General features: G+C 46.9%; 3 protein-coding genes across 13 annotated transcripts; 1 reads left to right on the forward strand and 2 right to left on the reverse strand.

The window, feature by feature from the left end:
• Positions 1–51,866: 51,866 nt before the first annotated feature.
• Positions 51,867–68,483, reverse strand: LOC128902436 (uncharacterized). 2 transcript variants are annotated; one of them, XR_008463793.1, is made up of 7 exons: positions 66,941–68,483; positions 66,584–66,658; positions 60,729–61,113; positions 59,824–60,339; positions 57,689–57,758; positions 56,741–56,859; positions 54,268–54,873 (listed from the first exon to the last, which is right to left on the reverse strand). XR_008463793.1 is itself a non-coding variant. In XM_054185456.1 (5 exons), exons 2-5 carry the CDS (start codon positions 60,736–60,738, stop codon positions 53,180–53,182), a joined length of 741 nt encoding a protein of 246 aa, XP_054041431.1. In that variant the 5' UTR covers positions 60,739–61,113; positions 63,242–64,353; the 3' UTR covers positions 51,867–53,179. The 2 variants fall into 2 exon arrangements, 1 of the variants encoding a protein (XP_054041431.1); XM_054185456.1 differs by lacking the exons at positions 54,268–54,873; positions 59,824–60,339; positions 66,584–66,658; positions 66,941–68,483 and adding exons at positions 51,867–53,478; positions 63,242–64,353 and having other exon boundaries at positions 56,741–57,102.
• A 579-nt stretch (positions 68,484–69,062) lies between these two features.
• On the reverse strand, positions 69,063–96,377 carry LOC128902435 (thioredoxin-like protein 1). Of its 7 annotated transcripts, none has more exons than XR_008463790.1 (10): positions 96,159–96,377; positions 93,885–93,981; positions 92,610–92,783; positions 89,071–89,193; positions 88,626–88,695; positions 87,839–88,011; positions 84,890–84,994; positions 70,697–70,897; positions 69,279–69,380; positions 69,063–69,159 (listed from the first exon to the last, which is right to left on the reverse strand). XR_008463790.1 is itself a non-coding variant. In XM_054185453.1 (9 exons), exons 1-9 carry the CDS (start codon positions 96,254–96,256, stop codon positions 78,165–78,167), a joined length of 885 nt encoding a protein of 294 aa, XP_054041428.1. In that variant the 5' UTR covers positions 96,257–96,376; the 3' UTR covers positions 77,915–78,164. The 7 variants fall into 7 exon arrangements, 4 of the variants coding, with proteins under 4 accessions (XP_054041428.1, XP_054041430.1, XP_054041429.1 ...); XR_008463791.1 differs by lacking the exons at positions 69,063–69,159; positions 69,279–69,380; positions 70,697–70,897 and adding exons at positions 77,915–78,168; positions 79,908–79,948; positions 81,020–81,067 and having other exon boundaries at positions 96,159–96,376; XR_008463792.1 differs by lacking the exons at positions 69,063–69,159; positions 69,279–69,380; positions 70,697–70,897 and adding exons at positions 77,915–78,168; positions 78,679–78,985 and having other exon boundaries at positions 96,159–96,376.
• A 575-nt stretch (positions 96,378–96,952) lies between these two features.
• LOC128902392 (WD repeat-containing protein 7) lies at positions 96,953–220,941 on the forward strand. Of its 4 annotated transcripts, none has more exons than XM_054185352.1 (29): positions 96,953–97,138; positions 109,546–109,717; positions 110,871–110,977; positions 113,621–113,699; positions 114,230–114,404; positions 116,278–116,354; positions 119,486–119,605; positions 119,803–119,948; positions 121,011–121,113; positions 122,133–122,274; positions 122,811–123,059; positions 124,348–124,568; positions 125,289–125,484; positions 126,623–126,837; positions 132,180–132,949; positions 133,519–133,607; positions 136,675–136,764; positions 138,635–138,753; positions 140,037–140,160; positions 146,861–146,974; positions 167,866–168,087; positions 182,380–182,566; positions 191,016–191,133; positions 191,924–192,073; positions 192,688–192,770; positions 197,564–197,663; positions 218,601–218,705; positions 220,261–220,465; positions 220,619–220,941. In XM_054185352.1, exons 2-28 carry the CDS (start codon positions 109,559–109,561, stop codon positions 220,462–220,464), a joined length of 4,464 nt encoding a protein of 1,487 aa, XP_054041327.1. In that variant the 5' UTR covers positions 96,953–97,138; positions 109,546–109,558; the 3' UTR covers position 220,465; positions 220,619–220,941. The 4 variants fall into 4 exon arrangements, with proteins under 4 accessions (XP_054041327.1, XP_054041326.1, XP_054041328.1 ...); XM_054185351.1 differs by lacking the exon at positions 96,953–97,138 and adding an exon at positions 98,411–98,538; XM_054185353.1 differs by lacking the exons at positions 96,953–97,138; positions 136,675–136,764 and adding an exon at positions 98,411–98,538.
• Positions 220,942–265,198: the final 44,257 nt, after the last annotated feature.

Consider the following 265,198-nt stretch of genomic DNA (forward strand, 5'->3'; position numbering starts at 1 on the left):
ATACGTGTGTATATATACAACTCATTTTAAAAAAACCCAAGCTAATAAAGTCACTAGCACGCTGCTGTAAGTAGGAACATCAGTGCAAAACCTCGGCGTTCTAAGCAGTTGTTGCATGAGATCCTCCGGGCTGCTGGACCCCACAGTGCCTCTGGAGCACCGCAGAACCCCTTGCAGAACCCTTCTCAATTTTAACATTGATAATTAATATCTCACCCTTAGGAGTAAGGGCACTCGATCGAAAGCAGTTGAGGTACCCGGGCTCGGCAACACCCTGGTGACAGGCTGGCCGCATCCCCCTTTGCCTGTTCCAGGGGATATAGGGCTAGGAAGCAAAACCGTGTGGGAATGTGTTTTTATTAAGTAGCAATGTCTCAAACCACAGTGTTTCCTAGAGTTAACGTCTGGCCACATCCCTGCTTGGAATTAGAATGGCCTTAATTCAGTTTAACTCACCTCGTGTCGCAGAAAATCAAGCGATTTCAGATTAAGGTCACTTTAATTCCACATCGGCATGTTTCTACAATGGCTTAATTTAACTAACTCATTATAAATTCACGCCTTTTCCTAATTAATTCCTATTAACTTTCCCACACGACCTGGTATAGAAAGTCTTGAAAACTACCATCAAATATAAAAACCTGCCACCGTCCCCTCCCCCAAATCCTTAAGTAATAGATTTCTAAAGCGGTGCCCTTGTTTTTCCACCGAGCTTCTGGTCTGTATTCCCCCGGGGAAAAAATATCCGCCAGATCATGTGGCATCAGTGTCAGACTGCTGACTACACAGAAGTATAATGATTTTCATCCATCTCCGGGAGCCTCGAACGCGCCACGGAAACATCCCGGCGCAACACACCTGTCCCCGGGACAGGTACCGCAAAATAATTGCTGGGTCCTTCCCGCTCCGCGTCCAGATGCTGCACCACGGCTGCTAATAAAGATGCATGGCTTTCATGTCACCCAGCTGGGATGCATCCGCGCTCGCTGCCGAGCCTGCTCGCTGCTCCAGGAGGTTAGGCACTCGAAAGGCAACCGTACCTTTGTTTGCAGCCTTATTTGCCTCCTGTATGTTCTATTTCCTTGTATAACGTGCCTGCTACATTATCATACAGGGACAGCCACTTCCGAATTAATGCAAAAACTATTCTGCTATTAACGCCTTCTGCTTCCTTTTCCAGCAATATGGGTATTTCCCAATATTTGCCAATACCTAAAAGTATTGGTAAATACTTTTAAGTATGAAATATTTACCAATATTTACCAATATGGGTAAAATGTCCCTCGTTTTCTTGAACCTCGGCAGTAAGACAACAGGAGTGTAATTTTTTAATTTATTATTATTGCACTACCATGGCATGGAGTCATGCAACACGTTACCTTCCCTATCAGAGGTAATGAGGCAGACGGGGGTTTACATGCTTAGCCGAGAGTCGATGGCCCAAACGTGGGATGCTGTAAGAGCACCCGGCTTTCAGTAGAGTTGTCCATAACAAGAGAGCCTGCCCGTCAGCGCGATGCCTCCGTGGAGGCACGTGTGAACCCTTTAACCAGCCCCAGCTCCATCCTTCATGGATCAGGGATGGGATCAGGTTAAAGATCTGCGCTGCCCACTGCTGAGAACCGGATGGCTTTCTTGCGCGTTGGCAGGCCCGTATCCACATTTAGAGACCAAGGACATGCCCTAGGCTGCACTAGCTTGAAACAATCCGTGGAAACAGGTTGGAAAGACTATGCTTATGCATAAAGTGGTGGTTTTTTCCCGGTGGCAAAGGCAGCATAAAGACATAAAAGCAGCCAGCATGCATGCTGGAATGACATTTTGATAATGACACTTTTCCTCAATTTTCAAACAGGTTGGAGTGTTATCATAATCTTTGCGGCAGCAACGAGGTGCTTCCTGGCTGTCAGGCTCAAAGAAAGTGTAACGTGTCTGTGAGATGCTATTAGAAACTGGAAGCAATATCTCATTGCGGTTTTGTCTGTGATTTGGGTAAACCCCATCACAAGAATCCATGGCAAATACTAATAACTGCCTTACGCGTCCACACCCTGGAGAGGACAGTGTTAATTCATGGAAAAGCTTTTGGTCCTGGAAACCGTGTCACCGTGCTTTAGCGGTCGTTGTGCAATTCCCATCCCATCAATGGGGCTTCAGTGGGTCTGGAACAAACTCGGGTCCAGACCTCCCCGAGCAGCGGGGTGCAGTTGACCATCATCATCTCCCTTATCTCCGGGTGAACCCCCATGAGCCATGGAGCTCACGTGCTGCTGTCTGAACCGGCCAAAGTTTGCATCCCTGGGCCCGTTTCCAAGTGTTCTGTGAGAAAAGGATTGCTTGGGTCGTACTTCTGGAAAATGTCAAGAGATGCTCTGAGATTCTTTGAAAACAGTTCCGCGGGGAAAAATCCATTGAGGCAGAAACAAGGGAAGGTAATTCAAGACATCCAGCACTCAGCCAGATCCTTCTCAGGAACGCAGCCAACGCTCCCATCAAACTTCACCTCCGCCTTCTGTTTTTCTGCTGATTGAGCCACCACTGAGACGCTGCAGACCCTTGGTCATGCAGTGGCAGGAACTCAACAGCTGAGAACTAATTTGACCAAAAAACCCCTTAATTTTTCACCAAATCAGACCCTCCTGTGCCTCACCATGAGACCCTGACTGCTCACAAGTGCATGCACAGCCACCATATGCGGAATACGACATCCAAAGTTTGGTGGAAATGGACATGTAGTATCGTTTATTATTGCCCTTCGGTATTTTACTATGGGATATTTATAGAATTTCTTCACGTGCAAGAATACCTCTCTATGGGAAAAAAGGGAGAGCCTTGCAGCATCTTCCAGCTCTTCACATGGACTTGGGTATTGGAGCGATTAGCGTTGGTTCAGCCAGATGCCCAGCACAGGCTGCTACAAGCAGCACTTCAAACTCCTAATTTCACAAAATCTCCGTATTACCAGTTCAGGATCTTTGACCAACCAACAGATTTTCCTAGATTGTTGCCCAGAGCTGTTAATCCCACATTTCATCCAGTCCTGGTTTTTTTTTTAGAGGTTGAGAAATGTAATCCTAATTTAATCCTGACTCTGGAAACCACTGAGGATCGCAGCGGGTCCCGACGGGCAGGTCGTAAATGGGAAACTCTCCACCTCGTGCCAGCACTGACCCTGCAGAGCCCTTGCGTTTATTAGAAAAGGCTTTTCCCAGAAACTCCGCTTGTGTTAGCTGAAGTCCGCCACCCGCCAGCCCTGCGGGTGGATATGTGCCGGGGAGGTAAAGGCAGCCGTGGGAGATTTGAGGGACCATCATTGTTGGATTTCCTCCCCCAAAACCAGCAGGCTGCAGCAGGGAAGAGGGGCAAGGTCGCACTGCAGCCAAAGGGCCGTCCTCACGCCTCCAAAATAACGAGCAGGGGAGAAAAAGTCAGAGAAAACCCAAACTGACATTCAGGCCTCAGCGTACATAATTGTACCTTTTCGTTATTGCAACAGGATGATTGCAGGACAGGGTGTCAGGCTTAACTCTGAATTCCCTTGCGTTATTGGATTAATTGCGAATGTAAGATACTTAATGTTACTGGAACAGGCAGCAATTTGACGGGTTTATGTCTTGGTGATTTTTATTTTTTTTTTGATAATTTTTGAGTGATGGAATGAGAGGGGACAGTAGTAAGAATTCTTTAAGAAAAAATGAAATGCGACCCTTGCTTTTCTTCTCCTCTCACCGTTGGCGTTACAGAGGAGTGACAGAACAGCTAAGGGAAGGTCCCTGCCTGCTCTGACCTCTCGTGTACAGTGCAGCCCCTACACCACCCCCAACATCTGCTCATCAGTCCCCTTCTCACACCTTCATCACCTGCGGGGCATTTTCATTCCAGCCACGCTTTGGAGGCGTCCACAGCAGGGAAGGGAACCAGTGCTGGGACACCCAAGCTGGCCGTTGCCCATCCATGTGGGCAGCGAAGGGCTGTGCTGAGGCACAAGCTCCTGGCTCGAAACCAGCCTGGCGTGGTTAGAAGTGCTGTAAGTGACGGCTTTCCACAGGATGTGGCCACATGGTCCTGGCTCAGGCATCTCCCATTTGCCCTTTGGCTCTTGAATGGCTCTTGAGGGCTTATGAGAAAGGGCTTTTAGACCATTTGATGTCCTCCAGATATTTCCAAAATCTTTTCAGATCACCTGCATGTAGGTTTTGAATTTTCTTGTGTTGTGTACGCAAGAATCTGGCCCAAGCCCAAACATAGATGAGGTTCCTTTCTCACTAGCATGAAGGTGCCTACGACCAGAACACTTTATTCCTCTTTCTCTGTGTCCGTGTGTTGATACAACAGATCCACGAACAGAAGGAAGTCATAGTTGTAATGAGATGGTCTTTGCTAATCCAGCACTACTTGGCCTTCCACGTGGAGGTACATCCTGATGAGTGATGTCAATGAGACAACAGCTTTGCTGTGAAGCTAAAAGGTGAGTGAACAACTTGGATATCATTAACAAGTTCAGTCTTTGAGACAACACTCCAGTTACCTAACCACTCCTCTGCATTGATGCCAAAGTAAATATCATCAGGTCCCCGTGGGTTTGACATACTCTGAATATTCCAAGAACTTTTATTCTCCTTATAACCCACTGCATCTGCCTTTTTCACTGAAGAGGTCAAGTTTTTCAGGGAACGAGCGCCCCACAAATATATCAAGATTGAGAGTGGGTGCCTATGGAAAACAAAAATTCTTTCTTATTCCATTCAGATTAAAAATTTCTCAGTCTTTGTGTCCATGCAAATTCCAGTGCCTGGCTGTTTACAGGGAAGTGTCGGATTCCCCGCTCTGCACCGGAGTAACCCCGTTAACTTCACATACACTTGCATTTCCTCTCCTCCCTCTGCCAACACAGCTTCTGCGTGTGCTTGGCTCCATCATCTTTCACTTCAAGCAGAGGAACCAAAATACAATCTCATGTCATTTGCTTTCCAGCTGCAGTCTGCCGAGATAATACACTGCTGGCTCCGTTTCTAGGACAAAACATTTTTCATGTTTATTTTTATATTTTAAGAAAAAAAAAAAAGCTTTCAAACTTTTCAATGTTTATTTAGATTGCAAGTTATTAATGTTCGTCTATTACTATTAATCTTTTAAGATCAGTCTTATGTGTTGATAAAGGGCTCGGTTTCTGGGTTTGTTTTGTTGGATTTTTTTTTACCAAAGAGAGAAAAAATAGTGTATGTTGGAAATGGAAATCTGACAAGCCAAAAGCAAGTAGAGCCAAACGCTAGACAGAGGAACCCTAAGGTCTTAGCCTTCAACCCACTTATTGGAACCAGGATTTACTGTGACTTTGTGCAGCAGAGGATTAATGGAATGAATCACCTTACTTCCCCTTAAGATTTGCCTAGGCATGTGATTTGTGCCTGCTAAGCTGGTATAATGATGAACAATCCTTTTTATTAACGTGGTTAAAAATAGAAACTGCAGTAAGACCTTACATAAACTAGAAGTAACACGTGCCAACTCATGCCCAAATCCCCCAGTGAGCTGTTTCGGTCTATGAGATGTTGGCATCAAACAAACAAGTTGACTATTTTGAGAAAATAGGAAAACACAGTATAAAGCTACTCTGGTGCTTTTCTCTGCAGGCTGGAGCACAAGGTCATGACTTTACATCTTTTTCCCACAAGATAACATGGTACTTGGGGCACGTGTGGGCGTATTGCCCGCACACGCACATGTGCACACACACACGCACAAACACACACAAAGACGTATGCGCGCGCACACACACACACAGACGGAGTGTTTCAGTGGCCTCCCGTTGGTAATGACCAGCATTTCTAAGCAGCCATGTGCCAGACCCAAATACACCCCCGTGCAGATGGTGCAATGGAGCTGGGGACAACTTTACGCCTCCTTTATGCCTTCTTTATTCGCACGGATTGAGGTGCAGGCCAGGCCACCACTTGCCCGAGCATGAACTGAACCTCTGTTGGTCAGGAGAGGTGGGTACCACCCCACAGAGCCCACCACCATGACTCCAGTTCCCTCTTCTACACTGGTATTGTAATTTCATCCTGATTTTACCCTTAAACTGGACTTTCTCAGTCACCCTCTTCACCTCTAGTATAGTGATGACAACTCTAACACACTAATGACTACTGCCTCCTTTTTTTTCATGAGTTTTAAAGGACACAAGGTACCTTTGCACCTCCGTTTAATCTGTAGCTAACTCCAATGCCTTGGAGTTCATCTCATCATGAGAAGAATCCTGCCACTGATTTCCTCAGGAGCTGAATCACAGTGTGTAAATGCTCTGGAGAAGAATCCTGCCACTGATTTCCTCAGGAGCCGAATCACAGTGTGTAAATGCTCTGGATGCTCTGGATAGGCCCCCCCTTTACTTGCAATGAATGTCACCCCCTCTTTGTCCAAGAGAAGATGGGATGGGGACCTATAAGGATCAGAGACCATAGAGGGCTGGCCTCCATCTAGCAATGCCCAAATACTGTGTGCTGGAAGACCACCACAGCTGGGGGAGGGCACCCGGGCTCAGACAGAGCCTGGGATGGTCGGGCAGGTCCATGGGGACGGGATGGGGACAGGGATGGGGACATCAATTTGCAGCAGGGTGGGCTGTGGTGGGGCTGGAGACCATGCTCACTGATCCAGGCCTCTCCAGACACACCAGTATGGGTCTGCCCACCACAGTCATTGCCAATGGGCTTATGTGGTCCTGGACAAATGAGGGACACCAGAGTCATGGCTTATAAACACAGATACTCCTGTGAAAGCCAGCGGTATTTTGAGGATCCTAATTGCGTTTTGGATCCAATGAAGCAACACGGAACGTCTGAGAACCTCTCTGAAACTTGCCTGTGTGCCCTTTCCACAGGGTCTTCGGCACCTAAATTGTGCCTTCAGGCATCATCTCTCACCAGGCTTGCCTAAAATAAAGCAGGTGGATGAAACAAAAGAGGGGTTTACGTCATGCGTAAAAGAAACCGTGCATTAGCCCATGCAGATTAACACCATGGAGAATACCATCACTGGTGAAATACTTTTTCAAATGCTTTCTTACTGAGCTATATTAGCCGCTCACGAGCCAACTGACTCGTGAACCAACCGAACCAACTTAGAAAAGCTTCCCCTTAAAAAAAAATTATACGAGAAAACTTGACAGCTTTTATTTAAGTCTTGCCTGCTCTTAGTAAGTTTAAAGACCAAATTAGCAATGCAATCATGAGAAAAAGAATTGGAGACTTCTCCAAGCTGTCAAGTGCATTTTACTGGATGATTAATTGGCAATGCTCTGGCCAACCCTTGGGTCCTGCTAAAGGCCATGCCCCTTGACTTGCACCTGCCACTGTGCGACTGATTGCGGAAAATGGATGTCTTCACTTTTTCTTTTTCTTTTTTTTTTTTTTTGTTGCAGCTGTTAAACTGCTTTAAGGAAATCTTATTTATCTAGAACAGAAACTTGAACTTCTTCTCTAATCTCAGGAGGATGAAATGAATGTAATTCTCTGTCTCAGCCTGACTTATGGAAGCAATATTTTAGGATCTTTAGGAAAGCTGTGATAATTGGACATGATTTTGCGTTCTTTCTATGTGAGCTTGAATGTTTCTTTGCTTTCATGCCGTCTCATAGCCTCTGCAGGATGCCTTGTGACAGGAGATAGTAGGTGTCAGCCCTCAAAGGGCCAAACGCAGCCACCCAGCTCCTGCAGAGGAGCGCTGGGCTCTGCCAATGGCGTGCTGCAGCAGAAAGGTGGGAAACGCAAAATAAACAGTTACCTATGGCATGCAAGGGGGAGCAGTGAAGGAAAAAACATTTGCTTTTTCTATTTATTTTTAGATAGAGAAGAAGGCTAAAGGGGAAAACCCAGCTCCGGGTAATACCAGGATATTAGGTGTTACATGGAGCGATTCACTAACGGGGAAAAATTTGAAGAAGATGGCACACAGGAGAAGTCCTCGGAGTTCCCCAAGGCAATGCCAGCAATTCCAAAGACTTTATTTGGCCAATAAATATTTACAGAAATATTTTTGGGTGTGTAAGCACTGTGTGCAGACTTGATGTCCTTGATAACAAAAAGAAACTCCTTTTCCCTGTATTGTTGCTGGACATGGTCCCGGGCTGTTTGTCACACATGGCAAGTCACCCCTGAAACGCCACGTTACCTCCTTGTCTTCTTTAACATTGAGTCTGTCCCCAGATCCTGCCAGGAGACGTATAAAAAAGGAGCCAAAAAAAAGTAAAGAGATCACATGCAAAGAAGACATCCCAAATAATCCTGATATTTTACATCAAATAAAGCCAGCTGCTTCTACACCCAGCAAGCCAACGAAGTGTTAATTTGCTGTCCTTATCCCCATACCAACTGCCATGCAGAAGTGAAGAAGGAGATGGTCCCTACTCCTAAACTTGCGATCCAAGGTCCTGCGTCCACGAGGGACTGTGTAAAAAGCCCCTGCCCTCAGAGGTTTATCTGCAGGCACCAAAAGGCGGTTGTTGGCCTGAAGATCGGTTACAGGAGCCCAATACACATCGAGACAGTCCTCCTAAGTGCTGTAGCGAGTTTTACCACAGCATGGACATCAAGCTTTAGGTCCTTTTTTTTTTCTTTTTTTTCTCTAGAAGGAAAGGTCATTCACTGTATTTGAGCTATAATCACTTACTGAGCCATATTTTAACATCTGAAAACACTGCTTGGTGGCAGAATCAAAGCAGGTTCAGGGTGACGGATGTGAAATAAATATCTACAGTAAACAGAAAAATACAAGTCACACTGTTGACTTCAACCCTGGTTCCTCCCACAAGGTAATTCCTGTGAGACACGTATGATACAGCCCTAGCCTGCTTTCCCTCAGCTTCTTCTCCTGTGTCTCTGCTGAATCTTTGCCCCCTTCCCCAGGTGGGGAAGAGGAGCTCCCGGAGGAGTGAAAGGAGCCGTTAAGTGGCCTGGTGATGAGATGCGTGCTGAACTGCGCGCATGCTCTGCTGCCGCCTTGGGACAAGATTTCTTAGCTAATTTTTTAGTGTCAAGGACACCTGACACACAGACAGGCAGAAGGTTTTAGCAGCTGCACAAGGCCCCGTATATAAAACTGTAATATTAGTATCCTGGAAGAGACAGGGCATTACCGCAGCCTCTGCCATGCTAAGTGTAACGCTAAGGGGTGAATTCTTCAGTCAGCGGTTCTCTGTCTCTCGCCTGTGAGGAAGGGAAGGAGGCAAGGGTTGTTCACGGGCTTTTTACATCTAGGAAATATTTGGTAGTGTTTCTGGGTTCCCGTGAGGCTCAGGCGCCTCTCCTTTACCCGCTGAAAGCTTAGATTCCCATGAAATACCAGGCGTACAGAAGCTGGGGCTTTAAGAACAGTGCCTAATATTGTAAGACTTGCAATCAACTTGGAAGAGTTGGAAACACTTACGCTCTATAAATAAATCCTGCGCAGAGCCCATATGCAGCTACTGTATTTTAAACCTCAGGAGACCCAGGGAAGGCAGTCCTGGGAAGCGGGAGCTGCTCATTAGCGCGGCAGCCGAGGGGAATGCTAATTTCTGTGTTCTCTGCCTGCCGAGCCCCCGCGGCCCGGCACCCCGACCCACCCGCCTGCCCCTCGCCCGGCCCCGGGGGGACGGGGGTGACACGGGTGACAGCAGATAGCTGTGACATCTCCCAGGATGAAAAGCAAGGGAGAAACGCAACACCTTCTCCCTGCTTTGTGCATCCCACGTGAAGAAAACGCTCCAAAACGCTCTGCAAAGCCAATGGAGAAAGCCAGGATCCTTTGATCGCCCCAGACACAAATTGGCCCTTATCCTTATTTGCCCTTAATGGGTGTTTTCTTAACAAATGTTTTCTCCTCAGAAAACAGCGAGTGAATTGCATAACATAGATGTGAGCATACGAATGACTAACAGTATAAGTTGGCTCCCTTAGGGTCAAAGCATAAATAACTGTCCCTGGAGCTGCAGAAGAGATGTGAGCTGGATTCAAAAGGCAGTTGTCCCTTTGTGGACAAAGACTGAGAAGACAATGCAATATCGAGGCTGCATAATGCTTTTGTTCTGGTTCAGATGTGGGTAACGCCATTGCTGTACATATCTCAAAAACTGCTCTTCCATTTGGAAGTTGCTTTGAGATCCGCTGGGAGAGATGCCTCTAGAGATATGTAACAGCAAAGACGACCCCGTGTTCCACAAAGCGCCCTGAGATGACCTATAAATTACTATGAGTGAAGAACACGTATTCTGCTTCCTCGCACGTGGGGTTACGCTTCACGCTGGCTCCTAACGCAGTGCAACAAATAGAGAAACAAATAATGGAGAAGTTAACGTTGGTCCTTTAAAAGTCAATTTCTGCGTGCATTTAACCATAAAAGCAACATCTGCTCTGCTAAATACAGGTGTTTTATATCCTTGTCATTAATTGGAGGGGACATTATGTCATCATACATCAACAGTTAAAGTTGGTTAAAGTGCCACTTATCTCAGGTGCTATCATTAATCAGATCCCTTTCATCTGGGTGCCCACGCTGCCTCTATTAGTAGCTCCCTTATACCCTTTGAACGTTTTCTTCCTCTTTTCTGTACTGGTTTTGAATTAATGGCTCGGAAACCAGGCACACGCAACGTGCACGGAGGGCTGGGGTCCTTACCGGGGCAAAAGCCCGCCGAACATCCCTTCTCTGGAATAAGGCTTGAGGGATGGGACCGGTAACGCCGCAGGAGTGCCTCGCCATGCCAAGCAGACCGAGACCCCCACCCGCCCCTCGCTCCCCGCCTTCGCACCCCCCGCCCGCCTCCCGTGAAGTCTCTGCCACTGCCGAGGGACACGGGGACGGGTGGCAATTCCCCGGCACCGCAGGGCACGCTCCCCTGTCCCAGCCCCAGGGCGGGAGCGAGGGGAGGCATTACATCCCGGCCCCCCATCCGTGGCGTCTCCCACGGTCGGGAGAAGCGCATGCGGAAAACAGCCCATTAGCAAGCCTTAACTGCCAGAGAATTGTAAGTAAAACAAATTGAGTGTGACATAAAAAAGTAAAGTATTGAATGGATTTTCTTTCCGAGAATTACACGAAGTCAAGTATCTTATTAAGTTCAAGAGAATTACATTTTACATGCTTCAGCAAGAGACATGTACCCTTTAGAAAATAATAATGAACTGCTTTTTTTTTTGCATTCATTTACATACCTTTGATAAATTACTGTAACCAGATTAGGGAGATAAAATAACTAGTCTATTAATTACAATGATTATTATTTAATAGAAAATGGGATTCTGGGCAACGTGTATGGTAAAAGGAAAGCTTAGCAATGCATTATATGGATGTGGTATTTTATCTTAAAGAGTAAGATAAGTGTCCGGCTCTTTCTGCAATCTAAAGAATATGTTCATTACCTGTGCAAGATTTATAAGTATAATTGAGTGTAATATTTTAAAACTATTTGCCTTATTTCGTTGCACATGGAGAACAAGGCAGAGCTGCTCCTTTAATTAAACTGTGTAAATTCCTTCATGAAGTTATCTAACAAGGGTTCCATTTGTAAGGAAATTACTTTTTTATTTTAAAAAGTTTGCAAGATGATATAATTACGGTCCTGCTTGAACTTCAGTGTGTGTGTGTGTGTAATTATCTACGCATGTCTTTTCCTTTTATGTGTGTCTTATGTCAATCCCATTACACCTAATGCATTTGTGTGTGTGTGTGTGTGTGTGTGTGTACACGTTAAATCCATATATACATGTTTATATGCCTATATATACACGTATACCTACAAATACACGTCCTAGCATGTAATAAACCGTTAGGAATGCCAGAGGTGTGGGCTGGGTTCCCCCTTGCTCCTGGCCCACGCGCACCTCCCCGGTGCGGTCCATGGGACACTCACACCTTCCACCCCGGGATTGCGCGTCTTCTGCTTTGCACTCCCCTACGGCATCAAATGGCCTTTCCAAGGGAAGACGTTTTGAACTGTGTCCAAAAATAGGAGGCTGCAGTCTGTCATAGCAGAAGCAGAGGAGAGGGAGGAACGGGAGCTACACGCACAATCCCGAATCTGATATTTTCCAGCTCTGGAATGCCTGGCTTTGTGGCCAGTGCACTGTCCTTTGCGCTTAGATTTTGTACGCAGTTTCTGAAGGCTTTTTTTGTAGTGGTTGTGGTTTTAACGGCACTGGCTGGAGCCAGGGGCTGGGGTCCCAGTGCTGTCCCCAGCGCCAGCACCCATCTCCCTGTGCCCCACGCTCCTTCAGGGATGGATGCTCTCCCCGGATCCCTGCCTCTCCATCCCTGCCTCTGTTATCATTTCTTACCCCACCTTTGCCCACGGAAAGGGCTCAGCCTCGTGTGGCTTGCACACAATTCTTGCAGTGTGTTTTCAAGCAAAGAGTGACAGACTTTTCGTGATTAATGCTGCTGCAAGACTGAGCAAACCCCAGCTGGATCACAAAGATGCTCTACGTTAGTTCAAGAGCATCTCCCATCAGACATCAGGAAGGCATGAGAAAAAGATGTAAAGAAGTTTTTACAATAGACACTGATGAGCAACATGAATACACTAGTTGTTATCAGTTCACTTAAACATATTTAAGTAAACTATGCCTTCTGTCCTTTCAAGTCTTGTCACTAGGCAGGCATGGCACCAGAGCAAAACTTAAAGCTGGCAACAAGGGCATTGCTCACTGGAGCTGGAATTCCTCGCACCCAACAATGAGAAACATTTCCACAAGACCATTTAAGTCCTCCGTAAGTCCTCAACCGGGAAGTTAAGCTCTCAACTGGGATGTAAATCCCAGCTTTGCTATCTGTGCAACAGCAAAGCTGTACTCTTTATACTTGGTCTACAATATTTAACCTCATTTATGTCTCAGTAGTCCCACACAGGCGTGGTATCAGGTGAGGGACAGAGAGTCTGAAAGCATTATTATCACAGAATGGTTTGGCCTGGAAGGGACCTTAAAGACCATCCAGTCCCACCCCCTGCCCTGGGCAGGGACAACCCCCACCAGACCAGCCTGCACAAAGCCTCATCCCGCCTGGCCTTGAACCCCTCCAGGGCTGGGGCAGCCACAGCTTCCCTGGGCAACCTGTTCCAGTGCTTCACCACCCTCACAGTAAAGAATTTCTTCCTGAAAATAGGAAGAAAATGATGTCCCTCATCAGCTGGCCAGTGCGATGAGAGCTCTCATCCAGGAGCTGCGCATCCCTCCTTCCTCCCCCTCCAAAACCACAGCTGCACCCAGGAAATGGAAAAATGGGAATTACTGACTTGGGCAGGGTGTGGGCATGGACGTAGGCAGGGACGGGGCATGGACTTGGGGCGCAGCACAGCCAGGGTGCAGGGAGGGTCTCCCGCCCCCCCACCGTCAGACAGCACCTCACCTGCCAGTTTAAAAGGGAATGAAAGATAAATGCTAACATCTGCGACCGCGCATGCAATGGTGGCAGGGGAGGCTAAATGCTAAGTAGAGCAAGAGAGGTGTCTGGCAGAGTTACCTATGCATAAAATGATCCTCCCCGCGGTGCCCCGGCAGCGGTGTCCAGTCCCTCCCCGCAGGACGCTGCCTCGGCCGGTCCCACCACGACCGCGGGGCTGCCGGGGGGACAGACCCTCCCGGCCCTGCTCCTGGCCCAGGGGCTCCACGAACCAAAAACAAACTTGGGCTTTCACATTTTCCCTTCTCCTGCTTTCCGCGGGTCTCTCCCCTGTCTCATCTGACGCCGGAGCTGTTGCCACCTTTCCCGGAGACGGTCTCGTGTCTCACATCTTCTGTTCACACTCTCAGCATCTATCATCTGCAGCCTTGCCGCCATAACTTCTTTTGGCATATGTCAGGTCACCATTTATTTCTACATTTTATTTTTTCAGCAGAACATCGCACATGCTGCGATCAGTCCTGCTGATTTATAAACCCCCTGCAACCTCTCCGTAGCTATTTTTCTAAGCAGGTCAGGAAGCGATGTTGGAGCTCACCCTGCCTCTCCGCAGCCGAACGGGGGCTGCTTTCCCCAGCCCTTGGGTGAGCTGACATGCAGTTGTTCTTAGCTTATCTGTCACATCTGGTTTTATTCACACATCTGGCAAAAGACAGCCATTACATATATTTTCCAGTTCTCCTAAGTGTTCCTGCCTTGCATCCAGACGGAGGAGGGGTGAGGTCATGCAGGAACATCACTCTCCGACAGCTCCTTGATGGCTCTATGCCCGGAGGTGCCGGTCTCAGGCATGCTCCTCTTCGGGGTGCTCCCATACTTCAGAAAATAAATCATAATTGTTACTAATTAACTCTCTGGCATCTTTGCCCCGCAGCCTACGCTTTGCACCCTGCAGCCAGGCATGGCAACCAGGGCACGGTGATGCTGTGAGCACCACGACGTCTCCATCTCCGGATAGCAGAGGCTGGACCACTCACTGGACCTCCCCAAATGGGACCAGTCCTCACCAGCAATGCCAGAGCACCCCTGCCCCCCCCAAGACATGCTAGTGGCTCAGAAGACCCCCAGGACCCCATCCCACCCCAGCCAGCAGCCCTGGCTCTCCATTATAAGCACTGGGGGCAGCTGGAGACAGTCGGGTTTGCAGAATAATAACAACCACCTGTCAGGTCTTATTACTCAGATATTTCACACCAGAGATTCGTTATATTAAAGGGCACTGAAATTACTTATGTCAGGTAACTGAATTATAATTAAATGCTATGTAGATTATTAAAATACTCTTACGGCAATGGGGAAACATAAATGATAACACAAGACAGCCCCATTACAGAATTAGCTTACTAGCGGAGTTTTGCTGTGATTTGTCATTAACTGGAAGGACTGCCCTCTCTCCAGCACTCGCCGCCTCTCCCTCTGCCCGGCCACGCTCCTGCCGGTCACTCGCCGCCGTTGGCTCTGCCACGAGCATCACAGCGCTGCGCAATTTTCACCAGCAAACAGGGAATTTAGCGTTTCTCCCGGGTGTCAAAAACCCAGGCGAACCTCCCCCCCCCTGCATGGGGTGAGCCTTTCGTGCAGTGCCGGGGAGCAGCACCCACCCGGAGCCCCGCGGCCCTGCACCCATCTGCCGTCTCTAACCGGGAGGATGCTGCAGGAAGGAAAGGAAGGTGGCAGGACGGGGGTTCTGTCGCTTTCTTCTTAGCCTGAGAAAAAAATGTATTTTGTAATACGTTCTGATCTGAAGAAACACAGAAATTATGTATACGGACCAAATAAGCTATGAGTTTGCAGAATTATTTTCCCTTTCTTATTCATTCCTACATACGTGGAGGAGACAATCACGATAAACTGTTAAACCATGTGATAAACAGCAGAATGGTCTCTAGGCCCACTAGGATTTAATAAGGATGAATTTAATACATTTACTAGGGTTCCGCAATAACTGTCCTGAACCCTATAATACTATATCCTTGGATCAAAGATGGGATCCCTGGCATCTTGCAGGGACCCTGACTGCCCAGGTGCATGACCGTGTCCCTGCTCCCTCTCCTGGTTCTCACCCCGTTTCTGCACAGTAGCCGAGCTTCCACGGGAGGGAGGGGAAGAGCCCCACAGCAGCGGGGATCACCCGCGACTAAACCAGTTGTCATCTGTTCTAGAAGCCCAAGTCCCTGACGGAGGCTCCTTCTCCCCCTGGCTGGTGTGTGCCAGCAAAACCAGCTGCAGGCGGGAGCCGGAGGGGTTTGTACGGGGAAACTGGGCTCCTGAACGGGGCTTGGGTATCTTCAGTTGGTGCTTGCATGGCTCCCAGGTCTTGGACCTGGCCTAGCTTTCTTTCCCCCTAACAGATATGTATTTTACAAGCAACTCAGAAGCCCAGAAATTTGTTCAAGGAATTGCTAATCAGCGAGATGAGGCAAGAAATAAAAAGCAGTGGTGGTTAATAATAAACCAGACAGTGTGTAAAGAACAGATTGCACTCCATGTTACTGTCTTCCCCTAGATTTGGGGGTTTGGTGGGGGCTTTTTTGGGTTTGTCAGTGGTGTTTTTAGCTGATAGTTCCCAGCTGGGACTCTAAATTCATCTGTGTGTGGAGCTATTTTCCTGCTTGTCTGTGCACCCGCTGGGATGCCGTATCAGAAAACAGAGCCGCTTACACTGCAAAGTGCACCCACAGGCACAGGCGCACGCACGCGTCACGTCCTGGAAAGAAACTTTGTCAGCACCCTGTATATGTTAAGGTGAGCTTCTCCATTAGAAAAGTTCCACCCGGACCGGGTATCTTTGGGAGCTGCTGTTTCTCCATCACCAGGTTAAAGCATCCACGTGAGAACCACTCTTTCCACTGAGTTTTCCCGCCAGCCTCCACTCCAGCTGGTCACCCCATGGCCACACCAGGACAGGGGAAGACAGGACTTGGAAATTCCCTGTTAAATTGTAGTGTACCTACAGCAGACCCACTTCCGCACGTGAAACAGGACCCGTCTTTTAGCTCCCTGCGGGACCGGTGGACAGGTATCTCTGGAGGGACACCTTTCCATGTGTCTGAGGTGGGTCGTTTTCCAGAGATGGCCATGGATGCCTCCCAACCAAGGTAGGTAAGCAGGGCACAGAGGTAACACCTCGTGATGTATTTCGCCCACAAAAACTCCCGAATTCCAACTCCAGCACGAGTGACGGGCCCCTGGCAGTCCATGTACAGGAACATGCATTTAAGCAACACCAAAACTAGAGAAGGCAAATTCAGGGGAGTCGGGATCTACCTGTGGTTACCTGTGAGTTAAAGAAGAGTTAATTCATCATGTCAATTATTTGCTCCAAATGATTCACTCAGCGCTGATAATAAATATCCCATCGGCTCGAATGGTTTCCATCAGGGCCACGCCGGCAGGCTGTCCCAGACTGCCCCGCAGCAGCCAGGCAATGGGGACGTGCCACCCATGCCTGGTGACGCCGGCGCCCTGCGCGGGAGCTGCCAGGCAGCAGCAATGTATCCCTTCTCCTTTCCTTTCCCGCACGCTCCCTTCCCGGCCTCAGCCTGAAACATTTATTAAATGACTACCACGGGCAACACTCTGCCAGGGTTTTATCACGAGGGAGGAAGGCGGGGGGACATTGACACCTGCACAGCATCTCATTTGAGAAGTGGCACGCTCGCCCCTGTGGGGAGCAGCACCGGCTCCTGCCCGGCAGTTTGGCTGCTCCGGTCCCCGTGTGTCCCCCTGCCTCAGACACCCTCTGGCATCTCCGTCCCACAGGGAAAGACAAACCTGCCGGTGCCAGCGTTCCCTTGGAGGAACCGTGGGGTTCCTCTCACGGGGGTGTGATGTAAAACCAGCCGGGTACCGGCGATCCTCCTCTGCGCTTAAAAATAAATAGCCAGGAAATTCTTTACTGCTGGCTCTGTAGGGAAGAGGGTGGAAATATAGAGCAAAACTGCCGGGAGAGGAGCACGCATATGTGTGTGTCTGTGTGTTAGTTTATATAACACTTTAACTAACAAGCTATGATCTTCTCCAGAACAGTAGATAAAATGGCAAATGAAATATAGGGCAATAATTCTGACACTAAGGCGAAGTTGCTGGTTTTAATATATGCCTCTTTGCAAGCAGATAGGCCATAACATGACAATAATGAAATATAAATGACCTACATAAAAAAAAGATAAAATCAGGTAATTACTGAAGCGTCAGTTCTTTACAAAATAATTGGTAATGACCTTTGATAAAGAAATCACTTCTGTGATATTGCTGACAGTACAATTTTCAACTCTGAGGAAGCAGAGCAGCTGGCTCTAAATCAGGGCCAGTGCTGCCGGGGCTGGCGGTGGCAGAAATGTGCTCCCCTTGGCAGAGCCGAGGGGGCGGCTGGGCGACGGGGGGGCCGCCGTACAAACCCATTTTGCCGGCACCGTCCTGGCAAATGCGGTGGCAGCCAAACCCCTCGGGTCCTGCCGCTTGTGGGTAGAGCACGGGGACGCCGCTCAGCACCCTGCGCTGCCACAACCTCGTGCCGAGGGGCGGTGGGATGCCAGGAGCGTGGCAATGTCCCCCCGAGCACCCAACAAAGCCACCCCATCCAACCAGAGCGACCCGCTATGGTGTTGGCATTAGTCCGCCTTGGAGCAGGACCTGGACCAGGGACCTCCAACTGTCCCTTGTGACCTACATAACGTCACTGTTCCCAGGACAAAGCTCTAACCCCTCCATCCCCACTGCCAGGGGATGCCCTAAGTCAGCCCTGCCCTCCCAAGGACCAGGTCGAGGTGTGAGATGGCATTTGCTGCTTCTCCTCTGCCCTCCCGGGCTGACGGGCAGAGTCTGCAGCTCGACTCGTCTGCACGTAGCGGCTCCTGCGCGACCCCTGGCTCGCTCCCGGCAGGCTGGAGGACGAGCGTCAGATGGAAATGACTTTTGATGGCTTCCAATCTGGCCGAGACCACAAACAAAAGGCTGCAAATGTCACATTCGATCTCCCCCAGCAGATGCTCCCCCCCGGGAAAACTTCCGAGAAGTCCAAGTGAGGGAAGGAGAAGATGGCAAGACTATCTCAAAGGAGCGCGTAACATCAAGGAGTGACGATGACCTGCTGTAGTCAACCCTCACACAAAGGCACCATTGCAGTTGCAGAGCTATTCCTCAGGCTTTTAATTTTTCTGCTGATCATGTCAACTGAAAATTAAGCAAATGTCTGTTGTCTTTAAGAGGATTCAATATACCTCCATCTCACCGAGACGGAAGAGTGGATGTGAACCATGGAGAGAGGCCACAGTTCCTTTTGCAATCAGCAGTGTCAAAGCAAGGGCACAGCTGGGGTGGGCCACAGACACAGCCGGGGGTGACGACCGGGGCTGCAGGGGTGGTGAGCGGGGACGGTGCTCCCCACGTCCCTGCAGGGCTGGTTCCCGCGGCACCGGCTCTCTCCCCTGCTCTGCATCTCCCCGGCTACTTGGGACGAGGCAGCCAGAGCAGCGCAGGGATCCCATCCATCACGGGAGGTGAGATCCACAACGGTGTTAGAAAAATTCCGCTCGAATTGTTTTGATCCCATGAGCAAACCCATGTGGATGTTCAACGTTTTCCCAGATTGGGAAATGAACCAAAAGTGACGTTATAAAGACACATGGACAAGTTTATACTGAGGGTCTCTTAACTTGTCTCCTCATGAGGACACGTGGGGGCCAGGGGGCCAGGCACGGAGCTCTGATCTCCTGCTGTGGGGCACAAAGCCAGCGGTGCAGAGGGTTGTCTCCACGCTAGAGGTATGTGATGACAAGGGGGAGATGGAGAACGTCCCACCCGGGTCCATGCTGCCCCAAAAGCCTTCTCTGCTCTCCCCAGGCTCCACCGCACACCCCGAGCATTGGGAGGGGGCTGTGGGGCTCCGGGAGGGGTGAAGGGGCCAGGCTGGGTGCTCTGGGTCCTGCTCCCCGCCGGGATTCCCAGCAGCGAAGGCTTTAGGAAAGGCAAATGTGCCGCAAGGCTTAACAACAGCTGCCAACCAAATAGGTGCAACGAAATCAGCAGATTTCCTGAAACATGGTAAAGCAAAAAAAAAAATAATAATAATAGCCCGAACTCTACTGAAACCATATTCGCAACCAGCAAATCTCTCAGCTTTATGTGACAAACCTTGCAACACACCCACTCCCCGTCCCTTCCCCCACCCGAGAGAGAAAAAAAAGATCTTCACACTTTTTCTAATACCAGCTGGTTCATTTATATTGCAGAAGTTTCACGAGACAGTTACTGACAGTGATATACTAAACACAGGTTAAACCCGCCATGATCTGCCTCTGTGTGTGCAGCGAGGAAATTATAACATTTGCATAAAACGATAAGAATGGCACCAGCTTCCTAATGCCACCGTGGAAAATACATTTGCGGGTCATCCCGGCCAGGGGCCACCAGCCCCTTGTAGAAGTGTAAGGGATTCCTGCTCCACTTTTCCAGCAATTTTGCTCAAATTGCCCGGATGCGACCGTGCTTCTGAAAATGTAGGGACATTTCCCGATGCTCGGAGCAGCCCCCGACGGGACAACCCAGACCCCCAGGTGCCGGCTCACTCGGTGGGACCCATCCTCCAGCATCCCCTCGCAGTGCCGGTGCCCACCAGCCACACCTCCTTCAGCCATGGGGATTTTAAGTACGGGAATGCCTTTTCCCTCTGCACAGGTGACGCTGCTTCCAGGGTTTCCCCGGATTTTCCTTTCCAAACCACTCCATCACCGAGCGCCGCATGAAAGGACAGGTCGGAGAGGTGGTCGTGCTACCAGAGTTACTGTTCTCCCTCCCGCATTCATGATTCGGCTTTTTTGGAAAAGGCCTTGGGTTCTTTTGAACGTGAAGACAAACAAAAGAGGCTCAACACACCCCTCCCCTTTAGATGAACGTTTTTTCATCTTTAAAGGAAGTTTCACGATATTACTATTCTCAGAGTATTCCAAAAACTACCATGTATGAAGATGTGGGCAACAAGGCCCCCAATGATTTGATTAAAGCAATTGGTAAGAATACAGCATGCAGTGCTAGCAGCGTGCAAGCGTAATCCTGCTCAAATGGGCGGTCGTGACTCCTGTCAAACTTTCCGAATCTGATATTTCACGATAAAACCATTCTCCAGAGAGAAAGGACGGGGATGGCCCATGCTGGTGCCTAGAGATGGAAACAGCCAGGAGGAACTGTAGGGCCCTACTTCCTGTCCTGCAGCACCACTTCCTGTCCCGCAGCACCACTTCCGGTCCCGCAGCACCACTTCCTGTAGGCCCCTTCCAGTTCCAGTCCCTACAGGGGCCTACTGGAAGGATGGGGAGGGACTCTGGATCGGGGAGTGTAATGACAGGACACGGGGTAACGGCCTCAAACTGGACGAGGGGAGATTGAGATGAGATCTGAGGAAGGAATTCTGTGCTGTGAGGGCGGTGAGCCCCTGGCCCAGGTTGCCCAGAGAAGCTGTGGCTGCCCCATCCCTGGAGGGGTTCAAGGCCAGGTTGGACGGGGCTTGGAGCAACCTGGGCTGGTGGGAGGTGTCCCTGCCCAGGGCAGGGGGTGGCACTGGGTGGCCTTTAACGTCCCTTCCAACCCAGACCATGCTGTGATTCTGTGAACTGCGCTGCTAATGGACACCAGAAGCCCAAGGTGGTGCAGGGGCAGCAGCTCCTGGCCCCCGTGTGCCCAGCACTGACCGTGACAGCACGGAGACGCCCCTCCTGCCCCTCGGAGCCTTAACTAGACCCCATTGTATCACCTTGAGCCAGACGTGGCCAATTCTACACAGCCGCAGGCATTTTGGCACCATATCCCTGAACTCTCTGTCCCCACCAATGACTTCTGCAGATGTCCTTGCCCTCTCATGAGTCTGTCCGGGACCTGGAACCTCCTGTGAGCAGCCTGGTGGGTGGCACGTTGATGGCACCGTGGGGATCTCAGCCCCTCTGTCTTTCCTTTGCCATTTCCATTCCTACCTGGATTTCACTGTCTAACACCCAGGCAAACGCAGTCCACAGACGAGCACAAAGAGGGGCAGTGTAAGGAAAACTCAATCTTGTATTCGATAACTCAACGAATGCCCGGCGCAGGGCACGGTGCAGCCCCGAGGACGGTGGTGGAGCTGCAGAGGCAGGGTGGGAAGGTGCACAAACTTGCCCCAGGGACCTGGGCAAAGACCAAACGCTTTAGCGGGAAAAAAAAATCTGATGCTAAAAAAATCGTGGAAAAACAATCTCTTTCTTTCTGGGGAGGGAAGGAATAAGCTGCCTTTTGAGTTTGTGCAGCTCTCGTGGCTGCAGAGGAGTCCCCGCTGAGAGCAGAGCATGCCTTCTTTGTGTCTGCAGCCCCCGGCTTCCAGACCAAGGGATGAAAAAGTTCCAGGAAAATCAGGTCTGCAGATGTGTGCTCTTCATTTGTACTCGGAGACGCTCCCAGTTCTCCACTTACATGCCGTCTACAGGTTAAAGAGAGGGAATGCTTAGCCATTCCAGCAGGCTTTTTCTTTTAACGACCCGTGTTTATTAATTTACAAGCTTTACATACAGACCCATTCCATATTGCTGCAATTTGCATGTTAATACAGAAGTTGGTACCGTTTGTGAGCCGCTGCAGCTGGCGCGGTGGGCGTGAGTACCGGAATGGCATTCTGCGACTCTGCAGGGATCTCGGAAAGAGCAAATCTGGCTTTTGCTGGCGCTGGAAACCACAGCTCAGCCACATCGGCACAGGGGCTGGCCGGGCAGGGCCTGGGGAAGACAAGGGTCATCAGCGCAGAGCTCTCTCCATCACCACTCAAATTGTCCCCCAGCCCGGTGGGTGCCCCTGGGGCGTGCGGCCGCGCAGCCATCATCGCCACTGCTGTCTTCTTACCGGGGAAAGGAGAGGAGCAGTCGGATCCTGCATCATCAGAAGACAAATGAAAACTGGCAAATGAGAGACATGCAGAAATACTTATTGACAAAGGACCCTTTGTTTAGCGCAATCTCAGGATTTGGTATTTTAGTGATTTGGGAACATTCTGGACTAGCACTTCTGAAAACACACATACAGAAACAATCCACCTCCAGAGGTATTAAATGCCTAATAAATGTTACTGCCCATTTTCCCCATGTAAAGGATTAACTTTTAATATTTTTCCAATTCAACATATTTTTTTAGGTCTAAGATGCTTTTATTCCAATTCCTACCCCCAGCTCTGCCTGGAAATTGGGAAGCTCAGGAGCTCTGTGATGCTCCGCTTTGCGTGCCGCAGCCTCACTCCCTAAGACAGTGGAGAGGAGGAAGGATTTTTCACATTTCCTTTTCAAAGAGGGGGAAAAAAGAAAAAGAAGAACAGGTGCTTTAAGATTTTCAAGGTGCAAACTAAATTACAAGATGCCCAGGAGTGTGCAATAGCATTTCATTGTTTGAGTTTGGAATAAAAGACAGATAATTAGGAAATTGGGAGTCTATTAATTTTCCAAATTTACTCATGCAAGAAGCACTGAGCTATGGTGATATTTGCTTACCTCGTCATTATGCAAAAATATATTAGCTAATTATTTTGACTAATGCAATTAAGATATGCATATTTAGCATAAACTATACAATAGAAATGTTACAGTCAGCAATTGCCGGGTTGCACTCATGGGCAGCAGAGAGGCAAAAGTCTCAGCACAGTCTCTGATGGTAAACCGTAATACTGCTCCTATTCTGCCCGAACCGTTATTATTAGTTCTGTTGCAGTAATTAATTTACTTTACAGCATGACTAGGTGGCACAGTTAGCAGCGGTATTAATTTTTGTTACGAGCCACCTGAAGATGTCAGCTTTTGAGCAGCAGAGACTGGGCCTTTAATTGCTTAAATCAGTGGCAGCGCAGTAACTCTTGCCGGGCTCCAATTAGCACAATCAGTAGCTGCTTCCTTGGCCTTTCTGTTGTCTGAGGCCACCCCTGTGCCAGCCCTGGGCTGCCTCGCTGTGCCCACGCCACGGAGGTGGCCACGCGTCCTCCCTGCCGTCTCCTCGCTCCTACAGATGCGGGGTTTGCCGCGGGCCCCACCAAGGCGCGGGGGCTGAGGAGGGACCGCGGTATCGCCACCAGGATGGGCTACAGCCCCCTTCACTCCTCCTTGGTCCGGAGGAACGGCAGGAGGCCGGGGGAGGCTTTGCCCGAGCAGCGGGCTTCTCTTCGCCCGCCACAGCATGGGTTCTCGACCCCCCCCGGCCCCCCTCAGCCAGCCCCGTGCACCCTCTTTTGCTGCAGCTCGGCGGGCAAACGTGGGAACAGGCAGGGTTTGAACAGCATCAGCTATTCAGGTCCCAGCAAGGGCTGCCAGCTTTCCGCTCGCAGAAATCCCAGTCTCTCACCCCAACCAGTTTCCCAGGGCCGTGCCATATGCCGAGCGGTGGGTAAGAGAGCTCCAGACTCAGCACGGGGGGCCGGGGAGGGTGAGGAAACGCAGGCGCGTTGGGAAAGGAAGGGGCTCCTCTTACATCTATGGCGTGATGAGTAAATTGCTTTTGGAGGACGGGAGGGAGCAGAGCGCGGGGGAGGAATCCCTTCACGGCTGCAGTTCCCTTTCCCTCTTCCAGCTCTGCCGACTGGAGAAAAAGTCTGGGGGGGTTCGGTACCCGGTAGGCTTGCGTGGTCCAGATGGGATCGGCGCAACTCGGGAGCGAGTCTCACCACTGCTTTCACTTACAGGCATCCCAAACCGCCAAGGCAGAAGGGCAGTGCTGGGCAGGAAAGAGGGCCAGGGATGAGAGAAGAGCACGAGACTCGTAGGGGATCTCTGCAGGTTTGGGTGCCGTCCCTCAGCTGCGTCTCCAGCTTTTCTCGGCACTGGCTGTGCTTCCAGGGGAGTCATTTTGGCTAATTTTGCACCAACCATGTGGACTGTCAAATGGCTTCTGCTGTATTTTGTTGCCCTTTCAAATATTTCTCCAAGAGTAGGCTGTACCATCTGGTGGACAATCTGCCTGTGTGTGCAACAGCAATATACCTAGCGCAGCGCCGACGGGCCCCCAGCACCCATTGGCAGCCGGGTGGGCAGGCGGTGGCCCCGCGGCACCTGGGGCTGCTCCCCACAGAGCCGAGCTGGGCCCTGGTCCCCCCATGCAGCTCCGGCTCAGGGCACCCTGAGCATCCCCCGGGTGCTGGGCTCCAGCCAGAGACCACTGCCGATGGGCAGCCTGCTCCAGAGGCGAAGGACACAAAAGCAAGTCCTTCCACAGCAATTGGCTTCCCCACCAGCAAACCCCTCTGCTCCGCTCTGGGGCACCAACAGCAGAAGGACACGGAGCTGTTGGAGCGGGGCCAGAGGAGGCCCCGGAGATGCTGGGAGGGCTGGAGCCCCTCTGCTGGGAGGACAGGCTGAGAGAGCTGGGGGGGTTCAGCCTGGAGAAGAGAAGGCTCCGCGGAGACCTTCCAGCCCCTTCCAGTCCCTCAAGGGGCTCCAGGAGAACTGGGGAGGGACTCTGGAGCAGGGAGGGGAGCCATGGGACGAGGGGGAACGGTTTTAAACTGGAAGAGGGGAGATGTAGATGAGATATCAGGAAGAAATTCTTTGGTGTGAGGGCGGTGAGCCCCTGGCCCAGGTTGCCCAGAGAAGCTGTGGCTGCCCCATCCCTGGAGGGGTTCAAGGCCAGGTTGGCCGGGGCTTGGAGCAACCTGGGCTGGTGGGAGGTGTCCCTGCCCAGGGCAGGGGGTGGCACTGGGTGGGCTTTAAAGGTCCCTCCCAATCCAAACCATTCTGTGAGTCTATGAAACCATCCTGGGCACGGGGCTACCACGGCCGATGGATTGCATAGCTATTTCCTCCATCCTCAGTGTGCATGGGAAAGACAGGGTGGCGGGTTCCCCTAGTTGAGGACTATTCTTCTGGAGCCACATCATCAAGTTTTAAACCTCTCTCCTTTCCTTTTTATTGATTTATTTTTATATATTTCACATTCACCGTTACTGCTGACTCCACACACTTCTCCCCGTTCGCAGCACGCGCTGATAGAAGTTGCCAGACAGGTTAGAGAAGGGGGATTATACGTTGCTGACGGTATACATAAATCCTCATTTATATCTTACCAGAGAAAGGACAGGATGGTCTTAGGAAAATCACTCAAATAATTCCTTGTGGATTGGTCTACATTTTGTTATCAAAAGTAAAAGGCTCAAAGATCCTGAGAGGAAACCAATAATATCAACATTCATCTCAAAATGCGCGTATCAGCTAGGCGTGCGGGATGGCAGTGTTAAAATAATCACCTTAACCAGAGCAGATCCCCTCCCTTTGTGTATACACCCCCCCCTACATAATATAGATGTCTGTGTATAGAACGCGTGTGATGTCCGTAACACACACATACCGGTTAGTTAGAAAGCACCAAGGAATACGAAAGCAGCAGGTAAAGATTTAGTCTCCTTGCTGAGCTGCTTTTAAACAGCACTGTCCTCTGAAGGCTCTCTCTCTGCCCTTCCATAGCCCAGATTTTCTTCTTTCTCTGAGAGACGCAAATGCATCAGCCACACAATAGGTTTGGTTTGTGCTTTATTGCCTGGCTATGAGTTAAAAATACATGATGATTCTGTAGAAACATTCTGTGGGTCTATTTATTTCTCTCGCGTGCTCCAGGAGTTTTCAAAACCGTGATATGTGCAATTTTTTTTGTCTCAGGAATACGCAAGGCTGGGACAATCTTTCTAAACCAGAGTTTAAGGAATTGGGGAATAGACTTGCAGGCGGGGTTTCCTCTGCAGCCGGAGGGAACTCAGCTCTAAAACTCGAGGGCACAATTACTAGTTGTAAGAACGGTGGTTGCCCAGCGGCCACAGGGCTTTGCCCCCCCCGGGGAGGAGATCCCCCGCTGCCGCCGCAGCCGGCGGGAGCTCGTGGTCGCAGGGGGCCGGCGGCACAGGGTGATGCAGGCACTGGGGTACCAGTCCCAAGGACCATTCAGTTTCAGTCCTATGTGGATTTACAGAAGTTTTATGCCACGGTAAAATAAAAACTCTCCAAACAAAAGGGGTTTTTTAGTAATACCAGGGCACATTCCAGGAAACATGCCGGAAGGTCTCCTGGATGCTGGTGACCCCAGGGACACGGCTGCAGTGACGGGAGCTGCCCTGGGATGAATGCAGCGAGGATCACAGCACTTCTCACCTCCTGCGTAGGAAAAACTACGTCTTGTTCACACTCGAAGTATCTTTTGGAACAACTTTTCCATGTTAATTGGTTAACAGACCCACAAAGTCGCCTGCTGCCGGTAACCATCCCAGGGCTTGACGGAGAGGAGCCGGATCAGCGCCTGCTCCGGTGGGTGCCATCCCGGCTGCAGCTCCATCCATCCAGTGGTCCCACCGTGTCGGGGGGGTCTGGCAGAGCCCCCGCACCCAGCACAGTGAGACACGGGCTGGAGCACATCCCCAGCTGCGGCTGGGCAGGGTCACTCCTCCGAAAGCAAGGATTTTATCCCATCCGCCCCGTAATTTATCTTCATTCCTTATTATTTTATGTAGGCTTAATATGTATGATCTTAACAGCTTTGGGGGCCAGGTTATTTTAGCGATTGCTGGTATGCAAATCCCATTAGGTTCAGCAGGAGTTCCGCCACACAGCTGACAAGGCTATCTGGCAGTAAATCTCACGCGGGCTCCCACTCCTACAAGAGCTCTCTTCTCCCCTGGAAGCCAGAGTGCAACTTAATAGGGAATTACACAATATGAATACACACTAAGGAGAGAGCGGACTTTTAAAATCACGCTGGCATCCAAAAGCCGTTAATCTTCTTAGGTAATGATGAAAAATGCAGTGGAGATGATGATGTAACTCACCAAGGGGGAACAAGGAGCTCCAGTGAATGGATGGCTTGAGTAAAACTTCTGCTGTACTTCTGTTTATCCCATTCTCTGCTTAATTACCGTTCCCAAATATTTTTTAAAACACACCCCTGTAAACAGCCTTTTCAGAGCTGAAAAGAGGAAAGCAACTCGCGCCAGCCGGCAGAGAATGCCTTTTCCTTCCCTTTTTTTCATTTAATTAATTCCACAAGGAGAAGGGAAGAGAAGGAAACCTGGGGACTATCGACACAGGGCAGCAGGTGGATTGTGGAAAAGGAGTGCCATCGGGAGATCCCGGTGTCGCTCCGGGTGAAGCAGTGACGGGCGTTTTCCCGCGGGGGCTGACAGGTCCCGGGCGGGCACCCGGGGGGCAGCCGGCACCAGCCTGCCCCTGCCCCATCACCACTCCTCAGCAGGACCGCTCCTGTCGGTGGTGTTAGCGTCCATTTCCATCAGTTTGCCCACAGAACCTCCCGAGAAACCTCGGGTTCCCTGAGGACAAAAACACAATTTTCAAACTTTTTAAAATTTTTTTTTTTTTTTTTGGTGAATTCCCACACATAGAAAGCAGGTGTGAGAACCCCCAGAGAGCTCGCTCTCCATACTGCTCTATCTGCACGCATACTAAAACAGCCCCCAGTGCCTGCTGGCTCACTGGCTGGCTGGGCTGGGGGCCGCAGGGCAGTGCCAGCCCCCAGGCTCCGGGCAGGGCAGGAGCTCATCCCCAAAACCTCTCCCATTCTGCCCGAGGGAAACACGAGGACGCGGCTGGAGGAGGACTTGGGTGCCCTGGCCGGTTCCTCGGGAGGCGGAGGGGAGTAGACCCCCCCATGCCAGGCAGGGACCGGCAGTTTTGATGCACCGGAGCTGCCGGATCCGATGGGGAGATGGGGCTGCTCCCGTCTGAATGCACACCCTGGCCCCCGCCAGCCCCCCCCTCCCCGGACTCCTGGTGTTTGCATGCTGCAAGTCACACTGAGGAATATTTATGGTGAAGAGAATGTGCTCCGTAATTAAAACTTTCTGCTATTAGGGAGTTTATGATCTAATGATGCTATAGGAAGCGGAGTTTATGGTCACTGAATCAGTACTTGATTCCGAGAGTGCAATTAACAAATCACAGAAACAGTGTATCAAAGTGCGTCGTTAGAGCGGAGTTGCCCTCCTCTAATGAAATGCTAGCTTTAGTAGTATAATTATTAAGATCACCATTTCACTATTATAGTAATAACTGTAGATAATTGCACAATATTATCTTTCACAGAATCATCTTCTCTGCATAAATTAAAAGGTTCAAAATATAATTCACAGGGCAAAACCCTCCCAGGAAATCCATGGGGAAGATCAGAAATAAACAGCAGAAGTGATGACTCGCCTCGAACGCGGCAAAGACATGTGGCTTCATCGTGTGCTCCTTCCGTAAGGTGGTGCCTCTGCCGAATTGGCCTACGGGGACAGGGCGGTGCTACGGGAGAATAAACCGTGTGCCGGTGTGACCAGAGGTACAGAGAGTCCAATAGACCTCAGTCGTGGTTTCGAACAAAGCTAATGGTTACATGACATCTTGGGATCTATTTTTAATTAACTACCAATAAAGCCATGCAGTAATTATCAGCAGCCCTCAGTCCCTACCATCTACAACGTAGAGCTGCTGTTATTATTACTGTTGGTGCTGTCCTTATTCCGTCTTCTGCCGAGGATTTCGAGGACACAGACACTAGTTGGGATCTCATGTCAACCAGGGCTTGACTGAGCTGGGGAGGTTGCAGCTTTCCTCAGTACCCGTATGACAAAAACACAGCAAAAACCAAAAAGGTGTTTAGGTCTTTGCACACGCACAGAAAAAAAACCCCACTTTTATGAACTTCGAGAACTTTTCTGCTAAAACCTGAGCTGCCAGCAGACTTTAGGGATGGGATTTAGCAGCCTACAGCATCCCTGTTCATCTCATCCTGAAGTAGACATCAAACCATGGCAGATAAAACGTGCCTCAGAAGTACTCACTTCTTCTCCACTGATTAGAAATCAAGCTTAGAAGCCTACTGCATCTGTAGATACCAAAAACAAGGTGAAATGCTTCCTATCCTGGTTGCCGAAGGGATTAAGCAGGTTCCTTGGTGACTCTAATGCGCTTCAACCAGGTCTACAACCAAAGCTGGGCCAGGTCCACCTCTCTCCTGGGTCTGGGCACAAAACCCGGTTTTGCCATGGAGTATTTTGTATTGTGTGTGTAAAGAAAACGCCGCCCGTTGCCTCTGCTGTCTGAAATACTGCAGACCGCACACCGGGGCAAGAGAGGGGAGCTCGGGATCTCAACTTGGGCAGTTAAACGCAACCGCGGCCAGCGGGTCATCGGCATCACCCGCCGCTGGTGAAACATCCATTTCCAAGCCAAGCGATATTGATTAAAATGGACTTGAACTTAAAAAAAGCATCGAAAAGATTTATTAGCACTGAAATGGCATTCTTGCCTGCCACAAGGATTTCTTTTGATATAGAATAATTTCTTTCTGTCTAAAGCATGGAAACACAGCAAGCCTTTCAAAATGCGTTAGCATTGTCCAAAGAATAAGTAAATTGAGATGCTAATGAATGTGACTTCCTGAAAAATGGGGGAAAATAAGCAACATACAAGGCTGGATCTCTAGCAAAGGTAAAAGGGGGACGTTCTTTACACTCCTGTAAGTTATTTCCTGTAAAAAGTAACTTCAGTGTTTTTGGCCTTCAACCTGCAAAGATAGGAGCCGGTGCCTGAAGGAGCAGCGCGTGACAATGCCTGAGGAGCCAGAGGTGCCGCATCCTTTACAGCACGGGCTGTCATTTGTGCTAATAATTATGCTGTAGACAGATCTAGCTGCACCCATTTTACAAACAGGCAAACTGAAAACAGCTACATCTGCTTGGCAGCTGCGTCAGCCTGAGATAGGCACAGAAATCCCAGTTTCCACATTTATTTTTAGCCAGATGAGATGGAATTGATACGAAAAGCCCAGTGAAATAAATACGAAAAGAAGGCCATCGCTCTGGTGGGGAGGCATCCAAAGTGTGCTGTGCGAAGATCGTCTCTGTGCAATATTAATGATTGCGGATGATGGGGAAAAATGTTAAGCGCTGGGAAAAAAAAAAAGAAAAAGAAAACTTCAGATGTGCCTCACTGGGAAACTAGAAAGGACACAGCTTCACGTAATGATTATTTTTATTTAGGAAAACATTATACAAGGGACTCTTTCCAAGGAAAGCAATCTGGGTTGTGTCTGGGCCGAGTACACAATGTCATCCTGTTGCAAAAAAAGCAAACATCGTACCAGGACGTATAAACAGGGGTGTCATGTGTAAGACACATGAAGTAATCCTCCGCTCCAGGCAGCGGTGGGAAGGTCTCGGCTGGAGAGCTGTCTCTGCTCCAGGCACGGCCGCCGGGGGAAGCCGGGACCAGCTGGAGACAGGCCAGGGAGGGCAGCAGGAACCATCCGACGCCAAAAAAAATGACCTGAGAGATTGAAAGAGTTGGGCTTGTTTGGTCTGGGGAAGAGATGGGTGAAGCAAGACCCGCAAAAGCTCCTCCAACACGCTCGAGGCTGCTGCGGAGGGGAAGGTGCTGGGCTCCTCCCTCCCAGTGCCCACCAAACACAGGTCACGTCTGCACTGGCCAACCCACCGCCGCCAGGGAGCACCTCCCGTTCTGGGCCCCAGCGTTCCTCGGCTGTGCGAGGAAAAGGTGCTGCTCAGGGGGACGTTGTCCCCCCCGTCTAGCTCAAGGGAGGAAGGGACGCTGCTGCAGACCGAAGAACTTTTCTGTTCAGCGGCTGTCTACGCTCTTGCCTTGTCTGCAGTCATCTCCGCAGGGTTTGCAAGAAGCCTTGAGATCCTTTGAGATGTAGGCTCGTATCACTGCCAAGCTAAAATTAGAGACATTGCAAATTAATTAAATGGATCTATTATCCAAAAAAGAAGCAACACAGTTGCCTGGGATTTTTCCCTTTTTATTTTATCCCCACGACAGAGCGGCGGCGTTAGCAGAGCATATTGAGTTGAAGTTCAGCGTGGAGGTGGCTAATCTCTCCTTCATGCTTCTGTACTTCGAAAAGAAAAAGAAAAAAAAAAAAACCAAACCTGTGCAAGCGAGCAGAAATTCACTGTATTTCAGCTATCCTGCGAAAGGTTGTATCCCAGGACAGTTGCCCCTGGGGGAGGAAGAAATTTGTGACCTTGTTTAGCTGAGCAAGCACATCGGCTGGCGGAGCGAGGAGGCCGTAAGCATTTCCAGCCCAGCTGGAAGGGAGGTCACGTTGCAGGCGGGCTACCTGCCGCGCGGGGGGCTGGTCGGGAAGAGCCGGGGCCAGCCAAAGGGAATCAAAGCATTTACAGGAATTCACAAACAGAGAGAGGAGAGCCGCGCACGGCTACTTGCGAAGCTGGAAAATAACTTTCCTGCTTCGCCTTAACGAATCCAACCGCGCGACCGGGGCCGTGAACGTGACGCGTGACGCTCCCGGGCGCTGGGACGGGGCTCGGAGTGACCAACCAAGGAACAAGCGCGAGCTGCTCCTATCTGCAAGCAAAAAAGTTTTCCTAGCTGAAAGGATGCGGCAAGGAGGGTTAGGGTTCTGTGAGACCGGTTTTCATTAGGGTTTACATTGCAATTTTTGCCTAATTAGTCTCCAATAATTAATGCTGTGAGTGTAACAGAGATGTAATCAGACAAAATGCTGGTAAATAAACCCCATGGAAGCCATACATCTTTTGATAGTAATGATTATGTTCTTTTTTATTATTAAAGATCCCATTAGAAAGAATTTATGATTTTTCCCCTTTGTGAGAGAAATAATAAACATTACATTGGATGCTCTTATTTTTGGTATTGAGCAACCGAGTATACGTAATTAGCCACAGTTAAAAGGAAATTTTGCCTGAATGGCTTTTGGGGAACATTACATCCAAATTACAACCCTGTAGATTTTTTCATGTGAAAAATACACTGTCAATAAATAACTCAAATACAGTTTCTCTGAAAAAACATTTAGATACTGAGGAAAATGTGCGGGAAAGGAAAACGACGGCGCTGAGGACCTGAAAACCCACCGGAGAGAGGCCTGTGCCAGCGGTCGGTACCAGTGCGAGTGCCCTCCTGATCGCTTTTCCGGGGGATTTCTTTGCTTTCTGGGAATTTACCCCCGCAGGCCGAAGCACCAGCACCCAGCAGGGCGTGGGGCCTGTGCCCAGAGCCCTGTGCCCACCCGCCTTCTCCTGAGGGACCGTCTCCTCGGCTGCCGTTCATTCCTCTCCCAGCGGCGTTGGGCTGGATGGGCTGGGTACTTATACAGACATTAAACTGCCTCACCCCCGTGAATCCTCAGTCCAAAAAGACTCGTTGAGACTGGAGAGAGCAGATGCGCAGCTCTGTTCCGGTCAGATCCAGGTCGGAGCCACAAAACCCCGAACTCTCTTGTGCAAGAGATGCAGTGCTCGATCCTGCGGGTTTCCCAGCAAGGAAACAAGCAAATACTGGGTTCGTTAATGGTTCTCTTGGATGTGTGAGCCGAGGCCTTGTGCTGTACTTGCTATCTGTGTCCTTCGCAAGTCTGACCATGGCCCTGTAGGCGGGGACCTACAGGCTAAGAGGCTTCACAAGCATTACCCGTGCCAGCAGTCAATAAATGTGACGGCGGTGGCACTGCCCGCACGGGGAAGTGAGGCTCCGCGGCACCTGGCGATAAGATGTCACACGGTGCAGCCGCCAGCGAGGGAGGAAATGGAATCAGAACCGCTGAAAACGCCGAGTGTTTGTTCTTTGCTTTTCGCCGCCGAGAAATCCCCGGGGTGCTGAGAGCATCCTGCAGAACGACACGTGAACACCTGCGTGCCGCCCGCTTCCCTCTCTCCGACCGCCGCTTAGGGGGGACAGCCTATGCTGTGGGGATTTATGGAAAAAAAAATCCCCCCTGGACTATGAGAGAGGCCGTCAAAAATTCCTCCTCAGGAGATAAAGGATGTAGCTGTAGCTGGAGGGACTCCGGCCAGCTGTGAGGAATGCAGATGGGAGAGGTGGGGAGAGGCCGTGAGGGTGAGCGAGGCGCTGGGAGAACCTCTGCGCGTGGAGGCTGCCAGTGCTTGGCGCGTTTCTTCTAACGGAACTAAGACAGAAGGATGCAGTTTGTCCCTAGCAACGTACCAGAGGTGAATGCTGGGGAGGAAGAGGGACACCCTAAACAAAAGGTTAACGTCTTACAGAAAGAGAATGGGTTTCAGCTAGCCTTTAGAATTAAACTGCCCGGAAATTGGATAGCTCACTGTCAGAGCAGTAAGGTTCTGCATTCCAGTGGCAGAAGAAATAAAAAATATAAAAAAATGCTTTTAATAAACAAATTGTTTTTCATCATTCCCAATAACAGGGTATCCTGGAATCCAGGGCTGAATAGCATGGAGGTCCTGGACCAGAGCGCGGATGCTGGGGTCACCTTCACTGGCAGCTTCATGGCCGACGGCAGTGGGAGGTATGGCACAGAAAGGCTGAAGGAGGGTACGACTGTTTGTACCCAGCTGTCAGGACTGGAGAGTTAATGCTCCAGAACCCGGACTGCTCCACAGCTTCCATTCACGGTTTCGTAGCGGGAGACGGCAAGCGGTGAGCAGCAATGTATTTGCTCACATAAGCGATGCCTACAAGAGCTCAGGCTGCTTTTGAGAGCCACGTGAGCCAGCAGGATGGACATGAGAAAGGCTGTGCTCTTAGTCAACGGCCAGGAGGTGTTCTGCCTGGGTGAGCGACTGGGCATCCGACCGGATCACAGCCGTGAAGTGGGGACAATTGCCACGGTTGCCGCAAGAGCAGCAGGTTCAAGAATTGCCATTCCTTCACAAAGGTGTTACGGAAACTCACCCAAACATACTTGAAAGTACAAAATTGCAAAACTTACTGAGGGGCTCTGAGGAAAGGAAGCCATTTGTGGAGATAATCAGAAAAGCAGGGACAATCAGAGCCGAGGAACAGGTAGGCCAGCAAGCTTTGTGGCTTTGAGGAAGATGAATGGAGACGCCCATTCAGCCAGTACGATAAAACCGCAATTACCTGCAGAGTTCAGGCGTGAGCTCAGGGACCATGAAGTCCTAAGCGTAGTCAGAGCTTGCACCGTTACGGGTCCTGCAGCTCAGCGGCTACGTCTCACTCTCAGAAGTCAACAGGCTGCTTTGCGAGCATGAGAAACCGCGTGGCGACGTGATGCAGCCACAGCGATCTCCAGCCAGCTCAGCCAACGTGCTCTTGTCTCCTGGACAAGCTCCAAGCCGGGAGAGGACACAGCCTGCTCCCACGACGAGGCGATTGCCTGGCTGAACCGGCAGGCATGAAGAAACAGTCACATCGAGGAACTCTCCACGGATAAAAACCAGAAGTGGTTCAAAACTCCCGTCCTGTCAGTAATGGGAAACAGGAAGAAGGAACAACTTCATGATAACGATGACCTCTCTCAGAGCAAGAAGATCTGCATTCCCAGGGCGGAGAGGCGATGTTCCAGCAGATGGCAAAGGCAGTGACTTGTGGGCGTTTCCAGATACCACTAGCAGAGCCTACACCGTTCCTGCGTCTTGTCTCAGGGGGATGTCGGGAGTCTCATGCCGAAGAGCACCTCCTCCTTCTGTGGCGTCTCACGCCTGAAGAGGTAACGATCACTTTGGGAGGACGTCCACGTGGGGATGCACGCCTTCCAGCTGATGAGAAGTTTCTCCATGCGTGGCGTGTTGGAAAAATACTGAGCTGAAGTGTTTTGCAGCTCCAAGGTGGGTTTTACAGCGAAGTTGACACCCAAGACTGACCTTGGAGTGAGTATCCTCACCAGCGGCAGCTGCAGCCCAAGTTGAAGGCTGAAGTTGGCCTGGTTCGGCGCTGGCACTTGACCCTCGGTCCGCAGCACTCGCTGTGAGCAAACCAGGCCGAGAAGGAAGAAGTCAGGACTGCAAACTCCGTGCTTCCTCCAGCAGGCTGTTCCTGAGACACAGCTTTGGTATTTCACAAGTACATTGCCAATGGTTCCAGCTCTGTCCAGATATAAATAGCAGATTTTAATGGGACAGAAGCCGTCGCACCCCCGCAGGACCGCGCTTTCCCAGCTCAAGGTGCAGGTTCATGCCTTCCACGGGTGCCATTTCTGCAGCTGCACTTGGAAGTGCTTCTCGCGGAAAGCCATAACAAGAGGAAGTCATTTTGAGAGCATTCACACGCGAGGAAATTTTCTTTCAGTAGACATTTAATGCAAATTTCAGTCGGCATCCAGGCTGAAGTCTTTGCTTGTTGAGAGTTGATAAATTTAAACGGCGCTTGCCTCAAGTGAAAAGATCTGAGTTTTACACTGGAGTGTTCGCTGTGGAGCGTAAAAACAATGCATGCACAACTTACATTTAATGTATGAATTCATTTTTTAATTTCAAAAACCCAGACACTTTTTAAAGTGATGTGCAGCCACGAATTTGGCAGACTGCTTAATTCCGTATACAGCAAGGATGTAGCAGGGAGCCTTTGCCATTTGAATCAAATGGAATTTGTGATTTGCATGCACCTTTTGAGTCAAAATCAAACATTTGCCCTGGATTGGCCCTAGTTTAATTAAAATGATGAGAATGTGTGATATGCGTTTGGTCTAAGGCAAAAAGGATGCACAGCACTGAAATTTGGAACAAACATAAAAAAATGGAGAAATGCATGGTTGGAAGTGATAAGAAATGCCAAGACTATGTATTACATGGGATCACGGGATGAAAATAGAAAATATCCTAAAAAAATTCTGGCGTACTGTGAAACTGTTGTCGGAAGGTTTGGATAGGATTACATGCTTTATGGATAATGTCCATAAGTAACTAGCACTGTCGAGGTTTGTAATCTTTTCTGTGGTCTTTCTGTAGAGCTGATGGGGATGCTCATCGGCGTGAGCAGATTTTCCCCTCTCGGTTTGGTGTAAGGGACACGGATGAGGATTTCATCTTGGACTTGTGCTGGAAGAACTGGGGGGGCATCTTAACATTTGCCTAGGCGTGTTTATCCATCTCCTTATGCGGTAGGGGACACGTCTCTCATAAGTTAAGTTTTAGAAAACAATTGCTCATCCATTTTGGTAACCGAGGGTTCTCTCTCCGTTATTCCGATCACTCGTGTCTTAGCGCCGTGCGGGATTCAGGAATTTTGGGTATCAACATTTCAAGATGTTGGTAAACTGGCTTTTGAAAACCTTTAAGCATGAGCTTCCCTTTGGCCGTTCAAATCGCAGTGTCCAGAAATGGGGAATACGGGGATGTCCTCCCAGCCCAGCCTGCAGTCGCTCGCGTGTCGCGAATTGCTCGGAAGAGCTCCTTTTCGATGTTTGAACTGGTGGATGAAGGACTTAATCCCACTTCCCAGTCATCGCCTTCATAGAGAATCACAGAACCACAGAACGGTTCGGGCTGGAAGGGACCTTAAAGATCCCCTAGTTCCAGCCCCCAGCTGCGTCTGCTTCATCCAGCCGACCTGCACTTGTTTTCCACTGTCCCATCAGCTTGCGAGTCACTACTCAGGTTGAAGATAACCAAAAGCAGGGAAAGGGTAATGTAATTAACGTTAATGCTTTAAGAACACGTTTTCCCCAAAAAAGTTTATTTTAAAAAAATGTAATTTCAAAAGGCTGTGAAAAAGAGAAGGTGACAGAAATAGATTTTGTTTTCACAAGAAAAAAGTTGCCAGTTGAACCACCGAGTTATTTATAGTCTCTAAGCTTTTCACTTTTGAGTTGCTTGTTTGATAGCAATCAAGAAAATAATAAAGGAGGATTTCATCTGGCCTAATTTTAGCCACCCAAAAGCTGGTTTCTGGCTCAGTCTGGTCACTTGGGCTGCTTTTGCAGTCATCAGAAAGACCTGGCTCCTCCGCAGGACCCCGCCTGCCCTGGACACGTACCCGGCTCGCGTGCGTACCCCGGCCACGGCGTGAGACGAGGGATGCTCTGTGGCCGCGCTGGCCGCCGTGCCGAGGCACGAGCTGCCCCACGGGGCTGACGTCGCTGCAGTAGCTCTTCAGCTGCGCACACGAAGACGAAAGACAGCAAAGCGACGATACTGTAATGCTGATACTGGTTTAAAGGGTCACTTTTATAACCACCGTTGAAATTTACGGTCGGCTGCATACAGCAATTTCATATGATAAAATTCCTTCCCATATTAATTTTCCCCTTTTATGAAGAAACCCACATTGGGTCTCCATCAGCCCATCCCATTTCCTACAGCACCACGAGAGCTGACTTTATTTTAATTTGTAAATACTTTGATGTCTGTGGACTTGGCTCTTGTACAGTCCTAAACTACCAGCAGGAGGTAATAGTTTCCAGGACTTCACTTTACTTGATTTCCCACTATTCTTCAGGCCCCCTGATTTGCATTCATCTTAAGGGGGAACTATTCATTTTCTTCTGCTATGGGGATGCCGCTGTTCCAGGAGTCACGCGAGGCTCCGTTCTTGCAAACCGACCCATGCATATGGTGTGAGAAGAATGGGTGGAAATAGAAGGGGCCAAGCAGCAAAGCTCCAGATGATTTGGGAAGGGGAGAGAAGCAAGGAGAGAGACGCAAAGCGTAAGAGCTGGGCTGGGAACGACTTGGGGAAACCGGGGAGGATTTGTCCCGCTGCCGCTCAGCCTGCCCTCCGTGCGGCATCTCAAGGGAGAGGACGGTGTAAGAAAACTTCCATTTTTTGCCTACACCATCCCAGGCGGACGGTTTTCTCACCTCTCCCTGTAATATCCCAGCGTCTCACTTTGAAAAGGGCCGGTCTCCCAGGAGAGTTGCTCTCCTCCTGGTTTCGGTCTCCAGGAGCTGCTGGGCTGCACTCCCCGAAAGCCACATAACGCCCATAACGTAAGAGGTTAAATCTGAGCAATCAGCTAACGAGGCTAAGACCTGCGCGAGGACAAAGCCCAGCTCAGCCCTGGCTCTCGTCACACACAGCAAAACGCCCAGGAACTAGAGGCACGGGAGGAGTTGGTGACTGAGGGGAGATGTTCCTGCTCCCCGAGGGCATCCTCAACCGGGACAGGAGGGAAACTGGGCAAAACAGCTCTGTGTTGATCGCCTTGGGCCCCTACCCAGTGAGTTCAGTGCCCCCCCACCCGTATCAAGCACCCTTTTAAAACTCTCAGCGATTGTATCCATAAAACCGTCAGCAGCATCGCTGCTGTCCGGCCGTGCACGGGTCTCGCAGCTTTTAGGGCCGTCATGAGTGTCCCTGTCCCTTCAGGAGAGGTCGACCCGGCGTCCTGGGATGCCCGGTGCTAAAAGCAGACTTAATGTAGGTACAGCTTGTTGCCAGGGGTCAGATGGAGAGAGAGATGCATAAACATCCCCGCTTTGAGAAAGATGCCTTCTGCAGCCTCCAGGCTACTCAGCGTACCCTGAAGGACCCAGCTCTTTGCGCGGAGAAAAGACAACCCCAGAACTTAATGCGATTTTAGAAGAGACATCTCACTCCCCCTCCCTCAGACTGTTTTGGTTTGGTGCCCAGAACATCTGGTCACCCTATAGCCTTTTTTCTTTTTTTTTTTTAATCCAATAGATACATTTTCTCAGCACATTGCCGACTGCCAACAGATGAGCTGCAACTGCTGGCACCAGGGAGCCAGCGAGACATTAGCATGCGCGGCGCCCGGGCAGGCGGCCCCCTCCTCCCCTCCCTCCCTGCCTCCCACGCCGCGCCGGGGGGGCTGCCGGGGGCCACACCGGACCCCAAATTCAACATACCCTCTGCCGCCGGGCACCGCGGTTCCCACTCTAAAGGTGCGGCTCAGCCCCAGCGGGAGGGAAGGGGGGGGCTGCCCTGGTTTGCGGATGGCGTAGGGTCTGGGGGGTCGGTTTGGGGGGAGCAGCAGCGCGTGCGTGCGGCTGAGCTCCGCACCCGTGGCATGGGACCGGGGCTGGCTGCTGCCGCTCCCACCGACGGGCAGAGACCAGGAACGGCCCCCGCCACCGCTGAAATGGCTGCTTTAGATCTGAAATCGTCATTAGTAAATTTCTTACACGATCAGCAATGTATTTCCAAGACTTTCGCCGCTAGCCGTCTGTAGGAGTCAGGCACTCCTTCTCTTTAGAAACTCCCAGCAGCGATGGGTCCCCACCCCAGACCTCAGCCTGTGACGGGAGGGTGAACATTGCCCGTTGTGGCTCGTGCCCGTGTCTGGAGCTTTGCAGAAGTAGAAGTGGCTCCTCACCCGCTGCTCGGGTTGGTCCAGTGTGGCCTGAGATGGCACAGACACCTACCTCATGCCCATGCCGGGGAGCATCCCTTTGCAAGGTGACCTCCCCGAGGGATAAACGCTGCCCGTCGAATCCCAGACGAGTAGCTCAGGGTGGGAAACGAATGCTGGCAGCGGCTTTGCTGTGACACAGGGGCAGGGGGATGCGCCCTCCGGGGTGGGAGGGCACCAGGGACCCTCGGGACCTCCAGCGGAGCCCATGGGGACCTCAGAGAACCACCATACAGTGGCAAACATCTCTGCTGAGGACCAGGCTGAGCCCACAGCCACGAGAGAGAGGTCTCGGGGTGCCCGGGCAGCTCTGGAGAGCCTCTGACTGGCCACCAGTGATGGGGGACCCCCCAAAGCTCTTCCCTTGCTGCGTGTACCACACACACTGTGCACCTCACGTCAGTTTGGGGAAGAAATTCGTAACACGACAGCTTTCTCCTGGCAGGACAGACACATCCAGCCTTGCCACTAAGCACTTTCTGTCTGGAGGGACGCGGGGCGGGCTCCCCTGGCACGTCGGGTGGGTTGTTCGCAGGTACCAGCCCACAGCTCACAACTGGCTCAGTCTGGGGCTCCTGCGGCACCTGCCACCACAAAAGCTCTCTCCATGCAGTCAGATGGCTTCAGCACATGCTACCGTAGCCTGACTTTTTCTCTCTCTTGTGTATTCCCCTACAAATCCATTTAAAATGTTGCTATAATGTCAAAAGAGGCCCCCAGGATCACCAGATTTCAGAGGTCTAACTTAGGAAAAAAGCCCAAGGACCTCAGCAAAACGTGCTAGAGCCCAGAACAACGATAAATCAGCTCTCCAGCACGGCACCGCCGCCGTTTCTGCCAGCTGCGATGGGGTGTAAGCACCCAGCGAGGAGCACCCTGGTGCCCCCCATCAGGCCGAGGAGGATGGCAGGGTCGAGCATCACCCCACGGCACGGTGTGGGGGGAACCCCAGGGCAAGGACCAGCCGTGCCGTGCGGGAACAGCAGTCGTGGACCCGTGTCCTGCAAAAACCTCTCACCCTGTCGCCTGCCGGGGCATTTGCACTCCTTCACCGCTCATTTGTGCCTTGGTTTGGGTTGATATTGCACTTGGGTTTTTTTGGAGAGCCGAAAGAGGAAGCCCCGCGGATGAGCCGGCGGACAGCGGGTGTCGCGGTGCGATGGGGATTCCAGCCTGGGCGCCCCGGGTCGCATCCTGCTGCCCCACGTGGGGTGCGGGACCCGCAGGGGTCTCCCGTGGGAAGGAGAGGTGCCGGCTCACCAAACCCAAGGGGAAAAGCACAGCTGAGTGCAGCACTGTTTGGGTTAGCAATACGCTAATATTAGTATAAACCATAACATTTTAAAAAGTGCAACAAAATAAGCAAGTGTTTTTTTCAAACCTTACCTCAGTCATGACATAAGTATTTCAAGATGTTCACCAAAGTATTACAAATCACAGTGTGGGCTATCAATCTGCCAATGAATAGCACAAGCTTTGGTATTTTCGAGTGATATTTGAAATCCTAACCCCATAAGAAAATTAAGTCAGGCAATAACATCCTGTTTTCCGCAGAGAGCGTTCAGCTTCCCCAGCAGTGGGAAAAGGCTGCCGGAGCCGCGCTCCTCATTCCTTAGCAAAGCATGTAATGCAAAGCACCGAGCATTAAGCCCTTCTGTTTTACACTGCACACTGATTTGGAAGCAAATATTTTTCCAACAACATCACCAAATTGAAAGCATTTTGCAAATCTGAAACCTTCTCACAATGTTGTTTTTTTTGGGGGAAAAAAAAAAACAAACAACAACCAAAAAAAAAAAAAAACAACCCAAAAACCAAACCCCAACAAAAACCCAGCCCTGACTGCGCGAGCGACGATCTGTCAGTGACAGCAGCCGGGAAGTGCCACCCCACCGGCTCGCAGGGCGCTGCCACCACGCGCAGCCCCGCCGGGGAGAGGCCGGATGGGATCCGCACCCCCTGGGCTGGCTGCAGGGGAGCCCGGCTTTTTGGGGGTGAAGGCTGGAAAAGCGCATCTCCCACAGGGTGGCACTCTCCCGTCTGCTTTTCCCTGTTGCCAAGGGCTGGAAACGCGGCGCGGAAAAGCACCTTCTCCATCTCCCTCCTGCCGGGAGCGATCCCTGGCACTGCCGCTGTGCCCGTACTCGCTTTTTACCATTTTATTAGACTATTTTACTGAATGGGCATAGAGTGTTAAAAATGCAAATGTAAAAGCCGGAGGCAAAGCTGTTGATGTAAATAGGCTATAGAAAGACAAAATTCAGGGGCACAATCCTGTTGTGACCATGCGGTGCACGGTCAATACAATGGAAAGGGTTGTCAAGCACTGGAACAGGCTGCCCGGGGCAGTGGTGGAGTCACCGTCCCTGGAGGGATTTAAAAGCCGGGCAGACGCGGTGCTGAGGGACGTGGGTTGGGCAGTGCTGGGCTGATGGTTGGACTCGGTGATCTTAAAGGTCTTTTCCAACCCAAACAATTCTATGATGCCACTGCGCGGGTACAACGCCTGCATCAGTGGTGCCCCCCGAGCGTCCCACCTGCAGGCTGGCATCCTTGGGGGCACCATCGCACCTCCCGAAATGGGCACCCCACCTGGCCGGGCAGGACCGGCCAAGGGACCTGCCCGCTGGGTGCTCTGCCATCCAGCCGGAGAAAAGCCGGGGTGAACACGGGCTGCGGGGCCGCGTCCCTGCCGCGGGCGCTGGGACAGATTGTCTTCCAGCAGACAAAGGGAAGGAGAAGCAAAAAGAAAGGCAGAAAGCAGCGATTCCTGCCTTGCCAAACGAGCCAGGCAGACTGGTTCTTTTTTTAGCTGTTTTGTGACTGAAGGAACTTCCAAGAAAAGAAAAAAAAAAAAGCCCAACATTTTGACTGAGATTACCAGTACGTGAAAATAGTTTAAGGCCGCGGATGTAGCCTCAAAGGATTGTGAAAGGTTGGGGGAAGGGGGCAGGATTTCCATCTCAACCTAGACAATTCACGATAAATAATAAAAATTGTTTTTTTAAAAAAAAAAAAAAAAAAGTTTCAAGTTGCGGAGATGCCGAGCGGGATCCCCCGAGCAGCGGGCACTGCGCCCGCCCGACGCCCGGCCCCCCGCCCGGCCTCCTGCCACGCGCGATTTGCAAACAACTGGCGCTGGGACGGCGGGGCCGGGGCCGTACCTGGGGGGCTGCCGCTCGCCCCCCGGGCGCTCAGGGGAGGGGAGCGTCGGCCCTCGGAGACGGGAATGAAATATATGACAGATGGGGTTTTTTTTTTTTAAAAAAAAAAAAAAAAGCAATTATCAAAGGGGAAGGTTTTGGAACATATCCTTTGAAATAAAAAATTTGTTTAGCATTTTTAGCAGCTGAAATAATTTTCAGAACATCTGATGAGAGATTTAAGTGCTTCATTTCCTCCTCTCGCTCGCCAAGCCATCCGTTTGAAGATTGTCTGTGGCACATCTAGTTCTCTGTTTTATTGCTATTGGTGTTTTTCATTGGATAATGGTAGAATTAGAGATCAATGGGACAGAGGTATGAACCACAGTATTCCCGTCCGTTTGAATGTGCGGGTGCTTTTGAAACGCTCCGCGGCTCTGCAGAAGATGGAAGAAACGTATTCTGTGATTCTTTAAATACAACTACATGAAAGTATGTCTTATTACATCGTTCCTTTCTTCCCCACTTCTCTCTGTTCTTCTGTTCTTCCTCAACCAAAAAAAAAAAAAAAAAAAAAAGAAAGAAAGAAAAGGGAATTAGCCGTCTACCTTGTCTGTTATCCATAGGAAGTGCCAGATCACTGGAAAAATTAATAAGATCACGTAGCTGAGGGTGAGAAAGTACCCTTATATCCCAGGCTGCGGGCAGCAGCCCAGCAACGCAACGTAACGTCGCTTTGAGCTCTGAGAAGTGATCTTCATTTAAAGGCCAGAGAAGAAAAACCGCCACTTCATTACCGAAATGTTGAGGACCGATCACCGTTAAAAAGTTGCCGTTTCTTTCTCGCTCCAGTGTTTTAATTTTCAGATTGAGACTTTCCAGCCCTTTTCTTCCCGGGCTGCTGTTTGGAGCCGGAGCCACCCGCGGGTGCTGCCGCCCATCCACCCGACGCTTCCCCGACTGCACGGGCACACGCATCAAACTCACCCGCGCCGCTGGCAGCTGCCACGCAGGGTGATTAACAGCTGGAGATCAGTGCAACAAGCGTTTTTGGGCTCAGAAGATGCTTCTTAAGAAGAGCGGGAATTTTCTACGGCACGCTTGCTACTTTTGAAGGACTAAGGTAAAAAGAAACGGGGCAAGATTCTGCGTGCTGCGCTTGCCCCACGCTGATTTTCAGCTTTTTCTGAAACTCGGGACTAATCGCTGAAGTGTCCTGATTGATAACAGCTCCAAAATGTTTCAGCTGGCACAGGGAATTTGGATCGTAAAGGGTGAATTGGAGCGTGGGGCTCAAATAGTTTCCCTGAAAGCAGATCTCGAGCCATGAAGAGGTCTTCCAGCCTACCCACACAACCCAGCCGCAGGCGAGGCTCCGCTTATCTCTTACGGTGTCTGGACTCGGGGAACAAGTAACGTTCACAAGGAAATATTCGTTAACAAAAGCCACGCAGCAGCAGTAGGCACTGTTCCCTGAGTCCAGATTCAGCCTCTCTGCGAACAACAGCACCCAAATTCAAGAGGAGATCACAGCTGCGGTGGGTTTTCTGCCCGTAGCTGGTGGCCGCCTTCCTCAGGGCACCCCCGGAGCCCCCGCACGGCGGGTGCTGCCCCACGGGGTGTCGGCGGCGGGTCCTCCAGCTGGGAAGGCAGATCCCGGGCGGTTGGGGATCGCCGGGAAACGTCTGGAGAGGCTTCACGTTCAATGGGATGAGTCTCGGCAAAGGGGATAACAAGGCCCTGAACGAGATTAAAGAAGTTCGCCGCTTCTGGGGCGAATTTGGAGGAGAAACGCGCTCTAATCTCCCACCGAAGGGGAGATTCAAGGCCCTTAAGTCTCTTAAGCCGTGTTCGTTAGGGCTCAGCCGTGAACTTCCCTCCAGCTCTGCAGCTCCTGCCCGCCGAGGGGTGCGGGGAGGGAGCGGGGACGGGGGGGTCGGCGCTGGGAGACCCCTGCCAGGGCTGGGGCATCCCCAGGAGGGTACCGGGATGCTCCGGCTTCTCACCGCTAGCATCCTTGCCACTGCCTTGCACCTTTCCTGCCTCCAGGCCACAGCAATCGCACGGGGTGCCCAGGAAATTACCCCCTGAAAAAGGTAAGAAAAAATTCACTGAACCGCAGTCCCACCCCGGGGGAAGCGGGTGGTCCGACGCAGTTAGCTGAAAAACCTTCTCCTCTTGTGGGAAAAAGAAGGATAACTAACCTTACAGCGAAACACAACTAACGAGAGACTAATAATATGCATTTTGAATTTTCAGTGTAGGTGTATCTAGGTTGAAGGATTATTGGATTATTTATTTTTTTTAATTATTATGTTGGCAGCATAGAGCTGAGTAGGGAAAAAACCTCAAATATCAACGGGTGGATCTAAGCACCGTGGAAATTAAGGCAGAATCCAAGCAGATCACAAACTCCCAGGTGTTTGTTGTGGGGTTTTTTAGAGAAATAGCGTATGGGGATGAGAAAGGCTTGGTGGGATGGCGCGCGGTGTCTCCCAGGGTTTGCGGAGGTGCTGCCGGCAGCTGCGGATGCCCTCGCCGCCAGGACTGGGTCAGGCCACTGGTGCTGAGCCTCCGGAGGAAACCGCCCCGAGCGCTCCCCGCTGCCAGCTACAGCACATGCGATCGGAATTCATCCCCCGGCATGAGAAAAGCGGTTTTCCGTCAGGCCCGCGGCGTCCCCGGGCGGGCGGCGGGTCAGGATGCGGGGGAGCCCGCAGGAAGGCGGCTCCCCGGCCGGCCACAGGGAAGGGGGAACGTGCGAGAGAGAAACGAAGCAAGTGCTTTCAGGGGAAAAGGGAGGGAACGCCGCGGCAGAGCCAGAGGGATGATTTAGCAATAACGGAAAGGCAGCCGCGGGGAGCTGCGGGGTGGGTTTGATTCTCCCGCTCCCTAAGAAAGGTGCGAATTTTCCCGTGCGGACATTGCCTGGGGCTTGGCGATCGGGCAGAGCACGGGAAGGGTGCGGCTGCTGCTGCAAAAAAGAAAATCCCTTTTTTTTCCCCCTGGTTTCAGCTAGCTGCGAGTCAGCGCCGGGGCGGGGAGGAGCCGTGCGGCACGGACGAAGCCCATGCACTTGCTGTGGGTGAAGGTCTCGCCAGGTCCTGCCTCGGGGGCTCCCCAGACCAGGGCTGAGCCGACGCGGGGCATCCCGGCTGCCGAGCACCGCGCTTTCGCTGCGCCTGTCCCAGGCACGGGAGCCATTCCAGCGTTGGGATCCACGTCTTCCCTGGGAAAAACTTCATATACTCTCAGGGCAACTTCCCAGGTCTGGGACTTCTCTTTTTTTATTTCGTTAGGACTCCGATGTAGGCAAACCTGTGGTTTCCTAGGACTCAGATAAACTAAAATAAACACGGTTTAATCAAGGAGACTCGGTCATGAAAGATGAGTGGGAAGAGGGGTTGTGTTTGGGAGTACACTAAATCTTTATGGATTTTGCTGTGCAGCTACAGGGGGACCGAAACACTCGGAGATGTGAATCACTCCAGGGGCATGAGGTTCTCATTTAAAGTTTTCATGCCTCTCATCTTTCCCTTTTAATTTTTTATTTCATTTATTTTTTTTGTCTGCCATAAAGACTGGAGTGACTGGCTTCATCTATTTCAATCGTAGATTTTTCTGATTAGACCCCCAAGGAAAATGAAAAATGCATTGGGCATCTAAGTGTGACTCGTGTTTCCTTAACCAGAGCGCTGCAGATGCGCGTGTTCAGCAGACGCTCCGTGAGGAACTGGCGGCGTCTGGAAAAACGCTTCTGCCATCTGGCTGAGAGGGTGCCCGTCCTTTACAGGACTTGCCTGGGAAGTTTGAAGGTTCCGAACCTACTTTCTTCATACCTGATGCTCCTGGTAAGTCGGAGCAGGAGAGCATTTGACGAGCGAGGCAGTATCCGCCGCAGGTACCGTATTTAGGAAATAAGCCCATCCCGAGCACCCAGCCATAGCCCCGGCTCCTTTTCTTCCATCACGGCTTTCTGTCCAGCAGGACCCGAGACACAGGTCGAACCATGGAGACCATGGTGAGCATCGAGGCGGGACGGCGTGGACTCACCCTCTTAGGAAGTTTTACCCCTTTTCCTCTGTCCAACGGGTTGATGCATGTGACATCCCTGCGATGAGACGCTTCAAGGTTTGCAGCTTTATTCCTGCAGCCTGCCCAGGGGCAGCCGGAGCGGCCCCGGTGGGAAGCGGCCAGTGTCTCCACCAGGGACAACGTTGGCCAGAGCGAGCCAGCCATGCCCAGAAAACGGGCACAAAACCCAAAGCCGTGTCAGAGGAGGAGCCGTTGGGCTGAAAGCTGGGGCACCTGGTGAGAAAGCTGAAAGGTGCTGCCTGGTGCGGGACTTCCTCCTGCTAATAGTACATTATGCTAAAAAATAAGAGTCGGTGAAGAAAATTCATTGAGTTGAGCCAATATCAGCGATTCAGGATAAGTGAGTCCAAGGAGATGAAGCATGTTTAATGTAATTACACATCCACTTCTTGTGATGTACGAGCACGCGAAGCATTACTAATCCCCAAACAGATACCTGCAGGGAGGACGATCAGGAACAGCTGTTTGGACAACAAGAAATGAACCACACGAACTCCCGGTTCTGCAGGCTTTCCGCAGAGACGCTCGGGAGTGGGGGCTTGTCCACTAAGTGCAAGATTTACAAGGAATTAAACAGCGCTCCGGAAGAAAGTACATTAGTTTCTTATATAAATCGCACTGCCAACTCATTTATTATTGTAATAACATTCAGCATTTCCATTATTGGAGAGGACTTCTCCTGAAATGAAAAATGACTTTCCTAACTCAGCGCATGGAGCTTGCCGTCATACCCGGTTTGGCTTCCTATTTCAGATGGCACGGAAGAAGACATAAAGCCTTATGCCCAAAGAGCGCTTTTGATTGCAGACTAATGCGTCCGGCGAGTTTATTGAGTATTTGGGAGTTAATAAATAAGAGAGATAATAATGCAAACGGCATCTCTCCTCTTGGCTTCCTCAAGACGTCTCCTACTTGGTGGCTGCTGGGGACAGTTAAGTTGCCAGCACCGTTGTTTACATGTAGCCCATTTAATTACAAGAACCTGTGAGCTCTTTACTGTCACATTACAGTACTTTAAAACCTACATTTAATAATGTACATTTTATATACAGACAGTTTCCAAGTTCATTGCACTTCTTATCAAGCATTCAACTACTGAATAATTGGAATGACTTTTGTGAATTCTGGGGGCTCGCAGAACGCTGTGTAGGTGGGGAGCAGCCGACCAGGGTCGGGAGGGCTGGATGGAGCTGCCGGGAATGCTCCTGCCGTGGTTTCCCCAAGCCCTGCCGGACACCTCTCGGTCATTACAGGCTGGCCACAAATGAGAGGGTCTGGCCAAACAATATATCTGGGGGGTGGGTCAAGGTGTTGTCCCGTGTCCCAGGGCTCGACCCTCAGGGTGTCTGCTGTCGCTTCCCATGAGGGAAACAGAAGAGCAGAATATTTGTCCATATCTATTAACAAAGATGACAGAGCATCTGGGGACTGAGTCCAGCGGCACCGTGGTCAGACCATCACGTACAGCCTCACCAAACATCTGGCAGGCTATCTCACAGCTGTGTACAAAACACCTCCCCGGAGACCACTTCTGAGCAGGCAGCGAAGCGCAGGAGGTGCCCAGGGACGCGGAGCGGTTCCTCTCCTGCAGCCGGAGCAGGACGCGAGACCGTGCCCGGGCACCCGGCTCTGGCTTCCCGACGCTCCTGGCTGCCTGCGTTGGGCTGGCTTTGTAGGAAGTCTTGCTGCCGGGCTGAAGTCCTCAGATGGTGAGGGTGTAGCTATTCAAATCATTTCTAGCATTATTAAAAGGGGTTTGGAGCATATGAACCACAGATACTAAGTTAGCGGCTCTTTGAGATACGGATGCATCGGGTACAGCACATGGTCCTCCAGGATCACTTCCCATAGCAAGCATGTCCCTGTGGCTAGGAGGGTTTTCTGTAGGGGTTCTTCAATGCCTGGACCTGTCCAAAATGCAGGAGTTGACCACCGGCTTGGAAAAAAGCACATATATTATAACCGTTTTGCGTTCTTATGATAGGAACGTATTCCTCCGCTGCAGCGAGCTGCCCGTGACCCGAAGCAGGGGGACGCCCGGGGTGGGCACGGCCCTCCTGCCACCCCTCCGCCACTGTCACCTCCACCTGATGCCGCGTGCCGTCACTGCCAACAAAAGCACATCGATGCCTGAGCCACATTCTCCCCTAAGCACGTGCAGACAGGCAGCACGCATGTTTTCCACCATTATTGGACGCGGTAGATATAGGTCAGGGAACCGTTAGACCGGATAGAAATCAGAGTTGAGATTGGTTTGCAAGGCAGATCTGATCAGTTCAGATAAAACCAAAATCTAGCCATGTTTGTATAAACAACTCAGACATAATTATTTTTAAACTATTGGCCAACGTACACGATGCCATGTGTGTCCTGCTTTCAGGAATTAATGTCTTTTACTCGTAAGCCACCTACTGCTGTTTACTTTATTAATGACATTCTGGTCATCTCTCCTGAGGGCAGTAAATGAAAGCTGAATTTGGCTCACTGTCTTCATTTCAATGATTTAGTCTATCAGGCACTGCCTTTTTATAAAGCTGCACTAAACGTGGACAAATATAAAGAGAATTATTGTTCGCTGCTAATGAGCAATCATGTGGCAATAGCTCTGTTTTGCTGCAGAAATGAAGAGAATTTTCCATTGTTCTTTCCCAAAGAGAGCGCTGGCGTTATCCGTGTCTGACGGCTCTTAGTCACGACCTCCGGTAACCACTGCAGAGAGCAGCCGTCACCCCACACATGTTGCAAAACACCCAGAACCACCCATCGAGATGCTTCAGGGAGGCTGGAGAGTTTCACTACGAGCGAAAATGAAGGAGTCCTCCTAAAAGAAAACATATTGACATCAGCTAACCAGGTCACTGCTATACTAGACGTGATAATATATTTCTTAAGCCATACATCTTCTCCGCTCCTTTAGATGTTCGATAAGGCGGGGACCACCCAAGTTAATTTAATGCAAATGTAATTTAACGGATTCCTTGTGTACGTCTTCGAAGTGCCTCCAGCTTCTTGCAATGCATCCGACTAGAACAGCACAGGATTTTACGCTAGCTCAATACTTTAAAGACCGGGTAAAATAAAAATGTATTATTCACCTACTCAAGCATATTTCCCAGGGATGAGGCGTTGGATCCTTACATCCTCCTTCCCACCCGGGAAAAGCCACGCGACCCCACGTGGGTCCCCCAACGCGAGTTGAACACTTGGGGTGGGTACCACCTTCTATTGACCATTCTTGGAAACCACGATGGTTTCCAAGAAAGAAAAGGGACCGCGCTCTCATTCAGACAGCGCAGACACCTCACGGCACGCCGAGGACATTTTTCAGCAGCATTAAACTTTGGTTAATGCCAGAAAAAGTGAAAAAACAAGGATGGGATCCCCTCCGGGCAGCGGCACGCCTGGGCGGGCCGCTGCCCAGAGGGGATCCCATGGGATGCAGAGCTGGGCACCCTCTGGATGCTTGAAACCATGGCAGCAAGAAACAGCAGACGAACGACAAGCAACGCTTTTACTTTACATGCTGGAAAACCAACTTGACTCCCCAGACCTAAGGTTTCAGCGCAAAATAATGGTTGCCATTAAAGAAACGACAAGCCTGCCGTATAATGCGTAGCGCGCGCGCGAAGGCAGGCATTTATAGTACGGAAAACTAATTGGTTCAGGAATCAAATTTGAAAAATGCAACATCTTCATACAGCACTGGGAGTGCAAACACTCCTATTTTAATGAGCTTCCTCTAAAGGAGGCTAATGTGTAATATTTCTCTGTATGAGTTTGCATTAGAAATCTGCTGAGATGGGAATACTCATTACCTGCTACTGTCTGAGCTTTGCACAGAAATACTGGCTTCTCCCGAGTAACCTGACGTGATTATCAACGGCTGGGGGAAGGCATCGCGTGATCGAGGCCCGAAACAACCGTCGCGATATGCAGGTGCGCGGTGCAATTTTTGCAAAGATGCGACGACTTCTTACAAACGACGCAGGATGAATATTAAACGAATCTGGGAAACTCTTAGTCCTGATGTCTCAGATCAGCCCCGTCTTTTCCACTTGCTTTCTAATGAGTCTCATTTATACTGTGGCAAACACATTTTCCTCATTATTTCTCTGTAATTCTGGAGTCCGTGCACCAGCTTCCGTGGGGCTGAGAAGGGGAAGGAGCCGGGAGCTTCAGCTGGGTGCTAATGGTGGCCATGCTGGGGAATGCAAGAGGCAGGATGACACATCAATTTACATGTGGGACTATTTTTCATTAGGGACTGTGCCTACAGGTTGTTTGCTCTTACCTTGCCTCGTACAAAACCCCGCGAAGCCAATTTAGGCAGCGCAACACTGACCTTCGAAAAGCATGACCGTAACGTTCAACAAATGACATCTTCATAGCCGTATCCTATTGTTGCCAGCCACCTCGCACTCAAAGGCAACAGGATCCATGGCTGGATCAGCACTTGCAGCATCCCGTGTGGTTCACGTGTCCATGCTTTGCCATCCACTGGCATCTCCTTCGCCTGGTGCCGGCCTGGGGTGATCCCGGAGAAGGGGTTCCTGGAGATCCCGGAGAAGGGGTTCCCCGTCCGCCTGCTGCTTGGTGGGGCTGCCAGGCTCTTTGAGTAGTTGGGATTACTGGTGTCAGAGACCCTGCAGAGCAATGATCAAAAGAATTCTACGCCCAACAGCTCTTTTCAACTTGATGGATTTTTGAATTTCCTTTCTGAAGGCTAAATTTTCAACAACAAAATATAGTCGTCCCGTGCATGCAAATGAAACAGTTTAAGACCAGGGATAGGAGCACAACGAGTCCTGCTGTAATCGAGATGTTCATTGCATAGAGAAAACAGTGTAAAAAAAGGAACCTTGAATATTTCTGCTGGCCACTTCGGTGGGAGTTCATTGACAAACATTGCCAACAATAAATACAAGCTCCTGCTATTCTGAATCCATGGACCAAAACAGTCCAAAATGAGGAAAACCCCAGCCAGGCACCGTGGCCCTTGCCCTTGGCCATCCCCAGGACACCCCTGCCCACCCCCACCCGCTCCTGCCTGGAGGACGGCAACATCCCGCAGCCAGGGCCAGCCCTTCCACCGGGGCGGGTCTTTCAGAAAGAGAAGCAAAGGGGACAGTTTGTAGCCATTAAACATCACAATCTACTTCACACAGATCCATCAAGAAGCAAAAACCACAGGGGGTTTGCTGGCGGGAGAGCGTGTGAGGCTGGAAGAGGTTGGTTGTCTCTAGTGGGGTGATTTTCTTTTATAATTTGGCTTTAGACCAGGGTGAACCCCGGTGTCCGTCCTAAGGTCCGAGCAGCCCAGAAGCGCGGAGCAACGCAGCGCCCGCTCTACAGGGCTGCAACTTGTCCTGCAGCTCCGCCGTCACGAGGAGAAGCAGACAAGGTGATGCTTCTGCTAGCATTCTCACTCCTTGCCATCTAAGATTAAAATCCCTTTCAAGGTGGCCATATACTTTTCCGCAAGTAAAATTAAAGAACTTTTTCCTCACCTTATCTTCAAAAGCCGTAGCCAGAACCGTCGATGAATATGCTACTATGCTTATTAGAGTTGTTGTTTGTTTGCATTTAGCTAAAATAAATTTGAAGAAAGGCTTGCCAGATGCTTTTTTAAAAACAGTGGTAGAAAAAAAACCCACTTGAGCATGGGTGTTTTGGAAAGAATTTTATTTGCACATCTCTATTTATTTTTGTTTCCAGCTTGCTTTTACAAATGCTGAAAGCCTCAGAGAAATGTGACTTTGCTAGGGCTCCTTCTCCAACAAGCACCACTGTGCTGAGTGGAACGCAATACTTCAGGCTTTACATGTCACCGTGAGAGCTATTTATAAAGCACAATAAACAGCGCGTTTATAAAGGAACGCTTGAGCTTTTCCGAAGCAGACACTGCTCTTTACCTGAATGCGGAGTTTGGAAGTGCTTCTTCACAACCGTGTTGCACACCCAGAATAACTGCTTGGAAATAAGAGGAAAGGGCCCCAGTTTCTGCTCCTTGGACCACCGGTGGTCCATGGACGGCAGCGTGGCAACCTTCCTTGAAGTCTTGAACCTTCCACACTGGACGTTAGGAAGCATTTCTTTACCAAGAGGGTGGTCAAACCCTGGAAAAGGCTTCCTGGAGAAGTGGTGGATGCCCCACGCGTGGCAGTGTTGAAGAAGCATTTGGACAATGGCCTTAACAACATGCTTTAACTTTTGGTCGGGCCTGGAGGGGTCAGGCAGTTGGACGAGATGATCCTTGTAGGTCCCTTCCAGCTGAAATTGTTCTACTTTACCCCTGTTGGCAGCCATGTCCACAAAAGGCAAGGCAGCATCTGCCAGCAGTTTCAGGAAGAGGTGACAGTGGTGGTGACGCCCACTGGTTTCACAGGCTGCTGCTCTTCCTCTTCTTCTCCAGTCGGGGAGATGGGGAGGCAGCGGCAGCTTCATCTCCCAAACAGGGCAGAGAGAGGACGTCCGTCCCTCTTGGGCGACCAGGCAGCCTCGCAGATGCAGAGCTCAGCAGAGGGATCGGAAAGGTCAGGAGCATACATTAAACCTGCCTCCTGGCCACCTCGGCATATGCTGGTGGGTCTTCTGTGGCTGGTAACCTCAGGGCAAAACTGACCTGGCAGCCGGGACCTGCCGCGTCCCCTCGACTCGTCCCCCGTCCGCCTGTGGAGCCATGCCAAGAGGGAAACTGGAGTGTCGGCTTTCTCAGGCAAAGGGAAAACCAGGCATTTTCCTGAGTGGGTGTGGGGAAAAGAGATGGGAGAGAACAGTGACGGAGACAGGACAGTCAGTGCTGACGGACGGTGATGGCTGATTATTTGACAGTACCCAGAGACGGTGCTGCCTATGAGGTTTCTCATACTGCTAGGTCAGCAGAGGGAAACGCAGAGCATCACGGCGCACGGCAGCCACCACCACCGGGGAAGCCCGGAGCCTGGGGACAGCACTGCTGCCTCTCGCCCCCGGCTCACGCTGGGCCAGAGGAGCTCACGGAGGTAAACGCGCTGCTGGTCCAGCCCTTCATGGGTTACGCAAAGACGGGCAGTGGTACAGCAGCCCCGTCTGCCCAGCTGCCATCCCGAGGGCACCGTGCCCTGCCCCTGCCCTCACTGGGCTCCCCCGAAGCTGGGGAGGGGGCAGAGCCGTCGGTGGCACTTACTGGCAGAGAAAGCCCATTGCAGGCAACCGCCAGCGCCATAAAGGGAGAAGCAAAACTACAGTGCACAGCAAGGGTAGCAGCCTGCATGTGGGGGGGAGGTCAGGAAGGCAGCTCTGAAATGAAAAAAAATAGTCATTTAACAAGAAATAAGAGCGCCAGATCCTGCTGCCAGCTATAATTGTGCAGCCTCGCTGAATTCACCGAGGTTGGAAGGGTTAAGGGAGAGCAGAATTTGGCCAGTGGCTGAAATAGATAAAGCCATATGTCTGCTCACTCCTGAACGTGGAACAGAAATAATTACGCGATATTCCTGCTGATAATAAACCTACTCTATTATCAACAGAAATTACAGTTTTTCACAATATTTACGTTTTCCATAAAATATGTTGCAAGAAAATTGATATCACATTGAAGTTTTTGTTTCATGAGGAAAATGCCAACAAATCGCCATTGCAAGGCTCCTGGGCTTTGAGGACAGCTGACCGGCCGGCGTGGCGAGATCTGCGCTGGTGTCCCGGCGTCGAGCTGGAGCCAGACGGCAGGAGAGGGGGGCTCCTGGGAGGGGACTGTCCACCAAAGGGTGGATGTGGCCGTGGCTGGCCCTGCCTGATCCCACGGAGCCCATCGGGGCTGGGAGGGGAGGGTTGGGTACCCGGGTACCGGCCCCCATCCCCTGCACGTTGGCTCTCGCACGCACCAGCAAGAGCATCCCCAGCCCCACGCTGCACGGCAGCTCTTTGTGCACGGCGAGCCCCGCGCCAGCTATCACCAGCTATACGTGTTTACATTCCTTCTGCTTAATATTTCTGTAATCTTCTCTGGCATCATACGCTAGTAATTTTTCTTCTCCTACTTCACACTTTTGATAAGCCTTCTGGTCCCGCAGCAGATGCATTGTGAATCTTCTCCTTCTAAGTATCTTGCATATGTTTCATTAAAAGTGTTTGTTTCTTTGATCAGCTTGAAGTTCTGATGTGAAAAAAAAAACCAAAAAAAAAACCCACAACTTTTTGGACTTTGCTTGGCAGCACCCAGCCCCGAGATGAATAGCAGCGTCTGGGTACAGGCAGTCACTCAGTGTCACCCAATGTCATCATTCACTCTTTGCCAGTTGATTTGCCTGTCCTCCCGCCGATGGCTACAATGTGCACTGGCACCCAAAGATAGAAAACGGGCTTTTTATCCGCTACACTGTGCAACTGCACATGAAAGAACATGGTGGGAGGTGCCAAATGGGAGCAGCAGAAATGGGGATATATCTCACCCGCCGTTGCTTAGCGATGGGAAGCGCGGGCAGGCTGGCATTTCCCGCAGCGCGGGCACCGGCCCCCCGCGCTCCCACCCCGGTGGGACGGCCCCAGGCACGGGGGAAAGACTGGCCACGGTGGCCAGAGGGGACGGGGCAGGTGTGGGGTGCGCCGGACCCCAGTGGAGGGCTTGTGGTGGCCCTTCATGGTAAACCGAGGCATTGCCTGTGCTGGGGACACCCTGCCGCAGGCAGGTGAGGTGCTGCCAGCACGCACCGTGTGTGCGGTCACACCACAGCAGGGTGGCACACGGGTCCCACCGCTCCCCACGGGTGCCTGGGACGCTCGGGGCTTCAAGGAGCTCCAGGGCAGGTCTGAAAGACTGGGATGGTCCAGTGTGGGAAGAGACGCGAGAGCAGCTGTGCCAGCACCCACCCAGCCCTGCCCCTTGCAGAAGGCAGCCCTGGCCCCACATCGCCACCGCCAATGCCACTGCCACCACCACCGTCACTGTTTCTGGGAGAGCTGGGGGTCCGCAGGGATGGGGCCATGCTCTCCCCGCCACGCAGGGACACAGAGACTCTCCCCCCGCGGGTCTCCAAGCGCCCCGTGGAGCTGCCACCCGGGTCTTCACACCTCTGCTCCCCAGCGGGGCACGGGAGTAATCATCACAATAATAACAGCAACAACAATAATATCTTCTTTTATGCTTGCGCCTAACTCGACTAACGAACGTGGTGCATGCAGGTGCAACAGCCACGCTGCTATTAGCCTTAATATCACTGCCTGCTACCCGCCCCGCGTGATTTATTTACTGCCATTTGCATCACCATCCCTTTCACGTGGTTCAGATATAAGTCATTTCCAAGGTAAACTAACTGTAAAAAAAATAAAATATCGGTTCTTCCAACTATTGTGAAAAAAGGTGCAATTCAAAGGTAGCAAAGGGCGAGCATCTTTTTTCTGCCTCGCTGGCAGAGACCAGTGTCTCCCCACAGAGTCAAAGCGCTTTCGCCAGCCTCCCCTCAGCAGCGGGTGGCCAGGAGACCCTACGGCTCTCTGCAGCGACACCGTCCAGTTGATGCTCTCCAGTTTTCACATCCCCCTTAACCTTAACCCGCTCCAGACACCCTGCCCAGCGCCGGCGAAATTCCTGCCTGCATTAATAGCACTGTGCACAGATTTTTATTGATTCGCTCTTGACACAACTGCCGTTCATAAAATACCTAAGCCTCTACTTTTATTCCTGTTGGAAAACATATTTGGTTACAATTCCTACAAATGTGTGGATGTTAAAAATAACATAGTATCCTGCAAGTCCGAACACATATGGTATTTTAACTTCCACGGAATCAAGTAAGAGTATCCTAGATTATCTAGTGGCACGTCCCTGTATAAAAGCAGTATTAGGCCTTATCTCAGGAGGCGTTTGCGCTGGGAGAGGCGCGAGAGGGACGGTCCTTCACCCAGCCCCCACCAAACAGCCAGGGAAGACCCCAGAGATTCGGCGGGGGTTGCACCGCGCCGTGACTCCTTGCGGGGAGCGGGGTCTGCGCCCCCTGCCCTGCTTTATGTCGGCTCCATCTTACCTTGGCTTCCAGACAGCGGGAAGCTGGGAGGAGGGAGCTCCGTCCTTGGCAGTCCATCACGGCGGCTCCGGTGGGGAGGAACAGATGCTGCCTTGCTGCTCACGCTGTCCTGGAGGTTGCTGAACAATTTGGGCATGATGGATGCGGTGCTCTGAGTTGATTTCCAGCCCAGGAAGGGGCTCCATACCCTCCCTGCACAGCTCTTCCAGCCAAAGCCCCCGGACACTGTTCCGGAGCGGGCCCCTTGGTGCTCCCACTCGGTGCCGGCGACAGCCCCGGAGCCTGGCTCCACTCCTCGGCGTGAAGAACGGGGTCTGTCCCCACTGAGCCCCTCCGGCAGCAGCCCCATCCCCTTCCCGGCTCTGCCACCCATCGGAAATGACCATTTCCCAATAACATTGCCCCAGTATTAAAAAAACAAACAAACAAAAAAAAACAACCAAAAAAACCCCAAAGAAAAACCAAAACCCAAAGATACGTACATACCTCACTTACAATATTAAGACCCAATGCAATGGTCGAGCTTAAATTTAAGGAACTGCAATTATTTGCACAGAAGTCAAGTACCCTCTTCCCATCCCCACCCCGCAACAGAATCCTGTAGGGCAGCGAGCCCTTCGCTCCTGCGGCGCTCTTCTGCTCCCCCAGCTTTTCACTCCCCTTCCCCGCGTGCCTGCTACAGCTACAGGTGGTTGAGGCAGTGAAACGCCTCCTGCCTGCCGCCAGCCCATTTGCACCCGGGACCGGGTGTTAACGAAGCCCGTGCTGCCCTGCGCAGAATAAAAAAGCCCAAACGGCCAAGGAAGAGGCAGGATAGCGCAGTTTATCACACACGGACTGGCTCGGATAGAGTCCTCCCTGTCATTGAAAGTCACCGTGCCCCCAACTGTTCAGAAGTTTCACATTAAATTTTTCTGATGTCTTTCATGAAAAATGATATTTCCTTACCCATCGCAGACGATATTTTCCCCGGCAGGTATGCTGTCGAACATGTTGCATTCACACCATGACACAAAGCCTAAAAAAATCACAGAGAGACTAATTACTGGAGGAAAATTACACCAAAAGACCAATTTCCGTGTGATGGAGATGACAGCCAGGCGCTTGGCCCCCCCAGCCGCTTCGGGCAGCTCGCCCGCGAGATGCTGTCACCCCCCCGCGGCCCCCGCACCCCGGGCTGCGGCCGGCTCCACCGGGCACCTCGCAAATTCCTCCCTAGAAACACAATTAAACCAATGCTGCAATAGTTACAAATAGCGGCAAATCATCCTTTGACTGTAAGACTTTATATATAGAAGCAGAAATGCCACAAAGGCAATTTGTACGATAGCTGAGGTACGGTTGATGAATTAGTTCATATTTACCCAGATTATGTACAATAAATGTAATGTATATCATTTATATCTGTATAGTTCTAATTTGGTTGGAATCGGAAAATAATGCAACACGAATTCATATAAAATCCATTTTGTACGGGAAAATTAAAATGGTAGAGCATATTGTTTTATATGAAATATTGAGCTGCGCAATCATATTTGTTATATGCTTTAAGCAGACTTCAGTGGGAAAAACATATTTGTTCCCTTTGGAGCTTCTTTATAAGTGTATAAAAGCTTTAACTTCATATGGTCATAAACGGGTGGAATTTCACAAAAATGCCATCAACGTTTTTCTCCCTTTTCCCATCGACATTAGAATGTGATAAACAGGGATTCAGACATGCACACCACCTCAAACTCTCTTTGTGTTCAGTGATTCAGAGAGCTATTCTCACTCGTTAATAAAAAATAATTATTAAAAACTATTGATGATTTCTAAGAATCACTTTTGTAAAAAAAAAAAAAAACAACCACCTTTCGCCTGCTCTGATGGTTTTTGAGGTTTTGAGCCCACGTCTACGCCTGTGGCACGTGGAGTGATAGGACGAGGGGGAACGGGTTTAAATGGAAAGATTGAGATGAGATCTGAAGAAGAATTGCTGTGAGGGTGGTGAGCCCCTGGCCCAGGTTGCCCAGAGAAGCTGTGGCTGCCCCATCCCTGGAGGGGTTCAAGGCCAGGTTGGACGGGGCTTGGAGCAACCTGGGCTGGTGGGAGGTGTCCCTGCCCAGGGCACGGGGTGGCACTGGGTGGGCTTTAAGGCCTCTTCCAACCCAAACCATTCCATGATTGCAATGCTTCACTCTGCGAGACGACTGCTGCCGTGAAGTCCCTGCAGAGCACACCGTTCCCCTCCCAAGCCTCATCAGGTGCTTCTGAGGGCCACAACCTCCCTGGCCATACGAATGAGCTGCTGGTCACCACCTGCACCCCCGTGCTGCAGAGGCACCACCAGCAGTCAGAAAGAGTCTGTAGAGCTATGGAAAATTTCGGGAGGAGAATCTGGGCTTTTTAATATTTGATGGGGAAACTAAGGCGATATTTCTGTCTTCTGGCCCGCTTGCAGTTGAACAGAAAATAGCTGTAACGGAGCTGCCGGAGCATCGCCTGGCCATCGGTGCTTTGGGCAGCCGGTGCTCGCCCCAGCAGAACAGTCCCCGCGCTTCCCAGCGCCCGCAGGGCTCTGTGTTTAGAATAATCCTATTTAATGCGGTATTCAGATCCCCTGGGTGCTCGCCCTGCGGTCATGGTGCCTGGGATGGCTTGCACAAACATTGGCAGTTCCCAGGACAACACCAGACCCTGATAACCAAAACCAGCCCCCGCAAAGGGACAAAGAAAAAGCCACCCCTGCGTAGAGCACCAGCTACGGCAATCCAACAGCCCATGAAACCACTGCCAAGGTACGGCCACGGCCTTCACCGCTACAGATCAGGGGGACAAAGCCAGTGACATAAATTGCCAAGAGAAGGATTTTCCCCATAAACTCCAGTTTGAAAGCCCCCCTTTTCCCCTGCTGCCTTAAGGGAATATTGCAAGTGGTTTAGAAACAAGCTACGTGGACATATCTGAGACAAGGAGCGGCTTCCAGCATGGCGTAAAAAATACTAGAAAGAGAGAGAGCGCTAAAGCAAATTGCAGGCCAAAATAACACACACGAAATCCTAAGGAGCCCCAGCGATTGGGCTCATCGCTCACATACGCACCCAGTCAGCCTTTGGTTTGCCCCCGCCCCACGCACATTTCTCAGGTCCCGGAGGTAAACGCACCCCTCTCTGCTCGAAACAGGGGACGGGGCACCCGGGACGACGCTGTTCCTCCCCACCGGCAGCCTCCCACAGACGGGGGCGAGAGGAGGAAACCGCTGGCTTCTGCCAAATTTCATGTATTCTCGGTGATGTGGTGGTTAAGGAGGGGCGGGGGAAAGGGAGCTGGTGTCATTGTTACAGCTTGCGCTGCGTGCCAAGCTGCCAGGATGCTGCCAAAGATAACGCAGTCTTTAAGATGTCTATTAAAAACTCCTGGTATTATGAGATGCAAAAGAACTAGCCTTGTGCAGAGGTAGAAAGTAATTATGCAATTCTTATGTAAAATATGCAAGCTTATTTTCAGGGAATGATGCATGGCCTGAAAATGACGTCTCGATTTCTTCCCATTCTGGAGCACACCGGAGATGTCTCACTCTCCCAGCTCTCCAGGACTGGAGCCGGCTTTTTCCACCACTGAAAACCAGAGCCAGGAGAACTTGTCAGAGGGGGGGGAAAAAAAAAAAAAAATAGTAACTTCTTAGATCGAATAAATTTTTAAGCAACCTGCATATCTGTGTGCAGCGCATACAGCTGATCCAAACGTGTGCATGTGCACATAAGAAAGACAAACTTGAAAAAGAGTAGTTCCATATTAAAAATAAAAAAAAAAGAGAAAGTATTAGCACAGATGAAGTGTTGGAGGCTGAAGCAGCACCGAGTTCTGCAGTGCCAGGAGCGCGGTCCCAGCCTGCGGCAGCGCGGGCACTGTAGCTGCTGCAGGAAGAAGCACAACGGCTGCTCTGCATCAGATGGCCGGCGCCTCCGTTCGCGGAGGGAACTGGATACCGTTTCATAGAGTTTACCTTTGCTCATGACGCGATTGACTCCTCGTGTCCAGGCTGTGATGGATTCCCAGCCACCGGATCAAGCTCCTGCGCTCGGAGCCTGTATTTGCTCCGCTGAGCCAGCACTTGAGCCGCTCGATGAAGCCGTCCTTCTGCTGGGGACAAACCACGCCGTGTCCCATGCCACGTGTCCTCCACCCCTCCGCACCTCTCGTGGGGCAATCGCTCTCAATGCAGTCCCACCGCGCGTTTGCTCCTCTCCATCATCCATCCAGGCTGTTGCTGGAGCTGCTGGCAGTGGCTTCCCTGAGGCAGGGCTGGCAGGACACGGGCCATCGCCACGTTCCCGCATTCAAGCCCTTCAGGAGCAGCGTCAGACAGGCCAATACCTCCTTAACGCAGTCTGGGAAGAAACGGGGTGATGTAAGGTACAACTCACCATGAAAATATGTGCCGAACCTGCCCTGGGAGCTTTCAGAGAATGTGTTTTCCCAAGCTAGGGCTCATTATTTTAGACTATAAATAACATATCACCTGATTGCGAAGACCGTAGGTCAGCACCAGGCACTAGCTGGAGTCACCCAGTGAACTAAAATGATATATGAAACCTGTTTCCCTGGGAGTTGTACTACAGATTACTTACAGTTGCAAGCAAGGTCTAGCTCTTCAGAAAAATGGGCTGATAAAATACATGTTTTAGATCTCCAAATAGATCTTGCCGGCTCTCAAAACAGTCCACAAATTAATCCCAAAATTATGAATCCTCCCCTTTTTCTTTGATTTAGCACCATCCCTTTCAGGAAAAAAGCTCCCCAGGTTAAAGCACTTCAGAAAATACTCCACACATGTGCTCACGCATAATTATTTTTTGCTCTCTCCAGCCCCTCCTTCATCTGCTGAAGTTCTCCTCACCTCTCCAGGTTAAGCACTTTCCTCTGTCAAATATCCCTTTGAAATCCATCTCATCTGAAATGCCAACAGCTTTTAGGCGAGTAATAAGAGAAGGATTGGAAGGGGAGCACCAGTGCGGCACACCTGGGCAAGGCACGGCAGGGAAGGTGTCCAGAGTGGTCCCGGTCACGGGAACAGCCAGAGCATGGTCCCGCACCCAAGTCAATGAAGATGCGCAGAGGACCTGGCAGCCGTGCAGAGCAAACCCTCCTGCTACATCATCTCCTCCTCTTGCTCTCTGCCAGTTTTTAGTATCAAGTTTTTAGGTTTTTCCTTGTCTAGGTGCCACTGCTCGCAATTTTGCAAGACGGGAACACAACCCTTATCATTTCTTGACGGTGTAAAGATTGAACATAACCAAGAATTATTTCCAAATGCCTCAGAAGAGAGGCAGTACAATAACAGCCGTAACTGTAATGCCCTCCACAGAACGGCATTTCTGTCCTCAATAGAGCAGGATGAAAACTTCCCATTAAAACTCCCGTTTTTCAGTTGTAAGCCATCCTTTTCCAAACGCACTTGGTTTTGTTTTCCCTCACGGACAAGTTCTTAGTTTCCCTATCGTTAAAGTCGCACGCCCCTTGCCAGCCCTAGGACAGGGGCTGTCCATCACTGGGACAGTGTCGCTCCCGCTTACCGACCTTCTCTGGCCCCAGAAGCAGCCCAGACACATTAGGCTTTTATAAGCATCAATTTTGCACGTAAGTGCGAAGTGCTCTTAAGGAACGCGAGCCCAGCATGCAAGGTGGGCCAGGGAGGAGAGCCAGGCGGGACAGCCAGGCACACGGTTGGGCCAATTTTGCACGCGTTTGGCCATTTAAACGTCGCTTTTTGCAGGACACAAGGCCTGCCTGTGTTTTGGTGACCTGAGCGATGATCAGATCATCGTCCCATGCCTGCGCTTCTGTCGATACCGAGGATCGCCATGCAGGACTTCAGACTTACGAAGATATAAACCACGCAAAATGAAAGTGCAAAAAGATTATAAACGTGAGAATGAATAAATTAATATTTCCTGAAAGTTCACTTCACAAAAGAAATAAAATAAAAAGGCATTTTCCCAGTGAACAGTACACATCTAATCTCTCTGTTTCATGCCTGAGACGGCGGGGTGGAGAGGCAGTGCTCTCGGTGAGTAAAATACAGGTTACAAAGGTTAGAAAGAGTCACCGAGCAATTTTCATTGTCTGGTTTTTTGTCGAGATGCTGAAAGTTGAAAATTTCCCCCCTGTTAATAATACGGTATTAGTTACACATGGCTGCTTTACTGGAGTTAAACCAACACGGCTCCTGCTCACTCCGACCTGAGTTTCTCCAGCGGCCAGCTATTTAAGAAAACAAAAGCCTCCATAATTTGCAATACAGGTCAGCGTTTAGCATGGCAGGAGCCTTAACGCAGACCAAGCGCTGTTTTGAACTCTGAGAATTTGCAGAACGTGCCGCAGGAATATCTGCTCCGAGGGGAAGATTTGGGAAATTGTGGGATTGAGTAATCCAAAGATAAAACTCCTAAAGAATTCCCGCGTGAAAACAAGCCGCCTCCGAGCGTTAGGCTGATATCTTAATGCACAGATACTCACCTATAAACCGATACAGCGCAGGTGGGTCCAGATCACTTGTTTTGAGGATTTGCGGGTTCACGAGTGAGAATCTACTGCTGAGAATTTCCAAGGAAAACGGACTCTATCAAGAGAAGGGATTTCCCAAGGGAAGGTGGGCAGAGCCGGGGGCACTCGGCACGCTCCCCGCAGTGGATCCCTCGCTTCGCAGGACCAGGCAGGTTTCCCTGGCAGCTCCTGCGCGATGACTCCTACCCCTCTGTAAATCTGTCAGGGAAGTTCACATCACCATATCATCATCAGGGGAAGTGAAGAAACTCAGTCTCCCTCTGCACTAGGCGCTAAATATTTGCCACGTTCTGTATTTGGCTATGTTGGTTTTATACCAGCGTATCTGACGAGAAAGGCCCAGTCGATTTAACGAAATAAATTGGAAACGTTTCTAGCAGAAATTAGCTGTAACTTAAGCATTCACATGCTCTTTAGTAGATACAACAATGTGATTTTTATGAGCACCAACAAACTCTGTGGCTAATATTCACTGGAGGTAGAAGTGATCCTGGAAATCCACCTTGCCCAGCCTTCCCTGTTGTACAACCAGCGTTGTCCGGCGCACGGCTGGGGAGAGGTCCCTGGGTGAGCCCTTGGCCATGCAACGGGTGCACCCCAGCGCAGGGCCGGGCACCTCCCCTGGCTTTACGCTGCCTGCAAACGCGCCACGGGGAGCTTTTCTCCCCTTTCTCCATCTCCATGCCACGTCCCAGGTCTCACCTGGGAGAGCTGTTGGGGGTCAGCCCGGGTGCGCAGCGCAGCCCCCCCAGCCGCTCGCTCGGTCCCCCAGCGGGATGGGGGAGAATCAGACGGTAGAAGTGCCAAAACTGGTGGGTTGAGACACCGGCAGTTTAACAGGTAAAGCACAAGCCGCACGCGCAAGCACAGCAGAAGGAGGAATTCCTTGTCTCCTTCCCATGGCAGGCGTTCGGCCCCCCCAGGACAGCAGGGCTCCACCACGCCTAATGGCGGCTGCGGAAGACAAGCGTCGTGGCCCCAAACGTCCCCTTCCTCCTCCTTCCCCGCCTTCCTCTGCCGAGCGTGATGCCGTGTGGCCTGGGACATCCCTCGGACAGTGGGGTCGGCTGTCCCGGCTGGGTCCCCTCCCTGCCCCTGTGCCCCCCGGCCTGCTCGCTGGTGGGGTGGGGTGAGGAGCAGAGAAGACCTTGGGGCTGTGCAAGCCTCGCTCAGCAAAAGCTAAAACACCCTTGTGTTATCAACACCGCTCGGGTCACAAATCCAGAAGAAAACACTCTATCCAGCCAAACCCGGTACAACTACAGATATAAATTATAAAAAGGGTGTCCTCTGCTCTTTCAGGAACGTCATTGCCAAAACCAGCCACCTTCCCGAGGAATACAGGCTCAATCGCACGTGGATCGTCCCATGGCGATATGGACAGGCGGCCCCAAGCCCGCTCAGGTAAGCCCCACCTCACCTACATCAAAACAGGAGTTTCACTCTGAACAACTCCCAAGCTCCGCTTTGCCGACCTGTGATTTGGGAGCATTTACGGACAAGAGGTGGGAGCTTTGACGCTCCGAAGTCATCTGTTTCCACCCCTTTCGCCATATACCAGCATTTGCACCCGGCACGACTTTAAAAACACATTTGCTCATCATTAGCCCTGCTATTCCGCATGGAATCCCATAAATTACAGCTGCTGCTAGAAAATTAAGATGTATATAGGGAAATCATTCACAAATCCCGTATCTGTTGCATCTGGAAGTTCTGGAGTGTTGATTAGTTAAATACATAATTATGAGATAGCCTTAAAGGCAAAAATTGTAAGCAGTGACTTTTGCTAAGGAGTCTCCTGTTGGCGTTATCATACAAAATATAAAATGCTGCGAGTCTAAATAGGAAATTTATCTAAAAGAAAAAAGTTGAAAGACTTGTGCTGAAGATACGACTTCTTCAGAACATTTCTTCGCAAGTTAGATAATAATTAAATACAAATTAATTACTCCCACAAAGCATGTCATTTAGGCAAAAGCCTGTGTTTTTGAGGAACATTAGCATCTCGTTCTGCAATTACACAGCTTGGAAGCAGCCAGTTCGCCTTCATTTTTTGTATTATTGCTTCTAGACGCAATACGTTTGCGCCGAATTCAAAAGAAGCCGTTCATTTCCACATGTAACACGTCAGTAACGCAAATAACACGTTGGCACAAGCCACAGCAAAAGGGACTGAAACCTGGTGATCCAGTAGGAGCGCCGAGGAGTGAACTGGACCTGCTGCTCCCCAGTACGGGACCGCTCTCACCCAGTAACGGAGCCCCACTGGGCAGAGTGGGACCACTGGCCAGCCTGACCTTACCTCCACACCTACGCGCTCCCTCGGACAGATACCTACAGCAGCAACAGCAGTTCTTCCCAGTTTTTCCTGATTTTTTTTTTTTTTTTTTTTTAAATAAAAAATCATACTATCAAGGCCGATGTTTCATTTTCCCGGGAGCGCTCGCAGAGTGGGGCTCAGTAACCACCTCGTGCCAGCCTTCACAGCACCAAGCCAAGACTCACCCGGCACGTGGGAAAAGGGCAGGCAACACGACACCGAAATAACCAAGTGCATCCGGAAAAGCGACATTTTTGCCTTTAGAGGAATTCTTCCTCCACGGAAGAATTTGGCTTTGCATTGAATCAGTAAAATCCAAATATTGAAAATACTTCCGTCATGGAAACTCCCAAATATCTCAGTTTGAAAATATCAACAGGACCTCATGGAAATGAAGCATTTTGACCATTCTACATTCTTTTCTGGCAGTAGAAAATGCAATCCTAAAATCAATTGGAAAAGTAGTTTTCCATTTTGTTTGTGAATCTTTTCAAAATTCTTTCACTGAAAAATTTATGAAGAGTGCAATGTTCCCGTAAACCATTTCAGTTTCATCAGAAGTACATTTTCCAATGAAAAATTGTTCAAATGATTTCTTTTCTGCCAGCTTTAACTGCTCTGACTTGTTGAAAAAAGCTCTGGGAATTTCTTGGGGATAATTGTTTTAACCATTCAGCCTCGCAGCTCATTACCATGAGTTCTTTATCTAGAGGAAAATCTCTGCTAACATGTGGAGTCACCGGGATCTCTCAGGTGCCTTGTGCCTCTGAAAAAATCAAGCTGTTTGATTGCATTTCTGAATATAGCTTTCTTCCCCCCTCTGCCTCCTGTACTGGAAGCAAAATTATATTAAATTACATCATACGATAATTTATTGTCTATGCATGCTATTAGAAGTGCCGAGTGACTATCCAAAACGTGACATTTGAAATCGCATCTCTATTTCATTCCACAGCAATAAAGGCCTATTGTACCTTGAGGTGTTGCTAGCCTTGTCGGAGGAGCCGGTTACGTCCCAGGTAAGTGTCTATCGGCACAGCTCACGGGCCCTGAGACGTGCAAGGGAGAAGCACGGATGAGTTAGTACAAAGCGCGACTGCATCTTGCCATCACCAGCCATCGCCAAGCCCGGTCCAGGGACCCCGTGGCTGTCCCGGCATCCCCCCTCGCTGCCCCCAGCCTCTGCCCCCCACCTCCCCGCGAGCACCGGGGCCAACGCGGCTGCTCCGGCCTCCAGCAACACCCCTCTTTGCTCCCATCCGCCTCCCCACCGCAGGCAAAAGCACTGCAAATTTTGCAGATGAAAACCCCGACTGCAGCCAAAAACTCACTGCAAATTCTGCAGATGAAAATCACTGCAAAAAGCTTATCCATTTAACTGAAAGAGTCACAAAACAGAAGTCGTTTCCTATCCGTTGTGGTTTTGTTATTTTTTTTTTTTTCCCTTTCAGGGAAACCTGATCATTCCAGCTTTTTCAAACCAACACGTTTTTAAGACATATTTAGTTCATTTTTTTTTTCTCCTAAAAGAAGAACTCAACATTCAAGTTAAGCGCTACAGGGTTCACCGAGGAATGTTTTGATAGCTTTCAATTTTTTTTTCCTTCAGTTTGTTGATTCATCGGAAATTTGGGCAGTTTTTGCCCCGATTTGGACTAATAGCATCATTGGAGCCTAGAAAACTGTGGTGGGACCAGGAGCGGGTTCCCTTGCCCAGGTGTTCACAGCTGATAGCTGCAGGAGAGCGGCGCTGAAGGTGCTCGCTACGGCATGAAGAGATGGCAAGACTGGTCCCTCCAACACCGTACCGAGAAGAGAGACAGCATGTACACAGCAAGAAGGTTCCCCATTTATTGTGGGACAGTGGTGTCCCCTCCCTGGGGAGCGAGGGGGGTTGTGTTTGGGTGTCCCACCACCCCTCCACAGAGCCAGCCAGGGACGGGATGCGGCGCTTCCATGGGCAGAGACACTCAAGTGGATGTGAAGAATTCGATGAAGTGCTAGATTAGGGCTTTTAAAATAATTGTGATAAATGATAGCATCTGCATGCGCTAATTTCCCTCAAGATGCGTTAGATTAATTTTATGAAATTAGCGTCCAGAATAGCAAACATTAGCCATTTGCGTGACCAATGCCTTGAATCCGTCGGAGCTCTCGCAGTTTCGCACTGAGTGCTGTCAGGCATTTTGAATCCGGGGAACAGCTCAGGGGCAGGGGGGAGCCCAGGGAGGGAGCCCAAAGCCGACCGGGCACTCGGGAAATTCACGTTATGTGGGTAAAGCGGTAACTTGGGCAGTTGGGTGTCTGGTGGAGCGGAACTGAGCATCTAACCAGAACTCAAAGGTCAGGGCCCGGCGCTAATATGTTATAACATTACTCGGGTGTCTTAGCATTCTCCAGTTGCATGCCATGCTGCTCGCGCCGAAGGGTGAAGGATCCTTGAATCACGTTTGCTGAACCCTGTGAGGAACTCCCAGCTGAGGACAGGCAGCTCCCAGAGCTAACCGGGACCTGACCTGGCATCTTCAACGCGTATTCCACATACGACACAGCTGAAGGGGATGGTTCGCTACCGGTTCGCTTTCCTTTTGACAGTCTGCAGGGAACAGAAGGTGATTTTTACTGTCCAGAGACGTGTGAAGCACTGCAGTCCCCTGCTCCTCCTCCTTCTCAAGATCTGGGACTACATCTCCAGTGCCACCAAGTTGACACGGGTGTTTGAATACACACCGTCTTCTCATCTGGTTCAACGAGCTTCGTCACAAGGAACGAGATGTCTGTGAGAGAGGAGCATCTGGAGGAAGAAAGCTGAGCTGAAACTCAGCCCAGAGGAAATGGAAGTTGGAAGAAATATGGTAACGCTTAGCAGAGCAAGCCAAGACCACGACTCTCCGCGCTGAGGGAATCCGCACTCCCACTGCCAAAACCTGGTTATGGCAGGCAGCCTGCTCTGCCGGTAGAGCCGGACTGTCAAGAAACACAGAGATAATCCATGTCTTGGCCCCATCCCTTCCAGACCCACCAACCCCGGCAGCTCACGCAACATCTACAGGACGAACTCCAGCCGCTCCTTCTACCTGAGCATCAAGCCCACCAGAGCGGTGGGGAACGGCAAGCGCAAGGGAAGCAGAGCAGGGTCTGTAACTCGAGCACAGTTCGAGTTACACCAAGGCCTCTTCTGCTGTCCTGCTTCTGGACCCCACCAGATCCTTTTACATCCCCAAGTGAGGAGGCTTTTTACCACAGCGAGACCCGCGGGGCTGGGACAGGAGGGGCTCAGAGCAGCCACAGTCAGGGCTTCCCGTCAGGCCGTGGGGAAACAGAGAGCCTCGAGCAAGAGGTAAAAGGCAGGGTTCTATGGAGAGTGCAAAACGGACCCCATTATTCTTTGATGTGCCCCTGTACCTGTGTGTATCGGCACTCGGGTTAAAACAGGAATGACCAGGAGCTCACCTGCAGGGTCCGAACTGCCGCTGGCTCTGCAGGTGGGTCACGGCATGATGTCAGGCCCTTCAGCAAGCTTCCTTGCTGCCATTTTCACGTAACGCTTCTAGAAACAAGGACATAGAAAACTTAGAGGAGAGGGAAAGAGTGAAAAATAAGAGGAGACACGTTCACACGCCAAGGTAAAAGACACACAACAGCCTCAACCGTGTACTGCAGACGTACCTACGCCTGGAAAGGGGTCCACGTTCCACCCGTTTGATGTTGAAGGTGCCATGGCCAAGGCCCTCCTGAACCGCTGAAGCCTTTCCAGCTGGACACTTCGCTCTGAGAAAGAGAACACAGCAGGCAGCAGGGGCAGGCAGGTACCCCCGCAGACCCAACAGGGCACGTCGCTGTTCCAAAACACTTGTTTTTTCCTACCCATTCGGTATATTCTGTCAGGAACCTCAAGACGAAGCAGAATTCCGGCTCAGGCAGAACTCAGACCTGATGCAGCCCCGAGACACAGGCTTCCAAAATAATGCTTAACTGCGATTAACAGGGTCTGATAAAGATTACCAACTCATGTTATGTACTGAATGCATTTAGGTTTATTTAGAACTCTAAAATATTTCTGTAATTTGACCATAGGGATTTTTATTTTTTATCTATATTATACACACATAAACATGGGTATAGATGTGTGCGTGTATATACGTATACGTACACAGGCGCCACATTCGCATCCAAGGGAGCAGATTATTGAGGTTGCACCAGAATTGCCATCAGCTCTTGCTTCAGTTCCTCCTTGCGACCCGAGGCCCTGAGCTCCCCGTAACTGTCCCTGTACGGTCCCCAACAGCTGCAGGGGGTCACCCCAGCAGAGCTCCCTGCGTCGGGCAGTACGTGTGGGACCTGTTGTCCCAGCACCACGCAAGCACCCTGCTCTTCACAGACTCACACGTATGTACCAAATTCATTTTCATTTTGCTGATTTTGAGGAAAGGAAAAGCTGACTTATGTTAGAAGAACTTGGGCTTGGGAATAGGAAGTGGCAGTAGAAAGAGGAGGTTGCGGAGTTTGGTGGTTTTTGGCTGGATTCAGCCAAGAACAGACTGATGCCATGCCACAGTGACACAGGCACCTGCCCGGCCCCACTGACCACATTTTGTTGGGAACCCGTCTCAGAGGTGGCCTGATGCTGGGCCGAGCTGGACGAAGAGCTCGCTGGCAGCAGGAAGAGCCGCTGGGATGGGACCTGGCGGGGCCAGGCGTCCCCACAAGCACATCCTTTCAGGGGAAGGGGCCGGTGTGTGGAGTGAGGCACCGACACAGTGTCTGCTAAGAGACAGGGCCAAATACAACAGAGCACGTGGGTTTTAACTGTTACCTATTATTTATCAGCCTATTGCTTTCTAGGGAGTACCTCTAACTCCATTTTTGAGTGCTGGGAGCAACACCACCACAACCGAGAGTTTTCCTGCTTGACCAAGGCAAGGAACACCTTTCCCTTCTCTGATGGAATTCCAAAGCCAACCCCGGCAGCATCCCTTGGACAGCCTGGGACACCCCGGCAGGCAGCACTGGGGCCGGGCAGGCGCTGCTGGGAGCCCGGGGAGATCTTCCCCACCCTGCCGTGGGTACCAGGGCGAGTTAGGTACCTGCCATCGGAATTGTCTCCTTCGGAGGAGATGTCAGGATTACGCCGTCCGTCTTGCGGGGGCCTGCTGGAACCAGAGACGCCGGCTGGTAAACAAAAGCCAAGTTATTTCCCCCCCAACATTCTCGCCAGAGGGTCCTGCAGCAGCAGCTGGGGTTTGGGCAATCCATCCTCTTGTAGGTTCACTCTGGCAGTCACAGACCTGAATTTGAAAAAACAATTAGACAGTCTGTCAGAGTGCCTAGTAGAGACACATAGTTCAAATACCTCTGAATTTTAGGTGAATTAATTCAAAACAACACAGATATGCAAAATCATACAAGTTAAGCTTTTAACCAGATACATTTGATTTACTCTCCTTCTCACGTCTCCAAACGGAGAGGAAATTTCCAGGATCAAATGTAGCTGCTACAGCAGCTGAAAGGAAATACGAGGGTAGCAGAGCCGGGGCTACTCAACATCCCCTCACTGACAGCAGTCCTGGCCCTCGGCGCGCCGCAGCTTTGAGGACTTCCATAGATTTACCTGGGTGCTGGAATTTTGAGGATTTCCCTAGATTTACCTATATCTCCCACTGTTTTCACCCCCGCGCAGAAGGCAGGCCCTGCCGAAAGCATCTCTGCCGTCTCCCCCTCCTGCACCGCGTCCTTCTCTCTCTGGGAACAGCAGCGTCAGCCCCGTCTGTACACTGAGAACACCGGCAACATTCAAAGGAAAAATAAGGTTTTAGAGGTGTGGAGGGAGGCTGGCGGTGCCCGCGGCTGGGTGCCAGTGTGTGCCATCCGCCCCGCTTCCCGCAGCAGCCAGGACCCAGCACGCATTTACCAGCAGCGCGATTTCGGCTCCGCATTGTTTTCAATTAGAGCCTTTTCTGCATGTGACGCACCAAGGGAAAAACAACACTTGGAGTTAGAACTAAGGTACTCCCAGAGACAAATATGATTAATGGGATAATCTTGTAGATCACAATAGTTAGAGGCAGTTCCTGCCATTTCCCTCTCTCCGAGGACTGGTTCTGCTCACATCCAACACAGACAGCTGCAGATTCCTCAGCACCGTTAGTAGCCAGCGTAGGACTATGGGCGACATTTTAAAACTCCTGTAACGTGCATCCTCTTACAGTTGTGCATTGTCTAGACTGAGTTTTACAAATTTAATCTTAAATAGCGTCATTTCTGATGGAGGGCATTTTTGCGGCGCTGGTTGTGTACATGCTCGCCTTGGCATCAGTGCACACATGCGCTCACATCCATTGCAGATAGTACCCTTCAGTTAATCACGACCCGATTAAACAATGATCAAGTCGCATTGATAACCGCATTGTCACTGAGAAGAGCCGTACCTGATGGCTAACAGCAGCGATGGCTCCCGACTCCACCGGCGCTTCCATACAAGCTGCAGGAGGCATCCGCAGAACTTCGGGGCAAGTTGCTCAGGCTGGACAAGTGGCCACCAAGGGAAGGATTAATTGCGATAGCTTCTGTTGGATTAAAACTCAGCTTTCTACTAAATTAAATATGGCCAAACCCCTCTGCTACTGAAATCAGGTTATTTTTCTCTGTCCCTGCACAATTCTGCAGCCCTCTGGAAATGAACGACAAAAGATAGAACACGTTTTATCAGGGAAAAATCATTTTGGCAAATATCTGCCCGACCACCAACTCCATATTCTGGCATAAGAACACAAGAGTAATATTTCCAGGGAGAAGATGGGCAAGGACAATCTCTCTGCAAACCCTGGCACACCGATGACCGGCACCGGGCGTCACTCAGCGCACAGTGCAAGGACGGAGCCCAGCGCTTGTTCCAGAGGTTGGTTTCTGCGCAGCTCCCAGCAGCATTGCCCCTGCACGCTCACTTTATGGGGTGGGTTCGGGTCCTTTTTTTTTTTTTTTTTTTCTTTTTTTTTTAAAGCATTCACATCCAGCCACGTGAGGTGGTGGGGAAAGGAAACACCGAACTGGTGCAAAACGCAACAAATTGCCTAGCAAATTTCACACCTGCAAGGTTCCAGAACATGCAAGGTTCAGATTATATATTTTAAGGTAGCGTGATTAATTGAACTTAATCACCTAAACCTTTGCAGCGCTCTGCCGTTCCAAGCGAACGCAAGAGGAACGCGAGCTCAGCACAAGCCTAAGAGGACACCAAGCCACCTCCTGACTTCTCCTGACCCTGCTTCAGATGGTATTTTTCAATCTGAGAATGAAGTGCTAATTTTGAGTACTTTCAACTTTTTTTTTTTTTTTTTTTAATTTGGTCATCTTGCATAAACTAGTGTTTACCATAATCCAAATGAAGCTTTTTTTTTTTTTTTAATTATACATGCAAACAGACTCTTCATAGGGCACTAGGCCAGTCACCCGCCCTCCCCTGGCGCCCCTCTCCAGGGGGGACATTCCCAGGAACGCAGAAGCCGGGGAACGGAGAGGGGACACTTTGGGGTCCCCCATGCAGCTGCCTTGTGCCCCTCTGCCACAGCTGGGGGGGGCTCGTTAAACTTTCCCTTGAAGTTACTCCGCTGCACACCGAGGCAGGTTCTTCTGCCTTTCGCACTCACTTAATTTTTTTAATTGCTGCGGATTGGTTTCTCCCTTCTCCTCTTTCCCAGCCCCAAACTCCAACAGGGGGAGGGCGGGGGGGGCGACTGCCGAGACCTCAGCGCTGCGCCCCGCTCCCCCTCCGCGGCCCGACGGCCCCCGACACCGCCACCCTCCGCTTTTTTGCCCGGTTTTTGCGGGTTTTGCCCATTTTCTGTCCGTTTGTCCCACGCCTGTCCCCCGCCCCCCGCGCGCGCTCCGCCGGGCCGGCAGCGCCCCCTGCTGGCGGCGGGCGGCAGCGCCCGGCGGGGACCCGCCACCCCCGGCACGGCCGCGGCCGGTGGATGTCGCCTCTGTCGGCGACACGGACGGCGGGACCGAGGGCGGCTGGGGAGGATTCAGCCTGGAGAAGAGAAGGCTCCGGGGAGGCCTTGGAGCCCCTTCCAGTCCCTAAAGGGGCTCCAGGGAAAACGGGGTTTTCTGCAAAGAAAGCGTTTTCTGCAGAATATTCCGCTTCTCCAAACAGAATTCCAAGAAGAAAAAAAATAAACTGTCTTTTAACCTTTAAAAAAGGTCAGCCGTTATAAGAAAGCTGTAGCCACTTCAGCTTAGGGAAACAGTATCCACCCAGAATTAGGCGCGAACCAGTAAGGTCTCACCGGAGCCAGCCACGGCCCTTAGGTGGCTGCGTTCAAGCAACGTCTCATCGACACGTACATTCAAACAGTGCTGCGGGGCCTTATCGGCGCACCCTCGCTCAGCTTGCTTCAGCAACACCCCGCATTTCAATGAAGAAAAACAAAAAAAAAAAAATCAAGAAGTGAAAAACTTTCAAAATTCTGCCAATATTCAAGGCCAATGAAGTAGAGGTTGCTTCGACATCAGTCCCGATGCAAAGAAAAACACCAAAACAACACAAATTTGAAGATTACCAAAAGATAATCAAAAGGCAGGACTATGGTTAATGCCAGTCAACACAGCTTTACAAAAAATACGACCTTATCGCGCAATTTAAACATGTTTTTAGCAAGATTCCATACTCAGAAAGGTAATTTCGGTATTTATTTATTCTATCCTCCTCAACTTTCTGATAAAAACCAGCATTCTGACATCAGTAAAACAAGTTAAGTAAAGTACTTTAAAAAAATATTGCAAATAAATTTACACCTACTTGTATATTCCAAACCACCTTTGCAACACATTGGCATCAAGCAGGGGAATGCTCTCCTGAACTTTAAAATAAGTGCTTGTTTTGAGAATTACGCCTAGAACAAGCCACTTTATTTTCAGTGCATGCAAAAACGCACGGCATGAAGGAAGACACTTTATCAAGAAATACCCAAGTGAAAAAGAGCCTTCAATGTTTCCGCCACCGGAAAAGATATATTTGATATCATCAGAGAGTAAAATCTTTAAGAAACTCAGAAGTGAATAGTTAAGATGCACAGAACACGCTAAAGTTCACGCCAAACTAGGCTAGGAATTAAATGCAGGGATAAATACCCACGGTCCCCAACACAAGTGAATTTTACCCTATGCAAAGTGCCGATATTTCAGTCAGTACCTAGGCATTTTGTTGGCATATCCCAAAAATTCTCTTCTAAATCCAGTTACAAACTGGCTGTTATAGAATAAAAAAAACCTATAACTTTTCAAAAGTGGGGTTTGCTGCGGGTTGGTAACCCTTTGGACGCTGGAAGTCTTCTCTCATTTTATTACCTCTGACGTTCCTTGTACATATAAAGTACTTTAAATACTATATCTAAAATAAAGCACCATGTCCGCAGAAGCAGCCCTGGCTTCCTCGCCTACCCATTCCGCCTCTGAGCCATTCCGTGGCTCCAGCCCCGCAACGCCCAGCTGAGGAGGAGAAGGAGGAGGAGGAGGAAGAGTCCACCCAGTCCTGCCTCTTTATCGCCTGTGACCACACTCTGGGTTTCCCCCTCCCCACGTTTAAGAGGACATCTCATGTTAGCTCTCCTACTGCCTACAAAACCTCACAAGCATCTTCAGCTAGCCAAAATGACGACAGAAGCAGGACACGTGGTATTTGGAAGGAATTGGGCAGATTAAAGATGTACCCCCTCGACCACAAGCCCTTTTCCAGGCTTTAGCTTCTAACCATTACGGCTTCTTCTGCTTTCTCCATTCGTGTAGAAGCCAAGTGATATTCAGAGGTTAGTCTTCCACTACCTCAAACTCTTATCAGAAGTAAAAACATTGAGGACTATAAACATGAAAATAAACAACTTCCCTAGTGCCGTATTTGCTCTCTCTGGCAGGCTTTTGATGAAGCCCAGCAGCTCTCGGGCAGTATATCCTTATCAATCTCAGTACACAAGTACCATAAAGCAGGGACAAGCCTACACCAAAGGCGCCCAGTATCTGCCGCCAACTCAAGTCCCCCTTCCCAGCCTTTTCAGCACATCTAATTAAGGCATTGCACTGCAGAGTAATTATTACACAGTCCCCAACCCCACACCCCAGCCAACACACTCAGTCCTGGGGAGCCCCACGACTAGAGAGCCTTTGGGCATCCAGAGACACCGAGCAAACCTCCCGACCAGCCTGACACCACGACAGGAGCGAGAGGAGATGCCAGCCAAAACTACTCTCTAAGCTACCAGTCGGACGAGGACATTTGCTGTAAAGTACACGCGCACCCACAGATTTTCAGCGTTTCTCTGAAAGTTCAACCTTTGCCAGAAACAAAGCAGCGGGCGGGTGAAGGGGACCAAGGGGACAGGACCTTGCTTGCGCAACAAAGCGCGTAAATAATTCTGCACACGCGTGGCACAGCTGGGCGAGAGTTCTGAACACTGCAACAGCTTATTTCACTCGCCTGTCCCAAACGAGCGCCAGCCTTAGGATACATAAAAAGCAGTGAACTGAGCAGGGAACTGATCTAACCCAACGACAGCGAGCACTGGCAGCTTGGGCCAGTACCAAGTCTCAGTTATCCCAGCCTCAGCAGTATCAAACACCAGCAGCATCGCGGTCCCCTTTTCGGGCTCCTGCTCAGTTATCAAACAGATCGACTTCTCAACAGGGCTTTTCCCATCAAGAACAAGACTCAGAAGCCCCGCGCCCAGCAGCTGCACGGCAAGCACGCGTCCTGCGGGATCCACGTGGGATCCCCGCGCTCCTGGGAACGCCACATACCGGTAACGCCACTTCACAGACAGCGCTGCACCATCACTCCAGGGTTGTGATTTTTAGCTCCTTGCGCATAATTCTACCCCATTCTCCATTAAGTGAAACGTGTGACAGTTACCTCTAAACATTTATTTAGATCTATGTACAGAGTATCATTAGGGAAGGTACGCATCATGCAACCAAGGAAATCACGGAAGAGTCTCATAAACAATATAAATTTGACTAATCTTTTACAAAGATGAGAATCACTAGGTTATCAAATCTCTCAGGTATAAATATTATGAGGTAAGCAATACTTAAGATGAGGCACTTAAACAATAACCCAAAAGGTAATCAGTGTACAAAATTATAAACAGGAACAGTTATTCATATTGCCCTCAGTTATATTTAAAAATGATTTATATCCTATATACAGTGCGTTACATGCCTGCCACCCCCCACCGAAGCAAAACATTAAGGAAGTATGAAAGAAATCAAGTTATCATCACCATCGCACGCCAGTGACGGTAACGCAGGGAGAGGAGTACCCTGGAGCGCGCAGTGACACAGTGCCTCCCAGAAAGACCATTTTTCTAGACGATCCCCAGTTTTCCGTTAAGAAAAAAATATTTATGGGAACAGAAAGTTAACTTGGTATTAACACACACGTCTGCCAAGGCAGAAGAGAACCACCCTACTGCGTTCAAGGAAGGAATGCCAATTAAGGCAGGATTTAAGCCTTACTGGGATTTATGGTAATTAGAATTGTACCAAATTTAACTTTACAAAGAAATTAATTATGCCAATTAAAACACTTAGCAAGTTTTACCGGGAATTTATACGGTATTTTATGTATATGGTGCTGATCAATGCCCCACTTATTAAGATTACTTAGGGCACGCTTCCAAGAAAATTTACCAAAGTAGTATAAGAATTCCAATTAAGATGTAAAATTAATATCTGCACTAAACATTTCCTTATCAAGATATCCAGAGAGAGGAAAAAACACCCCATGAGAGAAATAAGTAATCTACGTTAAGGTGGGGTGCACAAACATCTGAATCCCCGTAACTGCACAGCTTGCTAGAGTCTGCCTGGAAAATGAGGTCATTATTTTCTAATAAAAGCCAAACACTTCCAAAAGACTCAAGAACTGTCAGTGTGAACAGCTCGCACCAGCACGCCGTTTGTGACAAACCTGCGGGTTAATGGAATGGTAACTTAAAACACACTTCCTCCTCCTATGCTTTTTGAGGTGGGGAGGGAAATGGAAAATTCCCAAACAGGTGAAGTTATTTCTATGTGAGAAATATCAGTATTTTGTGCAAACAATGATCCTAGCTTCACTCGGTCTAACAACAAAATAGCTCGGATTTTATCTTTAGATGCTCTCTGAAGGCCATCCATGTTTTACTTACGTTTGACATTTCAAACTCTCTGAACAAGCGCAAGCTATGTTATGTCTCCGTTTCCAAAGATAAGCCAGTGGAGTTTTGAAGCTTAAATGGAAGAAGGGAAGAGTCACAGTTACTAGAATAACAAAATTAAACTTGGCAAAAGTAATGAATTTTATTTACAAATACATGTACGAGGATTACAACAGAAACACACTAGGGAAACTCCATCTCAACAAAAGCAATGATTTATTGGTAATGGCATTAAATGAACAGATTGACAGTCTCTGGTTATGGTCAAGCAATTATCCAGGAGTTGTAGATAAAAGTGAAGATCTCTGATTGCGATAAGGCCTTCCAGTGTCTTTTGCGTCCTAGTGGCTCTCTCCTTTTTTGCCAACTACCTGATAAGAGACAAAACCCAAGAAGAACGTTTAACCAAAAAAGTTCTGCCAAGTATTTTTTTAAAGTCAGTCTCAAAATAAACAAGTGCAACTGAATTTTCAACAAAATCAATGCATTTAAGCATGCATTACTGTAGCACTTGCAGAAACTGTGAATCCCTCTGAACGGTTAAGAGGGATGCAAGACACACAAGAAACCTTATCTTTGGTACTCATACAGACAGCAAACATCAGGCACATTTTGAGAAGAGTTAGAAGGCTGTAACTGCAACAGACCAGACCACACTTAAGAAGCTATGTGTTACATACCAAGCACTCAACCTCAATCCACTATATAAAATATTATAGTGGGAAGAGAACCACTGGGTGCTCAAATCTAAGTTTGTTCATTTCCCTTGGCATCCATGTACCTCACTGAGAGCATTTGCCTTAGAATGCAGCTCAAACCTATAAAGAAATCTGAAAGTCACCTGATTTTCACTTATTCCTCCTCAAAACATTATTCCTTACCAAGTCTCCTTCCAATCTCCAATTCTGCAAACTCCACCTGGAATCAGAGGCAGCTTAGCACTTCCCTTTTCAGAGAAGATCACCACTGCCACCACTTTGGTGAGTCCATCTGCGAGCCAACAGCAAGCGTAACTCCAGCACTCTAGATACTGCTACGCAGAGTTAAAGTTAGCGTGGTTCACTGCAGAAGGGTATCCAGGCCCCTTCGTTAAGGGAACTCAACACAAAATCCTCAGAGTAGAAAATGATGCCATTTTAGTCACTTTTCTGAAAGGTTTCAGGCATAATTCTAGTGCTCTTGCAGACCCTTGAAAAAAATATCCATTTATAAGCCAAACCAAAGTAAAAAGAAAATAGATCTTAAAGTTTAAGACTTCAGGAGGGAGCTTGGGCAAGGCACTAAATCCCACTTCATTTCCATCTAACCAGAGCGCAGCACTTACGGCTCTGAGAAGATGTAGCCAGAATTCACATGAACAGAGATTCGAAGATTACACTAATGGAGCACAGAATTTCCTGTTATAATAATGCTGAAAATGAAGGCGTAAAACCTTTCTTGTATTCTAGCCAATTGACTGCTATAGCAAACCTGTAGGTGTTAATTACCTCTGCAGTTAAGAGACAATATATCCCACAAAATTCATACGGTCAACAGTGAAATAATGGAACTAGGGGGAAAAACAAAACAAGCAAAAAACCCCAAACCCCCACAGCCCTGAACTAGGGAAGACTCATGGACCCTGGAAGTATTCTTCAGAATCCCTTCCCCTTTTTTCATTTCTTGTCAAACTTCAAGAGGGAGAATTTTTCACTACCCGGCTGCTTTTGGTCAGCGGAGTTATCACCATCACAAAGTAACTGAGATCTACTGATGAAAAGTACTTTTAAAGACCATTTGCACCCTTGACCAGGAGCATTTCACCAAGCTGTAAATTCAACCTAATGCTTAAGGTCAGGAAAATTCCAATCCGACAATGTGAAGAAAGAAGAAAAAAAAAAAAAATCAAAAGCCCAATCACTTGCATTAAGATCCAATTAATCAAGTTAAAAAAAAATACAGTTAAACATGTCAAGAAGCAATATTTATTCTTTGTGCGTTTTCAAAGCACCAAACTGTGTTCACACACAGATTAAGAAAAAAAGAAAAAAGAAAAAGAAAAAACACAGTTAAAAGCTTAAAGATTAGGTGTTAGCAAGTGTGGAACATCAATGAAAAAATATTGCTGTACCAGTCTGAGGCAGAAATTGACAACTCGCCCATGTGTATTATCTGCGAAAATCAATCACACCAATATGGATATTTTGTCATCACAGGTCAAAGAAACCCATTTTCTGACTATCCCACTCCACCGTCCCAAAAAGGAACAGGCTATTTAAACTTAAACCAAACAACTGGCATTATTCTTTTCTTGGAAGTAGATCCATTTGCCTTCCTTCTACAGAAACAACTGCCATCCAGTGCATTCTAAGGGAGTGGTTACAGCCTGTAGTTCCCACAGAAAAGATCACGGTTTTGGAGCAGGCTTTTTTCCAATCATTTGGGTTTTTTCACAAGCATTACTCCAGAGCCTGACAGCAACAGAACCACAACCAACTCTACGGTTCATTACCAAAAGTAGGACTGGAAAGACTATTACTGAACCTTCTGGAACACAGTTGGTTTTATTTTGGGGGGTTTGTTTTGGGTTGGCTTTTTGTGTTTGTTTTTTTTTTTTCTTTAAACAAGGTCAAGCAAGTAAAATTATTAGGATGCTGCTGGAGAGCCCTAATCAGGCCACATATGTACAAACACTCACCAACTCCTCACTGTGTCTTCCCTGAGCAGGTGCCCAGTGCCACTAGAGGGACAATAGAGAGTAGTACCTTGCAGCCCGTTCTGGCTACGTACTACATATTGAAGGGTCACAACAAAGAAGAACGCTAATCTCCACTAAGATATTAAAAAAAGTCAAGTCTTGGCAGAGCATTTCACAAGCTGCATCTCAAACAGCTTTACAAAATTCAATACAGGCTGAAAAATCAATTACAGAAAATAATTTGGAAGAGTACTGCATAGCATGCATGCCTTTAAAACCTCAAGTTCAGGTTAACAGTGGGACAACAGTTTGGTAAGACTGAAAGGTAAAGAGAAGTGCATAAGGTTAAGATTTGGAGCAGGGAGTGGAGGGGAAAGATGAGTTGATGAGTCAGAAGGTAGAGAAGGCTGCTCCTGATGGTAGAAGGTGCAGAGAAAGCTGCTCTTGCATCAGCGCTGAGATTGTGGAAAGGGTGAAAGAGATGCTAGATGAGCAGAGGGAGCAAGGAAGGGAGTAGTGCAAGACCACTTCAATCTTATTATTACTTTTTAATTTCTTCTGCCTTTTTAGTTCTTTAGAAATGGGAAGTTAAGCTGAAAAACAAACAAACAAAATGTTACAAGAAAAAAAGCAGCAGCATGTAGTGCAAATAAGTAGTTCTGAGTAGAAAGAAAGCCTTCATTCAAGAGGGGACATAAAAACATATCCCAACAACCTGTCACTATTCATCTACGCCCCAACCTCCAAACTGAGCAGCAGTATGTTTTATTCATTAATACCAGAAATAAACGAGAACTGTACTGGACATCAACAGTTGCATGCTCTTCCAAAAACAAAAGCACGTTTACAAGTTCACGACAAGATTCACTAGAACCTCCCTAATACTAAGCTATCAGTCGACAGTAAGAAACAGAACTTGCACCTTTACTCTACACTTTTAGCTGTGTGCCCAACAAAGCAGTCCAACTAAGAAATGTCTTTGTGCATTGGAAGTAAATCTCAAATACAGTCTACTGTACCACTTTCCATGACCAGTTATACCTTAAGTCAGGCCTTGCATGGCCAAGAAGTATTTCTGTCCCTCTCTTCTGCCACTCCGAAGACTTCCCTCCTCCCCAGAGGTTAAAAATAAAGTTGTGCAAGGAGCAGGATACACACAAGATATTAAAACAAGTGTGAAAGCAGATTTTATAAGTTTACTCACTCAGTCCAGCAATACCAACTACATGCAATAAAATCAGAGAAATTTTTTAGTGAGCCCGGTCAATACTGGAACAACTTCTGCAGGCACGTGGCAGTCCCAGTTGCTGGAGGTTTTCAAGATAGCATCGGAGAAGGTGCTAGATATTCTCATCTAGGCTCCCTTTCCCATGAAAAGCTGGACTAGGTGATCTTCTAAGGGTTCCTTCCAACCTGGGCTGTTCTGTGATTCTATGTATGTCCAAACTAATTTGAGGCCAAAATTACTAATGAAGGACTGACTTAACTACACCTGCTTAGTGCTCCTGTTATTTTTCAGAGTAGATGAATTTTAGCTTTGGATTTGATAGCATAATTAACAGAAACAATGCTTCATTTATATTAAACACATGAACTGACTCCCTGATCAAGACGAGATAGTTCTTCTTACAGCCCTGTTGCTGTTAGCAGAGCACTACACAAGCTACTATGAGTTTTCCTTGAGTGTCTGAAGGACACAGGAGCTGCAGGTATGCACCTTGATCATCAACTGCTGAGCAGTAAGCTGCTGTAACTAAGCATACCTTCAGATCCCATCCAAGTTGGGAAGCAAAATACATTAGTCTGGTCCTTAGGAGAAGTCATTCAAACCAATGTGGTTGTTTGGTGGTTTTTTTTTTTTTTTTACTCTGAAACTGAACGTGCATACAATCAACTGAGCATGCATACAATCAACTGAGCAACAACGTGATCAATCATAAAAACGTAACTGGAATCACATTCATGTCTGCTTCTTAATTCAAGCCCTTCAAATAATATATTTAACAGATTTCTTACAAACACTTCTCAAACTCAGGGTTAAAAAAAAGCATTCCCTCATCTTGTTAATCGTATCACAATACTATTTCTATTATAATTAGAAGAAGAACATGAGCAGTAGAGACAAAGTGAGATGAGGGAGTGAGACAGACGAAAGCAGTGAGGAGTAGTGTGGGTAACTACTCAAGGAAATGAGAAGAAAAATAAGGTTTCCCAGTTAATCTGCAAGCCTAAATATAATTAATGCCCAACGCTATATTAAGGTTTTGTAACTGACAGGATCACTGGAAGAAAGGAAACAAAATTCTAAGAGCACTGCAACTCTGCCAGACTACCCATCCCATTTGTTATGATGAAATATTTTAACAGCCTAATATTAAAACTACATGTTCAGGAAGCAAAGCAGGAATACTACATATAGTGTTGAGGAGCATCTGAGTTGAGACAGGATTAGCCACTTCATAACCCCGTAACGCCTGCTCCTCCATTCAAGGCTGTTCTGACCAGTTCCTTAACATCCTGACATTCCCAGCACAATGCTAACACCGTGGGACTGGTGTATACATAGTCTCGTAGGTTTGTTCACCTCCCCTTCCATTCAAATGGATGTCACAAGATACAAGGGCACACTCCTTGATGGTGCCAAGACACACACCTGCGAACTTTAAGGAAACTGTTAACTGGCATAGTATTTACCAGGCCCTACAGCAGCTTCCAAGCATCCACACTGCATCTAGAACTGAAAGATAGCTGTAAATCCACTCTAACTACAGCAGAGGGCCGAGACGCCTGGAGACCCATGCTATTTTTAATGCCTTTGTAGGGCTGTGTGACAGCAGGTGTGAATTAAAAACCCCACTCCCCACACAAACACACACTGCCTGCAGCTCAGAGTGTTACAGCAGGCAGCTTCAGTCTAATTCGGTCCTGTGTCCACCAAACTAACACTTTGTCCATGCAACTGGAAAAATACATGTTGTGCAGGCTCAACACTAGTCTCAAACCCATGGAACATTCCACAAAAAAACCTGAATTGCTTTACCAAGTGCACCTCAATCGGGATCATCAATTAAAAAAAATAAAATAGTACTTAAACAATCAGAAGATCAGGTTTAAAGAGTGCACTTATTGACAATAAACTTTCAGTGCTTTTGAAAGCAAAACTAACTTAGTTCACAGAGAACTGAAAGCGAGACAGAGATCAAGTACTGAGTCAGAGTCCCACCCCCTCACAAAGATACCAGAAAGTACCGCAGATTAACAATATTAAAGTAGCAATTGCACAACTCATTGCAGGGGATGCCCTAATACCGTAAGTACTGACAGAAAAGCCATATAAACCAAAAAATGTAAGCAGATTGTAAATCAATTAACATACTTCTCATTTTAGGAGAACTGGAAGTGCTATATTAGGAAGGTCTGCAATTGATATCCAGTTGGTTTTAGTACATTAGGAATAGGAAAACTTTTTCAATGACTTGAAGTTTCATTGAAAGGCAGCAAAATCTGTAAACTTTTATTTATTAGCTTAATAATTATCCACAAAGATATTATGTTTTACATGTAGAAGTTAAGACCAGGTTTTGATGTTAAAAGTTTCAAGTACACGACATGTTGGTGAGTGTTAGTGTTGTTAATCTTCTGAAGGTACAGGTAATTTTTATAATAAATTCTGTGGTGCTTTTGATGTTATTGGTCACCCACATAGTAGTTTGTAGGCTGGTGTTACAGAAGTATTTGTCCTTTTACAAAGGCTACTAAGTTTTAAAGCAGTTTATTTTAAAAAGACTTACTACATTTTGAAAAAGCTGTAAGTAGCTTAGAAGTTTCAATCCTCTTAAACCCATTTCACATTCTCAAAAAAAAAAAATCAAGAATTGAGAGTACCTTATTGTTCAGCACTAGTGTCTAAAGTCATACTGTAACAAGTTGTTTGCTTCATTTCCTCTTTATAAAGCATATATGTTAAATATAAGACACTTAGGATCAAATATTTTTCAGATCTCAAGCTTAATGTTGCCCAGTGAATAAATCTTTCAAAGCAGAAGTCAATCACGAGTGTGTTTAACTTGTATATGCAATTGCTTCTCTACTTCTTGAAAACCGTCAGAAAGCAAGTTTCGAAATCAAGACATAAATCTCACAGCTGTCAAAAAAATCCAATGTTACCTATAGTGTATATAACTTGGCAACCCCTCAAGTTTTCACACATACAGTCTTACCAGTTATTTTTAAAAAGTTGATGAACTAAAACTTGTAAGCAAGACCAAAGATCCATAAGATAAAGCTACACATTTTCTTTTGGATGCCAAAACTACATTGTGGAACTGTAGCAACAACCAATTGTATTTGTTCCCCCAACCCATTTTTGAGTCAGTTTAAAACATTCAAAAGTGCTTTTACGAAAGAGGACTCACTCGCTTGAAGTCATTCATATTTGTTGCTTGGACTGGAGTTCCAATAAACGTGAAGTACGTAATTCTTGTTGTCTCTTCATCACCGTGATTGGATTGGACAAACAACTAAAGAAAACACACCAAACATAAGGGTTAAACAGTCCATCCCTGAACTAATACATGAAACATCAGGCACACAAAATTTTTGAACTAACCAAATTAACAGTCTTTCCAACTATAAAAGCCTCTATAACATTTAGAGAAGCTACTGTCCTCTTATTTTAGATAATGGTTAAATAGAATGCTATTACTTTCCTGTTAATTTGTTAAACCCACAAAGCTTGGATTTTCCCAGCTTCCGCTTCTGACCCAAGACCACACTCAGCAAGCAAAAACAGGATCTAAGAAACCAAAATTCACTATTCACTGGAATCTGACTTGAAGTTAAATGTCAATTTAAGCATGCTTGCTGAAGCTCCTAAGACTATTCACATGCAGTTTACTACTACAGTCTGCATAATTGTGTGTTTTAGAGCATGAATACTAGATCTATGAAGCTATCTTAGGGTTTCAGACAAACACCAGTTTTTTTTGAAATATGAACTAAGGAATCACAGCTGGAACCACTACACTTTGTAAAGTGGACAAATGAAAGAAGAATTTTCTGCATGAAGCAGTATTAGTAAGGAACTTTTGTGTTAGAAGAGCAATGAGGTCTTCGTGGATCTTTCCACACTTTATTGTGAGCATGGAGAAAAGAGGATGAGAAAGCAAGCAAACAGTGGCATCAGGAGCAGAGGGGGGAAAAAAAGGGGAAGGAGGACAACAGCCGGGCAAGGGACAGCACAGATCAGGCACTTTCCACAAGCCATAGCCAGTATCTATGAAGATGCGCATTCTGGCCCCGAAATTGCCTGTGCCACAGACCACCAAACGCTGGAAGGTACATACGAATCACTACGTGCCTGCCCTATACTTAGACATTTTTGTGTGACAACACCGGATGCTTGCAAGCGCGTGATAAGCAAGATGGATCACTGATCTAAACCAGTGCAGACATTCACCCCTCCGAGAGGCTTCCCTGTAGTTGGAAGACCATATATTTTCCTATACAAACAAGATGCGTGGAAAGAGAGGGTTGAAATGCTGAAGAAAGTACTCTTCAGACAAAGACAACCAAAAAAACGTGTCAAAGACCGACTTTTGTCAAACAGAGGTGAAATGCAATTTGTGCAGAGGTTCTGTCTCAGCAATGATATGAAAAGTTTAACAAGTATAGAGAAAAACAAATGCCACTGAAGTAGCAGTAATGAAGAGAAGCACACAAACGTGGAAAACCAGCATGAGGTATCAGTTATATGGATTTGAAATTACAGGGTATAGAATTACTAATTAAAAAACCAGGTAAGTTAACTAACAAACCTAGCAGTGATACGTATAAATGAAGTATGAACTTGCTAATACTGACATGCAAATGTTCAATAAGTATTTCTGATTATACATGGCAGAAAAGCAGCACAATTTGTGTATTTGACAACTATGCCTCCTCCAGTTCATTAGGAACCAAATACAAGATTTTTATCCACAGGACACTGTAAGCGAGCAGAACTTCATCACCCACACTGAAAAGCCAGGTGGTGGACAAGATGACTGGCCATCTCATTTTCAGGAGGTCTTCAATAAAGAATCCAGGTTTAGCTAGGAAACTAGGGGAGCGCTACTGCAGTGCCCACATGCAAAGAATGCAAACAAGCAGAACATCTATTTAATCACCTTATCACTTGTCTGGTGTTTGCACATCATCCTTGTCTAAAGCTGACATGGGATTTTATTAAAGAACAAATACGTAACTTGTACTTGTCAGCACAGCTTTGTAGAATATAAGCCTTTGTGACCGATCACCATTTCATTTGGGGGAGGATAAAGTTGATTGCAAAGGATAACTCCACAGAAATAACAGATATGAAAAGGAAGTTTTTTAGGTTCATTACATTTAAAATAATTGCTAGTAAACCATGACTAAACATGAAAGTAGCCGACTGACCTAAAATGCAGTCCACAAACAGTAATTTAGAAGTTACCCAGAAACCTTTTTATAGAAGAAAAATTGTGATGAAGAGATTGAGGGTGGATTGACGTTTTGGGGTTACCTGTAACTGATATAAGCTGGTGATTTCTGTGGCCAGCCCACTAAAATATAGCTTAATTCAATCAAATGTAAGTCCATCCATTTGCAAATGCAAAATTCAGGCCACAAAAAGCATCTCCACAGAAAAGAATTCAGGGATCATACTGGAAAAACAGTTTCACACAATACCGCAGGAAACAAGGAAACCAGGATGATGCCAAGCATAAAGCATTTCCCAGGTCAATTTAGTCATCACACACATTGCACTACAACCTGTATTTTTAAAATGGGAGAGAAGAAACCGCACCTGCACATAAGAGTCAGAAAGCCTATGTGAAATCTGTGTAAAGTCTCTTAGAGCAAGAGAATGAGAGAGCTCATTAAAAGACAAAGGTGCTTTGATTACAGCATTTAAGAACCCTCAGAGAGCGGGTACTGAGTTTAAAGACATGGCAAGTACTACACTTGATACTCAGAGAAATCTGTTATTTCTGCAATCAGATTACTGAGAGACTGGATTCCTGTCTCCTCAGCTCTTCAAGCGAAGACAAGATGCCTTTCAAGAAGGTACCTTAGTAAAAACACAAGGTGCATTAAACAGCACACCAGCTCATGGAGAGGTGAAAGTGAACCTTATGTCTCATACGAGGTCAAAATAGACATTGCACACACATGGCTTTGTCTCACCTCAGATTCCCAAAATACTTTTAGCATAAACATGCAGTTAGGCAATCAGCAGAGAGAAACTAGGAACATTTGCAATGAAATCAAACATGCACACTGCTTTACAAGCCTATGAAGTTTTCAACCTGCACAGACCTCAGTACAGAAACTTTACTTACAGTTACACTGTTAACATTCTGAAATTTTACATAGCGAAGCTGGATAATACCATCTTCTTTAATATCATCTGGTGTCAGCTCCAGGGCTTGAGTTGGTTCACTTCTTTCTGCTTCTTCAAAATCCATAGATCGAGGAAGGTTGATAAAGATTTTTATGTACTTTGGACCTTGCCCTGTGTTAAAATATAGGAGTGGTATTGCATCGTTTAAGCATATTTTCAAAACACTGCTTGAGAAGCCCTCGTTTATCACAGTCTCTAGGTATCACTCAAGGAAGGCAGGAGCTTCTATAGTTCTAGTGTCTTGTCTGCCAATCCTACATCACTACCCTGAACACTGAAGGACATCCAAAACTGTACTACTCGTCTACTTGTCAGGGACAGAATTCCAGAAAAAATCCAATAAAAAGTCTAAAAATGATAGTTTTGTTGTGTCACATAACACCCGAACATTTTATGCCATTTAATAATGTGAACTGAGTTACTATGCTATGCCTTTTGGTAGCTCGCACATTAATTCTTGAATTAAATGTAATTTTCTCTTTGCAGCATATCAAACTATAGTAAATACTTATAGCCCATCATACCAAATACCCATGCATGAGGTCAGTGAAAGATTAATGAGATCATTTGTTATGTAACTCATTTACAACAAATGCACTGAAGCTACCATGGGATTCTCAGAAGATAAAAGGTTCTAGGGACAAGAGTGTCATTTTTAGAAAATTCATCTAAACGTGGGCAAAGCTTTGGTTTCAAAGATATGATTAAACAGACACTTCACTCACCATTATCTGGCCCCTGAAGTTTCATAGAATAAAGCTTGACAGGCTGACTAAAAGCTACAGTAATAAGCAGCTGCGGAGAAAAAAGTTCCCGTTAAATATTGTTTTCTTCATCCTTAAACACAAGCATAGCACAATAATTACCTAGAAATAAGTCTGAGCTTCGAAATAAAATTAAGTACTTACTTTCACAATATTCCACACGTGCACTAGTCTGTCTCTTTAAAGTACGAGCAAATGCTACTCTGCTTAGAATTTTTTCCATACATAGAGGGATGTGAAACTGTAAATGCTACAACAACCTTTGTATACTAATTTTACTTACATCCTACTACCTTCTCCCACTCTTACTTACACTACCATAAAAAGTAGGCAAGTTCTTAAAAAAAAAAATGCTTGCAGACCAGACCATCACTGAAAATATCTCACTTAACGATATCTACTGTACCTGCTCATCACAGTCTGATTCCAAGTAGGTAGAGTCTTTACGTAAACAATTATCAAATCCATGCTCATCACTCTCATTAAGACATTCACAGCCGGCTTTATTGATAAATGGCATTAAATCCATCTGAAAGTAAAAGCAAGAGCATTGCCGAGCGCATAAGTGCACCATGAACTCATCTGGGATTAGTAAGCGTTGGAATGAATGAAATTCTTCATTCAACAGATTAAAATAACAAGACACACAGAAAACCTCAGGGGTTTACATCAAAAGACATTACAAACAAAAATGACAAATACTACAGTACTCAGATGTGTCCTGTTCATAACTGAACAACATTTTTCCCCTCCATGCAAAATCCCACACGCCTGGAACACGTGCTTGCCATTCTGAGAATAAGAAATTGGGCACAGGGTGAATTTTCAGACTACAGCATAGTAAGTCACACCATGACACAGACTAACTGACATTAGGCTGGAGCCATCATCAACTTCACAGAAAAAAAAAAAAGACAAAGAGAAACGGGCCTCCCCAAAAATATACTATATACTGCAGAACAAATTAAAAGATCACCACTATAGTTCTTACCAGGCTTTATATGCAAAGCTAGTCTTATTTTACTTGTTTCTCCATTTGTTTTATTGCTCAGCTCTTTTGTATAGGGTCCAACTAAAAGCTTTAACATATACACATTCTCAGATTAAAACAGACCGCTATCCATGCTCCAAGCCTCAACCATTTAAAAGTTGGTATTATTGCAGAGACAGAATAATCTCTATCCATTTCCAGATAACCAGTGTTTTTTGCCTGCAACTAAAGTAAACCAAGTCCAACGGAAGCACAGTAAGCCAGGCTAAAAATCAAGTATTTCATATTTTAAGGCCTGAAGACACAGTATCAGCATCTCACACGGTAAAAGTACAAACTCGAGATCAATGTACAGTCATTGAACAGTCCAGACACAAAAAAACTAAAGGAACTTTTAGGATGACAACCCAAAATACCCTTCACAAAGGCATATATTAGGTCCCAAACAATAATATACCACTCTTGGAAAGAGAAAAGCACACGCCAGCTCAAAGATTACTACACACTACAACTCAGGCTATAGCTTCACGATATAAACAGAATCCGAAAACGGGCTGTTGAGAGAAAACAACTCATTTCCCATATCCCACTTCCCTTAGCTCTTACAACTATGTTATTCTGAGCAAAAAATACTCATTCCCCTCCCAACATCCAAATGAAGGCTTAGCTTGTGACTCCTGTGCCCAGTAGAGGCACAAGGTATGAGAAGGAACACACAGCTGCCATGAGGATGCTTTCCTAGAGCCAACAGCAGTCCAGTCTGGGTCAAGGATATCCTAAAATGGCATTTCAGCCTACTACCTACAGGTCAAATGGAATTCCTGCTTGGCTCATACAGCCCTGAACATACTCAGGATGTGGTTCATAGGGATAAGACACCATCTCCTACAAGATTAACTTTAAATAGAAGATGGTGCGTTCATCTCAAAACCAATCTAAGCAGACCTGCGATTGCTACCTGAATGACTTTTAGTGTGTTTTGGACTGCGAAGCTAATAAGCTGAACCTTCATCTTTTGACATTCCCATAGTTCCACAGAGGATTTCACAATAATTATAAAAGTAAGCGTTCATATGTAAAGTGAAGCGCAATGCATGCCATGGAACAGTTAGCAAGTAGCTGAACTGCTAGAACTTCAAGCTACCTGTCCCCTGCAGTTTAGTTAAGTGAGGAATACTCAGCTGGATTTGCGCCCTGCTTATATCTGCCTGATAGGATATGGTCAGTTATGAATTTAAAATACTTAACCTCCAAAAAGCCTGGTTTTGCATTTAACAACATAATTTGGGGTTCTAGAGATAACTCATCACAGCTAAGTTTAACGTATTGGATTTGTTAACGCAAAGTAACACATGCACTACAGCAACTAGCTAAGCACTGAACTGTGACGTACGATTTAGGTGAAAGGTACTACACCACATCACTGTGTTTAGACTTGGAGTAGAACAATAGACAATCGCATTTAAGGAGTAATATTACACCGAGGGTTGCTTGGAGAATACCACCTAAGAGGACAGCTCTAGGAGAGTGTTTTGTCACATCAGAGTTCTCATTTACATGTGTTTGTTAGTACAGCTGTCAGACAGGCTTATGATTCGTAACGCACAATTGCCTTGAAGTAACAGGGAAACACGCAGAACACGGTGAAAATCATTTCCTGGGAGCACCAATATTCCTAAACAGATTGCTCTATTATTGAAGTTTTGGCCAAAAATTCAAGCATCCCTACAAAGATCTGGTTTATCTAGAAGACATGGGCAAATCACACAATGATACAAAAAAATTGTTCATGAATACAACTTTAAAATTCTTTGAAAAAATTTTAAAATAAAGTTTTAGTTATGAGAGATTTTGATGCAAGGTTTAAAAAACATTCAGTCTGAGAACATACATTTAGAAGTGTTCGCTTTTCTTTTTTACAAATTACTACAAAGTTGTAAGTTATTTACTTAGTTTACATTATTTGCAAATGCCTGATCAGCAATTACTGGAGTGATAGGCAGTGCCCCTACAGAAGCGAAATGATGCGCATTGAGCATTAAATTGAAAGCAAATTCACAGTCAGCAAGAAGCAATTCTTGTACGCCACTCAGACCAGGCACATAATCTTTTCCAAATATTCCTGTGATGTAGTTTTTACTTTATATATTTTTATATCCTTGCCATGCTTTTACAGGCAAGAAGAAATCTAGAGAGAACATTTTGTTGTACCATCCACTTGTGTAAACATTAGCAATTAGGCAGAAGAAAATATATCACAAGATATTGTTTATCTAAAAACACCCTGCCAAAGGCATCCTATTTTCAGGCAAGCTGCTATAGAGGAAGATGGAGCTGAACTGTTGTGAAGGTTAATTCCTTTGGCAACAGAATCTCTGCCTCTCTTTTTTTTTTTTTTTTCAAAAGAGATAAAGAGGATTAAAGAAGGGGTAGGAAGCAAGGAAAAAAAAAAAAAGAAAAACCTAAATGACCCTACCACCACATAAGTAAGAGAAGATTTCTTAAGGAAAACCAGAGCAACTTTTCAACATTTTTGATGGCCATGTCTAACAATGTCTTTTCCTGTGGATGTTTTTACACTTTAAAAAACATTTTGAGAAGACAATTGGGATGTCTGAAAAGAGGAAAGAAGCAGAGTAAGTTCATCCCAAGCAAAAAGTTCATCCCCAAACATGAAATTAATTATTTTCATGACTGAGGGCTATGCATGGAGATTTTTCTTAAAACATTTTACAATTCCATAACCATACTTACTAAATATATACATGTTAATTTTAAAATTTTATCTGAAGAAGGAAACCCAGACAATCGATCTTCTCAAAGCCATGGGGAACTTGCAGTTTTGATTAAAGTAGTATTATTTGGCTTAGGGTACGTTTAAAAAGCAAGAGGTATTTTTTAAATGTTCAAGTTATGCAAACAAACCAACCAAAGACATCTTAAGAGATACATACGTATCCTTTTGGGATATCTGTATCTTCACTGTTTCCAGGATCATTCTCCAGGTGCTGTTTAATTTTTTCTTCTAAGCCTACAGCATCTGCTCCTTGATATTGGTCGATTCGCACTTTGTTTCGGAAAAACAGAAATGTCGGCGTTGCTGATATATTATTGGTAGCAGCTGTTCCCTAGAATGCATAAATTAGTTATAAGTGTTACCTAACAGAGTATTACCAATATCAGCCAGAAACATTAGCTTGCTTCACCTGGATGAGAATGCACACACAAGATATTAATCAAGCTACATCACCTCAATCATCACAAACAATATTTGTTATTTTATAAACAGCTTTAACTCGATTTTAAATGCATTTAAATTCTTCAGATCCTCCTAAACCTTTACACATTTAGGCATTTTTTGAACAGACTTCACATTGGCAGTAGATTTGTTGGTACACCATAAAAATCTTATCACCCACTTCCTCTTGAAAGTGGAGGACGGCTTAATTTAATACTTTTATTTTACAAGCTTTCTTTACGCCAGCAGTCCTTCCTCTCCCAAGCCACATTCATGCACACCCAGGAATTGCAGCCTGCTGCTGTGAAAGGCGAGTTCCACTTGATTTCCACCTGTACTCATACCTGTTAGGCACCCACAGTAGCTTTCCCCAAAACTTTCCATAATTTACTGTCATTTGCAAACATTGCTACCACTTTTAAACTCCTCTCTCTCCATTATAATTTGTAGTAATTCAAGACACTTGCTTTCAACATACCATTGTTAATTTTTGTTAACAACCCTTAAGTCAATCAATAGCTCATTTGCAACACTGTTGTCTGTTAAAAACAGCTGAGTAGTACTTGACAGGAATCTCGTCCCACTAATCAGATCAGTTTATTGCATTTTTCATTTTGCTCAATAATTATGCCAATACTTGTTTGGAAAGACTTACTCTTTTTTATTCGTACTGGTGCTATGTTCTGCGTTTAGTGGTATTATCTAAATAGTACAAGCAGCAAGAACTGTTAAACTGTTTCTACACTGCTTAAATGAAGGATATCACAACTCCAAGAATACTTTTCAAAATAAAAGTGTTGTTTCTTCACATCTTTGTGCATATCTGATTTTGAGAATTTCACAATACGGCTACTTGTGATTCACCAAACGTGTGAACAGCCACAGGATACTACTCTTGGTGTACTGTCTGAACAGTTTTTCTTCAAGTTTCTCATTCACCGCATTTTCTGCTCTTTTTCTTACAACTGAAAATACGTTTTCGAATACCAACCTGGCACTGATGTACATCTACTTCCAAAAAAGTTGCCTGGGGATATTTGTTACTCAGAGCATTGAAAGCTGGGGCTATCCTTAAACAAGGGCCACATCTGTGAAAACAAAATACAGTTTAAGTTAACTCAATCTTTTTTTGAAAAATGTCCGCCCCAAATAGAATTAGCACATTTATCTTCTTACTGATATCCCTGGTACACACAAAAATAACCTTCCTACCTGGCTGACAGATGGTGAGCAATCCTGGTGATACAATTAAGAATGACATTTAGAAACACATTATGAAGTGTTAATTCCCACTTCCTCAGACAGCTTCAATGTTACATGATTAGCTTCACCTATTAATTAATACTAACTTCGTATTTTCATCTAATGGGTTTAGCTCCTGCATCTTTTACCGCAAGCCAAAATCCTGCTAATCAAAGGGACATAAGGGAGGGCAAAGAGTTGCCTGCTTTTCCTGAAACAGCAAAAAATACTTTTCACAGAAAACTAGTACTAGCACTCCACATTGCCTGCTGTGAAACAACAGTATCTACACTAAATATGACTTGAAATACTTAACAGCAATAACGTATCAAACCTTTAGCAGGAATCATAAAATTCTTCCTATGTTAAATCTCACTTACTACAACTGTAACCAGTTACTACCATACTTTTTGATCCTGGTGGAACAGACCTGACTTCTGCTGACATAACTGTATCACCTGGGCTGAAAATATGTATTTTTTTATTATTATACCTTTGCTGGCATATATGAAGTGTACAGACACAACCATTCCTGCAAATGAATACTCTCACAACTGAGCTTGCTGTAAAAGAAACAATTAAAAAGCGAAACAGCAAGAAAATCCCCGCGGAAACTCCCTCCAACAGCATATCCACCTAGGCCGTACCTAAACCAGAGAGCTGTGCCAATACACACAGCTGGAAACCAGCACAGACCAGCAGCATAGCAAGGCAAACTCGCAGATATTTATCCGCTAAGACATCCAAACATTAATCTAACTGGAACCTAGTACATTGGATGGTCTCTAACCAAAACATTTTCCTGGGCACACATGTACAAAGTATTACTGAGCTCACCAACCCCTCTGCAGCTACGGGTGAAGTTGACTTACCTAAAAACACAACTAAGCAGCAGCAATCAGACATCAGATGCGTTTATATCAAAGCTGTTTTCAGTACCCACTCAGACACACAGCTTGTAATTCTTGTGGCCTCTTCTACCCAAATACAACACCTCTCACCGGCTCTTTCACAACATTAGACCCCAATTCTTTTGGGCTCCAAACAGCCATTGGAAGTGGAATGGTTCAACTGTACATATAAATAAGGGGTGGAAAGATGAGGAAAGAGTATAGGCATGAAGAGCGAGGATCTGACAACAGCGAGGTGCACTGTGAAGCCCAGGACCTCCAACACTATCACTATTCTCCCTAATTCCGCAGATTACTGTGAGTAACTGAATTGCTGAGATTTCCATTGGTCACCAGTTCATCCAGACTACACCACAGTTGTACTTCAAATCCCTGCTAAATAGGGGAAAAAAGAACACCTGCTTGCCCTGGGCAAGAAGGGTGGGGATACAGCTATGTTTTATTAAGGCAGAAGATGTTTTTAACAGAAAACAAGCAAGTTGCAGTTGCCTGTGCCCTCCTGACCTGCAACTGGACTTCCAGCCAGTGCAGCACCCCATCTCCTCAGCGCACCTGCAGAGTGACAGGTCCAGAGGGCAGGGGAAGTTGGCTCCGCTGCAAGAAGGTGAATTTAACACCAGCAATAGGAAATACCATTCTGATGCTGTGGCTATATCCATATCCAGCAGATAAGGAGCGTCACTAACGCTGAAAAAACCTCCAATTAATTCACAGCTCTTACCCGCGGCAGCTGGCCAGGGACCAAAATGATACAGCACTTCGCTGCCTAACTGCACTTCTCAAGTTTGAAGCTGTGCCTCGCCTCAGAAATAAATGAAAACACCCAAGCCCCTCAAGGCCCCACAGCGGTTCTCTCGGCCCCAGGGAGTCTCCTCAGCGCCGGGGAGCCTCCTCAGCCCCAGGCCGGGGCGGCGGGGAGACGCCTCCCGGTGGGCCAGGGCCCGCTCCCGCTCTCCACCGCCTCAGCGGGAAGGAGGCCGCGGTAAGGGACATGGCGGCAGGGGCGACGCGGGGAGCGCCCCGGGGCGGCGGACGCCGCCCCGGGGCGCTCCCCGCGTCGCCCCTGCCCACCTGCGAGGGGAACCGGGAGCCCGCATGCCGCCCTCACTCACCCCCGCATAGTGAACTTCACCACGGCCAGGCGGGAGCCGGCAGCGCTGAGCTCGGGCTGGAACTCGGTGTCGTTCGCGATCACCTTCACCCCCACCATCCTCACCGGGCGGCCAAGGCCCGCACTGAGGGGCGGCAGCGGCGGTAGAACCGGCCTGCTATCTGCAGCGTCACGGCGGGAACGGGTAGCCCGGCATGCACCGCAAGGCGCAGGCGCCGCCCGCCGCGCCCGCTCCCCGCCCCGGCCCGCCGGGCGGCCATCTTGAGGGCGGGGCGGGGAGCGGCGAGTGGGCGCCGCCATTTTGAGAGAGGGCAGCCAGACCGTCAGCCATTTTAGTTAGGGGCAAGCGCGGCGAATGGCGGGAGGGGAGGTACGCCATCTTGGTTTGGGGCAGAAGGGGGCCGAGGAGAAGGAGGAAAATAAGGTTAAGGTATAGGTTAAGGACTGCGGCTGGGAGCAGCTGCGGAGCATGGCCAGGCTGGTAAGGGACAGGGCACCATCCCCTCCTGAGGGACCAGGAGGAGAACCCGTACTCGGCCTTCCTGTTCTGGGGCCTGCGCCAACGCTTTGGCCAGAGTTGGTTCTGGAAACATAGAAATTAAAAGTAAGCCATGTTTTATCCTGCAGATGTTCTGTTACCAAGAATTAAAACAGAGGAAAATAGATTTTCCTGTTCTACTGTGATTTTTGAGGATGAGTGGAGCAGCACTGACCAACGCTAGCTATTGAAGCTGCCTCTGGGACCACTAGCACCATATGTACAAAATCAGCAAGGAAACTCTACTTGACTGTCAAAGTACCCCACCACACCTCCCCAGCAGCCTGGGTCTGAAGCTCACTAAGATGTGTCATGCTATAATAAGGTAGAAGAGCTGCTGCTGCTGCTGGAAGGTACCTGGGAGGCTGCTGGTGGCCAGGCAGTTCCCAGCATCTCCGTGGATGAAGACTTGGAGACCTGGCCCAGTCTCTGACCACCCTGAGGTAAAGAATGTCTCCCTAAGCCTTCTCATTAACGTGTATGCTGGTGACACAGATAAAACAGTGCAATTAATGTTTAAAGTAACAAAATAAAGATGCTTGACTTTATTAGCACCTTACTTTAAGAAAGCATAATGCTTTCTGTAACTCAAAAAGCATCCTTGAGCCTTTTATAGCAGCTAGTTTAAAACAGCTTCTCTGAATACGAGAGCAAGAAAAACACACCTACCTCTGTTCTGATAAAATGCTGCACGGCTTCAACCCACGTTGGCTTCAGGAATTTATTATTATAGGACAACTGGAGACTCCATTCTCCCAGCTGAAAGTAATTCACATGCTAAATAGGCTGCTGTTACAGACAGGCATCTGTTCCTCTTGGATGACAGGGTATCCACACTCGCTTGCCAGGAGCCACGTGGCTCTATGTAATTCCCTTATACAGGTATATTGATATAGCTCAGCATTACATTGATCATCAAAAGTATACCAACATGATAACAACGTTTGTCCATACTTCTCTATTCCACAGTTGAACTGAAATTGCTTACTAACTCAACAGCGATAAAAATTTGGAGGTTTTTTGTCTTTTGGGAACTGGTGGTATGAACATTATCGGATACCAGGTCCCCATATAGGTAACGTGTTCTATAGCAAAACAATTTGTGAACTTGTATCATTATTTTAATTACTTCTGGCCGAGAGAAAATGTTCTCTCTGGTTTCAGCTGCAGAAATAATTTTCCCTTTCTGTCCTAAACACCTGTGATGCATTTACGTGCCTTGATAAAGAGGTGATAGGAAAAAAGGAATCCACCACTGACCTGCTGTCAGCATCGGCGTCTTTGGTGATTTGTATGTAGCTAAAACTCATTGTTCATACATCTAAAAAGCTAAGCGTAAAAACGTTGATTTGGTTAAAGAAATAAATAAAGTCAATAAGCTTCTTCATGTGGTCCAGAGAACAAACCCAGTGATCTCCAAGACCTCACGGGGGCTATCATCTGGGGTCGGAATTCCCTCAGAACGTGACAACTTAAAAACTCCCCTAGCCTCGTCACGATTTTTCTGTGACATTATGGGGACGACACTTGCCTTTTGCAGACAAAAATTGGATTTTTAGGTGTTTTTTTTCCACAGGGAAACCACCCACAGGCGCTCCCTCTCGCGGCCCCCCCCCGCCGCGGACGCGGCGGGGCGGGGCGGACCGCGAGAGAGAGCGCCTGTGGCCGCCCGGTTTCCATGGCGACGTCCGTTGCCTCTGCCTGCCGTCAATCACGACGGCGGGGGCTTTGCGACAGCGGCGGTAAGGAGTCACGGCAGCCGGCGGTGTGTCAGCTGGTCGCCGCAGCGGGCGAGGGAGCGCGGCGCCCGGCGACCCTCCCCACCGCCCCGGCGGGGATATAGGTGAGTCCCCGCCGGTTACTGGCCACATTCGGGTAGCGGGTATCCTCCCTGGGGGCCGCCATGTTGTTGTGCGGGAGGGGGTGGCGGCGGCGGCACCTGCCTGGGGGCGATGGCAGCGGCCCGCAGCCCCGGCTGCATCCACACCGGCGGTTCCCTGCGGCGGGTGGCTTCACCTGCCTGGGCAGTACTGGGTACCGGCTCTCCACGGTAAAGCTCGCAGGTCTCGGGGCTTGTCCTTTTAACAAGTTTCAACCTAAAATGCACCACCCTCCGGTGCACACCGTGGGCTGGCGCTTGGATGTGTCACGAGAGTGAGTAATAAGTGACCGATTATTAATGGGATGGAGAGCTCTTCCTCTGTTAACGGAAAGTTATCTGAGAAGCGACTCTTCATACTAAAATAATCCTTTGTAGGAACGGGAATTTCCTTTAATGCCCAACTTTCATTATGTCGTGGCCTCTCTGTTTCCTTTTTCTGTGATAGCCATGATATTATTGGCAGCTAGGGATATGATTTAGAGTTTACTTTGCAACTGCTTTGGGTAACTGTCCTTCATGTGATCATGACAGCTTTAAACAGGGAAAATAGATGCGGATTTAATGTGTCATCAAATTAAGTGCCAGAAAAACCTGCAAATGGCTTTCAAAGGTATCTGTTAACTATAATGAAGGATTTAGAGTCCTAAATTATTATTTCCTCTTTTCTTTTGTTTTATAACCTTCTACATGTGCAGGGAGTGGTGTTTTTCTGAGGGAGACAGGATAACCCATCTTACCTTCATATACTTTTAAATCAGGCTTCCGTAGTCATTCACTCAGCTGGGGCAAGCAATAATCTTTCATTGCATTGTTGCTATGTTATTATTATGGTGTTATTGCCACCTAAAGATTAAGGAAGAGCTCGCGTCCTAACTATTTACTTTTCAATTTCTGTTCTGGAACACCAGTTTGTATGTGTTGAATTTAATTTTGATTGTGAGTGTATTGGGAAGGTTCGACAGTAACATTTATGATCTTTTTATTTAGATTATTGTTATACGTAATGGCCAATTCAAGCCATAGAGTCCTGTGGCAAGTATTGTCGCAGGGCACTTGAAATGCAGCTATGTTATGTGATGTAGCACTGCATTTGGAGATAGCTATTACAGATAAATTGACTAAGGGGATGTAGAGGTACTGGCTGCACAATGTTATGGGAAAGCTCCTGATTTAGGGAAAAGGCAGAGAAGACTTGAGGTGATGAATTTTGAATCAACAAAGTAGATAGGGATAAAAGAAGGCCCAGGTGCCAATAATCTTTTAATCCTTGATGAGCATAATGAGAGCTACAGTCTGGTTTGCTAGTCGTTATTACCTGGATTGAAATCACCTTTTCACTTCACGTAAATTTCTGTGTAGCCTAACAGTTTCAACCAAGTTCAAAACAGTAGGTTAGTTCTCTCCTGCAGATATGCTCAGTGCTGTTTTAATGAGTAAGGTTAGTGAGAGCAGCGTGAATATTCATAGTAGTAAAATTGGGTGTGCTGTGTTTATGCAAGTGAGGCCTCTGAGAAGACCTTGCACCTCCTCCTTGCGCAGGGTTAGGTCAGTTCTTACTGATAGCTGTTGTGGGCTTTTTTGTGTGTATTGGAACAAGTAAAGTTGACTATCAAAATGAAGGTTGCTGCCAGTCTAACTCCGTAGCTGCTGTCCCATTTTGTGTGTGTATTTGTGTGTGCATGCACGTGCATGGGGGTGGCATTAAAACTGGTGCTTTACCTATCTTTTTGCTAAGCTAGTTTCCTGACTTTGCTGTCATCATGAACAAATTGTTTCTTGATTGTACAGCTAACAAAATTGATTGCATTCTTCACCTCTTTCCTCGTAATACTCTCTTAGTGGAAAAACACACTTTTAAATACTTTTTTTTATATGTAATTTTTAGCATAGTATTGCAATAATCCTTTTGTAGTTGCAAATCAGAAAGGTGTGCTGTATAATAGTATAATGGTATGGTTATTGTTCTCTAAGTTTTGTATTCAGTGCTTATCAGATGCAAGCTGAAATGATAATGATTTGCTGCGTGTGTCAAAGTGTAAGACCTGACCTGATAGATTGCTTTATAGTATTTTGTATCCTGCAGATATGGTCCGGGGATTTATTTCCTGAAAAAGTATTACCTTTTTAAAAGCTTTCTTGGTTGGCATGGATTTACAAAGGGCAAGTTGTGCGTAACCCAGCTGATGGCTTCCCAGGGTGAGCTGACTGGCTTGGTGGAGGAGGGCGAGCCGTAAGTGTTGTTGGTCTTGACTGGAGTAAAGCTTTGACACCGTTTCCCATAAGATCCTTACAGACGAGCTGATGACGTGTGGGTCTGGGTAAGTGGACAGTGAAGTGGACTGAAAACCCATGGAACGGTCAGGCTCAAAGGGCTACCGATGGCAGCATGAAGTCCAGCTGGAGGGTAGTTGGGCACTGGAAGAGGTTGGTCAGGGCGGGCTTGTGGAGTCTCCATCCTCAGAGACATCCAGAACTCGACCAGACACAGTCTGGGGTAACCTGCTGCAGCTGACCCAGCTCTTGCAGGGGGTTGGAGGATATGATCTCCCAAGGTGCCTGCCAACCTCTGCTGTTCTGTGATTCAAACTCATTTTGTTAGATTAATGATGGTTTAAGAAAGCAAAAATATTTTGTATTTGGTCCCTTTGTAGCGAGTCAAAACTAATTCCAAAAGACTGTCAAAATTGCTGACAGACCTTCAGAAACAAGCGAAATTTAATTGAAATAGCAAACTTTACTGACCATTTGTATTTAATAACAAAAGTTTTTGTTTATTCAAAATTCAGTGTTTATTCAAAATTATTTATTTATTGTCTAAATATGTGGGTTCTGATAGTGAAATATTTCTGCAACTCTAAGTACTTAATTGTTTTTTCCCTACCTTATTAGTCCTTTTTCTCCATCCCCAAGTACTAAATGGAAAAGGTCATTTGTAATTAAATTTAAAATCATCAGATTTTTATAAAATGCATTGCATTATTCAAATGGAAGCCATGATGTAATGAAATGAGCCTTTACCATAAATGTATGATTGTCTTTATGTAAATGGTTTAGGAGGGGTGTTACAATGCTTAACTAATGTCTCTTTGAATGAAAGATTCTGTATGCGTGAAAAATATTAGGCATAAAAATTGTTGTTTGCTTGAAAATATGCAATCCACTTAGAAGGTTTTTCCTGATGTCATGGATGGCAGCCATCTCTGTACTTATGGTAGCAAATCTGAATAATAGCATAATTTAAATTCTGTTGAAAATACAGAAAAATGGCATTAACATGTGGTAAACATTGATAGGGAAAGGAATGATTTATTCTTAACCTTTCTGAGTTGCTTTGAACATAAGCACAGTTACATTTATTTAAAAGCAGATGTTCATTTGGCAGCCTTTAATGGTTTGTTTCGGAGCTGTTACATACTGAGAGTATGTATGATAAAGAAAACAGTCAATTCATAGATGTATTTCTTTGGGAGATTCTTTTAGTGGACACACATATCCTGATTAATTCTTTACGCATGTGCTTTAATTGAAATAAGTGTTTGGAAAGAGCTCTTCTTGGCTTTTGCTCTGTTCAGGCAATTTACTTATCTTTGTACTTCTTTTCCCCAAAGAAGCATTCCTTTCTCCTGGCCTGCCTCGTATCCTTCCTGTGCACCTGATGTACCTCGATCCACCTCCCGCAGGAGACGGGCTCAAGTGCAGCATGGGGCTCACCAAGCTCGGTCTGGGCAGCGTCATGCCACAGGGCTTTAACAGGACAGAATACTGAAGTATTCCCTGAACCCAGCTGGCTTTATGCACAGCTGAAATTCAGTCCCTCTTTGAGGGTACCACTGTGACTTCCTCCAGCCCAGAGCAATCCATAGCATTTAGATACGCTTCTGAAAGCGCCCAGGTAACTGAATTCCAGTGGGGTCACTCGTGTCAGATCAGCAACACGATGGTTGCTTAGTATTGGTGTGCGTAGACTAAACCTAAACCAGGTTGCTTTGTGGTGACAGAACTGAAGTTACTCTCCTTGTTCTGTAGTTCTAGCAATATTACCGATGTTTTAAAGTGTTGTGTGCAAACCATTTGGGCTAAGTGTTGTAAGAGTGAAGAATTTGTGTGCTCCTGCCTGCCTCATCTGTGCTTTGAAAGTCATCAGCAGGTCAAATTAGTTGGTTAGCGTGTTTGGTCGAAGGATGTTGTCTGAAGGACAATATTAATTGTGCCTTTTGATTATCTCTGCTGGAGACATCTCCAGTCTTATGTACTGTTCTTCCTTCCTCTCCTTTAACTTTGTTTTCTACTTATGCAGTCTGCAACATCATTATCCCTGCTTCTTTTTAAACCTTTCCTCATACATCTACCCACTGGAATATATGAGGGCAAGGAAATCTATGTACGCCCCCGACGCTGTACTGGCCACAACTGCTTCCCTTTCCCTGCACACAGGGCACAGAAATGCCACCAGCTAGAGGGTTATATCCACTTGCTAGTGACAGGCGTGAAAGGAAACTGGTTTTATTGTCCCAGGGCAACACGAGGGGAAAAGTCACTCTCACTAGCTGCTGGGCTTCCTACCATAAATTGATTTTGTTTGGGTGCTTTTTCTGGCTGTAAAAATTCTTATTATGAATGCTGTTGCAGGGTGAATAATTTGAGGCTTACAAGGTTTAATGAGGTCTCGAGGCTTCCTATCATAACTGAAAGTTGTGGGAAAACTTGAGGAAACTGCAAATAAAATGTTCCTGTTTCAGGAACAGTTTGTATACAGGTGGAGAAAGGCTTGTGGATTCTTTTGCCTGTCTCTTGCTGTCACTTGGAAAGATAAAAGCATATGCAAAAACCAGACGTACAGGAATGCTAATTGTTTTCTAAAATACTGGAAATAGTTTCCAAGTGTGAGTTGTGGCAGCAGGTAATAACCCATATGATAAAGGCTTTGAATCCTGCTGCGGTTTGTGCACAGAATCTTTTTGTTCAGGTGTTATTCTTACTTGCTGCATATTAGGTTTATTTTGTAGGCCAGATGAGGCAGAGGACCAGAAAGATTACACGACTTGACCTTTAATCTGTTATAGAAACAATTGTTATAAAGCTCTCTGACCGTGCGCCTGACCTTTGTCTTTACACCCGTGGCTGTCCTACCTGGTCATTCCCTCGTTACACTGAACAACGACCTACTGTTAACTCTGAAATTTTCTGTGCGTCTGCCTTGTGACTTCATCATCAGACTTTGATTTGAAATTAGTATTATGTTTTCTGATTGTAGTTTGGTTCAGTAAGTTAGCTGTGAATAGTTTACTAGTCCTGAAAGTGCTAGTTAGCATTTAGAGGACAGTGGCATGATAAAGATGTTTAGGTTAGTCTTTTGAGTCAGTATTTAATACGTTGTACTTAAGAAATCAGTTCAATAGCTTTACTGAAATAGGAATTCGTCCTAGATTATGAAATTTGCCTAAATACCAGCCTTAAGCAGTGCCGTTGAAAGAGTCACTTGACTATTCTACCAGATTAATGTATTATTTTTAATTTTTTGGATCATCTACTAATCTGAAGAATCGCTGTCTCTTTAAATACAAAGAACATAACTGAGATGTATGTGTATATAACTATAATTGGATTATATTTTGATGATATAGTGGACCTAGTAACAAAAGCATGAAAAAGGCTGAGGTACTCAGTGCTATTTTTGCCTTGGTTTTCCTGGGGAAAATAAAAATCCATAGGACAAGCCAGTGTCCCCTATGGTTAGGAGACTGCTCTGTGTGGTTGGGAGGTTGTGGTGGTGGGGGAAGTTCCCGCTGACTGCGGAAAGCCCTGCATGTGGAACGGCACACAGCGGGATGGAGAGCAGCTTCGCAGGAGAGGAGCTGGGCATAGGTACTTTAGTTTGAATGAAAAAAAGAAACACATCTTTATTATATTTTTCAAGTCATCGTGTCTGGTGAAACATGCCCTCTACTCTGGGCCATTCTGGGACCTCCTCAGAGAGATGGCAGCTTATGGGTATAAGTAACAGTTACCTGCTGTAGGTGTTGGCGTGCAAGAGCCAGCTTTATTTAGAGGGACAGGAGACTGCGTGGGTTTGGGGTACGAAGTGGCACCTCTCAGGGCTGTGCAAAGGGGCTGAAGAGGAGAGGCTATGTGACTCCAAAGACACAGTGGAAGTAACTTCCTAAGGCACTGAAAATGATGCTGATGCCGTGTTCTACATTGCGACTCTCACCTCAGGAAAAGCAAATATGAGGGAGAGGAAGGATCCTTTGTTGTGGGGCAGAGAATGAAAAAGAGCCTCTGCTTTTGTCAGGTCTTTTCAGGAAGATCTTTTCCCACATCCCTGCATCATTTATTTATTATCTCTTTGAGAGAGGTAATTTGAAAGTGAAGCAAAATAAATAGAAGTATGCCTTTATACATATATACACGCATATTCACCCCCTACAGGCATGCAATAACACAAACTTATTCTTTCATTGCATCTTTGGAGAAGGAAACTGTGATTCTGACACTTGTGGAAGTGACAAGAGAAAAACTTAACAATCCTAATGAAGACAGAGGGGTATTAATCAGGAAGAACTCTACTCAGTTTGACATCTCCATTTCCCAGTTCAAAGTTCCAGTTCCCTTTTCTGCAAAAATAGTTTATTCTAGAGAGGTATAAATAACTAAAGTGTGGGACTTCATTTGTAATGATTCACTGCATGCTTTTTGACTATTTGTCAATGGTACAGTGTTTATTTGCTGCTGTAGTTTGTCATCATTGATGTAAAAAAAAGTATTGATTGTTTACAGACAATAAGTGAGTTTTGGTTTTTGCAGGGGATGTACTCGGTGTTCGCCAATGATAGAGAAGGGTTGTTCTTTGTAGACTGAATTCTTCAGCTGTTAAAATGAGCTTGTGGTGCTTTCTGAAAATGAAGTTTTTAATGAAGGCATTGCGGTACCATAATAAAAAACTAGAAGGAAAGAGGTAGTTTTTCTTTTTGCTCTCTCTCCCAGGGGTTGGCATGAAATATTCTAAGAATTCTGTTTTGAAAGTTTTGAAATGTGAATATCTGTAGGCTGTTAGAAAGTATTTTGCTGTTAATGTTTTCACTGCTTTCTTTCATATTTTTCTGCATGGAAATATAAAATACATTAGGTTACTTGTATGTGCTGGTACTTTTGTACATTGTAATATACTTTGCATTCATGTTGAAAATTCAGTTTAAGTATATGTTTACAGTGCTGTTGATTTTAAAGTTTTGTAAGTAGTTTGTGTGGAAGAGCATTAAGCTGACTGTAAAACTTCAAGGAACAATTTTTGAATATTTATTCAAAATTGCAGCCATTTGCATCACCGAAACAATCGGGTGCCACGTAAATACTGTGACCTGGTCCCTGCACTGTGAACAATATGAAATGAAAGGAGCGAGAGGAGATTTTTAGGTTGCTTATCAGATTTTTCAGCTCTGAAATCATTGCTGGATTGCTTTATTAGCCATTAAAACTTAGTTCCTACATTGCACTGACGATCAAATAGCATTTACAGTCATGAAAATAGCCTCTTGGAGGAAGTGTGGTGAAACAGGTCCTTTTGAGCTCGCCGCCACCAGCGTGTCCCCCGGTCAGGGGCAGAGGAGCGCTGGGTGCGGTACCTGGCGGGGCTGCAGATGGGGCATCTCTCAGGCTTGGCTTGGGCAGCTTTGCGTTTCCAGCCCATAGCAGGGGAGCCGCTGAAGGGAGCACTTTGCAGGTGGCAAGGGAAGAACAATTGGTAAAGAGCATTGTACCTCGATTGTTATTCAGGTGCTTTAATATATATATAAAGGAAAGAAATTTCCATCTCTCTCCACCTTTCCCAGTGTCTCTTTCATTTTATTTCACTACAAAAAGTGGGTGGTGAAAGAGTGAAATGGGTATTTTGGCTTGTTTTGTTGATTTTTTTTTTTTTTGTTGTTGTTGTTTTACATCTAGACACTTTATTTATGGTTTTCATTATATTTTTTATTACTATTTCACTATAAATCAAATACTCTTAGAGTCATAACTCTTTAGTAAGGTCACTGTATTCTTTAAATTTTTCTAATTTTACAGTTCTGTATTGTGATCACCCAGACAGAACAATTGATCTACCATTGCATAACAATTAACGCTACATTTACAGGCATGTTTTACAACTACTGATTCCATGGTAGCTTGTAGTACGGTGCAGTAGATTAAATGTTGGATTGTTGGTCTTTATTTGTACTTGTTCATTAAATAATAACACTTAATAAAATAAATAGTTGTTAATAAAGATAGTCCAGTTGGATGCAAGAAATGAGTTGGCATAAAATGGCACTTCATATAAGTGATATTACTGTTTTACTGGTATGGATTTTGTAGAAAAAAAAAATAATGCATCTCTTACTTTTTAGCAGTTTGAGGCTTGGTAGGTCCAGTTGGCCCTGGAAGCTGTTTGACAGCCTGTAATGCTTAGCTATACATTAGTCTGTTCTTGCTGGCTTCCCTTCCCCCATTTTTCCATGTACATTATCATGTTCGATTGCTCTGGCTGCTGAGGTTGTTTGCTCTAGGAGTATAAGCAGCATTTATCAAAATCAAAATAATTCTTCTTGAAGAAATTGCATTGTAATCTTTATGTAGATGAGAGATGACGTTAATTGATGTTGAACTCCATAGAGCCATGTAGGTTGGAAGTATAGTAAAGAACAGTGTTTTGAAATAGACATCAGTATTTGGGATGCAGAAAGCACTTGTTTCGGTGTGGGAGTCCCCACTGGGTCATATAAGATCAAAAGGTGAAGTTTGTGGCTGGTGCAAGCAAGATTTCAGGAGTTGCCTCTGCTTATATCGACTCTGAGTTTGTATCGAAGGGGAGATGCTAAGGCTTGCGCGATGGTTTTCAGTGGAGCTGCAGATTATTGAGTGGAATTCCCACGGCAGTGTGAAGCTGTTGCTTGGGCTCCCTTGGAGAAGAAGGGCAGGGGGACTGGTTTGTGCGGGGTTTGTCAGTGGCTGGGCAGTGGCTCAGCAGGAGTCTGCTCCTCTCCCAGTTAGTTCCTTACAACCACTGCTGAGGTCTGGCGGGGACACAGGGGGGACTGTGCTTATAGCAGCGGGGAAGGGCAGATGTAGCGAGCCTGGCTTAGATTCAGCCTGACCTTTATTTATTTATTTATTTTGTCATAATTAATAATTTTTTTCCCCCTTTTGAAATGCTGTAAAATAGGTTTACATATCTGTGAACAGATGCAAACATTGCTGGATCACTCAAGCTAGAAGAATATGTATATATCTATAGAAAGACAGGAAAATATGCATTTTTTTTTTAAATATTTTGTGAGTGAATCCTGCCTATGTCTGGTGTGTTTATACTCCTCTAAATCAGAAATTCTGCTCTGGTTTGAGCCGTGGTAAGTTCAGAACAGAAACTTCTACAAGATCGTACATAAGGAGGATTTCTTTTATTTACTTAGCACAAACATTTTGCCCAGTCGTTAATTACAGGATGCTCCAAGAAACAATTTTCTGAGAGAACAGACAATACATCACCAAGCTCAGTGTAAGCAAACTCAGATTCAAGGATCCTACATCGTAAAAACGCTTAAGTGGTTGGCAAACTCAGAATGTTGCTAACACACACAGTGGTGTGTTTTGGTGTTTAAATCTTGTGCTAATCCCCCTAACTGTTTTTTATTCCGACAGCGTCAGTTTCTATGCTGTTTTCTTTCTCTCTGAAGTTAAGATGGAAACACGTTTGTTTGTTCTTTATTTCCCAGTTCACAAGAAAACTTTGGCTTTGTGACAGATAAAAATTTTGCCATGTTATTTGTGTCAATATTTATAAGATACTAAACGTTGCTATAAAGATAATGTTGCATCTATTTCTTGTTGGACAGTGGCCAGAATCTAGTTCATGTGGCAAATCATGGTGATTGCTGTATTTATTCCTTTCCCAGTTTTCTTTAGTTCTAAATAGTATTGATAATGCTAGTAAGGATTTTTTTTTTTTCCCCTCGAACCACATCTTTAGATGTTGCATATTCCAATTCCTTTTCCATCATCCCACATAAGCAGCTCTTGCTTGCAGGTGGCTCTGCCTGCTGTAGAAGTAAATCTTGAGCCACCAACATTAGAGAGGTGTTGCTTTGAAAACATTTAGCACACAGGCTTAGAAAGCAGAAGCTGAAAGGTCCAAAACTAACATGTATTTTTTAATTAGGCTGTTTCTAATTTGCTTTTGTTTGTTTAGTTAGCCTCTTTAGCTGTGTGTGTGAGAATGAACTATGAGAGTAAGAGTATGAATTAAGGAACATCGTTAACCTTGAAAATGATTTCTATGTCTAATTTCACCTAATGCAGGATACTCCATATTCCAACATGAATATCCATTTGAAAAAGCTGTGTCAAAGTAACACTGTTCTAACAGAACAGTATTTTTGAAAAGTGCATAGTCATCTGTAGAAAACTCCAGAGCCTATTTTTGACTGAAGGTTGTTGCACTTGCAAATGGGGATGAACTCTACTATCATGTAATAGCTGCCACAGCCCTGGGACATAAAGCATTTGTTACTGCAAAATTATTGTGAAAGGAATGATTTCGGCAAAAGTACCTGTGTGCATAGGGAAATGCTACTTGGTAAAAGTATCTATACGTGTAGGGAAAGACCACTTTGAAAAGTGTCTTTTGCAAAACGTATAAGAAATCAAAATTGTGACATTGTAATACTACCACAGTTCGCTGTGTTTTTCAAGTGACTGTTAAAGAATGTTATTTAATCCATATATGAAAATAACACATTCCCTGATGAGAGATGATTGTACGCTGTATTTTATTTGAAGAATGGCATATATAGGGACTATGGGGTTTTTGCATAAAATGTATACGAAGTCACTTCTAATTAGTATTTTAAGTTTTTGTGAGGATGAGAACGTGCTAAGTGCAGGAATGGCATATGTGCTGAGACGTAATATTTATTATCTTGATTAAATTGACAGGCGTGAAAGCAAAATGGCAGGCAACAGCCTTGTTCTGCCCATCGTTCTGTGGGGCCGGAAAGCCCCCACGCACTGCATATCCACCCTGCTGCTCATGGAGGATGCCTCGATGATCGTCACGGGATGCCACGATGGACAGATATGTCTCTGGGACCTTTCTTTGGATTTGGAGGTAAGACTAAAGTCTGTATGATCTTAATTTTCTTTGTGTTTAAAGTGCGTATTGTAGCTGCCAGTGTGATTTTATTCTTCGATATAGTATCCACTCTGGTCTTCAGTTCTTCCTACGCCTTGTTCGCTTGTCCTTTCTTCCTCCCTCTCATGAGGCCTGGACAGCCACTTAGAGAAAGATGGTTTTGCTTTCGAACTTTGTTGCTGCTTCTGCAGTAATTTTTTGAAGTAATTACTTCCTCTTTTCTGGAGCTGCTCTAAACTAGTTGGTACTTTCAGGTTTATCTGCTTGATATTGTTTTGCGACAACAGATTCCAGTGATCAGAGGACTGTACTTAGAGAACTTTTTAAGGTTATTATTTTACTCAACTGTTTTTTTTCCATGAAAATTGAATAGGAAAAGAAAAAAAACTAGTAGCAGAGATGAAGGTTGATCATTAATTGTTGTATGCCAGTGGCTGCCCTATTTTGAATATAGTCTTGTAGTTTGCCGTGGTACAAAGGGCTTTAAAACCTTGGAATGGAATAGCAAAACAATCATTTCTTGCAAAAATCGCAGCATGCTTCAGGAAGAGTTTATACTGAATACCTAAAAATCTCGCTGTCTGTGAGTTACCCCCATAAATTTTTTTCATGTCTGATATATTTAACAGCAAAGAGGAAAAAGTGACTAGTTTTTCCTAGAAAGGATAAATAGAGGGCAGTTCGCTCTCTTTTTCTTTAATCTAAGCATGGGCTTTATATATACTTATTTATGAATATATCAGGTTGTGAACTGTACTTGATTTGGGGGTGAAATATTGTTGCAGTATTAAACAATTTTTTTTTTTTGTTCAAGTTGGGCCAAATTCAGCCCATGATTTAAAATTATTGATAGCATGAGTTTGGTGCAAAATGCATTTTTTCACAAATTTGCATTACAGTGTGAGGTAGAAGCCCTTTTTTTTTTCCCCCATGTACTATAGCAGCATCCTGTGCAAACTCAAGATTATGTATCTGCTGCTATGCTAATTAAATGTGTATGTGTCTGTATATATATTAACACATATATATTGATATAATACATAAAATGGAAATCTGGAATATGTATGTTCTGGTTAACTAATAGTGCCTATGTTATTTTTTACTTCACGTTTTATTTCCCTGATTCTAGATTAATCCCAGAGCTCTGTTGTTTGGTCATACAGCCTCAATTACTTGTTTATCAAAGGCCTCTGCTTCCAGTGAAAAGCAGTATATAGTGAGTGCATCAGAAAGCGGGTGAGTTTCCTGAGGATTTATTAATATGCAGTTCTGTTAAATAATGGAAATTGAGGGTGGAGGAGAGATCAGGTTGTTTACGCACCCGGTATTTTTTTTACCTAATCTAATGTCTATAAATATTCCAAATGATGGGGCTTCTCCACTGTAGATACCGAGTGCGGTGTGAATTTTGGATCCATGGCCCGCCAGGAGCATCGGGGAGGTGCCTGAGGCCCTGCAGGGCTTCCTCTGATGCTCGTTGGACCTTTGGAGTCAGCGGCAGGGCACTGCACGGTTGTGTGTAAAGCAGTATGTGGAGCATAAATATGTGATTTATGTTTGGATGGGCAATGAGATGTGTGACATTGTCTCCTTCAGTCAAGGCACTTCTGTGCTTTCTGTCATCTTTTCGCTTGCGCGAGTTTCTCACTTCAGTTGACAGTGGATCCATATTTTGCTCCTTTTTCTCTGCTTATCTGTTTCTTGACTGGAAGCAAGCTTGAGTTGTAATGTAGCTTTTTGGCAGGAAACAATGCCTAATACATGTTTTAAAACTTGGAAACCTGTCACACACTTTATCTATATTTCTGTTGCAGTGTTTGATTTTATTTTTTTTTGTCCTGAAGAAAAGATACATCAGCAAATCCATTTTATTTTTTAAGAGGTTTTAATTACTAATCAGAGTAACTGTTTGGGAGATGGAAGGATTTCTCATGAAATTGACATTAATGGGGATTGCAGTCAGGTAATTTAAAGGAAAAAAAAAGTCATACTCTGTAACTTTTAAATAAAATATGCTTTGTACACTCACATTTTAGCCTAGATTTTGGGCCAATTTATTGAAAAGATACAGAATTTGATACATTATAGGTCAAAACTTTGGGGCCAGCTAGTTTTGTCGTTCATAACAAATGTTCTTGTTACCACCAAGCAGTTTCTAGGAAATGTGCTATGGTCTTGTTCTTCTCCTAGAGTCATTCTGGAAGGCAGGAGCTTTTTTTCCCCAAAACACGAGCCTAGTTTTGGTTCAGGGAGTTGGAGAAACTAGTGTTGTTAGCAAGAGTCTAGGATAGCTTTTGAGTTTCTAAGCAGAGATACCAGCACTGCAGTTATCAATGAGGGGTCTTCCTCCACAGACTTGCACTGAACAAGTTGGGTCGCCTTGAGCAAGCCAGCTCATAATACTGCTGATTTCTACCGTCTCTCTGCGTGCTGAGGTGTGGATGGGTTTAAAATGGACTCTCTCTCTCTGTGGAGACTGTTATTCTGGAATAAAAGTAACTTTGGAAAGAAGTTGTAATTACACATTATGATATTCCCCCTTAAACTAGTGGAGACTGAACATTCTGAGATTTGATGTGGTATGCACGTGTAATTTGTTTTTACAGTATGACTTTCCACTTTGCCTTTTCAAAGTTAGCTTTTCCAACTCGGTTGTCTCTCGTTAGGCAAAATATTTGACCTGAAAGTATTTGCAAAGGTATTTCTTCCTGGAGCATCAGACTGTTCTTGAGGGTTGCTTTTTCATTCATCTACAGAACTTACTATTGAATGACAGATTTTTCTGGTATGCAAAACAAGCTTATAAAAGGAAAAAGAAGTTTCTGAGTTGGGGTGGGTTTTTTGTTTTGTTTGGTTATTTGCTTTGTTTTTAAAAGGCTGTTTACCAAAAGGTGGACCTCCAGGCTGAGGCCGATTTGACTAACTCTCGTTGAGGAAGAAATTCCTTAACCTCTGCCTATATAAAGGCAGTATCCAAGTAAAACAAAGAAGTTTTTTTTATCTGAAAAAGACAGGGAACTATATGACTGAATAACCTTTTAATATGGAAGTTGAGAGTAGAATGTGTCAGAATTTAGAATCTTCACCTTGTACTGATTTCAGTACTAAGTAATCTTTTCCTTTGGCGTTAGAACCACAGTATCTTTTCATTGTGAAATTATATATTTGATGTAGAGAGGGGAAAAAAGGTGGGAAGCAGCTGACAGATTCTGTTCAGGTGAAATTTTAATATAAAATTTTAAAAGTAATTTTTTTATGTACTGTAAATAGAGGGAATGGCTGCTAATGGGAATGGAGTCATAGAGGTAGCTGTAATCTCTGCTCATAAGGCAAATCAGAAAAATATCACTACTGGTACTATTTGTAACTTGTTGAGCACTTTCAGTTTGGTCTTAGAAGTGCTGACAAGTCCCAGGTGATGCTTCTGCCTCTCAACAGCCTCAGAAAAACCCGCAGGGTTCCCCGCTGTCTGATGCGGTTCTGTCTGCTGTAATGCTGTTTTCTTCCTCGCAAACATGGAGAAGGCAAGCTAGTCTTTGGGCGACTTAGGGCGTGCAGCAGTAGTATATAATGACTTGAAACATTTGTGAGAGAAGTGAGAAATTCTGTTATATACTTACATTTACTTAATATTGATTGTTTATGATGAACCTTGGCATTTCACTTCTTTCCCCTTATCTTTGTAGGGAAGAGGTGGTGTAGATTCAGACAGAAGGACGAGAAATTCAAGTTGATTTTGAGTTTCCTTTGTCTAAATACAATTCATATAGTCACTAACAAATGGTTCAAATTGTTGTTTCTGCCAATGTAAATGATTTTTAAGCCTTTGGAAGATTGAAATATTTTTCATGTAGTTTTAATCTGCCTTTTATATTTTAGGGAGATGTGCCTGTGGGACGTGAATGATGGGAGATGCATAGAGTTTACTAAACTAGCCTGCACACATACTGGTATACAGGTTAGTACTTTGTGTATGCTTCGGAGCTCTTGTTCGTATTGCAGATAACTACAGATCGGTTATCAAAGCAAGGCTGGTTTGTTTCTTTTTAAGTTTAATAATGACACTATACGCATACTGAAATATCTCGTAGTTAATGCGGTGTCATCAAATGCCCTAGAGCTGGAAATATGTGCTGTGCTTCGGCATTGGGAAAAAAAAAAATAATGAGGCTGGAAAGAAAGGAGGAAAGGAGAACGTTTTTGGAGGAGTCCTGCCGGGGAGGTGGGAGCGTGAGGATGATCTTGGCAGGGAAGGCTGAGGCAGGCTCTGTCAGCTATAGGAGCTGGGTGTGCAGGGTAAGGGTTGCCTCGGGAAGGTAACAGGACAGGGGGGACCTCTGCAAAAAGCTCTCCTCAGCAGTGCAGAGTAGAGATTTTTAAACGCAAGGCGTAGGGCTATACTTATGAAATTACGGTTTTGTTGAAAAATGAAGTAATTAATGTCTCACACAGAGTATAACCTTCTTTATTTTGTTAATATCCGTTTAGTTCTATCAGTTTACAGTTGGGACTCAGCGTGAAGGGAGATTATTATGCCATGGACACTATCCAGAAATTCTTGTTGTGGATGCTACCAGCCTTGAAGTTCTTTATTCTTTATTATCAAAGATATCTCCTGACTGGATCAGCTCCATGACTATCATTCGATCCAATAGAACACAAGGTAATTCTCGTTGTTGTTGTTGTTATGGCTTTGCCTCCCTGTAAGAGAAACAGTATTTTCAACTTTTTCAAGAACCTGGGGAGGAACTAGAATGTTGCTTCTTGTGATCTTGGGCAACACCCAGCAAGCACTAACCCTTCTGAAAAGCAAAGCATATATAGTTGTTTCTAGTACCTGGAAAAAGAGGCAAGGTTAATATCTATGCAGTATTGTCTCTGTTGCTGTTCTATTAAATGGGAGTTCTGGCTCTGACTAAAATGTAGCTGCTGTCTCCTGAACAGAACATAAAATCTAGCCAAATGGCTCTGTGTGTGCGCTTGGCAGGATCCAGGCTCACCTAGTAAAAGAACTTGGTTCTGTCTTCTTCAGTGTGTCCACGTGCTGAAACCTGAAGCACAAGGAACCTTCCTACAGGACGAGTGATTGTGGTTTTATTTTGAATAAAAGCACATTCCGCTAGGGTGATAACTTATTTTCTCTTTGAGAATTGAGAAAGAGTTCTGGAGAGCACTCTGAGAGCAAGAGCCTGGAATCTGGCACAAGATGGGAGGAAGGGGTGCAGGCACTGTAAATGCTAAGGCTGTCATCTGCATTACCAACGGGATGCGTAGTATGCACCGTGATCGCTTGGCAAGCTGTATGTTGTAGTTTTTGACAAGATACATACGTACCATGAGTATTTCTTGTGATTAGTAGCTTTACAAAAAGGGCTGTCATAACATTTTCAAAGCTATTATTGTAGGAAATGTGTTTAAGGAATGTGCTGATAGAAGTACACAAGAGGGTTAAAAAACCCGAAGAGTGTAGAGGGAGGAACTTCTAAAGGTGATGACAGTTTAGGGGGAGATGTGTGAGTGGGCTCCTGTTTGGAGGTGGATTAGTTGGCATGGTTTGAGGTGATACCTGTCCACAGATCGGCGTTGCTCTGCTAGTTTGTGTTAATTTGTGAGGCTTCAAATTCTGGCAGCTGAGGAGGAGAGGTGTCTCATTCAGGTTTTCCTCTTGTGGAGACTGTAATTCCTAAGAGGTTTGGGGAATGCTAAGGAAGAAGATCCTGACAAAAGAAGAGACTTTTGTCTTGAGTTAAGGCTGACAGCAGTTGTAAACTGAGTGCCCCCACAGTCCTGGAGTGGGAAAGCTCAATTGCTATCCCCACAACATCTTAAGTTGCTGGAACAATTGTAAGTGAACTCTGGTACTGTTTCTTGATATTGCGTTTAATTTTCTTTCTTTCTTTCATAATTGTTTTTATGTTGTAATCTAGAAGGATTTTGGTCCCCTTGGATTTTGATCTTACACCAGACTTCTCTGGTAGAAACAGGAATGTCTAGAAAGTTTGACTAGCACTTGATATACTTTGGTTTTTGTGAAGGTAATGACTCTAATGGAGTAGTTTTGCAGAGGTGGCCTTTGGGAAACTGCAGCCAAGAGATGCTTGGGCAGGTGCACGGCTAGAGCGTGTTTCCCATGAAACCTCCATGTCCTTATAGGCTGCAGCAGGCACACAGCTCGGCATGGGCGAGAAATCCCCTTGCCTTTAGGGAGTGCGATGGGACAGCCCGCAGTGCCCGATACCAATACTAGAAACAACCGTGGCTTCCCTTCCCCCCATTTAATTTGAGCCGTAGTATTAATTAAGAGAGAGGAGAATGAGACTGAACACAAACCTATGGAATCTGTGTATGTGCGTATGTGCTTCTGGAATTCCACTTTGCAAGTAAGCATTCGATTTTGAAGCAAACACTTCAGGAGTGTTTTGATAAACTTTAATGTTGAGGTACTCTAAATACATTTTTGTACTCGGATATGTATAAGTGTGCAACAAAATGAAGATGTCCTTGTACTTATCAGCCTAATGTTTGTTTTTTCCCAGAGGATACTGTTGTAGCAGTTTCGGTGACTGGCATCCTGAAAGTGTGGATAATAACCTCTGAAGTTAGTCGCATGCAGGTAAACAAAGGCTTCTGAGTTAATGATATTTCCTGTTGTGATGAAGGGAGAACTTTTATTAATGCTGTTTCCTGTTCTCTCAGCTACCTAATGATATTACCTTTTTTTTTCCCTCTTTGCCATTTGAAAATCAGCTTCCTTGATTTTTCTTCACTGATTCTTCAAGTTACCAGCAGAACTCCTTATCTTTCTCATGTTTGACTCGGAGAACTTATTTCAAAATTAAGAGTAGGATAATCTCCCAATATCTACAAGTCTATTTTTTTTATTTGTACCACATAATGACTAATGCTAATAAATATTCTTGATAATATACAAACATTTTTCTTTTAATTTTTCCCTCTTTAATAGTCCTTTTCTTTAGTTAGGTCGTCTTGTACTACATTTCACAGGAGTTCTGAGTTCCAAAGGGAATTTAGTAACAAAGACTGCTACAGTAATGTTTAACCTTCCAAACTGATGTGGATGCTGCACTGCATCCGTAACTTTATTCAGTGCAGGCAAAACTTTTATATGCAAGAGCTTGCAGTACAAGTACTCATTAGTTGAAAGAGATGATGCTAACAATTATGTGTTTACTCTGTATAGTACAGGTTGAAGAAATAATTCAGAGTTAAAGCTTGCCCTGTACTGCGTAGGAATTGTGTGTCTTTTAATACAATGGTGGAATTACAGAAATTACTTTATCACAATACTTCATTTTTTTTTTTTTAAGATTAAGTTCTCCAGCTGCATTTCTTATGCTCCTAAAGATATCTGTATGTAGTTTTTTAACATTTTTCATTATAGTTTTATTATATCATACTGTATTACTAATATTATTAAATTTAGTATTAAATGTTTAGTATTACATTTAATAATAAATGTAGTATTTTATTTGAGAAAGATAAGAAGTGTGATGTGGGGATGCCTGAAGGGTTTGCTGAGCAGGGAATAGTTTTAGGAATATTCATCACTAGGGATTATCTACAGCTCTCTGTTATTTGGCAGTTCCTGCCTTCCTGTGTACTAATGAATAAAAGCCTTAAAGGAGGTTTGCTACACGTCTCATAGACTTCTGGCAAATTACCTATTCACAGAAACATCTTGTAAAAGATATACCTTACTATAGATGTTTAGCAACTGTGGAAAAACTACCTTATGATATATAAATGAACTATTTTTATGAACTTGTTTATTTCCACAATATTTATAATGCAAAGGCAACACAGTTTGCAGTAGCTTGGAAGACCAATATAATGGATTCCTAGCTTTTGACCCTATTAGTGGACAGAGGTGGTATTCACTTTTTTTTATTTCATAGTTTCCAATTTGATGAGAGCATGTTTGCTCTGAAAGCATTTTCTGGAAAGCCCTTGTCATGCAGGGAGTGGTGTTTTAGCTAACATCACGTTTAACAGTTATGCTTAAGGCACTGGGAGCAGTGAGGAGTATTGGCTGTTACGAAAGTAAGGAACACAAAGACATAACTAAACGGGAGCTTATCACAGTCTAGTCTGTTTGGGATATGGGAAACCTTGAGAGAATGAAATGTGAGCTGAATCTGCTTAGTTTCACTGACTGTCTGGATGCACTAATTCATTGACAGTGATGGTACTAAATAGGCACCGCTAATCTGTGCAGCTGGGGAATTTGTTAGACTTAAGTGACAAAAGAGGATAGCACGTGCTCTTGCAGATCTTCTTATGAGAAATAATAGAATGAGAACCGCTACAAGTGTTTGGCTTTTCCTTTAAAGTTGGCCATCTGGCATCTTATGAAATAGCATAGTCACGTTTCCATCACGTGGTCTCTGTCATGTCCCTAAGTTCAATTTGAACAAGAAGAAAAATCAGCTGGGTATCTTCTGATTTCCATCTGTATGTGATTCTGTGTAGGGACTCTCAGTTTCAGATGCTGGTTGCTGTCGCACTGTCTGAGCACTCGATGGTTTCTGTGTAGGACAGAATGCTAACTGCCCATCTTGAAGATGAGGAAATAATATTTCAGTAAAATACTGTTTTGCACAGAGATCTGTAACAGAGAAAGGAGTTGTGATCTAGGACATCTGAGCCCCCGCTTCTGCCTTAATTGTGTGGCTATCCTGATTTTTCTCTGCCCTGTCTCGATAAATAAGGTGTGTTTTTATGAAAGTGAAGAGCCCTGTGAAATCAGTTCAAGTGAGTGGCATTGCAGCCACGTCTTTCTGTGAGTCTCATGTTTATACCCACAGCAGGGTATCTGCAGCCTTCTCCAGGTTTTTATAACTGTAAGCCAAACTTCTCAGATGATGAATGGCATGGCTGTCCCTCCTTTCTCGAAGGTATCCCAAGTCAGAGTGAAGATGGATGGTCAGTCAAAGCGAGGATTAGCTTGGGAGCTGTGTGTTCTGGATCTGGACAGGGTAGCAGTGACCACCCTCAGTACAACCAGAAGAGAAGGTTTTGCTTCGAGGTGGGGCCCACATTAATCAAAGTACAGCACTGATGTGATAGACCAGTCTGAGATTCAGACTCAGCAGAGGGTGTTTGGCCGAATGGTCAAGATCCCGTGCTATTTGACAGTACTAAGTTGAATCTCAGAAGAACATGGTCAGCACTGACTGAACGATAACCCTCTGGCCAAGGGCAGTCTCCAGCCGAAACCTTTGAGACGTGATCATGCCAGTGGACACGAGGAAGGGAACGGGCTCGTGTGTTCAGCAGTTCAGCTCCGCTGGTGTGCTGGTCAGTACTTGTGCCTGATTATGGCTATATCCATATGCTGTCTAAAGAAAAGTGATAACCTCCTCTTGGGGTTAGTTTTGTCTGTCTCTACAGCCAATTTCTTACCTATCACTTCTTCAGTTCTGCTTTTCTGCACATTTGCTACTCTTGTACTTGTGACAGTCTGCAGGCTTGGCTCTTTACCACAGGAAAGTTGGTATTCAAGATACAATATACGCATAGGAATATCAAAATAAAACAGAAGTGGGTATTTCAGTTAAAATTTACAGAAATACTGGCAACCTCATGACTTGAGCAAATTTAAAACCATCAAGAAATACCTTCTGTAATAACATCTTCAAAAAAGGTAATGTGGCTCTATTTAATTTCAGATTTATAGTTTTAAATAAAATGCAGTTAACGTTGGCTTTGTTTGGTTTTTTTCAGGATACAACACCGGTATTTGAAGAGGAGTCAAAACCTATTTATTGCCAGAACTGTCAAAGCATTTCTTTCTGTGCATTTACCCAGCGGTCGCTGTTGGTAGTGTGTTCCAAGTACTGGAGGGTAAGGCAAGCTAGCTGAACAACACCTGCCTGTCTTTTACTCTAGAAGCTGATTTTTATTAAATTGCCAGTAAGACATTTAAATCAAGATGCTCTAAGTCCTTTTCATGTGGCTATATTGAAACTGAAATTAGCTGCTGTCTGGGCATCTTAATCTGTAATTGGTTAATGACAACGGACTTTTCTGTTTCTTTTCAGGTGTTCGATGCTGGAGATTATTCCCTCTTATGTTCAGTCCCTAGTGAAAACGATCAGACCTGGACTGGGGGCGACTTTGTATCGGCTGATAAAGTGATTGTATGGACAGAAGATGGACAAAGTTTCATATATAAATTACCAGCCAGGTAGTCAACAGTGAAAGTTTTGAGATAAAAACACAAGCAACTTTTAAGAAATCTTGAGTATCTTTGGCTTTTATTTTGTTACAAAATCATATGGATGTTGCAGAAACTAGTATTTCATGAGCATATTTTAAAGCGTGTATCACCTAAATGTATCACGTGGGAGCAATGCTCAGTAATTCAGGTTGCCACAACCAAGATTGCTTCACTATTTTCTGATATTACACTAACTCTTTTTCACTTCCTAATGGAGCTGTGTGATGGGAAGAGGTGTGTTTTGCTGTTGAACAAATGTCATGAATTAAAATAAAATAAAATTTCAATATTTCCTTAACCAGGTCTCTATAAGGAAGAAATATGATTTTGCTCTATGGAGCAGAACGTAAACGATGACTGTATTATTGTAACAGAGTACTCTCTCAATCTGTTAAGGGAAGACATGAACAGCTGAGTTTGTGCATTGTAAATGTGAAAATTAATTTAAAATTAAGTATCAAAGGTTAAATAAATGTAGAGCGACAAAAGTAAAATAAAAACTTTTTTCTCATTTCTTCTGACGTGTTCATGAGCTGCACACATCTCTCTGTTCTGGGTAGAGATAGTTTTATCTTGAACATCCTTGAATATTCTCGCGTAAATCGGGCGGGGACTCCTTTCTTAGCCCCTGATGTGAGCAGAGCGTAAGGGTGGGAGCAGAGTTCTCTGGTGATCTGTTGGAGGAATCCTTGGGTTTGTTGTGTTTGGCCCTGAGTCTGAGGCCAGATGTGTTGAAGTCCAAAGCACCCTGAAACCAGGCTCCCTTCATTCTTTTTTCCTTCAGTTCCAAGTGTGTAGGGGAACTGAGCTGGACACACTTTGGAGCAGCTGTTAATTGACGAAGCATACCCTGTACATTAAAATTAGAGTAATGATCTGCTATATGCTGTGTAACAATTGAAAAATGTAATGTTCAAAGGCTTGGGGGTTGTTTTTGCATAGTATTATTCAGTTAGCTAGTGATGTAGCAATCACTCTCTACTAATATAACGATTTTTGTCTTTCCTTTCTATTTGTTCTTAAACGCAGCTGTCTACCAGCTAGTGATTCATTTCGCAGAGATGTGGGGAAAGCAGTAGAAAATTTAATTCCACCTTTACTGTACAGTGCGTTGGACAGAGCAGATAAACAGGTAAAATCTTTGGTGTTTCTTTTATGGACTGCATTTCTTTTTTTAGAGAGTTGAAACATGCGTACATCATGACCAGTTTTTCCTCTTTCAAGTAGACCTTTAGGATTTCTTCTTTTCCTGAAGACAGTAGACAGAGGCAAATTGCCTGCAGTTTGGTTTGGTTCTTGTTGGTTTTCAAATAAATGCAGAGGTTAGTCTCTGGTCAAGTGAATCTTCAGTTCCTATATACCAACGGTTTATCATTCATCAGGGCCTGGAGAATTAGAAGTTAAGTTGTGATGTGCATGATGATTAGGCAATAACTGAGTAACAGCTCTTAGTGTCTGAAAGCTTAAATCCTTGCACAGTAAAGAAAATCCAATTTTGTAGGCCAAAGTCCTCTTTGAGCTATACTTCACTTCATATTGCACTGTGAACTGCATCTGCTATAAATAAATGTATCTAAGCCTGCTGTACGATATATCTAGTACTTACACCTATGCTACTAGGTATAAGTAACTGTCTGATCTACAAATGCTCTTATTACAAGACTACTGTAGGAATCCTTTTTTTATCTTAACCATTTGAATTGTTGCCAGATTTGGACACTGAAGCATTTACATATTTGATTATTATTTTCTTTATGTTGTCAACCAATATCAAAACTTCTTTGCTTCTGTTGCGGACCATGTTCCTTACTGAGTTAACGTATCTTCAGCTCACCATTGTAGTTAGGATGTTGACAATTTTAGAATGCGCGTACACACATATAAAATATTCTAAATATATTTGGGTTGGTTCTAATTATGTAACTTTTTTTCCTCTCCCCTAAGCCTGTGACTTGTTTTGTAACTAAACCACAACTTCTTCTCATTCATATTGTTATATTTCTTCTTTCTCCTGCAAGAAAGGTAAAGCATAAAGTAGCTAGTTTTTGTCCTGCTTTTAAAAGGCACAGTGGATTATGTGTGGAAAGGAAATTTTGAGGTTACTACGTGGTTTGCATGCGTTCTGAAGTTGTTAATTTATCTTTTTAACAGCTACTAATATGTCCGCCAGTTACTCGCTTCTTCTATGGACATAGGGAGTTTTCCTATAAGCTGTTAATCCAAGGAGACTCTTCAGGGAGACTGTGTATTTGGAGTGTGCCTGATACTCTTGAACAACAGGATAGCGCAAAAGGTATACCTAACTAACAGTCTTATTGCCAAGTCTTTTAATGGGCATCTCATAACAAAAAAAGAGTGGTTTGGGGCTGGGTATAAAGCACTGCTGCTTTTCCTACAAATCCATGAAGCTGGGTTGGCTTTTTTTGTTAGCTTCCTGTAAGAGTTATAGTAACTTAATTTTTTTCATATATGATCAAAATCTTAATTTACTATTAATATTTTTCAGGTATTAAGATTTAACTGTTTGGGGATTTTTTGTTGTTTTTCTTGTTTGTTTTTTCAAATATTAGCTATGGTCATTGCCCTCAGCCTGTGTAACTTGTAGTTTAAATCATGTACTCTTCCAGTTCTCACATATGTTTTCCATGGTCAGTAAATTAGTCTCCAGTATGTACCTTTTACTTTGTTCAAAGTGTTGTACCATGGCATATTTAAATTTTGAGATCTTCTCAGAAAAGCATTCCTAATTTCTGTTCTTAATTTTTTTTTTAATCTTTTTTATTTAAATCCTCCTCCTGCCTCACCCCTTCCTTTTTTCTTTTTGAACAGGACTACAAACAACAACTTCAATATCCCTCCAGGAAGCTTTTGATAAACTTACTCCTCGCCCTGCTGGGATTATAGACCAGCTAAGCCTAATCCCAAACATCAATGAACCACTTAAAGTTACGGCCAGTGTGTATATCCCAGCACACGGGCGGCTGGTTTGTGGGCGTGAGGATGGAAGCATCGTTATTGTGCCAGCAACACAAACGGCTATAGTTCAGCTGCTGCAGGGAGAGCACATGCTCAGGAGAGGTATGCAAATAAGCTTTGGAAAAGCACGGCTGGATTACAGCGTGCGCCTGTTGTGTCCGAGATATGCTTGAGGAAGAAATAGTTTCGCAAAGTGAGCATTAAATCATTTTACATGTATATATCGTGTAACAGAGAACTCCTCTCTGTATTCTGTAGTTAGTTGAGTGTTATACCTTGGCCTGCTGTTGTATATTTTGGTTCTAGATAATGTTATTTTAATGCTTTTGTGATCATAGTTTCAGAACAAATATTTGGGATTTGATTCTTACAAATGCTGATAAATGAGACACATATAAATATTTTTCTGTAAATATACCTATGAGCTTGTCAGTTACATACAAGGCTGTTGGTTGCACTGTTTCCTTTATATAACTGATTTACTTTATAAAAAAATTATTTTTTTTCTTAACATGAAGTTGGATTGCCTCAAAATTGCTACATTATTCCACAAATAAGCATTGATGATTTGTATCCTCATAAAAATACAGAAGTGCATGTGTGTATTCTACGTAAGGCTTGCTGTGCTTGCTAGAAAGCATAATCACAAAGAGGAAGAAGTTCACCTATGTCATGCAGATATTGCACAGAATACTTGATTCTGGTATTGAATTTATTTGGCCCATTTTGTCAAATTTGCTGTCTAAAAAGACAGTTTTTCTAAGCATCTATTGCAACAGTTAAAAGGTTAGAATGAGAATGATTTAACCAGTGTATTTGATCTCGGTGAACAGAAGGCTCACCGTTCTTGCTGTGTGTTTCACAAAAATTATTTTCCTATTTAAATTTTATGTCATTAACCTATTCTGCGCAAGCACCAAACGCATAACACCGCAGACTGGAATGCCATTGTTGTGGCCAGTGCGGAGTGAGATTATGTGGTTTTCCTGGTGCTGGTCCTTTTGGTTATAACCTTGGATAAATTAATGTTTGATGGGGAAGGGAATTTATTTTTTCACATCTTTGTGGCCTTTTTAACTTTTTTTCTGGATTTTTTTTTTTTTTTTTGCGGGAGCAAGCTGTTTTAAGACAGCTAAATTACTTTAAAGTGAGCTTGTACAGCAAGACAAAAGGAAGTATTCAGTCCATGTCCAGTAAAAAAAAATCATGAACATTTAAAAAAAGAGAGGACTAATTCTATAAGAACTTCTGTCAAAAATTACAGTATGTCTGTATTTACTTATTTTTTTTTTTTAATCAAGAACAGTGTTTTGGATTGTTAACTGTTCTATTGAATTGTGTTTCTCTCCCTCTTTTCCCCTTCCCTTTCTTCTCTTATCCGATTTCTCAGGTTGGCCACCTCACCGGACTCTCCGAGGCCATCGAAACAAAATTACATGTTTACTGTATCCTCATCAGGTTTCTTCTCGTTATGATCAAAGGTATTTGATCTCAGGTGGTGTGGATTTCTCAGTCATCATATGGGATATATTTTCTGGAGAGATGAAACATATCTTCTGTGTACATGGTGGAGAAATTACACAGCTTCTAGTTCCACCAGAAAACTGTAGTGTAAGTTTTACATAATACGTTTGATAACCTGTCTCGCATTTTTCATAAATGGTACGGCTCCTCAGATCCTTCAGAATGTGAATGTAGCGTGAAATACTGAAGATTTATTACTGACTCAACGTATAATTTTTGCAGACACTTAAAGAGTTTAATTTTCCTATTAATCTTGGGTTTGTTAGCATCATGTTTTAGCTACGTAAAGGATTAAAAGTAGTGGAAAACCTGGATATGAAAACCTAGCTAGCTAAGGATAATGCTTGGCGTTTTCTGGTATAGAGCACTGACAGTGGGAGAGGATTTCCATGGCGTGGAAGCAGTCTTTCCCCTGAAGGCGTTTGCAAATGTGATAGGCAAGCGTTCCCCAGCAGGTAGCCCCTAGGTTTTAAAGGCAATTTCGTATTTTGCAACTTGGATGAGTAGGTAGAATTTAATGAACAAAATGATGTTGATTTACTTGAAAACCATGGTTTCTCTTTTTGGCTCAACAAAACAGGTTCTAATACCTGTTTGCTCTTTGTGATGTGCGAGAGATTGGATGCAAGAGAATTTCTGCGAGTGAGATTCTGTTTCTAGTGAGCTCAGTGAGTTTAGCCATAGACTTATGTGCCTGGTTTTTGGTTATAAAATAGTTGTTGATCACTGTGCTTGGTCCACTGAAGAGGAGATGCAAACTGTCCGCATTACGATTAAGATTTATTTTCTTTTTTTTTCTTTTATTAGGCAAGAGTCCAGCACTGCATTTGCTCTGTTGCCAGTGATCACTCAGTAGGTCTTCTGAGCCTGCGGGAGAAAAAATGCATCATGCTGGCATCCCGTCACCTTTTCCCTATCCAAGTCATAAAATGGAGGCCTTCCGATGACTATCTGGTGGTAGGATGTTCAGATGGCTCTGTGTACGTCTGGCAAATGGATACCGGTAAGGTTAAGTTCAAAGATGTTGATTAAACAATTTTTTTTAATATATATATGTATGTTTGGCTATAGTTCTGTGTCAGTTGCATCTGAGAGAAAAGGTAACATTTTTTTGCACATTGATATTTAGCACTCCACATATTCCCAAAATTTGTAGATTACGTAAGCTTTTGTTAAATACATAGTTTGGCATTTGGAATAACCCATTTAGTTTTGGAGAAGTATGGCTTGCTGTGGCTGTGTTCTCCCAGTTACCTTTAGAGACACCAGTTACAATGTTGGCTGCACAGGTCGTGTCTTTTCAGTTGATCCCTGTCCATGCTTCCTCAGCAATTTCCTTGAAAGCTTGGTGTAAAAGCACAGCACCCTGAATCCACAATAGTTTCCTCATCTGCAGAATGGAGAAAGCGTTTGTCTCGGTTTTTTATATTGTTTGTTTTGCTGTTTGGTGTGGTTTTTTTTAAAAAAAGGAACTAATGCATAGTTAGAATAAACTAAAAATGAGCCTGAACAGAAGGGGCAGCAAGGCATAAAATAAAAACAGCTTTGTTGTAGAAAATCTTGTGATATCTGAAAGGGAGAAAGTGAGGAAAAAATGCATCAAAATATATGCAGTATGTAATTACCTTTTGACTCCTTAACTCCCGTAAGAACAAAAAAAACCCACAAACCTGCAGTAATGCCTGAATATTATTTTCAGCTTATTGTGAAAATTGGAAGTGAATTGTTTTTTATTGAAGCTCTAGGAGGCAAAGAGGAACCTGAGATCCAGCATGGAAAACTTAATCCATGCAGGTGGTTGGGTGGGAGAGGGAATTCAAAATGATTGAAAGCAGCCTTCCACTAAAAACGTGGAGCAGCTGCAGTCATCGCTCTCTGGTCAGCACAGAATCATACTGTGGGGTTTTTTAATTTGTCTTGATTTTGTTAACGTGTTTTTTCCTTACGCACTTCAATTTCATGGATATTTAGGAAAATCCAGTCCCTTTAGGAATATTAGGTCTAAAAATAACTGTTAACACAAGGGGAACTTCTATGCATTGCGTCCTGTGGTGTGAATTATTTTCGCCCGTTGTTGTACTGATATTTTGGACATCCTGAACTGTTTCTGCTTAAATTCATGCTTTCCAAAACATTTGCAGGTGCGCTGGACAGGTGTGTGATGGGCATAACGGCAGTGGAAATCCTGAATGCGTGTGACGAGGCCGTCCCAGCGGCGGTGGACGCCCTCAGCCATCCTGCTGTCAACCTGAAGCAGGCCATGACTCGGCGCAGCCTGGCTGCTCTGAAGAACGTGGCGCACCAGAAACTACAGACTCTGGCCACTAACCTGCTCGCTTCCGAAGCCTCCGACAAGGTAAGTGGTGTTGCACTCTGGTTTTAATGCAGTACTTGAAACATTTATTTCCATAAATAATTTAATAAGATATGGGAAACCCTTATCATTCCAACTGAAAGGGTCTTGTCCAATGCTCTCTGAAATTTTAATGGAAAGACCTAATCTAGTTTTACCTGGCCTTGGGTCAGTCCTAGGAGTTTCCTTTCCTTGAACAAAAAGTTTCAGCCTTCTTCAACATCATTGTGCAGTTTCCAATGCAGGTGGTGTTATCTGGAGTTACATTTCACTTCGGTTTTCTCTATTTTGTGTTCTCAGTAGTAGTAGTTTTCTTACTGGAGTCTAATGCTTTTAAACTTCCTCTTCACTGTCTATAACTCTGTACTGCTTTCGCTGTCTTTTTCTCTAGGTTCAGTAAGAACTGAGGCTATGCACCAAATAAACTTATCTTTTTCTAGATGGGTAGTAATATATTTTTAATATCAGCCAACCACATATCTCTGGATGCTGTTCCCCAGTTTATGTTACTGTTCGTGATGCCACCTCCCACACTAGCGTGCATTCTACTCGGGTTTTTTCGAGGTTGAGTTTATTTAAAATCTGGATTTAGCAGCTTTTCATAGAATCTGAAATATTTGCCGAATTGTATACATTCGGTTAATTTGTAGTATTGATGGGTAGACGAGGAACCAGGCTGTGATCCATATCCATCAGAAGCAAGTCTCACCCTTCTCGTTGTGTGTGAACTTTGAGGAATAGAATCAGCATTGATCTGTTTTTTCCCCTCTTCCACACATATTGAATATGCTTTATACGTTCCTGTACATCTTGCTAAAGGTGGAGCTAGAGCTTGATTTTATTTTATTTTGGTAATTGTTGCTGCGTGACAGTTCAGGAAAAGTATTACTGAAATATATGCGCAAATAGATATAAATGGAGCCAAAGGAACCTAAACGCTGAAAATTAATTGCTGTTTGAGAAAGATATTAAGTGTTTAATGCTAGAAGATATTGATGGGCTTGGTTGATTCCCAAATATTTCAATGCTTAATGTTTAAGGAGTTTTTAAATTATATTTTAGGATTTAAGTGATGAATTCAAATGGAACTGTCTGTAGTAACTTGTTAAAACCATTCACTAACTGTTCTGAGCGCTGTGTGTCTGTGTATAGAGAGTGCGCGTGATCCACAGCGTGTTTTGTGTGTTCATTTAGATACAAAACTTTACAATTTATATGGATGTTACCGAGTACAGCAACAGGCTTCTTACCAAGATCTCTGGTAAGCAAACCTTTCGGATAATATCCTAACGATAAGAGTTGTTCGGGAGTTAGAGCAATAGCAGGACTGTGAGTCTGCACGTTAGTCTCTGGAGTCAGAGGATGATTTTTCTCCATCCTGTTGTTATTGCACAAGCTGGAAGCACCTTAAATATTTTGAGATGTGGGCAAGTTCCTTTTTTAACAACTAGTAATGAGTTCTTTTTCCAAATTGATCATCTCACAATAAGAAATAACTTGGATTTCAAATTGTATAAAGAATAATTTTTACATTTCAGCATTAATTTTATTATTCTGAAGAGCAAATAGAGTACAATGTAGCATGTATCCCAAGAAAAGCTAGTACAGTGAAGAAATTTGAAGGAACCCTAGTATGGAGGACAGACGGTACAAGAATTTGTTCTAAATATCCTGTGAATTTTAACGTGTCTAATTATTACTCAGTCTGATGGATTTGGAACGACTGTTTTGAAAAGTAACAGGTGTCTCACAGTATCACATTGTAGAGATGGAACAAAAAAGCAAACAGTAAATTTTAGAAGTTGGCTTAACTGTTGATGGTGGTTTGGCTGGTGGGCTCCATAGTGGGTCAGTGCAGATTGCCAGAGGAGAGCCTGAAGAAAGAGCTTTCTCTTGGGCTTTGGTTTGGCCAGATACAGAGAAAAGTCCTGACTTTGTGAGGGGTTTATGAACTTTGTCACAGGAAGACTATGACCCCTGACTTACATTTTTATCTTGCTGTTAAAGATTAATGGACAGAAGTGCAAACTTCTCTTGAAGGAAACTGGGAAAAATACCCCTGGAGTCGTGTGTTAGAGAAGTGCGTAAGAGGCTTTACGTGCCTTGGGCAACTCGCTGCAGTGACGGTGCTTGGGGCAGGGGTGGCTTGGAGGGCGGCCACCCTTGGCAATGCTGTGACCACCCTGCTCGTGTGTGCTCTCACTGGCGAGTCCAGTCCCCTCCCACTCATCGTCACTGGTTTCCTAATGAAGGCCTGTTGGAGCGGCCGGGTCCTACAGTTGTTTCGTGTGCGGGTGCCATTCAGCAGTGTTCCCGAGCTCCGGCAGGAACAGGTGGTGTTCCACCGATTCCCGGGCCATGGCCGGCAGAGAGCAGCAGAGCCCTGCGCGGGGACCGGCACCGGCTGCGCTTTCCTGGCTGGATTCCCTTTGGAAAGGGAATGTCACTTCAAGGGATTGTTCCTTAGAACAGCCTGTCTCTACAGACTTACGCGTGTCCTGCTGCATCCAGTATGGCTGTGCGCATACCTGAGTATCAGTGTCGCACGTGTACGTGTTTTACGTGCAGGTTCCTCACATCTAATAAAGATATTGCATAGAACCGTAAATTGCCTAGGTTGGAAAGACCTTTCAGATCATCAAGTCCAACCATCAACACAACACTGACAAAACCCGTCACTGTACATAGCACAGCAAAATGTGTTCTGTACCAGCCGTCAATGATGATTAATAGCTAAAATATTTGGGTTATATCGTTGCTTTTCACTTTACTATTGTGACCATTACCAGCGACCATTTCATAAAAAATTACCTACGTTACATTCTGAGAAAATAGTTAGATATTTTTAATAAATAAGGAATATATCAGTAAATCAGTGCTTTGTAGAACACAATTTTCAGCTATTATTTATTGGCATTTAATTATTTCTATTCTAGTTTCAATTACCCATTATTTGCTTCTCATGGGAAACTTATTTCGTAAGCATAGTTTACTCATTCTCTGAGTTGAGCACAGAAAGGAAGGAGCAGAATTTGGCTGTTTGCTGGCTGCGTTAGGCTCTGGCTGTTTGGCACGGTGAGCCAGCCTGCGCTGCAGCTCCTCCAAGAGATGTAAGAGCGGGGAGTGAGGAGGATGGTCTCTGTTTAATTTTCCTTTCATATTCCCTGTGACCAAATGTGAATTTTCCTTCTGGTACTACCTTAACTTCATTCCATAAGTGAAGTTAATTTTAATTCGGGGAAAGATAGAAATGAAAAATTATTTGACTCTAGTAGAATAGCAGATGGTATTGAAGATTTTGGCAGGTCTGCATTTTTTTTGTTAGAGTGTCTTTTGATAATGTTTTGAAGATTGCTCTCTCTGTGTGTTTTTGGTATTTGGCTGGTTGGTTTGTTACAAAATGAGTGTAATGTGAAATATTTGTGTGTATTTGTTGAGAATCATGCTCTGGATCATCAGCTGCTCTCGATGGCAGGTCAGGGTACCTGAGCCCCTTCTGGAGGCATCAGTTTCCAAATATAAAACTTTGGAGAGGTTACTCTTTCCTCTGAAGATTTTTACTGCAAAAAGCAATCTTACACTCTTCAGGGATATACAGTAACTAATAGCCACAGAAAAAGCAGAGTGCTTTACAAGAGACAAATCTCTGTGAATGAGGACTTTGAGAATTAAAATAATATGCTTATTTCAAAACCAGGTTCATGCACTGAAGCAATAATTGAACACAATGTGGTAGATATTCTGTTCTTTCATCCCAACAGCATTTTGGGGGTCTTTACAGCTCTAGCGGAAAAGGAATATATATATATAAACATTACTTCTGTTTCCAAACACATGCTACGAAATTTGTACAAAAGTTAAAGCAGCCAAGTAGTCATAGGACTAAAACGCTTACTGTATTGAAAAAAGTCCTTGAGAGAAAATAAATAGTACATATGCATGTCCGGTGTTCCAGTTATAGGATGTTAAGTAGAATATACGCTTGTTTCTGTGATTCATAGTAATAAATACATTTGCTAGTCTTCAGAAGTAGAATGAGAAGGGTTGAAAAATGCAAGATAATGGGTGTTGGTAGAAAAATGGAGTTTTACAGCTCGGCAGAGTTTCAGTGGTGCCCGCTCCTATGGCCCAGGCTTTTTAAGGCTTCGTAAGACGGGCACGTTGCTTCCTGGCAGTGAACAAAGGAAGCAATATATCAGGATGTATATAGGATAGGGTAAAAACCTGTTGTAAATTAGTGTATATATACAGAATATTCCATTTTTTGCATGGTATATAGTATATGTTAGTTAGTTGTATAGTCTGTATATATTTATAGTGTGTGTGTATACCTATGCATACCTATTTGTAAGTACATATATGGTGTACCTATGAAAACTGCAAGCCTTGTTAATTTCGAAGTAACTATCCTGCTGTAAAGTGTGCTTTAAAAAAGCCCACAGAGAATAGAATTTTTAGAGACTACCAAGCTGAAAAAGTTTATGTTAAGGCAGTTGAGTTATAGTTGAGAAAAGACTTAGAAGTCTTGACTGTATTAATTTTATTGGTGGTTTATTAAGAACTTAAGGGCTAATTCTACTTTCAGTAAAGGGTGATGTTTTCTGAACAAACCATTCAGCCTATATTTTACTCACATTTGAACAGGGTTTATTTCTGTTAAAAGATTCTCTTTTTCATTTGTTTGAGGAAACTTGAGCATAATTTTGTGTTGGTTATGGAGAGAACAAAGTTCTCACAATACTTAAAAACTTATGTTGATGTTCTTTTGTCGTCTCCTTTTCTGACTTTTTTTTTATTTCCCCTCGGGAGGAAGGGAAGGAGGAAGAAGATGGACTTAAGTAGTGAACAAGTGACGCACTAACTGCGTATCTGGACAAATCTATTAGTAGCTTATTTAGCTTATTTTCCAATGGCATAAATTGATGCTATACTTCAGTATCCAAATAGGAAGCATTCAATGTGTTTTCAGTTTAATAACTAAATATTGAAATTTTATTCTTCCTCAGGGCATAGCTGTTATGTTTCAGAATTCACAAGAAAGAAATGTGAACTTTTGTCTTATCTAGAGAGCTCTATTTGTCTCATAAACTTCTGTGAAATTCCCATATTTTAGGGGTGTAACACTTGATTACAAGTCTGGCATTCCTGGTGTTGTAAAAATTGCGGTGAAATTCTTTACTGATCTTTTCATAATGTTTGTCATAACATGTTTTATACCCCATGTGAGTTTTCTAACTTTAATCATCCACAGCTTCCTTAATTTGTGAACTACCTTTGTGAAAAGTGTTAAGAAAGTAATCAAATTGAAATTTCAAAATTTTTTCCTTTTTTTTTCTTTTTTTCAGGGGAATTTACCTAAATATTCACATAACTCCCTGATGGTTCAAGCTATAAAGACTAATTTAACAGATCCCGATATACATGTGCTGTTCTTTGATGTAGAAGCCCTGATTATTCAGCTGCTGACGGAAGAGGCCTCCAGACCCAACACTGCGCTCATTTCTCCGGAGAATTTACAGAAAGCCTCTGGCGGGTCTGACAAAGGAGGCTCCTTTTTGACTGGTAAACGAGCAGCCGTCCTCTTCCAGCAGGTCAAGGAAACAATCAAAGAGAATATAAAAGAGCATCTTCTTGATGATGAAGATGAGGATGAAGAATCGATAAGACAGAGAAGAGAAGACGGTGACCCAGAATATCGCTCTAGCAAATCTAAACCATTGACTTTATTAGAATATAATCTAACCATGGATACAGCAAAGCTTTTTATGTCCTGTCTTCATGCCTGGGGCCTGAATTCTGTTCTAGATGAGCTTTGCCTTGATCGTCTTGGGATGCTCAAGCCACACTGCTCAGTGTCTTTTGGCCTCCTGTCTAGAGGAGGCCACATGTCCCTGATGCTTCCTGGCTATAACCAGTCTGTAGGCAAACCGCCATATGATAGCGTGGAGTTAGGCAGGAAAATGTCCATTACAGAAGGACTGGGAAAGGGGACGTATGGTGTATCACGTGCTGTCACCACTCAGCACCTCCTCTCTGTTATCTCACTGGCCAACACACTGATGAGTATGACCAACGCCACCTTCATTGGAGACCACATGAAGAAAGGTCCGACCAGGTACGGCAAATAGGCCCTTGAACTTGGCATAACTGTCTTTATTTTAATACAACATTTTATTTTGTTTAATTTTACTGGGGATTTTGATGTATTAAATGGCTATGAAAACCTTTGGTACCTAGAGGGAACTGAGTGTATTTCTTCTTTCTTGAATGTAGTATTTTTTTATGCCAAGATGAAGATGTTCCTCTGTTATCTAACTTACAGCTCTAACAGAACGTGGAGGTGTATTAACATATGTGCCAGTAGGTCTGAGAGGCCATTTTTGTCCTCTTTCTTAGTGCTTATTGTTTTTTAAAGAGGTTTTTATAATGAATAGGTCAAATTCTAAATAAATAAAAACATACCGATGAATTTTTAATACTAGAAAGTAAGTTTACCTAGGAATTGTAAATGAGATGGATATATATTTATTTTTTTTCTGTCAAACCAACTGTTTTTGATCGGGTTGCCTTTCAAAGTTTGTTTAGTCACAGCATCTTTAGCGAATAATCTCTTTTTTTTTTTCTTTTCTTTTTTATCCCCCCTATCCTCCTTGTTTTTCCCCTTCATGTACACTTTGTGTTTAGGCCGCCTAGGCCAGGCACTCCGGAAATGTCAAAAGTGAAGGCGCCCCCTTCAATTTCAAGTCATGCAGCCCAAGGACAAATTAAGCAAGGTAAAAATCATTTGCTTTGGAACAATTTGATATGTCATTTCAGCTCTTGACACTAAAGTTATCACCTTGCTAGCAAGTGGTAAAAACATTGCTACCTTCTATGTGGGAGGAAAATGTAGTGTAATATTCTAGATAAAAATTTTAACGACTAAGATCTTTCTAAAAATCAATATAAGGTGCTGATACTGTCATGAAGTCATTCCCTGACGATGGATTTTTTGCATATTTATGTGCTCCCAAACATTCTGGTGTTGAGGTGTAGGAGGTTTAAAGTCTGCAATTAAGGGCTATACAAACTAATACAAAAATGTTTATGTATGTTAGAAACTAAAGCATAAAGGTAAACACATCTAAGTAGTATGTATACATTTCCTCTCCTTTTTATGAAGAAATTATTTCAACGCTGCTTCTACCACTGCTGCTTTTTTTATCACTTGCAGTTAGGAAAGATGGCAGTGGATGACTCTGAAGGGTCCTTTAATAGTCTGCATCGTGTTTTTCATAAGTGTAATAAAGGTTAAGTACAAGGTGTAGAACCTGTGATGTAAAAGAAGGATGTACAGAAGATTAGGCATGAATTTTCCACTGGAGCAGAGCGGAGCAGGGACTAGAGGTCCTTGTGGGTGGCAGGAGCACATGGAAGCACAGAGAGGTGGCAGAGAAAGAGGAGGCACCCTCCAGCTCGCTCGCTCTCTCAGTAGAGCTGCTGTTTGATGGGGCAAATGAGCTACCACTCTTAACGCCTAAAGCAAATGTAAATCACTGCGGTGTGGCCAATTCTGACTTGAGCTGAAAACTGAGGAGCAAGGGAACTGCCGGGGAGAGCGTGGGGCGACGGGGAGGCAGCGCAGGTGCCCCAGAGAGGAGGGGAGGTACTTGCCCACGGGGATAACAGGGGAATGGCGTCTGCGTGGTTTTTAATGGCTTGGGGAGAATGTATGTGTGTATTCTTTTCCTAAACATAAATATTAATTTACTGTGCTCTTTGGTTGCAAAGGGAAAATCAGTTTCAGGAGTGGTGTGCATCAAGCTTTTTCCATGATCAAGGGTGCTACATAAATAGAGAAGTAGCAGTCAGTAGCAAAAAGCTGAAATAAAATTAAACAAAATAAATAATCATGGTTCTTGTCCCGACATGTGGGGCTGTTTCGGTTTTGTTTTTTCACTTTGTTTCGTTTTTTTGCAGACGTTTAATTTTCCTCCTTGAAAGAGAATTATTTGAAAGGTCAGGGTTTCTCAGAGACGGTGTCTATATGGCAAAGGCAATACGAGAAAAAACATACTTGTCACAGAGACAGCGTGTGTTTTGTTTTTAAAGATATTGCTCCATTATAGTTTTTCTTTCCCAAATGATAACTCTGCAATTTTCCTTTGAAATAGCTTTGCTAATTTTGGGGCAGACGTACTTCAGTTACCCAGTAGAAATATTTATAACTTTCTGAGAAATAATTGATAAAAATGAAATTCTATGTGCTGTCAAAAATAGAGAAAAATACTCCTGTTCCTAAATTGTCATATTTTTCTGTGTCTGGTGGCACGTCCTGCACGCTCTTGGGGAAGATGGGTTTGCTTCTTAGTGGTACTCTCAGGCCGTAAGCTTCTTACGCGTCTTACCTTTACGTCCCCTTGTGCTCTACTTGCGGTATCTTGCTACTCGTGTATTTCTAGTGCTATTGTTCTTAAAAATCAGTTGGAGATACAATTAATTCATGTTATGACATGCTTGATGTCCATCAGTGTGACCTGTATTTGTCCGGAGATGAGCACGGCTCTGTTGCTCAGCCCCTGGGACAGCTGCTTCCATTGCAGCGGTGGTTTAATTACTGACGCTGGAAGAGAGCTGCCAACTACAGCCAAATGAGGCAAAAAAGACACTTCAGAGTAAGGCTCTAGTTTCAGTGTGGGATGGGCTTGTGTTTTTACAAACAATCATCTTCATAGAATAAATAGGTTTTTTATACATCTACTGAAAGTAGGTTTTGCTGTCGTGAAGTCATTTAGGCTAGTCGTCCCATCACTGCCCACGTGCCATCGTGATGTATTTGCGTGGAAAGTATGGAAAAAGTAGTTTTGATGCAGATGTCCCACAGTGACAAAAGAAGTTCACTGCATGAAAAGCAAACAGACCATTCAGAAGACAATGCGTAATCGGTTCAGGAGCTTGAACCCATTGTTGTTCTGCAACGGAATAAAAGAGGGGGATTAATTTGAAGATGCTTGTGCATGACATATGGTAATTTCTCTATAGGAAGGAAGTGTCAGATAGTGACCTCTAAATCTCCACGTTGACCTCGGGTTGTAGCATGTGTATGCCATAAGGTCTGCGCGTCTTTTCATGTGATAATATTAAGTCATGAAGCATTAGTGGAAGTATAATGTTTAGAACGCTTTTAAATTACATTTGCACCAAGAAACGCTGCAGTTCACAAAATAAATGTCACGGATACCACTTGGAGTAACACGCTGGAACCGTGCGCTTGCCCGTAGTGCACTTTGTCTGCTGCTGCTTTAGATTCTCAGCCCTTTCTTTGGTATAGGTTTAAAACTATTTGAATGCAGAGACATTTAAAATGAACCTGTATTAAACCTAGCCATCAGTAATACATTCTGTGGCATTTTAGAGTGACAGATGGGGCAGCCTGGATTTAAAAGGGGTTATTTCTGGGGTAATTAATGAGTAGTGCAAACTCCAAATCTATGTAAATATGGGAAAAGCACAAGAAGAAGCAGTGAAACTCCTGTTTTTAAAATTCATAGTCAGCTGTGCTGTCAACCCCAATCTAGCTATCTAAAGACACATTTGTAATTGCTTTCCTTACAGGTACTTCTGTCTTTTCAAAATGTGCAGGTTTCTGTCAGTGTATCTGTGTTTCTCTGCAGTTGCATGTCCTCCTCTCACTGGCATTGCACTCCTTGTAAAACCTAGAATTTTTTTTAAGTTTAATATTATCACAGTTTCCTCCAGTTTTGTTTTTCATTCTTCAGTGATACTAATCTGTTTTTCAGAAGCTGCTCTCCTCACTTTCCTATTTTTTTTCTCTTTATTTTTTCTTCTTTCCTCTGCAAGTTGCTCCTGCTGTTTCTTCTAGCACTGAAGCTGGTCACTCTGGCTCTGACACTGCTCCTGCTTTACATAGCTGTTTCTTAGTCAATGAAGGTATTCTTTCCTCACTTTTCTATTTGTCTTTTACTTTCAACTAATGTCTCTATCATTGTTATGACATGACTTTAAGTTGATCTATGTAGGAATTTTTCTTTGCAAAAAAGAGAGGGATTAACACTGCTAGAGGGTGTGCAGATTCAGACTGCGTGTCTTGGAGTGTCTGTAAATTCAGTTCTCAACTAGTGTATCAAAGATGACATTCCGGATCTTTTTGGGGTTTGCTCTTTTGACATAAAACCTCAGCCCATTGTAGGTAGGGAAAAGGCAGGTGGCTTTACCCGTCGGCAGCATGTGCAGGAGAGGACTCACGAGCCGCATGGTGTGTCCCAGCTGGAGCTGGCAGACACCCGCTGGGATGAGCGCGGGATGGGCCGCCCGCTCCTGAGAGGAGGGGGCACCAGCGCTCCGTAGGCCACCTTACAAACTGAAAGACTAAAAACGTACTGCTCCTTTCAAAATGAAACAAACAAAATCAGTTACATGTCACTTAAATTTTATTTTTGATGCTTATGACAACGTAGTGTTCATTTAAACTACTTGAGTTTTGTGTTGGGGTTGATTTTCCCCCCCCCCCCCCAATATGAAGAATGTTTTCTGCCAACAAGATTGGCACAAACGAACAAAAGCCCTTTGTATTCCTATTGGCAAACTGCTTTAAATCAGAATTCTTATGCCATATTACTAAACTATAAATTCCTGCTTCCATGCACCTCAAGTAGTAGAAACGCACTCTCCTAAATTGGAAATTCCTCTTTTTAATCCATTTTTCTTTAAGGAAAATTGACATAATGATTTCTTTTCATGTAACACCATGAAGAGCTTTATTAGTTAAAATGTTTAGATTTTTCTGCTCAGTACTGCTCACAATCTCAAACCGTAGATCTATACGCTCACCTGAAGTATTTCTCTGGTTTCTCAAGTCAATGTAGAGCATTCTTTTGCGTACTTTACAAGCATCTTTACAAGCAATGTTGTTTGAGTTTATCTTTCCTGGATTTACCTAGGCAATATTGCAGGCTGGCAGGATGAGTGCCCCCGAGGTAAGCACAGTGAACTCAGATTTAGATGGAGAGATAAGGCGAGCAGACAAACACAGGCTTGTACATATTTGCATACGTTTTAAAGAGGGACAGAAAATTCTATGTAATCTTTCTAGTGGTAATTCACATGCTAAGTTTTCTGTAACTGAATTATATCACACTTACATGTAGGATATTAAAGATCATGATAAATAATGCTAATTATGGTTTGAACAGGGCTTCTAAATCTTGCGCTCAGAACCATGGCTTATACTTTTGCCAAAAATTGGCCATAATGTGTTGGGGACTTTTTTGTGTTGAGAATGGTTGTTGAGTATATTCTTAAGGCTGCAAGTTTAAAATCCAAGCGCCCAACTAGATACTGAAGTCCTTTTGAGAGGTGCTGGGGAGGAAGAGGGATGTTTGTGTTTAATCAGGACCGATTTGAGGCGGTCCGCTGCTGCTGTCTCATTTGCTCCTTGCATGTGTTTGAGATCTGAGCAGCTTGTTCAGGAGGCAGGATTTCTGCCTGGAAGAGCTTGTTCCTGTCCGATACAGAAAGTACATGCACTGAACCCTGAGGTTCAGCTGGGATCGGTAAAGACGGGGTGCAGCTCGTGGTGGGGTGAGCCCCAGGCTCCCATGGCAGAAGAAACAATCCTCTTGTTCTGCTGCAAAATTGGTTCTATTTTTTTTTTTTTCTCTCCCTCTTTGTCCTACCCTCTCCTGAAGATCTACTGTGTACCAGGCAGTGGCCAGTGTAAATGTACTTGATGGCATTTTCAAACTGAAAATTGCTTTGGTGTTGATTATGTTTATCTCCCGGTTGTGATGTGTTTGAACAGGGTGGAGCCAGCTCGCTGCTATGCACTGTGTGATGCTCCCTGACCTGTTGGGGCTGGATAAATTCCGACCTCCTCTGCTGGAGATGCTGGCTCGCAGGTGGCAGGATCGATGCTTGGAGGTGATTTCAGTAGTATTTTTGTACTGCTAGGTTTTGGGGGGTTTATGTTGTCTCTTACTGATGGCGTTTTCCCTTAATAGAAAAAAAAAATAAAAATAATTATCTTCTGACACAAGTTCCTGCAGTTTTTATTTCAGATTTAGTAAGTTAATTTTCCAGTTAACCTGTCAAAATGTTGAAAAAGTTGTCGTGTCTAAATATATGTATCTTTTCTTTTTTCACCTTCTGGATACTATACGTATTTTTTTTAAAATATATTATTGGATTAAAAACTTCCATGATTCCATTAAGAATCTTATTAGGATTAAAAAACCCTCCCCTGTATTTTTCAAGAGACTGCTGAGTCGCTTTATTTTTTGGAGCATGTATACAGTAGGCAGTAAATGGTTTGTCACCCAACTGTTTGATAAATGACTGGTGGGCCTTAAGACTACACCTGTGCTGTTCTGGCAAAAAATGTGTTGACGGTGCAGCTTTCCGAGAGGGAACGCAGGACCAGAGCAGGGCTGTGGACTGGGGACCCTCAGCGGTCCTCTAACTTAATTGGGAATATGGTTTTTGCTGCCTGATCACCTGTTCTTTTGCTAGATGGGATATACTGTGAGATGGTTTCCTGGGAGGCTAATTACTTTGAAACTCATTAAAATTTGTAAGCAACAGACATCCGGTTACCTGATACCCTTAGCTGTCAGGGTGGCGTTATTTATATTCTGGTTGCCCACAATTTTTTATTTTACCATGATCAAATTGTTTCCTTGTACATTAAGTCTTTTAGACTGAAAATAACATTTCTATTTATGATTATGTTTATATATTTTCATTTGCTTTCATTGTTCAATATTCCATGTGTAGTAAATGAGTAAATGTCATGTGAAAAAATATTTTTTTTCTTAAGATTGTTTGTTTGTTTTGCGTTTATATTGCAACATTCATGATGCTTAGAAAAACTTTACATATTGCACACTTGGAATTTTGGACCCAACTTTGGGAATGCTGTAGAGAAGGGGGATTACAAATTGCTTCTAGAAAACTAGAAATTTGGTGGCCTTTCAATGCATCAGTGCAAACAAAAGGTTTAGCCTTATTTCCTTGAGTGAGAAACCTTCTTCATCGTTATTTTGCTTCTGGGCTTACGGTGGAGAGGGATGAGAAAAAATGAAGGTTTTCCTAAAAGCTCAGTTTAGTTTTCTGTAGAAGTTTTTTCTTCTTGATAAATTACACTGAAAGCATACTGGCAAATATTTGATATTTGAGTTTGTATGACGTTCCTGTTGGCTTTGCAGGTAAGAGAAGCTGCCCAGGCCTTGTTGCTGGCAGAACTGAGAAGAATCGAGCAGGCGGGTCGGAAAGAAACCATTGATGCCTGGGCTCCTTATTTACCGCAGTACATTGACAGCGTTATATCACGTAAGCAATGCTGAAAATAACTTTCTTTCAAAAAAGGCATTTTGTACACAAAATTATGAACAGTGCTGCAATTTAGGGGGAAAATCTGGAGGAAAAATCTAGGGTTATATAGAAAAGTTTCTTGAAATTTTCAAAGTAATTTCACAGTCACGAAATCACTTAAGGTCATTAATGGTGATTAGGTAAATGGAATACTTCGGTACTTATCCCTAGGACTGGAAAGGCTATGCCTGCTGTTGAGAGGGTTTGGGGTAGAAACCTGCTGGGAAAAGGGCTGATAAAATTCCAAGTACCGGCAGTAAAACACTGGCGTTCCTTTTCAAAGAATGTATAATTAGATTATAGAAATTGTTGTAAAGAGGTGCTTTGTCATCCCAAGAGTATGAAAGGAGCTGATGCAGGGTCGTGCAGCGTATGTCCATCGGAGGCTGATAACCGTCTGATGCTCAAAGCCATTGGTTGCCAGCTGCTGCAGGGAGATACTGGGTAAAGATTATTCTCCAGATAAGTTCAGTAGCTACTGACCACTATTTAATCTGTTGTATCTTTCTCCAAAATAGCTATTTTTATTTATTCATTGTTATTAAAGCAGAGGTTGTACAGACTCTTAAGAGTGTGTTCTTGTAAGATCTGTCAGCATCGTGAGATACTCCATCCACTAGTTACCCATCTAGATACTTGCCTTTAGAGAATAATGTCCAGATGCATCTACCTCATGTAACAAACCAGAAAACGTGTATATTTTCATGAATGTTTGTTTGCTTTTAAGTTGTAGGTGTTCATCTTCCTTAAAATGAGATTCTTTTTCCACTGAAGGCTGTAGTTTCTATTCAGAGAAAGATCTCTATTAAATACCAATTGATTTTTGAGAGATGTGTAATAATCTTATTAAATCTAAATTGAGTGCATAAATTACATGGAACACAGTACTTTAAAGCAATGTTGAGAATTTGTTGGTAAGACTAAGCTGTTGTTAATTACAGCCTTTAGCCATGTAGCATTTGCCTTATTACGGGGAGGTTGTTGCCTAGTTAGGTGTGCAGCAGAGCAGGGAATGATAAGTGAAAGTCTGTTGTATATGCGTGCCAAAGAGCCTTTATTCATCTTGTTATCTTGATGTTTGTGCCGTTTTGTATATTGGGAAGTATTTTGAATTGATCTTCTTTTGAGGCTGGTTATTCTCAGTTTGTAGAATACAGCTATAGCTGCCCTTCGCTCTCAGGAGTAGCTGCTCTAGCAACTGTTGACGATTACGAATTTCTTTTCTCTGGAGTGATGCTGAACGACCTTGTTGGGTGCAAGGTTATGGACATAACTGTGTTGGGGAAGTGGATATAAACCACTCTGCAGTGCCTGTTTTGGCCGCTGACTGTTTCCAAAAAAGGAACTTACTTTTAACATACTTGAAAACAACTGGTAATTCATATTAGTTCCGATAGTTTGCTATTTCTGGTACGCCTCGTTACTTAAACAATTACACTTGGAAATGTTAGAGCAACTCATCCAGTTCTATTTCACATGTGCATTTGTTGGAACGATAATATTCTTTCTGCCTCTTGTGCTTATGTTTGTGCTCATGTTATAAGCATGGCATGCGGTTTTATAGCAATAGTCAGGGACTGACTGGTTTAGGAAAAAACTCGATTATTTTGTATGCATTCACTACAAGTAAGTATACATCCAGCAGTGGTTTGGCTTCTGTCAGGCCTTAGCAAATCAAAGCATAGCGTTTGTTTTAACACTAAATTAGGATGTGCTTATCTATCAGAACATGAAAGTTTTAAAACAGGGGAAGAAAATATGAAATAGAGGAATCAGCTGAGCATGGCTGAATGAATGTAAATGTTCAATATTGGGAAAGCGCTGATATTGAAAATCTTTCAAACAGGTTATGACTAGCAAATTGGAAATTATTTTTTTTTTTTATATTAACAGTGTTGAAAACTATGTAAATTAAGGTTCCAGAATTTCTGGTTCTCCTGAATGACAGGACTGAGAAGGCATTTAATTGTGTTGTCTGTATGAACATACACAAAGATGCTGACACTCTGAAGAAGAATAATTATGATATCAGAAAAGAGAAACAAAATAAGGAGCTACAAATGTTGCAGTTATTGGTAAAGAGTTAAGTGTATATATTAGTTACATTGTAAGACATGAATGAAAAAATGACATTTTTTTAAAGGTCTGTGAAGGAATTGAAGGTGATAAGAGTTATTTAGGGTGGACAAAATACATGCAATGGATTTCTGAACAGTATAGTTTTGTGCTAGAAAGGTAAGGAGAAGAAATATGAAAGATAAAGAAATACTGCTTTGATTCCTTCATCCTCCACTTCTCCCAATTTCACTTCTTGATATATGGGCATAAATTATCAGCATATTTCTGTGTCCAGCATATGTTACTACTCTGCAATGGTTTTTATATGCACGGTGTAGAAATAGTGCTTCTCTTGCACATTAACAGGTTTTGTTTTAATTAAAAGACATGGTAATCGCTCATAGAAGCCTGCTGCTGATATGAGATACTTTGTCATATGCATTTAACTGGCTCCGGAATGAATCGAGTGTGTGGTACCAGCAATCAGAGGTGAAATCTTTTCCCGTATAGGTGCTCAGATCCAATACCAGTTCTGGGACATGACCTTACTGGTACAGATCAAGCGACTGGTGTGTGTCCTGGTGTCTTCATACAGTGCGTTCAGGAGACTTGGAAGACAGGCAAACTTGCATAGGGCTATCTCTCAATCTTTTAACTGATGCAAGAGAGCTGATTGTCCCCGTGTGGCGGGTGGGCTGGAGGAGGAGGGAGAAAGCCAAGCAGATGTTATTTTCCCTGGCGTGGGTGCCAGCACAGTGCCCACTCGTGCTGCGAGGGCCACTGCAGTGGGCCCTGGTACCTCACTGCTCCAAGCAGCTGGTTTCCAGCTGCCCGCACGCCTCCTGCTTCATGCGATTTGCAGTGCAGGTGTTTTGGACACATTAGGCTTCGTTTCACAACATCTTGTAGGGAGGGACAATAAATCTTTGTTTTATTTGTGCCTTCAAATCCAAAATTGGCACGTCGGCTTGTTGACCCCCCGTTGAATGGGAATGGCTGTGTAAGTGATGCTATGAATTAAACCTGGGAGGGAGGTTGTGGGTGTTGGTGTTTTTCAGGCTCCCAGAGGGAGGAAAACAGTTAAGCTTTCAAAGCTTCATCTTGTATCTACTAAGATTATGTCATGCGACTGTAAATATTTGCTGTGGCCTTGTCTGCTCCTCGCTTTCACAGCACACGGTTGTCTCTGAAATGCCGCATAGTCCGTGGGGCGTTTGCCTCTAAGATGTGTTGGCAGGAAAGGTTCAAAGAGGGAAAAATGCTACTGCCTTTTTCTACCTGCTTGTTTTTAAGAGCGAGGGCTATCTTCAGTGTCAAACACATTCTGTGAATTAAAGCAGCGCTTGGTGGTGGGTCTGTCCGCCGAGCCCTGGAGGGACAGATATATTTTTAAATATGTGATGTTAGTGCAGATAGAAAAATGGCTGCTCTGGCTTTGATGGAAAGCAAAAGGTTATCTTGCCCCCAGCCTTTGTGTGGGAGTGGGATGCGGCTGGAGCCGGCAGGCAGGCAGCACTGGGAGCTGCCCGGCATCGATCGGAGCGGATGGGAACGGGGTGAATTAATGCGAGGCGGCCAGGCTGCTGTCACCCGCTGCCCGGCCGCTGCAGACACCTCCTCCAACACATCCTGCCCAGACACTGAGCGCAGGCACTTCTCTTGCCTCCCGTATTGCTAACATCCAGTTCGTTCAGGTAAACGTTTGTACCAAATTAGTTTCTTTTTAAGTAAAAATCTTAAATGTGTCAGCATGAGATTAAAGAAATTTAAGCAGATAGCCTTAAATTGTGTATCTCTACTCCAATAATAATCCATGTTATCACTGGAAAACAAAATAAATATGAAACGTCTATAATAAACACGCTGTTGTCAGGTTTTAGGAATGTATTTCTGGTAGACTTATATTTCTGTTAGAAAATTTTATTTAAAGCCAGATTAATGGAGGAAAACTTAATTAAACTTCCATCGATTTAAATGGGAGTTTTCACTGAGTAAGGCTAGGTTGATTGGACCCCAAAGACTTTGCTATTTATATATGTGGTTGATCATCTTCCTCGCTCAAGGTTTGACTTAAAAGAGCACAAAGAAGTAAGGCAAATATTTTTGTGCTACAACATTTTAATGTAGTAAATGAATAATGAGTTCAGGATGCTGCAGTAAGTAGTACATTGTAATAATGGCGTGAGTTTATAATACAAGTATATCTTAATTTTCCAATATTTTTCTAATATGTTAACCATTTTATTTCTAATACATTCAGAGTTTTATGATGTTTTCACTTCTAAGACACTTCTGGTGAATTACGTATAAACCACTTGTATCCAGAATACATGTTCCTTCTTACTGGATTTCACTGAGAGGAAATGATAATTTATTGGCTGGCATATTTGCATGATGGTTATTTTTCCTCCCCTTTTGGCTTTATCCATTCAGTGTTTTGGCGGGAATGTTTAATCATTCTGACTAAATACGTTTTTACTTACATTTTTATTTAATTGTATAAAATTGTAAGAAACTCTTCTAATTTTTTGTATACGCTGTAGTTAGAATCAGCTCATGCAAAGGCACTCCCTTCGCACCATTGCATTCTATCTAGTACCGTGAAGCTCTTTAGAAAGATGTAGCGCATCTAATAAGGCAAATCAGCCTCTTCTGAGCAACTAAGGGCTAGAAAGCAGGGAAAGAGGTGAGGTAATAAGTAAATAAATCAAGGGCTTTGAATTTTGGCCCAGCTTAAACCTACTGTTTAGGGAGCGCTAGACCCTTGGCTTCTACCATCTTGGGTGCTCAACCTCAGAAAATACTCCTCGGAGATAAAAGCTCTTCGGTCAGAGCATCCATACTACAGTTTTCAAAAGGTATGCAAACTCTTTTGCCTTTCCCTGGATGTGGAAAGAAATGAAAGGATTTTAGACTGTTGCAGGGATGTTTAGGGAAGAGGTAGATGCTCGCTGTGCCTGCAGAGATTAGCAGCTGCTTCTACTAACTGCGACACAAAATGCAAAGCAGTGCTTAAAACATAACCTCCTCTCTCCCCCTCGACACACTGGCCAACTCCGGTGGGTACACACAAATAAATAGTGCTGTTAGAAAACAGCTGGTGCTTGATGGTGAAGACCAGAAAGGATTTTGGCAAAGCGGTGCTGGAATCCTAGCCGGGGGGGGGGGGGGGTGGGGCAGGTGTGGAAGCTGAAGACTCCACGGGCTGCGACACCTGCACCGTAACAGTCAACTCCGTATTTTTCAAATTGTCCTGCGTAAGGTTCATGTGCAATTTGTAATTGCATGTGATCCCTGTGCAGCCCTGCCGGCATGCTTAATGAAGTGATACGCTATTGATTCAGCAGTGTGTTCCAGTCTGGTTGTGTATTTGTTGTCACTGGGTTTTTTATACATTTGACACAACGGGAAGGACGTTCAGAAAGTTATTAAAAGGTACTAGTTTACTAATAAAGAGGTATGTCAGAGTAAGGTTAGAAACTGCTGTCAGACAATCAGTCTGTTTTAAGTAATTACTTTGCCATGAATAGTTGGTATTTAAAAACAGTACTAAAAAATTTAAAATCTGGAATACTTGCGAGAGTGTTAATGTTCTGGACTGGTTTAGACGAACCAGAGTTAGATGGCTTGAAGGTGTGGATTTGCAAGCCTTGTTGTACACAGCTGATAGATTCCCCCCGGTGATTTATTATGATACCATCACCTTTCCATTTATCGATGACATTCAGCTGTTTGGAGAAGACTAGCCAGTGGTCACGTGAACGCTACTGAGCAGGGAAGCGGTGTAGGTTCCACACAGACGATGTGGGAGCAGAAGAGGAGCAGCGGCAGGTCCGGCGGGCAGCTCCGCGCTGCCAGGCCATCGCTCAGCGCTCCCCTCTGCAGGGCAGAGCCATCTACCGTGACTGAACTTCTGGTTGAAATGGTTGGTGTGACAAAGGGCCATGGTCCTGCTTTTTAACGGGGCCTTAATGCAAAGTCCCTTAGCAAAACACTTCTTTTGATAATGCCTTGATTGCATTGTGGTAAGGCTCCTGTAGGGAATAATCAAAGATTATAACTGGCAGAGTATAAACCGGTGAATTACAACTCTAATCACGTGGTGTTACATGGCACGATTTGGTGTTCGTTGTGTAGTTTCTAATAGCGACTAACAGGTGCATCCCAACTCAAATGAGACGGAATGAGTCAGCTGAATTAATATACTCTGAAGGTAGCCTGGAAAAGCTGCACTTTTTTTGGTGAGAGAGATGAAGTGTTGAGAGGAGATGTAAGAGAAGTTCTGCTGGAACTCTGCATTTTGTGGCTCGATAAGTTGTTAGTGTATAATAATGTGTATGTAATATTTTTAATGACGCTAGAAGACGGCAGAAAAAGACGAAAATACAGAAGAGAGATTTACAGTGTGGAAAAGATTTTTAAAGGCTAGGTTTGTGAAAAGTCTGCATACAGTATGGAGGGAAACCAGAAATAGCTGCTCTTTGCTTTGTCTGAATTACATTGCATAGTTCAGAATATCAAAAGATAATTACCTTTTTCCCCGATCTAAGGATGCTACCTACCGAAATCACTGACTTTGGTGTTGGGTTGTTTCTTTCAGCTGGAGTGACCACGGAAGCCGCTCAGGCTGGTACTGCAAGCCCGGACACATCGGGGACAGAAGCAAAAGTCCAGGAAGAGGAGCACGATCTGGTTGATGATGACATTGCGGCAGGTGAGCGTTAATGTAATGAATATGTTATTTCTTGACACAATAGGAACTGTGCAAAGGAGATGGAATGTTTTCTGCCAAATAGCGAATTTTCATGAGAAAACAAAATACTAAGGCTGCTTTATAAAGAAGTGTGAGCTATTAGAAGTGAAGTTATTCAAAAGTAGAAAAGAGCTGTAGACAAAAACTACGTACCTGCTTAACTGTAACTGCCCTAATATTATTGCGTTAGTTCTGAATCATTTTCTATATTTTAATGTATGTGGTTTGAGTTTTTAAGTCTGGCTGCAACTGACGTGTTTAGCTTGTAGTTCTTGAAGAATAAAGGCTGACTGGAAACAGGCAAGAGGGAGGAAGGATGCTGGGAACACCTTTAGCAGCTGGGGGACGATGCAGGACTTGTCGAGAAACAGCAATGAGTGGAGGATGGACCCCACCATCTCCTTGGCTCTTAGAGACCTTCTGGTTCTTCTTCTGGAAGCTTTAGCAATAGCAGCGTTAGAAACAATTGAGTGTTGTATCTGGGACAGCTTTTTGCCCCTCCAGTGTTGTATGTTCTCTTCACAGGAAAGAAACTGGAGATGGGATGCTGTAGTGGAGTAAGTTTCAAATTATGTATGGCTTTTTTTGCTATGTGCTAGACTGTTGAGTTTGGAGGCTTTCAGAAAGCTATCTGCTATGTTGGTAGAGTCTGGTGGTAGTAACAATTCTATTTACAGAGAAAGTGTTTCTGTTTTTAAAAGCAGTTGAGCTTTAAAAAAGTACCTTGAGTAAAGATGAAATTTTGTTCTACAATTTAATACAATTGGTCTTGTGTTGGTAGAATACAAAAAAAATTTTGCGACAATTTAACTTACTTTCTTTTAGAAAAAAAGAAGATGCAGCTTCTTTCTATAGGTCCTACTAAGGCTAATATTTATTGATTGTACAAAGTAATGCTGGTGTGCAGTGGTCAACAGGATTTTTTTCAGTTCAAATTGCGATTTGCCAAATGCTTTCATTTATCCAAATAATTTTTTAAAAGGATCACTTTCACATCAGTCCTTTTAGAGATTAAAGCCTTTTAGCTTAGCTAGCTGAAAAGCACTGAAGCCTGGTGCTGGAAAAGACTTCAGTAATACACTACAGTGCCTCTTAAGCACTTCAAAACACGTACGCAGGAGTTATTTAGAAAATTGGCACTATCTTCAAATGCACTGAAAATACATGCAAGAGTAGTCTTCCCGTGTAGTAGTATTTATTGCTGTCTTTAATGCCTGAAAGGCTTTTCTGGATAACTAAAAGTAGAGTAAATGTTTTGCTTAAATAATTCACATGTGGACAACAGCACTTTTTCCTAGTTGGTCATAAAATCTACTGTCTTCAGTAGTCAAAATTTTACAGTTCATCGTGATGGTAAACTGGCTTTTTCAAATTGTTTTTTAATTTTGCAATTTGTAATCTATTTGTATTTTCGGTGTAATTCTAGGATCCATGATAGCATCTAAGTTTTATTTTAGCTATCCAAATGTTTTTCCAATAATTAAAGGAAGAGCGGAATACTTTAAAGGAAAAAAAAAAAAAAACAACAACAACAAGACACCACCAACATAGTACTGTTACATATTTGGAAATGTGAATATTTGTCTTTGTTTCAACCCAAGTGCAGCAGCGACTGCAGGGGCAGTAGAAGGAGGATGTGACTGCGCACGTGGCAGGGATAAATGGTCAGATGTCCCCGTGGCTGTGAGAAAGGCAGCATCATAGTGTGTCGCTACCTCTGACACACTTATTTACTTACGAAGCAAATGGTAGAACCGCATAAATAGACTGTCTTTTAAAAATCCACTGAGTTTACTGTGTGGGGCTGTTTTGGAAATGAAGAACTTCAAGGAAGTAACTTCTAGGTTGCAGAAGTGTTTGTCTGAGCTGTGCAGCATGAGCTTAGTAATGGGAATCAGTAACGTACTGGGGCACAATATGATATATCTATATATATATTCTGAATATTGCATGGATTACTCTTATATCTACTCAACAGAAATTTCTAGCAAGTTTAGAATTACTTAATTCTTTAATTCCCAGGGTAACTGTAGATGTTTCCAGACTTTTGCGACTGCCCAGTCGATGGCGTTGGGTATTGCGTGTTGTAACAGGAGCGCCAGGTTTCGGTTAAGACCTTGCTGCTGGTGGTGCCACATGCAATGAAAGATGACTCTTGCCATGAAAAGCTTATTCTAATATCTATTCCACTAACCTGGATAATACCGCCAGCCTCTTCAGCATTGCATAATGGGGGATTTTTCTGTGGCAGTCACATTTTAGAATCATAGAATTGCCTGGGTTGGAAGGGACCTTTCAGATCGAGTCCAACCATCACCCCAACACTGCCAAAAACCATCACTAAACCATATCTCTAAGCGCTACGTCTGCCCGGCTTTTAAATACCTCCAGGGACGGTGACTCCACCACTGCCCTTTTTCTGTACCCCTTCTTTTTGAACCCCTTCCTTCTTTTTTTATTTTTGAACCCCTTCTTTTGTAAGAATGACCTTATTCATGTTAGTGTTGACAATGACACTTGCAAAGCACAAACCCATCCCTGGTTCTAATTAAATGCTAATTTTTTTAAAACATTTTTCCCCCCTTTCCATGAGCCCTGATGTCAGACAGCCACCTCGGCTAAAAAGACGCTAGAAGTGTAGACGGCCTCAGTTTTTTAGATAGAAGGTTTTCAGAACTGTCCCTCTGTGTTAGACCTGCACCTGGACCGCTTCAGCAGCCTGTGCTTCCTGCAGACGCGGGCTCAGCCGAGCTGCTGCTGCTCTGCTGGAGAAAGAGGTTCGTGTTGGGACTCATTTGGCCCCATCTTTTGCCACCATTTGAAGAAGTGGGGCCACGGATGTGTGTGCAAGGGGGGAGCAGGTGCCAGCCCAGATTCTGCTGCAGGGTTTGGTCCCGTTCTGGGAGATGTGGAGGAGTTTGATGTAAGACACAAGGCTGTCGGGGAGAGAGGGTTAAATGGCCTTGGCATCTCGTTCCCACCTTAGCAAATGGATTTTGGGCCACCTAATAGTTTGATTACAAAAACTGGTGTCTGCTATTGAAAATAAACAGTTTGTGGGGTTTTTACACTTTGTTTTGAACAGCTACATGAAAATAAAATGTCGGTGGGTGCGAAATCCGAGGTACAGGCTGCTGTGGCGGCTCTTGTGCCTGTTCCTAGGAGGGACACTGCCCTGGGGAACAGAAACACGGCACCGACACCTCCCTTAACCTGTCTTGCTGGTGAAATGGCAGCGCTCCAACAGGTGCCTGACAGGTAACAAAGTTAAATACTCTGTTGTTGGACCAATTATTCTGTTTTGGTATTTCCATAAAAACAAACAGTAATAGATACAATTGTCACTCACTTCTGCTTGAGCTTACATAAATATTTGCTATTTTAAGAAACACTGTGATACAACACAGTCAATTGCTGCATCAGGATAGTGGGAAATTGAATTGAAATGGAATTTATTCCGAAGGATCTGTCATTCTAAAAGGCTGGGAGGTGGGGGACTGCTTTAGCTGCAGAGATAAGGGTTACTGTTTGATCCAGTCCGTTTTCTCCTGCTGCTGCCACGACATGTTAGTGCACAGAGCGGGAAGAAATAATGGTCAGCCTTCTCCTTGTCCCCTGCTGATCCCTTGCACAGAGAGAGAAGGATGTGTTTGGAAATGTCTTGTGGCAGGGTAAAGCAGTAAATAGGTCCTGTAAAAATACCCTTTGTTTTGCTGTGAAACCACAAGGAGCCTCTGTCAAGCAGACTCTCCCCTCTCACTTGTGCGTGGCACGGGCACTTATTTCTGATACGAGAGAGGTCCAGCACTTACAAAGGTTTATATGGAAAATAAAATCTAGGAATGCTGCTGGTAACTGTTCATCAACTTCAAAATTTAATCTTTTAAGTCTCTTCTGTCGATACTCACAAATCTATTTTTGTGCATGATGAGTAGTATTTTTTTTTAAGCAATAACTGTCCTTTAACTGGCAAAGTCAGAAGCAAGAAATATTGCTAGATTAACCCTTACTCTAAACTTAAAAATAGTGACAGTATTAATCAGTGACAGTATTGTGTCTGTGTTAAAGAATCAGTAGTGTAAGGGCAGGGATTGTGTTTGTTGTGATTTGTTGTGTATCGTACCGCAGCATCGCTGCCGTTGAAGTGCAGCAGTACCCGGAATGCACCCGGAAAATGGCATTTTCTCATATTTTGAGCAATTCTTATTTTACCCGCAATGTCTAGACTTTCTGGTGTTGGTACCATCTAACTACTTGAAGTAGTTTTAAATTAGTTCCTAGGTGATGTATTTTTTTTTTCTGGGTGTCACTATAACTTTTTACTCCAAGGCTTACACTGTAAAGGAAGAAAATATTTCAACAAACTGCAAACTGAAAGTTGCAGACAGTCATCTGTCAAGTCATATACTGTGCCTTTTTTTTCTTTTGTTACATTTTTAATAACGTATTGAGCTTCTGGACTACTTCGGTGGTTTCTCTTCATTCTCTTTCTTACTGCTGGAGCTGGACTCTGAAGCGGGAGCGCCAGGTGCTGTTGCCCAGCGCGTCCCTCCCGTTACCAGCCAGACTCCGCTGCAAATGTGGGCCGGAGTGGAGGTGCACAACAAACGCAACCATCTGCTGGCCCCAGCAAACCAGCCAGCGGCCCACTGTTCAGCACAATGAGGGTGCCAAAAGAGTCAGTCTCTGGACAAAGTTCCTGCTGGGTTTCTTTTAAGTAGGTTAGACTGGACCTGAGCACCTTCCACAAACCCTGTCACATACATTTTTGTATCCGCAAAGCCCACCATCGAGAGATCAAAGAAGCCTTTAATTTGTATTTAGTCACTCATTGGAAAACCATCTACCATATCATGCACTGACTATTGTGTAAAACACCAGAAAAGTGAGGTTTTATCATCTAAAGCAAACTTCATCCCTTTCAGATGCTAATTACGATCCTAGAGGAAATGCACCCTGACTCATCGCTGTCACTTGTTCTTTTCTGTTACAATTAAAAATGGAATGTGAATTCACAGATGCAGGTTATTTGGCATGTAAGAGGTTTTTTTTTAATGTTATTTTAAGTTACTTTTAATTTTTAAAATTAGTTTTTAATGTGTGTGTCCTAAGAGGAATTATGAAACACTTCGAGAAAAGTGTCTAATAGATAATTGTATACCAAGTTAATTGAGAATCTGGGCTCCTACAACTTGCAGTTAGGTGTCTACAATGAAGCATGAAATTATGGGTAAAATTCTGTTCCTTTTTTTTTTTTTTAAGGAAACATAATTAATGTAAAAACACAGGGTTTTTCAACAAAGCTGCGCGTATTTGAAAATACGTGGGCATCTGCCAGTCAAGCAGATGTCACCCCGTGCAGACCATTGAGCTCCGCTCCCTGCGAGGGGTTATGGGCTTGACATCTGCCTGAATGGCATCTGTCAGCCTTGGGGGAGAGAGCTGCGTGTGTTCGTTACGGAAGTACTAATTCAAGCAAACGGGTTGGTTTTGGGGGGCTGGTGGGCTGGTCTCTAATTAATGGAGAAGGGTAGCGCAGCGGCAGGGTCCATCCTCAGCACTGGGCAAGGGCTGCCACAGGGCCAGGGACCACCCGGGTTCAGTTTTCATATTTATATCGATTTAGAAAGAACTGGCACTTCTAAAATGACTGTAGATTTAAAAATAAATAAATAAATAAAAAATTAAAAGTGCTTTGGCTGAAAAAGCTGGCAATAAATATATATACTAAAATATATATGAACATAAATTTCAAAATTATTTACTTAAGAAAAGGCAATATGCATAGGTTTTAAGCTGTAACTGGGATGGCAGCATTGTTAAATATCTTTCCGCTCTGTGGGGAGCAACATCAGTTTCTGTTCATGTTGTGAGCCCGGGGGGCCGTAGAAAGTGGAAGTTGGGGCCCTGTCCCCATGTGCCAGCCCCACGGTGCGGCTGGGGGGTGTCACCTTGGGGAGCTGCCCCCCGGGGTGCACAGAGCTGGGGCTTGTGCGGCTGGGGACGAGCAGAGCTGCTGGCAGGGGACACAGCACAGCCCGGCCTCTGTCCCCGCTCCCGCGGGCAGCCGCAGCAGAGCTGCTGGGGGCAGAGCGTGGGCATCTCGGGGCGTTAATTAATACAGCCTTCTCTCTGTGCATTTACACTGTGATGTACTAATGCAGAGGCCGCAACTTACAGCACAGGAGCAAGGAACTTGTCAAACTTTAAAATATTTATTTCATCTAGCACATATTTCAATGAACTCCGTATAGTACCCGAAAGCCATATTCGCACACAGTCCGGGTTTGAATATAGACTGTGTTAAATAGTGATTTCTTTAGTGTAGCAGGAGCAGCAGTTTTTTAACATGCATTCATCTACAAATGCTTGCTTTTGTAGTTGAAAATGGAACTTTTTCATTTAGTTTTGTGTGCTTTCTGATATCTGTTCTTACTTGATGATATACAGCTTAATGCTAAACTTTGCATAATGTGTCTAAGTAGTATCAGTCCTTACACGGTTTTATTTTGGGTGTGAAAGTGGGAAGTCAGCACCAGTGTGTGCTTTATATGGCAGTACTCTGGGAAAATCAATCTGGGACTCTTGTCTGAAATTCTTTTGTTGGTTTGGTGGCAGGTGTCTTCTTCCAGCGCTGTGCGTTTCCCCTTTGTGCCACAGGTACTCTGAAAAATCATATTAACTTGGAGAAAGTTAGTTCTCTTTGTCTTAGAAAAACATTTATACCTTAATTGTATTTTCCTGGCTGCTCATCTCTTCTCAGTGACGTTAGGCAGAAAGGCTTCAGCATGTTTTCTTTAACTTGGTCAAAGGGTTTTGAGCAATTATTACAGTCAAAAGACAATTATTTAGAATAATGTCTTCAGGTGCGGAAGTGGGGTTTTAAAGAGGCATAGGTTATAAAAGACGTATATTAAACCACAACAAACAGCTGCAAACATCTCCACTTTCCCTTCGTCTGCCTCAGTAAGTTGCCTGGTGGCACGTGCTAAATCTAACAGTGCTGGCAAGGTGCGAGCATCTTGGGATGTTAGCTTTAATCATGGAGCGCACACCTCAGAAAGCTGTTCGGCTATTGACATGCATGCTATCTACTGCTTTTAGCAGCATTTATTTGCATAAATTAACCATTTCCATGCAGAAGACAGTTCTTTCTCTCCAGTATAAGAGCTACTGGAGTCTAGGAATTTCCATGTGGAGATTACTCTCCCAGAAGCTCATGCTGGTTATTAGTGCACGAATCGTTTTACTTGATGAGCATTATGTTGTTAAATATAATGTACAACTTCTTTAAGACTTCCTTTATTCTTGGAAGTGACTTCTGAAATTTGGGAAGGTTTCTTTGTGTTTAAGCCTACTGTAGTTTGAGATCCCTGTCTACCATTTTGTGCATCAAGTGAGCTGGTTTCCGTCTGTAATCCAGTAGGCTCATTGCAGAGTACGAATTCACTGCATCAACAGCAGTAATGGCAATTCTGAAATTGCTGTGTTTGTTACTTAGATATCTAAATGCTACTGCCCTGGGGTTGTACTAATTCCTGAGGCAATGAGGTAGTGATGGAAAGCAAAGACTTGAAAGCTCTGCGCTATTTTAATTTATGGTTTTCGACTCGCTGTTGAAAAATGGCATAGATGTTAAATAAGGTTTAAAATGTCAAGCCACAAGTTCATTTATAATTACATATAGCTTATTAAAAGAACCAAACCTGGGCAGAGCTTACTTGTGTGGGGACAGAACATCTCTTATCTCGGTGTTAAACTGCTGGCGCCGCAGGGACTGTGTTGGCTCATGAAGGAGGAGCTCAGGTCTGCGTGGACCTGGGGGTCTCCTCACCCTGGGTGCATAAGCCTGTCACGTGTCACCTGAACGCTTTCTGTCACCCTGGCAATACGTAGGCTACGGTTCTTGGGGTGATCCTTTCAGCGGTCCCCGCTTCATCAGTTTTAAACACATTTACTCTGTACTGCTCTTGTGACTTTAATTCCTTATCACCTCCTCCGACCTATTTTCCTTCTGAAAAATATCCCGTGTTGTCTCAGCGCCAAGTAAATCTATGTTGGACTTAAAAAAGAAGAAAATATTTCTCTGTGTTGAAATCCCAGCAGCAGCTACAGGCACCCAGCAGCACAACAACCTACTGAGCAGAAACTGTCGAGCAGGTCATTGTGATGGCGGGACTGTGGTCTGTACCAGTCTGCGTGGTGTGCCAGGCTATGATTGTAAATAGTCACCCTAAAACCCCCATGCTTCACCTTCCTGAGCCGTCGCTGGAGCAGGGGCCTCTTTCTCCCGAGCTCCAGCTGGACTTTCCTCCTGGTATGCGATGGCTTGGCTAACCACAGATGTGAAATGAGAGATGTAGACATAACCACATCACACGTGGTCTCTTCCAATGCTGGAAGAGTGAACTTTTCACATGCTTAGTTTTGGTTACTTTTTTCATCATTAGCAGATCTTATTCACTACTTCTCAATAAATTTTTTGAAGGCATTTTTTAGCTGTGCATAGTTCTTGGGTTTTTATATGCAAAGCACACTTCCTCACTCAAGTTTTGCAGGACTTTGATGAAAGGAAGAACATAAGACATGGAGGGTTTAGGCTGAGGTCAGTGTTAAGTGGATAAGGGGGCAGTTACCACAATTTCGGATTGTGAGTGTTCCCCCAGGGTGACGGGAGCAACGAAAAGCAAAAGCTGTACCAGGTATTGGCCTGACATTTAGAGCAATAAACAGTGGGCACCAATTTGCACCTTCAGGCCTCCTGACTTTGGTGTTTTGAATTTTCTTCCCTACCTCTTCACAGTAATGCAAGGAAATTAAAGTCCTGGGTTGTCCTTCGGGTAGCTAAAACATGTGCTGGGAATTCCCCCAGGCTGGCTTGCTCCATGGGTGGGGTTTGAAGGGATGGAGAATACCTAGTCAGAATGCCGCATCCTTGAAGAAGTAAAGAATGGCAGCTGATTGGACTGGTCATGTTTGAAAGCATCTTCTTGTAGTTAGCTACAGAAAGGGAAATGTGTCCATTCGCAATAATTCTAGACTTTAGTTTGGTGTGTGTGTATGTATATATATGTATATATAAATGGAACGTTTTAAGAAACCAGCTGGACCCTTTCCATAGTTAACTGTGTATTTAAAGCATAGGCTTAGTCACAGCAAAGTTAAAGATGTTATTCTTAAAATTAATTAGTTCTACTGATACATTTTAAAAAAAAAAAGGTATTTCCATAGTTTGTGTCGCATTTTTTTCTAGGTAGATCGGTGAAAAGAACTTTTAAGTTCTGAAGACCCATTCCTGTGGGTGCTGTCTGGTGTCATTCCATTCTAAACAGAAATCTTTCACGAAGACAGAGGTCTGGTAGGAAATGTAGAGCAGTTTTTTGTAACGTGTTTTAATAGCAGCTGGTTTTATAGCTTTTTTTTCTCTACCTTCTTCTGGATAGTCAGGTTTTCAAGCTAACAGGTAACGGCTATCTACACAGTGTATGAAAAACCTGCAAGAAGTTTAAAAAAAAAAATAAAAATACGATGTTGTATTGGAAATCGCATGTTTTCACATTTCAGCTGTATTTTGGACAGCTGTAACTATTAAAAATAAAATATAATGCAAACATATTGAACTGTGTTAAAAGATTATAATTTCAGTAGTAGTTTTTATATGCAAAAACTTTAATTTTTACCTACTTACACAAGGGAGAAGATGATTAAAGTTCATACATTTTATTCTTTTACCAGTCTTTGCATTTTGATAAACAAATAGATCATCTAAGACTCAATAGGCCAATTGCAGCATATAATAGCTATTCAGAGGCAATTAAACTGCCTTTTTTCATGCCGGCATGTGAGCATGCCCTTTCTCAACCTTCAACTTGATTTGTGGTGATTCAAAATTAACTTAAAAGTCTTGTTTGCTGACAGCTTAAAGCTTAATTGACTGAAAGCCAAATAGAGTGTGTTCTGTATTCAGTGCCGGAGCCCTCGCTAAAGCCGTGTGTAAATGGCGCGTGCTGAACGGCAGCGCGGGTCCCTCTGCCTGCGCCAGGGTCCTGTGTCCCCCCGGCTACGACCGAGGGCCTTTGGCTACTGCAGAGCCAGTGCGGTTCTGGCACTGCCCGAGGGCTTCCCCGCTCCTTGCTCCTGCGCAAACCCACACCTGCCTTTCAAAGGGATGCCCATCTTTCTAGCTGTATTAGGTGAGAGTGAATCAGAAAATGAGAATTAAGTCACGTTGGTGTCACTACTTGATTAAAATGATCCTACTGAAAGGTAAAGTCTACTATAGTTTGAATAAAATTTTTATGACTATTAAAGAATATTGGTCTAAGGACTTTCTCTATTGCTGAACAAGCAACAAATAAATATGAAAATGTGTTTCACGGTAGTAGGGGGATTCCTTTCCACGCGGTAGGTGTGGGGGACAATCTCAAGCGGGGGGGTGTGTACCTCTGCTGTCGCAGCGGGCCGTAGCCGGGGTGCAAAGCCCGGACATGAGGGCTCTGAGCAGTGCTGCAAAGTACCACCCGGCGCCTGCCTTTGTGGCTTACGTTGCGGGGAAAAAAATTCCTGATTAATTATAACCCTCATCCCAGTCTAAATCCTCTTTCTTCCCCTGCTGAAAGCTTTCCCTTTTCCCCGAGTATTTCTGTATGGAAAGATTGGTTTTGCCGTGGGGGGCTGTGGCGTGAGCACCGGGGAAGGTGCCTGCAAAGAAATACTGGGCGGTGATTTTTGTGTATTACAGAACGTTCTTAAGGATGTATGAAATCAGTACATTTGTATATAGGATATATATATCAGTCAGTACAGGTAACGTCTTTAAGCAGAGGGAATGTATTTTAATCTGTGAAAATCAGAAAGGTCTTACAAGCAAAATACCTTAAATTGTCACAATAGACAACAGACCATAGGTCAGAAAAACATAACAGCACCTCACGTGTTTTCTCCCGTAAATTCTTAACGTTCTGTTCACGTGGAAGTCGAATTTTAATATGTAAAAGTTAAAGAATGTGGGTTCTGATATTGCTGTATTTCTTATTGATTTCTTGGCAAATCATAGCTATCTAATTTCTTCTGCCACCCTATTGATTTCCAATAGCAACAACATCTTTTCATAAAGCATCAGAAAAGTTGCCATTTGGTTTCAAAATGACTATAATGTAAAATTGTTTTACTCTTAACGGTTCTTTCAATAAAATAATAATCATACTTCAGAACATGAAGTCCAGATCTGTACGGGTTTTATTGAAGTCTTGCCTATGTCTAGAGAGATCTGAACCTCAATAATAATTTTTTTAATTGTCTCTTATTAACAGCTCATTAAATGCTGTTGAAAAAGTACATTTTATGCTTACATTTATCTGGCTTTAGTCGTGTGCAAATCGGTTACTTCTAATACAAATGCTAATAATGCCGTCGTTCCCTATTCTGTGATATTTGATTTCCTCGATGGAATTACAGATTGTGTATATATATTGTGTATATATTAGTGGTAGAGTTATTTAAAGTTATATTTAGAGTTATTTAAATATTATATTTAGAGTTATCTAAATGCTGAGGGTTGTGCTACATTTAGAAAGCTGCAAGACAGGCATCACTGTAATTTTCATACAGCTGCTGGGCTCAGGTAGAAAATGTGCGTTTCTGCGCGGAGTAAGTACATTTTGCAGCCACCGTTCTCGTCTGCTGCAGTTTGCTGGAATTTTCTCTTCTGCCGTTGCTTTTGTGAGGGAGCGTTTGCCCGTGCTGCAGGGCTGGAACACAAGATGGGTGAGGATGCTGCTTCCCGGCAGGGCTGAGCAGGGAGAGAGGCAGAGACAAAATGGATTCTCCGCTCTGCAGAGCGGGGACAGCGGGCACGTTCTGCTCGGGGTGACCTGCGGGTTTTAAAGCACCGCGTTAATGCACCAAAACTTCCCTCGTTAGAAGTGACATCAAAGTGATTCTAATCAAAAATTTGAAAAGGTATGACGAACATTGAAAATGCTTTTGGTTCTGCCTCATTTACGTAGACAGTAATGAAGAGAAATACAGATTTCTGGAAATTGCAGCACAAAACTGCATCCAAAAAGTGAAACAGCAAGGTAAGGGGACAGTAATTACCTGCCCAACTGGCATCTGTGGTTCTCACGTGCGATATGAAACAACCAAATGTCACTGTGGTAAAATTAATTCTCAAGTTATGAAACACTTTGGGCTGTATGGCTTGCAACAGAATTAACTTAGTTTAAGACGACACTTGGTGGTGGAAGCACACGCGTACTGAAGAGAACACCTCATTTGTCCGCTTGCTTTTTGAAAGCAAACAGACATTTTCAGCACAGAGGTCACAACGCCTGTATATTCCAAAAATGAAATTTATTATTGCTTTACTGCGGGTATTCAGTAACTATTAAATTTTGGGGGCGTTTTTATTAGGATGTTACAGACAGAGTGACTGACAACCGCAACCTCGGTGTTTGCAGTTACACGGATGAAATCAGTTTGCTTCTAGTTTCATATAGCTTCCTTATAATTATTGGCATGCATGCCAATGTTTCCTACTGCAAAAAAAAAAGTTGCAGTGAGGCCAGATAAGGTTCTATAACTGTATGAAAGTAATTAATGCATGTCATCTATCACTAGCGTTAATGGGAACACGTGGGGGTTTAGGCAGCGCTCTTCAGCTCTCCAAGGTATGGAACTGTTTTGGTGGATCCTAGTGTGTGGGGAAAACACAAATAAAGCTGTCCTGCACCGTCAGCATCTTGGTTTGTGGTAAGATAAAGTCACATATGGCGTGCTGGGAGCGTGCGGCAGGCTCGGTGGGCTGGAAGACATGTGTGCTGTGGTTCCAGGGGCGCTGGACCACGACAGACCTGTCCTGGGGTCGTGCAGCCCTCCTGGGGCGCTGGTGCCCAGTGGGTACCCAACACCTTCGGGCTTTAGCTTTTTAGGAAGACTGAATGATGGCTAATGATTATTTAATGACAGATCTCTGGGCTGAAAGGCACTTAGTGCTCGGTGTGTACTGCAAAGCCTATTTCTCAGCGCTTCCGACAGGTTTATTTGGTCTCACCTTGAGCAGAGCAGTGCTGTATCGATTTCATTGGGGTGGATTTAACCACACTATTGGCTTAAAATAGCACCACCTATGCGGAAGAAAATCACTGTCTTAACCCTTCAGGCTGCCAGTCGCTCCTCTGTAATGCTTTGATTGGAGGCAAACAGATTCCCGACAGGTTTCGTTATCCTGAAAACTGCCATTTTTAATGAACGAACGCATCGCTGTTGTTCGGTAGCGCATGTTTGGGTGTAGGGTGTGGATAACCTGTGGGATTTACGGGTGGACTCTGACCCCCTGCATGTCTGACCCCCATGTCCTCCGTGGGGTCAGACCCTTTCGTTTGAGATAGGGCCTTAAATGAAAGATTTAACAAAGATGAATATTTTTTTCCCCCCAATTCTTGTAAATCTGTTGGTGGCTGCAACAGTCTTTTCTAAAAATAACACTCTATACTCACCTAATAAAACCTCTCATGGTAAATAATAATATTTATAATTCTCCTCTCTGCCGCAGCTGGCTACCTGTGTGAAACCACACTACTGACATCACACAGGCAATAAAGTATCAAAAAGTAAACCAGCAAATGTCCTGCTTTCAATAATACAAAGCTATGTGACTTGTTGGTATTTAATAATTAAACTTATCTGTTGTAAGATGCCCTATGAAACACTAGAAAAATAAAGTTTAACACTTCCAGTTTTTCCAGTAGTAACAAAGCTCCGTTATTTCACATACTTTGCTGTGGACAGGAAAAGCAAATAAGACAGGCGTTATCAACTAAAGCAGCTCGGCGTGCCAGCAGGGAGGGAGCCTGTGGGGCAGGGAAAAAAGCAAAGCAAACCGACCGAATAAAAACCCCAACACCTAAATCCCAGCTCTTATTTTGATCCCAGAGCAATTCTTTTGCACGCCTTTACCTACACTTATTTTCAAGCGGTGTTATCAAGTCCTCTTTCATTATCTAAACATACACATATCTCACTTGAAAATACAGGTGCCTTATCAGTAAGTATAATAAAAATATACAGGAAATTTTCATAAAATATCTTGGTTTCTTTTTATGTATTTGTCTTCCCTATCTAATAGTTTGAAAGCAGATACCTTTCCAAAACACAGAAAAAGATTTCATTTCAAAATACTTATTGTTATGACACTAAAGTGCTTGTGCTTCTTCTCTTGAGCAAATTTAATTCAAACGGTGTGCATTTGAACTATACATAGATAATGCTGCGGTGCAGTTTGGTTTTAGTCTTTTCTAGTTCTGGTCTCAATTAGAGGAATAGTAAAAAGATTGATTACAAGATGTGTTATGTCTTAACGAACAAGCTAGTGTTTGAAATCCGTGCTTGATTCTTCACCTCGCGTGTGCTTCCTGGAACAGCCATGTGAAAATGGCAAAGATGAAAGGGATAAAAAATGCTTGATAACGATAGAAGATAAAGACTAGATTTCAGAGCTAGCCATCGCAGATAAGGTCTCTCTGACTTGCCAGTGTATTGCCAGATTTCTGGGGTGTGCTCAGCCGCCACATACGACTCTCACGGTGGCAGTCAAGTTGGAAGATATTTTTTTTTTTATGTGGAAGAGAAAAATAATTAAACTCACAAAATACATGAGCTTTCTGTCTGCATTCAGGTACCTCTCATAAATCTATTGAAAATGCTGGAATTGCTCCAGTTTCTAAGAGGTAAGCGTCACAACTTCAGGAAGGTGTCAGTTTTCCAGATTTGCAGGTATTTTTTTCCACTATCAATGAACAAAAGACTGAAAATAGAAACAAGTTGCTCCAAAGAAAAAGGTTTATATATCTGCCTTTTTCTTGTAAGTGGTAGGAGAATGAGTGCGTAAGGTAAATCTCGGCAAAGGTAGCTCTGACCTTGGCGGGCACTGGGCGGCACTGGGTGGCATATCTCACCAGGGGAATGTCCTCTCACAAGTCGTCTTCATGCGTTATTTTATCAGAAGAGGTTTTTCCATGGTATTTAGCTTTAGTCCAGGCATTCTGAGCGCACGTAGAGCCTGAGGAAATAAGGAACGACATTGTGAGATGTTTCTGTCATGGGGATGAGCTGATGAAGCGTTGGCCCTTTGGGCAGGACCTTCAGCAGGAAGGAGTCCCACAGCGAGTACCTTACGCACAGGTTTAGTTTTCCTTCTGTTGGACAAAATTTTCTCATCTGTATTGTGTTTACCCTCTGATAATAGGTACAAATAATATTTAAGGAAATGTAACTTGAAATGTAACCAGGTTGGATGGGGCTTGGAGCAACCTGGGCTGGTGGGAGGTGTCCCTGCCCAGGGCAGGGGGTGACACTGGGTGATCTTTAAGGTCCCTTCCAACCCAAACCATTCTGTGAATTACAGAAGTGTATTTAGCAAAGACCACTTGTATGCTAAAAACCCACATCCAAAATCCACGCTGTCTTTTGGGGGGGTGGTGGGTTTTTTGCTTGGTTTTTGTTGTTGCTGTGATGGGACGGTGCTTAATTTTCTTAAAAACCAAGGTGATTATTCCCAACTAAGCCACGCTGTTGAGTTGAGAAGAGACTGTATGGAGTCACTTACTATTTTTTTAGTAATATATTGAAATTAAGCTGTGAGGAGCTCGACTGGGTGCAGGGGCGACCCAGAGCATCCCTCCTTCTCCAGGATCCCCGGTTCCCCGCTGGGCTCTCAGAGGAGCCTTCTCTGCGGGGCCAGCGGAGGGAGCTGTGGATATAGGAATGGCTGCGCCACCGAGCAATCAAAGTACTCTTAATAACGTGAGGTTAGTAATGAGTAACCACAGCGTTCATAACGCTAGATAAAACAGACTGTTTCCTGTCTTTCTGCATTTTCCTCATGGTCACCTTCCCTTATTGTTATTTTTTATGGTATTTTTCAGTTCTGATTTATTGTGAGCTCTCTGGCTTTATAAGCTTTCAGGACGTGCTGAAATTACTGTAATTATTCTTCTGTATATAATCTTAAAAACTAGAAATGTAGGCAAACCCGTAGCGTGGCTTTCACTGGTTGAAGAATCCCAAAGGATTGAAGGTAAGGACGAGTATCTCTCCTGGGCACATTCAGTATGTAGTTTTCTGTAAGATTTTTGCTATCTCCTGTCTAGGACACAAGCAGAGCATTATGCAAACTTATTTACTGTAAGGAAATAGTAGAATTGAGAGGAAGGAATATTTTAAATTCCTGACAGCCAAGATGAATGTAAGCAAAATTGCGTTTTCCCCCGTAGCTCTTGTGCGCTCTCTTATAATAAACAGTGAGATGGTTCCAGCTGCAGACGTGAGCGGTTTCACTGGTTGTGGCCAAGGAGTTCTGTCTCTGCCACGTTTTGGGGTGTGTTTGCTTCCTCCCTGCCATCTGATGGGGAAGGAGTGTGAGGATTCTCTGAATTTAACCAACTATATATTTCTTCAGGCCTGAAAGAGAGAGAGGAAAAGGGAAGGATGGATGGAAACCCTTATCCCAACCCAGCCAGTTACAAACCTCCCCTTCATAAATAAAGAGAAAACCTGTCACAAGGAGTGCAGAGAGGGACCTGGCAGACGGGAGGGAAAAGGGATGGTGCTTTTCGTGGAGTGCAGTTTGCAAGCTTTCATCTGTAGAGGGTGAATTCTGGCTGTGTGCGTTCAGTGCTGGAGAATACGAACCGGGACAAAGATCAAGAGGGCTCTGGTTGTCCGTTTTCTTTGTGCCCTTAACATACCGATTGGGATGCAAGGTCCGAGTTCTCTGCCGCGTCTGATTCAAAGTACATTTGTGGTCTTGAGCAAAATATTTTATTCATTTCAAGCATATATTTTTCAAAATACTGTATATTCTAATGGACTTGCTGCTGCCGGAAGCCCGCAGAGCCTGGCGCTGTGCCTCTGTATTTGAGCTCCGATGAGGATTCTCTCGGCTGTCGGAGCGTGGGGCAATGGAAATGGGGCCACTGCGACATCTTCCCTAGGATTTTTCACTTTACAGAATTTTATGCACATGAAATGTTGTGACTAAATCTTGGTGACTACGTATAAATCAACGGATGTGATTGCAACCCCATCATTAATTGTGTTGGGTTGTTGCTCGCCAGGCTGTGGCTGGGTGGCTCTCGGTGACGGTGGCCAGTGCTGGGACGTGGTTCTGGTGGACCGGGGCTGCCGGAGGCCACCTCCTGTGCTCAACCCCACCGCGTGCAGACAGTGTTTGATAGTAATAAATGGGTCTGGCACCTGCTGCCGCGAGGCTTAGGTGCCTGGTACAGTGCGGGAGTCCCATCAGCAGCGCCTACTAGCAGATAGAAAGGATCTGGTGGCACTCCATCTCTCATAAAACCACCTTCAGCCTTAATTCAAATCCATTGATTCCTATTCCAGTTAAACCTGGAGAACTTAATTTGTCTTTTAATCCTTTTATTGTAAGCTAGGATAAAATTAATTTTACCCAAGAACTGTGCAAAGCCAATTAACGTGATCTTTAGAGTTATTTAGTAAAGTGCTTCAAACTGTTAAATTTATCCTGACCTCATGGCTGCACTCTCTGACTGCTTTTTAAATGAAGCAATCAATATCTCACAGCCTTTTAAACAATTTAAACTTCTGAAACATTTTACCTACATTTTAAACACTTCATAAATATGCTTCGTGCTCCCTGTAAAGCTGTCTCCTCTACACAGGCGTGGATGTTTCATTCTCAAAAACGGAGATATTTTGAAATATGTGATGTGGTCGCTCTGTCTGAGGAAAAGCCAGCTGGGTAAATGCATGGACGCAATAGGTTTCTCTGTTGGTGTGTGTTATTTTTACAACTAAAGTGTAGAACGTTTTTTGTCCTTTCACCAGTGTAGCTTCTGTTTTCCACATAGGGCTATTTGAGGTTATTAATTTTCTTACTGTGATAGGGTGATCAACCGTCCTGTCAAGAAAATGGATCTCTGTGTCACCCTTTAGCATGATTAAATGGAGGCATGTTGCTGTGAGAAAATACCAAATTTTCATGAGACAAATGAAACTGTAGGAAGGACTACTTTTATAGGCGTTATTTCATTTTAAAATCTCCCAAATGGCTGTCAGTTTATTTGTAGGAAATCATTACAATTAATTGTGTGTTTCTGCTAGTAATTAAAAAAGGTAAAAGCAAAAATATTTAAGGTTTTTTCCCCCCCCTCTCATCTGGAGGTTTTGGGGAGGAATGTTGCTGGGGGGAGAGTTGGGATGTCATTGTTTTGGGGGGGGGGGGTTGGTTTGGTTTTTGTTTAGTTTCTTGGGTCTGGGTTTTTTTTGAGATAGAAAATCCTCCGCTGCAGCAGTGAGCAGCATAAAGACTACGATACACCAGGTTGCTGATGAAACACTCAAGAATATTTCCCACCCCGTTGTGGTTGGAATTTATTGTTTGGTTAACAAAGAGTTATCTCCTCGACATCTGGGTGCTGGCGCGGCGGGGTCAGCGGGAGGAATCAGCTCAGCGGCGAGTCCGCGCTGGGCCCGGGGGGTTTCCTGCGGGATCCTCTATTCATTGCTGAGGACACGTAGCATCGCGTGCCGGGCAGTACCGGTCCTGTCAGTCTGAGGGATGGGACGCAGCTTGTGGATGCCCACTACCTTGGTATTTCATGGACTCGTAGAATTGCCTAGGTTGGAAGGGACCTTTCAGATCATCTCGTCCAACCTTCAACCTCACACTGACAAAAAAAAAAAAAAAAAAAAACCCAAAACATTAAATCATATCGCTAAGCAAATTTGCCGGTTTAAGTTGCGCTGTGAAAGTTCTGTTGAGCCATGATGCTCCCAAATCCGTGCTGGGGGATGCGGTGAAGGGTTAACTTCATATTGCTGTAATCAAATGAGAGGCGGGCGGGGGGAGAGCGTGCACACCGAGTGCCCCCGCGGTTTAATTTCCTACTGGAAGCAGCACATGTGTTCGCTCTTCCTTTCTGGCTGGCCCGGAGCGGGCGGCGCGGGCCATGGGCTGGGGTCACGCCTCGCCCATCGATCCGCATCCCGCCGCCCCGGCTCCAGCATCTGCTCCGCTGCCCGCTCCCGCGCCTGCTGCAGCCCATTAGAATAGAAATCCATAACAGAGCTGTGCTCAGCCAAGCAGGGGAAGAAACTAAATTAAATGGTATAAAACAATCTTGGATGGGGAGTTTGTGCCAATTCGTCTTGATCTGAGATGTCAGGGCGGGCGCTGGCTGAGCACCTGGGCTGGGGGTGGCCGTGGGGAGCAGTGCCCCATGGTGGGGTGCACGGCACGGGAATGGGGGGGCTGGGGGGGGCTGCTGGGAGCCATCGGTGAGCGGTGCCCAGCGGTGGGGTGTCCGGCATGGCAACGGGGGGGCTGGGGGGGAGCGGGGAGGGAGCGGTGCCTGGTGGCGGGGTGCCCGGCATGGGAATGGGGGTGTTGGGGGGTGCAGAGGCTGTCAGGGTACCATGTGCAGGTGGACACTATGCAAATGTTAATGAGAAACGGGGGTCTGCAGGTGGCCGGAGCCTGGTAAGCGATTGCCAAACAATTAAAACTGCTACATTTTTTGCTTTGTCTGTTACAGCCCGTGTTCATCCTTCTTCCTCTGAAGGCAGTTACTATTGATTTTTTTTTTCTTCCTCTTTTTTTTTTTTTTTTTTTTTCTCCCCTACCATTGTTAAGCTTTCTGTTGTTTTTCTCTCCCTTCTGGCTGGCACGTCGCTGTCACACCGCAGCGTGGGTGCCTGGACAAGGATGGGCTAACGCCGGCTGTAAGCCTGGTTAGGTTTCTCGTAGGTACCGTTGCCCTCCTCGCGAGCCGCCCGATCGTCATTAGCAGAGACACACGTACGGGGCGACTCGTTAATTCACCCTTCATTAATCCACAAGCCCCGTAAGTCTCATTCAGTGCCAGGTGGTGCCTTCCGACTTCTCGGCAAAGGTTTAACAGCAGCGTGCTCTAAGGGGGATTAAAACTTTGTTATTTGTGTAGAAGATGTGGTAGGGCATTCCCTAGTACGCTGGGAATTAATGCTATAGGTAAACGTGAATTGTACTTGTCAGAGTAAATGAATTCGGTATTTTCATTCCAGTCAATTCCTTCGAAGATTTTCTGTCTTTACTCCCAAAAAAAATAAACTTCATCTGCTTAGTGAAATCAAACATCCCTGGGCTATATTAGACTAATGATGTACATTTCGGTTTCATTTAAAATTCGTAATGCAATGAGGTTTTTTCACTGTTCTTAAGAATGTTTGTTAAAATACCACGTGTAACATTTTAGTGTAAAAAAAAAAAAAAAAAAAAAAAAAAAAACCTAGTTGGTTGAATGGCGTATACCATTAGCCAAAACTTAGTAAGAATCTGAATGTGATGGTGGATCCTAATACAAAAAGAAGCTTTTTATATAATACAAGTAAATTAACCTAACAATATTTTAAAAAACCAAAACAAGTTGTTACGCAAATTTAAAATTGCCAAGAAGCAAACCAAAAATCGCCTTTCACGAAACATAGCCAAACGCAGAATTCCACGGATCTTTTATCAACTGAACAAATGAAACTATGAAATTAGACCGTTTTCTGGTGTCTCTTTGTTCTGTGAGATGTTGACGGTTTTTGAAGGGTGGGTTTCATTGAAGACAGACCTTGCAATCGGTGCTGTTTAGGCTTTTATCGTGCGCCATAGGTTTTGAGAAGTCAAATGGAATCATCTGTAGCAGCTGAACATCCTGTAACAGTCCTGGAGACCTGATTTAAGTTAAACCTCTTTTATTTTCTCTGGGAAACACGATGTTGTTTGGAGTATTACAGAACGGCCCCGCTTTTGATTTTTGTCTCATATTTCTTACTTATCATTTTAGGTTGTCTGTCTGCTCTCCCACAAATGAAGAAAATCTCCACGTCCTATGAAGAGAGACGGAAGCAAGCCACGGCCATCGTCCTGCTGGGGGTGATCGGGGCAGAGTTTGGAGCTGAAATCGAACCTCCCAAACTTCTCACTCGGCCGCGCAGTTCCAGTCAAATTCCCGAGGGATTTGGTTTGACTAGCGGTGGATCAAATTATTCCTTGGCGAGGCATACGTGTGAGTAACCTGGGACGCTGTTCTCCTCTGCTCTGGCGTGGGGGGCGGGGAGGGAAGGGGTGTTATTCACATCGCGGTACAAACCGGTTAATTTAAATTATTCTTTCACTGGAAAAGATAGAGATGAGAGATTTGGAATGTAAAATAAGCACCACCACAATAAGAGGTTGCCGAGGGATCGGTGCTGACAGAGGGAGTGGAACGGAGCGGTGGAGCTGGTGCTGGCAGATGGGCACTGGCCATGGGGGAGAACCAGAACCAGTCCAGCGATCTCTGCCGTCATCCAGCTCTTCTGCTGAAATTCTGACACCCCTTCTTCTCCTCCCGCTTAAACCAAAACACTTGGCATTTACGACTGCTTTTATGTAATTTGGTCTTTTTTTTTTTTTCCCCCCCACCCTGAAAACATCCCTTGAGTTAGTAGAGAAAGGGTGAGATGAATTTAATGGAAAATGGTGGAATTCAAGCTATGCTATATAAAGTGTTACATTCTGGTCCTATATTAAAATTAGTACTGTGGTGTTGATGTGATTGTCCTTAGTATGGACAGTAGAAGTCATCTTACCGAAGATGGTTACACATCTACACATTGACTATTTGTTGTTAATAGTGCAAAATCTCTTAGAAGCAAGTGCAAGTACAGTGCCCAATTATTTTGGCCAGGTTCCTGTCCGTGCTGCTGTTTCTTTGGTTTATGTGGAGTCTGGCAAAAGCCCCCTTTGTCATCTCAGTAAGATCTCTCTGAAGCGCTACAGACTCATTGCTGGTGTCCCTGCCCAGGGCAGGGGGTGGCACTGGATGGTCTTTAAGGTCCCTTCCAACCCAAACCGTTCTGTGACTCTAGGACACTAGTAGGTTAAACATATTGTAGGCCATTCCCTTCTGTGGAGGTCTGTTGGTCTGGGATGGTTTGTCCCATGCTGGTAAACTTCTTTAGCCTTCAGAAAAGGTGGTGCTGGTGGGGACGGGTCCCTTGCCCAGGCAGCCCTGCCCCATGCCCAGGCGCAGGCCGGGGGGAGTTAGCTGGCACCTGACACCGTGGGCGAGCAGCCATTTCACCTGCATTGTGGAGGAACCTGTTCAGAAGCCGAGGAACACGATGGAGCAATGCCGACGTCACTGGTGTAGGCACAGCCTCCATCTCCCACGCAGCAGATGGTCGGAGTTCATCTTCCGTGAAGCGTGGTGCTGCTTCCACTGATTTCCGAAAGGCAAAGGAAAGGCCGGTTGAGACAGCACGGACACAGCACGGTGCGCACAGCTGACAGATGTCCGGTCCTGGTTGGGACGGTGAAAACCTAGGGCTGGCTGTGCAGCACTTCACACACCAAGTCCTATTTCTGAGAAACCGAGGGGAAAAAGCTATCTTTTTTTTCAGCTGACATCTTCATATAACTCACTTGCAGATCCGCTGCTTTAGGAAACAGGACTCTTCTCTCAGCCCTTTGCAAGCTGAAAGAAAAAGTCTGCCAGTTCTCCGCTTCCTCTTCTTTTACAGTTTCTCATACATATACGGAGTTCTGCTTTAAATACTTTTATTTTTATTTTTTTTTAACTGAGGTTATTTTGTGTGTTTGCTTTCTTGTGTGTTCTGCTTTATTGCCTGGTTTCAGTTTCTAAGCTGTTTGTCTCTTCAAACGGTATCAGGAAACGAAAGGACGGAGAAGACTTTCCCACGTCTCTGGATGAGCCAGCACAAGATGGACAAAGCAGGTTCTTCCCAGTTTTTCTGTTACAGTCAACCTTCTTAGCTTTCCGGGCTGATATTTGGGCACAGAGTCAAAATAAGCTTTGTTTGTCTGTTGGAGTTTCCTAAAATAAGAGGCTGCCGACATCCTGATTAGACTCTAAGCAGTGCAGAGCGCTCTCTGCAGCGTTTGGAAGCTCGTGGTGGTACAGAGATCAGCTTTGGTGTCTCCAGTCTTCCAGTGGCACGATCCACAAGCAGCGTTTCGCTTCCAAAAGGCTGTCGAGCCTAACGTTGCCTAATCTTCCATGGGAAAGAAGCCACATAATTTCCATCAACAGTGCCTTGTCTTTGCCGCTCTCCCAGTTGTACAGGTCTGATGGGAGCCCGTGGTTGGTGGTGTCGCTTTGTCAGAAGCGTGGCTGAGGCACTTGGACCCAGCCTTGGTCCTCACAAGTTCTTTCCTCCAGTGTCTTTATCTATTTGCATGTTATTTCTGTTACATCGGGCTTAGCAGAGTTATAAACTCCCGCTTTGAGCGCCCATTAATCATAATCTCAGAAACACCGCGCGACTCTCCGGCTGACGGATAGGTCGAAATTCAGTCTTTAGTGTAGATGAAGCTTGACATGTTAAATGCTGAAAATTTAGATCAAGGCTGTAAAGTAATATCTGAAACAGATCAAGAGCCAGAGGAAGATCGAGAAATAAAGACTAGTTGGTGGAAAAAAATATAGGAGATACTGGGTTGTACTTTTGTTGGGTGATGGCATTAGTGCTAAAGTTGATCATCTTCATGACATTTTACATCCAGCCCTTCCTTGCTGTAAGGATTTGATGTAAATCAGTATTGCTGTCTTGCTGGTGTGACCTGCCCTGAACCCACAGCGCAATGTCGCATTTCTGCCGAGTTGAGAAGTTACTATTTTCTCAGCTGTTTTGCTCACGTAGAGCACAATGTGGCAGTCCCTCCGGCAGCAGGTATGGTGTTGGGAACAATACTTAGTTTGGAGGCGTTTCCACCCTGCCCATCTGTGCCACATCTCACCTGGAGCAGGTTATTTGGGTAACCACGAAGCAGAAGGGTGTTGGCGTGATGCCCCAGCCTGCTGTTTGTGGCCGGGGGTCTGCTCTGGTCCGGGTGAGCCCGGTCCCCAGCACAGCCGGGGACATTCACCCCAGCAAGGTGGCCCCAAAGGGGGACAGGACAGGTGAAGGCTCGCCGAAAATGGAAATATCACTTGCCAGAAAATGCTGCTCTCAGAATGTTGGGGGCTTTTTTTCCTTTATATGATCATACTTGTTAAAAGGCCATTCTCGTCTTTACTCCACATGTGTAATACTGCAGAAGGAGTTACTTTGGAGATTGGACAGTTGTTCAGAAATTCAGTTCTTTGAACAAGAAAAAGCAAAATTCCTAGTACGCACTCAGAGTTACATTTTTTCTTTTTGCTATGTGTCCTATTATGACTTTCAGACACATACTAAAATACATACAGGTTATTTCTTTGTCTTCCAGTGACCCAGAAGTATTTTTGGCCCTTCAGAACAGCTGGGGAGTCGATAAGGTGTAGCCTGCTCTTGTGAACGCTGGTTGTAGGGAGTAAGTGATGGTGTAACCAGCAGCACTTCATTAAAGACTCCATTTCGGGTTGTACATTGGACGCGCTGGTGCTGCAGCACGCAGTGTGTGCTGACCAAAGCTGCGCAGTAACCTCTGAGGAGGTTTTAATCGTCATATTTTGTTATCGTATACTGAAACTATATGCTGTGAGTTACCCAAAGTAACGGGAGAATTGCATGTAGCCTAAAGCCACGATATTTTCCATTTCAAAATAAGTTGTCAAAACTAATTACTTCTTATGCATGCAGCATTTTTGCTGTATAAATGGTGCACGTTGTGATTTACTGTATTTAAGAAAATAACGATTGTGATAATGCCTTTTTGAGAGAGTGGCATTCTCTAGAAATCCACACGGTGACCTTGCCTGACATCCTGCATTAATCTCTGTTGACCTTACAAATAGTTCATGAGATATTTAATTATAAAATGCCACCCAAAGAATTTCTCATTACAGATGCATCACATCACACTTAAACTGCAGCTAATGCTGTGTTTATAAAGTTAATGGGCTGATAAATCTGAATGACTCTTCTGTCCTGAATATGAAAATACTTGATTCTGTTGTTAATGCAGTGTATTTTTCAAAGCGTCTGCCATCAATACAGTTATTAATGATAAGCGTTTTGCCCTTTACCTCACTCAGTGTCATATGCGACAGTGTGTTCGCAGCATTGAGTTATTTATATTGGGTTTGCAGGCTGCACGGACATCCTTCCTTCCAAAGCCAATTGCAGGGTTTCCCCATTCCCTGAGCCATGGCAGTCACTCCAGTTTGGCTGGTTTCGGGAATAATAAGCTAGCCAGCGATTAGGTCCCTAATGCAGACTCATGATCCCATTTTTCATTTTTTAATTATGATATCCCAAATTCCCTGCAGCTCACCTTCTTGCCTGTTGGGCAGGAGGGGAAGCAAGTGAGATTCCCGGGCAGAAGCAGAAATACACACAAATATACCCGTCTGCGTAACTGTGTAGGGGTGCCTGCTCTTCAGACACTCTCCCTTACGGAGCCGTCTTTGTAAGACGTTACACCTTCGGGCTGCTCAGCTGTGTCTCTGGAAACCCTCAGCCAAAACAATTCGGTCATTAGCTTAGGATGAAGAAAATATTTATTCTTCGAAGTAAATACAATTTCAGTACCCTTTTCCAGGCTGGGAGAGGACGAGCAGCGTGTGGTGAGCATCGCAGGTCAGGTCTCTCGTTCTAGTACAGGACCGTTGCCATACAAAGTGTGTGAGATATTGCACGTGTTGCTATTGTCCTCTATTTTGGATTTTTGCTCTTTTGCATTATTTATTTATTATTTATCTTCACTGCTCAGTAGTATCGGCTAGAAGTCCCGTCACTGCAGCCTATGAATGCCTTTTCTAAGCAGTACACTTATCTTCACAATATTTCTGTTGCTGCTGGAGTTGTGTCTGTGTTATGTTAGAGACAGATTTACCTTTCAAGATGCGCTGTGGCTTTGCAGTCCGCTTTTACACGCATGTAGGCACACAAAAAGTACGCAAGCACAAGATTACTTAGGGTGTGCAGTCAGGTATTTCCCGTGTTGTGTTAATTTGGGGGTTCCAGCATTACAGACTTCTGTATAGTATCCCAAGCGTATTTCATCTGAAAATAGAATTTGACACAGGGTAAGCGTGAGCCTCTTGGCGAACACGGGATTTTTTGCTCCATCGCCTACCTTGAAACCTTTTCTAATGGCTTTTGATGCCTCAGTTCTGTGCTATGAAAATACTGAAGCGGCCACTCCGGCGAGGAGGAGGCGGCGGCGCCGGGAGAGGAGGTCTCTCCCGCTGGTGGACCCACCTACTGCCGAGCCCATAGGCTGAGCTTGTGGCAGCAATTAATACAGACGAGTGAGCGCTCGGGCTCGTCGCCCACAGAAGCAATAAATCAGTTGAGCACCTGAACAGCAGCCTTTCAGAGCAAATTAGGCAAACTGGCTCAGTAACTTAATTTGAACAAACCCAAAAACACAACAGCGTGATTAAAGCAAGTAACTGATTTTATTGTCCGTAATGAGCCTGCTAGCAGCACGGGCCCTTCTCTTGGCTGTATTTTTAGATCGCGTATGCAGAAAGCTACTCAGATTTGCATCCCGTGGTTCATGAAGTGATTCTCCTTATTTGAATGCGTACGTTTCAGTCAGGATGCTGTGAAATTCAGTGTTCTAGTAAGTCTAAAGTGTGCTTTTCTTCCTCGAGCTGGTGCGATTAGATTTGTGTCTCCAGCAGAATTTTGTCCCTGAAGGAAAAAAAAAATATGGAAAAATGGTGGTTTATGAAAATCTATATCTTAGCCTCAGAGATAATATTTAAAAAAAATAGTCAATCGGTATGGCAGAAAACAGTCAATCTTTGTGGCAGATATTATGCTCTAATTTAAATCTGGTTTTTGGCTTTAGCAACAAAATCAAATCTTAAAAATTATATTCAGCTTTTTCCCCAAATCCTGTAGGGGCTAAGTGATTTGAATTCTGTATTTTTAATCAGAAGTTTCTTTTTTGGATATTTAATACTCTGGCTACTGTAATGGGCTGTATCTCACAAACTGAACTCTCTGTGTTTGGACTGTGAGGAAGCCTCAGCACCAAACGAATCCCCGTCAGTTGTGGTTTGACCGGTCCGTACACCTCTGTAAGGTGAAGGAAGGCTCGGCTTTGAGACTGATACCCCATTTGGGGGTGATAAAAATTCAAGACAGTGTATTTTTTCCTCCCACTCCAGCTTTCTGGAGTCCTGCAGGCTGCTCGGAGGAGCCTGAGGCCATTCCCCAGGAGGGTGTCAGACCAGTGTCTTGGTGATGGCCATCCGTAACCACGTTTGTGTCCGTGGACATTTGCTCTACCTGCGTCCTGTTTCCAAACGTTCGAGCATGGGCTCTCCTATGAAATTCTGGGCGAAGTGCAACTGCTTCCACCAGAGAATACTTATGTTTTCATCTAACATGAAAGACACCAAACAGCCTGTTTTTTTTCCAGGCTGCTTGTGGGGCAAGTTGAGTCCACTCTGCTGGCAGCCGAGCGTTTGTGGAGCTGGGCGCGGGGGGAAGCTGCTTTAAGATAAAAGGTTCGATGCAGTACCAAACATCCTGACAAACCTGCTCTACAAATGTGTCCGATATGAGCGGGGACAATATTATTCCCATTTCACAGATAAGGAACACAAGTTTTTCTTGTAGAAGTGTGCAAGGGTAACTCGGATATCGATTTGAACGAAGAGTAGCAGAGGAGATAGACACATCAGTCATTTCCTAAGGAAACAAAATGCGTATGATTTTGCTGCTGGTCTGAGCATGCCATCCCCTAGCAGCCTTTGAAAGCACTGCCGATGCCAGCAGAGTTGGAGATTGTAGTTTTCTGCAGTTCTTGTGCAAACGGGCGGTTGGAGCGGCGTAGGGATGGTGTTGATGGCCGATGGAAAGGCCCGGAGAGCACAGCCCCCGCGGCTTTTGCCACCTGCATAGATGGTGTTTTATGGGGAGAGGCGGTTAAAGTGGGATTCTCTCTTTTTGGTCCAGACGCGAGAGCTCCCTTCTGCCATCCCAGATGCCCTTCCCGCTCCAGCCACGTCTCACTACAGCCCCTGGTTCTCCGCGGTGTGCCTTGCACGACCCAGCACCCCGTGTTGCACGGGGCACCGGAGGGAGGAGCCGTGCCGTTCCCACTGCTCTTCACAGCCCCTCCGCCAGCCGGGGAGAGTGGAACATTGCCCAGAACCTCATGGCATTTGTGAGGTGTATAATTCCCCGTTTAAGCTCTTATGAGTTCAGGCTTACAGGCGTGTGTTTAATGTCCTGAGGGAAATGTATGTACAGGAAGCGGCTGTAGTTCAAGAGGAGAATACCGAGTGAATGTAACATCAGGCTGGCGGGATGTACCGTGATTAATTTGAATGGTTTTCATTTCCACGGGTTTGCAAGTGTATATGTATTCGGGCTCCTTAGAAACAGCGTTTATGTAAAGACGGCAGGCCAGCGGCGGGCGGGGGCAGATCTGGGGGGCTGCTCCCTGTGCCGGCCCAGGTGGTACCCGCTCCATCAGCCGGGCTGGCTCCCCTCCCGCCTCCGCAGGGGCTCTCCTTATCAGCACTCCTTGCCTATCAGCATCTGGGTGCTTAAAGGCAGTTTCTGTAATATCAATTTTTGCACTTAGGTGGGAAACTCATTTTTTGGTTTACTATTTTGCTTATTTTTTTATTAAGAAGTGTATTGCCAGAGAAACAGAACAAATGCTGCCAGAACTGTGCATATCTGAAGGAAAGTGTGGCTTTGGCTCCAGGGCCAGGTGACAAAGAGAACAGAAAGCAGGGATGCTTACCTGTTTGCTGCACTGGATCATTTTTATATTTATATTTTTATATTTTGCAGCCGTGGTTCATAATTGCAATAGGTGTTTTCTGGCCAAAGAGCGTTGTGATCAGGCGTATTATCGGAGATGCATTCTTTCCTTGCTGAGGTGGGTGGCGAAAGGTCCTCTCGATTGGAATCTGATTACAATTTCCATTTTGCACAAGCAGCCAGGCGGTTGGGAGGCTGATGAAAGGCGCCGAGTGCCATTGATGGCACAACAAGCAATAACAGTCTTCAGTAAGACGGATCATGCAGAGAGGCTAGATTATCGTTCCATGTTGGTCACACATACGTTCTAGCTGGGATAGCCGTGCTAAAGGGAAAAGAGGAATTCTTCCCCTGAAAAAAAATCTCAGAAAACTGTGGTTTTATTTTGCTGTGTTCTGTATGGCTGATACCTGCTCTCTACGTTACGTTTAGAGACGGTGTTTGACACGGCAGGTAAGGTGCATTTAAATGTTACAGAGGGCTGAACCAGCAAGCAGTAGTGTGCTTGAGGATTCAATTACATTATCTACGTGCAGTATTGCCAGCTGAAAATATGTATTCTTCACGTATCAAATGGGAAGACCAAAGCTAGATGTGGTTTTTGCTGTTCAGTGTCTGTATCTGAGAACATAGTGCCCAAACATTGTCAATCAATAGTTTGCACGTTTAAAAAGAACACTTCAGAATAACTTCTTTATGAACTGCTGCTTCATAAGCTGTGACAAGTCAATAGATCAGCCTGTGCTTGCCTTTGTAATGAGTGAGATGAAGAGAAACTGAAACTAATTTAATTCATCATCCAAATTCACATTATTCCTTCATTAGGGTTGCAGGTGCTGAGCCAAGCATCCTTACCTTAAAATAGGAGAGGAATCAGAGTTTTACTGTCTTGCAGATATGCGTAATAAGAATAATCACGAACCCGGAAAAACACATGGGAGATGTTATACTTACTCATTTTAAGAACGAGAGATGTGGGAGAGAATATACAAAAATAATTGGCATAATATTGTTTCTGAGGCAAGTACCAGGGATATATTTACAATAGATGGGTTGATTAATGCTTACTATTATAATTATTGGAAACAATTTTTCTTAACTGTTTTGGAGTTTCTCTTGACTTTTTTTTTTTTTAATTAATAGTACTTGCTGGGAGCTTTTGCTTTCATTGGGAAGAAGGTGGGATTTGCTGAGTAAGAAATGTATGAAAATCGTAGTTGTCTTCTCATTACCCAACCAAGTTTTCTTCTTGCTGTCCAGTCGCCTCTTGAAAACCTCCACCATGTCATTGGGGAGGTTGCTCCAGTGAATGATTGTTCTCCTTGTAAAAAACCCTCTTTCTTATGTCGCTACAAAACCTCTCACAGTGCAACTTGTCCCTGTTGCCCCTTGTCTTCTCTGTGTGGCTCCTTGTGAAGGGAGAGCCTCCGTCCTCTTTGTAGCCGCCCTTTAAGTACTGAACATGGTCACAAGGTCCCCCTGAGCCTTCTCTTCTGGCTCCTTCAGCCAGTCCTTCAGCTGGTCCTTGTGTCCCCCACAGCATAAAAATGATGGCACGTTGCCTAGGAGAACAATTTCGGATTGTCTAACCCAGTGAGCTGCTGCCAGGGAAGCAATCCATCAGCACGGGGCTGACACCGGAGTAAGCTGATTTGGAGATCTACATGTTGGAAAACTAACGGCCGCTTGTGTGGTTATCTTTCTGTTGCTGTAGTTACCAGTTTAGCATAAGGGATGTTATTGCCAGCATCTCGGTTTCAAGCTATGGCTTGAATGGGTTGTAATTCAAAATGTGTAGCAATAGCCAAAAAGAACAGGAGCCATTTTTAGCCTACATCTCGGCTTTTGGAGAGCTTTGATTTCATCTTCAAAACTGCTCAAGTACACGCAGATGTAACCCCTTGCTCTGGTAATGCCCGGTCACTCAGGTTTTACTTTCTCCAAATATAAATCTAGTTGAATCAATTAGCGAGTTGCCCTGTAAAGAGCCTAATGACAATGACATCAGCTGCAGCATGGACCCAGCTACGGGTGTGCTGCCGAAATTGAGGGGACGGGCACCTTTGGGGTGACGAAGGAGCAACTTAAAATAGCTGGACTGCCATGTATTGCTCTCGCGGCTTTGCAGTAGGTGAGAATAAAACACATCATTGTTGGTATGGGCACGTTTATGTGTCAGATGCCAGCGCTATGGAGAAGGTTAAGTTGGGATCCCCGAACCCTGAGGATTGTCGTGTTGGCTTGACTTGTTTCGTTGATATTGTGCATCTTCCATGGTCCTGTAGGTCATGGGTTGTCCAAACTGCTTGAGAAAACTCATTACAATTACGTGTAACAGGAGAAAACTTGTAAGATTAACATGTAGTTTGGTCAGCTCTGTGATGGAAAAAAACTGCTGCTTCCTGTGCGATGATGATCATTTTTATGGAAATAGTTTTATTTAGAAAACATTATATAATTTAGATTAAAATAAATAGTGTGGTTTAATGGAATTATGCAATTAACAGGAATGAAAATACAAAGTTTAATGCACAGTTATGACCCGAGTCATATTGGCTTTCTCCTTCCTGCTAGATTATAAACAAATTTTGGATTAAAATAATGATAGTTTACTCTTTCTATAGCACTGTAATATAATTTCATAGTTAGAGGAAGAATGCATTTAAGCCAGCATAGTTGAGTTCGCTCCATAAATTGAAAGAAGTCTGATCTAAAACTCATTTACTGTCTTGGAACAGAATTGATCTTGCTTTCACATTTGATTCCCCCACTGCAGATTTTGAGAGGAAGAAAAATGGCATTGTTAGGTGGGTTTAACCAGAGCAGAGCTAGCCTGAAAAGACCGGGAAACCAGCTGTTATAAACATTTTCTTCTTTTGCCTTTGTTTCCGTTTTTAATGAATTATGCAAAATCTTACAGAATTTCAGAACAACTTAGGGGCAGCGTTCGTCTGGCCCCACTCAGGAATATTCTTTGCTGTCTGTTTGCTTCGTATGAAAAGCAATATATGTTATGCTGTTTAATAGAAACGCTGGCAATTTACTGCATCTAGGATTGGTTGTTCTGACCTGTTAAACCTCTGTTAAATTTCCAGAATTTACAGGGATAATTAACAGGGAGGAAATGTTACCTTTAAGACCAAATTTCTGATGTTTTTAAGGCTTCGAAATGAATGAGAAGACTTCCTTTCTGATTAGATATAAAGCAAAAAAAAACTTTATTTTTTTCTTGTGATGTTAAAAAATGAAATCCAAACTGTCCAAGAAAGCACTGAGTTATGTGTGTGCTGCAGATACTCGTTTGATGAGGAAGCATTCAATTTTCAAGCCCCTGAGAGGCTGTCACGAATCCCAGGACGTGCTGCGTTTGCGGCTGGGATGGGGGGGACGCGACGGCATCCCCCGCTGTGTGCTGCGGGATCACCTCTGCTGTGCTCCGCTTGCCCACCTCGCTACACCTACAGACGTTCCCCTCTTCCATGTAAATGAGCACAAGGACCTACAGCAAGTCATAGACGACGTTGTAAATGTACGTTTTTGCTAATCCCAGCTTTAGCTCTTTTTTCAGCTAACGGGAGCCTCGAGTAACAGCTCCGATTTCCTGAGGAAGTGAGCAGGGACTCCCTTTCTCTAGGTAGGACTGCAAGGATGGTACTTAAATTACTTGGAGATCACCAGCAAAAAGGAAGTCTCTCCTAGCATAAGTTCAGAAAAAATACAAGTGTCAGAATTACATTAAAGGCAAAAAAAAAAAGGCTGAAAATGGATTCTGTAAAAATTAGGAAATTTGACATTGAGTATGATTTAAAAAATATATATTTTTTTTTCATCATTACATCTTTAGAAAAAATTCTTCAAATAATACAACTAGTTATTTTTAATTTAGGCCTAAAAATATCCTCCGATTTTATACCTGTCTGGGAGATGAGAGAAGATAAGTAATAAAAATTCGCTGCACTGGAAGTAGGAAGGGATTAAGGGATATGGATTTTTAACCCAGCTATCCAAATTTATATTTCTGTCTTTCTGTGGACGTTTCGCACAGGTATATGTCACATCAGGAAAATACCATCCAGAAAGGGTCACAACTTGGTTGAATTTCTTGTAGAAAAACACTATGCCCATGGCCAAGGGGAGAGAGGGCAGACTGAAAAAAAACAGAGCTATGATTCTTCCCCTTTTTTTTTTTTTAACATAAAATCAGAAAAAGATGCAGAGCAAGTTAAATCATATTCTTGGAGTCCATCATTTTTATTTAGTTGGAACTTGATCTCGTGGCAAATTACGAGAACGGGAATCAGAGTTATCAGTGTCTCGTTCATGCCGGTGCTATTGATTTTCCTGGGCAAATTATTTAATTTTTTAAAATCCATCGGCAAAATGGGGATAACAATGCTGACTGATGTCATACGGTTAAAGCCCTGGAGATTCGGCAAGGAGAGACACTTTAGAAATCCAAGGGGCTACATGCATTGAAAATAAGTGATAAGCTTTAGTATTCACGTCGTGTTTTCATTAATAAAAATGACGTAAGGATTAAAGACAGAAAGTTTCATTTTAGCGTTGGAGTGAACACACGAGAAGGTCGGCGGGTTTTTAACTCCGCCAGGGTTGGCTGCCTGCAGGTTGTTGTGGGGTGTCTGTGCTGTTGCCTGGAGGGTTTCTGGGGAGCACACGCAGAAATGGGTTCAGAGCGCTGGCAGGTTTGCTCGCTCTCTCCTAAATGGTGAAAGCACTTCAGTGCTCGTGTCCAAAATCTTATCCTTCTAGACCGGCTGAGAAAACTCCGGTCTGGTGTTGGTACTCCCGGTGACTCCCTGGTACTGACGAGGTGCTCAGTTCTGCCCAGGGCCAAAATCACCACCTTCCACGCCCCGGGTTACCTCCTCTGCTGCTCTCTTTTGTTTCATAGAATCACAGAATCATTTAGGTTGGAAAAGACCCTTGGGATCACCGAGTCCAACCATCAACCCCACTCTACAAAGTTCTCCCCTACACCACATCCCCTAACACCACATCTAAACGAGTCTTAAACACATTCAGGGATGGTGACTCCACCACCTCCCTGGGCAGCCTATTCCAGTGTCTGACCACTCTTTCTGTGAAAAATTTTTTCCTAATGTCCAGCCTAAACCTACCGTGTTGCAGCTTAAAGCCATTCCCTCTTGTTCTATCGCCAATTGCCTGTGAGAAGAGACCAGCCCCAACCTCTCGACAATGTAAGCGTTTCCATACACTTGTGGCATACACGTGCCACTGCACAATGAAACATCTGCAACAAAATCATATTTGAACAGAAATGTATGTAGGAATGTCACTTCCATTTCTGCTAAGCTAGTGCTTGAAGGAATTCTGTATAGTAAGTCGGACCCTAAGTTTTAATGAAAGGAGCTTTTGTCGGTTTGTTTCTTAATGACTTTTTCTAACAGAAGGTGCTTGTAAGTCATCAAAACTTAGTTCTTAGTAGGGTAGATTTTTTATTTTTGGTTTAAAGAGCCTGATGTTAGCTAGATTTCCGCAAGAAAGACACCCCCCTGCTTACTGTGATTTCAGGGTGCACCGAGTGGCCGAGCCCTTGGGAAAGCCGGAGGAGCATGGCCAAGTGCTGTCACCAGCTGCATTCTGGTTCGGTGGGATCTCTTCCATCATGTCACCTTCTTGGCCCAAACCTCTCCTAAAACGCCTTTGTCTGGTGGTTGTTTTGCCCGTTTGGTGGTAGGGCAGGGGTTCAGGACCTGCCCGGGGAGGCTGAGGGTGCCGGGGCTCCGCAGCAGCTCAAAGCTTCCCAGCGAAGCATCTCTGCAGCCCCAATCAGCAGAGCTTTTCCAGGGCTAATTACCTCTTTACTGCGCTGACTCTAATGTGACATGTTTATTGCCTTAACTAACAACTCATTAGCTTAGTTGATGTTTTTGTCAATATTAATTCGTTCATTTAAGCCAAGTCAAAGCTTAAACAAAGATGTCCAGGCTGAGAAACGGGCAGCAGAATGACTTTTGTTTAGTTCATCTTTTTCCTTAGCTCGATTTCCTCAAGGTAGGTGTCAGCAGGAGCGGTGCTAGGAGGAGTCCGATGGAAAAGGTAGGCATATTTCAGTGGAGTAATGTTTGAGCAGTCACGCTTTTTAATAAGGTTCTTAGATTTGAGACATAAAACTCACGCAAACTGGAGCGTTGTGGCCTGCCAAGGAGAAACTTTCAGTTCTTTTGTTCCGCACCTGTAAGGGGTTGGTGTGAATGGACTAGAAAAGCGTGTCTGTTGGCTTTCCTGAGTGCTAAAAATGACAGGCAGTTTATTTAAGAAACAAAACAAGCAACTCACAGCGGAGAGTTCGGAAAACTAAAGAAAAGCCGGGTAAAATCAATAGTTATCTTTATCATAATAGCAAGCTAAATGAAATTTATTAAGAGGTAACAAATAATTTTGTAGATATAATGATCAGTTATCTTTATCCGGGAGTGTTGCTTGGTTTAGCTCCCCACGTATAAAAATATACGTGTAATTATTTTTATTAAAAACCAGTCTATTAAATGAAATTATTCGTCACGTTCCTTTGCTGTGCAGAGCCCGGCTCGGCATTCAGGTGTGTTGGAGGTGTTTGCCCTCCTGACGGTGGGTCTGTCGCTCTCTGCACGCAGGCAAGGCGCTGACGTTCCTGCTGCTGCAGCCGCCCAGCCCCAAGCTGCCCGCGCACAGCACCATCCGCAGGACCGCCATCGACCTCATCGGCCGCGGCTTCACCGTCTGGGAGCCCTACATGGACGTCTCCGCCGTGCTGATGGGCCTGCTGGAGCTCTGCGCCGACGCCGAGAAACAGCTTGCCAAGTAGGTAGCCCCTTTGTTCACTTATAACCCTCTTGCATTGCCTCTGTGCATCCCATTTTTGCCGCGGTCAGCTCAAATCCTGCTGGCTGAGGTGCTTGCCACGGGATAACTCCTTGCTTCAAGTTTTGCATGCAATATGTCTGTCTGTCTTTAACATTTCTTTTTTTTTTTTTACCCTTTTTTAACTATAAAAATAGTACTTTTGGAAGGTATTTTCCACCAGTTTGTCAGAATACATGGATTGTTTTTTTTCCATGGTTTTACAAGCCATCCTGTCAGGATGGGAATTGTTTCAGAAAGTACATTTTGGAAAAGGTAGTTATTTTATCAGTAGCATCGCTATCAATACTGCCAAGGTAACTTGTAGATTTAAGGAAAGAAATCATAAACTCAACAGACCACAGCCTGTCTCTAGGGTCAGAGAACAACTTATTAAAATGTCCTAAATCAAGACTTATATGGAATGCTGTCTTGTACCTCCGCTCTAACCTCCTTCAAATAAAATCTTCTTTCAATTAGGATTTGTAATTGAAGTTGGGGGGGGGAGCAGATTTCATAAGGAAGTCTGACACTTTGAATTAAAATGCACAGCAAAAATGTCATACGTTTATGTAATATATTTATAGAAGTTTAAAATGTTTATATATATATTTTTTGCGCATGGAACTCTAACTGCAAATTTGTTCCGTTTCTTGCAAATTACTATAATTGTGCAACTTCTCGTTTTGTTTACACAGGTATGTGTACATGTTACTACACTTGATAGTGCTGTGTACTGTCAATCGTGCCATCAAATAATTATGGCTAAATCAAATAATTACGGCTAAATGCGTAAGTGAGGTCATTACCATGACTTGTGTAATAAAGGGAGTGTCTTGCCCTTTTTTGATGCGTTCTGTGTTAAGATAATGGGATTGTTAAATACTAGCATTTGGGATTTATTTAATGGGTGCAACTTTGCAGGACATGAGTAGCATTTTTGTTGAGTAACTACGAATTTTATGATTTGAGGCCTAGAAAGTAATAAATTTCAAGTGGGGCCCCCATTCTCACATGAACGGTTTTTATTCACACCATTAATCCCATTAATGACAACGGGACTTTTTGCACAGGGAAGAGTTTTACAATATAGTTTTTATTTTTATTGTTGTTTGTTGTAAAATTGATCATCTCATCTGCAATTTATTCTAAATCTCTATCTGAACAATTTGTTCTGCATTTAGATTTGTGGTTTTTTTAAAAAAAAGCAAACTACTTCAGTGTGCAAAGGGAGCAGAAGGAGAGGCTCTGATTTCTGTGTATAGAGAAAAACTAAAAAGTCACTGCAAGAAGCAACCACAGTAGGCTGCTTATATGAAATAAAACAATGATAGCGTGCTTTATGTAATTGCCTTTGAAAGCAATTTCGAACATCCTGCTTTTAAGGGAAAACCTTGAAAAATGTAAGTGAGTATGCGTTAGTGCCACTGAGGCAGAGTTGTTGGTAGGCACACGGCTCTGCCAAGGGAACAGACTAGTCCCCGGTCAGGACGTGCAGGACACACAGCGCTCTTTGCCTTCAGCGAACACAGAGTTCATATTTATTTGGTTGTCAGCATGAATTAATACTGTAGTAATAAAGCTCTGCAGACTTCCACTTGGAAAATGGCCGTTACTGAAAATATTTAAATGTGACGATAATTTTCACCACATAAAATACAGACATCACGGCCGTTTTTTCTAACAAAAGAGCGCGGCGGTGGCGTTGAGGCAGCTTGCGGTGGTGGGCTGCGGGCGGCGCTGCCTTTGGGGGCTGTGCTGCTGGGCTGGGTGCAGGCAGAGCAGCCTTTAGTGCCTGCTAAAGAATACTTTAATTAGTGGTGTTCGGCAGTGTTAATTTGTAAACCGTCCAGTAATTGATAAACCGCTGGTTAATGGGGGAACAGTTTCAATCCTCCAGGAAGACGGCTGGTTTTGTTTACAGCATAATATTACCTCAGGTATTAAAAAAACTCCTGAAACAGTTGTCCGGTTTTCTGATTTATTCTAAGGCTCTTTTCTGCTAAATCGCAGTAAACACTGCTGGTTTGTGTCTCACTATGTGAAACTGTAGAATGCCCTTCTAATTAGAAATTCGCCAGGTGTTTGAACTATGCATTTACATTGTTAGTTACTTTTCCATTTTAGTCAAGAATTTTCTGTTGCCTGTAGCGATAACGTTTAACGCCATGAGCACTTTCACACACCCGTAGTAGCATTTAACCTTAGAAGTCGTTTTCAAGTCATACAGGGCTCTGTTATGAATGAATTTTACTTTACAAGTGTACTTACAAATGTTTGTTTATAAACACACACATTTTAAATGCTACATGCAACACGGAGCTGACAGGGGTTGCCTTAATACCTACCATGTGTGCGCTTTGTCATCCGTCTGTGGAGGGGGTGAAGGTCCCGACTTTCTTTTACATTATCCTGAGGCAGATATTACGCGTTTTATACAACAGTTTTAATTTCCTCAAGATTTGGAGAATGAATGACTGCCGTGTGTTGGGGGGGGGGTGTTATAAACTGGATTATTGTTGTTATTTGTCTGAACTTCAATAATTTCTCGTGGTGTGACAAAAGGAACCACAATGTTTTGCCTTCCCAGAGAATCTCTAAGCCCTATTGTATGTAAATGCAGACTTACAGAAGCCAGGCGACCGCGGTTCTTCAGAAAGTCATTTTCATCTTGCGATTACATCCTTAGCTGTCATAAAGATTAGTATGGCTCTCGATCCGCGGAGCACTGAATAAATGAATGTATCAGCATGTAGCCTTGAGGAGCCCAATGCAATTTTCATCATGATAAATTGCATAATAAGCGAGAAAGTGTTTGCTTATTAATCCATAACAAGGTTTAGATTGAAAATGGCCTGTTACATTCATGACAGATACAGTACCGACTGCAGACAGCCGAAGATGGAGAGAAATAGAGCAACAATGTGTGCAGGGGGTTAAGTGTGCATCTTACCCTCCCGGTGCCCTGCTGAGCTGCCCCTTTTTGTGCCTGATTTACCGTGTACACAATAACAGCGCACAGCTGCCTGGCTTCTCTCCCTGATGTTAAGAACGTTTTATGAAAGAGCTTTTTATGTCAAGCTTCTGCTTTAAAAAAAAAAAAAAAATCACTTCACGTTTATTGACACAAAAAAAAAATAGCAGCGTTTTTCTTTTTTCCCTTCTGAATTAAATAAATATCTGAGCTGTTATCCAAGACGCTGGTATTTATAACTCCTCCGCTCTCCCAGTTCATCCTGGTCCCCAAAGGCTGCCCTGTGCTAGCCTGCCACGCCGAATGAAACCGCTCACTTGTGAGGATTAAGAGTATTTCTCTAGCATTTATTCAGCTTTGGTTTCTTGGCGTGGATGACGGTAGGGATCATTGCTGTCCGGTATTTTTGCTCTTTGAATTACAAGCTACACTTTGATACAGGTTATGATATAATATACCCAAATTAGCAAATTGCATTCTAATCCATCTATATGATTTTATATATGTGCGAGTACTAAAATAATTAGGCTAAATCTCTTTAGTTTTGATCGTGTTTAGTGGAAAACTTTACTATACTTTTATAACCTTATGGATTCTATCTGTGGGGCCGTCCTACTGTATATAGTAGCACCATCCCTAGCGCTCAAGTACGGGGGACTGTTTTTAGAACGCAGCCTAAACAATTGCTGGAATTGAGGGTTTTAAAGGAGAAATGTGAGCTGGGATCTTTGGTCCTGAAGGTGGTGTGGCACGCGAATTCTCCGGCTGGAGGAGAGACCATTCTTGGTCCCGTGAGGTTTTTGTCTGGCATTGCTTTAGGGAAGTCAGGACTTGTAGACATCCGATTGCTATGTTTTCTCGTCATCGCCATCGAAACTTTTTCCATCTACCTTTTTCCTAGGTGTGACCTACAGCTCTTCCCAAGTAGCTTGTTGCTTTCCGCTTGGTCTAAGGATCAGCTTTTCAAATGCATCTTCCTTATTTTTTTGTAGATAGTGAAGTACATAAACAGTACTCCAAAGTTGTGATAACTTGCGCTAAACATATAAACAAGTTATCTGTTAAAAAAGTCTATATTTCATTGAAAACATTATTCAAATAGCATATTGGTTGCCAAAACCGTCAAGATGTTCAGCTTACTGACGCGGGTGAAGCTGGTGATGGATTTGGGAAAAGAGAGAGCATCGTGCCCTGATGAGGAGGGTACTGGCCACTGAGAATCGGCCTTTGAGAAATCAGCTAAAAGGCATAAATCAAAAAGCACAAATAAATACAGTAATAGATCCGAGGTTTTTACTGTGGTTTGCAGGTAGACTCTGCTGTTAGAGCCGTGCGTTACAGGACAGGCTGCATCCATTTTGTCTGTGTGATGTGTACAGAAATGATTCCTCAAATGTCGCTTACGCTGCCGTGGCTTACGCTGCCGTGGAGGATGTCAGGGCAGGACGAGGACAGGAGGGACGCCACGTGCTGCCGACTCTTGCTGGACGTAGAGAAGTCCTAAAGCTCGTCCATAGAGAACAGAAGCCTGGGTGTGAAGGGCAGCTTTCCCTCTGTACGTTAGTTGTGCATCTGCCTGGTTTTGTCGGGGCGGTGTGGGGGAGCTGGTCCCCTCTCGCGGGGCTGGAGCAGCTGGCCCAGCCCGGAGGGGGCTAATCTCTGCCCACATGCTGATGAATTAACAAAAAGCCTGTTGCTTTTCAGGAAAATGCACGCTTTACCAAGCACCTTGTAAGGAAAAGGACTGCTGGCAGAAGCACCAAGCCTTTTCAGAGTGGGGAAAAAAAAAAAAGTACAGAGGGCTGGGGGTTTGATTGCTTTCAGGAGATAATGAGCCCCTCGGAAAGCCTGACTTTGATACCTCCCTCTTCCTGCTTCACCACCTTTGGCTCTAACAGCCAAACAGCACTTCTAAAGTTATAGGCAAATACAGTTTTACAAGTAAAAGGCCGACAGGGACATCTTTATTGTCGCAGAGGCTTCACTGGTTTTCAGCCTCGGTAGTTTTAATGCACAGAATGTTGGTGAGGAATGGGAGAGAAAATTATAATAAACTTTAGTTTGTATTTATGTGAATTCAGGTCTGTAAAATGGTGATCGATCCATACCTCATCTTCTTGTTGCTCTGGAAAAAGAGTTAATTTGGCAGAGAATGCTTTAACTACCCTGAAGTTCTTTGTTGCAAAGTATTCAATTTGTAAGCTTTCACAGTATTAAATCAGATATTGCATCAAGAAGTATCTTTAAAGACATTTAAAAAACAAATTAAGAGAATGTGTTCTCCTGCGTAGACACCTCTCTCAAAAACTAGAAAAATTAAAGAGATCAGTAATGTAACTATTCAGTTACCATGTGCTACCTGCGTCCTCTACAAAATCATAAACAGACTTTGCAATAAGCTAGTTGAGTTTGTAAACTTCTGTTAATCTTTACCAAAATACTCAGTAGAAGAGCACAGGGGAGGAGGAACCCCTTTCAAAAAACCCCGAGGGGAGATTTTCAGTGCATCTGGGGAAGTGCCACGTCACGCTTATTTTCTCTTACTGACATTTGCACATGTGGTCTCTTGTTGAAGTGTTGGGGGGGAAAAAGCCCACCTTTTGTGTTCTCCGTCCTGCTCTGAAAATGCAGATTTCCTCCGGTCTCACTTCCAAATATTGTCATTGTAAAATCTGGGCTAGGAAACAGCAGAATAACTTCTGTTGAAGAGAAATAATTTTTCTGGTGTAGCCCAAAATAAGAGAAGCTCTCAAATGTTAACGTCACAAGGTAAATAGACAGATTTAACCCAAATATTTTTGGAGTTTGACCAAGTGAACTGATGCCATTTTGAGTCCTGGGGGTTTGGACTTAGGTGGGCTTTGTGGCACGGCGTGATGGAAACGCTGACGCTGGCTTGTTTGGGGGGCTTTGGTGCACCTGGAACACCAAACGTGTATTGTGATTTCCACCTCTTCTGGGTTGTTTCAATTTCTCCTTTCCCTCACTTCTTTTCTGGTTGTGCCCGACTCCTTGTTTTCAGAGCAGAATGAATTTTGTTGACCCCGATAAACCGGTTTTTACCAATTTGGAAGGACACAGAGATGCTGAAGGGGTAGAAGTGTGGATTATACTCTTCTCCGTGTCTCTGGGTTTATTTCCTGCACCTTGCCTGCCGCGGAGGTTGCAGAATGGGATGCCTGGTGATGGCTGGTGGGGCAGAGTCGCTCGTGGCTTCTGGTGCTGTTGTCCCTGTTCCGTGCGTGGTGCCGAGCCAGCCCTTACCCAGCTGGGCATCCTCGGCCTGGAGAAATGCGCGGTGTTCTGGGAAACTGCAGAGTCTAGAGATTGTTTCACTGCTCTAGTACTCGTTTTGTTGAATGTATTTTTATCCCAGGTACATCAGTCAAAGTATTAAACCATCCCAAATCACACTGATAGCAGAGGAAGCTGCAGATGTTATCTTTTTTCATGTAATAAAACTATCTTGTATTGTTAACGTGCGCTTGAATGACATAGTTGCTTTAATGATGAGCTTCACTTTTATTAACATTTAGCGTTTGCGCGATGCTAAATGTAATATAAGCAGCTGAGATGTTGGAATGGCTTTAAAACTCGATGTTGGTGCGTTAGTGCCGTTCACTTACGCGTGTTCGGGAGCAGCGATCTTCCTGTCCCGCTGCCTCTCTGAGCCTCCGGAGCAGCGACTGCTGCCAGGCTCCTCTGCAGAGAAGTACTTCATTTCCACAGGAAAAGAGTAAACCTATGTGTGTCACTTACAGCTTAATACCTTTTTTTGTTACGTCATCTCTAAGTAAAATAGCAAAGAGAAAGAACAGCTGAGGAGCGATTTCAGTGCATTCTCAAACATAATTTTTCATGATTTAGCAAAATCCGTGAGGAATTACAGCTTATTCAAATGCTGGACTGATACCAGGAATGAGCAAAAGAAACTAGCTTCCTTTTTGTTGTCTTTTCTTCATCAAAACCAAAACAAACCACAATTTTTAGGGCTACTACTTGGTGGAAGTGTGGTCATAGCAGCAGGATCAGTCAGACTATATGCTATAGGAAAACGTTAAAATGTTTTTGAGCTGGCAGATTGGTTTGTGGTCTCCCCGTGCTGCAGCAGTCACGTCAGAGAAGGTTTCCTTTGTGGGGTAGGCTGAATGGTTCAGGTTAATCCCAGCGCACGCTGGTTCCCAGGTGTCCCCTCCCCTTCTGTAAAAGCCCAATTTCATATGGGAGCACGTTCATCCCTGCTTCCCCGTACCCCTTTCCCCACTGGTTCTCCCTGGTGGGATGTCCTCTCCCAGGGCGCCAGTGCCGTGCCACCGCGCTGCTCTGCCCTACTCTGTCACCCTCCTGGCCCCCGCGCTTCTCAGTGCTGCCGAACGCGCTGCTCTTGTGCTGCAGAGACACGGATCAGATGGAGCTTGATGGATCAGCTTGATGTGCCAAAGGCACAGAGTTGGTAGCCGGGGAGGTACCTGTGCTCTGGGCCACGGGCTGGGAAGGCTGTGGGTGGCCCGTGGGCAGGAGCTGAGGAAGGGTTTGTAGAATTGCCAGATAACGTACAATTAACCTACCAAAACTGGGCTCTGCTGTGGTACATACAATAGTGATAGCAAAAATAGTACGGTTTTAAGAAAGGAAGCTTTCAGACAAAAGTATGTGTTGTCTTTGTCAGGTGCGTATGCTCTCAATTACCAAGTACCAGATTTTATTTTTGCTTAATGTACTTATTGGGTACTTACTGCCTTATTGTTTCTTGCATTTATCTCGTCATAGCAAATATGAGCATTGTGTGTGGAAAATTTAGGTGCCAGTTAATCCCTTACTCAAAGAATTGCAGTTAAAACCTCAGTGTTAGAAATTCTGAAGAGCTTTTGAGTAATTTCGGTAATCAGAAAGCATAAGGTACGGGGCTGTCTGTCATCTCATCAGGCTGCTGCGACTGACTCATGCAGTAAAGAAAATCAAACCGGATAGATTTGGTGGGTTTAGTTCTTCGAGAAGCTTTTTCTTTTCTCTCCTATACCCAGTGCTTAGCTGAATTAAGGAGAATCACTATGAGCAGGGTATTTGTCAGCCTGCATTTAGAATGTTGTAAAAGAATAAACCATAAATTCTTGGGCAGGCATTCTGTGTTTGCCTCGTCCTCGGTTGGGTGATATGTATTCAGCACATACAGATAATTTGTTAACAAGGCCTTTTTAACACTTTGGACAGATGCGCATACTGTTTTCAATCTTCATGGTTAATTATTCGATTTTGTATTTGATGATAGAACACCCTGACTCCTAATCACTGCTCATTGTTGGAAGTCCATTATATTCTAACTGTTTGAGTGCTCCCGTTGACCTTGAACTGACATTATAAGCTGTTTCTAATCTTTTCACTCTATATTTCTAATGCTCCTTTTCTTTCTCCCCTCTTTGTCTGGTGCCCGTTTAGCATCACAATGGGGCTGCCCCTGAGCCCAGCCGCCGACTCTGCCCGCTCAGCGCGGCACGCTCTCTCCCTCATCGCCACCGCCAGACCGCCCGCCTTCATCACCACCATCGCCAAGGAGGTGAGCAGGGCACCAGCAGCTTCTGCCCGCGCTGGGGCTCCAGGCTCTGCGACAGAATCAAACGTCCCTCCCCACAGAGGGAAGCCGCGAGTGTGGTGTTTGTGTGCCTGCAGGAATCCAAATCCCCCACCGTTTTTGACAGGAGCGATATTCAGCCAAGTCTCATGAGTCGTGTCTGTCTTAATTCGTTGTACCCTGGTTAGATAAACTTCCAGTAGGAATGTGTAAAATCCTCCTCTCTTTACGCGATGCGCATGTGACCCCATTAAGTCTGGATGAAAATGGAGCGGGGGCTGAGCCGTGGGGTGTGGAGGGCGAGGAGGAAGGGATGCTGCTGGGAGGTCGGTGTGGCTGGGGACGGTCTGGCTGAGAGTCGTCCCAGTGAGCCCAGGCACAGCCTGGAGCTTTGCCTGGGCTCGGGCAATAGACGGACCGTTATAAATAGCCCGTTATACAGCAGCCGTCTAATGCCTAAAGATGGATGCTCAAGTATGTGAAAATCATGTAATCCAGACCCAGGTATTTGCTTATCTTGACCTTTAGTTTTAGGAGATTAAGAATGACTTAAAACAGGTAAACCCTTGTTTAAAAACTACATCAGGGGTAACCAGTAGTGGCCCTACTGATCGTGAGTAACTGAGCAGGGGCAATAATCCCTAGGTCTCAAAGTAAAGCAAAACATTCTGCCTAGTACAGGCTTTCTTAAGGTAGCACCTGCATATAACTGTAAGTGCAGATGGAGAATATTTAGCGAGTCGGCGTTTCCCTGTGTAACCCTGCTCTTTGGTAGGTGCACAGACACACCGCCCTTGCGGCCAACACGCAGTCTCAGCAGAATATTCACACCACCACTCTTGCTCGGGCTAAAGGAGAGATCTTGAGAGTCATTGAGATCCTTATCGAGAAGATGCCAACTGACGTTGTGGACCTTCTGGTGGAGGTAAGGCTGTTCTGCCGTATCTGCTGGGGGTTTGGTGCAGCAGTGAATAGTATGGCAGCCTGGAGAAGTTCTACATGGACCATAAACCTTTTTGTGTGTGAAGAGGGTTTGTTTTATAGCCCCCAGCTCATTTTTTTTGCACTTTAAAAGCTTAAATTGCCTTTAAATTGCATTGTTGGGGGGAAAAACGCAAGCAAGAGAATTTGCTGGAGGTACGTTGTGCTCGTGGCGCTGACACTTGGAGGCGCTGGGGGGGGGGTCACATGGGTGGTTTTATCTGTTGCATTCACTGGTGCTGATGAATATTGAAGAACGGTACAAATGATGTAACAGATTACTGATGCCCAGAGGCTTTTTGCAAGCCAGAGCTATTTATAGAGCTCCGATAGCTTGTGTTTACCAGTAGTTTGTGTGGTTCCAGTTGTCAGTACCATTGCTGTTGTAAACTCCATCGTATGCAAGACAGTTCTTGTTTGGTTTATCCCCACTGAATTTTAAAGTCAGATATCAAAGATGCAGTCAGGCACAGAAAAATCTCTATTTTTGCCTGGTAGAAGTTTTATTATGAAACATAAAATATGGTATTTCAAATGATTTTAACTTTTGTTTCCAAGGTTATGGACATCATCATGTATTGCCTCGAAGGATCTTTAGTTAAGAAAAAGGGTCTTCAGGAATGCTTTCCAGCCATCTGCAGGTGAGCTCTTCCTCCAACACTACTGTGAAGAAGACTGTACGGTCACTAGCGCGATATATTTCTTTGAGTGGAACGGTCTTTTACATGATGCTTGGCCCTTGAAACAGCAAACGTGAAGAGTGGTTTCAGCTCACCCATAGCCTTTGTAGGCTTTTAGTTCTCTGCCCCACCTGACAGAGATGTAGATCAGAAAAGAAAAGCATTAACAACTCCCTGAAGTTTGGGTATTTTAAGTCAAAAACCAGGAAAATATTGTGTACTCTCATGAAAAGCTCTGTCCTGCTGCCCCTCCATATATCCTAGCTGCTCCCCTGGAACAGCCACACAAGCCAAGCAGCTTCCTTCAAAGGATTTATCAGTATCTTGGCCGTTACAAAAACAAGAATAACGTACTTGAGTAACAAGTGAGATTCCAATGTGCACAAGCTGCCTGAGTGAATTAGTCACCGCCGTCAGCACCATGCCTTCCTGCGCTCAGCCCGAGCCACGAGCAGCCGGGTAAGCTCAGAGTGAGACTTCCCGGTGTGCCGAGGCAGTGAAACGGAGATGGTAAGGAATAGAAAGTACCAAGGGCTTTCCTGGAACAGAGCCTTGTTTTGCTGCCCTGTGACCGTCTCCCAGGCATCCTCCAAGGGAGCCGCTTGTGCTCCAAAATTGTTGTTGTAGGCAGCGAATGTCACCCTTGCCCTCAGAGAGCCTGCCTTCACCCCCAGTTTTAGAAACGTTTTTGGGATGCTCGCACTGGACGTAGGAGATTGAGTTGAAGTTAAACCTTGCAGAGTGCAGAGAGCTCTGCTGGTGACTTAGAGCTGCCCCACGCTCTGCAGCATGTGGAAACAGCTTCGGCAGTGTTTAAAGCTCTCCATCTCAGTAAAATAACAGGCAGCTTGGTAAAATAACAAGTACGAACTTACAAAATATCAAAGGGAAGGAGAAGCGTGGTGGCTGTCTTGTGCTCGCGCTGTCGGTGACGCGGCAGTTCGGAGGACGCCCAAAGGCACCGGTGGCAGCTCAGCCGCCAGCCCCCACTGCCCATCAGCGGGAGTTCAGCAGCATCTGTCCTCTTTGTCTTGGGCTAGTTCCACTTCACGTTGAAAATGGTACTTTTACATAGCAAAATGTGACTTATAAAATGGGAACACTTACAGTATCTTTAGACTACAATAAATATCCCAGTTGTGCTATTAAACTGGTACAACCAATAAATTATAATAATCATCTGTCAACCATTACATTTTAATTTAATAAGCTATTAAAATACTGGGTAGTTTCAAGAAAAGAACAATTATCCTGTTGACAGGTAGGATACTGATAGAGGTAATCTTCCTTCTTCCTGATACTTTAAAAGGCTTACCTTAAAGTATAAATGCAAGGGTAAGTGGGAATTAGTGCAAAAATCTCCCTGTTCCTCTTGTATTTTTATAGTGCTACGTTCTCTTAAAATTTTGTTAAATTACTAGTAATATTTCCTATTCTACATAGTTATAGCCATTGTAAAAATGATACAGCACCCCACTGATGCGATCATTCAGCCCAGTGGAACTTTTCATCAGATTTTAGCAAATGGTTGAATCTCTGGAGAGATTCCAAGTGGAAGCACCGTGACAGAATCCTGCTGTTAATTCTTTTAATCTCGCAGTGCTCTTTCTGCCGTTCTGCGTTACGAGCGCCCCTGTTGTGGCGAAATCATGCGGGTGTCTCGGTGCTTGGTGTGGAAGCTCTTCTTCCTCGGAGGAAGAACCTTCCTTGTGGCAATAAGGCAAATAGCTGTTGGTGCCTCCGCCATTCCCTGGAAGCGTCGTTCCTGTTTCAGCGGAGCATTAAGCCCGGGGCTGGGCGCAGCCGTGTGCTGGGTTAAAGTACATGATTATCATTCCTCTCGGGTTTTCAGGTTTTTTCACTGTTGTACAAATGTAGCAGTCGTGCCGCTAATTGCTGGGAGCGTGACTCAGTCCTGATGGGTGGTGGTGAGGTAAATCCATGGCGATGGGTATTTTTGGCTATTGTATCTTGCAGCGTATGATTACGGTGTCTGTTTGTTTTTCCCGTGAGTGTTACTCTTTATAGAGGATCGTAACACCTTTTGGCATGCTCCTTGCAAACCCATCACTTATCAAAATAACAGAAGTATTGAAGCACAATGCAATGAACCCAAAATATTTCAGAATTCCTTTAAAATTGCAAAGGGTAATACTGAAAGCTGCAAAATTGTTTGACTCGAGCATTTTCCAGGTACAGCAGTTGCATCGGAGCCGAGCGGTCCCTGATGGGCTCTGCTTGGCCAGGTCCTGTGGTTAGTGCAGGCTGCCGAGTTAAAGCGGTCTGTGGTGGTGTATGCTCACACAGGAGGATAGATCAAATTTAAAATAGCAAGTGTTTTACATGGCTATATTTGGATTTTTAAAGAGTTGGTGGCCTGCGCCGAACGTCCTTTAATGGTGAGGGTTAGCTGGTACCGGCACCAGCCGTGGATTCCTCCCGGCGCTGGGCAAAGTGCTCTGTTGGCCAATGGAAGGTTCTCCACGGAGCAGCCGTGGGCAGCACTCGGAGCAGGGTCTCCGTTAAGATGCCAACTATGGATATGGATGCTCCAGCATGCAAAACCAGATTTGTAGCATATTCTAAATACGTGCTGGCACATCGTTCTCTATTGAACTCTACCATGCAGACGCTAGAAAGGGGTGCAAAGGATTCAAATATTTAAATCTGTGTGTGGTTGTAAGAATGCTAAGCTAACTAAAAGATAAAGAATGAAGCTAAAGAGCTGACGACTGAATGTCAGTTTAAGGAGTAATCTTTTTTAGAAAACTAAACTCAGAAACATCCATTTCCTTGAAGCTTTTTTCCCCCAAACCGTCTGTTGTGCAGCCTGATGGATTCTTCTTTTCAAAGAAAAACACTGACTCAGCGCTCTGTCTAAAGGGGCATTTAAATGCAGTAAGGAGAGAAATGCCGTTTGCTTACGTGTAATGGTGTGTGATACTCCCCTGCTACAGCTGTTGGAGGAGACAAGTGGGCTGTGCCCATTCAGTAGCGGAATGCAATTAACGGGAGTAGAAAACATTTTATATAGAAACTTTCAGTTGTAGTCCATTTTACTTGTAATGATCAAGCGGTGTGGGGTTTTTTGGTAAGTTTATATATAATCCTGAGTTTGCCGGTTGTAGAAAATAGGCGTAAAAGCAGCCCCCTCCCTGTTCACCTGGGACACCACTTTAATTGTGCGGGTGTTCGCAGATTGACATGAAATGGTGAAAATTGTGAATGCTGTCCGATTGCAGTCCTGTGCCTTACGCACCACGGATGGTGGGCTTTGGGCCCTGTGGGTACCAGTTTGCCCACAGCATCATCCCTTTTCTCTTCTTTTTCCTCTTGCCTGGCTCCTGCCTCTCCTGCTCCCTGGCTGTTTACCAACAGCTTTTGATTCCTTCTAAGCACTCCTTTTTGTCATCTCAATAATAAATGAGAAACTATTATTATTCAATAATGAATAGATAAGTGGTGTGGCCACCACTGACCAAAGGCACGTGAAAAGCAAACTGAGGAGGCAGATGTTGGCTGTAAAAGAAGGTAACAGAGATGGTATGTGGCCTGGAAATATTTCCATATCTCTAGTAAAGGGAGTGTTCAAAAGCTGCCCGCCATCCTGCTGGTGGGAAGGGAGAGTTCTGCTCACTCCTGCCCTTCTGCACAACTACTAGCGATTTGCCTCCTTTCCTTTTCTTTTTTCTTTTTTTTTTTTTTTCCCCTCCCCGCAACACCATGTTTCATGCTGTTTTTCTTCCCGACTGCCATCCTGCACTGCAGAAACAAGTGTATCCTACCTGTGTGAGAGCAGTTGCTATGGCACGCTGGGAATCCTGAAGAGCAAGGAGACAGATCATTGTAAGATTTGTTGTTGGAAGCCATAAATACGGTCAGCAGCATATTTTTGTAGGCTGATTCTAGAAATCTTTGGCGGGTGTTGTTATAGCAAAATTTACCTGTAAAATTAAAACTTAATGGGAAATGCAGTCAGCAGTTTTCACAGGCCTGCTCTCCCTTTTGGAAGAAAGGCGCGATGATATTCCTAAAGATTTGAATTCGAAATAAGGATTTTGACTCTTGTGTTTCGAGGTCTAGAAATTCCTTGAATTTTGCAATTGTTTGAATTCGAATCAATGCCTGAACGTTAAGGACTATTTCATGCTTCTCGGTTCCTTTTCACCTGAAGGATCTTATTAGATTAGAGAGTGTTTGATAAATTTTCCTCTCCCCCTCTCGCCGAGTGCCAAACAACAATTTAGGAGTTTGCATATTTTTCCTTGTGTCTTCTCTCATTCTTTCTCATTTGATTTTCAAGCAAAAGTGCTTTTAAGTCATTCAGGGTGTTAAGATTGTCTCGTTTAACCGTTTGACAGCCAGCATTACTGTGGTGTTCGACTGTAAACAAGATGTGCCCAGGGACATTCGGGGGCCTGGCGGTTGTCGCAGAGATTTCTCCCAAACTCAAGATGTGCCCAGGGACGTTCGGGGACCTGGCGGTTGTCGCAGAGATTTCTCCCAAACTCAACGGAAATGTTCAGCACTCCGTAATAAAATAAATAAATCTGGTGGGATTCTGCGGTGATGTATGAAACATCAGTTGGCTTTGTTTGCTGAATGCCAAGTATGAAAACTGGCAGCTGATGGATTTTTAAATCAAATCTCTGTTCTAGCCCTAACGTTAATTACCCAACGGCATTGCAAATTAATTTTAACATCATGCAGGCAGGTCAGATCTCACCTGTTACTTGTTCTAATGTTCAATTCAGGTTCTACATGGTCAGCTATTACGAGCGGAGTCACAGAATAGCAGTGGGAGCTCGCCATGGTTCAGTGGCCCTCTACGACATCCGGACCGGGAAATGTCAGGTAAATAAATCATTGTGACTTCCTCCCCATAAAGTGTGGAAGTTATTGAAAGGAAAGAGCGGCGAGCTCTGCATCAGTTGACATGCTGAGCTGCTGGAACATTATGGATAATGCTGAGGGGATCGATAGTTTAATGAAGGACTCAAAGTATATAGAGCCCTACTGTCTTCATTCACTGGAACTGAGTGGGTGCCACAGATGGGTTAATAATGGAAGCCTGAAGTTAGGTGCTATCCCTGCTCTGAAATAAATGGAAAATCTGATTTTAAAAAGTTAGGGTTTATAGCAGTATACATATCTACTATAGAAGTCACAGAGAAAATGCACTGACCTTTTTTTTTTTTTTTTCCTAAAATTCTTCTCTACAAAATGCCATTATGCTTATGTTTGAGGTATATTCACTTTCATGAGGTTAAATAAGATACATATTTTCTTACCAGTTACCAGTGACCTAAAAGAGGATATACTTAAGGCTAACATTGAAATGAGTGCTTGGATTTAAAAATGTTTAAATGGCAATTTGCCTTTTCAGAAAAGTTCATTGGTAATGTCTTTATTATTCCTTGTACTATGTGATCAGCTATTAGTTATCATTGAATTTCAATAGTCTTTATGTAAAGCTTGGATAAAATAACTGTATTTTGAATCTACCTTATTCTTTTGTGCGTGGAAGTATAATTTTTTTGTTGTTTCTGAGAGCTGTTATCTTTAGTCCTTACAAAATGTGCATTGTAGAGAAGGCAGCGTAGATTTCTTCCCGCTTGATCTGCAGCGTCACTCAGTATTTCCCAAATCTAATACTTCACAGCATTGTATGTTCCAGTATTTTTTGTTAAAGCAGCCGTCCTATGGAAGCTAAGATGGCCAGATTTATTTTGTAAATAGCTATATAATGCAGGCAAATAGGAAGTGTGGACTGCTCTGTCTTGCTTTAGCTGAAGTCATTTGGATCATGATTTATTAATTTAACTAAAAAATGGGTCTGGAGGAACCGCTGTATGTTGATACATCCGACGTCGCTGAGCGTTTTTGCTGTCCAGGATGAGCACTGTTCTGCAGAGCTGTGCGTGTCCCGCTTCCCACATAGTCTCCTCGGCTGCCCGTGCGAGGAGCCCATGCGTGTTGCGGGACTTTTCCCCACCTCTTCCGCTGCCAGGCTGACGAAGAGCTGAACGTCTGCTGCTGGAGAGGCACTGGCCTCAGTCCCTGTCAGTAGGCATCATCCCACTGGAAATCCAGCATGCGAGCTCCAGATCGGCCTGGGAGGCCTTGGCATCTTGCCGTTAATGGCTAATTCCTGCTGCTGCTGGAGAGGGAGAGGTGAAGAGCACAGCTGTGCGCTTCCTTATGTCTGACATCAGAGCGCGAGGAGAGTGGTGACAAAACCCGTCCCTCCGTTTAGCAGCGGCGTTTAACCAGTGCTGTCGTCCCTGCGCTTTTACCTTTGTCCAGTTCCTACTTCAGCTACTGAGCTGGCTCCCAGGTGGGCGGAGGAAGCTGTTGTACAGGGGGTGATTCCGGCGTCTCTGGCTTCACTGTGAGTTCCAGGTGGGTCTGTAACGCGTCCTGCACAGCCCGGTGGGCCGCAGCGGCTCTGCAGACACCCGGGGCTGCTGGGCGGCAGGACAGCAGAGTGTGCCTACGTCTGTGTTTAGGGACAAACCATCCATGGAAACCATCCCTCTGGTTTGATTTGCCCTGGGTTTGGCAGGCGTGCTGAAATACCTTCTTTTTCTCTTCTTTACTTTTTCCTTCGGTTCTCTTAAAGCAGATTCCGTGTAATCCCCACCGGCTGCAGGAGGGGATTGGGCATAGCTGGTGTTTGCCAGCCCTTTCCCCAGCGCGCTCTCCTCCGTGGCAGCTGCAGCCCGCTCTCCCGGGCTCCTGCAGCGAACTCCGCGTTCCTGCCAGGGAATCAGCCCGACCATCGCCTCCGCTAATTTGATGCCTTGGTGAATACTCAACACTTGTTTTCTTACTTTGCTTTCCACGATCGTTTGGAAGCTTGTTAAGAGAGATGGGGATGACCGAAGGGACTTTCAGGATAATTAGGGCAGGGTCCTTTGCAAATTTTATTATTATTCGTGAGGTAGAAAAACGTGGTCAGTGCCATGCATATGCTTATTAGGTGGCAACGCCATCTATTGGATGCAGGTTTCTTATTCCAATTCTGATCTTTTCAGTTATTTCTCACAGTTGCAGATTTCAGGCTGCTCAGAAGACGTGAAATAACTTCAGGATTGTGTAGGTGAAAAAGTTTTGAAATTGGGGAAAAAGCTCAAATTTTCTTTTGGAAGAGCTGAGCAAGCGCTGTCTCACAAACCCCAGGGTTTCTCGACACCCAGTGGAAAGTTGTTCCAGAATATTGATGGCTTCAAATATCAAGGGTTAGAAATACCTTTTTTTTTTTTTTTTTTTTTTTTTATTCCCACACCACTACAGTTAAGTCTTTGTGCCATCATTGACCTTCACCTTAAATAACGGGTTCCTCTCCTTGGTTTTTACCCTGCCGCCTTATTTACAAGCAGCCTTAACGCTCACTTTCAGCCTTTGCTTTGAAAGGTGAAAAGAACAGAGAACTGTAAAAGCTCCTTCTCTGTAAGGTACTCTCCATTTCTCTGAATCCTCCTTAGGCAAAAGAGTCACTTACGTTCTGGGCTGCACACACACTGACTTCAGTGTTTATTCCAGTCTTGCTGCTGGGCTTCCCCAAATCTTCTTTCCCTTCTTGCCTTCTTTGAAACCACACAAAAGCAGAGCTTTAAAAGGCTTTTTATCTGAATGTTACTTTTCCAGATGAAACTGTGTGTCAAGGCTCACAGTCTTTGATGTGTGGTGGTTGTGTCCGTGCGTGTTCCTGTGATGCAGAACCTCCTCTTCTCCCCTAGACTTGCTGCTTGCTCCTGATCCATCCTTTGGTGGTTTGTTACCAGTTGCTGTGGAGGCCGTCCCATAGGGTGGGGGTCTTCTGTGGCTCAGAACACTCTCCCAAGCAGGGGTGTCAGCACATGGTCCCCCAGCTCGGGGAATCACTACAAAATGTTCTTCTTTGTGTTTCTCAAAAAGCCGCGAGGACGGTGGGTTTCTCCGAGCTCCCCGTGTTTGCCTTTCCCCAAAACGGGGTGGGATGGGGTGATGCGCCTGGTGTGCAGTAGAGGACTGTGCTCCATCAGCCCTCTGCCTGGTGCTCGCAGGAGGGAACCTGTGCTCCGTGCTCCCGTTCCTTTGGGTTGCATGCAGAAGTAGAGCCAGAGATGGGCTTTCTGCTTCCTTCTTCCTGGAGCTGAACATCTTTTCCTGCCTACCCTGTCCGCGCAGCACCTCCGCTCTGGTGCTTCAAACTGGAAACCTGCTTTTAGGGACAACGTTTTTGATTTCTGAGATCAAAAACACAAGCTCTGGTGAGCTGAGAGAGCCTTGTCTGCAAGGGGGTGTCTGCTCCATGTCTGCTGGCGCTGCCGGGGGTCCCTCTCCTGTGGGGAGCGGTGGTGGGAGTGGGGGCCAGAGCAGGAGGGCAAGGTGGGCTGATGGCCTCAGGGCTGGTAGCCCTAGGGCTAGCTCACCGTTCCTGCAAGACCTGTCTGCTGGCTCAGCACAGAAGTGCCAGCAGTTCCTTGCTGCGTCCCTCACCTCGCTCCGAGATGTTGTCCCCCAGCCCACGGGGGACGGAGCGGGCGGGCAGTGGGGTCACCGCCACAACGGGTGTCAGCCCCCTGCGCCAGAGCCGCATCCTCCAGGGATGCCTCGAGAAAATAGCAGAAATCCTCAGAAAAGGGAGAGATTTCTTTGTTTGTGGCTGCTTTTGATTTGGGGATGTTTGCATTGAATAATTCATGAAAATATAATCTGGTATCTTACCCGCATGCATACTAACATAGTTACGGTGATGGAAATAAAGCTTAACATGTTGGGTCTTCACGTCTCGCAGCCATGCTAACAAAAATAATCCCTTTTAAATTCAGTTGATGGCAAGATCTGAGCAGCGTAGGGCTTTGTGTTACTGAAATTGCGTCACAGATTTAACACGGTTCGTAGTTAGTAGAGAATTTTGTAGTAATTATCAGCAGCAGAGCAAACGGCTGGCCTGAATATGCGCTTCAAATGCGGTTACTTTATTTTTGCGTTACAGGTGAAATAGGGTGCTAATGAGAGGAGTCTTATGTTCTGCCTGCTTGAAGGAAAAGGGGAGGCATTTTCACTGTAATAATAGGAAACAAAAACATTTTGTATGGTTGGTTTTCTTTCCTTCCAGCACATTTGTATTTTGTTTCAAAGAAAGGTGGTTTTATGTACTGAAGGAGAAATTACATCTAATGATTAATAGAATGATGGATGTCAAGGATCACCTTTTTGAACAAATAATAAATCAACATTTATATATGATAGGTTTTTTCCAGTAAAATCTACAATATTAGTATCACTTATTTAAGAAGGTGTCAATTATTAATACTACCAGTAAAATGTTGCCTCAAAGCCAAAGTTATCTGCATTTCAGTATTTTGCTTTTGGTTTGCATTATTGCTGTTGTGCCTGTTAACGTGCAAATTCTTCCTAATGGTTTTAAGAGATAGTTTATTAATTATAACACTTAAAATTTTTAAACTCTTCTACATTTAATCCTGCTTTCAAGCAATTATCTTATTTCTGGGGTTTTGGATTTTAGTTTATTTTTAAAGCGTTACATCGGCATGAAAATAGCAGCCCTTGTGTATTACATCATGACAATTCCAAATGCGTTGTTTTTTTTTGTTGTTGTTCCTAATTTTTACCACAATTTAACCTGGAGATTTGGTTCTTTCGCTTTTTCTCTTTCCTGTTACATTATTTATTAAATGTTTCCTGAGTGTTGCTCGCTATTCCCAGTGCCCGGCATGGGATGGGAGCGGGGCTGGAATTGCTGTGGGTTCCGGGGCGCTTTCCCGCGGCGGCAGTGGGGCCAGGCAATGTCCGTCCTTCCCATGGCGGTATTGATTTGCCCTTCAGCTGTTTGCAGCGCGGAGAACCCGGGGCCGTGTTGTTGATTATCTACACAATGTCTCGGGGAAGAGTATTGACCCATCGCTGCTCGCTGCCTCTGGCTCTTGATTTTTCACGCCGTCTCCATGACGCTCGTAATAAAACAGACCATCTTAGTGCCGTGCGCTCCAGAAGCCGCCGATCCGCCCGTGGAATGACTGCCGGCGTTCCGGAGAGCCTTTGGTGAGCGAGGCGCTGGGGTCTGGCTCTGTGCCCCGCAGAGGGGACCCGTGCGTCCTGCGTGGCTGCGGGGAAGGGGGTCCTTCGCCTGGGCTTTGTTACTGCGAACAGCAGAGAAGCTTGGTCAGCGCGGCTTCTGAAGCGCTCGAATAATCAAAATGAGCCGGGAGGGATTTCAAGGGAAAGAAAAAAACCAAACCAAACCCCAAACCAACAAAATAACCTGTTATGAAAAGTGAGATGATATGAAAATGTCAAGATCGATACAAAATTTTAAATGCTTTGATAATAAGTTCCCAAATAATTACGGCAAACAGAAATATCAAACTGTTACTGCTTTGTTTTTAGCCAGTAAGCTAAACCACCTTTTTTCAAATTCTTTACGTTATAATTTACTATTAAATAGCCATGTCTTGGAGGAGATTATGGGAAGGAAAACTTTCCAATAGTTTCCTCTATTTCACTAATATTATTTTACACTGTGCTTTAGATTATTACTCTGAACTGCTGCTTTGAGGGGATTTTTTTGTTTTTTTCCATAAATAGGACAGTTCCACGATAGGCAGCCTTCTAGTATTAAACTGCACTAGAAACTCTGTCCTGAAGCTTAAATTAGAATTATTAGAAATACTACCTAAACTTTGGCATATTTTCATACGGTACCTGCTGTTGAATCCGTTCAGCATTTTCTGTTGCTGGAGAAGTAGTGGTTTGTGACCAGAATACCTTTAAATCCCCCAAGAGCGCGGTGTGCCCAGACAGGCGCTGGGAGGTAAAGGCTCCCTAGGAGGCTTTCCCAGCGCGGTGGGATGCGGAGCAGCCCTTGGGGAGATGCTCAGCCCCCTCTCCACCTGGGGGGGACCCATGTGCCCTGGAAGGGCAGGTTTTTCCTTTTTTTTACTAGTGCCTGGTGCCACATCCATCAGCGTGACATCGGCGGTCTCCAGAGCGGCATTTGGCAGTTCAGGGCGTATTCATCACAGGTGATGTCTCTCTCAGGAAAGCACGATTGTAAATGGAGGGAGCCAATGAGTGGCGGCCCCCGGGCAGAGGCGGGGAGAGAGGTGGGAAGGGATCTCTGCTGTCATCAGGTCTGACCTCCTGCACAGGCATCCGGCACCGCTGGGCAACCCGCGTCTTCAGGAGATCATCTCATCTTGATCTTAAATTTTCCAGGGCCAGAAACGTCATAATTTCAGGAGTTAGTGATTTTCATTAAAAATGCTGCGTTTTGTTTCTAGTTTGACTTTGCTTTAGCTTCAGCTTCCGACCACTAGGTCTTATTTTATATTTAACTGTTAATTTGCGTAAGAAATTAGTTTATTTTCTGCACATGAGTGCTCTAAACGTGGTCAGAGTCCCACCATCGTACTTGACAAACCAAAGACATGAGGCTCCTTGGGATGACAAGAGGAAACGGCCTCAAGTTGCGCCAGGAGAGGTTTAGGTTGGATATTAGGAAAAAAATTTACACTCAAAGGGTTATTAAGCATTGGAACAGGCTGCCCAGGGCAGCGGTTGAGTCACCGTCCCTGGAGATGGTATTGCCGGATCCCATGGAATTTGTTCAAGTTTACGAAGGCTTTCCAGCGGTTTGGTCAGTGCCCAGCAGTTCTGGTGTTCTTGCTCAGCCCGACCAGCAGGGAACTTCCCCGGTTGTCTTGAGTGCTGGGAGAGCTGGTCAAGGTGGTGGGGTTGGGTTGGGTGGGTTGGGGTTTTTTTTTAAGGTAGCAAATATAAACACAGCCATAACTTTGTGCTTACATGTGGTTTGGCTGGTGCCCTTTTGGTTTCCATGCTTCACCTAATCACTGTTTCAGCCCAGAAAAACACAAATGTACATTCTTCTCGAAATTCACATTCTGCTTGTTCACGTGACTTTTGACAAATTTCCTCAGGTTTCTATTTATAGAGAAAGGGATGGATAGGCAAAAGGGAAAATGTATGGCTGAATCACCTCTCCGTTCTCCGCAGAGGTTATATTCAGGTTGCGGATTAGTCACGCTATGCTCAAAAATGAAAACCCGGTACAAAATGTTTACAGCCTCATTCTGTGCCTTAATTCTATTTCGAAAACAAATTATCATAAGAAAAGGGCCGAATAAGAATAACAACTTTAACAGAAGGGCTGCTATGCAATTAGCCTAGTGCATGTATGGTTTTATACTTTAATTTTCTTCCTTTATCTGTGTGATCTCGTGCTGCTTTTATTCTGGATAGCAGAAAGCTGCCTACATTTGAACAGACAAATACTTGCTGGCAATTTTTCTCCTGTTCCTGTCGGTTGTTAGGCACACGTTGTCCTCCTTAGGCTGTATAAAAAAACCCCGACACAGGATTGCGGTGGTTCTGTGTCCGCTGACTTGCTCGGGACCGGAGGGATGTCTGACGGCATGAAGGTGCTCTCGGCTTCAGCCTGGCGGCTCCGGCGGGGTTTTAAGCGTATGCAGAGCTGCCTTTAACTGAGTCATACTTATCAGGGACTGCAAAGGTTAAGCTTTATCAGCTGCACAAAAAAAGGTTGAGGTTTCATCAAAAACTTCCATCCTCACAACCTGTCGACCACAATTTGATGATGATTATTGATTATTTCACAGCCTTTCACTCACTCTGGCACCGCGGCCAGCCTTGATATACAGATAGGGCCGCAGTCCGGCTAAAATAAGACTCCATCTTGATAATGGACTGCGATGAGATACTGTTATTTGATAAAGATAATTGATGTTTCGCAGTGAATTGGAAAACAGTTCTGAGCGCGGCAGGTCTGTGGCAGCTCCGTCTGCAAACGTGGCCTTTGTTTACAAGAGGCAGCAGAAGCCACGCCACGGGACCTGCAGCCACCCTGCTCTGCGCTGAAGGCACTGCGGCAGCGGGAATGGCAGGCTGTGGCCAAAAACCAACCACTGACGCTGAGAAGCGCCATTTGGGATTTTGCAGTCGGGATGAAGTTTCTCCAGCGGGTACATAGCTTAGCGTGCTTCTGCTGGGACACCTGGAGATCTTGTGTCTTTGATGGGGATCTACTTCATAATTTATTTCAGGTGAGCTGGTGTCCTAAAACCCTGCTTTTTAAAAATTTATTCATTTATTTATACATGATGCTTGAATTAGGCAAAATGCTACTTGAAAAAACTTAAATTTGCCAAGGGAAAATGAGGCATAGTGTGGGTCTAGATTTCTTCACTTCCTGGAGTTTTAGCTCATTAATTTAAAACACAATGCGTGCTTCTGGCCTCCCATCTCCGCCTTTGTTGACTACACACGTGCAGCCCCTGGTTTTGAACTGCTTAAGGTATCACTCATCGCAAGTTCTGTTCGCCCAAGTTCTTTTAGTCCTATTACAACCTCTGTAACCCCTAATTAAGCAATAGGAGATGGCAGGGAGTGGGGTTATCACAAGCTAATGACACCCCAAGTGTGCTGCGGGGCACAAGGTTCATCTGTGTGCCGCTAATCCTCCGGGGGAGTGATTATCTCGTGATAAACGTGCCACATTGCAGTGCGGGGACGCCAATGCCGTGCGCTCCTGCCGCTGCCGGCTGGCCTGAATACACTTCCCATTCCAAACGGCGTTTTTCCCATTGATTTTACAAACTTGACAGTTTTGAGGTTTTCTGAAGTGACTTACATACTGTGCAAAGTCATGACCCAGGAGATATGCTGCTTTATTTTTTTTTTATTTTTAAAGAAATATATTTATTAAGAATATGCTTACCAAAAAAAAATAATGCAGTCATTTTTGCCAGGCTAGAAGCCCCCTCAGCAGGTTGAATGCAACTAAAAGGTGATGTTAAATTCAAAACAAATAATATTTTGCATAAGATTGTAAATTATCATCAACATACAGTTGAAATTCCTTTCTTTGGAGGTGCATTAACACAGAAAGAGAGTGATGTTCTGCTGTTTCCTTTCCAAATGGAACACTAAATCAGTGTTACCAGACTGTAGGTGTATTTCAGGTAACTAGATTTTAGGGTACACGGTTGTTACTGATTTTGGAATGATGGGAAAATGTTAACGGCTGAAAGTTCCTTAGTCATATTTTGTTAATCGGTGTCTCTAGCACTATTTTATAGCCAAAACAGATTTAGTGTCATTATTCGTTAATTATAATCTTGATAATCCGTAAGCATTCTTTTGGAGGGGGGGCTGTTCCTCCGTGTGCAGGTGGGCAGCAGGCATTTCATCTGGCTCTCTAAGGTGTCTGCCCCTTACCTGGGCAGCTGAAGCCTTTTCCAGAAGATACGTCTTCTGCTCTTCCCACCGACAGGGCTCAAACTGAACAGGTCCATGAATTTTATGGGAAAACATCCATCTACCTCCAGCGCTGTTCTTATTTTTAGGGGATTTTTGGCTGTTGCCATCAGCCTGGGTACTTTGTGTTCCTGCTTGGCTGGTGGCTCCAGTCTTGGAAGCTCGGAGAAGCCACTCCGAAGACCGAAACTCTTCACCAGCATTGAGCTGGAGATGATGCAGGGTTGTGTATGGGGCTGTATATTTTGATGGGTGATTTATGAAAACTTTGTCTCCTGTAAAGACACCTGCTGAAGGCGATGTCCTTGCTGTTGCTGATACGATGACGTGTACAGCCAGGGGTCCCTGGGGAGGGGGTGCCCGGCTGGGGAGCCCCGGCATCGCTGCCACGAGCATCGCTTTGCTGCGCCTCCCCGGGAGGAGGCTGCGGGGTGATGCCGATACCGGCTTTTGTACATAAAAACTGACACTTTTACCCGAAGATTAAAGAGAAGCCTGTGTTTTGGTTCGGTTTGTTTCAAAGCAAAAGATGCTTTTAAACATTGGCTAGGATCAATACTGTTTGGTCCGCGGTACTGTATTTGGCTGGCTGCAGAATTAAAATCAGAGCTTCAGCAGTCAAAGCCGTAATTGAATTGTGCATAGGATTATTTTATTGCAGTACCTAGATGCCTTTGCAAATTTTTATTCTTATATAAAGCAGAAAATGATTTCATATTATCTTTGGAATGAATAGTTGCTGATGCCAGATGGTTTGTTTTAGTTAAATTTGATTACCGAATAAAAGACGCTGTTCTCTAACACAGCGTTTTAAAGGTAGAAAAAGAAAGATAGTTATCCTGCAATCTTGAAGCTGTGAGGGCATTTACTGACACTGTCACGCTGACAAGTTCAGATGAGGCAGGAAAACTTGTTAGTAGAAACACGCATCCTCAGATTGCAGATAAAAGATAATTACTGGGTATAACCTTTTAATTTTATAGGCCAAACTCCTCCTCTGGCTGGAGGCGGGAGGGCAAGGGGAGCCGCGGGGCTGCAGAGCGAATGCCGTGGCGCTGCCCTCCAGGGCAAGCATTTACTGCGGTGTCCTGCTCTAAAAACACCCCGTTGTGCCCCGGCTGGGGTACAGACGGCCACGGTGACGTGCAGGGCGGCTGGGGATGATTCTGTTCTGTTTTCTTTAGAATCTGACTCACCCAAGCAAGAGTTCACAAGGGAAAATCCATAAGAATGGAATCGGAGACAGTAATGAGGCATCGCTGGAACTTGGGGGGATGTGCTGTGGCTGCACCAGGACTTCATGTTTTCATCTCCTCAGCGATACAGACGCCAGCCTTGCTCTTTACTCTTCTTCCCATTCTATTGGCGGTGCAAGATGGGCTCGCAGCAGGAGGAAGGCACCGTGTGTGGGGCAGACCCCTTTTCCCTGTGGGCTGTGGTAGCTTTACTCTGAGCCGATATTTCTAAACAAGGCCAATAATACCGTTGAGGGATTTTATTCAATTTTACTGTAACAAGAAATGGTCTTGTCCTGTCAACAGCAAATCCCAGCTATGCAGCAGCAACACAGCCACTTTTTTCAAGTTTCTCAAATGTCTTTTAAAACCAGTATTTAATTATGCCTGGTTGGTTAGCTGGTGGTAATTTAGCAGCAGATTTTATGGGAGTAAACTGCGCTGATACGCAGCTTCTACACGGGAGGCTGGTGGGGATTTAGCCAAGGTGTGAATTCACAGCACACTAACTCCTCTGCATTAACTCTCCACCCGGATGGTGTTGATCTGCACCAAATCTGCCTCTGCATCGCAGATAAACCTGCTTTGCACATATAAATACATGCATTAAGCTCCAAGTAACGCATCTGAGAGTCCTCGTGTGCAGCCCGGCGAGGGCACGATAAATCCATACCCTCACTCCCCTCCAACTTCCCAGCCTCGGGAGGCGAAGGAATGAGGCCTCGGGAATCACCAAATTTGCTTTCCGGGTCACGCTGATGAGCAGCACCGGTTTGCTAAAAGGCAGTGTTTTCTCTTTCCGCCCTTTTGTTCTCGTTGATTTGGAGGCTGGTTTAACGGCGCTCTGCCTTCGCGGGCCTGCTGCCTTTGCAGGCGCAGGAGCATCTCCTCGGAAGCGGGAAGCTGGGGGAGATGCCGAGTTGGGACTGTGAGTCCGAGCACAGAAATCAGGACTGCTCCTGAATAACCGAAGTTAGTAAAAACTAAATAAAAAAACTGATTCAACTACGGCTTTCTACTTAACTCCTATGCCTCAGCTGGCAGTGTAATCCATTCCGCTACGGGATTTTTTTCTTTGTGAAGCCGTACAATTCAGTATCCAAAAGTCAAATAGACTGGAAAAGGATATTAAAAGTTGCTGACCAGCCTTGGGGGCCACAACCCCCCCCCGCTGAGTTACAGATTTATTGCAACACTGGGTTCCTGGCATCCCCAGGAGCAGTGACAGAACGGTAGCTATACAGATTTTATACCAAGCTCCGTAAAGCAAATTGAGTTTCCATGTGTCTAAAATTATATCTAATTTAGCTATTACTTCCTATTCAGACACTATTTCCTACACAAAAAGTGACCTTGACTCTTCTTTTTCCCCTCTATAAAAAGCTTTTTTTCTTCAGGTGCTGCTAAAGCAGTTTTCTGGAGCTGTGCACGGACCCATCCAGATGGGAAGGGGAATAAGGACTTTTTTTTTTTTTTTTACATTGTTCTTATAACTTTGATAGGAAAGAATTTCTCAGAAATGCTATTTTTGTGGAAGAGAGAATCCCTAGGTTGCGCCATGCAGGTTTGGCAGTGTTTCGCCAGATAGATTGTTGTCAGTCGCCTCGGTGCGTAAGAACCATCGTCCTTTCCTCCTAAAGGCCTATCACTTCCTTCAAAGAAAAGCTGGAACAAGAGTCTGTGCAAATACCTTTGAAGCCCAAAATGTAAGTCTAATGTTAACTCACAATTCATAACTCGCAAAACCCCATCTACTTTCTGTCCCATAGTTGAAGTAGACACAGAGCCCTAATGCGCGTTAAATAGTGACGGTCAGTCTGGGTTTCTCCCTTTCGGGTTGCCCGTGGCCAACAAGCACGAGTTTAAACGCCCCTGTCTCTGTAGATGTGCAGACTGTTGAACAACACGTTTTTTAACTGCCCTCTTTCTCCAGTCTAGGCAAGGCCTTTGTGACTGCGTCTTTGCTTTGGGGGGGTTGTTCTCTGTTAGGGAAGAACCTGGTCCTGAGCTGGGACTTTGTGCCTGACTGCATCCTCCTTTGCTTCCTGCATCCCGGAGTGTGCCACCCGTGGGTGTCCCAGCTTGGGAAGGGCTGGGACCCCCCCGGAGCAGCGACGGGTGGGAGCTGTGGGCCAGGGCTGCGTTTGTCCCGGGGACATGGGGACACCCGCCTGTGAGTCAGCCCCAGCGCGGCTGCCAGCGGCTGCAAAGGGGCTTTCGCAAAAGAGAGGGACCCGGAAAATCTGCGATCAAAGTAAAGCTTTTAACCCAGATACCAAAGTACGTTTGGGGAGGAATTGAAACAATTAACACCAAGCAAGGACAGTCTGTACCCCAAACATGTTTAATAACTCATAACCAGAACAATGTGTGAACAGATCATCTCTTGTACTTTGGCAGCTCTTGAGGACTTATTGATCGCTGGTTTGCTTGAAGATTTTATAGTTGTACAACGGCATGTAATGCTCCAGGTATTATTACTATTATAACGAATGAATTTTCCCGCAATTTAGAGCGGTTGTGTGAATAAGTGGCCCTGATACTGTTCGTGGGGTTTCTGAACACCCTGGTGTGTTCTGAAGAGCACTTCACCCTCTGCCTCTCGGCCCATCCCCACCAGGCCTTAGCAAAGTGTTAATTGCAAAATATTCTGGAATCTGCTGATGCCCGTGATCTGCATCACATAAAAATGTATGCTTGCTTGATGGTAGAAAAGTGAAAATCTTGTTAGGCGGAAGACTTTTTTTGGCAGTAGCGCGGGCTGTGATGAGGAGGAGGACAGTCGTTACGCGCTGCAGTTCTGGAGTTCCCACCGAGCCCCGCGAGAGCGTGGCACGGTGTCCTGGGGGATGTCACTGCATGTGCCTATTTGCGCATGGGGGTCTCGCCAGTGTTCCCAGTTAGGTAAGGGGGGTCTCGATAGCAGCATAAATTATTTAAATAAATAAATTTTATAAAGTTGAAAAGCTGCTGTGTTTTTCAAAGGCAATGACATTGCATCACTAAGTGTAACCCATCGTACACGGGCTACTTGTAAGAAAGATTTAGGCTTGTAAGAAAATGTTCTCTAAATATTTTAAAATTGAGGACCGCGATTTTCAAACTTCCACTTGTTCTGATGATCTTGATGCCGATGCTTGTGAGCCTTGGAGAGGACGCGAGCGGTAAGCGTGGAAAGCACAAGCAGCGTCGGGGAGTTCTGCAGCAGGTGACAGTTTGCCCAGGAACCGCAAAAGATCTGGAAACACGGCTGTGCTGATTAGAAAATTAGAGCAAGGAGCGGCGAAAATCAGAAGGCCTGCTTCAAAACTGACAGCAGAGTTGCTTTCCCAGAGTCCGCAGGGCAGAAGACACTTCTAGAAGGATAATTAAGTCCCCAAACCCCAGTGTCCTGGCGGGAAGCACTGATCTCGTTAGCTTTTCCTCTGCCGTCGGAGTTGCTGAACGCTTTTCTTTAAAGTCTCGGGTCACTTGGGAATGATGGATTTGTGTGTTTTGCAAGTGCGTTGAAGGCTCTGAAGTCAAAGGTTAAAAATACTCCGGTGCTCCAAACGTGACTGTGACATTGTTCTAACTGCTTTTCTTTAAAACTTGGGTGGGTAAAGCTGGAGCTGAGCGGGAAGAGCTACATCTGACAGAGCTGTCTGAGCATGAGTGTTCTTGCGGTGCCAAAAACCCCCTCGCTCTCACAGCTTCATCTGTGCTGACGCAGCTGGGAAGGAATTTTAGCCAAAGGGTACCTTAGCGAAACACGCTTTGGCTGGAAAGAGCGGGAAACTTCTGGAAATGTCGTGACGGCTGCCTGGATAGGAGAGGAGAAAAAACAGGGCTGCTGCAACCACATCTGGCTCATCACCGGAGTTTGAAAGGTTCGAAACGTTTCATACTCCGATTATCAGCTGTCGAATAGGAGCTGGCATATGTAGGCAGGTGAAAGCAGGGTTTTGATCCGTTTAACTCTTATTATCAAGCCGTATTTCCCTAACAGTAAATAACTACACAGGGAGAGGGGATGCTCCATGTATTCCCAGCTCCTGTTAACTCACTGTAGGACAGCATTTCATTCTTAGTCTAATTAGAATTGTTAATAGCTTTTTCTTTCAATAGGGACTGATTTTCAATGCAAATTATGAGTTCTGAAGAACATTATCTGTAAGAGAGCACCTTCTCTCATCACTCTCTGGTGCTGTGAGCCATACAGGGTTGTCTGGGTGACAATTTATTTCTTTACTTAAGTTTCTTCTGTTTAAAAAAGACACTCTTCTGTGAACTGCGTGCTCCTAGCCCGGCCTCCTGCTGGCTGTGCTCTGCTCGTCACCCTTCCACCAGCTCTGCCCATTAAGGATGTGATTTGCGTTTTGATAGTTGGTTGGATGAAATCCGTGTAATACATGGTAAATCTGGCCCATGTTGGGATTTTTTGGAGAGCGGTCAGTGTCTCTTCTCCCTGCAGGGTGCTGTCTGGCGCTGGGCTGTCAGCCCAGACTTCCTCACTACCGGTGAATATCAGCCTTGAGGGATTTGTGGTTCAAGATCGAAAGCTTTCCAGGGCTTCCCGGCAGCGAGCATGAGCAAATCCAGGGATCCGGTGTTTGTCCAGCATGATCTCTTGTCTAGATTCTTATCTATATTTTTTTATTTTTTTTACACAAACTGTTCGCAATTCTTATTATACCCCTTTTACTAGTGCTTTAAATTAATTCGTCTGTATCTCACAAAATACTATTTAAAAATATGGAAAAAATATTCAGCACTCTCTTCTTCCAGTTTCGTTGGTAAGAATATCCTAATTGTACTCAAAATTCACACTTTAAATGATTTTCCTAGAAGTTAAACCTGAGGCTTGCCTGTGAGCTGTTGACACCTCTTTTAAACTGGTAATTGGCAAGGAGATACGGATTTCAATAAGAATACCAAGTTGCCTAACGCGTACTCCTCCAGCTGTTCTGAGGTGACGTTACAGTATTATGAACCTTTAGATATAGTGCAGCGGCGTTAGTTTCAAAAATCCCTGCTGGTATTATGGAGAGGCCGGTTTATGTGTTGGGGGGCAATGAATTGCCCTATGGATTTTGATGGTCCACATGAAAGCCTTGACCTGGCAAGTACGTTCCTAAAGCATGAGCTGGCGTTGAACATCTATGAACATTTTGGGCTGTTTGAATGGCAGCCCGGGCTGGGTTTGCGCATCCCGCATCCAGGCGCATCCTTTTCTCATGGCCGTGGTTTGGGGAGGAGAAGGCCAGGTCTGGGCTCTTCTGTGCGGTGCCAGGAGGGGCTTTGGGGCCGGTTTTGAACCATCCCGTAACACTTGGGTGGCTGCAGCTGTCGCTAATTTTTTCTGGATTAAGTTCGGTGGAGAAAGAAGCCGCCTCATTTTCTGGTTGTCATTTGCCCAGGAAGTAAAAGCAAATTGTGCTGAGGGACTCCCAGCAGGAGAAGCTCCTAACAAACGAGAGGCGTATATTGACTGGCAGCCGCCTGCCACGCCGCTGATAAATGTATTTTTATCCGCCGTCGGTCAAGGGCACTTTCTGCTCCCGTCGAATCTGCCTCGCAGATCGTGCATGGCACATTTGAATACTGAGTAATTGTAATGGCTGATGCAAAACTGTATTACTGTAAGGTCAGAAATTAAGTTACGGATTTTATTAAGTTAAAAAATGTAATACGTGTGCTTTGACTTTATCTTGGTATTATTGAGAAGCCACTTGAAGGACAGGAAGAAAATTAATTTAAAGATGCAAATATACTCTTCTTCTCAGTACAATCCTGAAATTTTTACTGCGATTGTTAGTATTCCTGGAACTAACATAGAAATTAAATTATTAAAGGTACTGAAACTGTTTTAAGTTAATAGTATTTTAGATATTTCCACTAAATTGCTTGGAAAGTAGGGATTTCTTCTTTAAAGTGCTCATAAAAACCTCTGAAGGGCCATCTTGGAAGAATTTACTTTTGGTATGAAAAATGAGATCATATTTCAGCCGTCTTTTCAGGTGAAGCCGTTTGCTTTCGTCTGGCTTTGTTTTTATAAAAGCCCAAAGCTGCAGATGCCCGGCCTTGGCCAGGGCAGCGCACGTCTGCAGGGAGAGACGTCGCGCAGCTGGTCCGTCCCGCCAGGACAGCTGTGAACAAGTGTGTTTCCTTCTTTTCTAAACACAAAAATTAGTATACTTGCATTATTCAAGACTTTTCAGTTTCAGATTATTGAGAATGCATCGTATTTCTGTAAAACCAGATATAGAATAGAGTCAAAAGGACGGGGCTTGGAGCAACCTGGGCTGGTGGGAGGTGTCCCTGCCCAGGGCAGGGGGTGGCGCTGGGTGATCTTTAAGGTCCCTTCCAACCCAAGCCGTTCTGTGGTTCTATAAAACCTACTGGTGTTGGGGCGCAGGAGTGGATGATGCCTGCTGTGTGGAAATACTCGCTCTGTGTGCCCCTCTCCGTGGGGGGGTCCCTGCTGGAGACCCCCGAAACCTCTCGGCTGCAAGTTGAAGAGGCACAGCTACACAGCTGCTGCTGGGAATGAAAGGTCAGGGACGGAATGGGAAACCTGCCATGGACTTCCTACCATCTGCTGAAGATCCCCGGTACCCCCTCCATTGTAGGTACCCATCTTGAGCGCGTTTATTCTGAAATAAGTAAGTTTGTCCCATGGAAGTAGATGTGAAGAAGCATGTAGCAAGAGAAGACAGATGTGCAGGAGCCCAGGAAGGAGTGCTGCTGCAAACACAGATAAGATTCACAGTCTCCAACGAAAAAAGACAAATGGGTCCTGGGCATGGTACACGGCGGCCTGGCGAAGGTGCTGTTAATCTCCTTGTGCCTGAGGTGAGAGCAGGCGAGCCCGCACCGCGGGGCTTGCATTTACCTGTGCAGCAGCCAGCCTAAGGAGTTGTTCTTGTATATTCACTTCATGGAGCCGCCGTTTTTATCGTTATCTCCAAGGCTGATATTTATTCCTCTGCGCGGTTTGGGCTCTATATATGTTCTGCAGGGTTTTGCACCAGCTTCTAATTTTTAATAAAAAAAAAAAAGAAAAAAAACCCAACATTTTTGTTTGCATGATGCGGAATCGCTCAGTGCAAGCCACCGATGGGGGACCTCAGAGAGGTACGTGCATGTCAATGTCAGTACAGCACTACGGACCTGGCTTTTCTTTGTGGCGCATTTCTAAGACTGACTGATCTGTCAGACCCACCTCTCTTCATTACGTTCTATTCTAAAAGTGCGTTATTTTTATTGTGTTGCGGGGCTGGGGGGGAAGTAGAGGGAGAGTTACTTTTTTCAGTAGTGCCATTGACGCCAGTGATTTTCAACATAACATTTCAGTTGTTCTCTGTCTTTTATTAAGCTTTGCCGTTAGCATAACGAGCTTTAGATTTCTGATTTATTTATGTTGTTGTGTAAAGTTGCGTTTGTGCCTGCTTTGGAGAACACTTGGAAGAGGTGGCTGTGGCTGGTCACCCCAGTTTGGCTGCTGAGTTTGCCCATGAAATCACCACCGGTGACTCCCCGCTGATCCACAAAGGAGTCACAGAATCACCTCCTCCTTAATTTTCCAGTAGCCGTTCCTCGCCCGGCGATGTTTGTGTCCCGTGCACAAGCTGGAGCTGATATTTTCATACTGCTCCACGCTAAAAGCAGGCAGATCGTTTTAAGGGTATTGCGTAGCTGTTTCGTGTGTGTCTCACGTGATGGGCACTGGAAGGGGATGTTCTGGGGATGCATTGGACACGCTGCTTTCTCAGGACGCAAACTTTTTGTTTCGCTTTAGTTACAGTACCCCTAGAGATTGGGGATATAAATATCTAATAATAAAGGTGATAAAGTATTAGTATGTCTCTATAGCAGTACATAAGTTGCTTTATCAATTCAAAGTATGCATTTCAGTATATTTATGAAAATAAAATTGCTGCAGTGATACAGTGATTATTTTTTATGTCACCTTTAACAGAATATTGCAATTCAATGTAGAGTTTACCAAATATTGGACTTAGAATTAGGTTGTCATAGCTCCAGTATATCATGTGTTACAGGACGACGACGGTGGCAGGTGCAGAAGTCAAATAGTCTCCCAGGAGCATCCTCCCATTAAAAACCAATTGCCTGGGCAGAGGGAAGCTGCACGCAGCTGCACCGCGTCCCACCGCCTCTGCCCTTCAGAATTAAGACTATTTCCAAGGCAGAACGGCTCAGATTTCTGCGTGCTTTTCATTGTGTGCTAACACGGCCGCTTCGGAGCTGAGAAACCGCACGTGGTGGCTTGAAGGCCCTCCCCAGGAAGGAGCGCGTGCTGCGTGCTCTCTGTTTTGGGGCGTTAGTGCTGTCGTCCGTTAGCGCAGCGCTGGGCACCGCAGCAGAGCGGGGCCAAGGGCTGGGTGCAAGCAGAATATCTTGAACGAGCAGCAGTAATTTGGTTTTGTTACGCTTGCTCTTTGGCCTGGGAAACACGAGATGAGCATTGCAAAGCACGTGTTTAGATAGCGCACTAAAAAATAAATCTTGGCTTGGAAGGATTAGCATCAATTAGAGAAGCACTTCCTTTAAATAACAAAGCAGATTAATTCCCTTAAGGATTGTACTTATTGGAACACATTTTCAGTAGTCAAAAGAGCAACAAGTGTGCTAGTACTATTGATTTTCTACCTTTGTATTACCAAAACATATTTTATTGACAAGTATTACTTGCTTGTTAAGTGCTAAAGAGTTTGATGGGTCTGAACATCGGATCATCTAATTAATTGCCCTTTCAAACTTCCATCCTAAGCTGCGGTGATTACATTAAAGAGAGAGGTTTGGGGCTCTATCGGAGTTCGCTCGCCTTTTACATGATGAACAAGAAATGAATACATTAATGCGTTCTTAATATGTAAGACTAACTTTAGATGCAGGGTACCGTTCTGAGTAGATCTTTTATGTCCCGGCGATGGGTACAGGAGCACTACTTTTATTTTCGCAGCCTAATTTTATTCAGTGAATATTACAAAGTCTTTTCTCCGCACGGTTAAACCCTGCCAATTTAGCGTTGGCCCAGAGCCTCTTAATGCAGACAGAGCTGCTGTTAGGTAGTTCGGAGGAAGTGCTTTGTGGGTTTCCCACACCAGCGCCAGTGGGAGCCTGTCCTCGGGCGGGTCCCTGGGGACCTGCGGGACGGAGAACGCCTCGGTGCTGCCGGCAGCCGCGGGAGATGCTCTGGGGGCTGTACCGCCAGGGCCTGGGGTATGAGGGGAGCTCAGTCACCGGGGTTTGCCTGTTTTCAAGATGTCCAAAGCATTAGAGAACACAAAACTAACGAGTCTCGGTCTTGCGTAAAGCGTATTCTGCCATTATCAAACAGTAACCTCAAGTAACGAGTGGTCTTCCCACCTCTGCCCCCGCTTTCAGCCGCCTCTCCTGCCGGGCCGGGGGAACAGCTGGGAACCTCAGCACCGGGAATTGGGGGGGTTTGTGCTTCTCGCCCTCCACTGACACCCCCTCGCCAGCTGGAGCCTCCCAGGCATCCAGCTTACAGCTCCTCGGGGGTGTGGAAGTATTGGATTTTTTAAAAAAAATTCCCGTTAAAGACACATTTATGCTCATATTCCTGACGAATTACTTTGGTTTAAAAACCAGACTTGGCAGGGGATGTGTTCATATGATGATTTAATTCCGTTTTATTGCCTAAGCAGCTATTAGAATGCTTAAAAGAAATTGTCGTGGCATTTAATACTGAGCAGTGTGTGCTTAAGTCCTGCCTGGTAAGACCTTTCAGTGGTGTGCTCTCGTGTGTCGGGTTGTCCCTTCAGTGGTGTGCTCTCGGGTTTCGGGTTGTCTGGAGGCATTTAAGTGCCCCGAGGAAGGGGCGTTCTCAGCACTGAGCACAAGTCCCGGTGCGGGACACAGCTGGGGTTACGCTCCTGCCGTTCCTTCAGGAGCACGGGAGCAGCACGTGCCACCGTCCTGTCCCCCCCAGCCCATGGGGCAAAACCTCTGGAAAAGGGCTTGGCTTTGCTCCTCAGTGGTGTTTGCCCATTGACTCGGTGACAGTCAGAAAATGAGTGCTAGAGTAACAGAAAACAGAGGTGAAAATGAAGAGGTATTTCCACGTACTATTTGATTTTTACTGATGGTAATGGTATCCCTCAGGCTTCCGGAAAAGGTTTCTAGAATTTCATGTGCGTTTGCGTTTGGTCAAAAGTCTGTTCAGCATTGTCGTGGTGACGGGTAATGAATCTTGCACGTTCCTGTTGTCTGCCTCTCTTGCCAGACTATCCACGGCCATAAAGGACCCATAACAGCGGTGGCTTTCGCCCCCGACGGCCGGTACCTCGCCACGTACTCCAATTCCGACAGCCACCTCTCCTTCTGGCAGGTAAGGATGCGGCTCCATCCGTCTGTTTGCACGCACATTGTTAACGAACTCGTGTTTGGGACTTCTTTCAGCATCGTTCTGTGAGGGACCGAAGGCAATGCTGACAACAGGGGAGCCCCAAAAGTTAGGGCAGAAGCTGAAACTCAGTATGCCCATGAGTACCACTCTTCAACGTGCTTCCTCAGCTTTCTGCATCATTCAGTAGTTCTACAGGTGCCATAAAAAAATTACTGATTATCCATCGCTATATTGTGATTTCTGAAACGGTAAACGAGAACAGCAAGAACCTTCATCCATCAGTTAGGTTTATTCAATTTAAGTGCTCAGGGAAAATCCGGAAAGCAATCAGACCAGCTCTTCTAGAATTGGTAGGAGGAAAAAAAAAGTCAGGCACGAGTTTTAAATTGTGATCTGCCACGCTCTTCCAGGTGTATAAATGTTCACGTTAAAGTGGCTTTTACATAAAGAGTTAAATATACCTACACATTTAGTTTTAAAATGTGACCTCGTGCACTAGTGATTTTTCCCTTCTGTGTTCTATTTGGCACTATTATTAATGCAGGAAAATCAGTAACATTAGTCATCTTAAAAGGGTTATTACTCAAGATGATTTAAATTGTGAAAATGTCAGTGGTGCTCGCATGCTCCCTGCTAGAGATGCCATGATTTACACTCTCTGACACCGCTCTGCTGCCGAGAAGAGCCGGGAAAAAGTAATGGCTTGTACTTTGTACTGATCAGAATTCAGGACGTGGCATCAGCAATAACACGCCTTAAATGTCCCCGGATTTGCCAAGGTTCCATGGGGCATGTCTCAGGGATGCGGCCGGCCATCTGCCTGCTGCTGGAAATCCCGGGGCTGCCATGCGCGAGGGCGGAAAGGTTTTGGAGAGCAAAGCGGTGTTTCAGAAAGTGTAGGATTTTGTGTATCTCGGTGGGTTAGGTCAGAGAATCTCGCATTTGAAAACGCAGAGCTAGACGAGGCGCAGCAGCAATAGTTGGCCTGCTCTCCAAAGAGTGTAACTCAACAGATCCCTTCTCAGCGGCCTCTTATCTGCCAGGTGATAAAAAACCTCTCGCTGTTGGGTTTTGTCTGTTTGCAGCTATCACGACGACTGCTCTTTCTTCTGCCTGTCTTCAGTTCTAGTGGGTTTATGGTTTTGATAAATAATATTCTAGCATAAGTATAATATTATCAATTTTTTCCCTTACGTTCCGAGTGCGTATGCTTATGCTTAGCGTGCCTTTATAGATTGCCCCCCGGGAGCGCAGTAAGACGTGCGTGCTGAGTTCCTCGGGTCTGCCATTGCGCACGGTTGTGTGGCGTGGCCGTTAACCACCCTCCAGACCACCCAGCGCACTGCTCCCCTGCCAGGAAACGGCGTCGCTTGGCCTCACTCTAACAAAACTTTAATTGATCTTGGTTTGAGACAGCGCTGTTCCCGGGGATGGGCAGGGCTGTGGAGGTTTGGGTGAGCTCAGGGTGCATGTCGTGGTTTGGTGACCCTCCCCAGCAGCCGCAGGCCAGGTGGGTGACCGGTGGGTGTCCCTGCAGATGAACACCTCTCTCCTGGGGAGCATCGGCATGCTGAACTCTGCGCCCCAGCTCCGCTGCATCAAAACCTACCAGGTGCCCCCCGTCCAGCCGGCCTCGCCGGGCTCCCACAACGCCCTCCGGCTGGCGCGCCTCATCTGGACCTCCAACCGCAACGTCATCCTCATGGCTCACGACGGCAAGGAGCATCGCTTTATGGTCTAGGGTAAATCCCCCGCGCTGGAAACCCATTTCTGTTTCAAAGTTCCTCGTAGTTCTCCCTCTCCCTGTCGGCTCCTCGCACCGGTGCCCGTGATGGTGGGCTCCTGCCCGGCCCTGTGGGGTGGCCGCACTGACGCCGGCTGGTTTTCCCTTGCAGCCGGGAGGAGGACGGTGTCGGCGCTGGGGAAGGCGCTCCTTGTGCGGCGCAGCAGTAGCGGGGGATCGGTGACACGGAGGGCACTCCCCGGCCAGCCCCGCAGCGGCTGGGATCCCACCAGGCTCTGCGGGGGGGCTGGACCTGCCCCCGCCTCGCCGGCAGCCGAGTTCACGCAGCAGCCCTCATTAACTGCGTTTTTCCTTTGGAGACTCCGGCAGAATCTCAGTGTTTACCAAAAAGGCTCGTGTTTACATGTACTTTCTCCTAGTGACCACTGAATGATGGCGGGTGACGCGTCTCGGAGCGGGGCACCTGGGGGTCGGATGGAGGGCTGGGGTGGGGGGTTGAGCTTTGGGGGGGCGGCCTGTGTTCGGACCCACAGGGCTTGTTTCCTTGCACCCGGTCCCGGTTTGCAGGTGAGTGGGAAGAGCTGCCGTTGCCCAGTCGCTGTTTGCTGTAGTCTGGAAGGAAGAATAATAGTCCACGTGTAAATAAATAAAAAAGCAAATCTCTTGAAGATGGAATAGCAAACTTGAAAAAAGGAGTATTTATATATAAAGGTGTTTTTTTGCTACCAATGCAGGTATTTATTTAAAAAAAAGTCCAAAAGCTTTTTTCTCGCAAAAGCCGCTGCCATTTGTGCTGGGCAGCGATTCCGCGTCCCACGCCGTGCCCCCCTGCGCCGGCGGCACTGCCACCAGAGGGCAAGGGCACGGCGCAAATGGCATCGGTGGGGAGCGATCCTGGCAGGAAAAATGCTGGAAAGTGGGTAGGAGGTAAGTTATTTGAATGGATATATTGAAACAGTTTCTTCAGTGGGAATATTCCTGTGTAACATCAGCCGTGACTGTGTTTCCCTCTTCTTACATATCTAATTGTGTGAAATATTTAATAGTGTGAAAGTATGCTGGTTTATGCTCACAGTAAAGAAAAAAAAATCTATAAAATACTATTTTATTTAAACATATTGATGTATATGTTTGTATAGCTTTTTCTTTGCCATTTTTTGTCTGAAAAGCTCACAGAAGAAGGCTGTCTTTACATAATAAAGTAAAAATGGTACTTAGAGAATCTTCCCTCCCCCAAAAAGGAATAAATGAATTTTAAAAATAGCTTCTAAATATAAAAAGCATTGATTTTTTTTTTTAGGTGGTCTGTGTAGTACACTGTACATGGCAGTGAGATTTACAGTCACAAGCTACATATCTGTTTGCTGTTTAAAAGTAATTTAAAAAAAAAAAAAGTAAAAGCAAGAAATTAAGACCATTAGGAATGTTTAACACAAACTGCCGTAAAGTTAATCTTTTCTCTGGCGGGAATGTAGTGTATAGTGGAGAGCTCTGTAGTAGAATATCAGGGTCTTTTCTAAGTGAACTAATGCAACGTGCATGTACATTGTGTTTATACAGAGATATATGTAACCCTGGAGATTAAAAAATAAAATAAAACTAAAAAAAGCGGAGAGACTTTCCATCCGTAGAACGACGTGCCGTAACGTGCAGTGTAGGCTCACGAGGGGAGCGGAGGGGGCCCTGGCAGCGTCCTCCCTCTGGTGTCCCACGCGCGCCGCAGGTTCCCGTAGGTGTCACGTAGAGGTGTGTGTTTACTTGGGAAACAAAAGGCGGTCCCAGTGGGAATGTGGGCCGTGCCCCGGCAGTGATCTCCTGTGTGGCACCGCGAGCAAACTGCGTGTGCGTTAAAACGTTTGTTTGAAGCTGGAAGTGTAACGGATTTCCTCAAACGCAGAAGGGCGCTGGGAGTTTTCCACCCTCTCCCCAGAATTGGTAGCCGGAGCCCTGGGAGTGAGAGATGGGTTTGCCGGGGAGTCGCTGGCCCCTGAGGTGTCTCGGGCTGGGGCTGGGTGGCGTGTCCCCAGCAGATGCCCCCTTTGGGTAAGCCCGGCCTGCGCTCCGGTGCCTCCTCGGCCCCATCCTGCCCCTCTGCCCGGCCCGGCTCGCTCAGCGCCGCAGTGAAACGCGGATTGTCATTCCGGTGTACGCTTTTAGTGCTTTATTGATTTGTTAGTGCTGTATTTGGACTTGTCCTTGTAAATGTGGAGACGTATGTGGCTTCGTTGGCAGTTTACAAGCAAAAGATGACATGATGAGACACCTGTATGAAAATGTTGTGATGATTGAAGTCACCGCGTACGGTGAAGGGTTCGGTGTCTGCTTCTCCGGCAACTTCTTGATGAATCCACTCCCTGTCCTCTGTATGTATTAAACTTCCTGGTGTAAATATGCTTCTGAAATAAAACTGAATCGTACCAAAGAGCGTTGGTTTCGTGGCGTCAGCCTGGTGCTGTGTAAATTATTGCCTGCTGCTGATTTCTAGGCTGGGAATCTGATGTCTTTCAGACAGATAGAAGAAACTTCACTCTTGTCATTTGAAAATCAGGATGAAGGAGAGCAGAAGGAGTCGCCGTCAGAGCAGGTGGGGGGGCACAGGGAGGGCACTTCAGCCTTCGTTTAGGAGGGGGCTGAGAGTAAAGTTCTCTCTGCTCCCAAACCAATGTACCCGAACCAAACTCGGGGATATTTATTCATCATCCAGCAATTCCCCAGCACCGGCGCGTGCAGGCGATGCGTGCTGCTCTGGTTCGCCTTCCCCTGCAGCAAGTCAGTGGAACGACTCAAACTCTGAGATTCTTCCGAGGTGCAGTGCAGGATTGCTGGAGGTATTTCATGTCTCATGGGGTTTGGGTTGGAATTCGTGATACGCGTTATTTTTAAAAGCGGGCCGTGTGTGCCCGCAGAGGCGGCCCCAGCGCCCAGGGATGGCCGGGGCCGGGTCAGACACAGCCCCATCGGCCTCTAAAGCGACAAACCCGCCAGGGGATTGCATGAATCCTCACTTCGCGAGGTGCGTGAGTGTGTTAAAGCGCGGGTGGCCGCGGCATTTACCTGCAGGGCACGGCGCGGGGGCACGGCCAGCACCGGCACAGCCTCACCTCTCCCCTCCGGGCTGGTCGGCAGAGCCCAGCCTCGAAAAATCAATACGTGGGAGCCAGGAGGGAAATATTTCCAACCTCTAACTAGAGAATGTATTTTGACAAGGCCAAGATAATCCAAGCTGCACAGGAGAAAGAGAAAAGAAGACTCATTTTTAAAGCTTGACACTTCAAGGTGGTTTTGTGCAATGGTTTAGAGAGAGCATCGATACGCACAAATACCAAAGGTCAGAAAGAAAAGCCAGAAGAATTTCAAAAATCAGATGCGCCGGTTTTGCTGTTTACTTTGCAAAATATAAACCGTTTGATTTGTGTAGAGCTATGGTCAAACGTAGTGAGCTCCAGTGTTCCCTGCCGTCTCCTCAGTTAACAGAAATGAAAATATACTAAAGCCTAGATTATACCTTAAGCAATTTAGCTGTAAGACATGTGTGCCTATTTCCTGCTATATGTCTGCATTCGAGGACATTAATTGTTTTTGATTTGGCGTGATTGCATTTTGATGCAAAAAGATCGATATTTTTTTTTTTTCCCCCTTTTTTTTTTTTCCCCTCATTTATGCAGCTTCATTTTTTTGATAATCGAATAGCTGGCGGTGTGCTCGGGTACTGCACGAAAATGCTCCAAAGCGCTTCGGCCCTTCTTTTTGCTCCTCGAGCGAGGTGCCTCGTCCCCCAGCGCTGCCCTTTCGGAAGGGGACGTAGGGCCACGGGGTGGTCGGTGGTCCCCAGCCGATGCCCAGGGCAGCCGTGGGGGAGGTGGCCCTTGGCTTAAGGCCGTGCTGCCTAGGGGGGTGGCTGTCCCACCGGTGGCCGAGGGGTGTGACATCACATCAAGGCTGATTTTGCGTGCGGAACACAGCGCAGAGTAGCGTATGGTTAGGACGTTGCGCTGGATTCATTTAATACTTGATCCAAGTAACAAAACTGCCTGAAGCGTCGCGTAAAGGCAAGCAGCGTCTTGCGTGGCCTTGGGAGGAGGGGGAAGGACGCGCTACCCGCACCACGGCTGGAAGCGTGAAGGACGGAGCGGGATGTGTGTGGCAGCGGTGAGGAGCTCGCGGCCAGAGGTAAGGAGGGGCAGGGCTGGAATTGGCCCCGTTACGTGCCACGGCCGGAGGAGGTGTAGCACCGGGGCCTGGTCGGGACATTGTTGGGGATGGAGCGGCTGGACCAGCCTTGAGAAGGTGCCGGGGGAGCGTCTGGGCGGCGCGCGGGGGAGGGATGGACGGACAGACGGACGGCTCCTGGCACAGAGGAGCGGCAGCGGAGGAAGGGGCAGATGAGATCAAATGGGAAGGTGCTCCCTTCCCCGGCTTGAAAGAGCATGCATTAAGGCCCAGGGAAACCAGCCAACCTGAGAGAAGGTGATTGAGAGACGGAGCGATGGGCTTGTACATTATTAATTGCGTACGCGCGATTGTCTCCCGACTGTCACACAATATTCCGCCTGAACTGATGCAATGGAGGTTGGCTGTCCACTAATTAGCGTTATTTGGAGTAAGATACTGGAAATGAGAGGTCACCTGAGATTTATAGGAAAAAAAACCTCCAGAAAAATCATACCAAGCACTCCAAATTCGCTGCTTTCTGTTACATAAAGCATGAGGGGGGGCTCCCCGGCTTTCCCACCTCACGGCTCCTCAGCCGGGGGATGCGATGGGGCTCTGCCGGTGCTGTGTCCGTGCCTCTCCAGCGGCACGGGGAGCTGGGGCGGAGGAGCCGTGTCCCACAGCAGCGCTGCCGCCCGCTGCAGGAGCCAGGTCGCACGCGAAGTGTGTGTTTGGGAGGGTGTGGGGGGTGTGTGTCTTCCTCAAAATAGGCCGATCGTGCCTCAACCCAAAGCTATTTGAAAATGCAGCCCACTGAGGTCGGTGCAAACCCCGTCAAACGTATCGATGAAAGGTTTTTGTCCAGAGCGCGCGGCGTTGGGGTTGCGCGTGGCATGTGTCTTGCCGAGGATCAGCATTCCTCGCAGATAACTCGGAAGCCCATCCATGGGCACCTCCCTCCCTCCAGCCTGACGGGAAGCGGGGGGTCTGGCCCCTCCCATGGCCGGCGGAATTCCTCGCATGTGGCTCGCGGGTCCCTGGGACGGGCTCCCCTCGGGACCGTGGCACCCTTCCGCTGGCCGGGCAGGCGCCTGCCTGAGCAGCCCGGTCCCCCCGTCCCGGGAGCAAGGCTTCCCTCCCCCCAGTGGGGGCACGGCCAGGACCCCCCCCAGCGCTCGGGACGTTCCTCACTGCCCCCTCAGACGCCGGCGGGGTACGGCCGGGGCCCAGAACATGAACTGTTCGCGCCTGGGCTGGATCTGGTTTCAAATAGTGGTTTTTGTAGCCAAAATATTTTTTCAACTTGCCAAGTCATTGGCAAGCAAGGAAGTGTAAATGGAAGACTTTTAATGTGTTTAGCAATAGCTACATGCTTAAAAGCCAGCGCGTTAATAGCAGGAGTTGGAGAGGACCCAAAGGTATTTTGTCCTCTGGATGCTGCAGGAACATCCACGACCAACCACTGTGCAGAAGAACCCAAAGCTGAATATATCTTTGGGAAGATCGTTGTTGGTCGTTACATCTAGAATATACGATTTTAATCGGGTTTTGTAAATTGGCAACCTATTTGCAAGGGACTGGAGCCGCTTAAAAGCTTGCGAGCATCACTTCACAAGCTCCAGAAGCTCTGCGAGTTACCTCTCCCGTTAGAGTTCCCGGCCAGCTGGAGCCCCACCGCCTCTCCCTCTTGCCAGTGCCAGGAGCAGGGAACGGGTTCCTCTTCCTCCCCGGTCCCTCCGTGGAGAGGCAGCAGAAGGGATGGTCGGGTTTGTTGTCTGCGTGGGAGCTTCGGGGAGGTTATGGGCACCGGGGTGCTCATGGCAAACTGAGTGGGGCCATGGTGGGTATTCGGTCCCGAATCCCCCTTGGTGGGACCTGTGGGACATCGACTCTGCAAGAAGCTCAAGAGCATCCCGGTTTGTAAATTAAACCTCTCGGATTCCTTCCCATGTTTTGAGCGTGGGTGGAAGGAGCACGCATCCAGCGACACCTGTGCCACCCTCATTTCATACCAGCGTTTCCCGCTGTGACCTGCGGTGAGGGGACGCGGAAGGTCCCGGTGCCCAACGCGGGGACGGGGCTCAACGGAGCTTCCAGCGGGCTGAGGAGAAAGGAAAACTGGGGTATCCTCTTTTCTCCCAGCAAGCTGTCCGGGCTGGGCCCGGCTTCTGGCAAACACCGAAACTTTTCCCAGCGATAATACTTCTGTCTGAACAAAAAAAATCTCCGTAAAAATCTGCATCAGAGCCTTCAGTGTGATAAATTGACACTTGATGGCAATAGTTGCCTGGAGTGCTCTTTGAACAGGAGGGCTCCTGGGGAACTTCCCTCTAGCTCTGATGTCTGAAAATTAAAAATTAATCCTGTATGAAAAATTAAAAGGTGAAACTTTCTGCTGCAGCAGCATAGCTTTTTGAATGTTGATTTTGTTTTCAAAATGAAGGCAGAATGACATCTACGGGAAGATCATTGTTGGTTGTTACATTTAGAATATATGATTTTAATTGATTTCAGTAAATTGGAAACCTGTTTGCAAAGGACTGGAGCAGCTCAAAATGGGGGGGAGGGGGCGGCGTAGATATTTATTTACCGAGGTAGCTGGCTTTAAACAGGCATTTACTCACTCCTGTAGAGCTACTCCCAGGAAGGTGCCCGAGGGCCGGAGCTCTGACTGGGTGTGCTGGTGATCAGCCAGCCCGGGACTGCCCGCGGACCCAAGGTCCCCTTCCAGAACCCCCTCGGGACCCGACACAGTGTTACAGCATTTACAGCCCCAATATCTCAGAGATCTCTGGCTTTATTTTTGCTGTTACTCTCTGTGTTCTTACACCCTGGTCGGTCGGTCAGTTGAGATCTTGTAGCCACGTGAGAAATATGGCAACTGTCTGTAGGTACATTGGGGCCACCGACGCCCGGCGCAGGACAGCAGAAGGGAGCGTTTGAGGCCCCCACCTTGTCTCAAACGCGACGGTGGCTTCGTCCTGGAGCACAGCCCCGGCCATCGGACCGCCGGGACCGAGCTGCCCGAGGAGAAGGGAAACCCAGACGAGAAGTGTCCCCAGGGCCGGGGTTGCCGTGGCCATCGCTGTTGGTCAGGTTCATTGCGACCATCACTGTTGGTCAGGTTCGTGGAGGCGGGTTTGACGGTTAATGAGCGTCAGGAATAACGTTTCGCAGTTCTCACTGCGCCTGACTGCTTTTGTGCTCTACATCAGGAAACGTCGCGTGTCTTATTTAATAGTCACGTTGTAAAAACCAGCTGAGGCTCTGGGTCCAACCCCAGCCCTCACCCCCTTCCACTGCAGGGGGTGGGGTGACGCCATTTATAAATTTAGCCCAGATTACGGTAGGAATGCTATTTCTTTCATTTGGGTCTCCTTAAAAGATAAAGCCTTCTCTAGCAGCCTGCAAGGACGAGGAGCAGCAGCGGGCCGTTGGGTCCAGTTCCGTGGTCACCTGGGTTCATAAACACGTCCCGGCGGCCGCCCCAGCGACCTGCTGGCGCCGAACAGGGGGTGGGCAGGGGTGAGGGGGAGCGCGGTGCTCGGGGGGGACCCCTGGAGAGGGGACGGTGCCGCCCCTGCGCGGGCTGCTTTCAGTCGGCCGCCTGCCCCGCCGCGCCGGCCGCTGGGGCAGAAGGTGTTTTCTACCTTGAGGGATAACGTTGACCCATTTTTCGTTATCCTGTTACTCCGGGAGGATCTCAAAGGTGGATTTTATGATATTTCAAGACAGAGATTGTACGGTAATGAATTGCAATGAAATGCAAAACAGCGCGGAGGCAAACGGGAAGCCGTTCAGCAATGCACGGCACTGCTGCAGAGCCGCAAGAAGTCTGTATTTCTGCTGTAAGGGCAGAGCAGTTATTAAGACAGGCTCCATATTGTGACTGTGTTTGCAGTTTAGCCAGAAAGTGGATTAAAACCCATTTTAGAGCAGCCCCAGGTCTATCACAGAAGGAAATGCCGCTGTGGTCCGGCGGCTGCGCGCCCCGGGAGGAGGATGGGGGGCAGAAGGGGCGCCGGGAGCCGAGGGCTGTGCGAGGGGAGCCAAGCGCCGGCGGGACGAGCGGGAGCCCTGGGAGCCAGCACCAGACATGCCGGGACGCACCGAGCCGTTTCCCTGGGCTCCCCGGCCGTGTTTGCAAACCCGGGCCATGTTTTTTTTATGAGAGCGGGCTGCTCGGCCTCCTGCGAGCTCTGCCAAAACACTCGGGCCAGGCAAAGCCATTTCAGCAAATCATTGTTTTTCTGGAGAAGGCTGTTCCGTGCAGCCGGGCTCCTCGGACAGTGAAGGTGACGCTGGCAAAGGGCGCTCACCGCCCACGCCCGGGGCAGAGACCCCCAGGAGCGCTGCGGCGGGGTGTTTGCCGGGGGCTGGGGCAGGCGCTGGGAGACGGGAGCCCTCAGCCCCCTCCCGGTTTGGAGGGGACGCCTGGGCTGCAGCGTCCCATCGGCAGGGCGGGAATGGGGCTGAATGGGCCTTCATGCCTTTCCTACGGCTGGAACGTTTTCGGGAGGAGAGCCAGAGACACCCTCTCAAGGCAGCCCAGTTTGTCCTCATCCCCGCAGGGGACGCGGGGGTCTGAGCCTGGGTTTCACATCCAGGAGGGCTTTCTAGCCGGCGCCTGGTAGCAAACGAAGGGAGAAGGGGACAGAGGTGGCTGCAGGAGAGCTGTCTCCATCCCTGGAGGTGCTCCAAACCCGACTGGACATGGCCCTGGGTGGCCAGTGGTGCTTCCGTGGGGGTCACACCAGGTGGCCCCAGGGCTGGATTCTGGGGTGGGCGGCTCCAGGGCCTCGGGAAAGGGTCTCTGATGGCTCCTGGGGAGCCGAGATGGGAAGGTAAAGGCAAAGGGGCCGTGGGAGAGGGCAGGCGAGGGCTGCCCACGGTCCGGCAGCGAGAGGGCAGGAGCCGAGCGAGCCCGGGCAGTGTCCGGCACGGAGGGGCGAGCTGCAGATTGGATCTCAAGGTGACGGCCACCTCTGACCTCCCCCAGGTCCTCTGCCACTGGCCATCCATCTTGCGGCCGCTCGCCAGCAGCCCCTTCCCCGTCCCTGCAGCCGCGAGCCTCCGCCATCGATCTCATTGATTCAAATCTGCATCTGCCCCGCAGTGAAGGAAACCGTCGGCCTGCCCAGGGACTTCAGGCCGGGGTTTTCTTTCCCCTCCTGGTGTGTTTGTCAAGAACTGGTCTGTTTTCTGCCCGGAGGTTGCATCTGAAGAAAATCCGTTTGGGGGTGTGAGAGATGCGGTATGTCGGGGGGGTTCCGGGGCTGGGGGGAGGCTCAGCAGTGCCCTCTCCCAAAGAATGCTCAGCGGGCACGAGGGTCTGCCCGAGGGCTGCGGTGGGGTCTTACACCCCAAACCCATCATTCCTAACTCTTCCCAGCTGACAGCCAGCCCCAGAGGTGGGAGCTCGCCCCCGAGCAGCAGCATGTTCTGCCCGTCCGGCCTCGTGGCGGCGCGGGGGGCTGAGAAGTGATGGTTAAACCCCTGCCAGGGACCCGGCCAAGGCAAACCAGACAGGCTGGGACGGGAAAGCCTGCTCCTGGGGTGGGGGTGATCTGGGAGGAGGCAGGAGGTGGGAAGCAGAGCTGAAGGAGCATCACTGGAGGCGCAGCATCGTCTGCCTTACCAGAGCGCAGCGCAAACGCCCCTCCGCTTGACTGGAGGGACCTGGGAAACAAAGCTGGGTGTGGGGCGGCAATCGGAGAGGATGCGCGAGAGTCCTCCGGGCTGGAACGGGGACTGGGCATGGTGGAGGGGACGGGGGAAACATCGGGGTCGGCAGGGTGGGAAGGTGGTGGGGCTGTGTCCTAGGTGGGTGCATCTCCCCGGGGTGGGGGTGCACCTCCCCGCGTGTCGCAGAGCCGTAGCTGTCAGTGTCTCTGCTGCCTCTTCCATCCAAACAGCTTTCCTTCCTCCACGGCCGTTTTCTCCCCATCCTTTCTCAGGAGGAGCGGCGGCGTGGTCCCATCCGGAGCCCCAGAGGGGACAGCAGCGGGCAGGAGGGACAGCAGGTAGGGGCCGTCTGCCTGCGCACCGTCACACGCGTGCCCATGAGTGTGCGCGACGCTGGAACAGCATCTTTTAATCACAGTTATTGTAAAGGACGAAGCGGACCAGAGCAGAGATTAAAAGCCAACCTGACACGAAACCAATCAAAGTTATCAGCAAACCATTAAATTGCTTCCAGAAATAAAACTCCGCTCGTCTTGGCGGGGAGAGAGGTGAGATGGAGGTGCCTCCCCGCTCCTGCCCTTCCCACCCCATCCCTTCCCACACCCCCCCCCCGGCACAGGAACCTCCGCTCCAGGCTGAGATGGGGGTGGTGTTTTCGGCAGGGTCTTGGCATGGTTGGCCTCCTCGCAGGCGGCGTCCCCGGCTCCTCGAGGAACTGCTGGGGAATGGTTTTCCCCAGGTAGCGCTTGAGCCTCGGTGGCCCCGGTGCTGCTGCTGGGGCAGTCCCCGAGCGGAGCCGGCGGAGGGGTCTGTCAGCAGAGCTGCTGCCGCTGCGTGGCCGGGGCTGGTCTCGTTCAGGTGGACCGTGGCCTGACGGCAGTAAGGACCAAACCGGGGAGAGGAGGAAGCCGAAGCGCCGGGACCTGGGTCTGCCGTGGCCACACGGCAGCACTCGGCTTTCCTGCGAGACCCCCGTCAGCCCCATTGATCGCTCCCGGGATGTCAGGTGGCGTGCAGATGGGAACACGGGCCTATTGATTTTTACTAGCTTGCTAAAAATTGAAAAGAGGGGAGCAAAAACACCCTTAAAAAGCTGGCATTAAAGCACCGTTTCCTGAGCGGTCGTTCCCCGACGTGGGTTTGTTTTAAAGGAAACACAATACATGCACCCGTGTCTTCCGTGTAACACGGAATGGCATTTATTTCACGGGCGAGGTCATCTGCTGAGCCGCAAGGAGTGGAACAAACAAATGAAGCCCAGAGCCCCAGCCCAAACTCAATCTCCGAAGGGCTGCGTAAGTGAAATGGATTCAGCCCCCTCGAAATGGGCAGCGGTCCCAGCCCGGGAGATCCGCGGGGTCTGTAATCAGGGGGAGAGCAGCAAGATGAGTTCCCATCAAGTGCATTGGCTTGGAAAATGGGGAAAGTTTAGGGTCAGGTGCACGCATTCCCGGGGGAACGCTTACCATGGGAAATGGGAAGCGGAGCGAGCTTCGGCCAACGCCACCGTGATTACTTGTTTCGGTGTCAATTTTCTGTACCTTTCCCTTTACTGAAGACGTCCACCTGCTCGTGGAGTGCTGCAGAGCTCTGGCTGCGGGAGGGAGATTCTTCCCGTCCGTGAGCCAAACATTAATTAGCGAAGCCTGCGCGACCCTCGCCGTGGCTAAGGTACGTATGCCACCCCACGGTTAATGGGAGCACATCGCACCATCCACGGATAAACTGAATGAAAGCATTGCTCGGTGTTCCCGTTTTCCTCACTTGTATCCTGGTGTAGGTTTTCCCGCAGAAGAGGTACTTTGACTATGTACAGCAATTCATTTTCGCATATAAGCCAGCAGGTAAGGCTAATATCAACTCCCTAACGGCCTGCTGTCTTACAAGCGATAGAAGGTATTTGGAAGGAGCATAAATGGGGACCCGTGAGCTTGGAACCACAAGCCGCCTGTCAGGGACAGCTTGCTTATTCCATCCGCAACGCCTGGTAGCGATTCCGTTGGGGAGGGAGCGATGGCTGCAGCTCGCTACCCGCCTGTTGCCCGTCAGCACCCCAGCCCCCGCCGTTCCTGGTGGGTCGGGCACGGGCCGGGCTCTCCCAGCGGCTTTGGAAGAAATCCCCTGCCCCGTCACGACCGATGGGTGCTCTGGGACCAAGAGGATGCAGGAAAAACGTATGGGAGGATGCAGGAAAAGTGTACGTTATTTTTAAAGAGATTAGCCTAAAAATTAAGTTATTTTTTTTCCAGATTTATGCCGAGGGTGGGTTCTAGAGCTTTTACAATCCTTCATCAAAGTCTCTTTTGGCACAACGACAGATCCTAAGCCCCTGCCCATCTCTCCAGGTCAGTGAGCAGAGGGCGAGCGCAGGGCTGGGCTGGGGGGCGCGCAGCAGCCCCCGCTCAGGTGTGCCCGCGCCTGTTCCGCACAAGGCGATGCCGGCTTTCAGTTACGCAGGTGAGGGAGAGCACGGGTCGCTAGAACCGATGTCAATCCCGGGGCTGACGACACGCCGTGAGCGGGGTGTACGCGGCGCCGCACGCTTGGCTTCCAAATCCTGCCCCTGCTCCGCGGGGGGTTTGGAGCCCCAGCCCCCGACCGCGATGCCCCAGCCCCTGCCAGACCCCGGGGCTCGGCCGGCCCCGCGGGGCTGCAGCTCGCTGGCTTCCGTGCCGCACTTTTAAGAGCCCATTTTGTGAAGCAGCCGACAGCAAAGCTTTCCTGGGCAAGGCTTCCCGGGATTTACGGAAGGATTGTTTACAAAACAACGGCCCTTCGTTCCGTCCCGTCCCATCCCGTCCCGTCCCGTCCCAGGGGAGGCAGCGCGGGATGCCGAAGGTCGCGGTTTTCAGGTCAGAGGTCCGAGTCACAAGGGATTAAAAGAGATTAAATATCTCCTTCTCCAAAACTGGAGGTTTGGATAATTAATTGCTCCCTAAACATGAAAGCTTTAAATGATTGCCCTCCATACATGCCAGATTCAGTCTCCTGCCCTCGTTATTTGTCTCTGTAGGAGAAAATATATGCAGATGTTAAAAAGTATTTCTCTTTTTGTGAAACACGGTCAGCATTATTCAGAACAGGGGCCAGCTCTAAAAAGTTAAAATTTTGCTTACTTGATTTTCCAGGTAAATCAATACTATGCTTAAAATTAAGAATTCCTACAAATCCTGTCCAAACTGCTCGGAACCGGCACTGCAGCCCAGCGCCCTGTGACAGGCAAGGGCCAGCAGCCCGCTGCCGAGGGCACGGCCACCTCCTTCTGCCTTCAGTACCGGAACCCTCCATCCCCAACAGCATCGCCACCCTGGGACCTAAGAAACAGACCTCTTCCCACAGGGAAAAAAAAAAAAAAAAAAAATCCTCCCCGAAGGAGCATCGGTGCTGCGGGCTGAGCCCTCGGCGATGATGGCAGCCTTGGGGTTGGGGTGCTGTGCGCTGCTGGGAAGGTGGGCGGCGGAACAAAAGGCATCCGCAAAAGCATCCCAAGGTAAATGCCATGCGACATGGCTCAAATGTACCGGGGCTTCTTCTTAGACCTCTCAAAGAAATCCAGTGTTTTGACAAGGGATGGATTTTATTTTTTTTTTTGTCTCCCCACCCCCTTTATGGGCTTCCCCCTTTGGGTTTCCCTCTGGAACCGGGCAGGGGGATGGATTGGGGCAGGGCGATGGAGCCAGGCAGGGCAATGGAGCCGGGCAGGGCGATGGATCGGGGCAGGACGGGTGCCCAGTCAGCCCCTGGGAGCCCCCCCCACGGCTTCGCCTCCGAGCATCTCATCCAACTCCGCTAAGGATTTAAACACACGTTGAAATTAATCTGCTGGATAAAAACCTTTTCTTCATAGTCTTTCATTAATCAGCCATCCTTCCCATATTTCTTTGTAGGAAAATAGATTTTTAAACCTGTCAGATGTGGTTTTGTGGGATTCATTTTGTGCCTTTTCTGTCTGTTCTTCTGCACTGCCAGGAGGGAGAGAGAGACAATTAACTGATGTTTTAAAAATGCAGAGCACTCATTACTGTACTTAGCTAATAGATGTGAATTATGTAACTATGGGATGTGCTTAGGGTATTAAATATAGATTTTTATTTTGGGATATTAGGTTTCCCAGCAAGGCAGGGGATTGATACGGCTGAAAATTCAGTTCCCAGTCGTGTATAAAAGCTGCAAAACGTGGGCCCAAATCTGGGGGGGGGGGGGCGGGGGGAAGAAAAAGGACCAGCCGTCAGTAAAACTGGTGTTAGAAAGCTGTATTTGGGTTTTTTCAGCCAGGGCAGCCCGTGCTGGAGTAGCTGTGTTCCGCATTCGCAGCGTGAGGCGGGGATGCTGCAGTGGGGAGCGGGACGATGGCCCGTGCCTGGGGGCTCACCCTGGCTGCCTGGGCTGCGGGGACCCCCGGGACCCCCCTGGGGTTACTGCCGGGCGCTGGGGGCAGGCACTTCGCTGGCAGAGCTCAGGAGAAGGAACCTCGGAACCCCCCTGTGAAAAGGGCAGATGAAGCCCAGCGCCGGTACAGGGGGGTGCCGACGGAGAGGGGCTGGTCTGCCCAACGTGGGGGCTTCCGCCGTCCGACATTAGACGGTTTTTAGACCAAAGTTTGTAATTTGCAGCTAAGCGTCCCAATTCAGTGCTCTCAATTTGTCCACTCCTCTTTCTGGGTTAATCTAAATCCTGGTGGGCTTAAACTGCCCCGGCCAAACGCCGTCTGCTCTGCGCGCTGGGGCTGCGGCAGGTGCGGCGGCAGCAGGACCAGGAGGGGGACTTGTCCCCGGGGCCGCTTCCAAGGTGACCGTAGGGTTGCCACCAGCCACGTGTCCTGGCGTGCATTTGTGAGGGGGCCAGGACAGAGCCAGGAGGGGCCGTGGGGACAGTGGCACCCAGGGGCGGGAGACAGGGGTGTCAAGCAGCTTTAATTTGTCAGGAGCGTGAAGCCATCGCTGAATAAGTTGCTGGTGAATGTGCTGTGGGGGACCGAGTGGATCCCCAAGGGTGCGGAGAGGGGGGGACACGGTGGCTCGCAGGTCACCGACTTGGCTGCCGGCCCCCGGGCTGGGGGCCAGCCACCCACCTTGCTCCAGGCCAGGTTCTGGTTTGGGTACCGGGCGTTTTACAGTTACTGGCTAACCCGCATAGTTATATTTCTGCAAAGTAAAGTGGAATTCAAATTTTCTAGAGAGAGAAAAAAAAAAAAAGCCCAGCTTTGGGGGCAAGAGAAGGCTTTGGGGCTATTGGTAAGCTTTGCTGCACCCCTCGCAGCCACCCTGTGCAGGATGCGTGCCTCGGGGACCAGAGCCAGCTGTGCCCTGGGCTTGGGAGACGCCTCATCGCCTGAGACAGGGATAATGAAGGAAGAGCCTAACGATGCCAGCGGAGAAGAAGTACAAAGGCTGGAAATACAGCTGCAGGGGTGGAAGAGGCAGGGGGTAGCAGAGGCTTCCAAGGACCCCAGGTCCCCAGTGGTTACTGGGACCGGGAGTTTAAACAAAATAAAGCCAAACAAAACCCGGCTGGGAGAAAAAAGCAGCTAAAGATCCAACAGAGCTGGAAAACATACAAGGCTTGGGATGGGAGCTGAGAAAGAACAGCGCAGGGGGTGGCACACACCATGACAACCGGGATGAGTCAGGAGAGCGTGCCGCCCGAGGAAGGGGCAGGGAGGACTTTGTAAAGGTCTGGCAGCACCTTGCCGTAGAAAAAATGATGTTACAGCACCGTTAGCCAGGAGGATTTGCTGCAGCAGGCAAACCGGAGTGCCACGCTGGAGGGGAAGGGATCGGGCGCTCGTTTCAGCGGGGAGGCAGAGGCACGAGCCCACGTGTTGGCGGGAGCAGCAGCGCTGCCAGGGAAGAAAAGCCGTAGGTTACGAGAGAGCTCTCACCCGTGGTGGTGATCCCAGGTAAAGAGGAAACCGAACTAATTCAAGGAGGGGAATAAGAAACTTCCTGCTTTGGAATCAAAATCAGCGTGAGCCGACCCTTCCCGCAGCTGTGTCCTGAGAAGGCAGCAGCCGTGGCAGGAGCAGTGTCCCCAGGGCCTACAGGCGGAGTCAGACATCGTCTGTGCTGGCGCTCAGAGCCCTGTGGTGACCTGCCAGTGCCACCGCTGCCACCCCAGGCGGCTGTAACGTCACTGTGCCCTGCCTTGCTCCACGCGCTCCCCACGGGGGGAAGCAGGTCCACCCCCCCGGGCTGAGCTGCTTTTGTTCGGTTTTAAAAGTGGTGCATGAGGCAGAATCAAGATTTCAGCATTTTTACCCGCCCACAGGAAGGGTAGGTGGTGCGGAGCATCCCCCAGGCTCGGCTACCGCATAGTGAAGGCGTCAAAAAAAAATGAAAGAGCTTTAACCTAATTACCGTACTTCTGGCACAGGTCTATTAACTAGCACCTGTTAGTGCCTGCTTACTGGTTCGGGTGGGAGAGGGAGTCCAGGGCCTGGGCAGGAGCAGTCCAGAGGCAGGAGCAGTCAAAATTTGCCAGATAATCAGGGATTAGGAATTACTTGTTCGGCTTTGCTACCCACAGCGATGCAGCCTGGGACGATGCTCCATGTGGAGGTTCAGAGGATGGGAACCAGAAGGACAAAAGGAGCCAGGAGCCCTTCTGGGATCTGACCTGGTCTAACTAAGGAACATGCAGCAGTTTCTAACTCGATTTAAGATTTTTAAATGAAGCAGATTAAAAAACGTAGATCTTGAATTGTAAATTGGCAAAATAGAGCATGCGTGAATTTCGGTGCATCTGCCCTACAGCTATATTTAGGGTGTTAGATGTAGGGCAGCTAAGCGCGCACATCGCTGCATGTGCAGTTCCTCGCAGGAGGAATTTCAGGCTCTGCAGGGACAGGGGACACGCAGGCGCACGGCACGGGGGACGCCTGGCCCCAGGGGAGAGGGCGGTTGGTGTGTCCACGGCCTCAGCCCTTCCCGGGACCCCCCTGGATCCCACCTGCTGCTGCTGCCCGGGGGCACCGCCGCTGTCGCCTGGGGCGAGGGGGACGGGCGTCCCACCGGCGCTCGGCCAGCAGACAGCAAGGTCACCCCTGGGTGGCCGGGGGCACGGCCAGCTGCAGGCCAGCCCTGCTTTGAGCAGGCATTTGGGCTGGAGACCTCCAGAAATCCCTGCCAACCTTAATTATTCATGAACCCATTATTCCAGCCTTGCCGCGAGACTGTGCCTCTCAGCAGTTCTGCTTTGGCCATGGCAGAGGGCTGGGGATGGCCAGCTGCCCCGCTCAGCAGTTTTTCCAGGGGGGGGCAGCTCCTGCTCCTGGGGGTAGGGGATGGTCCCCAGCGACGGCCGCCTGCACCCAGAGCTCAGGTTTGGTGTGCCACCTGGGTCTAAACCTGTGCGCGATGTCCCTGTGCCCGCAGCTGGCGGCTGTGCCGGGCGGCCCTTGTGCATGGAGCGGTTTCTCCCCGGTGTTCACGCACCCGGGTGGCACCCAGGACGTGCACGGTGCCCCGGGAGAATGGCTGGAGGCACAGACCCCGCTCCGGACAGACCGCCCAGACCCAACGATTATAAAAAAACGGCTTAGATGCTCACAGAGATCACAGAATCAAAGAATTGCCTAGCTTGGAAGAGACTTTAAGATCATCAAGTCCAACCATCAACCTAACACTGACAGAAACCATCTAAACCGTATCGCTAAGCGCTATGTCTACTCTTCTTTTAAATACCTCCAGGGATGACGATTCTGCCACTTCCCTGGGCAGATGTTAGATGAAATGTTCCACCTTCTGAGGCGCTCCTGTAAGCTTCACGACCTGCCGGCGCGGGCGGTGGCTGGCAGAAGGCATCAGCGACGCCCAGCTGCGTGGTGGAGAGCCTGCGGCGGTGCGGGGAGCGCGAAGGGGATGGAAACGTCCCCCTGGCATCCCTCGTGCTGGAGGATAAACTGCCGCGCGTGGTGACACCCGTGTTACAGTGTCAATTGGCGGAGGGGTTTGCTGGTGAATTGTATGATGAAGAAAGCGCCATGATTCAAAAGCTGTCACCAAGAGGAACCTCTGCTCCGTATAAATAGCGCACAAGTCATCCACTTTAATAGGATGCAAACAACGTTGTCATGTACCAGATGAGACAGGTCGCAAGTCAAGCTGTCATATTCTAGGACAATTGAATTGATTTGTGTTTGCTATCTCGTTTTGTTTCTAAATGGTTCGCGTGGAAAAATCCGAGGACACCGAAGCTCCCGCGCGCTGCAGCGGCGTTGGATTCACACCAGCAGCCGCGGCGGGGCTCGTCGCTCCCGCCGAAACCGGGGCAGAGGCGACGGGCCTCTTCATCGCATCGAAATCTAGCATTTGGCCAACGCGAAAACACGACAGGAGAGAAGGGGGGAAAACCTGGGGCACAAAATTAATCCAGGGACACCTGCCCCGCTCTTCATTCGCTGAATAAATGCAATTTGTGGCTTTGTTTGGCAGCCTGCAGCGGCCGGGCAGAGGAGCAGGCGTGCTGCAGAGGAAGGCAGGCACCGGGTGAGCACCGAGGAGACCCCCGTGCGAGGAAAAGCATGGGCTAGGGGCTCTCGGGGACAGTGCCGTTAGCTTCCCACGTTTTTGAGACCAACCCCTGATCTTTAGCCTTGTTTTAACTGCGCTTCAACTGTGCACCAATCCACGCGGGGATCTGCAGCCTCACCTTACGCTGTATTTTCCATTCGATTTTCCGCCCTAGGTGAGGATGTTCGGCAAAAATCTGATGGCAGGCAGTGTCACCCGAGCACCCCCTCCTTCTGCTGGAGGTGGGACGGCCGGGCTGGGATGGCCGTGGCCGTGTCCCTCTCCAGGGCTATGGAGGTTCTCGCCGGGGGGTCCCAAGACTGTCGGTCCAGAGGACAAGCCTGGGAGGGCTCCGAGGCTGCTCCAGGAGAGAAGTAGCTGATGGCTGTGCTCGTTTTCAACCGAGAGAAATCTATACACACACGGTGACATTTTTAGGGCACGCTATTTTTGCCTTATGAGTGGGCTGGAAAAATCAGAGTGGCTTTCAAGAAATGAAAGCACCTTATTTATTCTGAGAAAATAGCTCTTACTGATTAACCTCATGCTTTTCCACCGTGTCTCTCATGGCATAAGACTTAATCCCACGAGGCGTAAGGTTAAAAGGACAGGTTTAGGGGGGCAAGTTTGAAGATGCTGTGGTGGAGGGCCAAAATGGGTTTTACAGCTGAAAGCCTCTTGCAGCTGCCGAACGTGGCGATGTATTGTAATGCTCTAAAACGGTTACCCTGAAGAATAACCACCCCAAAGCTGGAGTTCAGTGGCTGTTCGTCAGCAAAGAGCAACGGGGCACAATCGCACGGGAAGTTACGAAGAGAGATTCTCCAATGGAAACTGACTGGGGGTTTAGATGGGCAACAGAAAATGGAGAAAGGGGCAAAAGGCAGAAAATAAATTACCCCAAACTTCTTCTTGTACTCCATTTGCTCCCGAGTTTGCAAAATTTCTTATGTGCATTGATTTTTTTATGCATGAAATTCCACGAAATTTATGACAATCCTGGGAAGTGAAAAATGGCACGGACGGCCCATCTCTGGGGGCGTATATTTGGCGAGGGGAATGTAGCTCTTCCAGCCCTCTCGCGATGCAGAGACATACAAACTGTGGTGTGGAGAGGCTCCCAGACTTTCTTTTTCTTTTTTCTTTTCTTTTTTTTTTTTTTCAGTGGGGATAATAATAACAGTGTCAAGGACACCATTCAAGTTGATGCCTGGAGAGCTATTCAGTATAGACCTATTTACGGCCATTATAAAATGCCTGTGGATAGTTCAACGACCGATTTTCAAGAGTCTTTTTCTACCTTTTGAAGGATAAGGAAAATCTATCAAACTGGAGAAATTAAGCTATTTTTCTTCAGGGGAAGAGAAACAGAGTAGGGAGCTTCTCACATTAAAATGCTGCCGTAGATTCCCAATGAATGAAAAATTGGTCTGCATAATAATGAGCCGGGAGATGGATTTTTAAACGGCTTAAACCCACTCTTCACAGCTGCCGCGGCAGCGTGGGGGATTTGGGGCGACCTGCCTGGGTTTTGCTGTATGAAGTTGAAAGATCGCCCTGCTCCGGGTGGCTGGCGGCGGATTGTTCTCCTCTCACTGCCCGTCAGAGCGGGCAGGGAGCAGGCAGGGAGCAGGCAGGGCTCAGGGGATGCAGGCAGGCACGGGCTGGGCTTCAAAGGACCATCAAATGTCGCATGCGGCGTGACCGGGGCTGTCCTTCGCATGGCACAGGGCGAAGGGCAGCTTCTGCCACGGAGGATTCCTCTCGGATTCGGTGCTGGTTGAGCCATTATCCCGGCAGGCTCCTGGGTGCGGATCCATGGCAGGATCCGCAGGATCCACAGGAGAAGGAAATCTCCTGTGCGTCCATGTACCTGTGTCTTACGAGGGACAAGGATGCTGAAGGCCGGGGAGCCGCTCGGCGTGGAGCACGCCTCGGCATGCCCTTGCCGCTGCCCTGCTGGCCTCGCAGCTCTTCTGGCCTGCTCTTTGCTTGTGCTGCCAGCCGCTAGCGTGCGTCGCTGGAAAATACCATACGAAGCAGTTTGCTTTGGAAAAATGTGGAGTTTGAGTAATGCGTGTTAATTGCTTCGCGCGATAAAAGTCGATCGATATGCTAAACAAACAACCCCGCGCTCAAATGGGCTCCCGTCACGATTTTGTTATCACGTGCCTGCCCTCCTGCCATCCCGAAGCCGTAAATGGAAGCCCATTTTCTTTTCCAATGCCTTAAGTTACATTTAATTGAGTGGGAAAGACGTTTATTTTTTCCCCTTAAAAGACACCACCACCTCCCTGCTGCACGTAACAGCGGCGCTGGCGGAGCCCCGCACCCAGCCCACCCCGCTCTGGGGCTGCGGCGTCTGCTTGGCGTGGGGCTGCACCCAAACGCGCTCGGGGCACCCCGCGGCAGGGGCAGGGTTAGGGATAGGGGTATGGAGTTCGGGATTGGGTGTCGGTGGTGCGCAGGCTTTCCGCCGGTGGGCCAGGATGGTCGCAGTGCCCCGAGTCATTCATTTCCTCCATCTTTATTGGATGCAGCCGCCTTGTTCGTGCTCAGCGTTTCGCTGCCTTCTGTTTTGCTACTTGTGCCCTCTTGAGCCGAGCAGGGCCGGAGGGGACGGCTGAGCACCCCAGAGCAGTGGCACGTCGTCCCTGCCTCCGAGGGCTGTGAAGGGGCTGCTGTCACACCGTTCCCGTGGCACCTACTGCTGCTGTGATGCTGCGGTACCCGAGTCCCAGTGATGCTGTGATACACGGTGTGTGTCCCTGCTCCGAGCAGCCGGGGGTGCTGCCCCGCGGTACCCGAGTCCCGGTGATGCTGTGATACACGGTGTGTGTCCCTGCTCCGAGCGGCCGGGGGTGCTGCCCTGCGGTACCCGAGTCCTGGCGATGCCGTGGTACACGGAGTCCTCCTGCCCACATGTCTGTCTGGGGACCCTGCTCTGCTCCAGAGGACCCCGGGCAGGGGCTGTCCCCTCTCCCCATGCCCAGGGAGCCGGCTGTGCCACGCTAAGGGGACAAGCACATCACAGGGAAGGTACTACGTGCAGGCTAGGTTTGACCACAGGCTTGGAGCAACAATACTGGTTGTTATTCTTTTTCATTTTTACAGCGCACCAGTCATTATTTCTTCTTTTGCAGAAAATCTGAAATTTCACTTTTCATTTTCAGGGCCGGGTTTGCAAGAGCCCATTGCCACTTCTCCTTCACGTTCCAGCCTAACCCCGCATAGCAGGTTTCCCTTTTTTGTGCTTTATGAGAGGTAGCAATCGATTGTGTCTCTTACAAATCAACAGTATGTACAATGTGAATATTAATAAATAATGACGTTTGGATGAAGGGGATTTGGATCTGCCACATGCTCTTTGGGTAAAATTCTTTACTTTAAACATTAGCCTTTGCATGTGCCACTTCTGCATTTTATTTTCTGCTGCGGAGGATATTGCTTCCCGTTAGACTGTGTCTAGGAAACATTTTCAAGGCATTCCTGTGGGAGGATAACTTGGACGGTGAATTTCCACAACTGACATTATGCTGTAAGTGCTCCAGGTCCCGCAGCCTGATCTCCGTTCGCTGACTGTGCTGCAGCGACGGCCCCAGCCGCCCGCACACGCTGAGCCCCAGACCCCCGCCCGACGAGGGGCTCAGCGAGTCCCGTACCTAAGGCAAAGGCAGGGAAGAGCATCTGTGCCTGGGGCCGTGCCGCGGGGTGATGCTTCGCTACAGGGGCCTGGTTTTCCACCACGGCAAGCGTGCGTTTGCACCAGTGAGGGTAATGGGAACGCCGAGTCACTCTGCCACAGCGTGTCTGGTTGCCCAAATGCCGGCAGGGGCAGCGGTTGGGGTCACCGTCACCCCCTGGGGTGGGTGCCATGGGAAGAGGTGTCTGTGGGAAGGTGCTGCCCGTGTCCTGCCCCGTGCTGCTGCCCACACCGGGTGCTGGAGGGACGGGGAGCGGATGGGGACCATCTAGGTGGGCAGGACCATGGGCTTCACCGGGCTTGTCCAGCCTACGGCAGGTGGACAGGGAAGGGGTTGAACTGGGCTGGGTCTCCATGGTCCCTGCAGAACCGGTCTGGGGATAGAAGCATTCCCGGTCCCAACAGGCACGGCTCAGCACAGCTGGCCCCGAGAGCCACCTCCTGCCCCATGGGTGCGGGTGTCCCCGTGTGTCCCACAGCCCAGCCCCGGGGACCAGGGCATACCTGGGGCACCGGGACATGCCGCGCCGCTCTGGGGGTCCCTCCAGTTTTTCACCCTCTCCCAGCTCCTGAGCGGCTTGCCCAGGATCTCCAGCGGCGATGCAGACACTTCTAGCTCGTCTTGACCTGTAAAGAAAGGGAAAACCCTTTGCTCCTTGGAGCCAGGCAATAAAATGTCACCGTCACCAGCTGTCTCCGGCTGCAATGCAGCAGCAGCAGCCAGGGCAGATCTCCCTCCTTCTTCACATCCTCCTTCACCAGGTGTAGATACACCCACTCCCACCCAGCCCACCTCAGGAGCAGGTTTCAAAGCCCTTTATGGAGTTATCCCCGACCGACAGCTGGAGAAACTGAGGCACAGGGCAGGGGTGGGCTGAAAAATCGGCGGTGCCTCGCAGCCAGCCCCTCTGCAGCGAGCTCTGCCCCACAGGAGCCACGGCCGGCTGCCGGCGGGATGCTCCGGGGGGCGAGGGCTGCGGCAGGGCAGGGGCTGCAGCGGGGGGAGCGGTTTGGGGGGTCCCCTGCCAGGAGCCTCGGCCCCCCCAGCCCGGTGGCGGTCCCCGCAGGGCAGCAGCTGGCCGCTCCCGTGGGAAAGGCGCGCTGGCGTGCGGCCGCCCTCGGCTCCGTCCCCTTTTCTGCCTCCCTCCCGTCGCATGACTTTGTTCTTTGTTAAAAGACACGCAGTTGAGGAGATGCAGCCGCTCTTTGTGCCAGCAATTTGAATTTGACCCTTTCCAACACCAAAAATCAATACTCCCGTGGAGAAGCAGTGGGTGCTATTTTTCTAAACCCTGTTTACAGCAGTACAGTCCTTTAAGGCAGACGTTATCTGCTCCAGAGTCCGCTGCATACTTTACCAAATTTTACAAAGCATTTTCTGAGCACATAATGACAGTATTATCTTTGTCCACCTGCTGAGAATAGCAGTGGGCTTACAATAAATATCTGCTTCCAAGGCGTACAAGTAAGAGTCCATCTTATCTGTCCCGATGGGGGGGGGGCGGAAAAAGCCCCTAATTTACATCCCAGAAAGCACTGGGGTGTGACAAAGGTCATCGGCTGACACTGTACCCTCAACCGGGATGAAAAATATATGAGCCAGGACTGCATTGTTTGAAGGGGAGATAACCAACACCAACGGCTCCTGCCGCTCCTTCCGCTCTTCCAGGCGGTGCTGCCAGCCTGTGTGCCACCCGGACCAGCCTCCCGTGGCGTCCCCGGCTGACGAGGGGCAGGGACCTGTCCCCGCAGGAGCGTCAGACTCCCTCAGGACGTGTCCCCAAGGCTGCCCCGGCCGGGCTGACCTTCGCGGGAGCCCACAAAGGGCTTGACCAACCCCGTGTTCCTCCAGCACACAGCTCGGCTGTAAGCACTCTCTTTTATTCCTCCGCTTGACTTCTTACCACATGCCATGTTTGCACAGGCCCCTTCCCGTGAGGCTGCCGGGAGAGCTCTGCGTGCCAGCGGTGGTGGAGCAGAGAGCAGGTCCACATTTCTGGGCACCAGGCGACCTGCTGGCACCTGCGCCGCGCTCCGATGGCCAAAGGAGAGACCACCCCGTGGACACATCCCTCCAAGAAGGTACGTTTCAGATGGTGCACTTCCCGTTTTGCGGGGGATAAGACCTCTTCAGGTGTTCCCAGCGCATGTGCCGCCTCCCGTGGAGCACGTGGGACCTTGTTTCTCCTAGCTGGGGGGCTCCCTCCATTTCCTCCATTTCCAGGAAATTTTCTGGGCTTTACCAAATACCTCGCGATTAGCTACTTAATGAGCTAATGAGGCAACTCTGGCCGGCTTCCCCCGCGTCTGAAAGCCCGGCAGCATCCTCGCTCCTCCGGAGGCAGACCCCCCTGTTCTGCTTCTCAGCGCCAGACCGAGCGAAACCGCCCCCGGCGAGTCCCCGGAGGCAGCAGCCCATTACGGCGCGGCCAGGTTCCTGGAATTAGTCGTTAGATTAAGAAACGCGGCCCTGGAATTAGCAAAGGCGCGCGTGATGTTGAGGCGGCGGCGTGAGGGCTCCCGCGGGGCCCACAGGAGCTGGGTGAGCCACCACGTGCCATCCGGCGGGGACGGGGACGGGGACACCGGGGAGGGTGATGGGTGCTCGGCCCCAAGGGGTTGTGGGGGCTCTCGGCCACGGGAATGCGTCCGACCGCCCCAGGAAAAATGACAAAAGGACAAAGAAAAATGAGTGGGGAGTCAGGGCGGGGGGAGCTCGTGGAATATAAAATCTTTAACAAAACTCCTAATACAGTGGGAGAAATGTCAATATGAGCACTGAACTAATGGGCCAGTCTCCTCAAAAATTTTATTCTCTCTGAAGTTTTAAATAATGCATTGCATTCAGATCGCTGATGTCCCTCCTGACATTAATCTTTGATCCTCCAATTCAGCACAAGGAAAGCGGTAAATCAGAGATACTGACCCTTGTCTACACATTTTGCAGGTAGTAATTGATCAAAGATTTATTTATTAGCCAAGCCGTGATTGATTTATAGGAGTTTTGCTTGATCGAGTTAATTACAAACAATAAGTTACTGTGCTGACTGCATGGGAAGCCCGGCAGCCAGGCCCTGCTGCCGCCGTTCAGGGGGTGATAACACCAGCAAAGTGATAAGATACTGGCTTGTGCCTGCTTCACCCCATGGTTTGGGATCAGTTACCTGTGGCAGATAAACTAGTTATCACCACCAACAATCAAGGTGACACGGAGCCGGAGGGTTCAGTACAGGCAGAGTTAAAGCCTTACGGGTGAAGAGCCCGGTGCCATGAAAACCAGACGTGGGGCCGGTCCTGCCCAGCCCCGACACCATGGGGACACGGGCAAGCACCCCCGTATCCCTCCTTCTCCCAGCGTTTCCTCACACTTCGCCTCTCTTTCCAAACCCAACGCAACGTTGAAAAGCGTTTGCATCATCTCCTTGCTCTCGCACGAGCTTTTCAGCATAACTTCCCAGCAAAGTCACCACTTGGGCGACGCACCCAGCGCTGCCTCGGGCATTTCATCCCACAGCACGGCTGCCATGGAACGGTCGGTTGGGGTCACCTCTCCCGGCTGTGTCCCCTCACAACTTCTTGTGTCCCCTCACAACCTTTTGTGCCACCCCCCATGGAGGCCGCGGGCAGGGTCCCTTCCCCAGGCAGGGGAGGCAGGAGGCAGAAGGAAAGGAACCACCTGGTTTCGGAGCCAACACACATCTAAAAAATTAATTTGGGGCTGGGATTTTCATGATCTTGCGGGAGCGAGGCACTTAACCCAAGCGAAATGCTGGCGGCTTTGACATCTGAAAGCTCTTTTAAAGAGCCTAGTCTTAATTGTTCAGTTGGTTTTTTTTTCCTACCTCCCAGCTGTAGTTCAGGCTTCCAGCCTTTTCCAAACAAGTTTATCCATCCTTAATTACCGCTAAGAAAGTGACCCCGTGCGAGCCCCGCTGCCGCTCTCCTCTTGGCTGACAGACAACTGCCAGCCAGGCAAGAGCTACTAATTAGTAATTGATAAATATAAGTGTGCTGTCTTCCCCGAGCAGAGTCCCGCTTGACGACAGTAATTAATTGTCCATTGATCCCCCCAGGTTGACGGCAGCTCTGCCGAGGTGCTCCTCAGCTGCCGCGGCTGGAGGTGAGGGATGCCGGCGGGGGTGATGGGGGTCCGCGGTGCCCAGCCGTGCCGCAGGAGCAGGGACACCGGCCCTGCCTGCCCTGCCTGCGGCGTTGTCTGGCTCTAACCAGAAGACCATCGGCCAGGGATAGCAAGGGGGAAGGCAGCAGGAGAGCATCCCCCACATCCCCCTGCGAAACAGCGATGCCCCAGCTCCGTTACGCAGCTCATCGCAAAATCTGGGTTTCACATTGAAGCTTAAACTGAGCACTTATTTTAACTCTTCATCATTTTTCTAGCCCTTCACTGCTGCACGCATTAAAGCAACGGAAAATCAAAACCACACAAAAAATGAACAGAGATGTTAGGAAGGATGAAGAAGGCCCTGGGCTTGCAGACGTTCACGCACAGTTCGCTTTGTCGGTGCGAGCGTCCCCGCACACCCTCGCCCGTTCAGCCCCCAGACCTGCGGTGGCATCTCCTGAGCAGGAGGGAGGGAAGCGCCCGCGCGAGGAGGAGCTATTCTGTGCCTGCCGCAGTCAAGGAGCATCCGCCTTCAGCAAGAACAAAAATGAGGACTAAAATGCTGACCCGAAAACAGATTTGCGTTTTGTCATGACCCAAAGACAAATTTTCCAAGAGGAAAAACAAACAAACCAATTCTTTTTGAAAAAAAAACAAACCCAGCTTAACTAGATCTTTAAATTACATCTCTCAAGGCAAATACTTGAACGTCAAGTGTCGGTCCCAAGGTTTTTTGAGGCTCATTATCACCCTATAAACTCGCTGCAAGAGGGTTTGTCATGGGAAAGCGGAGCCAGCCCAGCGGGGCTCGGTGAGGTGCATGGTCCTGCCCAGGAGGACTTTCTCCTTCCACCCCAGGCCCAGCACCCCCTCGCCACGGACACAGCCCCAAGGTGCCTCATCTCGGCTTGGGACCACCCCAAACGTACCCCGGGCTCCCTCGAGCGCGGCACGTGCGTGGCCGCCATGCCTGGGCCCGTCCCCTCCTGCTCGTTCTCTCAGGTTTTAATTAATCGTATTGCTTTTTTTTTTTTTCCCCCACCGTTTGGGTCAGGCTCCCAAGCACCGATCTGTTTGATAGCACCCCGGGGAGCCTTTTGTTCTGAAGAGGTGAAAAATTGTACCCACAAAAAGAGTTCCCCTTCCGATCAATTCCCTCTAACAACTTTATTGATTAGCTGCAGTAACATTTTTCATTTATTAATTATGAAGAAGATGTTCCAGTGATTTCTTAAAGTTAACTGTTGTGTTTTCCCCCCTCCCTCAGCCCTCCCGGCCCAGCCAGGAGGGCTCTGCCCTGCGCTCCCCAGCGCTGCGGGGACGGACACCTCTGCTCCACACGGACCTGCTCGGGAGGACCTCGGCTGGCTCGTCTGAAGACGACTGCGGATGCGGGTGCTCTTCTCCACTTGGCACGAGTTATCCAATTCCCCCTCTTTGGGAAAGCAGCCGGCAGCATCTCTGATCCCCTTCGGCTTTGGACTGGTTTGGAAATCCTAGGCTTGGGCAAGGCGTGACAAAATGCGGCATCAACAGACGAGCTCCACCATGGAGTACGTAGCGTTACTCGGACACAGCAGAGAGAATGGCTGGCACCATTGTATAAATGAATTAGGGCCACAGAAAGATGAGGTGCTTTGGCCAGTGTCACACAGGAGGTCTGAGGCAGAGCTACAGATTAAAGCCGCTGCCTCGCACCTGCCAGCCTAATGATCTAATTACCACACCACCGCTGGTCAACCTTGGAAAACTGATTTTGCTTCCGTGCTTTGAGGGTTTCCACCAGATGAACACAGAGGGAAAGAAACTCATCCTGACAAAGCCAAGCGACGCAGCCGGCATGGCGGGGCAGACGACACTCGGGCCATCTGCGGCCAGCGTGGATGTCCCTGCGGTTGCTGCGCCCACGCGGCCGAAGCAGCTCAGCGTGAGGAAGGCAGGGTGGGCTGAGGGACACAACCCAGCCGTGGGCTCGGCGGTGTCCCTGTGGTGCTCTCTTCAGCCCAGGTCCTCTGCACGCCGGACAAGCGGGATGCCTCCATCGCTTCTGTTGTTGGGAATTACGGGCGTCAGAGGTGACAAACCCCAGTGCCGAGGCCAGGAAGTCATTTACACATGGGGAAGGGAGGCCGCGGTGGTTTAAAAACCCCAAATGAGGGATTCTCCATGTCCTTTGTCAAGCATCGTGCCCGGCTCCAGCCTGGACGTGGGGGAGCGTAGTGCCCCTGAAAGCCCAGCCTCACCGGGGCTCGAGGGCGCTCATAAACCATGCTCGCACCGTAAACAGAGAAGGAGTCAATGGAGGGCAAGGAAGCCCAAGAGCAAGCTGGAAGGAGGAGTAAGGAAGGAAAAGGAAGGTCAGAAAGAGGGCAATTAAGGAAAATGCAGCGAAGAGAAATTATACAAGAGAGGATTAGAAATGTACAATTGGTGTCGGTACCTGGGAACATAAATCACAGGGGGTTGGAAGGAGATCACACATTGCTGAAGGAAACCTAAGGGTGATAGTGGACTGATTATGAGTTTGAAATATGGCATGTTGGCAAAAAATGTGCGATGATTTATCTCCTGTCACTGGCTATCCCGGGAAGGTGGCAGGCCTTTCCCATATAGCTCTTCCGAGACTGAAACTCCAGCGCTGAATTGATTTCTGAGTCTACCAGCCTGTGCTCAGCTGAAGATGGTAACAAATAACACAGAGAAGAGAAGGAAAAATTAGGAAATCAAAAAGGAGATTACAGTCGCGGGAAAACGAATGCATCAAGCACTCCCTCAGCACAAGGGATGGAGGGCAAACAGAGATTTGGGTACCGGTTTGTCATTTACGCCTCTATAAACAAACGTAACCCAGGTGATTACCCAGAATTAGCCTTTAACATGGTACCATGGGTACAGAAAGGTTTAATAGCTCGGTTTTGCAGTCCTACTCAAACCCACTAGTGATTACCGGTCCGTGGGAAAGTCCAAGGTACAAATCTATACTTTTTGCAAAAGTATATCTAAAAATAAAAACAGAATACAGATTTAAGTAATAGCGATACGGAGGAGTTAGAAGATGAACTGGATATCCAGACTGAAATATGAAAGGCTATATGAACATGTGCCACGCGGTAATTACAAACCCCAGGCGCCAGCAGCACAAGCGCGCGCTGTTGGCAGCTCGTGGGCACGGCGCGGGGACGCAGCGCGAGCGGAGGGCACGGGGAGCCAGCGAGGAGGACCTGGAAAGGGCTGTTAGATGCTGCAGTGACAGCGGGAGGCAGATCAGGAGCCTGAGGAAAGCTTCAGAAGGAGCTGCTGGCAAGAAGCATAAACCAAAGATGCGCAGTGGCAGGAATACAGCCGAGAGTGGGGAAAATGGAGAAGACGATCAATACCTGAAGACCAGAAAAAAAAAAAAAAAAAAAAGAGAACTGTGAGCAATTTTTATTCCTGACCTATGCAACCAGGGGCCTGAACTGAAAACCTGCTTTCTCGCAGAGAAAGTGTAGGCGTAGTCAAAAGATGAAACAGATTTAAATGAGGGCATCGACTGCAGCGTCTCTCTGGTGCATTTAGCACTCCTGAACCGCTCACGCTGCCGACCTGGATGGAGGTCCTGACACAACAGGGGTGTGTCCCCATCCCAAAACTGTCACCGGCTGACGGCTGCTGCTGCTGCCCTGGGCGCGGAGAAGGCGGCACGACCTCCCCGAGCGCCGGCGGGGTGCGGGGTCCTGCAGCCAGCTGTGACCATCGTGTTCGCCCAGCCCTGCCCACGAGCCATGGCACGAGTGTGCCACCGCACCGCGGCGTATCGGGAAACACAGCGCTGAACCCATCACATCGGGCAAAGGCAACAACATATATGTTTTCATAAAATGATATATAGAGCTCAGGTTAAAGAAGCAGTGCCCAGAGATGGTGGTTGTGGCTTGCAGCACCGTTAGCCTGTGGGTTCGTGAGGTCCCGAGCACCACCAAAGAAAGTGGATGGGGAACGACCGTTCTCCATCCCTTCCACTGAATGAAGTAAGAATGAAACGAGCAGGGGAGAGCTCAGACCAGGAGGAGATGCGTCGTCACACAGCGCATAATTGCAGTGCAGGACTTGCTAGCAGGTGCTGGGGCTCTCAATCAGACCCCACGCTGGTGACAGGCTCCAGACCTCCAGCTATGGGATCCCACAGCCTCTCCAGCAGGCCTGCGCTGGTGCTCAGCCATCCTCGCTGCTAGGAAAATTCCCGACATTTCCCAAAAAATTAACCTAAATCTTCCTTGCGCTTCATTAGCAGCAATGCAGCACCTCGGTTTTCATGCTGTCTACTTCCACGCCGGCTCCATCTGGGTGACAAGGAGGTCAAGGGACCGGCTCGGTCAGCGTCACCGAGCGCCGCGTTGGCACAGTCAGGATTAGAGCCGGGGATTCCCAGGGTTCACGGTCTTCTCCTGAACCAGCCTAAGCACAGGACTCCTGCTGTAAAACAGATGGTAAGGAAAAATGATTGGAGGAGATTAATAATAATACTGATGGAAAACTAGATCGAAGGGATCAGGACATAACAGAGGGACTGGACAATAATTTGATGCCTCTGTGGCAAATGAAGAGGACAGATGCTTGCTTAAATTTAGGGATTAGATTTTGTAGACTAAAGGAGATAATAAATGAAATGTTTACAGTATTAAAATGTTGGTCCTCCAGTGGACAAGCAGTTTAGAAAGACCCTTGTCGTTAAGGGCCGGGGGCAGGTCCTTGGGACAGGCAGGGTTGAGTTTTAGGGCACTGCTGGCCAAGTTGGGGGGCGGTGCCGATGTCCCCAGCCCGGTGGCATCCCCCTCGCCCCCGGCCCTGCCCGCCCTCGCGTGGCATCTCAGCTCCTCTGGTGGGGAGCAGTGACAAACCCCAAACCCCATCGCGGAAAACGAGTCGTGTCCGACGGCGCCAGGTCGTGCTGCCCGCGCTGCCCTGCTCTGCGCTGCTCGGCCTGGAAAGACGGAGGGAGAGCAGGAGCCTCCCACGCTCTCGGCTCTGCTCCCTGCCGCCCGCAGCACCTGGACCTGCAAAAGCCTTTCCTGACGGGGTTTTTGCACAGGCTTTGGCCAGAAGAGCTCCCCAAGCTGTGACGGTGGCAGAGCCATCCCCGGCCCCTCTCTTCTGCCTCCCCCCGGGTCCCAGCAAGGACGTGCACTGAGCCTCCCGTCCCGAATTGGGGAATCTGGGCCCGAGGTGGCGCGTCTCAGCACCTGGAGGATGCTGGTGCCCTGGGCTGCTGTCAGGCAGGGAAAATAGCCATTAAATGCTGCCACCTTCGTGGCTTTGAAGCCAGTCAGACCGTGGGAATGGTTTGAGGTGAATGAGTAAAGCTCTGATACACGGGCTGTTAGTTGTTTAGCAACTTCTTATTCATTGTTTACCAACTTATTTGAATGCTCGTGCAAATAGTAAAATAATAAGAGACGTGAGAGAGGTGCTTCAGCCCAGTGAAAATTCATTCTTCAAGGGTTCCCTGGGGCATGGGAAGAGGATCCTTTTGCCACGACTTTCGAGGAAAGTTTAGCACAGCATACCTCTTTTCTTCTTTTTATCCGGCTCTTGCGCTATTTGGGCATTGGTGTTTTGTAAAGGTCATGTCATTTTAGCGGGACAGTCTGGGTGTATGGTGGCAAGGCAGTGACAGGAGCACCTTACTGCAGTTGTTGAAAGGGGGAGGACGCAGGAGACCCCGAGAGTGCCTGGGCAGGAGTGCGCGATGGCGCTGGACCCAGCGCAGCCCCATGGGCAGGCTCAGCCCCACTTCGGGCAGGCTCCGGGGCTTCCCCGGACCCCCTGCTCCCCACAAAGCCAGGGCACCATCGGCTCGTCTGGCTGTCCCCAGGCTTTACGCTCAGAGAAGCGCCCCAAAGAAATAGGTCCTTTGGGGGTCTTCTGGTGTTTTTTCTTGCTTTTGTCACAAGCTTTGGGTGAGGAAAAGGCCCAAGTGGCACCACTTGTCATCAGAGCTAGAGCCAAGGTGGGAACCCATCCCCGGACCTCTGCGGCTGGCTTTCGGGATGCCTGGGGGGTGGTGGGGGTCTGGGGAGGCTCCTGCCAGCTCAGTAACGCTTGCTGTGCTCGGGAAGGTTGTCGCTGCCCCCGAGATCCGGAGGGACGGCTGCTTAATCCCTCTCTTGTTCTCCTTTTTGGCTCTCTGCTCATTGTTAGTCTAATTGGTACATCGAGGTTTATGATAAAGATCAAGCCCACCGGGTAATGGCAAGTACTGTAGCTGCCTGGGGTTCATTTGCTGCAGTTCCTGTGTTTATTATTGCTAGAATTAAATAGTTTCCCATGGAGAAATGGCTAATGATGTCACTAAAATATGAGGAGGGAGGAGGCAATTACAGCTGCTCCTGACCTAGCGGCTCTGGCTCAGGCAAACAAAACAGCCTCCTCCGCTGCCTGCGATGGAAAAGGCGGCGGCGGCGGCTGCGGGCAGCCCGGGAGGCAGGAGGAGGAGAGGGAAGTGCTTTACGAGGGGAGAGGCTCCTCTTCGCTCACAAATATCTAAAAACTATTAATTTCGGGCAGCAGCTAGGAAGAAATACATGAAAGGGAAATTGATTTCTATTTAAATGGTATGTTTTCATCACCTTTTTTCAGAGCATGAACATTCATCTTTGAGTACCTGTGCTAATTGATTTCAAATGCAATTCAACACAATCACTGTAGAATAATAAATCTAGGGGCGAAGAAGTAAAAGGAGGGATATCGGCGGGAGGATCGGCAAAGGGCAGCGTAGGGGGCAGCCCCTGGTCCCCCCAGTCCCGGCAGAGCCCGGTCCCTACACCGACAGCCCCGTACAGAGCCGGGTCCCGACACCGCCATCCCCGTACAGAGCTGGGTCCCCACACCGACATGCCCATGGGCTCAGGCGGCAGCTACGTCAGCCTGTCTTCAAGACAAAAGGTACGCAGCCAGCCTGCAAGAGGTGGGCTCAATCCCATTAAAGGCGTCATTCGGGGATCAAGGAGGTTTACAGCTGATAGGAAGGGTCCTGCTAATCCACGCGAGCTGTGGGAGAGAGGTGATTAGGAAGGAGATGGGGCATGGGACTAAAATGAGGAAGCAGAGCCTGAGCTGGCCAGGGGGTGCCCGGGCTGGGCAGAGGCGAGCGTCTCTGCTGAGGAAAGGCTGAGAGAGCGGGGGCTGTGCAGCCTGGAGAGGAGAAGGCTGAGAGGGCATCTCATCAGTGCTCAGCAACATCTAAAGGGCGGGGGGCAGGAGGATGGGGCCAGACTCTTCTCAGTGGTGCCCAGCGGCACCGGCCACAAACTGGAACACGGGAAATTCCATCTGAAAGAAAAACTTCCTTCCTTTGAGGGTGGCAGAGCCCTGGCACAGGCTGCCCAGAGAGGCTGTGGAGTCTCCATCTCTGGAGACATTCCAAACCCTCCTGGATGGGTTCCTGCGCAACCTGCTCTGGGTGACCCCCCTCTGGCAGGGGGCTGGATAATTTCCAGAGGTCCCTTCCCACCCCTGCCAGTCGTTCCGTGATTCTGTGAGCATCCCTGGATGCCGCAGCCACCCAGCAGGTCCCCAGCCCGCCCCCAGCACGGGAGCTGGCTTTGAGGGGAGGCGGAGGGGACCGGCAGGTGACAGAGAGGGCTGAACCGCTGCCAGCTCCCAGCAGCCGTCTCTCTTTCATTAAGGGCTTTGTGTGCTCCCGCACGCTCCTCGGCCGCCTCGCGCCGTGTCACGCTGGGTTCCGGCACACCGGGATGTAAAATGCCATGATGCAAGGCGCTGCCAAATGCAGAAAGTTAAAAGAAGCCCGTTGAGCGCTGACAGCGTGAGCCGCTCCTCTCAGGAGCGCTCTTAGTCCTCACAAGCACCTGAATTAAATTTATGGCCAGGGATATTGGCTACTGTGCCTCCCCGCGCAGGAGAAAAAGTAAATAAAATTTCCTTCAGGCACATTGCTCTTCACCATCAGCCGCCTGACGGTTAGAGAGAAGGTGAGGAATGGAAGGAGTGTCCATCCCGCAGGCGAGAGGGTGATGCTGGGGCAAGGGCAGTGGAATCTGCCCACCCAGCACCCCCCAGCCCGCCCCGGCCAGCGAGAGGAACAGCAGGGAGAGTCAAGGAGCCAGAAGGGAAACAGCAAGACCTGAAGATGAAAATAAGTGATAAATTCCATTAAACACTTACAACGTGCCCCAGCGAGGGCTCCCAGAGGCAGCCCCGGGGACTGGCACAGGTCTACTGCTGCGGCAGGGTCGCTCGGGCCGAGGCATCTCAACGCCATCTACTGCAGAGGAGACTGCTCTGGGGAGCAACGGCTCTGAAAAACATCGAGCTTTTAGGTGTTTATCCTCAAATAAATAATGGAACATGATACCCGAAAAGCTGCTGTGGAAAAATGGGCTAATGGAAGCCCTGGCTAAATGCGAACACGGTGGGTGAGGAGGAGGTGAGCTGCTCCTATCTCAGCGTGTGGCACTTGTAGACAGATATTGCAGTGCTATAGCCTGTTGTGGTACTAACGTCTCAAAGGGATGTTGAGAAACCGGGGAGGGAACAGAAAATAGCCATAAAAATTACTTGCAAGCCAAAAATACACTGCACAGAAACCAGCTAAAAGAGCCTGCCATGGTGAACTTGTCAAGAAAAGTGTGAAAGATGTCCTGACTTCAGAATATGGGAAGTTCTGCAGGAAAAAACGATGGAATAACAAGGCATCTTTAAGCCGAGGCCAGCTCCACAAGGAAAGAGGGCCCTTAAAGCCATGGCGACAAAGTACCCGAGGAGGGGACAGATTTGGTGTCTTCTGCCAGGCTGGATGCCCTTCTCCACAGACCTTCTACCCAGGCACAAGCTATTGGGCATGACGTAAGATTAATGAGTGAAATTCAAAGACTTTTCATAAATGAACAATCTATGAACTTCAATACGGCATTGTAGTATAAAAACTCAACAGCAATACTCATATTGAGTTATCTCCCCATTTATGGTGCATAAGATTGACTGGTTTGACTCTCGTTTAATCGGAATCATTTCATATATCCTTGGGAAGCAGACTTATGCAGGAACTGCCCAAAATTGAGATTATGCTGCAAATTATCTCTTCTTTTGCACTCCCCACCGCTGGGATGGAGCTGTGCATTTTTTTGCCCACGTAACAGCTAGACCATTGTGAAGCTGTATTGTATGGGTGCCATCTTTTCCAAATATACGTGGCTCCTTGGTTCCCTTGACAGCAGTGAGGAATCACGCCGGGCAGGGTGAAGGGGAGCCTGTGGAGGTGGACGGAGGAGGCTGGTGCTTCCAGGAACGAGAAACCGCTCTGAGTCAGGACAAAGCTCGGGGAGCGCATTCCTCCCCCTCTGTCTCCCACTGCCTCCTTGTCTCCAGATGAAGGACCTGTAACCTTGCCAGGGAAAGGGCTAGAGCTCAAAAAAAAAAAAAAAAAGAAAAATTGGAACCTTATCACTGCTGCTACAATTAAACCAGAAACAGCTGGAATGCTTTATATTGATGCAGCTGGCACGATAAGCAAAATGCAACCAGTGAAATAATGGCCGGTGGACAGGCGGAGACCATGGAAAACCTATTGATTGCAACAGGGTCTCTTTTCTGAACAGCAGAGAGATCTCAGAAGGGCTGAGCTTCGGGTAATTTCTAGCAAACAATGTACTGTTCACCGTTATTTGTGGAGCCTGGAGATCGAACCGAAGCGGACGGGTCTCGCTTGTACACACTTATTTAAGAGCAGACTCTGGTAACAAGGAGCTGGTCGCTGCCAGAGCACGTCGGCTAGTTCTCTGGGTGCACAAATGCTTTTGGTTTATTTGCCATCAAATAAAGGCAAAGAGGGGGCATGCGGAGGAAAGAAGGGACCCCACGGGAGCTGCCGGGGGCTGTGGGGCAGCCGGGGGACCCCGAGAGAGGACTTGAGAGAAGGGGCGTGAAACAGAGGGAGGGACGTGTCATCTTACATGGTGCTCTTTGGGGTAAGGGGGGAGAGAGACCGAGCACCGGGCACCAGCTGTGGGTCGGTGCAGGGGATGGAGCCATGAATGACCTGGGAAAGAGGGGAGCGAGGAAGGGTTTGGTTTGGCTGCTGCACGCAAGTGCAGCCCCGGCAGGGCTGGCTCGGGCACGGCATCACGCCAGCCAAGGGACCCCGCGGAGAACGTGTTTATGGCTTCACACCCCGGGTCGGCACGGAGGAGGCCAGCACAAATTTACGGCAAAAAAAAGGAGAGGCCCTAAAACACAGAGTGAAAATGCCGGTGTAACGCTGCCAGCAGAAAGAAAAAAGCCTGGATCAGGAATTCCGACCATTATACATTCCCTGTGTCAACAGGGGGAAAAGTCTCCAAAGTTTTACAGTCAATTTGTATACTTTGCTGTGGATGCCACGGAAAGTATAAAAGAACCAAACACAACCTCGTGGTAAGTACCTAAAACTTATATAAATTGCTTATAAATTGGCTTATGTATTGCCAAGCAAAATCTCCAGCGTGATCCGTGCACCATCAACCAGCTTCTGGGTTTTCTGCAAAATGAGTGATCAATTAGCTCGGTATTTGTTAGGGCCCGCCGGGCTGCTGCAAAGCGGGCAGCACCGTCCCCAGGCAGGGAGGTGCCGGGGGGACGGCGAGCGGGGTCCGGCACAAGGACAGCGGTGGCTGTCGGTGTGGCCGTTGCCCGGGGCGTGCTGTGCTGGGCAGGGATTGCCCCGCGGCTGCCCCGGGCTGGTCACAGGGATGATATACCAGCGAGGCTGCATCTGGGGCTCTTATATACGAGCGGTTGTCTAACGGGTCTCTGTACTTACAGCTCGTAGGCGCTGCCTTGAGAAAAGGAATAAAAGCAACAAATCAACCTCAAAACAAAATGAAAGCCAGCGTGCTTCGAGGCTCGGATGTGCTTGCCGGCGGCGGAGGGGATGGGACGTCGGGGTCCCGCCACCGCTGCCGCAGCCCGGGGGAAAACAGCAGCACCATCCCGAGGTCTGTATGTCAAATTCTGTCCCGTAAAACCCTCGCCAAAGTGTAAGTGAAATGAAGGTACTGAGCCACAGAAGTGCAAGGCAGGGCTGAGGGGAACGGGCACGCTGACACTGCCCTGGGATGGCCAGGGACAGCATTCCTAAATCCAAACATCCCCGGGATCCATACACCAGCGTGACGAAAATAGATGTATGTATTTATATTGTTTACTCCGGCCGCTGATACTCTTTGCTAAAGGAATTTGTAGGCAGAATACTTCTGTCCCTATGGGAAAGGCTGTCAGAATCGCCGCTAGCCCCCGGTCCTGAGTGCGAGCCCCAGCGCTGGCCCCAGCGGCCCCCAGGCACCCCAGCCGGCTGGGCACCCCTGCGCGAGGCAGGCTGCGCACCCGCCACTGCCTGCCTCGCCCCTAACAAAGAGATTTCACCGCCAGTTCAGAGGTTGTGAATTTGATTAACTGTCTCATATTTTTAAATGAAAAAATGATACTTCATCTTTCTAATGACAGAAAACTTGGGAGATGGTTTACAGTAATATATGCCTTTTTTAATACATGGCTTGCAATCTCAGGCCAGCGGCTGTATGAAGAATGGAGTAGCAGGCAAAAGGTTAATAGAGCATTGGTCCTTTTTTAATTGAAAAAATGACTGAGGGACCATGTAGCAGACCGAGCAGTAATATTATTACAGGCTGTAAGTACTGTTCCAGAGACTTACTGTTCATCTGGGAGCAGAGTAATGAGCACCGGGCTGTGTCTCCTGCCTCGGCAGGAATGCGGGCTCGCTCTCGAACAGGTTCACAGCCAGCTCGCCTTTGAAAAGAGAGATTAGTTCCTAAGTGTTTGCTTTCCATTGCAAACTTCACGCGTGGCACGGTCCTGCAGAAAGAAGCGTGCCGAATCGCTGGCAAAACCCCTTCCTCCAAATCACACCACGGTAGCGTCGCGCCCGATCTGCATCGGCAGAGAAGGGGCTCAGGGCCGGGCTGGAAGTTGCGTTTATGGGGTGAGAGGATGCTCCGTGGCGCCTTCTGGTCTGGCAGCACTCTCCCGGGTGTGAATCAGCATCGCTGCATTGATCTCAGGTGAACGACAGCAATGCGCCCCGCCGGTGGATTGGGCGCTGCCCATCGCAGCTGTGGCAGGTCCACCACAGCGCTCCAGCACGGGCAGCATCCCTGCGCCATGGCCGGGCTCCTGCCGCCCCCCCTCCCCGGCCGTGCCCCGGGGGTCCCGGCACACACCGACCCCCTGCAGCTCTGCCAGGGCTCCCCCGGCAGCTCCTGACCACTCTTAAAGGTGGCCTTAGCATTTTATCTGCAAATTCCCCCTGCTGGGTAAATAAATGCGCATTGAGCGATGCACAGGGAGACCCCCCCCCGCAGCCCCCCAGCCCTGCGCCTTGTGGGGATTCGGCTCCGCTGCCCCACGGCCCAGGCCGAGGGAAGGGGCTTGATTTGCACAGACAAAGTGGGATCGCTTCGCTTTTCTGCTATAAAAAAATTACGAAGCTTTTATACACCGGTCTTATCAGGCTTGATGTGTCTCATAGAGCAGGAAAAAAATCCCATCCTTTTGGCCGGCAAAGCAGCCAGCGCGCTGCAGGCCCCCCCAGCCCGGTCCCGCGGGAGAAGGTGTCTGTGCGAGGGTGAAGTGTGGTCCCCCCCGCCGGCACCCGCAGCTGCCGGGACAGGCACGCAGAGGCATGGCCGTGCCCCCCGCGCGGGGCTGGGTACACACCTATAGGTGACATGTGCCTATAGGCCACTCTGCACAGGCCGTCCCTGCGCGGAACGAGGCCACCTTGGGGCTTAAACCGCAGGTTTCTCCTCCAGCCCTTGGGTTTGAAACCCCAGGAAAAATCTCTGCACACCAATAAGATACTAAAGGAAGCCAATAGCGTGGGGAAAGCCCTCCGAAAGCCCGCAAAAATGGGCCTTGAGACTAAAACTACCCTGATACCCTCTGGGGGAAAGATGCTCGAACAATAAATAAAAGACGAAACCTGTATAAATTGTAATGTGAAGAAATACTGAGCCTAATGTCCTGCTTAGGCTGTGAAGGGAGGAGCGGGGCTGATGGTCGTTAGTTGCTGACCCCCCCTCAAGCCAGGGTGCTGCTGAAGGCATTAGAAACAGAGGAGCAGGGGAGGATGGAGGAGAGGAAACAGAGGTAGGGGACAGGGATTACTTTCAAAATACAAGGATGCAGCAGGAAGCTGGCGGGTCGGGGTCTGCGGGGGCAGCCGGGCTGTGCAGGGACCCGGGGCTGGGGTGTCCCCGTCCCCACAGCCCCGTGGCAAGGGAGCGGGGTGGAGGCAGGGGCTGGAGAAACTAAACGGCAGCGATGGAGGGGTTTGGTGCTGCACGGGAGGTCGCTGATTGGGGCCGATGGCCCTCAGGACTAATTGCAGTGGGGAGGCTTCAGTGGCTGTTCCGTGGTGCCAGTAGCAGGGTGTGCAGGGATGTGCTGTGACCCCCCGGTGCCATCTCCTCCAGCGGTCAGCAACCAGGATAAACTGATAAACAGGGATAAACGTCTGACAGCCAGCCAAGGGAGAGAGGAAGAAGAGGAGGAAGCTCTCCTGGAGAACCCAGCAGAGGAGGGGAAACCACATTTCAGCCTGCAGGGACAAAGGGAGCTCCGTCCCTCGGCGGTGGTCAGCACCGGGCTGGCCGGAGGGAGAGACGGGTGACCCTTGGCAGGAGGGTTTTTTGGGAGCTGGCGTTGGTACCCGGCTCAAAGCGGAGTAGCTCCCGAGGCAGCGGCTGCGGTGGGGAGACCCAGCGGAGCAGACAGGGCTAATTGATGAGGAATTGCCGCCGGAGCGCTGTGTCATCCAGAGGAGTTGAACTCTGGGCTGGCTGGGAAGCAGGGCTGTTAAACAGGTTGTGGCGGCACTTTGGGCTGGGGAGGATTTATGCTCCGGAGGAGCAGCTCTATCTGTCATCTGTGAAAAGCCTCATTTACAGAGAGACACCGTGAGGAAAGGCAATCAGCTTGAAACCTGCTAAGCTGGGAATTTATAACTGCTCTGCAAGGGAGAGCGCGTCCCTCCGCTCCGCAGCAGCCGCAGAAGCAGCAACGGGAGGCAGCACCGGGAGCCGCGGGGACCCCCAGGGACACGGTCCCACCAGGGCTCCCCTGTCCCCAGCAGCCCCCTCTCGGAGAAGCTCTAAGACCAGCCATTAAAATGGTGATGGACTTCCTAACCAGCCTCCACTGGGAACCAGCCATCTGTGGAACTAGCCGGGAGCACCTCCGTTAGGAAGACACCTTCCTGTCTCCAGTGCGCAAAAGGGCATTCTCATGGTGAAAAAAGAGGGAAAAAGCACATTTGGGAGGTGCTGCCAAACCCCTGGACCTGGGGACACTGCCCAGGCTGTTGCCTCTTCTGCTGGGGAAGGACGCAGCCGTGGGTGTTGGTGGTTGGAGCAGTCTCGCTGCAGCCCGGCGCGGACGCCTCCTCCTCCTCCTCCTCCTCCTTCCTGCGGGCACGTGGACCCCCGGCCCCCCAGCAAGGTCTAGTGCCTGCAACGACCAGAAGCACCGAAGCCGGACTGCCCCCTTCCTGAGATGGCCACCCAAGGTCTGCACCCGCCGCCCACATCAGGGGGGACATGCGCGCCCGCCAGTGGAAACCCTCCGGCCCCTGCGGCACCTCCCAGACTGCGTGGAGCGGGGTGTCCCCCCGTGTCCCCAGCCGTGTCTCCCACCCGGCTCTGCCGGCCTCAAGGGAGCAAAAATGGCGGTTGTGGTTGACTGCTTCTATTTATGGGACCTGCTCCAGGCAGGGCCCGTGGCAGGGATGGCGAGTGCCCTCCCCTCCCTTTCTGCAGCCCTTCTCCCTCCCCTCCCCAGCCTGGTATGAACGGCGGGGAGTGACTTGGCGTGAGGTTGCCGTGGTCCCCCCGGTCTGCTCGGTGGCACTGCCCCCCCGGAACAAGTCCTTACCGAAGCCTGGCCCTGTCCCCTCGCTGCTGGGTTGACAGCCTGGCCACAGACACCGACGTTCCAGGGGAGAACCAGGGAACCCTCAGCCCATTCCACGGACAGCCCCATGGCGATTTTTAAAATTTTTTTACCATTTGTGAATATTTGCTGGCAATGGTTTATTAAGGCTGCGCAGTGTTAGCAGAGCCCACGCTCGTCCCACACTCGGGTCCTTTGGTGATGGACCTCCGTATAAACCCCTGACGGAAGGATGGAGAGCTAACACCATCATTTGTGCTGCATTTTTCTCCCCTGTGGAGGATGAGCTCCAGTTACTCCCATCCATCTCATTCTTTCAAGCCATCTTCATTCTGCAATTTCCCCTCACCCCGAAAAGAGTAAAAAATCGATCCATTTCTTTCCAATTTCAGCCGGGGAGAGGGAAGGAGCCCGGGGAGAGGCAGAGGATGCCTTTCGCCACTCTCGGCACATGCCTGTCCGTGTGCCTCCCCACGCAGAGCGTGCGGCTGCTCAGAATATTGATCCCTCCCCGGAAAGTGCAGCAGGCAGCGCTCGCACCCTGACCTCCCGCTCACCCTGCCACAGCCAAAAATACACAGCTCCAACCCTCCCACAGACAGAGAAGTCACGGTTTCTGCCCCGGAGCAGGTGAAGGTTGTCCCAGCCAGGACAGCAGTGGCGGGTGGCAGGGGCCGCCACCAGCGCCACCAACCCAGCACGCTGCCGGAGCTGCTCCCCATTTTCCATCTTTCCATTATCTCTACCTTTCGGTGACATTCCTGCATCATATTTACACGCACATACAGGAAAAATGATCGATCTCGGGGAAACCATCTTTTCCTTTGAAAAACAAGGAAGCAAACAAATAACAAAAATTTTTTAAAAAGCGCATTTCTCAAGCAGCTGCTCCCATTGGCACCACGGGGACAAAGCCTGGCCGTCCCTAGCACCCCACCTGCCCCCAGCCCCTCCTGGCACAGTGGTGGCCATCCCGCACCGGGCCATTCTGCAACACCACAGGATTCAAGGAAGGATTTAGCAAGTGGATTCAATCCGTTGAAGGAGAAGGACGGGCCCTGTCGCGTTGCGTTCCATGTCAGCTGCTCTGTAGTCTCACTGCGAGGCGGGACCTCTAACAACGCCGCTTGTTCTGGCATACCGCAGGACGTACACTTTTTAGAGGTTTAAGAAAATAAAAGTTATTTTATACATACACTCCGGCGTAACGTTCTAGAGGCAAATGGCTTTGCCATAGCGTGGTTACTCTTACACTAAATTTATGCTATAATACATCACTATTGTACCCTGTGCCAGATCTGACAACAAATATGATTTTAGGTGTCATGCAGCAGGCATTTAATTATTGGAGACATGGGCTTAATGGTATTTGTGTCACAGGAGTGAACGGTACAGATGTATCTTGACTCAAGGAGACTGAAACGCTGGCTTCAAAACTACCTCTCCTGATAATAGGTAATTTTACAAAAATGGTTAAATGAATCAGATTCAAACAAGGTCTGTTTTTTCCATCTGATCAATAGATCCGAAAGAAACAATGCCAAATATCATGAGTTATTGTGCAGCGCTGATGACTGTCAGGACAATGGGCATAGCAAAGACAAATACACACCTTTTCCTCGGTTATTACTTTAAGCCTTTTATTATCATTATTATGGGTGATTAAAAATCCCATTAATCAGATGCTAAACAGATTAAACTCTATGAATTAATTTTCTGGAAATAACTAAGACAAACATTCTGGGCAGAGCTCATTTAATGAAATAGAAGCTGTTTATCTGCAAAATAAGGGCTTGCGCATATCTGAGCTTCAGCTGGAAAAATCCACTCCCGTGTGGGCACGGCGGGCGCAGGCTGGAGACGCCACCTATTTTTTACCCATTCTAAGTAAAAGAAAGATCTTGCTCTAAGTAATTTATGATTCATTACACAAAGAGCTCGTTAGCTAGGGCTGGAAAATAAAATTACGGTCATTTAAGAAATAATTCTTTGATTTAGTGTTTAAGAAGAGGAGGCTGCGGGGCAGAGGAAGCAGGTGACGCCCGATGGGGATGGCGGGGCTCAGCCGGGGGGGCTCGGCGCGGGGTCCGGGGGCTCAGCACAGCCTCCAGCCCTGCCTCCCCGGTGAGGCTGATCCACCTCCGCCCTCGTCCAGCTCTGCCCAGCCGCCGCCGCATCCTTGCCTGGCACCGTGGGATGGCACGAGGTCACCCCCGCGGAGGGGCCGCGGGTCTCGCCAGCATCCTGGGAGCATCGCCAACCCCTGAGCTGGCTCCGGGTGAAGGATGGCGTCCTCCGGGTACATTTGGGACATGAGGGCTCAGGGATTAAAAACTGGTGCCGGGCATTGCCTCGGGATGAACGGCAGCTCAGGCATTGCCAGCCTCAGCTCCAAAGTCCCCCTCACTGAGAGCCTTGCAGCAGCTCAGCAACGCTAGAACCCTAAGCATCAACTTTATTTCACCTTTGCACTTACCCGTGCTATAAAACGACCATAAATAATTTGTTAAAAGTCATGGATAACAATAGGTAACATTTTAATTGTACAGACACGTCTCTATCTGGTTGAAGTTTGGCCTGTTACTCATAAATGTCAACAAAAAGGTGGGGAACAATCACAGCAGCCGCCCCGGAGCCCAGGGAAGTGCCCATCGACTCTTCAAAGGCCAGGGCAGCGCCCGCAGTGCCGGCACGTTCCAAATCCCCTGGCTCTGGGCCCCCCTGGGCCACCACCGCGTCCTCGGAGCTGCTGCCCGACGGCACCGTCAGCAGCGGGAGGACTGGGCAGGGGAAATCTCTAACACAAGTTATGTCTAACAATTTCGTTATTGTGTTATTTCATGATCATGAGTAACTGCTGACACCTTTTTAGCATGACTGTATATCGCATAGATCCTCCCTGTGCACCCGCTGCCGGGTCCAAACAGCCTTGTACCTGGTGCTGCAGTGGGGACAAAGAACGATGACCTTGAAGGAGCACCTTAAAATAAGGTGTCTTCTTCTGGTACGCCAGCAAAATGTAAATCTGGGGAACTCCAGGTTGGGGACGGCTTCAGAAGTTGAGATTTACATAAAAAGCAACATGTTTTTCTCCAGGCTGAAGTGCCTAAGGCAGCGGAGGAGTGCAGATTTTCATCAGATTAAATGGTTCAGCGGTCTCCGTTCGGCCCCTGAAGCCCACCGACTTAACCGTGGTGAGATTTTAAGCCAATCTGAGGATTTTCTTGTTGGTTTATCTACATCTGCCCTCCCGCGCTGGTCACATCCGAACCCTTTTCTCTGTAAGCCGGAGGTAAATGGGAACCAAGATTCCCTTGTAACCACTTTTACCTGATAACAATTAAAGAAGATGGTTCCTATCAGTTTTGCCATTAATGACAATGATACAGGAAAGGAGCATTAATTGATTTTTCACCAGCATCCTTCCCTCCCACAATTATGGAGCTGCCTTTGGGTGTAAAACATTGGCGCCAATGTGATAAAAAAGTTCCATACATGGCGAAATGCTGCCGCGACGCCCTTCTCTGCGGGCACAAGCGCTCATTGCCCGAGCCGGCGGGATGCGGGTGCTGCACCCACGGCCATGGGAGAGGGACGGGAGCCCTCCCTGCCCTG

The sequence above is a fragment of the Rissa tridactyla genome, chromosome Z (assembly GCF_028500815.1).
Source record: "Rissa tridactyla isolate bRisTri1 chromosome Z, bRisTri1.patW.cur.20221130, whole genome shotgun sequence".
In the NCBI taxonomy this organism is placed as follows: domain Eukaryota; kingdom Metazoa; phylum Chordata; class Aves; order Charadriiformes; family Laridae; genus Rissa; species Rissa tridactyla.

Coding starts and splice junctions, on each gene's coding strand:
- LOC128902392 (XM_054185352.1), top strand. CDS start 109,559: ATGGCAGGCAACAGCCTTGTTCTGCCCATCGTTCTGTGGGGCCGGAAA. Junction 126,838..132,179: donor CTTCCGAAGCCTCCGACAAG/GTAAGTGGTGTT, acceptor TCTTTTTTTCAG/GGGAATTTACCTAAATATTC. Junction 132,950..133,518: donor ATGAAGAAAGGTCCGACCAG/GTACGGCAAATA, acceptor CTTTGTGTTTAG/GCCGCCTAGGCCAGGCACTC.
- LOC128902435 (XM_054185452.1), bottom strand. CDS start 96,256: ATGGTGGGGGTGAAGGTGATCGCGAACGACACCGAGTTCCAGCCCGAG. Junction 88,012..88,625: donor ACTTCAGGGGCCAGATAATG/GTGAGTGAAGTG, acceptor ATTTTAACACAG/GGCAAGGTCCAAAGTACATA. Junction 79,949..84,889: donor ATATGAATGACTTCAAGCGA/GTGAGTCCTCTT, acceptor TGATTTTCGCAG/ATAATACACATGGGCGAGTT.
- LOC128902436 (XM_054185456.1), bottom strand. Junction 57,103..57,688: donor GAAAATATCGTCTGCGATGG/GTAAGGAAATAT, acceptor GATGGGTGGCAG/AGCCGGGAAGGGGATGGGGC. Junction 53,479..56,740: donor CCCGCTGTCTGGAAGCCAAG/GTAAGATGGAGC, acceptor ACACCCACTCAG/GAAAATGCCTGGTTTTCCCT.